At 45.5% G+C, this 288,358-nt stretch overlaps 2 protein-coding genes and 2 pseudogenes across 2 annotated transcripts; 1 reads left to right on the top strand and 3 right to left on the bottom strand.

Annotated features, from left to right (window-relative positions):
- The first annotated feature begins 2,097 nt into the window (after positions 1 to 2,097).
- Positions 2,098 to 38,979, top strand: OTULIN (OTU deubiquitinase with linear linkage specificity). The gene is made up of 7 exons (XM_065905450.1): positions 2,098 to 2,384; positions 11,139 to 11,215; positions 16,851 to 16,945; positions 19,080 to 19,223; positions 25,755 to 25,880; positions 28,752 to 29,021; positions 33,491 to 38,979. Exons 1-7 carry the CDS (start codon positions 2,233 to 2,235, stop codon positions 33,683 to 33,685), a joined length of 1,059 nt encoding a protein of 352 aa, XP_065761522.1. The 5' UTR covers positions 2,098 to 2,232; the 3' UTR covers positions 33,686 to 38,979.
- A 10,652-nt stretch (positions 38,980 to 49,631) lies between these two features.
- On the bottom strand, positions 49,632 to 211,809 carry ANKH (ANKH inorganic pyrophosphate transport regulator). Its single transcript, XM_065905535.1, has 12 exons — positions 211,326 to 211,809; positions 121,257 to 121,473; positions 106,544 to 106,662; positions 102,347 to 102,430; positions 95,468 to 95,638; positions 93,141 to 93,275; positions 89,831 to 89,923; positions 86,490 to 86,585; positions 55,654 to 55,783; positions 53,353 to 53,476; positions 52,589 to 52,688; positions 49,632 to 52,206 (listed from the first exon to the last, which is right to left on the bottom strand). Exons 1-12 carry the CDS (start codon positions 211,419 to 211,421, stop codon positions 52,093 to 52,095), a joined length of 1,479 nt encoding a protein of 492 aa, XP_065761607.1. The 5' UTR covers positions 211,422 to 211,809; the 3' UTR covers positions 49,632 to 52,092.
- Positions 211,810 to 247,116: 35,307 nt separating this feature from the next.
- Positions 247,117 to 247,217, bottom strand: LOC136146781 (U6 spliceosomal RNA; annotated as a pseudogene).
- Positions 247,218 to 277,939: 30,722 nt separating this feature from the next.
- On the bottom strand, positions 277,940 to 278,281 carry LOC136146398 (large ribosomal subunit protein eL33 pseudogene; annotated as a pseudogene).
- Positions 278,282 to 288,358: the final 10,077 nt, after the last annotated feature.

Genomic DNA, 288,358 nt, shown 5'->3' on the forward strand with positions numbered 1-288,358 from the left:
AAAAATGGTCCATATTAAAAACAAAAACAAATGTAAACATGCTAAAAGTAGGGGGTCTTCCAAATAAATACTCCAGTATTCTTAGAGTTGTTAATTTCTACATGAAACTAGAAATACTTGTGGCTACTTTAGAAACTGATGTATAGAATACACTTGAAGTCTATTTTTGATAGATGTGATATTGGGGAATTCCATAGAGTAAAAATATAGAGTGTTTTCACTTTACTGTAAAATATGAGCTTTTGATATCAAAGAGGAAGATATGCATCCAACTGCACTAAGCTCTTTATAGAGAATTTAAAAAATCAATCACTCCAACAAACAAAAACTACAATGGCTTAGTAATATTCTTCATGAACGGTAACTGTAAATAAAGGCTTAAGTATTCAAAGAAAAGGAACTCAGAATCTTTCATGCATTAACTATTCTAGGCAAGGCAATGAAGAAGCAATGTTAGTTTGAGATGGTTCAAAATATATGTTACCAAGTCAAATTATGATGTCATCATTTTAGTTACCTAATTTAGGAATGTTTGATTCTAAGAGAAAGCTGGAAACTAACTGGAATTGTCTCTAGCCGTGTGATTATACAGACTTTTACTTAGCTTATAGATTTTTCTGCTATTATTTATTCATCTTGACATAAGAGTAGGCTAACTGTAATTATATCACAGTTCATGTGCTTACTTCTCACAACTCCAAGAAACTCTGATTTAGTTTTTGAGTTTAGTTTAACACACTTGCTCTCTAATAATGTAGTTCTGTAAAGTTAGTAAAAAAATTTGTGAGACATTATACATGACATATACATTAAAAATACACAAAGAACGTATTTCCAAATGAGGAGGATGACTTTTAGGGGACACTGATCACCCCACTACAATCCCTTAATATCCACACAGAACTTAACTGTGTATTCTTTTGTACTGCTATGCATTTTTTAGCATGTATATTTATTACTTTTCCATATAAAATTAAAGGGGGTTACCTTAAAGTGCAAGTATTTTTTCCATCGTTTCTCCCTCTGATGCTGACTACTACTCAGACTCCCTGTCCTGCCTTTCCCCAATCTTTCTCTAACTGCAGACCACAAGATCTTTCAAAATAATCTCTTCCTTCTGATCTTTCGAAGAGGATCAAACACAAGCTCCCTAGTGAGATGGAGGAGGCTTTTTCAAGATCTGGTCTCTCTGTCCAGTACCCTTATTGGAGGGACTAGTGGAGCTGCCACTACATATTACTGGAGGTTCGGCTTTCAATAAAACCCCGTTATGAACCCGTTCTGCCCTAGAACTACCGTTCTCTTCGTCCATGCTTCGGCCCAGCGTTCTTTGCCCCTTGCATCTTCAGAGGCTGCCCCACTATTCCCTCCCCACCGATGAAACATTATTGTTTTCGTTTAAGTCTGTTAATATTTTCCCCTTGCTCCTCGTAAATCAAATCTCCTATCGAAAGAATGTCGTCCGAGAACAGACGCTGTGCTGCGCTGGCTCACCTGTCGGGTTCAACCACTTCCCACTTGTCGCCCTCACGGAGCAAGAGACGGTAACTGCCGGCCCTGGCGCCACAAGCCCGACCCCCAAGGCCCGCGGGGCTCAGGGCTCCGGGCTCGGTGGGCTGGTGGTGACGAAACTGTCACCGGGGTAGGCCAGCCGCACATCACCCACGCGGCCCCCATCCCTCTCTCTCCAGTCAAAGGAAACCCCGACAGCGAAGGGCGAAGCTCCGAAGCCCAGGGCGACATCGGCGCCCAAACAGGATAGGGCCCTGTCACGCTTTCTCCTCACGGAGGACGCGCCCGGTCGCTGGGCCAGGGTTTTCTAGCCCTCCCGCCCGGAGACGCGACGACGAGGCGCAGAAACTTGAAAAGCGCCGGCGGGGCTACTCCGGGGGGGGCGCCAGCGCGCGGGGGCGGAGCACGCACACTAGCGTCTCGCGTGGGCGTGCCTCTCGTCTGCTGCCGCTCCTCCCCCGCGCGGGCGCATGCGCAGGCTCGGCGTCGCGGGACTCCCGGCCGCGCGGGCCGCGCCCCCGCCCCCCGCCCTCGCCGCGGGTCAGAGGTCAGGGGGCGGGCGGCGGTGACGCGCGCGGAAGCGTCCTGGGCACTGTCGCTAGCCGGCGGGCAAGCGGCGCGTCTGTGGAGGCGGCCGCGGCCCGGGCGCCCCGACGGGAGGGGCTCCGGATCGCTGGGAGGCGGCTGAAGCCCTGCGGCGCCGCCGGCTACGGTGGCCCCATGAGTCGGGGGACGATGCCTCAGCCCGGAGCGTGGCCGGGCGCTAGCTGTGCCGAGAAGCCGGCATGGGAGGCGGGGGCCGCGGCGCCGGAGGGCGGGAAGTCTGCGGCCGGTGGACCGCCGCGCGTGGCGGTGCGGTGCCCGTCCGAGCAGTGAGTGCGGGGCGCGGGGCGCGGGGCCAGGGGCGGGGAGAGGGCACCGGGCTCGGCCCCCTGAGGGGACGCTGCGGGGAGTATTGGGGGGATGGGGTGGGCGGGCGAGTAGCCGGAGGAGGGCCCTTCGCATCTAAGTACCATCGTCGGAAATAGAGGAATTCGTAAGATCCTTGTATCCAGTGTCCCAATTACAAAAGTCTTTCCTGAAGGCGCATCTTAAAAAAAAAGTTCTGGTTATCCAGTGTCCCCCCCCGCCCTTCTTTTTTGATATCTCCATAGCTCTACAGCTAAGAAAACTCCAGAAATCTGGGAAACAAACTCTGGCAACATATACTCTTATATACCTCACTCCCATCAGATCTTTCCTCCGACCTGTGGCCGGAAGGCAAATAAGGTTGTCCCTTGTCCCCCACCACAGGAACACCGCACCACGCGACGTGTTTGTTCTTGGAAGGCAAGTCTCTGCTTGACGAGCGTCCCACCTGTTAGACAGACTTTGGACGGAGGTTGACCCAGTTGTTTTGGCCGCCAGCTGCTTATCTAGTTCTCCCCAGTCTCCACTTTATTTTTAAATACGGAAGGTTAAAGTGTCTGTCGCTCAGTCGTGTCCGACTTCTCTGTCCCGGCTTCTCTGTCCATGGGGATTCTCCAGGCAAGAATACTGGAGTAGGTTGCCAGTCCTTTCTCCAGGAGATCTTCCTAACCCAGGGGTTGAACTCAGATCTCCTGCACTGCAGGCAGATTACCGTCTGAGCCATCAGGGAAGCCTGATCAATTCTTTATTGAACTGTAGGGAAGGTGGTGTAAATCGCGAGTCTTGGGGCAGGGGTGGAAGCAGAATATAAACTTGAAGGCTGAAACTTTTCTGCGCTTGCAAATTCTAGTCACACACAGATACCTTTGGAATTCCACAGTTCCACTCAGAAAACCAGTTTGACAGATTAGTGGGAAAGTGCCCTGCTCTTCCCACTCTCTCCCCACCCCCATTTCCTAAAAAAGGGGTTCTGGGTGGGGAACTGTTATTTATTACAAATAATGTATTATAATCATCTGGCTTGCATAGTCCTTTATTGTGGACTGTGACAGTCTCATTGAGCACCAAACCCCTTGGGAGAGTGTTAGCTGCACTTAATGGCCACTGGGAAAGATTGAGAGCAGGAGGTTTCAAACTCCTGACTCCAGGACCCAGCCAGATCTCCTGAGTGAAGCTGGCCAGGTGTAGACCATGGGTTCCTGGAGAACTGAGTCTGATGGAGGTAGAATCCACTAAGTTCCAACCTGTGTTTGTTAGTCACTCAGTAGTCATCGTTTTGTGATGCCAAGGACTGCAGCCCACCAGGTTCCTCTGTCCATGGGATTCTCCAGGCAAGAATACTGGGGTGGGTTACCATTTCCTTCTCCAGGGAATATTCCCAACCCAGGAATCGAATCTGGGTCTCCTCCATTGCAGTTGGATTCTTTACCACCTGAGCCATCAGGGAAGCCTAGCCAATAATTGCTGAGAGATTCTGACTTTTGTTTGAAATGTTCTTTTTTAAAAAATTTTACTTTATTTTAAAGATTATTTATTTATTGGTTTTATTTTGGCTGGACTGAACAGCATGGCATGTGGGATCTTAGTTCCCGGACCAGGAATGGAACCTTTGTTCTCTGCAGTGGCCTCTTGGAATCTTAACTACTGGACTGCCAGGGAAGTCCCCTATTTTATTTTTTCAAAACTGCATCCACGTGCTTTATTTTTATTTTCTATTTTTATTTATTTACTGATTCACTTTTGGCCATGCCACAACGCTGGCCGGATCTTAGTTCCTTGACTGGGGATCGAATCCTGGGCCCTGGCAGTGAGAGCACCCAGTCATAACTGCTGGACTGCCAGGGAATTCCCTTGATTTTTAAATAGTAGCCTTTTATTTTATTTTTAAATTGAAACCACTGTGCAGGCCCATGTGTGAGCAGCTGTGACCTGTGGTTGCAGTTTTGCTCTGTACATTTGAACCCTACTTCAGACTCGGCACCCGATAAAGCGGGCATGGTCTTTTGCTTTTGCCCCTTCACAGCTCATGCTGGTTCCTACCTGCTGTTGCCAGGCTAACTGCTGCTCCCTCACTTACGCCCAGGTGATCTGAGCTGAGCCGGTAACCTACTGGCCCTGGCCCTCAAACGCTGCTTCTCGGCCTCAACCATTTCATGGCCCCTCCTGGGAGACACAGCAACTTTGAACCAGGGTCCCCAAAATACAGTTATTTGGCAAGTTTTTCTGCTGGATGTGGTTCCCAGAGTCTGAGCACCTGGGGAAGTGTGTCATGGTGCAAAAGGAACATTCTTTCCTGATGCACAGGTTCTGTGGCACAGGTGTCTCTTCTGTCTGCTGTCAGCAGAGCTATAGGCGTGGAGCTGAAAGGCATCTGAAAACCCTAGTCCAGGTTTGTCACCTGATATGTTAGGAAGCTGAGCTGCAGATCTGATCGGTGCAGCTTGGCCAGGGAGGTGCAGGGAGTAGGTAGGTTCCAGAGCTATAGCCCCTGATGCCTGGGTGGGGACCTCCCCGCCTGCCCCCACATCTTTCTGGCTTCCTCAGCAAAACTGGGCAGAGAGGCATGACTTATAATGACTGCAAACTTCACTTTTTTTTCTTTTTTTTCTGGAATAGATGTTCCAGTTTGCCTTTTAAGTAGTAGCTTAGTTTCTTTTTCTTGCTATTTTTGTTGTCTTTGATGACTTCATTCTCTCTTAATTGGTAAGAGAACAAAGGGAAGCACGGGAAAGGAGGTGAAAAGAATTTCAAATGGCAGCTTCTGAACATCCCATCTCACGGATTGGGCTTTCCTATTTGTTATACGGGCAGTGGGGCTGCTTATCCTGTGTTGTGATCCTCTCTTAAGGGCTAGAGAAACTGCGGCATCACATTGTCCATTGTATAGTTTGCAGTGTAACGCATGCCATTCTTCCATATGTGCAGCCTAATAGTAGAGTGCAGATGTAGATACATAGTGGGATGCCTGAACTAAGTCCTAAAATGGTTTTTTAACCTTGTGTTTTTCTGTCACTGGAGCCAAGTCCCTTCTTCCCACCCTGAGAGTTCAGTTTTATCTGCACCGGAATTGAGTAAAGCGCTTGCACCTGCCAATACGAAACACCGTAAGATGCAGATGTTTGGGGACATCCTGCAGAGTCGTTTTAATTCATTCAGGAGATAGAAATTGTGAATACAAATCACAACCCAACGTTTGCAGCCTTTATGCGTTCAGAATATGACATTGAGGGGGTTAGTGATGTGCCGGCAGAGGGATGGCTCATTTCCTAGGCTGTCCATAGGACAGATTCCTTGTGACTGGGCTCACTGTGGTTTCCCCCCGAGAAGTTGTGGGGAAGGCAGACACAGAGATCTTGTGGATAAGCTGTATTCTGAATCGCCTGCCTGCCTTTCTTTCCTTCATTTGAGAACTGTGGTTGGCTGGCATCCCTTGGACAAGCCCCAGGGATGGCTCACACGACGACAGAGGGTCCCTTTTGAGGAAGTGTTAGGTCAGACCCGATTCACTTGACTCCTTTGGAAACTTCCTCACTCCTCCTGTCAGCAGGTCTCCTATCCTCCGGCTCCTGCTCACCTGACCCGTAAAATTGAAACTTAGGGTGGGTCCACTTCTTCCTTCCAGCTAAGCTCATCCTCCGGCCCCTGAGGACCAGGGTGGCCCTGGACATGGTTTGTGGCTAGGTTAGACATGCTTTGGGTTTGAGAAGTGAGCCTACTCCATGGTCCTTCTCTGTCTGCCTGAGGAGAGGACAGGGTTTAAATCAGGTCCACAGGCTCACGGTGTGTAGAGGGCAGCATGATGTGTCTGTGTACCCTTCTGAAATCGAAAGCAAAATTTTATGCATATTTATGCCTTTCTGGACTGAGGTTCAAAGGAAAGCTGTGGATTCTCAGAAGGGCTGTAACTAGCAGCTTGTGAAGCCCTTGCTCTTGGGTGTTGCTGTGTACTGTTTTCCCACCCACCTCGCACCTTAGCAGCTCCGGGGGCGTCGTCTCTGATGAGGTAACCGCTACTCCCTCCTGGTCCTTCCCCCACCTGGGGGTGGAACCCGCTTCAGAGCTGGGGTGGCCCTGAGAAACCTTAGGTTGCAGGGGTCCAGGTTGTCCCCAGACCCCTCTGGGAGTCACCGAGCCAGTCATGGAAAGTCCACTTGCAGAAAGGAGGTGGAATTTTGGCCTGGGCGCCGGTACTTTCCTGCATTTGATGTGTGGCTCACTCATCTTAGACAACCGCTGAGAGGTGGAGAAAAGCTGGGCAGAGTGATCTTTGCTTTTTCCTGTGCCTGTGTGGGACGGTGCCCGATGTCACGGCGGTTGACACTGTCTCACCAACACTGCCCGGGCTGTCAGTCTTCTAGGACAGGCCAAATTAAGCGTGATCTGCAAGTCCAGAGAGCTGACAGAGTCACACTCAGGTTCGTTTTTTTAGATAGCTAAGGGGAACTTGGTGCAAATGTCCACAACAGTGAGTGAGTGAGCTGCTGTCTTGTTAGCTTTGCATATATGTTAAAGAGTTGATGTTTTTTCATTTTGTGTGTTTACTTGTATCAGAAATCAAAAAATTGGTTTCACAGAAATGTCTTCTGCTTTGCTGAGCTCTGTGTTTTTAGTTTATATTATAACTTTTGTTTTGGGGAGTAGTATACTTTTGTCTAAATGTAGTCAGCTTTTCAAAATTAAGTTTCAAACATTTATTGTTATCCAGGTCTTTGAACAGAGCAAGAGGAAGGTTATAATTTAACAGACAGTGTCATGTAACCTGCTCAACGGTGTATATTACCTTAACATTAAGTGTTGGTCCTTTATTGGACCGGAACCTGGTGGTCCGGAGTCAATGATGAGAGAAAGAAGGAAAGAGGCCAATATTCCCTGGGTTACGCAGCCAGCTTTCGCGCTCCAGGGAATCAGCCAGAAATAGAGAGAGAGAGAGAGAGAGAAAGACAGACAGACATGGGGACCCAAGCTCTGATGGAGCAAAGGTGTTATAATCAACATGGTGTGGGCATATATACTGTCTTACAAGGTAGTTATTCTCAGCAAAGATAAAGATTAAAATTCCAGACTTAAAAAACAGGCGATCCTTACCAAAGAGAGAGAGTTGTAAACAATCACTTTTACCATATGGTTCATAAAAAGGAAGAGGGTACTTGTCACTGTATAGAAAAACTAATGAAGGAAATCCTGTGCAAGCATCCCATCTCTTTGATCTCTGTCCTGGGAGTAGCTTGCCTGCTCCTCTTGCTCCTTACAGGGACTGATAAGGAACAGAGGGCTCAAGAGAGATGGGAAACAGCACACAGGAATCTTACTGTTAAATGCTTCCTGACAATTAAGAGTAAAGTATTTCACCTCTAAGAGAAAATGGGAGCTTGAAAATAAACATTTTAAAATAACATGGTGCTAAACTAATAATTTTCTAAGCAGGAATTATTAGCATTTTGGTTTTAAAATTTTAACTGAGTACAGCTCACATGCCATGGTCCTCAAGAAATCAGGTCACATTTAAGACTTTTACTTTTCTTCACTACTTCTCTAGCGATCTGTATGTTTTCTGAAAGGACATTTTTTGCTCTAGTGATCATTTTGAGTCTATGGATTTCAGTGGACTCTTTGTGCCAAATGGTGAACACCTCTCATCCCAGCCCCAGCTTGACACACACCCAAGATTGCCACATTTCTGAAACTGGTCAGCATGGAGGATCTGATCTTATCAGACAGCCCATTTCCTTTCATTGTTTCCCTGTCTTCCTTTCCCCCCAAAAATTTAAACCTCCAGCTATTTCAGATTCCTGATTTTAAATATAATTTCTTTTTGCTGTTAAAAATATCATTTCCTTTTTGATATTTTAAAAAAGTTAAAGGTTTATTGAGTGAAGTATTTTCTTAAATAAAATTATTTTAATTTTTCTTGCTTTCACACATCTCTCTTTGTAGTTGGTGGTCCTTGTGTTGGATGAATATTTCATTTTGGCTGTTAAATGTCTCATTTTCTGACTGCATTGATTGAGCTTTATTGTTTGAACTTACAACTTCTCCCCGAGGAAATACAGTGGCCTTTAAAAGCCGTGTTACAGTTTCCCTGGTGGCCTTGGCAAGTTAGCAGATGTCCTTGGTGGCCGTGGAAGCTCACAATCATCTGTGGACAGAATCGGAATGAAATAGTGTGGCTAAAGTGATTTGAATACACTCTGGGCCTCCCATTCATCAATTTCTGCTATGCTTCTTCTGTATGTCTTGAATCACCGCATTTCTATTTCCAGTAACCTCCCTTTCTGTTCTGTCTTCCCATTGCACTTAGTTCTCCTATTGACTTCTCTTCGTTCCTCTGCTGTTGGTCCTTGAGGGAGTTTGTATTTGCGGCTGTTCAGAGAGATGCTAGTTTAGAGAACCTCCTCTGGGCCCCTTTGGTTATTCTGTAGATAAGAAAGGTAGGAGACAAGAGTAGAAGCAGAGACGCCTGCCCATAGCCACAGAATTCGTGTGAAGTGAGAATAGCTTCATAGTCCGTTAGAACCAAGAACTGGAAGAGGAACTGCATAGATCATTTAGATCTTGTCCGGTCATCTTGTTTTGAAGATGAGAAAACTGAGGCCAAGATTAGGGAAGTGGCTTCCACAAAGACATGCCTCTGGTAATGGTATTATGAAAACGATTCACTTAAATGCCTGTTTTATACGATCAGAACTTCTCTCCTATTTGATAAAGCTAGGAAGGAGGCCGAAAGATAACATTAAACTATTGAAAGAAGATCTAACACATTTAGTCACTTTTTATTTTAAGTGCTTGATGTATAGTCCCTGCGAATCTGGTTTCTGTTTGCTTTGCACCCTGGCACGGGCTCCATGGGTGACATCACACCTTTTACTTGAAATCTCACTGGGGTTAGAGCACATGGAAAGTACCTTTTCCCTAATATGTCCCCCTCAGTCCCACCACAACAAAAAAAGACAGGCGCACACACACCATCACTTTCATGAAGAGAGAAGAAAAGGAAAACAGGGATAAGAAATGATCATTGGGTGAATCGTCCATCCCTCCTCTGCCCAGGTGGATAGATAGGAGAAGTAACGAGGCTAGCTAACTTTTTTGACTGTCGAGTGCCTGTGTGTCTTATTTTCAGAGCAGTCTCTTGTGAGTACTCCCACGGTTATTTTTACAGGTGGATAAATTTAGGTGCTGAGAAATGTGGTCCCTTGAGTTCCACGGGTGATGCACGTGGTTGACGAGGGCTGGAGTGAGAAGTGGTCACACCCTGGCAATCTAACTGCAGCCTGTGGCATGCTCCAGCGAGGCCACCCACACCGCCTGTGCCCTCTTGGGTGGACAGCGAGCCATTCATGTGGGGGCGTCAGCAGAGCCAGTCACAGGTGTGAAAGCACAGGCTGGGCTGTCAAGTGTTTGGACTGAAGTGTGTGTGTGTGTGTGTGTGTGTGTGTGTGTGTGTAGGGCTCGCGTGTTGGGGTGCTTCCAGATTTAGACTTCCCCGCTTATTTGGGAGCCATTGAAGGGTTTCGGGGTGGAGGGTGTGTTGGTCCCCACCTCAGTCTGTTTCTCTCAGCGGCACCCCCTTCCTCTTTCCTCCGGCTTCTGAGCCGTGGACGAGGTGCTGGGGAGCTCCCGGAGTCGGGCACGCGGGAGCCGTCCCCTTAGTTCCTGAGTAACTCCTCTTGCCTGTGTACCCCGGTGCCTGGAGCTTCCAGTCCTGCAAGAGGAGCGGGGTGTGCTCTTGTGGGAGTACTGGGGACGGGGGTCTGTTGTTGGCGGCCCTGGAGGTCACCCATGCCCCCCCAGAGCACTCGGTGTACCTCCAGCTCCTGACCTTTCTGGGCCCTGCAGGGCGTGCTGGTCTGCCCTTCCAGCAGACACCGGTCCAGGGGCCTCGAGACTTCTCCCATCTCCCGTGCCTTACCGCCCCTTCTTCCACTTCTGGACGGTTTGCGCTTTCACCTGTCTTGTGTTCCAGCAAAGACAGAGTGGCATCTCTGTTGCCCACCATTGTGGTACATCTTGAGGGGAACAGGAGTCATCTTAGATCCCGGAAGTCCCATTTGCCCTCCTTGTCTAGCAGCCAATGGGGTTTTCTCCTTTCCAGGACTTAGTAGGTTCTTGTTGGCTCATTGAAGGAGCCCGGAGACTCTTTGGGGGAGCTGCTGTGTAAGTCCCAGCGAAAGTGTCGGGGATGGTGGGCATGTGCCCAGCAGAAGGTCGGGGGGCTGCTTTCCTGTGGGCATCAGGGAACAGGAGCGCCTCGGGGAGCTGGTGTGGTTCTGGGGATCTTGTGAATCTCCTGTTCTTCTTTTTCGAGGAGCTCTTGGAAAATTTGCCTGTGATGTCCCAAAGTTGGCGGTTGGCCTGCGCTCCTAAATGCTTTTATTAGCACCATCTCCATGCTTGAAACCTGAAGAGTCATGAACAGCTTCGCTGATGAGCATAGATGAGCATGCTAAGATGCTTACGTATGTGGTTGAGGCACTAAAGACATCGCAGTTGAAATGGTCCCAGAGCTGCGTAGCCAGTGGTGTAAAATGTCTCACTTCAAAAACTCTGAATTAGTAATGCTAGAAACACAAGAAAAAAGACCCATATTTTATCAGACTGTCATCATGTAATGTAAAAACTTTGCGTGCCCTATGTATTTGTAAAGCAACTGCATGTTGTGATAAGAAGGACATGTGAGTCCACAAATTTTTGAAATGTCTGATTTGGTGTGATTTCAGCGAGGAGGACATGTATCGTGCGGCGGATGAAATAGAAAAGGAGAAAGAATTACTTATACATGAAAGAGGGTCATCAGGTATGTTTGGAATTGTTTTCTTTATAAAAAGTTCTTGCTGCTTATAGTAGAAAATGCAATTAAATCAGTATATCCATTTTCATAAAATATTTGAGGTACACTTTCCTAGGAAGATGGACTTCCTAGGAAGCATTCTTAGGCATTTGGTCTTACCTCCATTGGGTTATTCATTTTTCTGGGTAAAAATATTTTGGGTATATTTGGGGACTACTGTTTCCTGAGGCTTTAAAGTTTCAGTATAAGTACTTTGCTTGCGTTCCTTACATTCATAGCATTTTTGCACCCGTGAGAATTGGTCTAACCTCTTGACACCACTCTCTCTTAAGTTCTTGACTTCCTTATTTTCATAGAGGGAGAGTTGGGGTTTGAACCGCCAAGTTTCAGGTGGAAGGATTTACTGAGAAGCTGACCCTCTGGGTCTTTGTGTGCAGAAGGCCATGTGAATCTGATTTGACTTATAAGAAAGAACGGTGGTGGACTTGATAGCTCTTAATTCTCCCGTCATGTTGTGACTTCTGTCCATACTTGTGTTCAACAGTGTGTGTGCTCTGTTCATCCCTCAGCATCCATTAACCCCTGGCTGCTAGGGCCAGCCCGTGCTTCGACCACAGCCATCGGGGTGTGGGGAAGCACCTCCTTCCTCCCCAACCTGCCCCGGGCAGGAGGCCAGGGAGGGGGGGCTCCATTAGGGGATACCCCACAGACCATTCAGACTGAGGGCAGGAGGAGAAGGGGCCAACAGAGAATGAGATGGTTGAATGGCATCATGGTTGAATTCCATCACAATGGAATCAGTAACATGAGTTTGAGCAAACTCCGGGAGATGGTGAAGGACAGGAGGCCTAGCGTGCTGCAGTCCACGAGGTCACAAAGTGTCGGACATGACTGAGCCACCGAATGATTCACAAGTGGCATTTTCCTGCGCACCACTTGTGTAATGTTCTGGTTTAAGAACTGGCTCTCATTTATGGTGTGGGTGACAAAGTGTTAAGATGTGTCATTAGGAGCAGAAGACTCTGAAGATAGTTCTCGAGTCTTCCTCACAGGGAGTTGGCAGAACTCCTCCCTGTGGTAACCGGGGAAGATGATGTGCTCTGTTGTGGTCCAGCCCTGCGGGTTCCTAGCCCCCGCAGCCTTCAGAGGCGTCTCAGGGCCCCAACGGCAGTTGCACACACTTCACCTCAGCAGCAGGACTCAGCAGGCCTGTCCTGAGGAGAAAGTGCTTCCTCCGCCCTTGTCTGTTCCTGCCCCGTCTGCAGGAGCCTCTGGCCTCCTCGCTTGCTCTGCAGGCTCTCTGTTGGGGTTCCCTTCTGTCCCCAGGGAGCCCCACACAGGTGCCCTTGCTTTTCAGGGGGTCTTGTCGCTTCCAGCTGTGGTCTGAGTCAGCACAGGTCCCTTCACACCCTGCATCTCAGGCCTTCTGGCTTCGTTGCCCTTCTTGACGTAACATCCTGTGGACGGGCCTCTGGTGAGCGGTTCCGTTTGTGCGAAAATGTCTTGATTTCACTTTGTTTCTTGAATAAACCCGGGCGAATAATACATTTTCTCTGATTTTCCTTGAAGATTTCATTCCTCTCTCTCGTCATTTCTTTTGTAGTTGGAAACATTGCAGTCAGTCCGACTCTTGGCAGTCTGTCTTTCCCTGTCTTCTGTCTGTCTTTGGTGTCCTACAGTTTCTCCTCAGGGTTTCTTAAGTATGGATTTTTTTTAAACGTTTTGTTAGGGATTGTTTTTACCTTTTAAATCTGAAGGTGCCTAGTTTTCATCAGTTCAGGAGAATTCTCAGCCATTATCTCTCTAAATACTGACTTTTTCCTATTCTGTTTATTGCTTCCAGAGCTCCAAATCAGGTGTTTGCTAGCTCCCATTCAGTTATCCAGGGCCCTCAGTTACACACCCTTTCAAGTATTTTCTAACTTTTAGCCTCTGTTGCATTTTGGCTAGTTCCGTTAGAAAGGTTTCCTCTTTCTCTCTTGGAAAAGATCTATTTTCTTTTCAGATTTGCTTGGTCTTTTTTTGATAGTGTGTTGCTCTTTGCTCAAGTTTTTATTCCTTCTTTTATTCCTTTAAACAGTTTAAACATGCTCTTCTGGACCTGATAATTCCATTAGCTGAAAATCCTGACAGGTCTACTTATGCCAGCTGCTGTTTTTGCTCGCTTCTTGTTTCTTCAGAGTTTGGTTCTAAGCTTGGCGCTTGTGTGTCTGTGGAGAGATTGTTTAGCCTGTCTTGAGTGTAGGGAAATTTGGCCTTGTTTCTGCCGTGCACCCGGGAGTCACCTGCCTTGGGCCACCTCAGGTGAATTTCTGGTTTTGAGTTCCCAGGGTCCTGCAGCTAGTGTGATGTCACAGTCTGTCCCTGTGTGAGAGCTGGCCTGTGGTTATGAGATCTTAGGTCCTCTCTCCCCAAGTCAGAGCCCAGGTCAAGGCAGAAAGTTTTCTCATGCTCTCTGTTAGTCACCTAGTCTGTGTGTGCAGAGTCACCTGAGTCATGTCCTGTTCTTTCAACCTCGTGGACTGTAGCCCACCAGACTCCTCTGTCCACGGGATTCTCTCGGTAAGGAACGAACGGGTTGCCATTTCCTTCTCCAGGGGATCTTCCCGACCCAGGGATCGAACCTACGTCTCTTAACATCTCCTGCATTGGCAGTCGGGTTCTTTACCACTCACGCCACTTGGGAAGCTGACCCCACCTAGTCCAGGGGTCAGCACACACTAGCTCCCTGGCCAAAGTTGACATGCCACCTGGTTTTATAAATAAAGTTTTATTGGAACTCCATAGTTCACACATCGTGCGTGGTGATTTTCATGCATAGTAAGTTGAGTAGTTGTGCAGAAACCTGATAGCCTTAAAAAGCCCATGTTATTTACACTCTGGCCCATTAGAGAAAAAGTTTTCAATTCTTGCCCTATCCTCTTGATTGAGAGTCCCAGCGTTCTGGAGGGGTTCAGTTTTAACTTCCCATCCTCCAAGGGTCTGAATCCTTGTCTTGGTCACCATATGGTGGTTAAGGAACAAAACCTCTTGGTTATTTCAGCTTCTGGTGACCACTCTTGATTTTCAGCTTCCCCTTTGTGTTTTTTGAATGTGTTTTTGGTGGAGTTTGTTTGGCCATTAGAAATGTGCATTCCTGGGGCAGTAAGCAGCCTGTGTGGGATGCGGATAAACAGCAGGAGCTGACATAGACTGTGAGCTGCTTGAGGTCGGGCTCAGGCCATCCTGCGTCTCTGGCTCCCCGCCTGCGGAGGCCGTCGGAGTCCTCCTCCCAGCGCCCAGCAGGATGGGACCGGGGGTGAACTTCTGATGCTAGCAGCTGTGCACGTACCCGTTTTCCCACCCTCCCTGCCTCACGCAGACCTCTGATTCCTCAGAGGGCTGCGGCCTGTGGCCTGGCCTCTGAGCCCAGTCAGCCTCCTGCCTCCTCCCCTCAGTTCTGAGATGGGGCCCATGCCGCCCTGCGGAGGGCCCGGGTCTCCTGCCCACAGGAAAGAGGACCACGGGTGAGGAGAGCGCCAGGTCTGGACTTGCTGCTTCGGGAGGGGCCCTTCCCGAGCTGGAAGCTGCTCTGCTCGTGGCAGAATGTGTCCCAGTGAGTGTCCTCGACTCTGGTCACGTGTAGCTCCTTGGGCTTTCTGAGGAGGTGAGCTGAAAGGCGATTAAAGGGAACTCTTCCTTCCACTAGATAGACACTCACAAAGTGTTTTTGACTTTAAACAGTGACTGCTCTTTATCTGAGGGCTGGCTGCGCAGCTGTGGTATTTGTGGTCTCTGTGGATTAGGCTCCAGGACTGGGTCACCTTTAAGCCAGTGCTGACTTAAGCACAGATAAAAGTATCTGTTACCTGTGTGTGTGTTATTTTACCTTTTGTATAGAAGGTTTATTTTCCTTATGAAAGGATTTATCAATGAATTTTTAAAAATAGGCAATTCTGACATTTTATGTCTTAAAAAGTTGTTTTACTTATTAAAGTGCAGGAAGGGCTTCGGGGCTCCTCTTGTGCTCCTCCCTCTGTCATCCCACGTCCGTCACATCTTGCATGGTCAGGGCCTGCAGTCCTTTCTTCTTCAGTACTCTCTAAACCCGTTCAGGACCGAATCTGGGCCTTTATCAGCTTCATATCCCCCCGCTCCTAGCTCAGTGCTTGGCACATATTAGACACACAGTGTTTGTTGGATTGAGTTGACTATACCATCTTTATTTTATGTACAACTTCCTCTTGAGTAAATATGCCATGAGGTACTTCTGTGTTTATATCCTGATTTCTTTGCTAACATTTACTTCTTCAATATTTTAAGGAGGAAGTCAAGATATGCCTGGGAATTTAGCTCTCTTTCTTCCTAAAACATACAAAGACCTACACATGTGCGTGCATATGCCTAGGCCACAGAATCCAACCCCAGGCCTCATGTGTTCAACAAGGGAAGTCTGAAGACCGTTTTATTTTTACTGTAACATCTGTCTGATCATCAGTTATAGCTTTCATTTGGGGAGTATGTGTTACTAGAGTCAAACAAGGCCTGTGTTTCAGCTCACATTGAGAGCTGCGTTAGTTTCTGGCTGATTATCAACAGTTTATAGCCCTTTGGGATCAAAGCAGGATGTAATGAAATAAAGATTATTAAATATACATCTGTAATAGAGGTGTTATCTCTTTGTATAATGGACGTGAAAAAACTACAAATTATTAGCTATATGGTCTCATAGCTTAGACTACTGCATGTTTGAATGAACATTATTCAAGGATACCTAGGTCAGTGTGGTTGCGGGTGCTGAGGGCACAGCTGAGAAACGGACCAAGCCCCTGCCCTCAGGGAGCTCATGTTTTGCTGTGTGTGTATGTGTAGGGATGGGAGAGGCAGCGTACAGAAAAAGAAATAGGTTAGGTATTGGTCAGTGCCAAGAAGAAAAGCAGAACCGTGTAAGGGGAACAGAGTGAAAGTGTGTGTGTGTGTGTGTGTGTGTGTGTGTGTGTGTGTGTGTGTGTGTGTGTGTGTGTGTGTGTGTGTGTGTGTGTAGGGATGAGAGAGGCAGGGTACAGAGAAAGAAATATGTCAGGTGTGGATCACTGCGGAGAAGAAAAGCAGAACCATGTAAGGGGTACAGAATGAAAGTGTGGAGTGTGTGTGTGTGAGATGTTCTGACATTGGATGTGAGTGTCACAGGTAGCAGAGACCTTCAGAGGCTGAGGAGCAGGTACCTCGCAGGTCGGGCAGGAGCTGCCGGTGTGCGTGTGGGGGAAGCTGAGACCCGAGAGGCAGTGGGGGGCCAGGGCAGGGGGCCCTCTTGTGGGGAGGAAGGGAGTGGACTCCCAGCTGTGATGGGGGGCCCTGGAGCCCAGCTGTGACAGGTAGCATCTCACTTAGGTTTCTGAATGCACCACTCTGGCTGCCGTGTGGGGGATGGCCGGTAGGATCTGGTGACAGGGAGGCTCAGTGGGAGACCTCTGTGGTCATCTGGGAGCGAGGTGGTGGCGGTCTGCACTGGGTGGTCAGCAGTCTTGGGATTCTGGACGTGGGAGGACTGCAGTGAGCGAGAAAGGAACTCTCAGGCGAAGCTGTACTTTTAATTCTGATCATGCTGTGTCTCTGTATTCCCCCTCCCCCACCCCACCCCTTTTTTTGTATTCTTTCACAGAACCTAGATTAAGTGTAGCTCCTGAAATGGATATCATGGACTACTGCAAAAAAGAATGGAGGGGAAATACGCAAAAAGCAACATGTATGAAAAAGGTATGACGCCTGGATGCGTGCATTTTGAGTTTTTTCAGTAGTCTACCATAGGTAATTATTTAATAAGTCCTTATGTATGTTTAGATGTTATAGTTACGACAACTGCAAATAGACTGTATTACTATTGGGGTCCTACTTTTAGAGATGAGGAAACAGACAGCAAAGATAAGGGCCGTCTCAGTATTAATATAGAATCATTGTCAGTCAGTAGCTTGATTTCTTTGAAAAACGTATAAATGACTATGTGCTGTTCTGAGCTGGGCCAAGGGTTGGCCCTTTAGGGGCATTTGGCTATAATGCCCTTCTGACCTGGTGAGGTCACAGCCTCGGGTGACCTACATCTGCTGTCCCCACCCTAACCCCACCCTGGGTTTATTCTCACATCTTCCAGTCTTTGGGGCCTGGACTCTCCCGCACACCCTTAGCAGTGGGGCCTGGATCTCCTGCCTTTATTTAGGGCACCCAGGAACTGCCCCCTCTCAGTCCCGTTGCATAACCTGGTGACCCAAAGGTAGTCCTTCCAAGGCTCTGGGATGGCAGGGATTCCCATGACGCGGTCCTGCTGGGGCTGTGATTGGGCTGGGTCACTGCTCCCTCTGCATGGTAGTCAGACAGAACCCCTCTCGGTTCCCCCTCAGATGGATCCTGAATCCAACGTTCCTCCATAGGTGGAGATTGCTCCTACAGTTGACCCTTGTACATCACAGGTTTGAACTGCTGGGGCCCGCTTCTCTGGATTTTTTCACTGGATAATGGATTATAGTGTACTGCACGATCTGATGAATGATTTATGCATTTGGAAGGGTGCAGTTGCTGTTGAACTAGTATTTGGGACAGCTCGGGGTTCACCGTAGGAAAGAGGTACATTTAGTAGGCATGAGTCTCCCCGATGAGACTTCTGTTGCAGTGGTTGGGCCACTGAACAGAAATGCAGCTTTCAGAATTTTATTATTGGAAAGAAATACTTTCATATCCACTTCGAACATCATGTTTGTGACTTGAACCTTGAAAACAACTTACGACAGGGTCCAGTGCTTGGACACAGGATGACTGTCTGCAGGGTCCCCACCCCAGGGGGGTGGCACTTCTTCCTTTATGTACGTGTGTGTTGGGGGGGGAAACAGGGTTTTAAGTGACTGTTGAGGAAGAGCAGGGCAAGCGAAAGATCCACCTGGTCAAGGGGGAGTGAGATGGGAAAGGCTGAAAGTTGATGCCAAGGCCTGAGCAGCGTCCAGCGGAGAACTCAGTCGGCCTGGGATTTCATGGTGTCCTTTTAAGGGGAGTGTGCTCAAAACAGTCCGTTTGGATGGCTGTGTTTGAGTGACTGAGCATGTCACCGAGAATTTTCATTTCCTTGTTTCACTTCCAGGCTGAATAATAATGACATTTCAATCCACTTTTTAAAAAACAGAATTTATCCAGGCACCTCCAAGACGATACATATGGTCTTTTATGTATTTCATGGAAATTTGGGGTACAGGGTGTTATTTTTAATATGGAGATATAAGCCAGGTAAAGAATCCACCTGTCAATGCAGGGAGACACAAAAGATGAGGGTTCGAGCCTTGGGCCGGGAAGATCCTCTAGTGTAGGAAATGGCAACCCACTCTAGTATTCTTGCCTGGAAAATCCCATGGACAGAGGAGCCTGGTGGGCTACAGTCCACTGGGTCACAAAGAGTCAGATACGGCTGGGGGATTGGGCACATAAGCTTGGTACATCTCTGTTTTCTTTCCTGTCTCCTCATTGAAGAGTTTAGGGTCAACTTAAACACAGACCAAAGCCTACAGATTGCTGGTTATTATAAGTGAGTGTTATAGCAGCTGCTTAGAAAGGGACGTACGACTTCACCTTTGGGGGTGACTAGCATTTTATTAATACTTAGTGTCCTATTCTATATGTTCTAGTATGTTGCGTCTGCTGCATATCCTGATATTTTGTATGATACTAGCATTTGTTAATTTCTTTTGATGAGTGAAAAAGGAATTAAAGTATCCTGCAGGAAAGATTTGGCCATTCTTCCACTGATCGGGATGGGGGGCGTGGGGGACACATTTCTTCCACATGAATAAAATTCTCCCCGCTCTCCAAAGTCAGTAACGACCATTTGAATTCTTTGATGCTTTTTGCACAGGGCTACGAGGAGGTGTCCCAGAAATTCACCTCCATCAGGCGAGTCCGCGGAGATAACTACTGTGCGCTGCGGGCCACGCTGTTCCAGGCCATGAGCCAGCCGACGGTGCTGCCCTCCTGGCTGCAGGACCCGGAGCTCACGCTGGTACGCTGCTGCCGCAGGTTTGAGTCTGCACTGTTTGCTGTCGTTTCTGCAGTAGAGACTTCCCTGGTCTGCCCCGCGCTGTGTGCCCAGGTGCTTGCCTGCAGTGCGACGTCAGCGTGCGGGTTTCTGCAGCTTTCTGTGGCTGGGGTGACTTTGCATAGTAAAGCACTGAAAATCAATTGTTATTTCCCGGAGGAGAAAGATGATAAAATTTATTTAGCACCTCAGCTGAACTAGAGAACAGGGGTTTAGGGCTTGCACAGAGCACTGAGGGCAGTTTGACTTCCGGGTTGGAGTCTCCACCAAGTGGGCTTTGTATTGTACTCTCTGAGAACCTGCTGGGGTTTCCAAAGGCACGTTTCTGGGCTCCTGGCTCCAGTTCAGGGAATCAGCACCATCTGGAAAGGGGGGGTCATCGGCTTGGTACGTGACAGAGTGGCAACACCCGAAGAGAGATGGTTGCTGTCAGCTGGGGAAGGCTCCCTGGGGAGGTGAGGGCTGGCCCATGCCTGGCCCTTGTTAGTTGTTTTAAATCTGCAGCCTGACAGTAATACCCCCAAGAAGTCACATTCTCCCTGTGTCATGTATCCATGACAGACGCCAGCTGAGGTCAGATAGGTTGGGTGATAGACCATCCCTAGAGAGCTTGGTGGGCAGTCATGATTGAGCGGAGCTCACAACATGGCGTTAATTGGAGGAAAATTGGAAAACTTGGGCTTGTCTTAAACCCCCAAACCAAAACCCAAAGTGTCAGCTCTGGGAGATGTGCCTCCCCAGCAACTTAGGGGAAAAAAGTTGGGATTTTAGTGGATCACAGCCCATAGGTGTGTGATGGCCGCAGTGACGAGGACGCCTGTTTTCTAATGAAAGGGATAGGTAGGGAGTTTGGGATGGACATGTACACACCGCTGTATTTAAAATGGATAACCAGCAAGGACCTTCTGGACAGCACAGGGAACTCTGCTCAGTGTTATTTGGCGGCTTGGATGGGAGGGGATTTGGGGGGAATGGATACAAGTATCCGCATGGCTTAGTCCCTTCACTGTTTACCTGAAACTCACAGGATTGTTAATCAGCTATACTCCAGTACAAAATAAAGTCTCAAAAAACAGGGGATTTTTCTAAACACAGGAACTGGGGTGGTCAGATCCCATCCTAGGGACCGCGGGCAGCTCTGTGTCTGTACCGTCGGGACAGAAGGGCATGTGCCCGAGGCAGTGTGTCTCCTTCTGGGAACAGTTGAAGGAGCTGGGGTATTTGCTTGGGATAAAGACTTGTAGAGGGTACTGGCTGGCAGCTCAGCTAATTACAGATCTGTTAGGTGGTCGGGGTGTCACTTAGCCTCCGAGCACAGCCAGGACCAGTGGGTGGAGGATGCCACTTGTCTGCCTAGTGGTTACCCACTCTATAAAGTGGTATGAAAGCGGCACCCTGGTGTAAGCTGTCTAGATGACATCTGTGAAAGATTGTCCTAATCAGAGATCCATCGTTTTAAGCAGAATTCTCAGTATTATTTCTTTTTCCAATAAAGAAGCAAAAAGAAATTGATACAGTAGGCTGTTTTTAGCTTTGCAGGTTATGCTAAGTATTAGCACTGACATATCTTGGAAACGTTGGTCAGCCTGCCTGTGGACCTAAGCCTCTGCTGAGGAAGCAGACATGGGTGACCTCACTCGGTTTTGTTTTAACTTCTGTTTGCTAACCATAGTTTAAATTACAACTTGTGACATAAAGTGTTCCTCAAGTGTAGGCTGTTTTCCTTTGAACTTTTTACTTTAAGGGAATGGTTAGATTTATGAATTGAATTGATGTAATGAATTAGAATTCTTTACTTTCTAAGAAACTCTGCCAGTAGTGAGTGAGAAACTCTGCAAGCAGTGCTCCACATAGTTAAGCATATGAAATACTCCCCGTAAAAGTAAAGCACGGTGTCCCTTTCGTTTTGCTGACAGGCTCCATCTGGGTAGGGCCATCTGTCACATTAGAAACAGTCCAGGTGGACTCTGCTTGGTTTCTGATCGGAATGAGAACGTGTTGTGTGTGCGAGCAGTGGGGCTTTAAGGTGCTTTTCCTGACTGAATTTGAGTCATGTGGAACTTCTCTAGCGTTCTGATTTCTTCCCTTTTCTGTATGTATCAGCCAATCAGTAGAGTTTTTCTCTTGGGAGCGTAATCTAATTAGTCAGTCACAGTGGTATTATTTTTGTCATCTAACCTTTATTGAAGGCCAGGAGGCCTGCATCAGACAAAAGCTCTTCATACCTGCTGAGGGTGTCGTGTGAAAGTCTGTGAAACTTTTCTTGCCCTCCTTCAGCCAGAAGACTTGTCCCTGTATTGACTTTTTGGCCCCCAGCGTCTTCCCTTGATTTGAGCCTTTTCCCGGGAGGGTCTGTTCTGTGATGTGTCTGCAGCAGGTTGCAGGTGCACCTCATGCTTCTTATTCGAGGTGCCAGGGCAGGAGGGGCGGGTAGACTGCTTGCTGCCCTTGCCCAGCGCAGGAGGGGCGCGTAGACCGCTTGCTGCCCTTACCCAGCGCAGGAGGGGCTCGTAGACTGCTTGCTGCCCTTGCCCAGCGCAGGAGGGGCTCATAGACCGCTTGCTGCCCTTGCCCAGCGCAGGAGGGGCTCGTAGACCGCTTGCTGCCCTTACCCAGCGCAGGAGGGGCTCGTAGACTGCTTGCTGCCCTTGCCCAGCGCAGGAGGGGCTCATAGACCGCTTGCTGCCCTTGCCCAGCGCAGGAGGGGCTCGTAGACCGCTTGCTGCCCTTGCCCAGCGCAGGAGGGGCTCGTAGACCGCTTGCTGCCCTTGCCCAGCGCAGGAGGGGCTCGTAGACTGCTTGCTGCCCTTGCCCAGCGCAGGAGGGGCTCGTAGACCGCTTGCTGCCCTTGCCCAGCGCAGGAGGGGCTCATAGACCGCTTGCTGCCCTTACCCAGCGCAGGAGGGGCTCGTAGACTGCTTGCTGCCCTTGCCCAGCGCAGGAGGGGCTCATAGACCGCTTGCTGCCCTTGCCCAGCGCAGGAGGGGCGCGTAGACCGCTTGCTGCCCTTGCCCAGCGCAGGAGGGGCTCATAGACCGCTTGCTGCCCTTACCCAGCGCAGGAGGGGCTCGTAGACCGCTTGCTGCCCTTGCCCAGCGCAGGAGGGGCTCGTAGACCGCTTGCTGCCTTTGCTCAGACTAGTCTCTCACCACGCCCAGCTGTCGCGTGCCCTCGCCTGTGGCCGCCATCCCTTCCCTGTTATCATCCCGGCCTGTCTGCTTGGTCCTCCCTCAGGAAGTCCACACCGATAAGGGGTCTCGCTGAGTGAGCGAGAGGGTGGTGTGGCGTGACTGGAACAAGTCAATGTGGAACCAAGTATGAAGGCAGATGGGTGGGCAGGCCCACAGAGACTGGCATTGTGCCCGTGGAGGGGGGTACCTGGACCTCCTCCCCTGGAAATGGGGTCTCTCCATCACCAGATACCACCGTGTAACTGTAGTAAGGACACATCTCAATATGTGTTAATACACATGCCTAAGACAAGCAGATCAGCTGATACTTAACTCTGTCTACCAAACAAGAAAATCTTACAGGAGTTTGGCTATGAAACTCTGTTTCCTGTCCGTCTTCCCACTGAATTAGAATAACTCATATCCTATCATATGAATTAAACCATGCTTGCTGTTAGAGCTTAGTATAAATGATTTGAGTTTAAAATGGGGTGGGCTTGCTGTTGGAGGCACAATACCATCTGACAAGTCAGTCTCAGCTTCCCCTGATCCTTGGTCTCTGAATTGCCGAGGACCTCTTCTGACCACCACCACCCCGAACCCCGGCCTCGGCACTGCGAGTCAGACAGGTCCTGGGACACCCTAGCTGGTATGTGAATCTGTAGACCTGGAGCCAGCCTTGGCCCCCAGCCTGCAGGCCACCTGCTGTGCTAAACATCGCTTGACCTCAGCATGCATTTATCTCATCAGGAAATTGGTGTGGTGAACCCAGAGAAGCCCCACGCCCTGTAGCTGGCGGTATCTGCTTCCATTCACATCGGGGAAGATACTCTCCACAGCCCTTGGCGTCGTCCCTTGCTCCTGGAACACGCTTGCTTTCAGGACATGACGGGGCAACAGGAAGCGCAGGACCAAGACCCTCCCTTGGTGTGAGCTCGGTGGAGCGGGGGCCAGGCCATGCTTCCTGCACTGCCCAGCTGCTCTGGCCTTGCTGTCACGGCCCATCTCACAGTCTGGCCACTCCTCACTGCCGGCCGTCGGGTCTGGGCTTCTTGTGTGTGGTGTCTGCCTCCGTCCAGACACCAGTCTCTGTGGCATTGACTGCAGTCGGGTCATCTGACCCTGACCCTGACCTTGGATGTGGCTTGCTCTGGCTCTTCTTAAACTTGGGCAGCCCCTGGGTCCCCCAAGAGGTGGTGTCCTTCGGGACAGGGGTCCTGGGGTTCGGTTAAGTTTCAGAATGTTTCTGAATGGGTAGGATGTGTGACAGTGTTTGTTTAGAGGATGATAGGCTGTATCAAAACTCATATTATGAGAAAGTTTGGGGAAGGACACATTTTCGTTATTTGCTGTCCCTTTAGTCATTGTACCGATTTCAAGGATTATGGACATTTGCTAGAGAAAATAGGCTTTTTAAAAAAAATATTTCAGTCACAAATGAAATTACATCAAAGCCAATTGCCTGCTTTATTAAGTATTTCCCATCATTCTTTCTTGTTTTTAATTTTGTTTCTTCCTTAAATCTCCTTTACTCTAAGAGAAGTCCAGTCTCTGTGTGTGTAGTGTAAAAGAATAGCCTTGTATGTGTGTTATGTGTCTTATGACCCCCAAAAGCATTTAAAGTTACACTCTTTATTTTTTTTTTAAAATCTGAGTAAAGGATTTCAACTCCCGTTATTCTTTCCTCATAGTTTCTTTTCACACTTCAATTTTGGGGCTTTTTCCAGGATCTCCACATCTCCCAGAAGTATACAACCCTGGAGAATGACTCTAGCAACGGACAGTTTGGTCCATGCATGGAAGGAGTGAGGGAACGGACTTCTATTTGGGTCCTCTGTGGAGTACTTGAGTGCTGTGTACAAGTACTGAGTACTTGCTGCTTTTTAGGTCCCTGCCCAGTGTCACGTGATGCTCACGTGCTCTCCCAGCTCACATCTGCGCGGCCAGTACTTTCTGCTCATTGCGCTTCTTTGTGGCCAGTTGTGATTCCAGCGTGTTGCCACTTGAGGGCCTTTTAGGTTCTGGTGACAAACCAGAGGATCTCACAGAAGGTTTGCAGGAGAACCGCCCACATGTTGCTGAAACGCGGGACAGCGTGGGTGCAGCGCTGGGCTCCTCTTGGGTGTGGGGGGGTCGTTTGTCGTCATAATAAGTGAGAACGCAACCCCCCACCCCCCCACGAACGAGTAAGTGTAGCTGGCCTCACTGTGGTAACTAGCTGAAGAGGAGTTGAGTCCCTGTTGTGGTTTTGTCTCTTTGGAGAGGTGAAACAACCTTAGTTTCTCATGATTGCTGTAGATAGAGAAGGTGAAACTGAGTTACCATTCAAGAAGGGTCTTCTGTGTCTTAGATTCAGGAGAACAGAACATACAGCCTCATTTAAAACTGTATTTATGATTGTTGAGCTGTAGTTCCAGGGAAGAATTCATCATTCTCTAATGATCTTTTCACTTGGAAGTGAACTGGTTTTCCTTTCTGCATTTTATAGCACCTAAGTGACATGCCCGTGCCCAATTCAATAACATGGATTTCTCCTGACACACCCTCCACTCCTGGGAGAGTCTGGGTTCCCATGCTGACATCGATTGAGTTTTGTCCCAGCTTGCCTTTCAGACTCCAGATTCTACTGATGATGAGGGGAAAACAAAATAACAGACACTCCAGGAAACAAGGCCAAATAATGGTGTCCGTTCTTTAATGAGCCAGGCCATCCTGGCTCCCTTAACCCTTGCTTCTTATTCTCAGTTGTAATTTTTTATCTTACTTACACTGATTAGGTACTTAAACTGGAGACCATCTTGTTTCTTTTTAATCTTAAAACTTTGAGGATAGTGTAAAAATTGGAAATTAGGTTTTGTTTTCCTAGTCAGGAAAGGAGCAGGTTTTTGCTGTTTTCCGGACCATCTCATTAGACCCAAAGTGCCTTCCTGAGTCAGGCCTCAGGGGGTGCGGCGTGGGGACCAGCTGGCGCCGGGCTGGCTTTTGCCAAGACCTGTGTGGACCCTGCCTTCACACACCCTTACTCAGAGCTGTGGAGTGTTCCTGGCTGTGGCGGGAGCCCAGCAAGGTGGGTTGGGCCTGTGGCTCTCAACCAGAACCGCCATGTCACTCTAGCAGCCCTCCTCAGGGTGGCTATTTCTGACCTCCTGACTTCTAGATTTAGGTCCTCCGACCTGAACCCAGACAGATGTGCAAAAATTAATTCTGGAAACAAAGGTCACAAAGGCCGGTCTTCTAGGTTACATTGTTTCTTACAGCTTGGCTTATGTGATGGACTGTTTGAAATGTTAACCTTTTTTCTCTCTCTCTCTCTTGATAACTCTAGTTACCAGAAAAACTCATAAGCAAATACAGCTGGATCAAGCAGTGGAAGCTGGGACTGAAATTTGAGGGGAAGAGCAAGGACCTGGTGGATAAAATTAAGGAGTCCCTCGCTTTACTGAGGAAGAAGGTTCGGAACATGGCAGTTTTCTTTGATAAGTACAGACCTCTGACTCCCGATTGCCCCAGCACACCACTGCTTAGTCCTCACTTAGTGGGTCACAGGCTGCCCAGGTGGCTCAGTGATAAAGAATCCGCCTGCCAATGCAGGAGACACGAGTTCAGCCCCTGAGTCGGGAAGATTCCCCTGGAGAAGGAAATGGTAACCCACTGCAGTGTTCCCGCCTGGAGAATCGCATGGATGGAGGAGCCTGGCAGGCTACAGTCCATGGGGTTGCCATGAATCAGACATGACTAAGCACCAACAGTGGGTTACCACTTGCTCTTGGCTGGATTTTACACAAAGTAATTCTAAACAAACACAAACTCTTCCTCTGAGGTGTTTGGTAAAATGAAGTGGTATCAACATCATACATTCTAGAGGAGATGACATGTTAAATGTTTAATTTTCTTTAAAGCAAACCTTACAGATGTAGTCTTCTAAGTCATACTGATAAGTTTCAGGGATATCATTAGTCCATATATCTCTTACAGTATTATCACTGATGTGAATTCTCATTTATTAAATTCTTCCCAATTATGTTCATGTTTTAATATTCCGTCCATATTTATTAGGTATGTTTTCTTTTATGACGATTGTCCAGTGCAGTAGATTTAGTAACTTGTCTTTTGAAAACTGTCCTCAGGGTTTCTCTGAAGCAGAATTGTGGGAAGTGACTTGGTCAGTGATTTGGTCATTAAACCCTCCCTCTCCGTGGCTCTCCCCTGTCTTACGTGGGTGGGGTATCCTGCTTGCACGCTGGCCCACATGGACCTCTCTGTTGCTGGCCTCTGAACAGCCTGTAAGCTCTCCTCACCAGGAACCCTGGACTGAGGGCCTGTTAGTTGTTCCAGGCTTCGTAGATGGAGTAGGGAGGGCTGTAAAGAGGTGTCAGGCATCATCTTTCAAGACTCCTAGCACACACTCCAGTCGTCAGCCTCCTAACTGTGGTCTCCTGCCCCCGTGAGACTTGCAGCCTCACGAGAGACTTCATACACTTCATATGTGCCAGGCTGTACCTGAAGTGTTCTGTGTTATGTAATTGTTACCACCATCAGGGCGCTGTCACTGTGGCCATCCCATTTTACAGACGAGGAGAGCGGCCTCTTCATTCCTTGGCAGCCAGCGCTGGGCACTGAGCCTGCCACACAGTGGGCATTTGGGAAAGACTTGGTTGAATGAGTGGAGAACCCTAACTTGCTGGAGCCTAGTTTTTATTTATGAAAACGAGAAATGTGTGCTAGAAGGACTAGTGATCTAGAAGGACTAGAAGGACTAGTGATAAAGACTTGGGAGCAAGAGAAGGACAGAGGGGGTCTGTTCTTGTTGCCTGTTGACGCAGAACACAGGATTAGAGGGGCTGGAGGCCCACTGCCCCAGGCAGGCCGTGGGTTAGCAGCAGGTGGAGCACAGGGGTCTGGCCTGGGGGAGTGAACAGGAAAGCTTCACCATAGCCGCTGGTAACTGTCCATTTTAACTCTTTTTAAATTCTTGAGAAATTGCTTTATACACCTAATAAAGACACACCTAGTCTGTGGTAACTAGATCTTGATTTAGGGTAATATTAAAGTGATTCCAATTTATAATTATTCCATTAAAATTATTCATTAATTGAGCCAGCCCTGCTAACACCTCGTAGGTGCCAGGCTGTACACTAAAGTGTTGTATATTATGTAATTCTGAGACCAGCAGGGCATTGTGGCTGTGGTTGTGCCCACTTTACAGGTGACGAGACTGCGGCCCTGCAGAGGCCAGCAGCTGCTCAGTGGCGAGGCCCTTGTTCCATCCTGACTCTGATTCCAGAGACGTGCTCTCACCTGCCAGCTTGGTCTACTCCTGGAAAATATGAGATGTTGTAGCTTTCAGAGTCCTGTGGCACAGTTATTACCATTAAAATTTACTCTTGAATTAAAAAATTTAATGGTTTTGCAGAGGAGCAGTAGTTACTGATTATATACAAGGATTAGTTTTGGGTTGGCATTTCTTATTCGCAAAGAGGTTCTCATAACCATATATTTATAGGGTTTTCTTCTTCACTTAAAGAGTTAGCCTGTGTTAACTGAATACCTGATTGTTATTGTTCGGTCCCTACGTCGTGTCCTACTCTTTGTGACCCCATGGACTGCAGCACACCAGGCTTCCTTGTCCTTCACTACCTCCCAGAGTTTGCTCAGATTCATGTCAATTGAGTCAGTGATACTATCTAACCGTCTCATCCTCTGCTGCCCCCTTCTCCTTGGATGCCTGATTCTCTCCTTTATTTTTAATCAGAAGTCAATATGAATTTCCTGAGTAGATTTATTCATCTGAAACTGAAGTAAATTTTTAAGAAGTTAGAAGGGTAAGTTTAGTAAACAGGTATTCAGGAGATGCCACAGTTTTCCTTGCCTGTCTTCACGTTATAAGGTTGGCTTGGCATTTCTGGGTGGTATTGGCTGCCATAAGCCCCTTAAAGGGGAGGGGTGATTTCAGCTATGTTCCAGGGCATCATCACACCAGGTCTCTCAAAAGCACGTTCACTCTCCTGCAAATATTTGTGCATTGACTGGTTCCATTTCTTTGCCTGGGAAGATATGAGAGTTGAAATTTCCATTCCATGATCCCAGAGCTTCTCCTTAGTGCAGTATACTTTTGTTTCAGATTACTGGGGAAAGAGCTGAATAAGGAAAGTGTGTGGTCTAAAGAGTACAGTTATTTGAGCTGGAAGCTTGAATGCTGAGCGTTGGTACATGACCTGTGGTTGCCTACCTATTCTGAAAATAATTTTGTGCTCATAGTGTGGGGTTTTACCAGGGACTTTCAGAACAACAATTTAATTACTACGTAACTTGCTTATTATAGTGGGCAAGCCTGGCTGAACTGAGAACTGCAGAAGCAAGGCAGATGGCTTGTGATGAACTGTTCACAAATGAAGAAGAGGAGTACAGCCTCTATGAAGCTGTAAAATTCCTAATGCTGAACAGAGCCATTGAACTCTATGACGATAAAGAGAAGGGAAAGGACGTGCCGTTTTTCTCTGTGCTTCTCTTTGCTCGGGATACATCAAGTGACCCTGGTCAGCTGCTGCGGAACCATCTGAACCAGGTGGGGCACACTGGCGGCCTGGAACAGGTGAGTCGTGCCTTGGGGAGTACATTCGCCCAGAGCAGTAGCGTCAGCCATCAACCACTGCCTCAGTTTTTGTGGTCAGGAGCTCAGGAGCTGTGCAGTTGTGTGGTTCTGGCTCAGGATTGCAGTTGAGTCTTGCTCAGGACTGCAGTCTCCGGAGGGCTCGACTGTGGCTGGAGGGTCCACCTCCAGCATGGTGCACACTCACCTGGCTGTTGGCGGGAGGGCTCAGTCCCTCCCTGGTGGTTAGTTCTTCGCTGTGTGGGGCTTTGCATAGGGCTGCTCAAATGTCCTCCTGACACGGCAGCTGGCTTCTCTCAAAAGGTGGTCCAAGAAGACCCCCAGAATGTTCCAGTGCCTTCTATGATCTAACCTTGGAAGTCACTCACTGGCAGTTACACTAGGTTCTGTCTGTCAGAAGCAGATCAGGTCATTCTTCCCACACTCAAGTCAAGCATGCTGAAGAATTGTGAGCCTGTTTTTTTTTTTTTTTTTAATTTATTTATTTTTAATTGGAGGATAATTGCTTTGGAATATTGTGTTGGTTTCTGCCATGCATCAACATGAATCAGCCGAGGGTATACATATGTCCCTTCCCCTTTGAACCTCCCTCCCACCTCCCAGCCCTCGAGGGTGAAACTGTTTTATAACCACCATGGTTGTCTCAGCCTGTACTTTCTCCTGTCGTGTGATGGGTGGGACCAGAACCCTTGACTCCAGAAAGAAACCAAGCCCTGGGAAGGAGTCCTCTGAAGGGTCTTGTTTAATCTTGGCTGCTGTCATATTAGGTAGCATCCTTTAAAAATAGAAGTGGAGTCACTTTAGCCAGGAGAGCCAGCCTGCTCTTGGATCTTCAGCAGGTAGGCTAAGTTTGGGGTCTCACCCAGACACTCAGTGTGGTGCTTCCCTGTGGGTCCCCCGTTGCTCACCACACTCTGTTTGCTCTCTTTCTTTGATGGGTTCATTACATTGCCCTGAACAGCCTAAGTCCTTTAGTGGAATAGCCAACCATGTGAGAAGCATGGTTCGTGACATTGTACAGGAGACAGGGATCAAAACCATCCCCAAGAAAAAGAAATGCAAAAAGACAAAATGGCTGTCTGAGGAGGCCTTATACATAGCTGTGAAAAGAAGAGAATTGAAAAGCAAAGGAGAAAAGGAAAGATATTCCCATTTGAATGCAGAGTTCCAAAGAATAGCAAGGAGATAAAAAAGCTTTCCTCAGCGATCAGTGCAAAGAAATAGAAGAAAACAATAGAATGGGAAAGACTAGAGATCTCTTCAAGAAAATTAGAGATACCAAGGGAACATTTCATGCAAAGATGGGCTCAATAAGGGACAGAAATGCTTCTGTTAGCAGAAGCAAAAGATATAAGAGGTGGCAAGAATACACAGAAGAACTGTACAAAAAAGATCTTCACGACCCAGATAATCATGATGGGGTGATCACTCACCTAGAGCCAGACATCCTGGAATGTGAAGTCAAGTGGGCCTTAGGAAGCATCGCTACGAGCAAAGCTAGAGGAGGTGATGGAATTCCAATTGAGCTATTTCAAATCCTGAAAGATGATGCTGTGAAAGTGCTGCACTCAACATGTCAGCAAATTTGGAAAACTCAGCAGTGGCCACAGGGCTGGAAAAGGTCAGTTTTCATTCCAATCCCAAAGAAAAGCAATGCTGAAGAATGTTCAGACTGCTGCACAATTGTACTCATCTCACACGCTAGTAAAGTAATGCTCATAATTCTCCAAGCCAGGCTTCAGCAGTATGTTAACTGTGAACTTCCAGATGTTCAAATTGGTTTTAGAAAAGGCAGAGGAACCAGAGATCAAGTTGCCAACATCCACTGGATCATGGAAAAAGCAAGGGAGTTCCAGAAAAACATCTATTTCTGCTTTATTGACTATGCCAAAGCCTTTGACTGTGTGTATCACAAAAACTGTGGAAAATTCTGAAAGAGATGGGAATACCAGACCACCTGACCTGCCTCTTGAGAAACCTGTACGCAGGTCAGGAAGCAACAGTTAGAACTGGACATGGACCAACAGACTGGTTTCATATAGGAAAAGGAGTACGTCAAGGCTGTATATTTTCACCCTGCTTATTTAACTTATATGCAGAGCATATGAGAAACGCTGGGCTGGATGAAGCACAAACTGCAATCAAGATTGTCGGGAGAAATATCAATAACCTCAGATACGCAGATGACACCACCCTTATGGCAGAAAGTGAAGAGGAACTAAAGAGCGTCTTGATGAAAGTGAAAGAGGAGAGTGAAAAAATTGACTTAAAGCTGAACATTCAGAAAACTAAGATCATGGCATCTGGTCTCATCACTTTATGGGAAATAGATGGGGAGACAGTGGAAATAGTGGCTGACTTTAGTTTTTTGGGCTCCAAAATCACTGCAGATGGTGACTGCAGCCATGAAATTAAAAGACGCTTACTCCTTGGAAGGGAAATTATGACCAATCTAGATAGCATATTAAAAAGCAGAGACATTACTTTGTCAACAAAGGTCCATCTAGTCAAGTCTATGGTTTTTCCAGTGGTCATGTATGCATGTGAGAGTTGGACTTTAAAGAAAGCTGAGCACCAAAAAATTGGTACTTTTGAACTGCGGTGTTGGAGAAGACTCTTGAGAGTCCCTTGGACTGCACAGAGATCAGTCCTGGGTGTTCATTGGAAGGACTGATGTTGAAGCTGAAACTCCAATACTCTGGCCACCTGTTGCGAAGCGCTGACTCATTTGAAAAGACCCTGATGCTGCGAAAGATTGAGGGCAGGAGGAGAAGGGGAGGACAGAGGATGAGATGGTTGGATGGCATCACTGACATAATGGACATGAGTTTGGGTAAACTCCAGGAGTTCGTGATGGATAAGGGGCCTGGCATGCTGTGGTCATTGGGTCGCAGAGAGTCGGACACAACTGAGTGACTGAACTGAGCTAATCTGAGAAGCATCAAGGCTTTCCATTCAGAGTGCCACTTTCCTGCCTGCACGGCTGACTTGGAGCTTGCCTTTTACTGGTTACACAGGAAGAGCTTAAGATGGCGGTCACTGCTGAGTCAGCCAGGATCGAAGATAAACTCTTTTAAAAAAAGTTGTTTGTGCTCGAAATCTGAGTTACTTAGGTCTTTTGAACTGCTGCAGAGAGCTTGCACTAACAAGCCTGGTAGAGCATAGTTTGCGTATTAGACTTCTGTTAGTCCTTTCTGAGTCCCCACAAGTCTGCTGTAACATGTTTAAATAGCAGTTTTGTTGAAATATCATGTACATACCAGTTTACCCCTTTGAAGTGTGTAACTCAGTGGATTTTAGTATGTTTGTAGAGTTTTGCAGCCATCGTGGAGTCTAACTTTAGACCATTTTATCACTCCTAAAGGAAACCTCATACCCTCATTCCCCTTTCTCCAGCCCTAGGCAACCACTAACTTACTTTCTGTTTTTACAGACTTATCTATCCTGAGCATTTCATGTAAATGGAATTTTATAATATGTGGTCTTTTATGACTGGCTTCTTTGAGCCTAATGTCTTCCAGATTCATCACTATTGCAGCATGTATCAATACTTCATTCCTTTTTATTGACAAATAATATTCCATTGTATGGATGTATCACATTTTATACATCCACTTTGGTTGTTTCCACTTTTTGGTGATTGTGAATAATCCTGCTGTGAACATCATGTACAAGTTTTTTGCAGGACATATGTTTTTAATTCTCTTGAGTATATGTTAATCTGGGAGTGGAACTTCTGGGCCACATGGCAATTCTTTGTTTAAAACTTTGAGGAACTGCCAAACTTTTTAAAAGCAGCTGCATTCTTTTATATCCCCACCAGCAATGTTTCAGAGTTCCATTTCTTCACATCCTTGCCACATTTTTTTAAAATTGAGGTGAAGTTCATATAACACCAAAGTAACCATTTTAAAGTGTACAATTCACTCACTTTCGTAGATTTGCAGCATTGTGTGACCTTTACCTGTGCCAAGTTCCCTTGAAAGAAAGAAAACCTGGTGCCTGGGAGTCAGTCTCTCCCTGTGATCATCTGTTTATTTGATTGTAGCTATTGCAGTGGGTGGGAAGTGGTGTCTCATTATGGGTTTGAAATGCGTTCCCCTGATGACTTTGCATGTACTTAGTGGTATTTGCATGTCATCTTTGGAGAAGAATCTGTTCTATTCAACTCCTTTGGCCAGTTTTTAGACTGGTTATTGGCTTTTTTATTGTCAAGTTGAGAGGTTCTTAATGTATTCAAACCACAAGTCCCTTATGAGACATATGACCCCTTCTTGATGACGTGCTTGATTATAGTGACCCATACAGAACGGCAGGACCCACACAAGCAGCAGGACTGGGGCTGGGCCACAGCAGGAAGAAGGGCTCAGGCCAAGGCGCTGTGCCCCGTGGGGACCCCGGAGCAGGAGTCGGGGGCCAGCCGCATCCTTCAGCCTTTGTTCTCCCCGCAGGTCGAGATGTTCCTCCTGGCCTACGCCGTGCGCCACACCATCCGGGTGTACCGGCTCTCCAAGTACGGCACCGAGGAGTTCATCACGGTCTACCCCACCGACCCCCCCGGGGACTGGCCGGTGGTGACCCTGATCGCCGAGGACGACCGGCACTACAACGTCCCCGTCCGGGTGTGCGAGGAGACCAGCCTGTGAGCTGCGCTCGGACCGCCTGGCCACGCGGCTGAGGGGCGCAGGCAGCCCTTCGCCAGGGCCTCGGGCCTTCAGGTCCCTGAGCCCGACCTTTGAGGACACCTGGGCCCAGTTAGCCTCGCCGGACTGGAATGTTCTGGGGACTAGCTTTGGCGAATCAGAAGTAGCCGCGATTTTCCCCCCTCATCTGTGATGCAGTATGTTTCCATGGGGGCCTTCAGAGCACACCTGTTACAAGGTGCAAACTACACCTCCTCCATAAAACACACAGTTTTATATCAGAGGAGTCGCGTGCTGGACAGAAAAGCGTCCAAAGCGCTCTCTCATAGTAAACTGGCTTTCAATTTTTTTTAAGGTGGTAATTTTTGTTCTGCTGGTCACAGTGTCTGCAGTGCCCTTTCTCTACAACTATGCAATCAGTTCACACGGTGGAAGTCGGGGGCAGAGCCTGCCAACAGCCCAGCATCCCTGCTAGTCTCACCCAGCAATGGTTTGAATTCACATGTTAATTAAAGCTGTTGTAAGCCAAGTGTCTAATAGAAGAATCAGAACTGGGTCCAAAAGTGAGCTGCTTAAAGGCTAGAGAAGGGGCTGCAGGAGGAAAGCAGCGGCCCCAGGACACTGTTGCTCTGCCAGGACGTGCCAGGCGCCTGTGGTCACGGACACCCCGGCTCGGGAGCCTGGTGCGGGGGTGGGTGGTCGGCGGGACAGCCCCTGGGATAGGGGCTGTCCTTCATCTGCAGTTGCACAGATTCACCATCATCTAGTCAGAGTCAGGCTTAGACCCGTGTGCATTTTTATAGGAAACCAAGGCCAATTGATGAGTTTCTGGAAAGTGCTTCCATTGCCAGGTTCCTGTCTCACATCTGTTGGAGGGGATCAGTAGCAGCAGAGGCTCTCTGGTTTTCATGAGTAAGTTTTCAGTAGAAGCGTGTGCTTGTCACTGATTGCAGAGGCATGGCCAAGCTGCACCCGCCCTTGGTCGGGTTTGGGATGCCCGGGGGAGGCAGCATTCTGGCCACGAGTGGTGGCCTGCCTGGTCAGTCACAGGCTAGGGTGGTGCCTGGTGGGCAAGGGTGGGCTCGGGCAGCCCACCTGAGCCTTGTCTGCATCAGGGCCCGAATCCCCGTGGTGCATGGACACCTCACTCTTTCAGACTATCAGCGGCACCTGGATTGGCTCAGTATTTGTGGAGATGGTGTTACCCTGAAGTACCAAGCTTTATTCTATAATTATAAATTACAATCTTTATGTGGTTTAATATAATTGATAAGCTATCTAATCTGTTCTCCCTCCCCCCGCCCCCCAGGGACAGAACTTTTGTGAAAAATGTAAGTTTTGCTTTCACTTAAAAATCAAAATTTTCTGTTGAGAAAAAACTCAGAGGACACATAAGACTATGCAGACTGTTAGACGTGTATTCCTCCCATTACCTCATCAATAATATTCACATTTTGGTAGATACTTAACTCATTAGGATGTTTGAATTGAATTTTACTCTAAATGTGTGTGAATGTATTGGAGAGGCTTTGTTTTTCACTGTGAAATGCAATGGTGCCTCAAATAATAAGGTACCTAGAAGCCAAATGAAAATAATGACTTCCTGTTGGCTTGGATGCTTCACTTTATGTTACTTGATTTCCATGCAGCTTACAAGAGGAAATGCCTACCAGTTCATTCTTGAACATGTTTAAAAGCACAACTTGAGACACGTCAGTTGTACAAGGCAGTTGGTGTCTGTGTCCATCAAACCGCTGGCAGGTCGCCTCTGATGAGTTTAACAATACTCATGATCTCTGCATTTTTGAGAATGTTCTAGTCTTAGTGAACTTGATCTGGGCTTCTGGGTAGCTCGGTTACATCTCATACTTTTTTCTTGTTCCTGTGTATGATATTGTTAGAGTGTGTGCAGAAATTGTGGTCTTAACTACCCCATTGATTAAAAAAACTCAAAAACGTGCATTTAAGTTGCTTTCTGTCCCAAGGCCATATTAGACTCTACCCTCAGACTGTCATGCAGGTTTAGAGGGATCAAAGCATCAGAGAAGTAAAGCTTTCAAAGAAACAGTACTTCGGGAAATGTACATGCTCAGCGAACTTTAAAAATACATTTTTTTTTGTTGCAGCATGCAACTATAGTTGCCCAGAGTTTTAATTCCATTTTTCATTCTTGCTCTTGGCCTGGTTGGGTGAGATCAGTAGAACTGAAATTGAGTTGAGACCAAAATGGATTCAGGAGGATAATTTACTTAGAGGGGAATCTCTAAAATGGTAAGAGTATTTCCGAAAAAGGAAGGTAATAGGAACTACACTTTGCTTACTTTCTATCCCAAGATTTATTGCAAGAGTTCAGTGGTTTTGGAGCCCTCTGGTCTTAGCAGAAAGAAGATACCTGCTTTGAACAGGCGTGACTTATATCTTTGAGCTCATTTAAGGTGCATTAAACCTAAAAAGACTTTCCCTGTAACAAGTTCCATGGAATTAAAACTGCTCCTTTCTGTCTTCCCCCTCCTCACCTGCGTTTACAGTTTCCATTGATTTCACTCAGTTAGAGAGAATCGTGATGGTGGCAGTTGAGAACAAGATACCAGTCTTGAAATGTCAGTTCCTCTTCCTTGGAGTTCAGCATATCTGAAAACACCTTAAAGGCAGAGAACAGGATTGATCCTGCTCTCTACATAGAGCCATTTACACTTTTATTATACTGTTGTACATTCGATTAATGTCTGAAGTTTTCTTTGATTGATGAAACGGACATCCCGTTGGTATTCTGTCATTATTCTTTTTCCTTCCAGTTCTAGGGCTTGTCGAGTAAAATCTCAGACCCCTTGAATCTCACCCCACTGTCAGAAAAAACCCCTTTGTTGGTGTTTGTGTGCTTGTTTTTCCTTGTTTATTTTTCACAGGCTGTGTTTGCCTTCTCCCCTCTTCCCCTCAGGGTGCTCTTTTACCTAGGAGCCTGTTGTCCCCTTTCTGAGGCGCTTCCAGGTGGTGACGGCTAGGTGCCGTCTCAGCTTTGAGCATCCGGCTTCCTGACGTTGCAGCATAGACGTCAGACAGACCTCCTGACTCTGTCTCCTTTGTGGTGGTAAAATTTGGTCTCGTTCCTGTCTGTCTTTCTAAAGCAAAACTTTGCAGGTACTCCCCCTTTGAAAGCCAGACAGTTATTTTCAGAAATGCAAACCTCCAGGGAATTTTACTTGTATGCATACACAAAAATACATGGATGCCTTTTTTTAAATGATCTGTATCAGTTAAAAACCAATAAGAATGTGTTTGGAGTGAATCTGAAATGTGTGTGAAAAATATGAGTCCCCACATAGTTGAGCAAAGTCAGGGCACAATATCAAAATAATTTTGCCAACTTACTGATCAGAAACGTTTCAGTTTTACTTAGATAACAAATCACTGGCCACAGGCGTTAGTTTTTGTGAAAATCCCCCAGTCAGTAATGTGTTAAAATTGCCCAAGAACAGTAAGGAGTGAGCTGAAGAGGGATGAACAGATTTTAGATGAAAAAATGCCTTTGAAAAACAAAACGGATGCCTAACAGACCTCCTCAGCTTAAGTTAATAAACGGATAAAAATCTGAACCAACGCACACCTCTTCTTTGTGTGGGTTCTGCAGATTCCTTTTTCTAAAATTGAAGCCCCCTGGGTAACAGAAGTAGACTGCGTAATGCTGAGCTCTTAGAAAACCTTGGGGGTCTCTTCTGAGGGGCTGGAGAGACCAGGAAGCCAGTGCCGAATCGTGCTGTGAAGTGGGACAAAGGGCAGCTGATGATCAATACTTGTAACTGATCCAGGGAATAACTTGGAGCCACGAAAAGCACAAAACTCAGCTGGCGTGGCTGCCCCCAGCCCTGGTGGCCATGAGGGGAGGGTGGGCTCGGCCGCGACCAGAACGTGTGTGTATGAAGATGCCTGCTCTCTGGTCTGCAGTCAAATCACGATGTTCTGTGTACGAGGTCCCACAGCCTGAGACCCTGCAAGTTTGGGAGGGTAGAGGTGAGCTGTCCCTTTTGCCTTTTTTCCCCCCATGCTAAATTGCAATTTATTACTGGAAATAGTGGAGGATGTTAGTAGGTATCATTAAATTCTCCAGAGTGGTCATAAAGTCTGGAGATAACATAATTGTATTGAAATGTGTTATCAACAAACCACTTACTATGTTTCTCTCTGCTTCCAGGGGTCTTCCCATGTGGCTCAGTGGTAAAGAGTCTGCCTGCAATGCAGGAGATGCAGGTTCAATCCCTGGGTCAGGAAGATCCCGTGGAGAAGGAAATGGCCACCCACTCCAGAATTCTTGCCTGGAAAATTCTATGGACAGAGGAGCCTAGCGGGCTACAGTCCGTGGGGGTCGCGATAGCATCAGCATACGACTTAGCGACTGAGCAAGGCCGGGCTGTGACCTCATGGCTCTCTGTGCATCTCCATATCTTGCGTGCTCGTTGGTAGCCAGAGCTTCTTAATAGAGCAGTGAGGAGAGCCTTATCTTATTCTGTTGATTTCTTGGGTGTAGGTGTGCGTCAGGGGTGAAACTGCCAAAACGCAGGTGATCCAAGGAAAGGATCTGGGACTCTAGATTAAACCAGTCTTGGCAGCCTTTTCCCCAGTAACCAGGGGTGGTTGAGTTCAGTTCTGAACTTCAAAATAATTTTTTTTTGTACTCAAGACCTTTTCTATAATGAAAAAATGCCTTGACTTGTCGTCTCACCAATGGTGCTAAACTACGGTACTCCTCCTAGGAGCCAGGGCAGTCTGTGGTAATGTTGGTTACTTCTGAGTATTTCAATGTGGGAAGAAAGCCAAAGTGAATGTATGTATTGAGCTCCCTTCTCGCTTCCATTGTCTGTAAACATGTTTTGGTCTCGCCGCTGGCATTTTCGCGGCCTCTGACTCTGTATTGTGAATTAGCAGATGCCCACCCCTTGTCTGTCCGTAGTGGTGGTTTTCCTTCCCCATCGGCTGGGCTGCCTAAGGAGGGCAGACAGGAACACGGTGTGAATCTGACCACCTCGTCTGTCTTGGCTTATTTTAGCAGAGTGTCCAGTCTGCACTCTCAAGATGTCAGCGTTTGTCAAAAACCTCATCTGCTCTGAAAACCATACCCCTGAGGCTCCCATCAGCCTGGGACCACTGTCCCACCTGCCTCCAAGGCGTAGGTTTCGTCATTGACGCGTTGAGTCCTCATCTTTACTGTCAGAGGACAAGCCAACTCGGGTTTTGCTGTCGATCCGCTGTAGCAAGCCTGGGCACAAAGGACTGTAAAAACAATAACTAAAAATAAAAACTCAGAGAATGAAAACTTGGAAGCCTGTCTGTGTTGCTCTGGTTAAATGCCTGACTTTGAGGACCTGGGAGATTGGGGTTCAGTGCTTTAACTTTCCAGCACTACCAGGACAGACCTGTGATGCCTGATGACTTTTTGGTGCTGAACTCTCAGGACATGATCCCTGCCCAAATTAGGTTTGGTCTTGGGCCTGGATTCAGTCGAACAGTCCCATCACCCGCTACTCAGGGAGCTGGGCCGGTTACCCCGCTCCCTCGGCTCAGTCCTCACTCCAGGCCACCTGCTCTGGGGTGGGTGGGGTGGAGCCAGGTACAAGCCCTTCGCGGAGGCTTCAGGTGCATCCCCTAGGCCTGCAGGGCAGGGCTGCAGCCGCCATCCAGACCCAGCCTTGGCTGTTTGCCAGGGAGAGGCCCGCGGTGTGTGTAGCGTTCAAGAACCATCTAGACTGGTGGGTGGAAATGCCCCAGCCTGTGCGACAGCAAGAACCTAACACTGTGAGTCATGCGGCCACTGAAAGAGGTCAGTAACGAGAAAAGGGGGAAGACTGGCGGCATTCAAAGGTCTTCTGGGGGTCAGAGATGAGCCAGGCCCTGCCTTCCTGTGAGTCAAAGAACTGAGTCTTTGCAAAAAGATGCTGTGCTTCTGAAGACCCTGCCACTTAGGGGCTGGGCATCCAGAGAGCAGCAGCGCCAGGCTGGTGAGGGGCAGCGAAGGCACTCCCGGGCTGAATAGTGACAGCGGGCTCTTCTTCCTTCAGTGCCCCGTTCAGTTGGGTAACGAGCCAAAGTGAAAGTCACTCCGGCGTGTCCAAGTCTGCGGCCACAGATCTATACAGTCTGTGAAATTCTCCAGGTCAGAGTACTGGAGTGGGTAGCCTTTCCCTTCAGGGCATCTTTCCAACCCAGGGATCAAACCAGGGTCTCCTGCATGGTAGGCGGATTCTTGACCAACTGCGCGCTCAGGGAAGCCCAATGAGCTAAATGTCAGACGTAAATACACTTTTCCCTCCTCTCGTGTGAGTCACAGGCCTCTTCTCGATTTCGAGGGTAGTGTTTCAGGCCTGGATCCTCCATGCCCGCCCCTATCCCCACCCCCACGGTGGGAAGTGTGGAGAGAAACAGGGCCCCAGACTGTGGATCCTGGGACGCCCTCCGGAATTACAGCCATCAAATGATGAAGGAAGTACCAGCCGTGTTTGGTGTATATAAAATGAGAGCGTTTATATGTATATACAGTATTCTTGCCTGGAGAATCCCATGGACAAAGAGGAGCCTGGGGGGCTACAGTCTACGGGGTCGCAGGGTTGGACACGACGGAGCGCACACAGCACACACAGTTGTGTTCCACTTGCCATCGCTCCCTTGCTTGAAACCTGGGTGTTCCTTCTGCAGATTCTCCAAATCGTCTCCCCTCCCCACTCCTCCTACCCCTGCCTCTGGTCTGGGCTCCGTGGGAGTGGCCTGGTAATGACCTTCTGACTTGCTGAGTCTGGAGGGTTCTCTCCAGACTCCCGGCCCTCAGCACAGCCCCTGAGGCAAAGCCAATTTGACTCTGGGGTGGGACAGCCTGGGGGTGACCCTCTCCTTAGCTCCCTAGGGCTGGAGGAGGAAGTTTCTGCCACCTTCTCACCACCCTGCAGCCCCCAGCCCTGCACTCTTGCAAGATCCTCCCAAGAATGGTGGAGAGGTCTGGTGATGGTGGTTTTTCATTCTGTGCTACAATTTGTATTATTCAGTAAAGCTGAGGATTCTGTCTTCCAAATACCCCTCTATGGCCATCTTCCCCCAAATCCAGATGTAAGTACGCAGAAAACACTGCCGTGCTGGGCCGTTCACTTAGGAGATGGCACTCCTTGGAGCATCAAAAAATAAAAAGCAAACACGCCATGGGCATTGTCTTCCATGTTCGTGGAGTTCACATCCTATTTGTGCTAGATGATGAGGAGCTGTGATACACTCTGAGGTTTAAAAAAAACCCTAGGAGATTAACACCATTGACTATTTCCAGTTTTCTCAATTATGATAGTGCTATAACGAGCCTTCTCGTTCATCGGTCTTTTTATGCATCTCTAAATTGACCCAGTTCAAGGCTCCTCCAGCCTTCCCTCAAAAAAGTTTCAAGAATTTCACCCTCATCACCTGCTCCTGCTTCGTTGTCCCTTGGCTGACACTAAGGGTATTTTAACTTTAAACTTTGACTACCTGGCAAGAAAAAAAAAATGAAAAGAGAAAGACATTTAATACTTTTGATTCTCATAATGGTGAACATTTTTCCTAGATATTTGTGGGTCAGTGGTATTTCTTCTCTGCCTTGCTCTTCTACATGCTTTGCCCATGACATTAACCTCTTTCCTAGCTGAGTGTGAGCTTGAAACATCTCGCCAGACTGTCCTCTGTGAGATGACGCTGACTGATACTTCACTGCAGAGCAGGAATGCCAGTTTCCTCAGGTCCTTGCCAGCACTGAGCTCCGTCAAACTTTGATCTTTGCTGACTCGATAGCTGGTCTTTCAATGTACGTTCCTTCCCTTGAGGAAGCCTGTTTCCCTTTTGTAGAAGCTGTTCATGGGTCATTTTCTGGGAGCCTTCTGCTCATGCCCTTTGCCCAGCGGTTATATTCTCTCACTAGGCAGTTGTATGTGAGATTACTTTGGGCTGTCCCATCTGTATTTCACAGATTCAGGGCTGGGCGCTTCCAGCAGGGAAGGCCAGCACAGGGGCTCCCAGGGATCTGTGTCGAGTGGCAAGTGACTGGCTCAGGTTATCTTCGTTTGTTGAGGGATCAACCTTAGTGACAGAAAGAGAGGATTGGAGGTGAGAAAGGCCGCAGGAAGCAGGGCTGTTAACGCAGGTGAACAGGGATCAGAGCGTGTTCAGGGAAGGAAGGTGTGAATGACTTCATTCATTCACCGAAGAATGCTCTGGGCAGGCACCTGCCAAAACCAGGGCTGTGAGCCGAGCTGGTCCAGGCCTCCTCTCGCCACCCCTCCAGTTCCCTCCTCCCCAACCCCGCCTGCCCCTTGCCCAGATCAGCTGGACCGGGGGTAGAATCACTGATCACTTCCTGCCCTGTCTGGAGCTGGAGCAGGAGGAAGGAGGCTGGTAGGGCAGAGGGTGAGAGATCTCTCTTCATAGTTGCTGTCTTGCACTGGCCTTACTCCCAGGCCTGCCCCGGGCTCAGCTCTTGTCCCTTCCTTCCCACACCAGGTGTTTCCATGGATCTTGGAGACCCCTCTGCCGCCAGCTCAGGGCCTCTCCTCGGCGGTTCCTGCACAGTGGCTGAGGGTCTCTCCCATGGCCCACCACGTCCTCCTTTGCAGCTCCAAGAATCCAGTGTCACCTCCAGCCTCTCTTTCTGAGCCCCGTTCACCCACTCAGGATCTCAGATCCCCTCCCTGCCCCCTGGTCAGCTGGTTGATCTGTGCAGGCCAGGCCTGGTTCACAGGAAAGAACTTAGCACCTTCTGTCATCAGACGCGGCACAGGCCCCTTCTCTGGTGACTGTCTTCTGTCAGATCTGATCATCCTGGTGGACACCCGTCCACGGAGTGCCCGTCATTGTAGGGGCCCATCTCAAGGTCACTGAGTGTCTCTAGAGCCCTGCCCTTAGGCCTAAGGTGTCAAGACACCCCCCACCCCCCACAATCCTCTTCCCCACCACACACATGTGTACACACACCTCTGAGGAGAGAAAGGGATCAGTGAAATTCTGCAAAGAAACCATCTCTACAAATTCTCTCTCTCCCTCTTTTTTTTTTAAAAACGAATTCTCTTTTTAAAATATCTCCTCTTGGGCCTTTGATGCCCTCATGGTGAATGAGGGATGAAAGTGGAAATGGGTGCTAGAAGGAGGCGTGGTGTTAAGAAGCTTGGAGCCGGGGTGCAGACCACCGTCAGGGGGTCCCCGTTTTGTGTTGCTGCTTCTCCACGGGTGTTAGCATCCTCCTTTCTGGCCGGGCCCTTGTTTACTGCTTGTCACCCAGACTCAGTGTGATGCCCACTCAGATGAGTGCAGAGTCCTCCTTATAACACACCAATGCCTAGTGAGAGACAGGGAGGGCCAGCCTGGAGGAGCAGGGTGAGATGGGGCAGGAGGAGGTGGGCAGGCTGCTGGGAACGGTTGTGCCAAACTGGATCCCATTCATGGTCCAGGAGGACATGTGAGCTTGCAGAAGGAAAACTATATTGGAGGCTTTTAGCATCCAGGCCTTAGTTGACCAGGAGCCTCTGAAACTGCAGAGGAAGCAAGAGATGTAAGAGATGGGGGAGAATCACCAGGGTGAGTGACTTGACTGAGGGAGGGGCAAGACGCAGTGTGGGTTGGTTTCTGGGTGGGTGCTCATGTGATTCATCTAGTCTGGAGACAGCGTGGGAGGGGTGGTGGGGGAAGGGTGCCAAGGCCCCTGGGGGACCCCTCTGAGGATGGGTTGAGTGGTGACTGGACTGCAGCTCTGGAACAAGTCAGGGCTAGCAAAAGAGCCCCGGGGATCCCCAGCGTGCCCTTGGAGTTGGAAGCAGGCCCAAGTTAGGTCACCCAGGGCATGCATGTAGGACTAGATTCCAACTGAGAAGGGAGCCGGTCTGGGGCTCAGGCTGTGGACGCCGCTTCGAGTCTTTCTAAGGAATTAGATGGAGTTAGGTAGCTTTGAAGAAACAGGTGGAGAGTGAAGAAGGCAGCTGACGTCTGCTCATTGGCTGCACTGGGGGAGAGGCAGAAGCATAGAGCTGAGCTAGGATGTGGCGTTGCCAGGCATTGGGCAGAAATTGCTTTTTGACTCCATCACCCATAAATCTGGGAGCGTCTGTCCTGACAGGGCCCCGGGACTGGGGGAAACCAGAGCTGACCACAGCCTGCTCTCTTTAGCCATTTACCTTTAAAGCAAGAGAGCCTGGTAGGTGAAGCAAATGAAAAGCATTTTAATATGTAGTATAATACGAAGTTAGATGAGAACTGTTTTATTTGTTCATTCTATTTTTTGTCTTTTGAATTCAATGGTTCTGAACCTGAAATGGGCTTCCCACTTGGCTCTAGTGGTAAAGGACCCGCCTGTCAAACAGGAGGCCTAAGAGACCCAGGTAACTGTTTGGAAGCTCAGCAGACGTGCACCCTCGTCTTCATGTGACACCGCTGACGGCTCTGCAAATCCTGATGTCGCGCGGATGAGAACTAGAGAAGATCTCGTTCTGTCAGTAGGGCAGAAGAGGCCGATCCAGAGTCACCCAGGAACTTGCCTGGCTCACAGCTGATAAGCAGCAGAGACAGAACTAGGACTCATGGCTCCTTATTTCTTTTGTTCCTTTTGTGCAAAGACCAGTGTACTGAGCTGTGAAATGAGCATGGTATTTACTGGTTTGCATTGTCCAGGCAGAAGCCTGGAGCTTGTTGGGGGCTGAATGTAATGAAGACAAGTAGGAATACGAGAAGGGCTTCGCTGCTGGCTCAGTGGTAAAGAACCTGTCTGCCAATGCAGGAGATGCAGGTTCAGTCCCTGGGTCAGGAAGATCCCCTGGAGGAGGAAGTGGCAGCCACTCCAGTACTGTTGCCTGGGAAATCCCGTGGACAGAGGAACCTGGTGGGCTACATACAGCCCATGGGGTTGCAAAGAGTTGGACATGACTGAGCGACCAAACAACAACAGCGTGGACACTGGAGGTCCTCTGCCATGTGAGGCGGGCCGGGGAGGCGAGCGTGGGCAGGCTGCTGGGAATGGTTGTGCGGGTTTGCACTGCAGAACTCTGGGAAGTGTCGTTTACATCATTGCCCAGGGGGACTCTGAGCCTGGAGAAGGGAAACAGTTTCCTTAGGTGACAGGAGTCCCTGAGCTGAGCCAGTGGAACTAAAGAAGATGCAGGGAGAGGCATGACTGTGGGAGAATCTAGGAGGGAAACTGATCGGGGTTAGGGGGATCCCCCTGGCAGGACATGGGGGCACTGTGGAGTAGGCTTCTTGGAGAATGACAGTGTGATTCACCTGGGGCATCAGGAGAAAGAGGGAGAAGGGACAGATTTGTCCCTTGTGGTAGGGCTGCTCCCCATGGGGGGAACCGACAATGCTTAGGCCAGCACGGCTCCACATCCTGACATCACAGCCAGGCAGGAAGCCACGCTGCATCCCAAGTGTGTGGGTGGAAAAAAGCATGACCTCTTAGACTTCGGGTCACATTAGAGGTGGTCGTGGGGAAGCATGCTAGAGGTCACACTGAGATCTGGGATCTAACTCAAAGAAGTGATGAAACAGTAAAAATACGTGATCTCAAGCAAGTTGGTAGCAGGCTAGCATCCTTGCTGATTCCAGGCAGCTAATAAAGCACATTCTCAGGACTTCCCTGGTGGTCCAGTGGCTGAGACTCCATGCTCCGAATGCAGGGAGTCCAGGGTTCAATCCCTGGCCAGGGAACTAGGTCTTCCCTCAGGCCCCCACTGAAGATCCCACATACCACAGCTAAGACCCGGTGCAGCCAAATAAATAAATACATATTTAAAGCAAAAACTCGTATTCTATATAATCTTTCATAGGTTAAAAATATGAGAGCCTTCATTCTTTGAGGTTAAGACGTTAGGGTTGAAAGAAGAGAATCGCTTTACACATAAAGACTGCTAAGAGCAGGATTCCTTAGATGTGGGCAGGAAGGGTTTTCACCTTCTGTTCCCCCAACGTTCCTAAAGCCCGGCCATCTGGTATCCCTGTTCTAGAAAGGGTGGGGAGAAGCCAGGCCTCAGAGAAGAGCTTTCAATATTAATGCCATGATGGGAAGTAAAAATTCATTTTAATACAGATTAAAATTTGAAGAAATAGGTCATATTTAAATAAGACATAGAGTTTGGGGAAATATCCCAGTGGGCAGAGGTTTCAGCTACCAAGGCAAAGGGTGAAATTTGAATATCTCCTATATGTTTGGCAAAAAAGGGAAATTGTAGTCAGGATTAGGAAACCACGTACTCTGGGGTATGTAAACAGACTAATGGTCAGATTAAGAAAAGCAAGAAACTGAAAACAATCTCAATCATATGCCGACCGTTTAAGTTTTACTTGAAGTAAAAATTATTTGAAAACTATTTGACAGTATATGTGCACAAATCTCTCCCAAAAAAGTACCCCTCCCCCAAGAAAAGCACATATAAACTCTCTTAACAATGCAAAAACTGACATCTATTTAATACATACACAGTACTTGTTTAAATGCAACATATATTTTATACTGACCTCTGCAATCAGTTTTAATCAAAGCTGCGCAAGTATTTTAATGTGATTGGTTTTAACAGTTTAAATTAAATCCGCAGTTTTGATAAAAAACTGAAAAGCCTATAAACTGACAGCCATATTTAGAAAAATGATTCCTAGTACATTTGGCTTCGTTAAAAAAATTCTGGATTGCTGCTAATGTTCAGATCTGAAACACAGAAAGAGGTAATTGTATTTTTCCATTGCAGGACCCTTACCATGGTCTCCACCACAGATCCGACACAGACTGTTAGACCAGGAAGGAATCTTAGCAATAACGGCCTGAGCCTCTCATTATCCGGGTGACCAACATGTGGCTGGAGAGGGGTGAGTGATGTGACTTGGAAGGTCTCCTTAAATGAACGAGCACAGGCTTGTCAGTATTGAACAGAATCCCATTTGTGGCTCTGTCAAGGTTGCTGAAGCTGTATGACTGGTTTCTTGGTTGTTCTAGCTTTAGATACTTGCCGTCTGAATACATCACTAAACAAGCCAAATATAGCCCTGACTCAAGTGTATTTGCCCGCAAGCCTTGCGAATGTGGTACCCCTGGGGGCGTGGCCTGCTTCCTGGTGACTGGTCCATGCGGCAGGAGCTGGTAGGCTAGAGTTGATGTGAACTCTGAACCTCCTGGGTTCCAGCAGGATGGCTTGAACTTCTTCAGTATCCAGTTCATCCAAACTGTGGGTCCCCCACATTCATGGCCCCACAACTTCACCTGGGCATAGTGTTTTCCACTCCTAAGGCACCATTTCCTGTCCCTAGTCCATGGTTGACGCACATCTGCCTCTAAATCTTATAGTAACGACCGATCTCCATACATCAGTGAATTTCCACGAAGCCAGACGGTTCACGGTAAAAGCATTTTTAGCAGGTTTCTCCCCATCTCCCCCTTCTTTAACCTAAGGAAACCATGTATCCTGGAGAGAGAAAGGCATTCTGGCTCTTGTGAGTTTCTGTTTTACATACACAGATTGCAGACGCTGATGCCACATCTTGCTAGTAAAGTACACTTTAGGTTAATCTAATTTAAAAAGAGGCACCAAACAGAAACATGAGCTGAAGCTGTGGGTAGCTGACAGCCATTTATAAAAGTGCATGGATCTTATACAGTCTTTCAGAGTCCCTGCTTGATTGCAAACGAAGCAGAAAAAAAATATTCTTCTGGAACCCCTTGGACTGGATGAAGATGATTTAAAAAAAAATAGACTTCGAACACGCATCTTTGGTTCTCTTCTTTGCTCAGAGTACAAGAGATGATGACAACCTTAATAGCCTCCTGTCTGGAGGAGAAAGTGAAATGTCCAAATGAGATCTCACCATCTCCTCTTCCCTTGTGAGATCAGACAGCAAACTGTAATTCGCTACATGTTTTCTGACTTCGGAGTGGGGTGTGGGCTATTCTGATTATGTAATTACATGTTTATCATTGTGCACATTTAGGTAGTTAATTTTAGACATTTACCCTTTAAAAGGGCAGAAGGGTCTTTTCGTGTATTTTTCTTCGATTTTTCTCAACATCCTGTTTCATGTGTGGTTAGATCAGCTGATGAGTCATGTGATGTTTTGCTGCTTCAAAGGACAGAAATAGAGACCCCAGATAACCCCCCTGAGGAGCATCCTGAATGTTCACCAGACACGTTGCTCAAAAACATGCTTTCCTGCTGTTCACGTGCTTTTTATGAAAGAGCCGAGTGGGGGCCGTGCTTGGGGGTGCGCGTCTCAGAAGGGGCAGGCAGGAGCCTACTTTTAGGGATGGGCTACACGTGAACCCAGACATCTCAACACCTACAAATCGCCATGAGCTATAAACCCTTGCTTCTTGCAATTTCAGTTATATTCTTAAAAAAAAAAAAACAGATTTAGAACTTAGAACATGACAGCCCCTTTCCTGGACCGTGCATTGCTTTGATTGATGAAAACTTCATCCTAAATTTAGAGGTCAGCTCACTTGCAAAGGGGCGTCCCTGATGGCTCAGGAAACATAAGAGACATGGGTTCAATCCCTGGGTCAGGAAAATGCCCTGGAGGAGGACATGGCAATCTATTTCAGTATTCTTGCCTGGAGAATCCCATGGACAGAGAAGCCAGGTGGGCTACAGTCCATAGGGTTGCAAAGAGTCGGGCATGACTGAAGTGCCTGAGCATGCATGGACCTGCAAAGAGGCCAGAAACCTGGGTAATTGGTACATACCAGTTCATGCTCTCTTAGGCACTGGTCTGCATAGAGAGTTACAGATGGAGAAAAAAATGTTTAAATATAAGAAAATATTTTTCAAGGTAATGTCATTTGATACAACAATATAAATACTTGCTCAGTCTCTCTCCCACTTCAGTTTGAAGTAAGAAAAAGAATCCAGTCAGAGAACTGTTGAGTGTTTAAACAGATGTGTTTCTGGGAATTAAGGGTACAAAAATGTGCATCTTCCCCTACCCCTTCCTTCCAAAAGACCCCCAAATGAGGAGGGTGAGTCAGGAGGGTAGGAAGCCATTAAGTTTTATACTTCTTGCTCTAAAGTGTCATTGAATAACTTTTCTGATGATGCAGTAATTATCCTAACCCCAAGAGAGACCAGACAAGGCTGCCGGGAGGACCACAGAGCCGGCCCCTGGCTGGGAAGTGCCCTGGGCTACTCTGTAGAGTTGGACCAGAGTGGACCCCCTGGGCCTAGCTCCTCGTCGGCCTCCTGTGGTTATATATTGGGAGAACTCAGGGAGTGATCAAGTCTACTGTAGCCATGTTTACATGGTCCCACTTGACGTATCTTAAACCAACGCTGAAAATTTCTGAGAGTAATTGGCTGTCTCTGGACATTCCCAGAGCCAAATCACCTGCTAGAGCTAAAAAAAAAAAAAAAGCAAAACAAAACATACATGCATAACCGAGAAGATGGACTCTGGAACAAGAGCCGCCGAGGCAGGCATTGAGTGGGTTTTAAACACGGTGACGTAAACCAGCAGCCTTCGTGCTCACATTCGAGTGCCAAGCAGGCGAGGGGCCCCAGCCATCGTGCAAACCGGGTGTGCAGACCTCTCGGGGAGCCCTGAGCTGAGTGGTGGCCGGCAGGTTTTGCCCCGTCCTGACTTTGCTGGAGCAAGCCCGGACGGCTTCCTCCTGGCTCAGATCTTGGTGTTTCATCGACGCCAGGGACGCTGAGGTCCCGCTCGAGTCCACCGAGATGCGTGGAGAATGACCTCAGCAGTGCCCCCCCAGAAAGCAGAGGCCACACGACCTCAGCTTTCTGAGGTCAGCTGCTCTTGACCCGAGCTGGCCCAGAGGAGGCCTTCAAGATGGGGAGAACACTGTGAGTGGTCCGTGCTCACTTCTTAGCATCTAAATAAAAGCAGCTGTGTGTCTATGAGGCATGGGTCCCCCACTGCGAAAGCCACTTCTGGTCTTTTCGTGATCCTTGACCTGAGACTCTCCAGGCAGGGCGCCCCCCGAGTCAGCTGAGTCACGTGCATGAGAAAAGAAACCTGTGTCGGGGGGAATGTTTCTTTGGGGGAGCCAAGTCAAAGGGGTGCCCCACCGTCTCCCTGAAATGTGGGAAGGAGACTCATCCCCAGTCCTCTCCTGCCTGTCTTGGTTAGAACAGCTGCAGAAGAACCTGCTGGCAGTGGGTTTTGCTTTATGAGCTAAGGTGTGTGCTTGGGAGCCCAAGCTGTGACGTGAGTGACTTAAGCAGCCCAAGTGAATGGAGGAAGGGGCGTGCACCTCAGGAGAAAGATTTGCACAACTGTTGCCCTGTCCCTGTGGCCTGGGCCTGGACGTCCTTCCTGTGTTTCTGAAACACTAACAAAACACCACAGTCCGTCCTTCCTTATCACCGAAGACGTCTCGTGTTATAACGCCGTGTTCTAGCTGCATAATGAAGACTCTGGCTGGTCTGCCCCGATCTGGAGGGAACAAATTTGCTTTTCAATGTACCCTTTAGGTTCCAACCCCACAAGCATGAAATACTAGTCACACATGTTAAAAAATACTGCCGTTTAATTTTCTAGTCACGTATTTTAAAAAAGCCGATACAATTAGATTTCCCCCCCATCTTCTCAGATCTGCCCCCTGCAACCACCCCAAAGTGATGCGTCTTAATTCTAAGCGGAAAAACCACTCAGAGGAAGCCCATGAGAATTTGTCCCCCAGTGGTCACTGGGTGTCCAGACATGTGAACGAACCCTGTGAATGTTCATGGCTGACTCTGAGCCCTTACATTCTTTTTTTCTATGAGGAATGATATGATTACATGGCACTGAAAGCAATAAACGCAAAAGGTTTGAATTTTTCCTCTTTGCCCTGCGAGCATATATTTCTATTCCCACTACGGTCTACATCAGCTGACCCATTTACACCCCTGTTACGCATAATGAAAAATAGTTCTCTTGTCACTGACCGACCCTTACATTTGTATACAAATGACAGAGTGTAAAACCACTGCAAACAAGACACGCTGTTCATCGATACAACACGTTTCCACTGCAGGTATGTTGAGCACAGAGGCAATCACCGTATTGTATTAGAGACGTTTTATTGAAAATGCGAAAATAGGAAATGTATTATAGCCTAAAATAAATTACATAACATATACAGTATATATTTATATCTTTAAAATATTTTTGTGTTTAGGTTCTTTCCGTCTAGGAATTTTGAGTAAATCAAGAATTTAGTGAACCGTGTCCATAATTTTTTAAAGAAAAAACCCGCTTTCCAAAACTTAGAAAAATATACTGCACTGAATGGATTTCAAATGTGTCATTTCAGGGAATATCACATAGTGACTTTGCTGTTGTTTATAAAATGTCTTGCTGTCTCATGTGACGTGAGAGGCGAGTACAGAAGAACACTTGGAATTACCTGTACCCCAGGGTTAGGACTAACAATGGCAGAACCAGGTCATAAAGCTACTTCCAAAGCGACGACATAGCAACCTGGCATTAGAATGCTAGATTATGACTTAAAGCTTGAGTTCACTTTATAAAGACTAAAATGTAAAGTTAGAATGCTCCTCCTCCCTTGCTTTAGTGCCATCTTCAGGAAAGGTGAGTGAAAAACAAGCCTTCGGGGAAACTCATGCCCAGGGACGCGGTGATGGGGGACAGGCTTTGGGACAACTTTGACAAGGCAGCTCTCGTATGTACACGGCTGGTGTGACAGCGAGCGCACACGCAGGTCCACGAAGCGGCCAGGTGAATGCTGTCGTTGGCGTGTTGCGGGTGTGCTGCTCCCGGGGCACCTCTAAACTTCCCGCCGGAGATTATTTCCGGCCGTGCATCGGTCCAGCGCGTTTGCACATCCATTCCTCAGCGCGGACGGCCACCCCGGGCTGCAGCCGGACCCCGCCCGCAGCCCGGGTGTGGCAGGCGGTTTCAGGACGCCACGGTGGGAGGCCTCTGGGCCACAGCCCTTGGCACAGCCACGTGACCGGGAAGCCAATCAAAGAAAGCCGAGGGGTCACCTGGTGATTCTTGAGCGATGCGAGGGGACAGGGTGAGCCTGCGGCCTGCCAGGCGGTGGTGGCCGAGGGGCGCTGGACGGCACAGCCGCGGTCCTTTGGTTCCAAGTGGAGATTGTCCGAGGACGGGCGGGGGAGCGGGGGCGACTACAAGGCGGCTATGTCTTTGGGGTTTTCACGAAGCGGGGGCATGAAGTCAGTTGTTTTGTTTCCACAAAGCAGTGGTGAGACCGTTCCACAGGTCCCCTCCTCAGCATGGGCACACCCGGTATGCCAGAGTGTCCGTGAAACCTTTAGATCAAGGCCTCTTTTGTTACCCAAACAGAAACCAAAAAAAAAAACAAAAAAGTGGAAGAAAACACGTCGGGGAGGAGCAGATGGCGGCGCTGGGGCATCACCTGGGCTGTCCCTGCGGCGCCCGCCCGGGGGTCGGGGTGGGGGGCGGCCTCATTCCTGCTCCTCCCGCATCTCCACGATGTCCGTGCCCTCCTCCGCCGGAGGTATGTCCGTCATCGCCGAGTCCTCCCCCTCGGCGGCCGACTCGTTCTCCATCTTCTTTTTCTAGACCAGAGAAGACGCATCAGCTGGGGCTGGGACTTGGGCGGGGGGACACAGCGTGGCAGAGGTCTCAGGGGACCCCTCGCATGGACTTGGATTTTGCTTATGGTTGGGGGCGACCTCGTCAAGCCTGCAGGTTTAGGTCCGCGGGTGCTCCTTTCAGCGGGCTACTCAGGACTTGGCTGTGTGCCTGGGTCAGTGTGAGGCACCGGCGGGGGTGGGGGGCTTCCTGTCTCCCATCTCCCCTCCCATCGTCTATGGAGACCTGGCACTGCCCGAGGACGCCACCTCCCGATGCCCTCCCCTCTCCTCCTCCTCATGGCCACGGGCAGCCTCCTACACCAGGGGCAAGCCAGGCCGGGGTGCGGTTCTGTCGCCCTCTCACCTGTTTCCGATAGACGTAGCACGCTGCTATGGCGACCATGGTGGATTCTCCCACAAACCCCGCCAGGAGGGAGCCCACGCCCAGGGTGGCTCCGTGTACCCTGGGAACGAGAACGCAAAGGGGGTCTGTCTGTTAGAGCTCCGCGGAGGCACAGAGAACCAAAACCCAGCCAAAACCCAGAAAAGGTGTGGGTGACAGATGGGGTCGGACGATTGCCTTCGAGATCCGCCTGTTAGCGGTGCACCTAATAAATATTCCACCTGGGTGGGAGAGCGCCCTGGGACCTCCCTCCGGGCCCTGTGATTCCCACTCCTGCTCCAGGTCTCAGCTCAGCATCTGCTGCGGGAGGGGCACGTCTCCCTGCCCGGCCCATGCGCCTGCAGCATCCCGCCCCTCCTCCCTGTAGAGTGCAGTTTCCCAATAGACGGGGTCCCAGGAGAGTGGGGATCCCTGAGAACAAGGGCAACACCCTCGCTCGCTCCCTTGCCTTTTTCACCTTGCCCCTGCCCTCCACACCACAGTGGATGCTCAGTGCTGACCGTGTGTGTGGGTGGGCCTGACCCTCGAAAGTGCTTTTCTAGAATGGATCTCAACGGCCTCTAACCTGGTCCCCCTGGCAGAGAAACGAGGCATCACTCAGCATTTCTAACTCGAGACACGCTTGGGGATTTCCCGTGAAGAAAAGCTGATTTGATCTTCTGGACAGAGTGCCTCGGTGGCAGCAGGATCCCATAGCTCCCCCCCCCCACCCCCTTCACACGCACCCCAGGTAGGGCAGGACCACGAGGCTGGTGATGAGAACAATGATCCGCAGCACGGAGCTGGGCGCCAGGACGAAGGTCTTTTTCAGGGTCATCAGCCACCCGGTCAGATGGGCCCTCACGGTGACTGGAGGGAGAGCCAAGGACTGGTCAGCAATGTCCCCCACCCCCCGAGCCCAACCGCGGCAGCACATCCCGAGGCCCCGGAGCGGCTGGGTGGGACCCGGCCCTGCGGCTGCCGCCCTGGGCCCACCTTCCTGCCGGGTTCCTGATCCTCTGGGTTTGGAGGAGCCCCGCCCCCCGCCCCCACCCTACCTACCCTGCAGCCCCCGACCCTGCTCCGGGCGCAGCATAGTCCTTAAGTGTCCTTTTCCCACTGTGATCACCACCCCTGGGCCGGGGTTGGGGGATGGAGGGGTGGTGCTCCCACCCCTCATCCCCACCCAGCCTCAAGCTCCCATCACGCCTGTCTCAGAAAACTCAGAAAAGAGAGGCAACTTGACGGAGGTCCAGTCTGATTCCCGAGCCTGGAAGCTGGACTGGACGCCGGGTTTCCCAGCGCATGTGGGCGGGGCGAAGGAGGGGCGGGGCGAAGGAGGGGCGGGGCGAAGGAGGCCCGGCTCACTTCCGGGTTTCTTTCCCAGCCTCCAGACCGCGGGCTGAGGCCGGCTCCATCTGTCCACGCCTCACAAAGACCTCACAGCGGGTTCCCCGTACCCCATCTCCCCAGCCTGATCTGTGAGTTTCGGGAGCGCAGGCGCGGCACCGGCCCTAGCGCCCAGGACGGGCTCCACGGAGGGTGTGTCAGTGACGGCCGGCTGATCTTGGTGGACATTTCAGTTCAGTTGCTCAGTCGTGTCCGACTCTGCGACCCCATGGACTGCAGCACGCCAGGCCACAGTGTCCATCACCAACTACCGGAGTTTACTCAAACTCATGTCCACAGTTTACTCCACTCATGTCCATTGAGTCGGTGATGCCATCCAACCATCTCATCCTCTGTTGTCCCCTTCTCCTGCCTTCTTTCCCAGCATCAGGGTCTTTTCCAATGAGTCGGTTCTTCGCATCAGGGGGCCAAAGTATTGGAATTTCAGCTTCAGCATCAGTCCTTCCAATGAATATTCAGGACTGATCTCCTTTAGGATGGACTGGTTTGATCTCCTTGCAGTTCAAGGGACTCTCAAGAGTCTTCTCCGACACCACAGTTCAAAAGCATCGATTCTTTGGTGCTCAGCTTTCTTTATGAACCAACTCTCACATCCATACAGGACTATTGGAAAAACCATAGCTTTGACTAGACGGACCTTGGCAGACCTTTAGGTTGATCTGAAACTGGGCGGGGTTTGAGGAAAGAGGAGGCCTGGTCCTTTATCCCACGTAGGGACAGCAGGAGGCACAGACCTATGGAAGGGGGGTAAACGCTCGTGTCCAGTTTGGAGGAAGAATTTGCAGTCTGACGCCATGTTCCTCCAGCTTCCGGTGGAAGAGTTGAATTTTGAGGTACAGGCGCCCACTTGGGTTTGGCTGCACAGGCGGGATACTGACCTGACGGGCCCAAAGCCAGCAGGTTGCAAAGATAGGTGGAGCCGGCTGTCTTCAAGCCCTTGGTTTGACAGACGAGGAAGAGGCGTGAAGAGGAGATTCAGAGTCCTACCCCAGTCCTAGCTCCTAGGGACCTCCAGCCCCTCCTCAGTTCCAGACCGGGGAGTCCAGTCAACAGCTCCTGCCTTGATCTCCAGGTGGTGCCAACCCTCGGGTCCCTGAGTGTCCCGCCCCAACCCCAAAGACCAGGCAACACCCCAGGCAGCCGCCAGGAATGCTTGACATCTAGGAGCAGGGGCAGTTCCTGGCCTGACTTGGGACAGCTCAGGATGGCAGGTGAGCCATCAGCCCCGGTGTCGACTGGCCCCACGGCCCATTTCTGACCACAGCTTTGCCCCTGGATTCTTTTCTCCAGCAGTCCTTTTAGAATCTCAATATGTTCATAGATTTGTGTCACCAGTCGCCACAGTGAAGACAGGGAATGGTTCTACTGCCCCTGAAACGACTCATGCTGTCCCTTCACATTCTTTCTACTGAGTCTGCAACCACTGTCCTTTAAGAAACAAATTATGCCTGTTCGACTCGCTTCTCAAACTTTCAACCCGCTGGATAATATCCTTGCATCTTTTTAATCCACCGTGAAACTTAACAGTGTATACATTTATTATGTTTGGCACAGAACTGGTAGTGTTTCTAAAGAAAGAAAACTGAATTGGGTGTGAGAGTGATTAGGAGTTTTTCTTTCATTCTGTTTTCCTTTACCTGGAACCGGGAAGAAGGAGAAGATACGCAAGGGAACAACGCATAGTTCTGCAAAGGCAAAGTCCACGCCGATGATGTCTATCAGAATCTTCTCGGAAACGTTGGGAGTCCAGAACATCACAAAACAGAGCTGCCAGGGGAAAAAGGGCAGGAAGCAAGGTATTATTAGAAAAAGGTGTAAAGGAGTGCAATCTGACAGGTATTACATGGTCCCCGAGGAACTAGGAAAGTGAGCGTGCCCAACTGGGGGGCTGGCACATGGGTCCTCAAGTGCCACTGCCTTGCTCTCTTCTTACCTGACACGGGTAAGACCCTGGCCCATTCATCACACCTGCCCCACAGGGAGCCTGGCAGGGGGACCCAGGTGGGAGGCAGGCATCTGAGCTCGTAGCCACACCAATGTGGAAAGTTTACAGAGGCTGCTGGACAACTCAGTTCAGGGTGAACATGTGTATTAACATAATTTTTACAAATTTAACCAAATAATAAAAAGTGATCTGAAAGTATCTGGATGCACGCAGAACTCCACTGAATCAGATCTGGGAGTAGGAGAAGGGGTGGGGCAGGCTGGGAGAAAAGCTACAACTGGGCCAGTCCCTAGGGGACTAACTTTTTAAGCTTTAGGTAGGTATAATCGATAGAAAAACTGAATTTAAAAATGTAACAATATAACTTTGGAAGAGAGTGTTAGACAAATTCCAATTTGTCTAACACTTGGCCAAGTTAAATGCCAATTTCATAAAATACTTCTCTGCTTCTCTTAAGATGCAAGTGATTCTTCTCTAAGATGAAAGTGAATACATTATAAAGTGAATTGCAGTTGTTCGCCGGTGGCTCAGCAGTGAAGAATCTGCCTGCCAATGCAGGAGATACAAGAGACTCGAGTTAGATCCCTGGGTCAGGAAGATCCCCTGGAGAAGGAAATGGCAACCCACTCCAGTATTCTTGCTGGGAAATCCCCTGGACAGAGGCGCCTTGGTGGGCCATAGTCCAAGGTGTTGTGAAGAGTTGGACACGATACAACAACAGAAATAGAGCTCTGAAGTTTTAGAATATGGGCTCCTCTGTCCATGGAATTTTCCAGGCAAGAATACTGGAGTGGGCTGCCATTTCCTACTCCAGGGCATCTTCCCAACCCAGGGATTGAACCATGTCTCCTGCATTGGCAGGTGTGTTCCTTTCCACTGGCACCATCTGGGAAGCCCATAATAACGTTCAGGCTTTGGGTAAATTAAGTTTCATGGAATTAGACTGGTCCTATTACCATGGAAAAGGAAATGGCAACCCACTCCAGTGTTCTTGCCTGGAGAATTCCATGGATAGAGGAGCCTGGTAGGCTACAGTTCACGGGGTCGCAAAGAGTCAGACACGACTGAGTGACTTCACTTTATTACCATGTCATGTTGAAACTCATCAAAAAGCACCTTGGTGGATCTATTATAAACATGTTTCACTTTTATAAATGCAATGGAACTTTTATTCTATCTTGTATTTTTCAACATCTGGGAAAATATTCCATTTGATTTTCAAGGATGACGGACGTACTATCGTTTAATCCTATTGCTTGATGCCAGTACTTCCACTGCATATTTGACAAGAAGGGAAAAATACCTCCTTAGATCTAACAACTCAGAGCTCAGAGGCTTTATTACTGAGTGGCCTGGACAAGTGGCCCTGCCATCTTTTCCCGCTGCAGAGCTGGTTACCAGTTAGGCATTCATGCCTACAGCCGAGGTGTGGTGGCAATTTCACAGGACACCTTCATAACCACACTGAGCACAGCGCTGGGACTCAGTTCCTGTTCTTGACTGGTAGCTAGATCGTCCCTCCTTCCAAGTACTTCCCACAGCTATAAAGCATTAAGTGCTAAGTGAATATTACCCAACTCTGGACTTGATCAGGACTTACGGAAGATAAGCTATCCAGGCTTTCCTCACTGGGTGGAGTGAGCTCTCTAGGCTGCATTCTGCTAAAAAAAAATTTAAGCTTCCAGGAAAGTCACTTAGTTTGTAACCAATGATTATTTGAGTATGAGATAATGCAGTCTCTCTGTGCCTTGCAAAATCACTGTACAGTGGCTTTTAAATGACAACAAGCTGAGGAAATAGAAGAGGGTAACTGCATGTCAGAAGGAAGGTGTGAGCGAGCACCTGCGACCAAGGTTAGTTCCTCCCACCAGCTTCTCGGCACCGGTAATGTCCACCTGGAGGCTTTCCGCTGCCCTGGAGGAGAGGGCCAGTAGCCCCTGGAGGAGGAAGTCCAACCTCAGGCCTCAAGATAGTGAGTGCATCCATATGACCGAAGACACTGCCATAAGTACCCTGAGCAGGTGACTCTAGTTCTGGTCCCTTGAAAGCAAAGCAGTAAGGCTTGATGGATCTCTGACAGAGCTTCTCAAGAGGGAGGCTTGTTGTTAGATCTAAGGAAGTATTTTTCCCTTCTTGTCAAATATGCAGTGGAAGTACTAGCATCAGGCAATAGGATTGAATGATAGTATGTCCATCATTACTTGAAAATCCTATGGAATACATAGGATTGAAATACATTGAAATACATTGAAATACATTGAAATACATTCCTTGAAAATCAAATGGAATATTTCCCCAGATGTTGAAAAATACAAGATAGAATAAAAGTTCCATTGCATGTATTGATACATCATTTCTAAAATTCACAGTGTGGTTTAACTTGGTACCAGTAAGCCCCTCTCTTCTCCACGCGGTACCCGTCTGTGCCAAGCACACCCTACAAGCCCCTGTCAAGGCCACGTGCCACCCAGGTGCTTCTTCAGAGTTTTCAGCCCCATGCGCCTCCAGCCTAGGTTGGGTCTTTCTGTTTAGTCGCTCAGTCATGTCCGACTCTTTATGACACCATGGACTGTAGCCCACCAGGCTCCCCTGTCTGTAGAATTTTCCAGGCCAGATTACTGGAGTGGGTTGTGGTTCTAGAGCAAAGTAACTGAATACTCTCAGTCGGATCTGGGCCTCAGCAATTACAGGTTTAAGGAGAAGAAATGCCACATGGATCGATGCTTCCTTTCCTTATCTCCCTCAAGTCTCTCAATTTGAATCTTAGCCTTCGCCAATCTGACCCATGCTTCCAGTGTGAAAATGCTCCTTGCCTTCCAGCTTGCTTCTTAAAAAAAAAAAAAAAGACTGGTTCCAGCATTGCCCAGAAAGGAATACATGCAACTCAGAATTAGGTATAGTGTTGGTTACAAGCTGTGACCCCTATTTGCAGGTCAAAATTTTCCATGAAACGTACTGAGCCCTAGCATTGTAATCAGATGAGATTTAACCAGTCTGTTTGAGAGAACAGGAAACTCTAGAAGGTAACCTAACAAAGACTATTTCAGGAAAACTGTCTTTCTGATGCATTCACTAGAGTAGTTTCAACTTAGCTTATGCCCTCTGAGTTGACCAGAACATGCTGTGTTCTTCAAATATTTGCAGAGCCTAATGACATTGACTTTTCCAAACCAGAACACAAACCTAATAAACTGCTGACAGTGAAGACGATTTGTTTCTTGGAGTCGCTGCAGGGTTAGGTTTTCTGCTGCTGAGTTTGCAGTCAACATTATCTCATTAGGAAGCAGCCAGCAAAACAGAACAACCCACTCCATGCCCAGATCTTGGTTTTTCTGTTTATTCTCTAATAAAAAGAACCAGGGCTCCTTAGAAAAACAACTTATTCTAGGACTAGGGTGGGAAATGTACAAGATGATCAGCTTGAAATACAGGAACCCAGAAGAGAGAGATCCCAATAGCAAAGCTGGAGGAGTCGGAGCAACTAAAAATGATGGAGCTGTGACCACAGCACAGGATAAACACTCACATACAGATACGACTTTCCTGGGACCACAGTGGTAAAGAACCCGCCTGCCAGTGCTGGAGATGCAGGTTCAATTCCTGGGTCGGGAAGATCCCCTGGAGAAGGAAATGGCAACCCGCTCCAGTATTCTTGCCTGGAGAATCCCATGGACAGAGGAGCCTGGTGGGCTACAGTCCACGGGGTTGCACAGAGTCGCTGATATAAGTAAAGAAATGGGGAGACTTACCTGGTGGTCCAGTGGTTAAGAATCCAGCAGGGAACATGCGTTTGATCCCTGGTCTGGGAACTAAGATCCCATATGCCTCGGAGCAGCTAAGCACCTGAACCACAATGAAAGATCCCACGTGACCCAATAAAGATCCCAAGCGCCACAACCAACACCCAGCGAAGCCAAATAGTAACAAATTAAGTAAGCAAATAGGGACAGATCTCCAGCACAGAATTCCAAGTAAAGTATGGAGCTACTTCCCTGGTGGCTCAGACGGTAAAGCGTCTGCCTGCAATGTGGGAGACCTGGGTTCAATCCCTGAGTCAGGAAGATCCCATGGAGAAGGGAATGGCAACCCACTCCAGTACTCTTGCCTGGAAAATTCCATGGACAGAGGAGCCTGGTAGGCTACAGTCCATGGAGTCGCAAAGGGTCGGCCACGACTGAGCGATTTCACTTTCACTCTCCTCTCAGGGAGGTGAGGCAAGTCTCCCCACTTCTGAAGTGTGAGCTGATGACTGTAACTCCCCTCTAGAAAGAGGACAGGGAGAAAACCTGGCAAATATGGTCTTGGCCGTCAAAATTACATCATCAGTGACAAGTCACGTTGACAGCATGCTCTCCTGATAAGACAGGATGAGAATGGCCATTTACCTCTGTGGTTTTCCCCTGGAAAGCCTATAAGCCCAGTCTAACCATGAGAAAAACCCCGGACAAACCCAAATTGAGGACCTAACCAGCAGTCCTTGAAACTAACAAGGCCACAAAGACCAGCCAAGTCTGAGGCACTCTCACAGACCAGACAAGGGTAAGGAGACATGGTAACATGGATAGGATCCTAGAGCAGAGAAAGGACGTCAAGAAAAAGCTTGTGAAATCTGAATGAACTGGCATGCATGCATGCTCGTCCAACTCTCTGCCACCCTTTGGACTGTAGCCTACCAGGCTCCTCTGCCCAGGGAAGTTTTCCAGGCAAGAATACTGGAATACCCCATTCCTTCTTCAGGGGCTCTTCCTGACCCAGGGGTTGAACTCCTGTCTCATGCATTGACAGGCAGATTCTTTACCACTTGGCCACCTGGGAAGCCTGAATAAACTGTGTGGTTTAGTTGATTATAATGTACAGGGGTTGGTTCCTTAGCTGTGACAAATGTACCATAGCAGTGTAAGACCAAGTGTGGTGTGAAGGGTCTGTGCTATCTTCACAAGGCTTCTGTAAGTCTAAAATAATTCTAGGCAATTCTCTGCCGGTCTACCTGGTCTTCCCAGGTGGCGCTAGTGGTAAAAGAACCTGTCTGGCAATGCAGGAGACCTAAGAGACCCAGGTTCGATCTCCAAGTCAAGAAGATCCCTGGAGAAGGGATAGGCTACCCACTCCAGTATTCTTGGGCTATCCTGGTGGCTCAGATGGTAAAGAGTCCGCCTGCGATATGGGAGACCTGGGTTCGATCCCTGGGTTGGGAAGATCCCCTGGAAGGGGGCAGGGCAGCTCACTCCAGTATTCTTGCCTGGAGAATCCCATGGACAGAGGAACCTGGCGGGCTACAGTCCATGGGGTCACAAGGAGTTGGACATGACCGAGCGACTAAGGAGAGCAGAGCTAGGTTCCCAAATAGGTGAGAGTGTGCAGAAAGAGTGAAGGAAGCCCCAACAGAAATAACACTTCTGGGCTTAAGATGCTACACTCTGACTCAACATGACTGGAATCACACAACGGGCATCTCTCTCAAGATCTTCCTCATCTGGAGTCAGTCCCTGACCACCCTGGGACTGAGCATCCTTTCCAAGAAGTCGGGATTGGAATTCGAAGAAGCTAATGGTCTCCATCAGCATTTGAACTCAGAGAACAACCAAACCCAGCATGTTGGGACATCCGTTCCCACACGTCCAGAGAGGACTCCTTTCCATGAAAGAGCACTACCAAGGACTCAGGTTTTCACTTAATTTCCAGAAGCTGTTGGCCATGCTTTTGAGGAACTCACAAAGCTGTCTCCATTACCCTGAGTAATCAGGATTAGCACTGTCAGACATTCTGATGCCCTGCAGTTAGAAGAAGTGAACTACACTGCAGCTGTTTTGAATTAAAATAGTCCGCCCTGGGCATCAGTTTTATTTGGAGGTTTTACTGAGAAAGAAAGGTTCAACTTATATTTAATTAGGTTTAAGTCTCCACTGGGTAAACCAGTGGTTAACCCTCAACAATGCCACATGCAAGGTGGTGGTTACAGGCCTGGCTCAGGACTGTGCGCTCGATAAAAAAAAGTAGATTTACACTCTGGCGCCAGCTCCTTAGCACACCTCGGATGACTAGACTACAGCACGTCTGTGGCCCAGGCTGAGGGGCCCTGGATCTGTACAAAATGCTCCCATCAGTGCCATGCACAGCGTAGGTGATCGATCTTAGCTGGCATCATCGTAAAAGGCTTCCTGGGACCACAATATAGCGCTCATTGTGGGGTCATCGGCGGGTGTTGACATTAGCATCGATTTTATTTTCCTCTTTGTGCTTTTTCATTTTCCACAAAAACCGTGTCTTCTTTTTCTGGTTCAGAAAATATTTTAGAATAAAAGAGACCCCTCTTACTGTCTTTACAGATTAAGTCAATCAGGACTTCCCTGGTGGATCAGACAGTGAAGAATCTGCCTGCAGTGCGGGAGACCCAGGTTTGATCCTTGGGTCAGGAAGACCTGCTGGAGAAGATCCACTCCAGCATTCTTGCCTGGAAAACCCCATGGACAGAGGAGCCTGGTGGACTACACAGCCCACGCGGCCGCAAAGAGTCAGACACACCCGGGCAGCTAACACTTCCACTTCACTGTTTATCCGCGCTGCTGACAGGGACGGGAGCAGTCTGACTTCCGAGGGAGGAGCACCTTTCAGAGGTGGCTGACGGCTCAACTGTTACAGCGAGGGGCTTGGAAGTGCATCTAATGTCTGATTTGATTTACTTGGGGATGGGGGTGGAGGGCAAAACAAGGCTGGACACTGTCGGACACCCACACGCCTGTCTGGCCTGTTCTCAGAGAAAGCTGACGGAGGCCAGAGGAACGCCATCGGGCCTTCTGACTCTCAGCTGCACTTCGCGCTGTCTGTCCTCGTGGGGTGGAGGGTGGGGTGGGGGCGTTTCTGAAGGGTTTTGTAGGTCATGGTTGTGACTCTGGGAGCCTCGGGACATTGTGGATTGGAGGAGTGATATGATCGGATTGTTACTTTGACAGGCTCTCCAACCCGGAATACTCATTGGAAGGACAGATGCTGAAGCTGATGCTCCAATCCTTTGGCCACCTGATGCGAAGAGCCGACTCATTGGAAAAGACCCTGATGCTGGGAAAGATTGAGGGCAGGAGGAGAAGGGGATGACAGAGGACGAGATGGTTGGATGGCATCACTGACTCAAGGGACATGAGTCTGAGCAAGCTCCGGGAGAGGGTGATGGACACGGAAGCCTGGCGTGCTGCAGTCTGTGGGGTCGGAGAGAGTCGGACACGACTGAGTGACTGAACAACAACCCAGATCATGTGAGAACAGACTGTGGGGGGTGTGGGGGCCAAGTGCCGAGGCGGGACGAGCCCCGTCGGGGGAGGGGCCACTGTAACCATCCCAGTGAGAGATGGCCTAGGACCAGGAGGTGAGAAACGGTCAGATCTGGTGGTGTTTGAAGTTAAGAGAGCTAACAAGTGCGCTAAGCGCTCCACTGTTGTGTGAGAGGGTGTCACGGGACTGACTGAGCACTGCCTTCCTTTAGTTAGAGGCCTGGCTGCCCACGAGGGCCCCTCCTGGCCTGTCCTCTCCACAGTCACTCTCATTGTGGTGGCCCCCTGAACTAGATGGGGCCATTTCTAAGAGCTTTCCTAATGCAAACAGTGAGGTCCTGAGAAGTCACTACATCCCCAACGCAACAACAGCATCTCACCAGGACTGACTCTTAGAACCAGTTCAGTTCAGTTCAGTCGCTCAGTTGTGTCCGACTCTTTGCGACCCCATGGACCACAGCACGCCAGGCCTCCCTGTCCATCACAACTCCCAAGGTTTACTCAAACTCATGTCCACTGAGTCAGTGATGCCATCCAACCATCTCATCCTCTGTCATCCCCTTCTCCTCCTGCCCTCAATCTTTCCCAGCATCAGAGTCTTTTCCAATGAGTCAGTTCTTCGCATCAGATGGCCAAAGCAGAACCAGGGGGAGCCCCAGTTTTGAAGGAAAAACGAATGCTGTTTCACTAGTGTGGCAATGCTTAAGCAGACCAGGTGTGAAAAAGCTGATGAGCCCGATTCCTGGGGAGCAGCCTTAAAGGCGGTGTCGGGAGCAAGCCTGTAGTCATCGCCAGACAGAACGGGCCGCTATCCTGCAGGCCTGCTCACTGGGGACCACTGACCCAGCCTCTGAAACGGTGAACAGTCACGTGGGCATGGAGACAAAGGGGCGTCATCGGAGCAGGTGATGGAGAAAAATACTTCAATGCACGAGGTAGGACCATGAGTATTACAATAGGGTACAGTGAGGAGCTACATATAAAGGGGGACTTTTAATGTGAGGTCAGGCCAGTAAAAATTTTAGTAAACTGAAACAGATGGAGTAAACCACATCTATTACTGAGAGAAACAGAGCTTGGTTTTTGGTTAAGCCAGAGAGCAGGGCAAGGCTTTTTAGAAAGTGTTTATGTACCCCCTAATATTCTGGCTAGTCGATAGCTATAGTTATTATTATACATCTACCTGGAATACTTTCTCACAGGGGGGCTGATGCAGCCATCAATGGTTACAGCACATTTCTGATAAAATAACATTTTCAGATGTGATTTAAAAAATCTAAGAGTATGAAAACGAAATCATCTGTTATCATTTAGACTTAGTGAAACTGCCATATACACATAAGAGCAGTTGGTGCACCTTTCAGATGTAAGATGATTAAAATTCTTGGTAACACTAACTAACTAACATTTGGAAAGTGTTAGTCGCTCAGTCATGTCTGACACTGTGACCCCAGGTACTGTGTGTAGCCCGCCAGGCTCCTCTGTCCATGGAATTCTCCAGGCAAGAATACTGGAGTGGGTAGCCATTCCCTTCTCCAGGGGGTCTTCCCAGCCCGGGGACTGAACCCAGGTCTCCTGCATGCAGGCAGATTCTCTACCATCTGAGCCACCAGGGAAGAATTGATTGGTAGGAGTTGGTGGAAAGAAACAATATGCTTCCAACAGCAGGGGGCGCCCTGCACCAAGCTCGCAAATGGAGCTCTGGTTGTTCACTAGTGCCCGTCTCATCTCTGCAGAATGTTCTTCCCTTACACGATTTGAAGAATGTCTAGAGAGTTCCAACCTTAGCTTATGCTGAGCCTTTACTTTTTTGACTGTTAATAGTCAAATCGGAGCTTGCTAGAGGCTGGGAGTGGGGATGAGGGGATGGAGAATTATTGTTTAACGGGAAGAGAGGTTTCACTTTCCCAAGATGCAGAGTTCTGGGGACAGACGGCAGTGACAGGTACAGTACTGAACTTAAGCAGGGGCTAAGTTCAGTGCTAAGTTATATGTGAGGTGTTTTTTTACCACAGTTTTTATTGGAACCTCTTTATAACAACCCAATATGCTTGTTCATCTGCTAATTATTTTAAAAATGCACTGTGGACTGTTTGTGGGAATGTAAACTATGACAAAGACTATGGAGAACAGTATGGATGTTCTTCAAAACACTAGAGTTGCATATGATCCTGCGATTCCACTCCTGAGCATATACCTGGACAAAACTATAATTTGAAAAGATACATGCATCCCTATGTTCATGGCAGCACTGTTTACAACAGCCAAGACATGGAAACAACCTGAATGTCCATGAACAGATGAATGCATAAAGAAGCTGTGGTGCGTATATATATTAGAATACTACTCAGCCATAAGAAGAATGCCATTTGCAGCAACATGGATGGGCCTAGAAGTTATCATGCTAAACGAAAAGAAAGAAAGAAAGTGTAGCCGCTCAGTCGTGTCCGACTCTTTGTGACCCCATGGACTGTAGCCCTCCACACTCCTCTGTCCATGGAATTCTCCGGGGAAGAATAGAGAGTGTTGCCATTCCCTTCTCCAGTTACTAAGTGAAGTAAGCCAGAAGGAGAAAGACAAATACCACATGATATCATTTATATGTGGAATCTAAACCATGACACAAATGAACTGATCTAGGAAACAGAAACAGACTCACAGACGTGGAGAACCGACCTGTGGGTGCCAAGGGGGAGGAGGGGTGGAGAAGGGATGGATTGGGAGTTTGGGATTAGCAGATGCAAACTATTATATATAAAATGAGTAAACTACAGGGTCTTACTACTGTATAGCAAAAGGAACTACATTCAGTATCCTGTGATAAACCACAATGGAAAAGAATGTGAAAATGTGTGTGTGTATATACATACATACATACATACATAAATATATATATATATATAATGACTGAATTGCTCTACTCCAATACTTTGACCACCTGATGCGAAGAGCTGACTCATTTGAAAAGACCCTGATGCTGGGAAAGATTGAAGGCAGGAGGAGAAGGGGATGACAGAGGTTGAGATGGTTGGATGGCATCACCGACTCGACGGACATGAGTTTGGATAGACTCCGGGAGTTGGTGACGGACAGGGAGGCCTGGCATGCTGCAGTCCATGGGATCGCAAAGAGTCAGACACGACTGAGCAACTGAACTAACTGTACATCAACTATACATCAATCAAATAAATGTTAAAAAAAGAATGCACTTGTGGATTTGTACTGTCATTCTATTACAAGGTAGAGATTTGGGGACAAGTCTCAACTTTTTATCTCCCTCAAACAGGCCAACTGATTCCTCAAATCTACAACTAATGATGACTTAAAAAGTGAACGCTGGACTACTGAAGTTTTGGAGAGAAGCGTGAAGGCGGGCAGAGGTGGAGTTCAGGGGAAAAGCACTAACTCTTATCAGCAATTTACTGTATGCCAAGAGCTTTCCTTTGATGTTGATCAGTCACTAAGTCATGTCTGACTGTTTGTGACCCCATGAACTGCAGCACGCCAGGCTCTTCTGTCCTCCACTGTCTCCCAGATTTGCTCAAGTTCATATCCGTTGAGTCAGTGATGCTATTCCACCATCTCATCCTCTGCTGCCCCCTTCTCCTTTCACCTTCAATCCTTCCCAACATCAGGCTCTTTTCCAATGATGTCATTCAACCCTTAGCCCAACCCCAGCATCGTGGTATTGTGGAGTGGGGCCAGGAGTTCGACCCTGGCCGTGGGGACTCAGACTCCCCCATGTTTCTGGGGTGTCTGAAGGTGCTAGGCTGGCCAGTGGCACCCAGTACCCAGAGGCTGAGAGGGGCACCAAATGAGAAAGTCTTCACTTCGGCACCTTCGGTCCTTTTCGTCCCTACCCCACCCCGCCCCCATCCACAAGAGGTCCTTCTCTTCTCCTGGATAATCTGAACAATGAGAAGGCAGTCTCGGGGCACGGGGGTGGGGCGGCCAGCAGAAACAAAGCCGCAAACAGGCCATCCTTGTTGGCGACACAGACAGGACCAGCATGGTACCACGGCTGGAATAAGGCTCGTAGTGTTCACCACCCCGGCGGCAGCTCGTGGGTCCAGTGCAGACACAGGAGTGAGCCTGGGTCACCCTCAAGAACTGATCTTTTTTTTTTGTTTTTGAAGATTTTTTGATGTGGATCATTTTTGAAGTCTTTGAATTTGTTACAATATTATAAAATTGTAATATATAATTGTATATATTGTAATATTGAAATTGTAAAATTGTAATATAATAATGTAATATATAAAATTATAATATTATAAAATTGTTATAACATTGCTTCTCTTTAGGTTTTGCTTTTCGGCCCCAGGACATGTGGACTCTTAGCTTCCTGACCAGGGATCCAACTGGTACCCCCTGCACTGGAAGGCGAAGTCTTAGCCACTGAACGACCAGGGAAGTCCCGCAGTGACCTTTTACCTCTGAGCACAGGAGGTGGTCCTATGGGATGGTGGCTTTTGCTCTTCCTTAGCTCAGATTTTGGGCCTTTCCAGCACCTGTGAGAAGGAGTCAGGGCTGAATGCTTGGCTGAGATGCAGCTATGACTAGAGTGATGCCACTAGTAAAAGGGGATTCCTGCTGTGCTCGTTGGATGCTGGTGTGGACGCAGACACATCCTATTCTGTGACGCATCAACAGAGGAGAAGTAACGTGCAGACCAGAGCACGTGAGACTGTCCATTATATTTGCTGTTGTTCAGTCACTTGGTCATGTCTGACTCTGTGCGACCCCGTGGACTTCTGCACGCCAGGCTTCCCTGTCCTTCACCTCTCCTGGAACCTGCTCAAACTCATGTCCATGGAGTCAGTGATGCCCTCCAACCATCTCATCCTCTGCTGTCCCCTTCCCCTCCTGCCTTCAATCTTTTCCAGCATCAGGGTCTTTTCCAATGAGTCGGCTCCTCGCATCAGGTGTTGGAAGTATTGGAGCTTCAGCTTCAACACAATATGGACACAGAAATAGTGGGGCTCATCTTGAACTGCAAGATGCAACACTGATCCTTTTTAAAAAAAGTTTTTTCACTGGAGCAGGGTCGCTTTACAATGCTGTGTTGGTTTCTGCTGCATAGCAAACTGAATCAGCTCTATAATCCCCTCTTTTTTGGATTTTCCTTCCCATATAGGTCACCATGAAGCACCGAGTGGAAAAACTGATCCTTACGTGATGAACAAGTCCCCTTGCTGGGGGAAACTGAGGCTGTGACAGGCAGGGCTGGACGAGCCTCCTGTGACTGGTAGGCCGGGCATTTTCTGGTGTTTTCCACCGGCAGCCGCCCTTAGCTCAGCTGCGCAGGCCTCGCGGGGAGCAGGTGGCCGGAGCTGGCCTGGCGGGATTAGAGGTGCTATAAATACTACCACCGTCAATGAGCTCTCTGCCTTTCAGAGGTGGTGGCCACTTGGGAGGTGGGGCAGAGGGGACGCGGCAGAGCAGAGTCGTCTGCATCTGTGGGATCTGTGCTTCCCAGGGACTCACCTAACGTGAACAGCAGAAGCAGCATTTCAAGATTAGCTGAATCTCCCCCCAAGGGATTATCTCAGTGTGTCCCAGAGGAAGACGCCGATGAAGTGGATTTTTTTTTTGACTGCTTCCTTCTCTGATGGAAAGCCTTTTTGCTTTCTTTCCCTGAGGGAGGGTCCCTCTGAGGCCCTGAAGTTCTGAAGCTTTAGGACACAAATGTTTTAAACGTGAAACCTCAGCCCTTTAAATTCTGCAGCGGCCGCCATCCCCTGGACGGCATGTGATTTCCGTGCTGGCCTTGGCAAGACGAGACAGGCACCTAACGGTGTTGCAATTCCAAGTTTGGTTATTACAGAGTGCACACTCACCTCCTCCCTCTCCAGCAACCTGCCAGCTAACCCCTCCCCGACGAGTCTGAGCTCGGGAGGCTGGGGACCAAGACGAAGAACAGTCTCATTGGATGGGATCACGGCCATCAGGGAGGGGATGGCCACTCACGTGGGAGTGACCACGTCCTGTTAAGCTCACAATAACCAGGGAAATTGAAAAAAATGAAATACAGCGATTTCAAAATTGGTGAGAAAGAGGCAAGGAAGATCAAATAAAACCAGAGTTTCTGAAAGGAGCTGGAATGCTCTCGGAAGAGAAATTCCTGCCCACCTGCCACAACTAGAAAGAACAGGTGGTCCCCAGGCTGCTCTTGGGGGTGGGGAGGGAATGTGCCAGGTGGGGAGGAGGTATCTGCCATCTCCCTGCCTTGGTCTGCCGGCTCGCAGGCTCTCTCTTCCCCAGTTCCTGGGAGGTGAGCCCAGATGAAGTCTAAGAACTACCACCTCCAAGGGCTTGCAATCTCGTGGACGAATAAAGTCAGGAGGGTGAAGCCCAGATGGGTGCAAGTGCTGAGATCCAGAAAAGAGCTTTAAACAAATATGTTCAAGGTAAGAAAAAGAAAGAGAAAGAACCACTAGGGTCCAAGGATACATTCCAAGCCCCCAGCTCAGAGCTTGCCTTTTCCAAGAAGGAGGGTCACCTTAAAACAGGTAAGCAAACATGGTTAAAAGGAATTTGAAGACCAAAAGTAATGAGAGGGAGCAAAGCACTTTGTCTGTGCAAGTACTAGATAGCTAACAGCATCTGTACTGAAAACACTTGTAGACGTGGCAGAAAAAGTGATTGCAGAGATTCTAGGAGCTCGAGGTGGGCAAATCCCCTCAAGACGGATTTGAGAAGGGGCCAGCCCTCGACCACCATAGGAATATGGGCAACTGGGTCTTACCAGCTCTTGTGTTCCACCTTCTAACGGCTATGTGGCTAAATGAAAAGGCCTATGTAGCCTTAGGCTGCATTGATGAGAATTATAAAGTCAAAACCAGACCAATTTATCCCATTAGCTCAGGTCAGACATGATTTGGAGTTGGTGCTCCATGTTCTCAGAGGAGAATCAACAGGAACAATTCAAAGAGCAGAACCGAAACACCATAGGGTCTGGAAGCCAGGCTGTTAAAAGGTATCAAAACGGGCTTTGGCTATTTGAAGGGCTGCCACTGGAAGGTGGACTAGATGGACTCTGTGGCAAACGGTGGGCTTCCCTGGTGGTTCAGCAGGTTAAAGAATCTGCCTGCAAGGCAGGAGCCACAGGAGACATGGGTTCGACCCCTGGGTCGGGAAGAACCCCTGTAGAAGGGCATGACAACCCACTCCAGTGTTCTTGCCTGGAGAATCCCATGGACAGAGGAGCCTGGCGGGCCGCAGTCCACGGGGTCATACAGAGTCGGGCACAACTGAGTGACTGAGCATGCAGACATGTGGCAAGGGACAGAAAGACGAGGATGACGCCCCAGCCCTTCATCCTCAGGACATCATGTCACCACCTTCTCCCTGCTTCCTAGGTAGTCAGATTCTAATTACTTCTACAATTTTGATTCTACAGGGACCTACTGGTTTCCGCAGCAATCAGTTTGTTATTATGACAGTGTGCTTTATACGTGTATTTGGTCAAAAAATAATTACTGGGCACCTGTCCCATGCCAGGCACTGGGTATATACTGGATTGGTTAAAAAGTTTGTTCAGGTGTTTCCATCGAACGTCATGGAAAAACCTGAATGAACTTTTTGGCCAACTCGACACAACAGCACACATGGCGGAGGTGATGCCAGCCTCATGGCGTTCCTGCGACGACAGAGCGCGGGGTCGTGATGGGGGGCTCAGGGACAGCAGCGGCCGCAGGGTGTGGGAAGCCGGCTGACCACGTCCAGTCCCAGTCCCAGGTGCTGGCCGAGGAGGTGGGGAGCGGGTTTCAGGCAAAAGAGACGACGTGGGCAGAAGCTTGGGCGAGAGAACACACAACGTGATCCTGCAGTCCCAAGTGCTCTGTGCAGCTGGAATGGGGAGCAGGACGTTGAGATGGGCCTGGTGTTGTGTGCTTCAGGTCTGGGTTTACGTTGGTACCAGGGAGCCAGTGGAGGGGCCGTATGCCGTCCGCTCCACGAGGGCTGGTTTGGACGCGATGTGCGTGGAGCCCCCCCGGGAGTTGTGGTCCCAGAAGAGGGGGAGCTATATGAGCAGAAACAAGGATGTGCTTAGTCGCTCAGTCGTGTCCGACTCTTTGCGACCCCATGGACTGTAGCCTGCCAGGCTCCTCTGTCTATGGGGATTCTCCAGGCAAGAATACCAGAGTGGGTTGCCATGCCCTCCTCAGGGGATCTTCCCAACCTAGGGATCGAACCCAGGTCTCCATCATTGCAGGCAGATTCTTTACCAGCTGAGCTACCAGGGAAGCCCAAGAATCCTGGAGTGGGTAGCCTATCCCTTCTCCAGGGCATCTTCCCGACCCAGGAATCGGGGTCTCCTGCATCACAGGTGAATTCTTTACCAGCTGAGCTACCAGGGAAGCCCAGAAAGAGGGATACAAGGTGGGAAATGCAGAAGAGGGAGGTCCCAGGGGTGTTTAGGAGGAGGCCAAGACAGGGTTCTGTGCCCAAGTGGACCTCAGCGTGAGGAAGAGGGCCAAGCCGGGGAGGAGCCCAGGCTTCTGGTTCTGGCAACTCCAGGCAGAAGTCCATGCTGGTCTCTGAAACACGGTATGCAGAGGGGAAAGAGTGCCAGCCATAAGCACCCTTTGGGACAGGATGGGCGGGCGCCTGAGGGAAATCAAAGTACGTCTCTGCGAAGGAGGCAGTTAGTGTTTGGGTGAGAAGCTCGGGAGAGAGATGGGAGGCAAAGATGCTGCTTCAGGAAACCAGCCAGACGGGCAACCAGAGTCACATTCTGCAGAAGGAGGGCTGAGGAGGGAGGAGGCTGCTTGGACAGAGGGAGGTGCCTACCTGGAGTGAGGAAGAGGAATGTTCCAGCCAGGAGCCTGTGAAGGGATACTCAGAAAAGAAAGTGAAAGTGAAGTTGCTCAGTTGTGTCTGACTCTTTGCGACCCCATGGATTGTAGCCCATGGAATTTTCCAGGCAAGAGAACTGGAGGGGGTTGCCATTTCCTTCTCCAGGGGATCCTCCTGACCCAGGGATTGAACCCAGGTCTCCTGCATTGCAGGCAGAGGCTTTACCTCTGAGCCACCAGGGAAGATAGAAAGGAAGACAGCAAAGCAGCTGAGCGGAGAGCCGCCGAAGCTGCGGGAGATGAGCCAAGGTTGTGGACGACGGCCGCCCCAGACACGGGGCGTGAGAACCGGATGCTGTCTGTGGGAGCCGCGGCCTGAGCGCGTGGGGGCCAGGGCCAGCTCTCTAGGGGGACACCAGCAAACGGGGGCAAGAATGCAGCCCAGAGGGACGACCAAGGAAGGAACAGGTGTCCCCAGCTCCCGAAGGAGGAGGCAGGTGGGCTGCGGTGGGGACCACAGATGGCCCAGGTGGGGAGCACAGATGGGGGCCTGCAGTGGTGGGAGGGGTGGGCAAGAGGTGCTTCTGCATAATTCTCTTGAGGAGCTTGGATGCCACAGAGAAGAGAAATGTAGGGGCCTGCTGGATAAAGGTTTTCATGGTTTCTTTAAGATTTTTTCAAAAGTTGGGAGCCTTGAGCACATTTAAACACAGATACGAAGGAGCGATTTGGGAGAGGCTGACATCGGAGAGAGGGAGACACTGAAACAGAGTCCCTGGCCAGGAAGAATGGGTGAGATTGTGCAGGTGGGCACACGCAGAGGTGCCTTTCAGATGGGGGGCGTGGGGTGGGGGTGGTGTGTGTTCACGCCTCCACGGCTGCAAACACACAGGGGGCCCTGGGCTTCAGGACATCCTGATTGCTGTAAATGTGACCCCTCAGTCCAAAAGAGCATCTCCCTCCTCCTCTCTGCCTTTACTTCATTTTTTCTCCCAAGCAGCTGAGACTACTGTAGAAGGCTGCGTGCATGCGTGTGCAGTCGATTCAGCTGCGTTTGACTCTGCGACCCTATAGACTGTAGCCCGCCAGGCTCCTCTGTCCATGCAATTTTCCAGGCAAGAATTCTGGAGTGGGTTGCCATTCCCTTCTCCAGGGGATCTTCCTGACCCAGGGGTCAAACCTGGGTCTCCTGTACTGCAGGCAGATTCTTTACCGTCTGAGCCACCGGGGAAGAACTAAGGCCCACCCAAATAATCCAGGATGGTTTTGTCATCACGAGATCCTTAGTCACATCTTCAGAGTCTCTTTTGCCATGGCAGGTAACACATTCTCGGGCTCTGGGGATTAGAAGATGGATGTCTTTGGGGGCCATCACTCTGTGGGCCCGTGACCTCTCAGTTCAGAGTCTGGACCTTCGTCCTGGAGCTCACTCTCTCAGCTCTCGTCGTCAGCGCTTGTGCATTACGTGCTAAGTTGCTTGAGTCGTGTCTGACTCTTTTCGACCCCATGGACTGGAGCCCGCCAGGCTCCTCTGTCCATGGGATTCTCCAGGCAAGAATCCTGGAGGGGGTTGCCATGCCCTTCTCCAGGGGATCTTCCCCACCCAGGGATCCAACCCATGGCTCTTATGTCTCTGGCACTGCCGGCATTTCTTTACCGCTGAGCCACTGGGGAGGCCCAGAAGGCTGTGTAATGGGCCCTCAAAGAGATGCTCCTACCCTCATCACCAGAACAAGGATTCATCACTGTATATGGTAACAGAGATGATGAAATTAAGACCCTGGAGCTAAGAGTGCCTGGGCAGGCCCTAAATACCGTCACAAGTGTCCTGATGCTAGAAAGAGGGGCACATAGAGGGGGAGATGATAAGAAGATCAAGGATGAGACTGACTTGGCCAAGGAATGCCAGCCGCCATCAGGAGCTGCAAGAGGCAAGGCCTGGATTCTTTTCTAAACCCGCCGGAGGGAGTCTGCCCTGCTAGCACCTCGAATTCAGCCCAGTGAACTGAATTTCAACTTCCAGCCTCCAGAACTAGGAGGGAATAAATTTCTGTTGTTCTAAGCCATCAGGTTTGTGGTCATTTGTTACAGGAGCCCAGGGAACTAACACACTATCCAAACCACCGTATGTGTCAATTGCTTGTCTTCTCCATGAGATTACAAACCCCTCTAATAAAAGAGACAGTGTGTGTATGTTTCACTGGGGTATTGGGTTGCCTGGTGTTGGGCAGGGGCTCAAGCATTTGCTTTGAACGACTGCATGAATAAACATGCATGTGCTCTTTCTCTGGGGAGCTGTGTTATAAACAGAAAAACTCTAAGCCAGGGCTCCCCAACCTGATGATCTGAGGTGGAGCTGATGTAATAATAACAGAAATGAAGTGCATGATACATGTAAAGGGTTCGAATCATCCTGAAACCTTCCCAACTCACCCCACACCAGTCTGTGGAAAAACTGCCTCCCATGAAACTGATCTCTAGTGCCAAAGATGCTGGGGACCACGGCTCTAAGTGTCATCCATCCCACTGGAAGTGTTCCATCATCCAGGCTTTAGACAAGTTTGACAATGCATCCGTGAGGGCTCAAAAAATCTTTCCTTACTGGTCTTTCTAATATTTGGCTGGTGTGTACAGATTTATCAGATCTAAACCAAAGGACGAAATACATCAATTTCTCTCTTTCAGAGCTCACCAAAGCTTGTGGGTAACGGCATGAATGTGCGCTTAGTCACTCAGTTTTCCTTGTGACCCTATAGACTGTAGTCCGCCAGGCTCCTCCATCCATGGGATTCTCCAGGCAAGAATACCATTTCCTCCTCCAGGGGATCTTCCCAACCTAAGGACTGAACCTGCATCTCCCGTGTCTCTTGCATTAGCAGGTAGATTTTTCACCACTGAGCCTCCTGGGAAGCCCAGTGGGTAATGGACATTTCTGAATTAGCAGGACAATCAAAGGTTAGAATGAGCAGTGTCAACACCTGGCATTGGAGACTGTAAACAGGAAGGGATGTTGGGACATCAGAAGAGCTTTCCCAAGTTCTCAGGGAGAAAAACATGCAATGTGCGTCTCATGTGTGGGTGAAGTCTGTCTAGAGAAGGAATGTATAAATCTATCAAGAGGTTAAATTTATTTTAAACACTGCAAAGAAAAAAACACATCCCACAGAAATTTGGAAGGGTATTATAGGTATCACTAGAAGAATTCACAAAATTATTCACTGGCATCGAATATGCCAGTAGCTGTTTATTTACACACAGACATCCTTCCGTTTCATGGGAGCCATTTTGTCTGGGGACCACAGAGGAGGGAGCTGGCGTTCTCTGCTTCCAGCGTGCCAGGCGTGGTGCTAAGCTATTACTCCTCTGAAAAGTCTCAGAAGGTGGGTATTCTTATCATGCCTGCATGGCAGCTGGGGAAGTCGAGGCTTGCAGTATTCAGTGACCTCCCAATGGGTGAGTGGTGGGGTCAGGGTTTGAACCCAGGCCCGGGGGCCCCTAGACCCACACTCATGAGCGCTGAGCCTTGTGGCCCCAAATTCAAGCCTAAGCTAACCCCTCCCCCCCGGCTCTCTGCCCCCTCCCCAACCCACCCCTTTTAAATCAAAATCCACAAAGAGGGCAGTCAAGTGTCACAAGAGCCCAGGGCCACTTGGCACAACTCACAGCCCTGCCTTTGAACCCATCTCCGGTTCAGAGGGGCCGGCTCTCCAAACCTTCTTGTTTTCTGTTTGATTTGGTAAGGGCCAATTCATTCCTCAAGCCATATGGCTTAAGAGCCGTGTCTGTGGGAGGATTAAAGGCAGGCCTTTGAGAACTGTCTGGTTTCTGATTAACGATGAGCAGCTTTTCCAGGCACTATTATTTGCCACACGTGTTTTTTCTCAGCATCACACTAAGGTTCTTTGAGGTTCACCCTGGGCTCAGAAGGTACAAAAGGACTCCCAGAATAATCTCCTGAAGCAACCTAATCATGTTTCCTTCACTGCCTGAACAAGCAGGCACTCCCACCCAGAGCTGGGAACAGAGCGAAACCCTTTAAGCTAAAACTTTATTTAAGATAAAATAAAAGAAGATGTTCAGCAAAGGCCATGGATCAGTTAGCTAAAGGCAACTGTACTTTCCTGTTCACTCTCTCAGTCTGAATGCAGAATCTAGACACCTAAGCTCTGGGAGAGGTATCAGTTCAGGTTAGTCGCTCAGTCGTGTCCAGCTCTTTGCGACCCCATGAATCGCAGCACGCCAGGCCTCCCTGTCCATCACCAACTCCCGGAGTTTACTCAAACTCATGTCCATCGAGTCAGTGATGCCACCCAGCCATCTCATCCTCTGCCGTCCCCTTCTCCTCCAGAGGTATAGTAGGTGTTAAATTCTCCACTGACTGTTTTCTTAAGACATCTCTGTTCTTGTGTATTTCCAGCTTCTCCAGGTGAGAACTTGAATCCAAGGTTTGCTTAGAAATATTGTTTGTGCAGGTCAGCAGTGTTCCCAAATTTATGCACTTAATTATGTCTTTGCGGATGGGGCTTGTGGGTGGGGAGGGGTGAGGGTGGGAGGGTGTTGGTATCATAGCATCCAATAGAAGTACCAGTGTGTGATTTATTCCTTTGAGCAAACTCTGGGAGATGGTGAAGGACAGGGAAACCTGGCGTGCTATAGTCCATGGGACTGAAGAGAGTTGGACATGACTCAGTGAACAACAACCATGCTTCTGGGAAATACTTTTGTGTAACCAGGACGATACCTGATTGTTTTCTCTTATTTCTGGGTCCAGCGGTCTCTAGCCTCACTCAACACAAAATGACCAATGAGCACGCCAATCAGCATTTTCTGTCCTCACGCGCTCATTTCAATAAGTCTATTCAGTGTTTCTTGAGACAATTTGCCAAAAAAAGTGTTTGAAATATTTCACATCAGCTCTGCTGTCTCCCCGCATGTCCTTGTCAGCATGGGTCGACAGGACATCAGAGTTCCAGGTCACCTGGAAGGTGCTCATGTTCACGGCCCAAAGCACCAGGGAGTGAAAGCAGATGCTGAAATCAGAAAACCATTCGGCCACCAACAGCATGGCCTCATTTTGTCCACACATCACATGATGATTGTCAGGAGGGTCTGGACCATGCAGCTGACCAAGCCGATGTCTGGGTCCTGTACGCTATAATGGAACCATCAGATAAGAAGAAAAATACTCCCTGCTTCTGTTATCCTTAAACTGTTCGTGTATCCATGCTAAGTCATTTCAGTCGTGTCTGACTCTGTGCGACCCCAAGGACTGTGGCCCACCAGGCTCCTCTGTCCATGGGATTCTCCAGGCAAGAATACTGGAGCGGGTCACTCTGCCCTCCTCCAGGGGATCTTCCTGACCCAGGGATCAAACCCACGTCTCTTATGTCTCCTGCTTTGGCAGGCAGCTTCTTTACTACTAGCGCCACCCGAGAAGCCCAGGCATCTCAGGCTTTGAGATGAATAAAAAACAATTTTTAAAAAAGCCACAGACAGACATAAAATACAATTCCTGGAAGTCTATGAGTTGATTCCCACCGGGTTATTCGGCCACTGGGTGGAATGATTCCTGACTGCTGTCTTTCTCTGATAAATCTGCTTTTGCACGGGGAAAGCCTGGGAGTGAGTGGAGCCTGGGACCCACATCCTCGATGTGAGACTGGGGTCTGGCAGGCAGCACGTGCAGAAGCCAGAGAAGAATGCACTTGTCTTCCCCCTGGTTCCCAAGCCCTTGCAGGTGGTGGCTTTGTACAGTACACCCAGGTGTACTGATAGGTAAAACTGAAACTAAGTAATTTTTACAACTTCGTGCCAAATCAGATACTACTGTTTATGCAGGAAGCAGCAGAAGCGATCAAGATCTTGAGACAATTTGCAGGGCGGGGGTGGGGAGAGTGGGGGAGGGGTGGGGTGGGGGAGGGGGGTGGATAAACACAACAGGATAAAATACTAGCAACTTAATTTCTTCCCTGAAAATTGTAAACATGTTTCAACTTTTCAGGGTTAGTGATGCTGGGTCTGCAGGGTGTGGGTGAGCCAGCACTGGATTGTTTAACTAATAGTAAGCAGAATAAAACCAAAAAGCAGAGACCCAACTTGAACACTGGTACTTCTACTGGATACTATGATGCCAATAACCACACCCTCCCAAAAGCCCCATCAACAAGGATGTAACTAAGCACATAAATCTTGACAAGTGTGTTAGTCACTCAGTCGTGCCCACCTCTTCACGACCCCATGGACTGTAGCCCACCAAGCCACTCAGTCCATGGGATTTCCCAGGCAAGAATACTGGAGTGGGTTGCCATTTCCTTCTCCAGGGGATCTTTCCAACCCAGGGATCAAGCCCGTATCTCTTGCATTGGCAGGTGGAGTCTGTACCTCTGGGCCACCAGGGAAGCCCCCAGTTGACTAGTTAGGTCTGGTCAACCAATCGCCGTGGCCTTAAATGGCACGACGGTGCCTCTCTTTCAGAAACATCAGTGTATGAGTTTGCTAGAGCTGCTGTAACAAAGCATACAAACTGGGCTGCCTAACAGCACGTTATCATCTCTCAGGCCGGGAGGGACGCCAAAGTCAGGGTGTCGGCAGAGCCGTGCTCCCTCTGAAGGCCCAGGGAAGGGCCTGCTCCAGGACTCCCAGCTTCCAGCAGCTTCCAGCATCACTCCGGTCTCCACATGGTACCCTCCTTGTGCCTATGTATCCACATCCCACCCCCCAAGAACACCAGTCAGATGGAACAGGGGTCCTCACCTGAACCCTATTTCCAAAAAAGGTCTCATTCCAAGGTGATGGAGCTAGAACTTCAATATAGGACTTTGGAGTGGACACAATTCAACACATAATCATCAGAATAGAACACTCGGGATTGAGTACAGAGTCATACTTTCCCTTTTTACCACCCACTGACGTCAAAAAGCAAGGCTCAGGGTGGATCCAGAGTAAAAACCTATTTTAAATCTTTTAAAAAAAATAACCAGATCCTTAAGTTGTAACAACCACTGGCCTCAGATACCCCTGTATCCTACTGTGAGGTACTCTGGTTGGATGCTGAAGCTGAAGCTCCAATACTTTGGCCACTCGATGCAAAGAGCTGACTCACTGGAAAAGACCCCGATGCTGGGAAAGATTGAAGGCAGGAGGAGAGGGGGACGACAGAGGATGAGATGGTTGGATGGCATCACCGACTCAATGGACATGAGTTTGAGCAAACTCTGGGAAATGGTGAAAGACAAGGAAGCCTGGTGTGCTGCAGTCCATGGGGTTGCAAAGATTCAGACACGACTGAGCAACTGGACAACGACAGCAACAACAGTTTGGATGGCAAGGCTGCCTCTGTCTCTGCCCTAAGTGACAGCCACACACACGTGCACACACACACACACACACCCCACCCCACCACCGCCGCCATCAAACAGCCTCCATTTGTTGAAGCTGGGGGAGGCCAGTGGGGTGCAGCCTGGAGGCCTTGGCACGGCCCCACGACCTCAGCAGAATCTGAATCTGGGGCCATGAAGCCCACCCTGGAGTGGCCTAGCGAGAGAACCCCTTCACACCCACCCTCCTGAAACAGCTGAGTTCACCCACATCAGCTATGGAACAGTCTATTCGGGCCACAGACAATTGGTCACAGTTACTCATTTCTTAAGAACCTGCCTCTTTTAAACTCTTCTAAAGTTTACAGCGGGCTTCCCAGGCTGTGATAAAGAACCTGCCTACCAATGCAGGAGATGTAAGAGACTCGTGTTCGATCTCTGGGTCAGGAAGATTCCCCTGGAGGAGGGCATGGCAACCCACCCCAGTATTCTTGCCTGGAGAATCCCACGGACAGAGGAGCCTGGCAGGCTACAGTCTATGGGGTCTCAAAGAGTCGGACATGAGTGAAGCGACTTAGCACACACATGGTTTACAGTAATTGCTATTGGACAGACTGGCGAGGCCTGGGGTGGGGGGTGGGGTGGCGCTGGGGGGGGGGGGTTTCTGGGGCCTTCCCATCCTCCCCGCTGTCTGCTGAACCCACCTCCATCACTCTGCTCCGTCTCCTCTGACGCTCCAGCGCCCCTTTCTCTTCTGGACCCTTCGGCCTCTCCCCTTCTCCTGCTGACCTCACTCTCCATCTCTCTGACACTGTCTCTCCCTTTCCTCTGCTCCTAGCTCTTCCCCTCTGGCCTTTCCAAGTCCGACATCCAGGGGTGCTGAGTGTGACCGTGTAGGTCGTTCACTGCATACAAGTGCTTTGGGGGCTCTTCCTGCCAACATCCCTCTGGGTGGATGCTGTTCCCATTTTGTATGAAGGAGGTTGGGGAGGTTCAGCAGCAGCCAAGCCAGTGCTTTGCAAGGAGTCTTCCCCACCTCTCTTGAGACAGAGGGGCCCCCCTCTCTTGGCAACGGCTCTCCCACACTAGAGTGGCTAAGAGTGTAAGAAAACAGCAGATGTTGAAAAAATGGCATTGTGGAGTAAAAATGAAAACTGGTCAACTAAAATCATCTAAAGCTGCTAAAACTTGCCTACTTAATAGATTTGCTATGAATTTAAGAAAAAAAAAAATCCCTGGTGGCTCAGATGGTAAAAGAATACACCTGTGATGTGGGAGAGATCCAGGTTCAAACCCTGGGTTGGGAAGATTCCCCTGGAGAAGGGGATGGCAACCTAACTCCAGTATTCCTTCCTGGAGAATCCCATGGACAGAAGAGCTTGGTGGGCTACAGTCCATGTGGTCGCAAAGAGTTGGACACAATTGAGCAACTAATACTTTAGAAAAAAAAGACCATGTGTTTTGGGTACCAAATTGCCAAGTTTGGTACATTTAGCAAGTTCATCTGTTCACTTCACCACACTGGCCTCACATCTAGGAATACGGGGGTCTGGTACCTTTTGGAGTGCTTCTCTGCAGCACAAAGGCTACTGAAAAGACATATCCTACCCTGGTTAGTGGTTTCTATTCTATCCCCAAGGCTGGGATTCAGGCGGCAATCATGATCCGTTCCAAGGGGCTGTGTTTCTGTAAGTTTAGCATCATCAGTGCCTCTCCCCAAAAGGAAGGAACACCGCTCCTGCCTCCTTCACAAGCTCATGGCCACCACCCTCTGTCTGCGATCACCACAACTGTCTACTAGAGAAACGTAGCCTCTCAGGACACGCTGAGCATCAAGGGGCTTTATAATCGGTCACGTTAGGGATGGAGACCATGGCTCTGCCGGAAGGCTCTGGCCAAACCCGGCTGCTTGCTTCTGACCCCAGCGCCAGCGCCAGCCTTGTGCTCCGTGGTGCTACCTTGCCCTGTACAATGCGGATCGCTGGCCTCCTCTGAGTGGCCACTACACCACACCTGGTCCCACCATGCGGCATGCCTTCTGAAGCTGTTCTTTCAACCTTATTTAAAGAGCACATATTTTTGCACTGAGTGTTCCTTCACCCCAAACAGCAGTGTGTCTGCCTGCAGTCACCTTGCTAGCCCTGGTCTGCATCACGCCTGCTCCTTTGTTGCTATTGAGGGGATTAATTTATATCAGGGGTTCTTACTATTGTGAAGTTCATCTTTCAGATCGGCTAAAGCTCTCCCTTTTCACCCTCCCTCCCATCAAATGGTCTAAAGAAGCCAATCACTGATTTTCTGAGTTTCCTAAATGCAGGGAAGCAAGATGCTCCTTGGGACAAACTTCTGCTTTCCTACCTTATACACTTCCTAAATCCACTTCCTCTTCCAACTGGGCAGAAGGCATTCTGGGCTGCTTGTCTTGAAGCCCAGTGGTTCAGACAAACTCTCAGATAAGAAAATGAGGGAAGAATGAACTTTCAGAGTCAGGGGTTCACTCCAAATTAAACTGAAAATCTATAAGAGGGAATAAGCATATACATGCATTGTGGCATGCTGAAATACTAGTCTCATGTTGTTGCTCAGCTGTGTTCAACTCTGCAACCCCATGGACTGCAGAATGCCAGGCCTCCCTGTCCCTCACTATCTCCCAGTTTGCCCAAGTTCATGTCGATTGAATCGGTGATGCTATCCAACCATCTCATCCTCTGTCGCCCCCTTCTCCTTTTGCCTTCAATGTTTCCCAGCACCAGGGTCTCTTATTAACTGTCAAAAGTATTTTTCACAGGCAAAGACAGACATTGAACTGAACATGTCAGGGCCTGAAGAATGGGCCCATTCTGATTGTAAGATGAGTTTCTGCTCTGGATAATACAGGTTTTCCTTCAAAAAGCAGTTAGTATCATTGGGTCACTGGGTGTCTGCAGCATTTGTGGCGCCAGCTCTTCTCAAAGTCCCAGAGAGAAGAGTCACTAATGCCCAAAGGACCAGCACTTGGCAAAGTGCTCTAATCCTAGGCAATGCATAGAAAGTTCTGGAACCATCAGAAGGCTCGCACTTTGTACAGAATATCGCCCACTGCAATAAGCATGATGTGTCTATCCTAAGTGCTCTGCAATGTTAATTTCCTGATACGATTCAGTTTACAAATTAAAAAAGTGAAAACAGACTCTCAGGTAAAGGCCTCTTAAGAGCTTTAAGATAACCTCAGTATAAATAAGGAGATTGTGGCTCAGGAGGGGTGAATGCCATCGGCACCTTTCTGATCCTTATCTCACAGGTGAGTATTAATTGATTCCTGTGTTTGTGTTCTGTTTATTGTGCCCCTTCTGTGTCAGCAGGATGCTAGGCCCTAGGGATGAGGTGACTAACACACAGACCCTGCCTAGGGAAGTTCAGGGCCTACAAGATATAACAGATGTGAAGAATGAACATGGTAAGTGCTATAAAAGGCTGTATGCACTATAGTGACAGCATAGCAATGAATTTAGGGGGGAAATACTTATATTTTTTCTATATACCTTTTAATGGCAATTCCTGGAGGCTCAGTGGTAAAGAATCCACCTGCCAATGCAGGAGATGCAGGTTCGGTCGCTAGGTTAGGAGGATCTCCTGGAGAAGGAAAGGGCAACCCACTCCAGTATTCTGGCCGGGAAAGTCCTATGGACAGAGGAGCCTGGTGGGCTACAGTCCACGGGATCATCAAGAGTAGGACATGACTGAGTATGCACGTAGGCCAGCTTCTAGCCAAGATGTTAGAGCCAACTGAAGGAGGACCAGTTGATCGAGTCGCTATAAAGTATCTGCTGCTGTGCTGCGCTCACTCGCTCAGTTGTGTCCAACTCTTTGCAACCCCATGGACTGTAGCCCACCAGATTCCTCTGTCCATGGAATTTTCCAGGCCAGAACACTGAAGTGGGCGGCCATTTCTTACTCCAGGCGATCTTCCCGACCCAAGGATCGAACACGCATCTTTTGCATCTCCTTCATTAGCAGCCAGATTCTTTAGCACCACCTGGGAAGCCAATGTATCTGAGACGCGCTGTAATACCACTGTTTGTATTATTGAAGAAACCACTGCTTCAAGCGTGCCGGCAACTGCCTCAGTGCACAGCCTCAGTGCCAGGGATCTGCTCCTATTTGCTGGAACAGCACAGTTCAGAGAAAAAGGCCCTGGAGAAGGAGCTTGGAAGGCGGGCTTCTAGCTGGTGCTATTTCAGGCAGACCTCGGAGATAATGCAGGTTTTGGTCTAGACTTCCCTGAGGGCTTGGATGGTAAGGAATCTGTCTGCAATGCAGGAGACCTGGGTTCGATCCCTGGGTCGGGAAGATCCCCTGGGGAAGGAAACAGCAATCCACTCCAGTATTCTTTCTTGGAGAATTCTACAGACAGAGGAGGCTGGGGGGCTACAGTCCATGGGGTCACAAAGAGTTGGACACAACTGAGTGACTAACAGTTTCACACTTTCACTTTTTACTGCCCCAGTATAATGAATATTGCTATAAAGCAAGAATAAAAATTTACGCTTTATTAAATACATGTATAGACATCCCTTGGAACTATTTCAGGCCACCACTGTAAAGTGAATATTGCAATATAGTGAGTCACATGAATTTTTTGGTTTCCCAGTGCACATAAAAGTTATTTGCTGTAGCTAAGTTGCTAAGTTGTGTGCGACTCTTTGCAACCCCATTGGCAGGTGGATTCTTTACTACGGAGCCTCCTGGGAAGCCCCTTCTAAAAGTCAGGTTTACCCTATACTGTAGTCTGGGCTTCTCAGGTGGCTTAGTGGTAAAGAATCGGCCTGCCAATACAGGAGACTCCGGTTTGATCCTTGGGTCAGGAAGATCCCCTGGAGAAGGAAATGGCAACCCACTCCAGTATTCTTGCCTGGGAAATCCCATGGACAGCGGTGAGCTACAGTTCACAGGGTCAGGGTCGCAAAGAGTCGAACACAGATGAAGCAACTTAGCACACACACACAGATAGTAGGATTAGAATAATTAAATAAATAAAACCTCTTTGTGGGAAATCGAAGCATTTTTCTAGTTTATATTAGAAAAGCTAATAAAATTATTAGTGGTTATCACTTCAAAATACACTTGCTGCTTTTGTTTGAGAAGTACAGAGTATTGCCTGTGGACTGAAGGAAGGAAGGAATATCCGTAAACTCAATCTGGTAACGTTCTCCGTCGGACTTGACCGTAACTGAGGGAGGAGGTCCAAGCGGAGTGAGAGGAGACAGAGGAGCCAGACCCTGACCACAGAGTGAGCAACAGCCCAGAGCTTCCAGCTTCTGGCGCTGGATGGTGTCCAAGTCACAGACCCTGGCATCCGAACCAACTCGCCTCTCAACTTCCAGTCACTTCATGCAGGCTCCAAAAGCTGAGGTCTGCTCCGGGAATAGAAACCTTCTCTGTTTTTCCTAAAATCCTCTTTTAAATGGTTTCAAGGTTGTGCAGTGTTTTGCTAATGTTTTAGGGAACTATGGAAAAATTTGCACGCTGTAGGGAGAAAGAATACAACGAGGAGAACAGGGCTGCCTGGGGTGACCCACCTGACTCAGGCAGGCGTGCTATCAGAGGTCTCCCCACCCTGGGGAGGCGGCCTGGAATACGCTTCTGACATCCCCGTGCAGTTTCCCAGTTTCATGAGGGACAGACCGAGAGGAAGGGCTGGGCTGGGGTGATGGGGTGGCCATGGATGCCGAGTCACGACCCAGTGTCAGAGGTCTTAGGTGATGGGCTATGGACCTCGTGTTGCCCTGGAGGAGTTTATTCAGGTGTTGGGTCAAAGGATCAAATATTAAGCTATGGGTTTTGAAAAAAAAAAATCCAAACAAGGTTTAAAATGTGTGTCAGACTTGATTTTAAGGGACCTCTCTCAGGGCTCATCTGGCTAAGTGGTTCTTGTGATAATGGCCAGTGACAACTCTCACAAAGTTCCTCTCATCACTTGTCCCCAAACCTCTTATTGTCTTATGTCCTCGGTATCAGTCATTTATGATGGGAATTGCACACACTCGGCTATTTCTGTTACGTTTTTTTCCATTAAGCTGTAAAATGGAGAATTTCTACAGGACTTAAACGTGTAGTCACCACAACGAACAAGGAACTGAGTTCAAAAGACCCCTATTTCTTTTTAGCCTCTTCTCATCTCCATTTTTAGAACTCACAGAGCGCAGTCTATGATGCGAAGTTGTTTATAAATGTCATTATTATTTTCTTGCTACTGTTGACAAATGTTATAAGCAATCTTAAGTCACATACTGTGTGCTTTGGATTATAGAGCATGTTGGGATTTTTTCCCATGTGTTTTGAACATATCTCCTACATCCGCACTGCCCAGGTGAGTTGATAAAGGGTGTGAACTGCTTATTCAAGGCTGTGCAGTGTCACCGACAGGCCCTGCCAATGAGGAGGCGCTATCCACTCTTGTTCACACCTCTATCCTTGAAGACGGCACAGGGTTTTGGATCCTGTAGGTGCCTGGTAAGTATATGGTGAATGATGGCTCCATAGGAAGGATACAGCAGTGTAAACAAAAAGAAAGCAACGTTTACCAGTGAAACAAATCATACCAATTAAATTTGGAAAAGAGACAGTTGACTCTGGGTGTTTAAAGATAGCCTGGAAATTATTCAGTAAGACAAAATATCATTAAGAAAGGCAAAGCCTGCCTTTCTTCAGCATGTAAGAACCCCCTTACAGAAATGCAAGTTGACCCTCTATTCTTAGACTCAATGAAAGCAAAAGTTGCTTAGTTGTGTCTGACACTTTCCGACCCCATGGACTGTAGTCTGCCAGGCTCCTCAGCCCAAGGAATTCTCCAGGCAAGAACACTGGAGTGGATGGCATGGCCATTTCCTTTCTCCAGGGGATCTTCCCAAACCAGGGATCGAACCCAGGTCTCCTACCTTGCGGGCAGGTTCTTTACTATCTGAGCCACCGGGTGAAGCGTAGACTCAATGCCATCCTTGATAAACAGTCGTCTGTATTTTGGGATGAAAATATCTAGGAGCGGTTGTCACCTTATCTAACACAGCACTGCACTATGGAGTACAAGACTTCTCCCTTTGAAACGGCAATTTCCTCTTTTCTAAAAACAGACACAGAGGCGGGGGCCAGGAGTGGGTCTGTCCTTACCGTCAGCGACAAGGCCATGCAGACGAACGTGAACTTCTTGATGTGGGCTGCTGTGACCGTGTTGCTCGTGCTCACCAGTTTATTGCTGGGGTTATTCTAGGGGGGCAAGAAAAGGCTCCGGGTTATCCTGGGCTGACCACTCACACTTCTTACCGAGCATCTCGTTTCTGTTTGATTTGACGCATCTGAAGCATAGATGTCAAGGGACAGCTTGGAAGACGGCTGCCACTGGACGTCTCTCTCAAGACAGCTGTCAGGCTTCTGGACTCCGAACCAGAAGGAGTTCCGGACTGAACTGCCCAGCAGTGTCTCCGGAGTCAGTCCCCTCTCCAGGGCGCTGGGTGCCCACCCACCTAATTCAGGGCCCTATCCCTTCCTGCAGTGTCTGACCACCCTGGGCTCTGCAGGCAGGCAGGGATGGCAACTGAGCCTGTATCGGGAGGCACATGTCAAGACTCCTCTGAGGGGCACATTTGCTCCCTGAGATAAAGGACTGGGTGTTTCATCCATCTGTTTAGCTCCTGCAACTCAGCACCATCTTTAGCACCACTAAAGAAGATGCTCAAACAGCCCTTGTTAAATTGAAATGTGAGCACATTTCACTGACACATCCCTGAAGCTGGCTGATGCCATCTCAGCGTCATTACTATGTGTACCCGCCACTCAATCAAAACCCTTGATTGAGGGTCAAGTGTCTGGTCCTTGACTGTGAACAGCAGCTGAGAAAAAACAATGCCCACCTCGTTATGTATCCAGTGAGCCCCAGAGTTGACTCACGGAAACAAACAACAAGCCCCTGGCTCCCACATCAGCCTAATGACAGATGTACAAGTGGAGGTGTTACAGGTCCCACTTGAAGTTTGCTTCCCATCAGAGGCTGAGACAGACTCTGGAAGCCCTTCTCCTTTATGCTGCCCGCGCAAACCTCTGGTGGGGTTTCCATTTTCTTCACTCCAGCACACCTGCTTTTCCTGGAAAACAGACTGCCGTGCTGGCACAGTGCCCATCACAGCACGTGGGACATATCTTCATCTCCTCTCCCCCAGGGATCAGCGAGGGTGGTCCCCTGGTGGGCTGGGTGAGAAGGGGCCCTGCCTTTAAATGCACATGCCCGCCCCCCACCCCCTCATGGTGATAGCCACGGGCCCCAGCTCCCTCAATGTGCTTTGATTTTTTAAGACAGCAAATATGTTTGCCAATATGGTTGGAGTAAACCGGCACGTATCAACTCAGCATCAGTGTCTCGTCTTGCTTGCCCCATGGGCTTTTTCGCAGAGATACACTCTTTTGCAGATGATAACCGAACACTAGAGAAAATGTGAAAGAGTGGAAAACTTTCCCATCTCCCTGTTTAGCTAGAAACATCAGAAGTTATGCAAGAAATGTTAAATCTCTAAGTTTGGAACCCACAAGCAGGCTAAGGATTTTCAACTGTCAATGCAGCAAATTCCGGAAGTCCACATAGAGGTGTCTAAGATCTGGGTGAATAGACGGCATTCATGGGAATGGCCGGAGTGGTGCGGTGGAATGCGTGGTGACAACGGGGAGGTTTCATAAGTATCCTGATTTCCTCCAGCATCAGGCTCAAGAGATGCTCCTTAAAGGGCTTTTTTTTCATAGCATCTAACCTCTGTAATCGTGAATAAAACAATGTTTTTCTTGGCTGCTCTTAGAGAAATTGTATAGGGCTGCATTGTTAAGTTTAATCATTTCAAGGTAGCCAAAACCGATTTCAGATGAGACGCTCACAGCCAGGAGGTTCGAACACAAGTAGAACCCTGCTATTGGACTTTATTATATAGTCTTATTCTCCAAGAGCTAAACATTTAGCAATAAGACTTATATCTATCTTGGTTTTCGAGGACTTACTTCTATATACATGTTCCTTGACATGAAAATACAGATTTCTCTCCATAGATTGACTTAAACCCAGTCCAACATAGCTCTCTGCTACATGTGGCTCAGACCTTCTGATCCACTCTTGGGTTTGGGAAGCAGGAATCAAAGGCATTTTTTGGGACACGCTCTGCATCCTGATGCTCCAAGTGAATGTTGGCAAGTGGTGGAGCGTCCAACTCATTGTTTACTGGGGAAGTTCCAACCTCGTAAAGAGTTCTGAACAAGAGTCTCCCTCTCTCATGAGTGGCTGTGTGGGGGCGATTCCTGACTTGCCTGGAGGGGAGCTGCTACTCACAGGTGACTGATTATGGGTGGGGAGAGAGAGAGGCAGGTAATCTGCTGGGGACGCTGGTGAACAGATTTCCTCTCGTCACCTCTCAGGGCTCTTTCAGGATCAGATTAAAATGATGTCAGCAGTGACTCTGAGCTAGTTCTACAGAAATTCAAACAGTTGCTCTTAAGAGTACAAGGGGCAGGCTGTTTGCTTTTTCCCTATTTTTTCATTTTAAAACATTGCATACAATCTTTTGGGGGAGGGGTCTCTTTTTCTACTTGTTTGTTTTAGGTTGAACGTTTATAGGTTCAAATAATTACGCTTGAATGAAATAGGCATTTCTCAAATGACCTGCAGGTCAGTCTTGACATGGTCTCAGGTTACAGGTCTGAAGACTTATGTGCCTCCCTGCAATGTCAGCAGAAGCTTTCAGCTGGAATAAGATCATCCCAATCCTGAACATTCATTTGAGGACTGATGCTGAAGCTGAAACTCCAGTACTGTTGTGGAGAACTGACTCATTTGAAAAGACCCTGATGCTGGGAAAGATTGAAGGCGGGAGAAGGGGATGACAGAGGATGAGAGGGTTGGATGGTATCACTGACTCATTGGACATGAGTCTGAGTAAACTCCGGGAGTTGATGATGGACAGGGAAGCCTGGTGTGCTGCAGTTCATGGGGTCACAGAGAGTTGGACATGACTGAGCGACTGAACTGAACTGAACTAGCCTGCACCCAGGGTGTGCATGTACCCCCTCGAAAGAAAGCCATAAGCTTATGAACTCAAGCTGTACCTTCACATCAACTATGAGGTCAGTAAAAACAAATAAACAAAAAGCAACAAACCACAGAAACGAAAACCATATATTAATTTTTTTGAGAGTACTGTTTCCCTTTTGCAAATAATTTCTCAACAGGAGTAACCTAGAAGTGAGGACCGGTTTGGAGACACATCCTGGGAGCTGCATCAAGGCAAGCATCAATTCACTTCTGTAATTTCCGGAGGGACGTGTTCCACAATTACCTCCGCCGGCCCCAATGCTACATCAACCTTGCAGAGGGAGGTGAGGCTGAGAGACCCCGAGGTGTCCATCACCGGAGATCGCTGTCTCTCAAACGCTAATTTTAAAGAGAGTGTTTCGGAAACCGCGCCGCATGGGGTTCTCACCTTGTCAAAAGCAGGGTAGACAGCACGGATTTCCGTCAACCAGCCATATGGCATGTGACCCACGGGGTATGTGGCCGTCAGAATTGCCACGGCCTGTAAGAGGAAGAGCCGGCAGTTAGCAAGGCATCCGCAGAGAGCATCTCCAGCCTCTGCCTGCCGCCTGCCACGTGGCAGCGCGAGCCGTCTCAGCTATGGCCCCCTGACAGGTCATTCCATCCCAGGTGACAGCATGGCCAGCCTTGGAATGGCCCTGGAGCAGGAGGAAGGGGCAGAGGTCCCCCGCATCCCGGGGAGCGGGCTGAGCAGGTCCAGGGTGTGCACCTGAGACTAGGAGGATGCGTCTTGTTTAGATATGTTTATCTAGGTCCCAATCGCTGATTGAAAAGCCAAGATTTCAACCCTGGTCCGCCAGGTTCTCACAGAGCCAAACGGAACCCTCTTGTCTAGCCCGATTCTTGAGTCTCCAAATGCCATTCTGAGCTCCACCCCTGCTCTCTGAACACTCGGCACTCAGGGCCCACCTCTCTGCCTCCACGCCGTCCTTCAGGGAAGCCGACGGTGTGCACCTGTTGATGGCTTTATGGTACTCGCCACCCCACTCAACTCCCTTCCAGTCTGTTCAGCCCAGGAGAGCCCAACTTTGATGTTTAACTTGAGAAAACTAATACTTCTCACAGGAAGCCAAGCAGGTTCTTTCAGAAATATGAGAGTTTCATTTCTTTGTTGCTGTCGTTCAGTCTAAGTCGTGTTCCACTCTTTGTGACCCCATGGACTGCAGCATGCCAAGCTTCCCTGTCCTTCACCATCTCCTGGAGCTTGCTCAAATTCATGTCCATCGAGTCGGTGATGCCATCCAACAATCTCATCCTCTGTCATCCCCTTCTCCTCCCCAGCATCTTCAGTCTTTCCCGGCATCAGGGTCCTTTCCAATGAGTCAACTCTTCGCATCAGGTGGCCAAAGGATTGGAGCTTCAGCTTCAGCATCAGTCCTTCCAATGAATATTCAGGGTTGACTTCCTTTAGGAAGGGCTGGTTTGATCTCCTTGCTGTCCAAGGGACTCTCAAGCGTCTTCTCCAGCATCACATTTTGAAAGCATCAATTCTTCAGTGCTCTGAAGACCCATTCTCCTGTCTGTACATGACGACTGGAAAAACCACAGCTTTGACTATACAGACCTTAGCTGGCAAAGAGATGTCTCTAATTTTTACTGCACTTTCTAGGCTTGTCATAGCTTTTCCTCCAGGGAGCAAGCATCTTTTAATTTCATGGCTGCAGTCACCTTTCATTTCGATGCCAGGAATGTGAATGAGGTAGGTCTCCAGCCGGTGAAGACACTGCTCTGAGGAGCAGGTGGCAGAATCAGGTAGATCTGGATTCCAGCGTCACTCCATCACTTCCCAGGTGTGTGTGAAGAGAAGCATGAACCCTCTCAGGCCCCTTCTCTGTCCCTCCAGCAAAATCGTGAGACTAACAACCACCATAGCACAGGGCTGTTGGGAGTCAATGAGATGTATGCAAGTGCCAACACCATCAGAAGCAGACGATTAATTCATGTTATTTCCGTTCCCCTATGCTGAGGTCTGTCTCTATGCACTGAAGCCCATTTATAAATGATTCTAACATACAAATTGTCTTAGTTTTTTTTTTTTAAGGGAAAGATGGACTTCTAGCACACAGGTGATTGGCGGAGGGGGGGGGGTCCCATACTTTTTACAGGGCAGCTAAAACAGAAGTATTATTAGGTAAAAAAGCTGCCATGTTACAGAAGCCACCCCAGAGGACATTCGTTGAGTCAAAAAAACAAAATCCAGGAACCCACGGAGGCAAGAGAAAGCATTCAGCTTGTGATTTATGTACTTCTCTTTCCAGGCCAACATGAACTGCTTCCCAGGACATGGAACCTGGCAAGAGACCCCGGCCTAGAGACGTGCTGAAAGCGCATTCAAGGGCAGTTGTGTAAACAGGAGGCCTTTAGGAGCAGCCACTGGCCTTCCTGAAGGATCAGCAGTCCCAGAGCCAGAATTAATTCCCCAGAAGGCAGCAGATGAGCAAACAAATGAAGTCTTTCTATTTGTTCATACCATACTGGCATGATGGAAAATAAATAAAAAATGCTTTGACTCTCTCCCTGGAGGAGCTTCCAGTTTCCAGATCAATTTCTTGAGTTGTGAGTAAATAGAGGAGACCCTCCTTTGAAGGAGGGCAGGTTGTCGAAGAGTGCGTGAAGCCACGGTAGGCTGGGTGGTACATGCAGGAGGCGGAGCAAGGACAGGTGAGGGGAGGTGGGTCAGAACACAGAGGCATCAGCCCTCGCCTTCTGGGTACTTCTGCGCACGGCCGGTCCCATCGTCCTCTGTGACCACGGTGAAGAGGCTCCATGCTGACTCCATGGGAAAATGGAGAGGCCACTGATGGGAGAAAGAAAACCTGGATTCTAACACAGTCCAGCTTCTTGCTACTTTTGTGTCCTTACCTAGGTTTTTTTTTCATGTGGTAAAAGAGAAGGACGAATAAGATATCTTCTTCCATATTCATTACACTCGTTCAGTCGCTTAGACGCGTCTGACTTTTTGCGACCCCATGGACTGCAGCACTAAGGCTTTCTGGTCCTTCACTATCTCCCAGGCATTTGCTCAAACTCATCTCATCCTGTGTCGTCCCCTTCTCCTCCCACCCTCAATCTTTCCCAGCATCAGGATCTTTTCCCATGAGTCGGCTCTTTGTATCAGGTGGCCAAAGTATTGGAGCTTCAGCATCAATCCTTCCAATGAATATTCAGGACCGATCTCCTTTAGGAGTGACTGGCTGGATCTTCTTGCAGTCCAAGGGACTCTCATGAATCTTCTCCAGCACCACAATTTGAAAGCATCAATTCTTTGGTGATCAGCCTTCTGTATGGTCCAACTCTCACATCCATATACAACTACTGGAAAAACCATAGCTTTGATTATACAGACGTGTGTTGGCAAAGTGATATCTCTGCTTTTTATTACGCTGTCTAGGTTTGTCTAGCTTTTCTTCCAAGGAGCAAGTCTTTTAATTTCACGGCTGCAGTCACCGTCCACAGTGATTTTGGAGTCCAAGAAAATAAAGTGTGTCACTGTTTCCATACTCATAAAAAAACAAAATCACATCATTTTAAGTCACGGATGGAGATCAATGCTTCCTTGTGTGAAGGTATCATAGAACTTAGTATCACAGAATTTCTTAGCTCTCAAGAGGAACTGGAAACAAATCTGTCAGCCACCTCCCTGCCCCCATTTGTTACATGGTGACTTTGGGCACTCATGTTCCCAGAAGGTGCCTTACCTCCGTGGCTGCAGAACTGCCACCGAGGTCCCGGGAAACAAAGAGGTTCACGATGGGCCTGCTGATTCTCTGTGTGGCCAAGATGAGCGCCAGAGGCCACCAGAAACTCAGCATCTTTCTTATTGTTGCATCTCCCTGTATCAACAAAATGGGATAAAAGTTCGCTGAACTCGAGAAGAACAGAAAAAAATAATTCAGAATCAAAGCCTCTTCTTTTGATGTCAACCATGAGTCAATTCACTATACTTAAAAATAATGTAGGAAAAGCCTCTGTAGACAAGCCAAGTTGAATTAAAATAAATTGTACAGTCTTATTAGAATTGAACTTAGACAACTGGCAAGCTCCCATGAAATCAAAACACGCCTTTAAACTTGATGGATTCAAACCACTATTGTCTAAACAGGGCAATACTAACCCAAGCAGAACCCAGCTTCACAGCCTGAGAAACAGGTTGGAAAAGTTCTTGTTTATATCATAAAACTGACTGGCTAGAAGCCATGTTAGTAAGAGGTAACTCACAGAAATAAAACATTATTGTAATTTATTTTGGAATCAGTGTGGTCAAGAATGTGCCTAATTATTTGGGCACTGTATAAGTCTATGACAGAGGTTCCTAATCACAAGGCTCTGACAGAAGTCATGTAAATGTTCAGAAGCATAAGCAAAATAAAAGCATAGTAAAGAGAAGGCTATTTATTAACAATTCCACAGCAAAGATAGGCACTGTCTTTAACACCTGGCTTTTATCAAGAGACTTTGGTTTTGATTCTTCATAAAGGTAAGTGTTGCATCCTGGGGCCATCTCAGTCACTTTATTTCCTTTTGCTAGCAGCTGAATGTTAAGATGGATTGCTACTATCAAGACCAATCTGATGTGGTGTTCCTCATGATGGAAATATTTCAATCTATTATTGACGGCCTGACTTCAGATCAGGGTGAGTGGTCAGTACAAGGACTGTTTTGATATGACAAAAGTAACATGTGGTCAAAGGTGGGATCAGGGTTAGAGTGTGGTAATGTACTCAATTTATATATAAATTAAATTGCTAGTCATTCAGTCATGTCTGAGTCTTTGCAACCCCACAGACTGTAGCTTGCTAGGCTCCTCTGTCCCTGACATTTCCCAGGCAAGAATACTGGAGTGAGTAGCTATTCCCTTCTCCAGAGGATCTTCCTGACCCAGGAATTGAACCTGGGTCTCCTGCACTGCAGGCAGATTCTTTATTGTCTGAACCACCAGAGAAGCTCTCTATGTACATATATATATACACACATACACACACATTCATGTTCATATATACATACCACTTTGCATGCTAAGTGGCTTCAGTCATGTCTGACTCTTGTGACCCCATGGACTATAGCCTGCCAGGCTCTTCTTGTCCATGGAATTCTCCAGGCAAGAATACTGGAGTGGGTTGCCATGCCCTCCTCCAGGCGATCTTCCCGACCCAGGGACAGAGTGGTCTATTTATATTTATATATAAATACAAAGTCATATCTATTTGAATTATAGCTGGATAGATACCAACCCAATTGATACCAGAGGGTAGAGAAGATTAGCATACATATAAATCAGATACCGTTTATACCGGTGATGAAAAGAATGCTTTGGTCACCTGGGTAAGATTATACCTTGCTTGTACCATACTCACTTTTTGAGGCACAGGCCAATCTCTGCCTCCATAAGGAGGGCTTCTGAGACCACATCCCTCTCTTCCTTCTCTCGGCCTCAGAGGGAAGCTCTTGTATTCCCATTGTGGTCTGTGCCATCTTGTCTGAATATTGTTTCTGAGTTGGTGACTAAGCCAAATGGGGCATAAAGCTGACTGAGGCCACAGACCATATTTAAAATTTCCTGTGTCACCTAAACCCTCAGTAGAAGGTGCCTGAATGAGTGTGTTTAGCCAGTACAGAAAGCCCAGACACAGCCTGGATCCCTGCTGTGAAATTAAACAAATGTGAGTTCAATGGTACCAGGGCCCCTGAAATCTTTGTTGATCACAGAGTGACCTCCTTTTGACCACAGAGTAAGAAGAACCATCAACATTGTTTCCTCCTGGGCCTGACATGACTCACTGTGACTCAGTCTTCTGGTACGGAGATAAGAGGGCTGGAGAGTGGCCTCTAAGGTCTCTCTCCCATCTCCAGAGTTCATCAGCTCTCCAGCTGTTTATCCCTGTGGACATTACGGAGCACCTGACCTTGGGATAGGACACCCCAGAGCACGTGCCTGTTGCGCTGATATGTCGAGTCACAGGGGTAGGATCAAACTGTATTCCCCTCGGGTGTACAGACAGGCTGTCCTCGGGGTCTAAGCACCTACCCCCAGCTCCGGTCCGCTCCTGTCCGGGATGACGTCGTGGATGTTCTTGTAGTAGCCCAGACAGAGGGTGGTGCAGCGCACGAGGGCGCCCATGTACAAGGACAGGATGGGGATGAGCAGCGGCTCCCTGCATTCCAGGTGACTGTGAAGTAGAATGGCTACAAAAACGACCTGAGAGGTGGGGAGACAGACAGTCATCAGGGAGACCGCGGAACCAATTAACAGGAGCCCAGCCCAACCTCTTGCACCCAGAACTGAGACGGATCTCTGAGCAAAAGCCTTGACCCTGGAGGTGAGGACAGCAGGACCTGGGGCGACCGCGCAATGCTTCTCTCGGAGAATCCAGGGTCAGGGGTTTGGGAAGCACTGGAAGAACACACGGTCACTCTGTTATGTTCACCACTAAGTAATTTTTCTAAGGCAACTGCACATCTGGTTAAGGTTATTGCTAAAGACTACCCAGAAGCTTTGGTTTCCCAGACCCGAAACGATGCAGAAGAGTTTTTCCCTCTCCAGGTACACATGTAATCCACGCCAGAGGACCTGTGACCTTCCACAAAGGACAGAATAGTGACCAATGACGGGACACAGAAAAACAGCCATTTACATTTACAACGTGGATTCCACTAAACATGCTGTGAAAGCCACCAGTATTTATTATTATAAAACCAGAGAATCAAAAGTTAAGATACTGACTTACAAAAGTGGCATAGGTCAAAAAAATACAAAGTCAGCAGGGATTGAAATAACAGTAAAGTGTCAATCTCTATTGAATGGTACTGGCTCTAAAGCAAATTTATCAAACTATTTAACCTCTCATCCTTTGGAAATGAGGGAATCAGTCCAGCCTCTGGGCAGAGTCCTGGGAGTCCCATCTTGGGAGAATCCCTGAGGAATAGTGGGTGCAGAGGTAGGAAAATAGGGGAGGGGAGAGAGTATCTGAGCTACATCAACCTTCTTAGCCAATCATCCATGGAAGAATAGGCTTGTGAAATATACTACCGCTAAGTGAGCCTGACCAAAGGAGGCGTATTCTGATCACTGCATTCTCAAGAAACGACTGGTGACAGAAAGTTAAAAAAGAAGCTGGAGAATGAGCACGATTCGTCAAATGAGTGCATTCAATTGCTACAGGGAACAGAGCAATCCAGAGGAACTTTGGAACGAAAGAAAAGTATCAGACGTTAGAGGTGGTCAGCTTATCCCACAAACTGACATGTGTGCTGGGGCTGTTGCTCTTAAACCACTAAATGCGACAGAACCAGTCAGAGATGTCCTCAGGGGAATGCAGACGACAGAGCTATGACCCAGCCGCCTGGACAGGACGTGGCTGCCCGGAGCACGGATGACATGAGTGTCCATTCACGCTCCCGATCACACACTGACGTTCACGCTCACTGAGGATACAGTGATGGAAGGAAAGATGCCTGTGACTGTCTCCATGCCTGCTGCTTCCCGGGGGAACAAATGTTCTGTATTAACTGAAGGATGGCAAAGACCAGCTGAGCAAAGACTTATTAAGGTCCCATTGTGTTTGGAACAGAAGATTGAGTTTTGCGATGTGGCCAAGATGCCCATTTATTTCTCTAACTAATCAGAAACTAGTATGTCTGCAGCAGGCTTCACATTCGACATACACAAACCTATGGTGTTAATGAAGATGACAGTGTTTAGAGATTGAGAACATGTTGGAGGGAAAATGAATATGTGAAGACGACCCCCTCCTCTGCCAAGTCCAGGGAGGCTCCTGGTGGCGCCGTCAGGACGGCCAGATGAGCAGAACCAAGGAAGGGGATCTGGACGTGAAGGAAAAGGGAGGGGGAGGTATGCAGAGGACCAGAAGGAGGAGCAGAGCGGGCTAGAGTGGGACAGAGGCAGGCAGGAGACATTTAGCCTGGACCAGTCCAAGGCCAGAGTGATGGTTTTGTCAGCCTCCCTCGTGTTGTTAATAGCTTGATGCCGTGTGGCCCAACATTTACTGTACATCTTACATCTTCACTGTGGGTTGGGTCAGTTATCAATTTAAAACAATACCTGGCCCTTTTGATTTTCAATCCAGAATTAAGATTTTTTATTTTTTATTTTTTTTTATTAGTTGGAGGCTAATTACTTCACAATATTTCAGTGGGTTTTGTCATACATTGACATGAATCAACCATAGAGTTACACGTATTCCCCATCCCGATCCCCAGAATTAAGATTTTTGAATCTGATACAGCCATCAAAACTGTATCAGGTTACTTTGAGAGTGGAACCTACAGACTCAGTAGTGAGGATTTTCCCAGGGAGAGCCTGCTCTGGGCTGGGGGATTCAGTGATGGATAAGGTAGTCCCAGACTCTGTTCTCCTGGAGCAGACAACCTTACGGGGAAGGCAGGAGTCGTGGTCAACGCCTGACAAGGCCCGTGAAGGGAAGAGGGCAGCGGTGCTGGGAGTGGGGAGGAGGCTGTGGAGGGAAGGGGGTCGCCCTGTGGGGGTGCATCTGAGCAGAGACCCAGAGCCCAGGCAGCTGGCTGGCAGTGGGTGGGGAGAGCAGAGGCCAGGGCATTCCCTGGGGGAATTCCCAGGGGGAGGGGCTCGGCCGCATCCGGTCTGGAAGGGAGGACCGGGCCCTGGAGGACAGAGAGCGAGGGGACAGAGGAGAGTGGTTGGGCTGGGGAGGAAGCAGGGCTGGTGGATTTTCAGCCCCTCTCAGCCTGTGATCAGGATACTGGCTTTTTATCTCAGAAATGCCAGGAGGCAATCTGAGAGCAGGTTTGAGGAGGGCGTGAGGTGGCCAAAATGTCACTGAGAATCGATTACTGCGGCCCCAGTGGGGAAGGAGGGAGGAGACCCAGAGCAGAGGGGCAGGCCTGGGCACAGGAGGCATCTCTAAGGATCCAGGTGGGAGGGCTGAACTCTCAGAACAGAGCAGCAGAGATGGGGAGAAGAGGGCTGACAAGGAAGCATCTAGGATTAAATGTTTTAGACAGATGGGAATGAAGAGGGATGCTGCTAGGGTGGCTCCCGGGTTTCTGAGCAGATGGTAGGGGCAGAGATTCATTCAAAAATGCAGTCATCAAGATCATGAGGATTATGAATTGAGGCTTACGATGCCTATGAAGGATCTGAATGGAAATATAGAGGCATTCAGATGCCTTGTCTAGAGCCCAGAGCAGAGGGCTTGGCTGCAGACATTTGTTTGGTGAATATCAGTCATGTTACAGACGGTATAATTGCGGGGCACCCATCAGATTCTTCATGAATAGAATACACAGTGCGGAGACATGGGTCTTGAGCGACTTCAGCATTTACACATCAATAGATGATCTGGGCTGTCAGAAGTAGAAGAAAAACCAGGATATGTTGGTCTGAGAGCCAGTGGGAAGGGGTGTTTCATGCAGGAGGGTGCAGTCAACAGAATGAAGAGTTAATAAGACATCCACCAAGTCAATGGAAACTGTTGCACTGGATTCAGTGGCAGGCAGGTCATTGGTGAGACCTGTGTGGGTGAGCTGATGGGAGTGGAAGTCAGTCTGCAGTAGGTAAAAGAAGAAAAGAGAAGGGAAGAAATGGAGACCCTGAGTGGAAACCACCTTTCTGAAAGGTTTGGCTGTGAGAAAATAGAATTGTAGCTACAGAGGTACATGGGAGCCAGAAAAAGCTTGTTGCTGATGCTGTGGTTGTGGTTGTTTTAAGATGGCAGAAGTCTGAGCATGTTTTCATGTCAAAAGAAATGATCCAGTGGAGACAGAAGGAATCACTGATGACTGATGAATAAGGTTTCCCAGAAAGCAGGACAGGACAGGCTCCCAGGCGCTGGAGGAAGAAGTGGCATGGGACCAAGGAGGGATATGACCTTTCCTGTAATGGGGGGAGCAGGGGTGATGCCAGGGTCTGAAAGCAGGCAGGTGGGTTTGAGGTCCTCAGTGTAGTGGGCAGTGAGGTCATTTGCTGGGAACAGTGAGGTGGGTGGGGACCCTTGGACATGCTCACTAGAGTCAGCTGAGGTGAGTGATGAGATTGTGAATTTATACTGCGATCAGTTTGTCCCACTGGGAAACTTTTTGCAGGAGTTCTTGCTACCTGGGTGCACACCGCTGCGTGGTTCAGGACTGGGTTCTCTGGGATCTTGCCAGAAGGCTGAGATGGAAAGGCAGGAGACAAGGGGACTTAAGTAGTGCAACCACATTACTCGACTGGTATCCTGGGATCCCATCTCTGGGGTCTGAGCTGACTTCAGAAGGCCAGGGCTGATGACAGCAGATACAGGAAAGAACTGGGGGTCCCAGCGAGGCCCAACAACCCCAGCCCCCCCACCAAAATTTTATTTGATAGTAAGAAAGTCCAGGTGATCATGAAATAAATACAAAGCATATGATTATTAAATAATGGTGACACAGAAAACTATATCATGTTAGAACCAAACCAAGAGCTTTTTTTTTTTTTGTATTATGATATGAAATTAATTAGCTTACTAAAAATTACTTTTTAAACAGGAGTTGGCACTGAAGCTCAAGGCATTACAAGCTGTTTTCATGTTATCACTGGTGATCACTCCCTTCCTGTCTATGCCAAGGTGGTATTTCAAGGGACTTTGCCTAGAACTCTATATGATTTCAATACTTTTAGACCATAGAATTTTTGCACCTTGTTTTATGTCCCTGGATATGTTCCAATGTCTCCTAGTTTATAGTCTATGGGAACTTGAATATAATTTGTATCCTACTGCTGTGTGAAAATTGTACAAATCTTAATTATGTTGAATTGGTTCATGGTGCTTTTCAGGTCTACCATATTCTTCTACTTTTCCAAATATTCATTTTATTAATTTTTTGAGAGTATGATATAGAAACTCCAACTAAAGATCTTAGTTCAGTTCAGTCACTCAGTTGTGTCTGACTCTTTGCGACCCCATGAACCACAGCATGCCAGGCCTCCCTGTCCATCACCAGCTCCCAGAGTCCACCCAAACCCATTCCATTGAGTTGGTGATGCCATCCAACCATCTCATCCTCTGTCGTCCCCTTCTCCTCCTGCCCTCAATCTTTCCCAGCATCAGGGTCTTTTCCAATGAGTCAGCTCTTCGCATCAGGTGGCCAAAGTATTGGAGTTTCAGCTTCAGCATCAGTCCTTCCAATGAATGTTCAGGACTGATTTCCTTTAGGATGAACTGGTTGGATCTCCTTAGTGAAACTAAATGTAATTTTGTTCTGTATTTTCCCAAGTCTCTTGTAAATGCATTATCATACTTTCATAATTTTAAAAATAAAAATAAAAAAAATACCTTTAAAAATGTTTTCAAAAAAGGATTTTGTCTGGGATCTATTTATTCATTACCAGATCTGGTAATTAACAAATGTTTTCAAGTAATGAGAGGAATGAAGATGCGGTGGGAGTGAGAGCAAAACACTTACGAATAAAAATTGAATTTATTCCCTCAACCAACTCAAGCTATAAGGTTTAAGCTATAAGGTAGGAACTCAAGCTATAAGGTTTAAAATAACTACATCACCAGGAACAGCCTGAGAACAGATGGCACCTGAATCCAGCTTCCATTGCCCCAACTAACCAGGTATGTTTATTCTGAAATTTTGAGCCCTCCCAGCAGGCAGGGGTCAGTACCAGTTTTAAAAATAAGAAGGAAAAAGGCTGCAAATTTTTAAGGGATACGATTTCTTTCTTTTACTCTTGGATGCTTGCTATATTTATCTAAGGCAAAGATGTGTGTTTTTCTTTTTGCCTTTGAGGATATGGCATTTACAAATGCTCACTCAGATGTCAATGCTCATGTTGAAAAAGAGAGGTGTTCCCTTAATTTCCAAGTAAGTGATTACCATGAACGAGACAGTTCAGTTCATCCCTCAGAGGATGAATCAAAAGTAAGACTAAGCAAAAAACCTCTAATAACTCAACAAGAAAATTAACAAAGATACATCAAAAAATGATGTTAGAGAGTATTCAGGCATGTGCTAGAAAACACACACACACTCATACACACACACACATATAAAGTTAGCAGGAAGCAATTTAAATTACTTTAAATAGTGATCCATGGAGTCAATGCAATTAATTTGGAAATTTAATTCTTGGCCTTTAGGGAGGTACTAACAGTTGAACAGTAGATTATTTCAAAAAGGTGGTTGAAAGACTAGCATGCTCAGCAGGGAATAACCAGGAAGAACCATGTGGATATGTTCATAGCACGGAATTGAGAATTGGAAAGCAAGTTTAGAAATCAGTCTGCCTCCTTCTCCATAAAGAGATTATTCTCCAAGTCCCCAACTGTAGGAACTAAGTCTAACTTACAGACTGTAGGAATTAAATATCTTCTGCTAAAATCTGTCATGGTATCTTTGATGGAAGAAGAAAGGATGGAGCATGGAAACCAGGGCTGGTGCCAGACCCTGGGGAAACTGGACAGAAGTAGCATGTTCTCAGACTCAATTTCCTGATTGTAAGTTTGGGGGAAAGATGCCCAAATTGCCCAGGTGGCGATGACAATTAAAGACTAATGTCTAGGAACATTCTCCTAAACCTAGCCCTGAGTGACTCGGCCACACAGAGGCCCGTGTGTCCACCCCGTCAGGCACACAGTGACCCCGTGACCACCTGCAGCCATGGCTTTAGAGTCATTTTGCATGCAAGAGCCTTGACAATAAAGGTCAAAACCTCTGATAGTGAAATTCAATTCCTGCAATCCCCCCTTTTCGCAAGATTCTACACACTGTAGTCACAGGAGGGTTCGTTTGCTCATTCATTTAACAAGCATTTATCAAAGTCCATGTTTGATCTGAATCAGGTAGGGATGCATTGCAGGGTGGATGGATGTAAGTGAGGCATCGCTGAGTTCTGTCCATCACCTGAAAGGAGCAGCTTTGACACAAACACCACACTCACCTGAGCTATGACGTCAGAGATTGAGGCACATCCGACCAGGAAACTGTATTTGTGTTTTAAGAGAATGCCAGCATGGGTCCATGCCTGCCGGGAAGGAGAGATTTGGGCATGAGACACATTCAGGATTAGGTTACTTCTGGTTCTTATGAGTTCCTGGGTGTTCTTGAAATAGACTTTATACCCACCCACCTCCCAACCTTAGTAGCACAAGTTTAATGAATCTTTGATTGATAGGATGCTTGTAACTTAACCTGGTATCCAGGAACAAGTGAGGTTATTTATTTTTTCCCCCAATTATTTTTATTAGTTGGAGGCTAATTACTTTACATTTTTGTAGTGGTTTTTGCCATACATTGACATGAATCAGCCATGGATTTACACGCTTTCCCCATCTTGAACCCCCCTCCCACCTCCCTCCCCATCCCATCCCTCTGGGTCATCCCAGTGCACCAGCCCCGAGCACCCAAGTGAGGTTTTTAAGCGGAACAAGTGACCACATAGTATTTGTTTGGTGCCAATTATCTGAAGACTAGTGTACTGGTTCATGGGCTTGGCAGGAAATCTGGGTGAATACCAGGAACGGGGACCAGTGTGAATCACAAACCACAGCTTTCTGGTCTGTGAAGCGGGTTCCAATGAGAACTCAAAACGAGTTCTGAGTTGCTGCAGCCATCACAGGCTCCCACTGACTGATCAGGGTTCTACTATTTCTTTCTCTTTAAGTTTGGGCAGGATCTGATCTGACACTTTGTGCCTTTGAGGGGAATTAAGAGGAAGGTGCTAGAAAGCCTGCAGACAATGAGAAACCCAGGGAATGGCAGGTTTGGAGAAGGTTTGAAGTTCAAAGTAGGATCTGTTTCAGTATCATCTTTCTAACTAGTAAAGGTCAATCTGAACTGACACAGAAATAACATTTCACGTGCGCTAAACAGTGTGAGCAGATATGCACTAAACACATGCAGACCTAGGAAATAACCTAGGTCTGTGTCCACCACTTCCTCCTCAGCTCACAGGTCCCAAGGTGCCAAATATGAAAAGAAAGGCAAAGTGTAGACGACATTTGTAAATTGTGGCTTGTGGCCTCGCTTTACTGACTGAAAGTGATCTGGGTGATAAGCTTCAAAAAAAATATTCTCTCTCCAACTAATACATCAGGGCCATGCTGTAGGGTGTGTGTGTGTGTGTGTGTGTGTGTGTGTGTGTGTTTGGAGATGTTGTGTATTATTTTGGTCTTTATCAGTAATCTCTTACTACTGGTCTTCTGGGGGAGTGAGTTGATAGATGAAACATGGAAGAAAAGAGTGCTGATCATAAATGTTTTGAGTTTTGGGAACTTCTGTGGCAAATAAGTTACAGGGCACGAAAGAGTCTGTGGGTCACTTTGGTCCTGAGTTCCCTGATGACTATAGTTCTTCTGTGTGTTTGCAGAGCCCCAGTGCAGATAGCAGGAAGGGCATTCGGGCGGAATCTCAGACTCTGCCTAGGAAGCTGGGTTTTCACTCTCTTAGGCTATCACCCCATTCAGTTCTCTCACTGCTTTGAGGCCACTGTGGTGCCACCTTAGTCCAGTCTGGGCCCCGTGGGGACTCTGCTTCCACACACCCCAAGCCCTTGGCCTCTTTCTTTTGGAGGCAGGCGGCACAGAGGTGGAAGGTATGTGTCAGCTACCAGGTATGTGTCACACTACCAGTGTGGTGATAAGTTAAGAAAAAGAAAATCCAGGTACAAGTGTTCCAATGGCCAAATTCTTAGCCTAAAGTGATGTCAGGACAACTGAAAATCAGAACCTTCGGTGGCAACTGAGGGTTTAGTATCTAAGGCTCCCCCACACTGCTAGGAAGCCGTCAGATTCAGTGAGGCTGTGCCCATTAACCCAGCTGCGGGCACAGTGAGACTTCTGATGACATTTGAGAGGACGGACCACATGCATTTATATTAGTACCTTGCCTCCTCCTCTGAGGATTTGGGGCTGCAGCCTTAACCTTGACACAGAGGTATACTCACCTCACACATCTAAAGTATATAGAACTGGAGGAGAGGGGTGGTTAAACAAAACAAAACAAAACCTATATGCCGTAAAATCAAAGGTCATCTTCTTAAAAGAAGTGCCTTGTTGCATGTTAATGATTTGTGTTTACTTTCATGTATGTCTAAAATTTTTCATAATAAAAAATCCTTAAAAACTAAAAAAAAAACCTATACAGATTATCATATTTTAAAGTTTTCTTCCAAGGGTAATTTAAAATGGATCCCAAAGAAAGGGTTTATTTTCCACCATTAGCCATTATGAGAGATATATGTATATGTGTGTGTGTACACATACATATATATATATTTTTTGCTAAGTCTCTTTTATATCTATAACACAGATGAATAGGAAAAAAGCATTCTTTGAGAACTCTTCAGTATCAGGACAAAGAATTTAATCTATGGAAGTGAGTCATCCTTAGCTACTCTAGCAAAGCTGGTTATTAAAGTAATAAAGCCTTATCAGTATATTCAAGTGAGTCTTATTGTAAAAAGCTTTGGGTGCTTATACCACACAAGTGGTAAGTTTATCTGAAAGTTATCCTGATCTCTTGAGCCTGAATAGATCAGAAAAGAATTTATATTTGAATCAAATTTTCAAGGGAGCTCTCTTGTCTCCTGCCAGAACTTGTGGCAAATACAGACAATTCTCATAAAATAAACTGATAAGATGGACTGGTTAAAAGTCAGTGAGTGGTCAATTGGAACCCTTCCGCACAGCTGGTGGAGAGGTAAAACAGTGCAGCTGCTCCATCAGTATGAAAGAGCCTCAAAAACTTAAAAACAGAATTATTATATGATTTAGCAATTCCTCCTATGGGTATATATTCAAAAGAATTACAGCAAGAACTCAAAGGGATATTTGTACACTCATCTTCCTAGTGGCAGTATTCATAGCAGACAAACGTGGAAATAACCCAGATGCCCACGGATGGATGAGAGGATAAACAAAATATGGCTTATACATACAGGAAATATTATTCAGCCTTAGAAAAGGACATTCTGACACAGGCTGCAACATGGGTGAACCCTGAAGATATTCTGTGAAGTGAAATAAGCCAAAGAGCCACAAAAAGACAAATACTGTATCATTCTATTCATGAGGTACCGAGAGTCGTTGAGTTCACAGACATAGAAGTGAGGGTGGGTGCCAAGGACTGGGGGAGGGTGGGGAGTTAGTGTTCAATGGGGAGGATGGAGAGAGCTGAGCGTGGATGGTGGGGATGGGAGAAGAGCAACGTGAAAGCACCCAAGGCCACTCAGCTGCACTTAACAACGGTTCAGATGGGAAATTTCACGTTATATGAAAATTCCTCCAGTGAGAAAAGTGTGGAGGGCAGTGAAGAGAGCCTCGAGGGTGTTGATCATTGTGTAGGGAGTTCAGTTCAGTTGTTCAGTTGTGTCTGACTCTTTGTGACTCCATGGACCACAGCTCATCAGGCCTCCCTGTTCATCATCAACTAATGGGGTTCACTCAAACTCATGTTCATTGAGTCAGTGATGCTATCCAACCATCTCATCCTCTGTCGTCCCCTTCTCCTCCTGCCTTCAATCTTTCCCAGCATCAGGGTCTTTTCAAATGAGTCAGCTCTTCGCATCAGGTGGCCAAAGTATTGGAGTTTCAGCTTCAACATCAGTCCTTCCAATGAACACTCACGACTGATTTCCTTTAGGATGGACTGGTTGGATCTCTTCACAGTCCAAGGGACTCTCAAGATTCTTTTCCAACACCACAGTTCAAAAACATCAATTGTTCGGCACTCAGCTTTCTTTATAGTCCAACTCTCCCATCCATACATGACCACTGGTAAAACCATAGCCTTGACCAGACGGACCTTTGTTGGCAAAGTAATGTCTCTGTTTTTCAACATGCTCTCTAGGCTGGTCATAACTTTCCTGCCAAGGAGTAAGCAGATCTATTGTAGTGAGTAAGTGGACCCATTTCCATTTCCAGATTGCCAGGGGCTGGGGAAGGGGTGGATGGGGAGTCAGTGTTTAACGGGAATAGAGTCAGTATACCAGGATGAAAAGAGTTCTGAAGATTCACAACAATGTGACTATACTATAAGCCATTGAATCGCACACATAAAAATGGTTAAAATGGTAAGTTTTAGGTTATGTATTTTTTACCGTAATTAAAAAAAAGTGCCAACGATCTTCCCTACTCACCATCGCATCCATAAAAGGGAAGGCAGCAAGATACAGGAAGGCCCTTCTTGTTTTGTTCCCCACTGACTCATCCACATGGTGCAATTTATTGATGATGTAGTAGCCTAAGTCACTATATGCTGCAAACAAAAATACATGACAATATTTAGAAAAAGTTATCTTTATAAGCTTTTTATCTCAAAAGTTTAAAAACAATTTAAAATATAATATCTTTTTTTTTTTGGTAAAAAAATCTAGATAAGCAAAAGGATGAAAATCATCTACAATCTCATCCATCCTTCTGCCCAGAAGGGGTCACAGTCGACACTCTGGGTGTTAATCATCCACGTGTTTTATGGGTGTTAAGTGGTGGAGTATGCATGGGTGTTTCAATATAAAAATGGCATAATGCTACATACATACTCTTTTGTGAACCATAAACATCTTTCCATAACATGCTTCTGTATTTGATTGGTTGTACTGAATTCCTTTTGCAGGTTTATTTAGTATTACTTGCTCAATCTCCTATTATTATATATTTAGGTTGTTTCCATTCTTTTGATATTATAAAAGAATGCTTGATGACTAGTTTGAAAGCTCAATGCCTATGTAGCTGTTGTTTAGTTGCCAAGTCATGTCTGACTCTTTTGCTACCCCATGGACTCTAGCCCACCAAGCTCCTCTGTTCATGGAATTTCCCAGGCAAGAATACGGGAGTGGGTTGCCATTTCCTTCTCCAGGGATCAAACCTGCATCTCCTGCATTGGCAGGGGGGTTCTTTACCACTAAGCCACCAGGGAAGCCCTCAATGTCTGTAGGTATTCTTAATTATTTACTAAGAGAAAATTCCTATGTGTTAATATGCTTTTTCTTTTTTCTTTATTAAGTTTAATAGATCTACAACATTATGCTACTTCTAGGTGTACAACACAGTGATTCCACAAAACATGGCTTTTCAATAAAAATTTAAAGGTAGCTATTCACTGTTTGTAATTCCTTTTGTTTCATTTTTCCCAGGAAGGCAAAAATTGTGGGGGATGGAAACTGTGGGTAGAGTTTGCCCAGTGGAAAAATGTTCTCTGTGCTTTCCAAGTCTCTCCAATGTGAGGATTTGGGACCAGTGTGTAGCGAGAACATAAAGGGCTTTAACCAACAAAGGCTGAATGAATGTGTACGTGCTAAAGGGTGAAAAAGGTAGAAAGAGAAAAATTTCATAATGTATGAACTAAGCACTCTGACATTGCTGTGTGTGTGTGTGTGTGTGTGTGTGTTATTTGTCTATGACTCTTTGCGACCCCATGGACTATGGCTCTCCAGGCTTCTCTGGCCATGGAATTCTCCAGGCAAGAATACTGGACTGGGTAGCCATTCCCTTCTCCAGGGGATCTTCCCAACCCAGGGATCGAAACCTATGTCTCCTGCATCACAGGCAGATTCTCTACCGTCTGAGCCACCAGGGAAGCCCCCTGACATTTTAGTAAAGGTTAAATAAAATATTGACTATTTTCTACCTCATTGATACAAAGTTTAGACTATCTAGGAAAACAATAACTTTGTGTTTTCTAATAGTGCTCTAATAGTAGGGTTCCTGCTGTGTTCACTCATTCATTAATATGAATATTTATGTACTTGACAAGTACAGAAGCTGCTTTGAGAAAGGAGGTCAAATGCAGGGTCTCTCTTACTTTTTTGTGAAACAACCAGAATCCCTTCCTCCATTTCAAAGCGTGGGGAACGATTTGTTACTATTTGTTGTTGTCCTTGTTCAGTTGCTAAGTTATTTCTGACTCTTTGTGGGTTTATTACCATATTAATTGGTAAAAAGAAATAATCCTCCATCTTTTGTTGGGATTAGCCTGGAATTATGAGGATGTTGAATTAAGCATGCTCTCCAGGATGAAATGCACAAATGGGAATCCCAGTGGGAGTGAGGTATGAGTAAGTGATTTCAAGAGGCACGGGGCTAAGATGACTGAGTCATACAGAGAACAGGGCTGGTGAGGGAGGCAAATGCAGGAGAGGAGATCTGAATCCCAGAGGAGGAGCAGAGGTGGAAATCAAAAAGTGAACTGCCAGGTGAGCCCAGGTGTCAGGTGCGGAGTGTGGTGGGGCCAGCAGAACCACTGAGGCAACAGGAAGGGAAAACCAGGAGGAGGCTGGCACTTGGCAGAAAGAGCAAAGAAGGGAGAAGTGGGATTAGTTATGACCAGGGATCAGGGAGGCAGCTGTGATGTCCTGCTTGGATCAGAAGGTACGAAGGTGACCTGACCCTCTGAGGCAGGGAGGGAGCCCTCCAGCCCCACTTTGCAGCGAGGTGAGAAATGCATTCAGATCTGAGATGAGCCGATGAAACCTGAAGCCAGGATGAAGATGTTACTGAACCACACACAGGGCTTACTGTGAGTGCTGAGACTTGGAAATCATGGCCCTGTTGATCTGTACATGCCTTTTCATTCCCGGTCAAGTTCATTGTGTGGAAATCCCCCAAGAGATGTCCTGATCCTGCCCCCTTGCCCCTGCTGGCAGAGGCAGCTGCCAATGGTAAAGGCAGCCACTCTGGGCAAACAGAGCCATGCCAAGTGCAGGAGCGCAGGGCTGGCTATGAATAGCTCAGGAACTAAAATTCCCTGGTAAAGGTTAGAGCTGATATAAATGCCAGCTGAGCGGACCTGACTGGATGGCCAAAGTGGGGACCTCGAGACCAGAGAAAGGCTGAGATTCAGAGGGTGATGGATGGGTTGACCTCTGTCCCCTCACAATTCATTTGTTGACTCCTAGCCCTTAGGACCTCAGAGGTGACCTTATTTGGCCTCAGGATCATTGCAGGCATAATTAGTGAAGGTCGGGTGACCCTGGGGCTTCCCTGGTGGCTCAGATGGTAAAGAATTTGCCTTTAGTGCAGGGGACTCGGGTTTGATCCCTGGTTGGGGAAGATCCCCTGGAGAGGGAAATGGCAACCCACTCCAGTATTCTGGCCTGGAAAATCCCATGGACAGAGGAGCCTGGTGGGCGACAGTCCGTGGGACTGAAGAGTTGGACATGACTGAGCGACCAAGGACACACGTGCAGGGTGGCGCTGAGGACAGTGGGCTCCCAACTCAAGGCACCTGGTGTCCTAAACGGGGAATTTGGGGGCCTACGGAAATGTGTGCAAGGACAAGCTCACAAGACCATCGAGGCAAGAGATCGGGGAGATGCCTCCTCAAGTCAAAGGACACTACATATCACAAACCCCCGGAGGCTGGAGAGGGGCCTGGGACAGGTTCTTGGTCATGGCCTCTGAAGGAACCAACCTCACCGCCACTGCCTCGACCTTCCAGCCTCCAGACTGTGAGACTACACACTTCTGCTGTCTGTGGTGCTTTGCTAGGACAGTGTTTGCTAGCAAACTCATACAGGTGGCTTCTAGAAAGGAGAGCATTCTTTCCCCAGGAGACTCTAGGGTAGCAGCCGGAAAAGAAAGGTCGTGTGAGTTTGAGAAGCTGCGAGCAGGGCGTGCACTTGGCTCATGGGGTCTGAGTGTATAGGGGTCAGTATAAATCAGTTTTTCTACTTCTGTGAATATACCTAAGTATTGCCGCTGTTGCTGTTTAGTTGCTAAGTCGTGTCTGACTCTTGCGACCCCATAGACTGTCGCCCGCCAAGCTCCTCTATCCGTGGGATTTCCCAGGCAAGAATACTGGAGTGGGTTGCCATTTCCTTCTCCCACGTCATCTTCCTGCCCCAGGGCTCGAATCCAGGTCCCTGCATGGTAGGGAGACTCTTTACCGTCCGAGCCACCTGGGAAGCCCATACCTTAGTATACCAACTTATTAGAATATTTGAACTAAAATGTTAAAAACAGTGCCTTTACGCAGAGCAATGAAGAGCAAACATCTAAAGTTGAAGAGGTCTGCAGGACTGCTGGGTGCTGCGCTCAGCCAAACCTCTGCTTCTGCTAGGATGTCCACCCTCCTTGTTTTGTTCAAACTGCAGTTCAGGGGTCCCCAGGTGCCAGGGTACTTTCAGACCAATGGGCCTGAGGATGCTTTTGCTTCTTTTTACTTCCTGTCCTCTTTTAGCTACTAGAGGAAAATTCTGGAGGCCACGGAAAGAAGCTTTTCTTCCCGTTTTTCTTCCTTCCTTTTACTCCTCCCCTATGCGGTAGAAGAAGTCTGATTATAACTACAAAGGTTGTTTCCACCCTGGGAGTCGGGAATGTTCAATTTCAGCAGCTGTTTTTCACCTAATATCCCCTCACCCTCCCCTCTGTGTCCCAGAGCTGTTTCTGGCTGGAGCTGGAGGCTGGGGGTAATTTGTTTAAAGTGCTTTGCATCGAGTCTATAATTACCAGGCTAGCTGCCTTCATGACATTTAGTAACCTTCAACTTTTATAAACGGCCTTACTAAGACTGTTCTGAAATAGCCTATATACCTTATGAAAAGTAGAACATTAGAAAGAGAAATTAAGTGAGGCTTTTGAATAGATGTAAATGGACTTCACGGCCTGGCTGCAGCAAGAGGACATGGATTTGACCTATTTACAGGTATTTGAGTTGCGGAAACAGAAACAGGAGGGGCTGTCATTCAAATCCCTAGCTCTTCCTGCCTCAGCCCACTGGAGTGGTGGACCCTGCCAGAATCAGTGGTTCTCAAACTTATTCATCCAGAGTAACCAGTGCTTGTTGCAAAATACCATGAAATATTGGTTTCTCATTACCTATGATTTTCCGATGGGAACTGAGGAAAAAGCCTTCCTCCCATTTTAGGAAAAGGTTAACATGTGTATTTCTGAGAGTCAAATTTGGGAACCCTTGTTGTTGTTTATTTAGTTGCTCAGTTGTGTCTGACTCTTTGCAATACTATGGACTGCAGCACACAAGCCTCTCCTGTCCTTCACCATCCCCCGGAGTTTGCTCAAACTCATGTCCATTGAGTTGGTGATGCCATCCAACCATCTCACCCTCTGTTGTTCCCTTCTCCTCTTGCCTTCAATCTTTCCCAGCATCAGGGTCATATATATATATATATAGATAGATTATATATATGCTATATATTATAGCACATAATACAAAAGATAACATATATACTATAGTACAGGAAACTATACTCCATATCTTATAATAACCTATACTAGAAAAGAGTCTGAAAAATAATATATATGTACAACAATCACTTTGCTGTACACTTGAAACTAATGAAGTGAGCTGAATGTCACTTAGTCGTGTGCAACTCTTTGTGACCCCATGGACTATACAGTCCATGGAATTCTCCAGGCCCAGAATACTGGAGTGGGTAGCCTTTCCCTTCTCTAGGGGATCTTCCCAACCCAGGGACCAAACCCAGGTCTCCCCCATTGCAGGTGGATTCCTTACCAGCTTAGTACAATACCTCAATTAAAAAAGACTCGATTGAGTGGGTAACAATTTATTATATGATTTCTGCTTCTCCCTAGAGAACATGCCTTACGTCTGAAATCCCAGGATCTAGGCCAATATTTTCCATATAGCAGGTGTTCAGTCTCTATGGAAGGAATAAATGCATGAATCCATAATTCTGCCAAGAAGTGAGCGGAGTAGGCTGATGGCTACAGTGTCCGCCACTCTTCTCTCCTCCTTACGTCCCTACCCTGCATGTGATTTTGTAGTTCCTCCTGTCAAAAGTTGCAGTCAATTTCCCTCCTCCTGCAACCGGGGCTGGCCTGTGACTTGTCCTGGCCAGGAGTGTGCAGTGGCTGTGAAGTTGAGCTGCATCTGATTCTTGGCCCAAGAGACCCTGTGTGTCTCTATCCATCACTGGAGGTACTGGCACAGCTGCTTAAGCAAGCTCGGGCTGGTGGAGGAGGATGAAAGGCGATGTGCAACAGAACCCAGCTGTCCACAGAGCCGTCTGGACCAGCCTGCTGTCACACACAGTACCTGGTGAGCCCACCAAGGCCAGCAGAGTCTCCTCTGGATTCAGCTGACCACAGGGGCATAAACACGGCCAAGTGCAAAACAACCTACCTATGGTCTAGTGAGCAAGAATGAAAGCTTGTTTTCTGAGTCAGTGAGACCCGAGGTGATTGCTACATGGCAATAAATCATGAGACTATACAGACCAGCCTGTCCATTCCTAGCACCCTTGCTGGTTTAAATGACATCAAGTTGCACCAGTTTACTCTTTACAGGATTGGTTTATAACCCATGAATAATGGACAGCTTTGTGGACAAGGGGACAAGGACAAACAGAATCTCTTGAGGAACTGTAGGAGCAGAGGAAACTATACAAGTTTTGTTCCTCTGAGCTCTGCGGATTGCCTGGACTCCTCTGTGGCATGGAAGAGGCCTTGCAGCTCGCTGGAAGGAGTAAGTGTGGAAAGAAATAAACAAATCCACAGCAGTGGTTTCTACCTCTGTGTGAATTAGGAGGCCAGGCCATACTATAATTTCCGTGCATGTGAAGTTGACTTGGACCCAATGAAACCAAACACAAGGTTGGCAAATTTTCCTCTCTTTTATAGATAAAGAGGGAGAAACAGGATAATACCTGACTCCTGGGTTAAATTAAGGTCTCGGGTTGGCAAATCTCATGCCTTGCATTTTTATAAAGTGGGGTCTCATAGATGAGTTCATGACTAGAGTAGCACCTACATTTTAGCTTGAGTAAAAGTATTAGTCACTCAGTCGTGCCCAACTCTTTGGGACCCCCATGGACTGTAGATTGCCAGGCTCCTCTCTCCATGGGATTCTCCAGGCAAGAATACTGGACTGAGTTGCCATTTCCTTCTCCAGGGGATCTTCCTGACCCAGGGACTGAACCTGGGCCTCCTGCATGGCAGGTGGATTCTTTACAGTCTGAGACACCAGGGAAGCCCATAATTTAGCCTAAAAGGGATACTTACTGGCAGTTGCCCAACAAATGAAAAGAACAAAAAGCCAGGAATACTTTCAAGGCTCCTGCAATTCGGGTGTCTTGAGCCAGGCCACAGGTGCACAGAGAACAGACATCAACTTTTTGACCAGTGGATTTTTGGATTTCAAGCCTGTCAGTTCGACAAATTCTGAGTGCCTACTCCTGACTAATTGTATAAGGTTTGGGGCGGGAATTTTTCTGGAACCATCTTTTCCTCAGAATCTCCCCCACAAACTTCTGGGGAAGTGCCTGTCTGGTCAGTGAGAATCACCCCAGTCATATCAGGGGAAACCCCCAACCATGTGCAAAACTCTCAAGGATGGGAGAACACTTGGCTTACCAGCTGGGTCCAAAAAGAATAAGAAATCAGAGAAAATGAATATGAAACACACAAGGGAAAAAAACTTATTTCAAATGTAATAAACAAATATAATATAAAGGACCTAGTGAAAGATCTCTCTTTTATTGGGACAAGCACAAAAACCCTACAAAAGATGACTCTACAAAGGAGATTTGGGTCCTCTCGGACCTAAGTCTATAACATCTTACTGTAATTCGCCAATGGATGTTCAGATATAATACCAGGTTAAGTGAAGGAAAGGAGAGACATTTGAAACTGCATTGTTCAAAGCCGGAGATGCTCACGTTTGAAATCTCTTCCAAGTAAGAAGATCCTGCAGGAACTCGTAGATGACTAATAGATACCAAAAAGTTTGAAATGTCGAAGTTCATCCAAATTGGGGGGAAAAACTCTAAGAGATCATGCTGGGAATCATGACTTCTCCAATGGGAAATACACAATCTTTGGAAAGAAAAAAATCTCAGAGTACTTAGCTAAGGCATTAGTTCATAACCAAGGAGACTATGCAGAATGACAAAATATATTCAACTTTTCTAAGTAATAAAAATTTCTTTAGTGACCATAAGGTTATAAAGCAGTAAGCAGAACATATAGATTTGCCTTGTTGTTAAGGCTGTATTAAACATACTTATCTAAACATCTGTTGGACCATCGAGAAAGCAAGAGAGTTCTAGAAAAACATCTACTTCTGTTTCATTGACTAAGCCAAAGCCTTTGACTGTGTGGATCACAACAAACTGTGGAAAATTCTTAAAGAGACGGGAATACCAAACCACCTGACCTGCCTCCTGAGAAATCTGTATGCAGGTCCAGAAGCAAGAGTTAGAACTGGACATGGAACAACAGACTGGTTTAAAATTGGGAGAGGAGTATGTTAAAGCTTTATATTGTCACCCTGTTTATTTAACTTATATGAGTACCTCATGCCAAATGCTGGGCTGGATGAAGCACAAGCTAAAATCAAGACTGCTGGGAGAATTATCAATAATCTCAGATATGCAGATGACACCACCCTTATGGCAGAAAGCAAAGAGGAACTAAAGAGCCTTTTGATGAAAGTGAAAGAGGAGAGTGAAAAAGTTGGCTTATAACTCAACATTCGGAAAACTAAGATCATGGCATTCAGTCCCATCACTTCATGGCAAATAGATGGGGAAACAATGGAAAGAGTGAGAGACTATTTTTGGGGGCTCTAAAATCACTGCAGATAGTGACTGTAGCCATGAAATTAAAAGATGTTTGCTCCTTGGAAATAAGCTATGACCAACCTAGAAAGCACATTAAGAAGGAGAGACATTACTTTGCCAACAAGGTCTGTCTAGTCAAAGCTTTGGTTTTTCTAGTAGTCATGTATGGATGTAAGAGTTGGACTATAAAGAAAGTTGAGTGCCAAAGAATTGATGCTTTTGAAATGTGGTGTTGTAGAAGACTCCTGAGAGTCCCTTGGACTGCAAGGTGATCCAACCAGTCAGTCCTGAATATTCATTGGAAGGAATGATGCTGAAGCTGAAACTCCAATACTTTGGCCACCTGATGTGAAGAATTAATTCACTGGAAAAGATCCTGAGGCTGGGAAGGATTGCAGGCAGGAGGAGAAGGGGACAACAGAGCATGAGATGGTTGGATGGCATCACCAACTCAATGGACATGAGTTTGAGCAAGCTCTGGGAGATGGTGAAGGAGAGGGAAGCCTGGTGTGCTGCAGTCCAAGGAGTCGCACAGAGTCGGACACGACTGAGCCACTGAGTTGAACTGATATGAACACTAGGATAAATCTGCTTTATTTCATATAGTTGTCACTGAGATGCCACAAAAAAGTGCCCGCTGGTATCAAAGGCTCTCCAAGCGACCCAGGAGCCGCTGTAGGGCTCAGTGCCTAATGCCCCCTCTGCTCGTCCTCCTTCTCCTTGGCCCTTCCCTGCTCTCCTTCCCTTCCTCTCTTCTTCCCGCTTGCCACCTGTGTTGTCTAATGGGCTCTTCCACAGTCTCAGGCTGCACCTCTCCTGTGCTTGGCTACCCGCCCCAGCCCTAGCATCAGACATCCACCTGGACCTGTGACATTCAACACGGAACTCTTTTTCCTGCTTTATTGTCCCCTGATTTATAAATGCGTGGTGGCTGTGTGCCTCCCACACCTCCCCCCCCAGCCAACAGCCCTTCTCTTGCCTTCTCTGCTGTCGCTGTGCTCACTCAAATCTGCTTTTGATTCCTCCAACTTTGACTCTGGTTTCCTTCTACAATCTCGCTTTTCTTTTTAAAAATATTTATTTACTTATTTTACAGTAGGTTCTCATTAGTTATCTATTTTATACATAGCAGTGTGTGTGTATATATATATATATCAATCCCAATTTCCCATATGATCCAGCAATCCCACTCCTGGGCAAATACTTGGAAAAAAACCATAATTTAGAAAGATATATGCATCCCAATGTTCAGTGCAGCACTATTTACAATAGGCAGGACATGGAAGCAATCTAAATGCCCACCAACAAGATGTGGTACATATACAATGGGATATTACTCAGCCATAAAAAGGAACGGAATTGTGCTGTTTGCAGAGAATGTGGATAGATCCAGAGATTGCCATACAGAGTGAAGTTTAAGTCAGAAAGAGAAAAGTAAATGCCACATATTACTGTATCGTAAAAATTCTCACAGGCTGAAAATAGCTTTTGCTTCTAGAAATTCATACTGAACAGGCACACTTTCCCATTAACTACATCTCCTTGAGAAGAAGGGTGTATCTGGCCACCATCTGTTTTGTATTTATCTCACTTCGGTATCCAACTTATCACTAGTAGGACTTAAAACGACATGCACATGCTATTTGTTCAATAAGTAATTTGTTGGACCACCGACAGAACAGACAGGGATTGGATTATATTAAAAGTGAGTTAAATGAAGAGCAATTCTTACTCTCACTCCCCTTTAGTCAAAGACCCCAAAATTCAAAGCAGGAAGGTCAGCTCCACTAATACTAGTGGTGTGTCTCCTTAGAATTAACAAGAACGCTAATCATATCATAAGGAAAATGGTTGAGTTTTATCTATAAATGTGTCTGAATGTGTTTGAATAAAGAAATATATTCATTAAAAGTACAGATGACATCTTGCTGGAAAAAGCACCTACGATGGTAAAGAATAAAATGAAGAAACAGGTAAATTAGGAAACAAAGCGAAAAGAAATCAAGGCGTTGGCCATTAAACTGAAAAAAATGCCCAACAGGGTGGTGGTGTTAAAACCACAGCCTGAGGTTGGACAGAATTAAGGAAATGTAATAGATAAGGAGAGTCACCATTTGTAATCTTATGTGGCGACAGCAAAATAGTCATTTAGAGCACTGCGTTAAACTCGCCAGTCCATCTTGTATCAAAGATGAGGGAAAAATCAGAAAGGGATGTGTGATCCACACATGGCACTAGTGGTAAGGAACCTGTCTGCCAACGCAGGAGACGTAGGAGACGCGGGTTTGTTTCCTGGAGGAGGACACGGCAATAACCCACACTAGTATTCTTGCCTGGAGAATCCCAAGGACAGAGGAACATGGTGGGCTGCAGTCCACAGGGTCGCAAAGAGTCGGACACGACGAAGCAACTGAGCACTGCACGTGCTGAAATACAACTCATGCTTTCAGAGCCAGTTAGAAGATGACCGAGTCCCTCGGACTGCAAGGAGATCAAACCAGTCAAGCCTGAATACTCATTGGAAGGACGGATGCTGACGCTGAACCTCCAATCCTTTGGCCACCTGATATGAAGAGCCGACTCACTGGAAAAGATCTTGATGCAGGGAAAGACTGAAGGCAGGAAGAGAAGGGGGCGACAGAGGATGAGATGGTTGGATGGCATCACCAGTTCAATAGAAATGAGTTTGAGCAAATTCCAGGGGGAAAATGAGGGACAGGGAAGCCTGGCGTGCTGCAGTCCATGAGGTCGCACAGAGTGGGACATGAATGTGTGACTGAATAACAACAGAAGTTGACTCACCTCATGAGCTTTTCAGAACCCACCCCTAAGAGAAAGAATCTCTTCCTCCCCTCTGCTCTCAAATGTCCTTACATAAATGCGATGGAAAAGTCAGAAGGTCTTGATAAAAGAAATAAAACCATTAAGGAGAGAGGGAAATAGCACCTAAAAAGGAACATTTAAGGCAATAAGACTGGTTTCGCCTGAACAAAGGAATATAAAGAAACTAGGTTTCTAGCCTAGATCACTCTGGTTTCTCTCTCTGTGAGTTAAACTGGTCAACTGGTAACACCTTGCTTCTTGTACTGACTCTAAGCCTTACTGAGAGCTGCTCCTGTGAGGAATACCTACTCATTTCACTCTCAGGCCAAGCAAATACAATTAGACGACTGCCTGAGAGCAGATAATGGCTTCTCAAGTCAAACATATCTGGAATATTTGCTTTTCTGTTTTATCTATCACTGTTTCCTTGTCCCAGGCATAGACATCCGAGAGCTGACTGTTCAAGTAGAGGTGTCAGTAGCTGTTTTTAGCACGACTAAGACATGAGAAATAGGTTTTAGTGTCTAGTGTAGGTGACACATTGAAATGCAGAAACTAAATGGGTGGATGTTTACTGATGATGGGAAAATTATGTTGGAAAAGGTGGCAAAGAGATCAACATCCTATTTGGAGCTAGTGGTCAAGGTTCTGGGAAACAATTGGCAATATCTGAGGACAGAAAAGCTTGTATACTCAAGTCACTTCAGTTGTGTCCGACTCTTGGCAACCCCATGGACTGTACCCTGCCAGGCTCCTCTGTCCACAGGATCTACCTGACAAGAATACTGGAGTGGGTTGCCATGTCCTCCTCCAGGGGATCTTTCCCATCCAGGGATTGAACCCTCATCTTCTGTGTCTCCTGCACTGCAGGCGATTTTTTACTCCTGAGCCACCAGGGAAGCCCCAGAAACACTTACAGGATTATTAAAAAAACAAACAAACAAACAAAAAAAACAGGAGACAAGAAGATAAGCAAATATGTCTGATGCGGCAGACAAGGCAAGAGGAGAATTAAATCCTTAGACAGAAAACTGAAATGAGACCAATATACTACGGGTGGAAAAATGATTAAATTTTGAGTTGTAAATGTTTGAAAGAAATTGATACGTGCTTCTGAAGTGACTGTGGAAAGCATTTCTTTGGGGGGGCGGGGAAATGCTATATAGTAACTGTAAAAATATCAACAGTGATAAAAACAATTGTTAAATATCTGGAGGTAGAACCATTTTGATTCAAATTTAAGATTTTAGGATTCCATTTTCAAGTTGAGAAATTGGGATTTAAATTAGAAAATGACTTCAATTTTTATTTCAGTGACCAAATTGTTCCTCCCAACAGTGTCAATAACACAGAAAACTCAAGTTTTCCTTAATTACAGACAGCTAGCAATTAGCTGTGAGTCCCGAAGTCTCATTCCCTCATAAAACAGGAAATGTTGGGTTTATTTGGAAGGAATTTTATAAAAAGGAACTAATTTGTCTTCCTTTTTTAGGCAAAAACTTATTTAGACCCTCTCATTTCATGCATGTCATTTTCTCAGATACACACGGTGGCGGTGGTGGTAGCTAAGTCGTTAAACCGTGTCCAACTCTTGCAACCCGTGGACTGCAGCCCACCAGGCTCCTCTGCACATGAGATTTCCCAGGCAAGAATGCTGCGGTAGGTGGCCATTTCCTTCTCCACGGGATCCTCCTGACCTAGGGATTGAACCTGGTTCTCCTGCATTGCAGGCAGATTCTTTACTGACTAAGCCACTGTACCGTCTATGAACATGGCCCAGATGAGTTCTTGTTGCCGGAGTTTCCTTTAAAACTCAGTAGAGAGCTCAGTATTCAGGGTGTAAATTGAGAGAAAGAAAGGCATCTCCTCTCCACCCCATGCCCTGAAGCTCTCAGTCCAGGTGAAAACGATCAACAGCAACACTGGGTCTGGATATTTGGCCCAAGGGAAGCATCTTCTTGTCCTCATTGTTCTTAGCACAAAATCCTATGCTCTATTCAAAATGAAACCCACAAAGAGCTGGCTCTATTTCCAGATTCACAATTGCATGAGTAAACTAGAGTTGACACCTGAGTACATAGGAAACGGTGTGGATTAATCTCCTGGCTCTTCATTCACCAGGGATATTCATGGTTCTCAGGCAACCAGTGCCAAGATGAAGACACACAACGGGTTTGTAAAGTGTTGGTCACGGGCTTCATGTAACTGGGTTCAGTAGGTGTGTCATTCAACTTTTAGGCCAGGTAAGCTGAGCTGTTTTGAAGTCTATAGGTTCTGAAATCGTGCCCTTAAGGGTTTTTATCACCACCACGAAGGCAGCAGAAGTAGAGTTCCGACTCTAAGGGAAGGGGCTTTCCAACCACGGGTCAGTCACTCTGTGTGACCTAATTTTCTTGTTTGATGCAAAGAATGTTATGCCCAGAGTGTTGAGTCTTGTCTAAAATAGAAGCATGAGGTCCTAAGATGAGATAATTTTAATACAGAAGACAATTTCAATTGTTTTCAATGCTGATAAGCATTAATCTTAAATAATGCTCATTCTGTTTTTATTCTTAAGAGTAAGTGAGTCTGACAAAGTAGATAAGCACCATGGTCCTACTGTATCTTGTAATAAACTATAAAGGAATAGAATCTGAAAAAGTTATATATATAGCTGAATCAGTGTGGTATACACCTGAAATTAACACAATACTGTAAAATCAGTGACTACACTTTAATTTGAAAAAAGAGGTTAAGTAACATCTGTCTATAACAAAAGCTCCTGACATTTTTTTTTTATCCTTGTGTGTGAGTATGCATTGAGCTTAGTTGCTCAGCCATGTCTGACTCTATTTGACCTCAAGGACTGTAGCCTGTCAGGCTCCTCTCTCCATGGGATTCTCCAGGCAAGAATACTGGAGTGGGTAGCCATTCTCTTCTCCAGGGGATCTTTCCTAACCAGGTATTAAACCCTGGTCTTCTGCATTGCAGATGGATTCTTTATAGTCTGAGCCACCAGGGAAGCCTTACTGAAAGTGAGTGAGGTTGCTCAGTCATGTCCGACTCTTTGTCACCCCTTGGACTGTAACTTACCAGACTCTAATCCATGGGATTTTCCAGGCAAGAGTACTGGAGTGGGTTGCCATTTCCTTCTCCAGGAGATTTCCCCGACCCAGAGATTGAACCTGGGTCTCCCGCATTTTAGGCAGACGATTTACCGTCTGAGCTATCAGGGGAAGTCCTAAATCTGATCACATATTAATGAAACTCCTCTCTCTCTGACACAGGGTTTGGGAACCAGAGACATACAGCTTCCCAGAGAAAGGATATCTCTCTCTCTTTTTTTTTTTTTGTCCTAGAAGCACGAATGACTCCATCCCTCTCAGCCCTTAAAATTCTCATGATAATAATTACGGAAGAAATCACTTACTACAATAAATACATGTAAATAGATTAAGAGGAACAAGGAGTTGGCAAAGCTGGCTTCTTAAGGGATGACCGACAGCCTTACCTATGAGGGTGTGGAAGACGGCGGCAATGGCCCCGGCCACCACCATGCACAGAACAGCTTTGGTCCTGTCCCGCTTGCTGTTCACAAACACCAGGCCCACATTCTTGAAGTCACTCATGGGCCCTGTGAAGAACTTCATTAAGGAGTATGCCAGCCCGTAGCTGGCCAGCATCTCCACTGCATCTTCCTTGACAGCAGCGATCCCCCGGTTCAAGGCCTGTGGAGGGAAGAGACCCACAGACAGCATTAGGAATGTTGTCTCCTCTCCCACAATAAAATGCAGCAGGTTGTGTTCCCATAGGAACGCTAAGCAGCTTATAGGGTAAATCTCACTGTAATTTGATAAAGGTTATTTATTTTCATTTTCATCCATATTAGCTTCAGTGTGAAATATCTTCTTGTGGGGGAGACAGCTGTCCACTATCTCCTATGAAATTCCTATGAAAGGAATAGAAAAAACCCAACGAGTGTTCTATGTTAATATCAGAAAATAATTCTAAGATGTTCTGGTTAAAAGGGTAACATGTTAAATTTTATTTGCAGGCTGAATCTACACAATAGCAACAGGCATTTTGGAAATGGGTCAACCAGTTTATATGGAGAGGGTGATGGGTCCTTTTTTCACTGTGTGTGTGTGTGTATGTGTGAAATACTGTACTTATGTATGTATGCTTCATAGCAAAATGTAAGTTCTATGTCATGAAAATGGGTATTGATGGAATTTTTACACCACCTGTGGATTCTTACTGTACTTTAATTTGAAATACATTCCTGATCTTTGTGCAGACAAATAGGAAAAGAACATCTTTAAACTAAATACATTGTTTTTGAATAATTTTTGCTGGAGACATGGTCATAGAATATTCTGTTTTAACCATCCCCTACGAGGGACCACCCTCTGAAGTTCTAACTTTTCCACCTACTGTATGAATAAATCGGGGCCACCAGGGTGCCCCAGTGGTAAAGAATCCACTTGCCAATGTAGGAGACACAGAGCCTCGGGTTCAATCCCTGAGCCCAGAAGATCCTCGGGGGGAGAGAATGGCTACCCACTTCAGTGTTCTTGCCTGGAGAATTCCATGGACAGAGGAGCTAGATGGGCTACAGTCCACAGGGTTGCAAAGAGTGGGATATGACTGCGAGATGGAGCACACAGATGAATAAATTAGATCGGAGCTTGTGGGAATGGATGTCTAAGTAGAAGAACTTTATTTTAAAAATGTCACCGGATGGCTGCTATCCAAAAGTCTACACGCAATAAATGCTGGAGAGGGTGTGGAGAAAAGGGAACCCTCTTACACTGTTGGTGGGAATGCAAACTAGTACAGGCACTATGGAAAACAATGTGGAGGTTTCTTAAAAACTGGAACTAGAACTGCCATATGACCTAGCAACCCCACTCCTGGGCATACACACTGAGGAAACCAGATCTGAAAGAGACACGTGCACCCCAATGTTCATCACAGCACTGTTTATAATAGCCAGGACATGGAAGCAACCTAGATGCCCACTGGCAGACGAATGGATAAGAAAGCTGTGGTACAAAAACACAATGGAATATTATTACTCAGTCACTAAAAACAATGCATTTAAATCAGTTCTAATGAGATGGATGAAACTGGAGCCTATTATACAGAGTGAAGTAAGTCAGAAAGAAAAACACCCACATAGTATACTAACACATATATATCGAATTTAGAAAGATGGTAACGATGACCCTATATGCGAGACAGCAAAAGAGACATAGATGTAAAGAACAGTGTTTCGGACTCTGTGGGAGAAGGCGAGGGTGGGATGATTTGAGAGAAGAGGACTGAAATATGTATATTATCATATGTGAAACAGATCGCCAGCCCAGGTTTGATGCATGGGACAGGGTGCTCAGGGCTGGTGCACTGGGATGACCCTGAGGGATGGGATGGGGAGGGAGGTGGGAGCAGGGGTTCAGGATGGGGAGCACATGTACACCCATGGCTGATTCATACCAAAGTATGGCAAAACCCACTACAATATTGTAAAGCAATTAGCCTCCAATGAAAAGAAAGCAAATAAATAAATAAATAAAATTTTCTGACTACAATAAATACATAAAAATGTCATCAGAATATCCCTCTGTCTTTCGGAACAGGCAGCTACCTGGGCAGGAGATCAACTTTCTGTATACACTTTTCATTCTTTTAATTTAGTTTTTATTGAAGTATAGGTAATTCATAACGCTGTGTTAGATTCTGGTCTGTAATTAAGTGGTTCAGTTAAACATATTCTTTTCCAGATTCTTTTCAATTATTGTTTATTACAAGATACTGAATATAGCTTCCTGTGCTGTACAGTTAATCCTTGTTGGTTATCTATTTTATATATAGTAGTGTGTATCTGTTAATCTCGAACTCCTAATTTATCCCTCTCCCACCCCCTTTCCTCTTTGGGAACCATGTTTGTTTTCTGTCTGTGAGTTTGTTTCTGTTTCATAAATAAGCTCACTTGTGTCATTGTTTTAGATTCCACATAGAAGTGATATCATATGTTTTTGTCTTTTTCTCTCTGACTTTATTTACTCTGATAATCTCTAGATGTACCCATACGGCTGCAAAGGGCATTATTGCATTCTTCTTTATGACTAATATTCCATCGTATATACACTTTTAAAATAGACTTAATTTCTGGGATTAGTTTTAGGCTCACAGTAAAGTGGAGCGGAAGGTACAGAGAACTGCCACATTGCCCCTTCCCCAAGCACACAGCGTCCCCACAGAGAGCTACACCGACTGCAGTCCATGAACCTACACTGACACGTCATTATCAGAGTCCACTGCTGATACTGGGGTTCACGCTTGGTGTTGTACATTCCAGGGATTCTGACAAGTGTCCCTGACGTTTACCTACCATTATATAGCTGAACAATGCAAAGCACTGTTAGCAAAAAATGTATTTATTGTAGAAAATACCAATGTGTAAGGTTATTTTAGAAAAATCTATAATAAAAGTACATGATACTTGTAGAAATTCAGTGTCATTCTTCTGACAGGTGATGTTATATAAGGTGCCATATGCTACGTACTCAGTCATGTCTGACTCTTTGTGACCCCACGGACCACAGCCCACCAGGCTATGGATTTCCCAGGCAAGAATACTGGAGTGGGCTGACATTCCTCCTCCAGAGGCTCTTCCCAACCTAGGGATCAAACCCACATCTCCTGTGTCTCCTGCATTGCAGACAGATTCCTTACCCACTGAGCCAATAACATTTGTGTGATTATATAAGGTAGTTTTTGATAACTGCTTCCAACTATATCTCTCATTCTCTTTTCCTTTTTTCTGGTAATAACTTAAAACATCAGAACTTTCATACCTGATGTGATGTCCTCCTTAGGAACAAATTTCCTTTTACCAAAGCTGATCTAATATCTTATCAGCCTGAAGCAAACTAAAAACCGACAAGCTCTTTGACAATAAATCCTGTGTTCAAAAGGTGTATGGTGTCAGAGGACTCCTGCTACATGTCAAGATCCATCGCTCGATAATCTTCCCAGATTAATTTCCTTTTGGACCTCTACAGTAGATGTGGTTGATTTCCCACCCAGACGCCCCTTACTGGTCAGCACATCCATCCCCAGGTCCTGGGACTTGGCCACTCAAGGCTCACAGCGGCCTCCTTCTCAGGAAACACTGCTCCCAGCCACTGTGGGTTGGTTAGGCCACTTCTGACCCCCCCAGGCAGCACCCAGACAATAAGGGGCTGACACAGGGATATACAAGATCACCTCCCCTGCCTTCCTGTGGGATCAACGCTGGTACAATTCATGCTCCAGAGCCCCCTGTGGGATCAGGTGGGAGGCAGTCTCCAGTGGAGACCACATCCTTTTTTAATTTTCCCCACCACCCAGGGCTTCCCACTCCCCTTCTCCTGAGAGCACACACTCAATAAATCAGTCACATGAAAATTTCCCAAGGCAGGTTCTGTTTCCAGGGACCCCCGCTCAATATAGCTTCTAATTACGTTTCTTGCAGTCATAGAGAACAGTGTATGGTTTGTTCTTTTTCCTTCTCATCCTTCCCCACTCTGTGACTGTAAACTGCTTGCTTTTCATTGCTAAAACTGTGTTCAAATTTAAATATATAGTATATATAATTAGGGGCTTCCCAGGTGGCACTAGTGGTAAGGAACCTATCTGCCAATGCAGGAGATTTAAGAGATGTGGTTTTGACCCCTGGGTTGGGAAGATCCCTTGGAGTAGGAAAAAGCAACCCACTCCAGAATTCTTGCCTGGAGAATCCCATGGACAGAGGAGCCTGGCAGGTTACAGTTCATGGGGTCGCAAAGAATCTGCCACGACTGAAATGACTTAGCATGCACTTAAATATATAATTAATGATATTAATATAATATCATTAATATATAATGATATATTACCTATTAGCACAAGTTTTAAAATAACGTAGGATTAGTCTTTTTAGGTATCTTGCTGGCAAAACTTTATTCTTTGCTAAAAAGGCATCAGTCTGGCTGGGGCATCCACAGTAATGCTATTTCTACCAACTGTTCCTTGACAGGGTCCTCAACCCAGTGCTGAGGCAGGAGAGAAAAATGAATTACATAAGGAATGATAGCTCTGTCAACAAGACTGGGTGTGAACACTCCGCTAAGCTCAACAATTATGGTAATTTGAGGAAAAAGCACAGGGTTTAGAGTCATGCTGACTTGATTGGATCTGCTTCTATCACAGTACTTGTTCTCGCTGAAATAATAGATCTTAGATCGTCTAGAAGTAGCATACAGGGCACCACGTCCAACTGGCCTAGAAAAGACACTTGAAAGCAAGGATTTACGCCTATGTTGTTTACCACCACACTCTTACCACTTTGCTACACTGTGTGTGAGGGTATACCTGGTCTCTTGAGTGTGTCTGACTCTTTGCGACCCTATGGACTCTAGCCCATCAGGCTCCTCCGCCCGTGGGATTTTCCAGGCAAGAATACTGAAGCGGGTTGCCATTTCCTACTCCGGGGGATCTTCCCCACCCAGGATCGAACCTGCGTCTCTTGAGTCTCTTGAGTCTCCTGCATTGGCAGGCGGATTCTTTACCACTGTGCCACCTGGGAAAGCCCCCTCGCTACATGATAAACATTCAAGCATTTGTTTGATGAATGAATGAATTAGGTATTTTCTACTAGGAATTTCAATGTTGATACTAATTTGTGTACACTTGGGAAAAAAATCACATTTTGATTATAAGATGAAGATGTTATTGCCTGTAAGAGCTAATAGTTTAACATTTTTATTGGCCATACTAAATGTATGCTGTGATGAGAAAGCAAATCCTGACTTTAAGAAGCATTAAAACACAAGTATAAAAGAGCTTTAGAATTGAGGAGATTTGCTATGCTAATAGTATGAGCCTTTTTATTATTGCCATTTGTAGTACTTCCCTCAGTTTGTTCACTTCCTAACTTTATGATTTTCTTTCGATACCAGAAATATGAAGTTATTATGCAGTCAATCCTTCATTTCATGGAGTTTCTCTCCATACTTCTGGACTTTGTCATTCTTACTCATCCTTAGTTAAGGCAATTTTGTTTAGCTTATAGTCTCATTTGCACATTTAACTTTCTGCTCCTCCTGGAACTTATACTGTGAGGTATGGCTTGAAATTAATTTTCTTATAATAATTTACCTCTTCAAAATCAGTTTGAATAAAGCACCTTTTGCCTATTTATTTGTGATGCTTTCTCATCAGCTGTTGGTTCTCATGCGCCCTTCTGTCACCTACTGTTTGCTTTATCTGTCATTTCAATTTGCTTACCCTGTTCTTCTTCATGGCATGTTCATTACCTGACATTACATTGTCTATTTACTTGTCATTTGTCTTCCTGTTTACCCTATCCATTGGATGGAAGCTCCAGGGCACAGAGAACTTTGGTTCACACCACACCCCCCGTCCTAAACGTAACAGGGGATCACATGATAGGCGAGCGATGAGGGTTTGAAGGCATGAAGTGAACTATACACAAATAGTATAAACACTTCCTGCGACGGACACTGAAGATTCAAATGAAATTACTGAGCTGGAGATTCCTGGGAGGAGTCTATTCAGATGAACCAGACAAGCAAACCCCTTCAAAGAGGTGACATTTGAGCTGAGAGTTGAAGAACAAGAATGAACCGGTGTAGGAAGAGCTAGAGGAAGACCCAGACCTGCAGGAGGGCATCCAATGAGAGTAGAGGGGATATAAGGTGAATTTGGAAGAGTAGGTCGCGCTCAGGTCATTCCGGGTCACAGTAAAGAACACGGGGCTTTGATCTAAGAGCAGTGGGAAGCCATCAAAGGGTCGGAGCCCAGGTGGGAATGACCATCCTCCTGGCTGCAGACACGGATGTGGCCTGGAGGGGGACAGTCAGAGCAGGAAGTGAGTTCAGTGGTGAACTCTGGATCACATGGTGATCCAGAGGAGAGAAGGCGACGGCTTGGAAGAGGGTGTATGGGGAGAGGGAGAGAAGCTGATGGACTAGAGAGCTTTTTGTGTACTTTTTTTAAAATTTAATTTTTATTAGAGCATAGTTGCCTTACAATGTTTGTTTCTGTTGTACGGCAAAACGAATCAGTTATATGTACACATAGCCCCTCTTTTTTTTTGGATTTCCCTCCCATTAAGGCCACACAGAGCATTGAGTAGAGTTCCCTATACTATGACAGTTGGTTCTCATCAGTTATCAATAGTGAGTATATGTATCGAGAGGGTATATATGTCAATTCCAATCTCTCAATTCATTCCTCCCACTGCCCTGACTTGAGAGCTTTGGGGAGGTAAAATAAATGAGTCTAATGATGGACTACGTGGTGGGTGTGAGGAAAAGGGAGAAGTGTTTAGTTTTTTTGGCTTGAGTCGCTGCTCAAATGGTGTTACTAGTTACTGAATGAGGGCTCTTTGGGAGGGAAGAGTGGGAAGGAAAACACAAGGTTTCCACTGGGGAGTCCCCTGTTGGGTGTGAGACACAGGTAGGATTCCATACACAGAAATCAGGTAAGACATTCGGCTATGTGAGCCTGGAGTCCAGGGGGTGTCTGGGCTGTGGACATTTGGAGGCTGTCAGCATATAGATGGTATTTAAAGGCAGGGAACTAAATGAGATCATCTGGCCAGGGTACAGATGGAAAGGAGTCTGAGATTCAACGTTGTATCTTTCTAGAAATACATGTAAACAAGCCTTCCCTGTTACCTTGGGGTTGTGAGGATGCCGTAGTTCAGCAGCCATCAGTTAGCTAGCAGCGTCCTGGCCAGGCCACTTGTGAACACGGCTGCATCTCTAGCCAAGACTGGGAAGAACGGCGGCTGAGGCTGGGAAAGAGCAAGCACTGTGGTCTTGAAATCCAGCTACAGAGGTGTCTGAGATGTCTTTGGAAAGAATTAGGCCTGGAGTCACAATTCTGTCCCTAGAGAGCGGCAAGTACAGTGGTTCACCTGTTCAAATCAAGTGTCTAAGGACTCACAAGCTTTCCAGAGTAAAGACACTTTAGGGCCACATCTACCAGGACTCCAACCACTATAAATATAAGCTGCCCTTCAACCCAGCCTGGTTCTGGGCCCAGATGGCTGGCACACGGCCCTCATCACACTTCAGATCAGATTCTCTGTGCTGCGGGCCCTCGGCAGCGCGAAACGTCTGACTTCAAAACTTATCTGGCTCCAGAAGGTTTTCCTGGGGTCCTACCTGCCTTCTTATCTCCCAGTATCTGCCAGGTTCATGGTGTTCTAGGGTTTAAATTTTTTCTTCCCAAAAGTCAGCAAAATGACAGGATATTACAAAGTGGGGGGGAGGGGGGGAAGAAAAAGAAAAAAACAAAACAAACCAGAAAAACCTACGAAAACCCACAACCTCCAGGGAAATGGCTCCCAAATCCCATGTGATCTCTCTGGTATGAACTGTCTTAGATCGTTAAACCCTAAAAGAGATCCTGACATTTTAAACTTGGGCTCTAGAGACCAGAAACATCTTGAAACTGCAGACTGAGTGTCTTCAAACTAAGAGTCACTGCCTCGCCCCAATCCTGCCCGTCATTTCACACCAATGTGAACAGCAGGCGTCCCTCGCTAGCTGGGTGCTGGGTAGAGCTCTGTTCCCCCTACCCCCACCCCGGGAATAGGTCCAGGAGGTGACACCCTGTCCCTAAGAGTAGGCCTGGAGGCCACCACGGCTGATCTCCTGTCCGGGAGATCTGGGGCTCTTCCTCAGGGCATCAAGGTGCTTCAGGGCTGCATCCTGTTCACAGACCGTGGGCTCCGTAATCGTTGCCCTCAGGGTCTGGGACAGTGTCGAGCACATGCATAGATGACATCTATAAAATCTATAAATAATAATCTACAATAATATAAACTATATAACTAATTATAAATAAATATTTGTGCACCAAGTGACCTCTCACAACGGCCACTCGTGACTGACCTCGCTTGTCTGTCTGATCTCAGCTCTCTACGCTTGCCTGGCGCTGTGTTTTACGAGTGCATGCTCAGTTGCTTCAGCCATGTCCGACGCTTTGAGACCCCCTGGAGAGTAGTCTGCCAGGCTCCTCTGTCCGTGGGATTCTCCAGACAAGAAGACCGGACTGAGTTGCCATTTCCTCCTCCAGGGGAATCTTCCTGACTCAGGGATCGAAGTTGGTTCTTCTGCGTTGCAGGTGAATTCCTTACTGCTGAGCCACTGGGAAGTACACCTGAGCTATTCGTGATTTTCTGAATATGCCGTGTTCTCTTCCAGGTACAGGTCTTCGCTCAAGTTCTTCTTTGCGCACGGGATCACCGTGACCTCTGCCCGGCCTCACTTGCTAGTAAACTCATAATCAGTTCGGGCACCACATTGTGGAAGGTACCCCGCTGTGCTCCCCGGCACCCTAAGCCAGGCCCCAGTCCCGAGCTCACTGGGCCGCACTGTGGTTGCCTGGTTACTCAGCTGCTTACCAGCTTCCCTATGTCTACCCAGCACACGGCATGCCGCATGGCCAAAACTCAGTATGTGAACCAAAAAAAAAATGTGCTAACTAACATCCAGCTGATGTATCTTGTCCTTCATAAAATCCTCCGATGGCAGGTTTGGGTTTTCCGGGTAAATAAACCTATTTTTGGTAGAACTGATGTATTTGAAGTATGCAAAGAGATGGCAGTGGCACTGTACACCTTCCCGTAGCTGTGATATTTTCTCACGAGATAGCCAGGCATTGCCCCTGCTATTTCTACCGTGTCACAGGGGCACCCAGTAAGTACTGGATAAGGTGACTCCTCAACTGTAGACAGATGGACATAAATAGGATTTAACATTGGACCACATGATTAGACTCAAGTGTAAAGCTTAAGCAAAGATTTTTTCCGGCTCCTTTTCCCCCCACGTCCTTTGGATGTCAAGCTGTCCCCCTGTGAAGTCAAATCCTATAACAGAAGTCAGCTGCCATGAAAAGAAAGTCAGAAGTTTATATATGAAGGAGAACCTTCTTGGAGAAGCCGAGAGAACCCCGCGAAGAGCTAAGTGTGCCCTGACAGGTAAGCAGGGGGGTAATCTCCAAATTCAGAAAGATGGGTGCTTTAAGGGTAAGCAGGCTTTGGAAGAGAGGGCCACCCAGTTCAGCAGCGCCAAGGACAGCTGGATGCCAACCTTGTAATTGACATTTATGGTCACACGCTAAGAAAATGATCATGTTGCTCACATAGAAACGGCTCTTCAAATTTTTCCACAACAAGGTGCTGAGTTGACACAAATGAATTTGTCTACAGAACAGACTTGTGGTTGCAAGGTGCGGGGAGGAGGGGCAGGAGGGGTATATTGTGAGTTTAGGGTTGTGTCCGGCTCTTTGCGACCCCATGGACTATAGCCTACCTGGCTCCTCCGGTCATGGAATTTTCCAGGCAAGAGTACTGGAGTGGGTTGCCATTTCCTTCTCCAGGGGATCTTCCCGACCCAGGGATTGAACCCTGGTCTCCTGCATTGCAGGCAGACACTTTACCATCTGAGCCGCCTGGGAATCCCGAGTTTAGGATTAGCAGATGCAAACTATGACATATAGAATGTATAAACAACAAGGTTCTACTGTATAGTACAGGGAACTATATTTAATCCTGTGATAAATCACAATGGAAAAGAATATAAAAAAGAAGGTGTATATAGGTAAAACTGAATCACTTGGCTGTACGTGGAAATTAACATTGTAAAGCACTATACTTCAAAAAAAATAAGGCTGTCAGAAAAAGGCGTTGAGTTGGAAACTGGTTTTGTTCCCTAAAATAACAGATTATTACGTAAAATGCTGCAAGTCCCCTTACTTTACTTCTAGTAAGATGAATACTTCCTTTACTTGCCTCACCCTGGATTAGGAAGACCAGTGGGACAAGGGGTGGGTAATGTTCTGTCTGGCTAGACTGTCATTTAATCTCTTTGATAAAAGACTACTCCTCTGTCTATAGCTTCAACCATCCCATTACACGTTCTATGACATGGACATGGCGCAAACTCAGTATTACTGTGGCAAAAGAAATATCATTAAAACTTTTTTCTCAAACCTAAGGTCCTCAGAAAATTTGCTTTTGTGGGAAAGTGGAAAATTCAGAAGCACGTGTGTAGCAGAGCTACCTATGGGAACAGCGTCTTCCAGTGACATGGATAACCAGCACCTTGAATTTCAGTCCTCTCTCAGAGTCTGGGTTCCTGTAATTTTCCACTCTTATTGTTCTGTTTGTCTGTATTTTAAACGGTGGTTTGGGTTAAATTAGACCATTTATCTTCCCGGTAGTTTTCCAGCCATGTTTTATTTTCTCAAGGGTCTATACCCCTCTGAAGGAGACAGCCTCGCTCTGTCTATGGAGCTCTGGCCAAGAGCTTGACACCCACACATGAGGCTGCGGTTAAGGGGAGTGGTGGTAAAATGAAGCCTGGTCGCTTTGGTCATCAGAGTCATGGCTCCGGGTAGCACCGCCCGTATTTAGTGCTTCCTGAAGACTGGGAGACAACTCAGGGGCAAATCCAAAATATAACACTGCTTTTCGCTGTCACTTCTCACACCTGGAGAGGAGTTTCTATAAAGAACAAATTACCTAACAGATACCAAATTTGGCAAACTCAGTTTTCTATTGTTGGTTTCTTCAGTACTTCAGGGAAAACAATAAGCATTTTACTTTTGATCTTTTACTCCAAAAATACGTTAGTTCACTCAAGGATAAATTTTAGTGTCACAGGACCCTCCCCAAGTCCTCTTGATCTTTCATTTGAACATGAAGCTTAGGGCTTCGCTGGTGGCTCAGATGGCAAAGAATCTGCCTGCAATGCAGGAGACCTGGGTTCAATTCCTGGGTCAGCGAGATACCATGGAGAAGGGAATGGCAACCCACTCCAGTATTCTTGCCTGGAGAACTCCATGGACAGAGAGCCTGGCAAGCTACAGTTCATGGGGTAGCAAAGAGTCAGACACGACTGACTGACTAACACTATTTATCTAAACTTAACTTTAATTCAAGATGGTGGGAGGCTTGACAAGGAAGAAATATTACTATGAAAATTCTAGTGTACTTTAAAAAACCAACACTTGCCATGCTATTTAAAAGTCCTTACGTATTCCTCACCTTGATTGTACATCTTTACTATTAAAATTCCATATTTCCTACTAGTTTTTAATACTTAGAAAGTCACATGGCCCCCAAATGATGCTAATTCTTGGTTAACATGTCAAGATTATATCCATCCCACTTTAAAACCAAGTTTAAAATGCTTTTGTATTCAAAAGACAGAATAACAACCAACACAACAACAACTCCTATAAACAATAGCCTAGAATAGGCTGACTCGGGGATCTGGGGACTCTTCTTACTAACTTTCTATGCTTTCTTTCTGCCTACATACCAGGTGGTGCAGTGGTATAGAATCTGCCTGCCAGTGCAGAAGACACAGGAACTGTGGGTTTGATCCCTGGGATGGGGGAAGATTCCCAATAGAAGGAAATGGAAACCCACTCCAGTATTCTCACCTGGAAAATTCCACAGATGGAAGAGCCTGGCAGGCTACAGTCCATGGCATCACAAAGAGTCAGACACAACTGAGCATATACTTATGTATTCTGCCTATTTAATACTCTCTTCATGATTAGGAATAGATTTTTTTTCTTGATTCTTCTAGCATCTTAAATTTGGCTGTAGACCTCTGAGCAAGCAGCTCTGAAGCTCCATTCCTTTTCCTGACTCAACTGCAACATTCTGAAATGTCATCAGTGCGCTTCTATTGACATTTTAAAATGTATTTATTCTAAGAGAAGAAAAAGCAAATGCCGATTTGCACGTGGAGCTTATGAAATCCAATGACCACCATAGTAACGATGATGGAAATGTCTTGGAAGCTAACATTTCCTGGGTCTTGCGCCGTGACAGACACCGTTCTAAGAGCTTCACTTCTCCTGTCCACTCCATCAGGGATGTGCTATTATTTCCCAGCTTACTGGCGAGAACACTGGTACGTGGAGAGACTAAACCACTTTGTCCAAGAGGCACAGAGCTGGGAGAAGAAGCCAGAACATCTTGACCTCTGGGCTTAAGATCTTAACCATCATTCTATTATCCTGAACCGAGCCCTCCGTTCACTTTGAAACAGACTTCGCAGTCAGGGCCAAATGCTTACTTTAAACAGAGAGGATTAGCTGAGCAGAACACAAAGAACTTTGGGATGAAGACTGATTTTTATGGAAAATTCCAAAGACGTGGAAGCAAGATTATTTTCTAAACTGTAATCTGTTGCAGGCACTACAAGGGTAAAAGTGGAAGATGAAAGGAGGGATGCTGAAGTCATCATATATCTGAGCCATGCTAAGAAAATGAGGCTAAGAGAAATCAGGTCACTAATGCTCTGGCATGAGCACCACACAACGAATGGTACGGGCGAAACCCGGGAACAGAGACCACGTGGGCTGTCTCCCCGGGCTTATGTACCAGTTCCATCACTAGGGTGGTAGAAACGCTAAGAGGCTCTCCAGCTTTCGAGAGACACCACTCGAGAAAGTCTCTGATCTTCCTTTACACTTGGGATAATGTATCATCCTAGAATCTTTAGCTTGTGCAGAATTCCTACTGGATTCTCAACTGTGGGATTCATTTACTGCTGCTCAAGGTTCAGCTATGACTCACTGCTGGTATTTACGTAACTAGCACACACCAAGTTTTATGAAAGATCTCTAAGGGTCTGGGGCTTTTGAACTGACTGATTTTTGGAGGGGACTGTGAGATTCAAAACTAGTCATTAAACAGGTTAGTCCTTCCAGCCCATGGATGCACACACTGGTGCACAGCCACACAGATTCACACACACACTGAGAAAGGAATCCCAACACAATTCAAGTGGGTGATATATAATGGGACAGAGCCACGCCACTGTTTTCTTTACTATGTGTGAATAAGCTTGTCATGACCTCCCCCTGCCTCCACTGCTATTATTGGTCTAAATTATTGACCCAATTTTGAGATTCTGGGTGAAGTATAAATCATCTCACTGAGTAAAATGTTAAGAACACAAAACAAGGACAGACCAAGAGTGTCACTGTAGCACAAGCAAACCAAGCAAGAGACAAACGGTGTCAGCAGTTGTAGCGAGGGCTCAAGAATTATATGTTCTGAATTTATGTTGTCTTTGGGTTCGTATCCCGGACGAGCCCAATGTTTGGGGGTTTCCCTGGTGGCTCAGGTAGTAAAGTGTCTGCCTGCAATGCGGGAGACACGGGTTTGTTTGATCTTCAGGGTTAAAGCCCCTGGAGAAGGAAATGGCAACCCACTCCTGTCTTCTTGCCTGGAAAAATCCCATGGATGGAGGAGCCTGGTAGGCTACAGTCCATGGGGTCGCAAAGAGTCGGACATGGCTGAGCGATTCACTTGCTCTCTTGCTTGCCTTTACAACTATAACCATGTTCTGTGATGAATATTTTTCACCAGAAAAGTGATATGATAAAGGAATAAGCTATAGAATAGTGTGAGTAAAATTGAACTGCTTTGAGAATTTCTAAAGGGAGAATGAATTCATTTTTGTACTTGCTATTTCATGTACAGAATAATGAGCCAGTAAATGCACATGCTGAGCTTCCTTCTGTGAATCCAGATTCACTATAATTCAGGTTTGGGATCTTGGGAATTCAGAATAGACTGAAGTGCTTGCTGTCTTGCTCCAGCCCTTTTGCCTACATGAATGAGGGGACGAAGGGACCCAATGAAAGGAGACACATGGGCCCTGTCCACTTGGCCCTCAGAACCCCGAGGATGCTGCACCCACAGAAATATATTGGCTGAGTGTACAATAATTTATTCCAGGAACGTGACTTATGGATCACATGAAGAATACCAACCTCTTACATAGGCAGTGTGACAGAATCTTGAATGTACCTTCACACGTTATCTTACTGGCTGTATATAACAATGCTACAACAACAGGGTAAGCATGGAAAATTCCCATTTTATAGAGAAGGGGCTCAAAGAGATTCTGTGACTTGCCCAAGGCTCTTGGTTAATACATGGTGTGGCCCAAACCAGAAGCCAGGGAGATCAAGAGTATGGCACTCCTTCCTCCTTCAGCACTAGACGGAGGATGGCAGGTGGAGGGGTGGGGGTAGGTGGGATAAACATCCCCCCGCAATGCCCACCCAGATGGTTAAATACTAGAAGCAAATATTCCTAAAGGAAATCGTTACTTTTTTCTGATGGCAGTGTAGTTTGGGGAATCTAACAGCCTTAGGTAGGTTAGGCTGAGTGAAGACTCCCTTGAGGTCTTTCCCTTTGAAAGGAGTCTAGGGTGGGCTCCTGGCTTCAAGTGATGCTGCTGCAGATGGGAGAGCGTGGCCTGGTCAGCCTTGACCCTGCAGTCTGGCAGAGAAGTTCCGCAGGATGAGTGACTCAGAAAGCTCCCTGCATAGAAGCTTCCTGTAAGCACCTGAGAAGGGCGTTGATTAAAGTATTGGGTTGGCCAAAATCTTTGTTTTTGTAACATCTTATGGGCTTCCCAGCTAGTGGTAAAGAACCTGCTGCCCAGTGCAGGAGACGTAGAGATGTGGGTTCGATCCCCTGGAGGAGGGCATGGCAACCCACTCCAGTATTCTTGCCTGGAGAATCCCATGGACAAGAGTCACCTGGTGGGTTACAGTCCATGGGGCTGCAAAGAGTTGGACACGACTGAGCGACTTAGCACGCACACACACATGGAAAAACCCAAATGAACTTTCTGACCAACCCAACAGCACAACCCCATTCAAGATCCCAGTGATTCCGAATGTGAAGACCCTGATGTCCCTGCTGACAATGGGACAGGAGCTTGGGCCCCTCTGGCTCCAGACAGACCTACTGGGCACACCATGCGCCCCTTCCAGGCCTCCAGTACTAGTGAAGATGCAGCACAAAAGGAGATTTCACACAGTACTGGCTGGAGTGTCAACTCTAATCCTTGGCAAAGGAAGATGTCAAAAGGTATTACCATTTAGAGCATACCGTCTCTTTAATCCAGTCATGTCCTGTTAGAGTCTATCCAAACAAAATAAAGCGCGAGTACAGGATGCCTCTCAAACAAAGGCATTCATTAAAGCATTCTTTGCAATGGCAGACAGGTGCCAACAATCTGTCTGTCTGCCAATATGGGAAAGGCTAAGTAATTATGGTTATTATTTGCGGCGTATACGGTCGGCATGCTGACCAGCAATCACAGAGCTTGAGGTGCAACTAAAGGTATCCAACTGGAAATAAGCTCATGATCACAGTGTGAAGCAGAACGTTGTGCTGTAAGCAATATAGTATTCTATATGCAGTATGTATTCTCACTCCACTAAAAAAAATTTCTTTTAAAAGATCCTCAAAAATGGATAAATACATGGGTATGAAGAGAGAGAAAGTTGGAGAGTGACATATACCAAACTCTTAATACTGTTTATTTTAGGAGAGATGGGATGAAGGGAGGCAGGAAGAGGAAAATGATCAGCTTGACACTCATATCTATAAAGCTTTCCTTGTGACAAAGAACATATGTTACTTCGATGGTTTACAATGAAAAATGAATACACAGAAGATAGATGAAATATCTAATTCTTAGCAGGCAAAACCAGGGAATCACTCCACAGAGCAAAGTTTTTTTTGGGGGGGGGGGTCACACTGTGGCATGCAGGATCTTAGTTCCTTGATCAGGGATTGAACCTGTGACTCCTGCAATGGAAGGGTATAGTTCTAACCTCTGTACAACCAGGGAAGTTCCTTTTGATAAATTATCAGCATGCTTTTGTGATGACCTGGGATGATACCTCTTAGAAGGGTTCCTCTTGTTCATCTCGCTTGAAAGACACCCTGATTTCTGACAGCTTAAACACGAGGCTGAATTCTAGAAGCTGTGTGCCATCCAAAGACAGTGCCAGTCTCCAAAATCTAGACCTCTGAGCAAGAGAAAAGACAGATCTGCTCTTGTTTAACTCGTCCTCCTGCTGCTGCTTGTTCAAGCCCTTTGTTACCTACTTCTGCCTCCCACCAGGCCTTCCCTGGGGGCTCAGACAGTAAAGAATCTCCCTGCAATGCAGGAGACCCGGGTTCGATCCCTGGGTTGGGAAGATCCCCCTGGAGAAAGGAGTGGCAACCCACTCCAGTGTTTTTGCCTGGAGAATTCCATGGACACAGGAGCCTGGTGAGTTACAGTCTACGGGGCTGCAAAGAGTCAGACATGGCTAGGCGACTGAACAACAATAGCAGCCTTTTTGACTTTAGTGCTTAAGTCACGACATACTTACAAACAGGTGACACCACAAATATAACACAGTCTGACGACAGCAGAAAGGCACTGAACCTAGCCTGCAGGGGCAGGGAAGGTTTCTTGGAGTTCTATGAACTTCACTATTACTGCTCCCCTTGGGAAGACCCTGACCTCTGAATTTCCCTGCTGTGCTAGCCCTCAATCCCAGCTGAAATGCCAGTGTCTGCCATCCTCTGAGATCAAGGTCAAATCTTTCTTCCCACCAGGAACCCCTCTCTAATCAGTTTCAGCCGTATGATTGCTCCTGTCATGAGAAATTATTGTCATCATTTATTTATTCATGGAATGATTTCATTCACTCACATATACTAAGTCAGTATGGATGATCTGCCTGGCACTGTGCTCTTTATTGACCAATAAACATCATACGATAGTCAGACAGACAGTTATTCTTTTTTGGCCACCATGTCATGTCATAAGGGCTTCCCTGACAGCTCAGTTTGTAAAGAATCCGCCTAAAATGCAGAGACCCCGGTTTGAATCCTGGGTCTAGAAGATCCGCTGGAGAAGGGACAGGCTACCCACTCCAGTATTCTTGGGCTTTCCTGGTGGCTCAGCTGGTAAAGAATCCGCCTGCAATGCGGCAGACCTGGGTTCTATTCCTGGGTTGGGAAGATCCCCTGGAGAAGGGCAAGGCTACCACTCCAGTATTCTGGCCTGGAGAATCCCATGGATTGTATAGTCCATGGGGTCACAAAGAGTCCCACATGACTGAGTGACTTCCACTTTCACCTTTGTACACATTTATAAAATATATAATAAAGTACAATATTTATAATTATATTATTTATTAATTATAAAAAGGGAAAGGCTACCCACTCCAGTATTCTGGCCTGGAGAATTCCATGGACTATACAGGACATGACTGAGCGACTTTCACTTTCTTTCATTTTCATGTCATGTACGCTGATCAACAGAGAGCATGGGGCCAGGCAAATAAGCTGTACGCACTAAGTGTATTTGAATATTTCTTTATATTCCCCACAAACCTTTGAATGAGGGGCTCGAGCCTGGCAGGCTGCAGTCCATGGGGTTTGCAAGAGTCGGACATGAATTTTTTGCAAACAAACAAAAATGAATCGCTCTTCAGTGAAAGTTCTGAGGATTAGGGCCGTTTTTTATGACAAGGAGGGGTCAAGACTCAAGGAGCTGAAGATGGAAAAAGCAGTGGGGGAGAGGGAGAGCGAACACAAAGGTGGAGAGAGAAACACAGAAGGATGATTGATGCAACCAGTGCTAAGATACAAACACAGCAGCACACCTCCACAAGCCAGACAGACAGGATGATAATTCTAACTGGTCAGAATGAGCGGAAAAGAACTTTAGAATAAAGGTATATGGAATGAGACCTAAATAGTTGTGCAAAAAGAAATGTACAAAAACTATACTCTTTGGATAAAACTACATCTAAACTCATTTGGCATTGCATATAACAACATTTATAGAAGAGTTTAAGAATCATTCCAACCTCAACGTTAGAACTGTTTTACCAAGCCTGAACCTTGAGCTTCCTTATGGCTTAAACACTTGTTTTTGAAACCAACTTTAATATCCCCACCATACATTTAGGTCCACTTCAAGTACTTTAAACTCACGTGTCCCAGAGTGCTGGTGGCGAAGATGCTAAGTTCCTTTGCTAGAAATTCTTTGAAGTGCTGAAGATTTTGACTTGATAACCTCTCCTTAACACTTGGGAATAAACCAAAGCAAACATTTCTTCCTATTTCATGGAGAGTAAAAGGGAATTTCTAAAGGCTGTCTGTTAAGTTTCTAAATGGCAAAGTGCAGATGTTTCTTTTTTTTAAAATTGCACGTTAAGATAAAACAAATGAGAGCTCTGGACTTTGAGTAGTAAGTAGATTTTCTCATTGTGTAACTCTGACAGTACATTTTAATCTGTTTTAAAGCTTTAAGATTCCTTTCAACTACTCAATGATGCTTCTTGACAAGTAAAATGATTAAAATTTCCCCTTTGATCATGCTAAAAAGACCATTTCTACAGAATAAAAGCTTTTTCTCTATAGTCACTTACTGCTATGTGAAGAGGAAAGTCCATTGAATGGATAAAAAAATGACCAAGTTTTTTTGGTCACCTAATTTCTAACCCTCTCAAATACAGTTCCATATGACTGCACCACATGTGTTCCTGACTGATGCAAAAAAGTGAAGAATTCAAAGAGAAAAACACAGATCAGGGAAAAACAGGAAGTCCCAACTTTGAAAAACACTGAATCCACCTTTTCGGCAAACCACAAAGAGATTAGACAAACCAAGTATTTGTTGACATTGGCTGTAAATTTTGGAAGGGACTAGAACCTTAAAATATATCTGGAATGAGACCCAAATCCCCTTTTCACCGGTTCTTTTCTTTTGGAAAATATATTTTAAAGGAACTGCTAAGGAGAAATACAAATTTACATATTCATCCCTGTAGAGATTAGCATTATGATATGAAGTTCTGTTTTCAAGAGCTGTCCTAAGTGTGTATAGGTGCGTGTGCAAGCCATCTTCTCAAGACTTCTCACAGTTTGTTTAATTCTTTTGAAAACCCAGCGAGGTAGGGAGTCTTAGCTTTTGTGCGAGATGGAGAGACTGAAACTCACAGGGAAAAAATAATTCTCCCAAGTCAGACAGCTATCTGTGGCAGAGCTGGGACTTGAGTCTGGAAATCCAGTGGACTGAGCCGGGGAGCATGGGGCCATCACTGAGATCTGAGTTTCCCCTCGTCCTAGCTGTGTTCTTTTGGGCACATGACTTTGCCTCTCTGAGATGCACAGTGCTTAGCAAAATGGGAATGCTTGCCCCAGTGAGTCTCCTGTAGGACAGATTTTAGGATTAACTGAGATTATGTCCATTAAAAGTGCTTAGTACCAAAAGAGGCAAATCACCAACCCTTTCTCCCTCCCCCAGATAAAAACTCTGGAGATATGACGCTGTGGACATCTGCCCTAACCTAAGCCAGGGCACATGAGGGACCTCCAAGGCCCCCCGGGACCTCAGGATGCCACTGTGTTTCATTCTCGGTCAGAGCTCAGATGCTCAGTCATGTCTGACTCTTTGCAATACAGGGACTGTAGCCCGCCAGGCTCCTCTGCCCATGGGGTTCTTCATGCAAGAATACTGGAGTGGGGTGCCATTTCTTCCTCTAGGGGATCTTCCTGAACCAGCGATCAAAACTGTGTCTCTTGGGTCTCCTGCATTGGCAGGTGGATTCTTTACCACTAGTGCCAACTGCGAAGCCCTTATTCTATTCTATTTATCTCATTATTCTTAATTTTTTTATTTTAAAAATGTTTTATTTTTAAAGCCATTTTTATTTTCATTTATTTATTTTTGGCCACACTGTGCAGCATGTCGGATCTTAGTTCCCCAACCAGGGATCAAACCAGTGCCACCTTCATTGGAAGCACGGAGTCTCCACCACTGGACCACAGGGAAGTCCCAGGATGCAATTTTAGTTCAAGGCAGACTGAAAATTATTCCTGAAGACCTGGGGAAGGTCTGGAATTAACTTGCTTTTCAGAGTGGCCGTAGCCTGTGGAGAGATTCAGGCTCCGAATTCTATCCGAATGCACTGGGTTGCACCCACACGGCCTGCAGTGTGATCTCAGGGGGTTGGTGAAGGACTCTATTTCTGGGTGATGACGAGCTCAGTCCTCCAGAAATGACTGTGATGACTCAAACTGTATGAAACTTCAGGCTTTCCATCAGTGAGCAGGTGAGGGGCAGCGGGAAGGCAGCTTTGGTAGGTGCTTTGTGATTTCCATAAAAATGCAAAGATACAGATTCAATGTAGTAATTCCCAAAGTGCCTTCTTCACCAAGTGCTGCCTAACCAGGCTCTTTCAGCCTTAATAACCCCTTCCTGCCTCTCATTATTTATACACATTTCCCTTGCTTAAAAGATAAGTGGACATGGGTTCTGAATAAATTCAGCCATGCAGTCACAAGCAGCGGTAGCAAAGCAAAACCAAGAAAACTCCCCAATTACTCAATATACATCCTCATTAATCTGTCAGCTTTAGAAGGAAACACGCAGTGTGTGTCACGCAGCATGGGTTTCACACGTTCGAAAGCAGCTTTCAGCGATAGCTCATTAAGTCAGACATCCACCCAGGCCCTCCCAGCTCTGACCTTCCACCTGGTAAATCTTGGCCAGGCAGGGGCTGTGTGGACCTGGTCTGTCAGCAATCACGTGGTTAGGAAGATGGTTCAGTAGTTTTCACATGCCCAGGGCCACAGAGCATACAAACGAGACTGGAGATGAGGTCTCTGCCTCCAAGGTGGTTAGAGAACACAGAACCAGTAAAGAGTGACTGGGACTTCCCAGGTGGCACTAGTGATAAAGAACCTGCCTGCCAGTGCAGGAGACGTAAGAGATGTGGGTTTGATCCCTGGCTCAGGAAGATCCCCTGGAGGAGGGCATGGCAACCCACTCTAGTATCCTTGCCTGGGAAATCCCAGGGACAGAGGAGCCTAGCTGGCAACAGTCCAAGGGGGTGCAAAGAGTCAGACACGACTGAAGTGACTTAGCACGCGTGCAAAGAGTGATTAAAATGCTAAACGGTGGTAAGATAAGGACTGGCAGTGAGACAGTTGGTCAGCAACAGCCCCCACGTGTGCTGGAGAAGACGGGAAGGGTTCTGCGGTGGCAAGGAGAAGTGGGGAGGGCTCTGGGTGGGGGTTTGGAGTGATGGAGCAGAGCCTGCTCAGGGCTCATGGAGAAGAGGCTGGGCCTGGGGGTGGAGGGATGAGAGGTCGGGTGAGGTCAGGGGCGTTTAGAGTGGATGTGATTGGCAGCTGGAAAGACTGAGAGCTTGTGAGCATCCAGTTTTGAAGGTTGATCTGGTAGGAATGTGTGTAATGGACTAGCGTGAGAAGGAAAGAGCCAGAAAACCACCCCTTAGCACAATAGGCCAGGGAACAGGTATTCAGTCCAGGACCCAAGAGCCAACATTCATTTTGATGCAACAAGTGAGATCTGCTTCTCACGTGCCTTGAGCACCCCTCTCTCGGGTCAGTCTCCCAGAGGGCGGGACCTTATCCAGCTTGTCAGTCAACACTGATGAAAGAAAAGAACAGGTCAGGATTTCTAGCTGAGGTGCAGCAGAGGAGGGGTGGGGTGGGAACTGCCTGAAACTGGGCACCCGGAGCACACAAGCTGGAAACAGCGCCTGGGACTAACCATTCTCCAAGTTATGTAAGCCAAAAACAAAACAACAGTTACAGCAGAGCCTAAAAAAAAAGAGAGAGAGAAAGAAAGATCGACATTCTTAGCAAGTTATATTCTTGCCTGGAGAATCCCATGGACAGAGCACTGGTGGGCTACAGTCCCTGGGGTCACAAAGAGTCGGACATGACTTAGCGATTAAACAACAACAATCTTTAGGTAAGGATGCTTGACCAGGGCCAGGCAGCCTTGACCTTGACATCTAAGTATCCTGGACTTGAAAAAATGCCCACAGTGGGGTGGGGTGGGAGGGACGCTCACGAGGGCAGGGATGGATGTATACATATGGCTGATTCACGTCATTGTACAGCAGAAACTAACAGAACATTGTAAAGCAATTATCCTCCAATTAAAAATAAATGCGATTTTTTCTACTTAGTTCTAGGGGCTCTCCCCACTGAAATTTTTCATTGAGCTTCATCTATATATAAACATAAAAAATTTTGAAGTTAAAAAAAAAAAAAAGGAAAAGAAAAATGCCCATAGGGATACCATGAGTTGCTGCAGCCTCAATAGATTCTGCACCGTGTGCAGTGACCGCTCACGAGACCTCATTTATCTCTGGAGCATGCATGGCCACGGACCTCATCCTCAGCACCCCCACCTCTGGCGGCTTTGTTCAACAGCTCCTGGGAATTTCCTGCAGCCCCGAGGGGTTGTGCCCGCGCAGAGGGCTGGCAGCCTGGTGAATCCCAGAGGGATGGAGGCCAGTGAGACACCTGACATCCAGCAGTTTACTGCTGAGGTTAGTTTGCACACTCAGGCTAAGTGGGAAGAGATGCACAGGTTACTGAGAGGCGGCATACATCATCCAAGGGCCAGGTGGGCCGGAGCAGGAGATTTACGAGATCGGGGACACAGAGTAAGATGGCAGGAAAGGTGACAGGCTAGAAGGGACTCTGATGCTGCTCAGCTTTACTGCCTCTGCTCCGCACGTGAGAAACCTCATTCCAAGGGAGTCTGCCCTGGACATCTGCAGGGGACACCAAGCGGCCCCAGCTGGCTCACCCGCTAGGACCACTAGCCGGCTGGGACCATTTGGTATCCTCTGGCAGGGCAGCCGGCAAGGTCCTGGCAGGAGCCTTGGCTTGCCCTGTTTGCTCTCTCACGGGGCAGTAAGTCCGCTTCCTTCTGCCATCACTGCTTTTCTTTGTTGACTGATGAATGGGGTGACCGCCCACAGAGGGAAAGATGTGTCTCTCTAAGTGTTAGAAGGGGTGCTCATGGAGGATGCATTTGAATCTGCAAAGTTACCGTGTTTGCAAAGCGCGCGCTTATCTGATGGCAAACTTCTACTGGGATAAACAGCAATATCGCCAGGGATCTGTTGACCCTGGGGAGAACCAGGTCCCCTGAGATGCAACTGGAATCCGTGCGGCTGCCCTATTCTCTCCAGTGAAGGGCACCACGGTGTCTGTGGCCCGGGAGGACCTCATGGTTTCGAGCAGGGAAGTGTTGTCGGGAAATGCTGGGAGCACCAGCTGTTCTGGGGCAGCAAAACCCATGTGCAAAGGCAGCTTATTTTAGCTACAGTGGAGGCCTGGAGAAAGGTGAATTACTCAAGCTGGAAGTGTAACGTGCAGCTTCCTGAGTGCCCAGTCCCGCCTCGGCATCGACGGCGAAGCCAAGAAAGGCGGACGTGGGGTTGCCAAAAAAACCCTTGACCTGAAGGAGCTGATGCGGCCCTGGAGCCCTGAGGATGTTCTAACAAAATCCTCCTTTGCTCTCTCTCTCCTTTCTTCGCTGTCACCCTAATTACTGAACAGTTCTCCTTCCACAGAAAATCCTTTTGCTTGCTGTTAGATCGGTTTAAAGATAAATCAGCCCAGGTTTACTAATGGCTGCAATTTGTAAAAGCGCTGTGGTTAAAAGCTGACCCCCACAGACAGATCACTTCCTAAGGTGCTGCTGAATTATTTTTCCCATGGAGGTGATAAACCTAACACGCAAATGACAGAGCTGGCGACAAGTCATACGGCAAGTGTGCTTTTTAACAGATACAGCCTTAAGATCTGGAACAGACCAGTCTTCTTTTCTTGGAATTGGATTGAGGTTGCACTTAGCACTACCTTGTCCTAAAACTTCAAAGAAACCCATACTGCGTTCTCGTGAGCACCTGGTGAGGCAGTGGAAATAGAACTGCTTTTGTGCTTTGGGAGGCATGCTCTTGTGTTTCCCTTTGCTGGGCTGTATGTTTCCGGAGGCAGTGGAACTAGAAGGCGCGGAAATCGTGTGTACTCTGCTACTTGGCTGAGTGACCCCAAACGCCTGGATCCAGGTGTGGTCCAAAGCTTATCCACCGCACCTCACCCCCACATGCTGCTGCAAACAGGAGCTCTTTTCCAAAGCTGGAGTTTTCATGTTCAAGCACAGAAACATTTACTATTTTCTCTGCAGCATTTTAATGACAACACACAATTCGGTCACTGGTTTGGAGCCCCTGAAACTCCAATCCTTTGACCACCTGATGCGAAGAACTGACTCCTTGGAAAAGGTGCTGATGCTGGGAAAGATTGAAGGCAGGAGGAGAAGGGGACGACCATTGATGAGATGGTTGGATGGCATCACCGACTTGATGGACATGAGTTTGAGCAAGCTCTGGGAGTTGGTGATGGACTGGGAAGTCTGGCGTGCTGCGGTCCATGGAATTGCAAAGAGTCGGACACGACTAAGCAACTGAACTGAACTTGGAGCCCCTATCACCAAACATCAATATCAAGCAAGAAGAGGGTGGAAACAATTGACCTTAAAGGAGAGTAAAATTCAGCTGTGATCTACTAAGCATTGTTGTTTGCTATTTGAACAGGCATTTTTTTTTTTTTTGCATTTGAAAACAAAGATACAGCTTTTTCTTCTAAACTAGAGAATTCTCTTAACAATATTTTGTGGTTCCTAAACTCACTTTAAGTGAAAATAAGTCCCAAACCATGTGAAATTGACTAATGAGCATAGGAAAAAATGAAGAAGGAAAATGCTGGATTCTTGAAGCAAGCCCTCACCCTTTTCAAATGAGAACTCACAAGACATATTGTAAAAGCAGATTGTAGCACAAAATATACAAAGGCAAATATCCTGAGATGAGCCCAGAGACTATGAGGCTGGTTAATTACTCCTCTTGCAACGTAATAACACCTTATTAGTATTTTGTTCCTTGGAGCCTAGTAGAGTTAAAATTATATTGGACATACTTTCCTTTCAGATTGTCAAGTGAATCGCTGCCAAAAAAAGATTCTTTTTCATGTGATATTTCTTACAAAGAAATTTGTATCTGTGCTCTTCGGGTCTCATTTTGATGTATATATCTTAGAAGGTTTAACAGAATCACTGGACAAAAAGGTTTCTTTTTTCCAGGCTGTTTCATTTCAGTTCAGTTCAGTAGCTCAGTCCTGTCTGACTTTTTGTGACCCCATGGACTGCAGCACACCAGCCTTCCCTATCCTTCACTATCTCCCGGCGTTTGCTCAACTCTCTGGAAACAAACTCCATTGCTTCCACTCTGTCCCTAACGTTTGACCTGGTGATTACCAACGTCACTCTAGGTTTGGAAACTGACAGGCACACGCAAGGTTTCTGAAAGTATGTTCCAGGAACACTGTTTCCTGGATGTTAATGTGCTAAATATAAAAAAGCACAGGGCAGGCAAATAACTTTAGGATACAAAGTTGAACATTTTTTTTTTTTTTTAGATCTTCTCGAAGCTTTTATATGCCAATCTGTGTTATAAATCTCTAAGGGGACAATGGTATTAGAGAGTTTCCCAGGTGATTCTGCCTAGAGTCCTGTTTTTGAAGCACATGTCACACTGCTGACTTTCCTAAATAGGATATGCTCTTGCGAGGTGTGTACGCCCAGCTGGGGATGTGAATACTGAGGGTAGGGTATTTTTTTGAACAGGAGAACAAAGACGTGTCACCAGTGCTCACTGATGATCAAACAGGGCGACACTGTTAGGAGCTGCAGGCTCCCTTGGATCTGGTTCCTGCTCTGGCAGGAGTGGCTTTGGGGTCTGGAGAACCAGTGGCTTGCCTGGCATGATTCAGATGGCCTCTGAGGTTTTCTGACTTCCCTGGTGGCTCAGATGGTAAAGTGCCTGCCTACAATGGGGGAGACTCGGGTTCGATCCCTGGGTCAGGAAGATAACCTGGAGAAGGAGATGGCAACCCACTCCAGTACTCTTGCCTGGAAAATCCCATGGACGGAGGAGCCTGGTGGGCTACAGTCCACAGGGTCACAAAGAGTCAGACATGACTGAGCGACTTCACTTCACTTCTTGGGGTTTTCAAATTGTGTGATTCTTGATATTTGCATGACAGCTGGAGGTTATTAAGGACTCCCAAAATCTGGCTTAGCCTCTCTTGCTTTAGCCTCTCTTGCAGTATCTAGTTTCCCTTTTCATGCTGTTCATGGGGTTCTTGAGGCAAGAATAGTCAAATCTATGGTTTTTCTAGTACTTCTGTATGGATGTGAAAGGTGGACCATAAAGAAGGCTGCATATAGAATAGATGCTTTCGAATTATGGTGCTGGAGAAGACTCTTGAGAGTCTCTTGGACTTTAAGGAGATCAAACCAGTCAGTCCTAAAGGAAATCAGTCCTGAATATTCATTGGAAGGACTGATGCTGAAGCTGAAGCTCCAATACTTTGGCAACCTGATGCAAAGAACCTACTCATTGGCAAAGACCCTGATGCTGGGAAAGATTGAGAGCAGGAGGAGAAGAGGGAGACAGAGGATGAGATGGTTGGAGGGCATCACTGACTCAATGGACACGAATTTGAGCAAACTCCAGGAAATAGTGGAAGACAGAGGAGCCTGGCATGCTGTAGTCCATGCGGTCACAAAGAGTCAGACACGACCTAGCAACTAAACAACAACAACAACAACATCTAGTTTGTATGGAATCTGCCTCCCTGGTTCTTAATTACCTTGTTAGTATCTACCAGCCTAATCTATACACTTCTTTTCTGCACTAGATAGTGATTCACATTGACTAGTTGCCATATGTTATTAAGGCTAGATGTATATAGAACTTTCTATATACATAGATAGTTTCATCTGACTGCAAAAATATTCACTTTGCCTTCCCAGACAAAGTTAAGCCCACACTGTCACTGCATAGCACATGCCACTAGCTGTTCTCCCAGGTAAATTGAGCTTCCAATCAAACCAGATGTCAGTCAACAGATAGTTTTGAAAATCTTCCGTTTCAGTGGTCTGTGCTCCTAAGTCTTTTGATTAGCAGAGACATTTTGAGAAGATACATATAAAATTAATAGGTAATTTCTGACTTGTTCACAATCTAGGTGGGGAGAAAAGATAAACTTATTAAACTTATACAAGTAGACATACAGTTACATGCAACTGGGGTGCAATTTTGTAACCATAATTTTCAATTGTTCTACACTTCTGCCATCTCAATGCATCTGGGTCAAAAACACTAAAGGTACAAGCTGCCTAATTCAGTAGTTGTTGAATAAAATGAAACTATTAATCAGTTAAAGAGAATTATTCTCCATGTGTCACCTCTCCTCACTCGCTACCTGCCCCCTGGGGTACCTCCCCTGCCCCCAAAAAAACCCAATGAAACTCTAAACATCCTGTCATAAAATTTATTTGCAAAAGCAGAAACAGTCTACGTCAGCTGACTGCTTGAACAGGGTGTAAAACAAGGGACTTTAATGTTTTATTTTATTTTGTTGATTAATATTTATTTATTTTTCCATTTATTTTTATTAGTTGGAGGCTAATTACTTTACAATATTGCAGTGGTTTTTGCCACACATTGACATGAATCAGCCATGGATTTACATGTATTCCCCATCCCGATCCCCCCTCCCACCTCCCTCCCCATCCCATCCCTCTGGGTCTTCCCAGTGCACCAGCCCTGAGCACTTGTCTCATGCATCCAACCTGGGCTGGTGATCTGTTTCACCCTTGATAGTATACTTGTTTCAATGCTGTTCTCTCTGAACATAATGTTTTAAATGTACTGTTCATCTCAACTTTTAATAATTACCGTTAATGATGATCTGAGTGCACCAGAGCACTCCCCCTTTGGTAGTGTCTGGGGAGCGTTTGCTGTTTGACCACCATGCACCAGGAACCCTTTTCTCAGGAAGTGAGGGGAGGGATGCTCACTGTGGCTACAGCAAGAGGTCACCCTCCCGCCAGGAGGGCAGGGATGACTCTGCGATCATCAGGAGCCCAGCAGCGCCGGTTCCTGTGTGTGTTGATCTTGGAGGCCCTTCTAATGGGAATGAGCCGAAGCGGCTCTTCCATCAGATGGGATCCATCCTCCAGACAGTGGCAACTGTCCCCTTGTGACCTCGTGTGCGAAGTACAGGAAAGAAATGTGGGAAAGACAGTGAATCCCCGAACTTACACCTGAGGCAGTGACAAAGCAGAAAGAGAGTAAACACGCAGTATTTTGGCACTGCAGCATTATTTTACATACGAAATCACAACATTGGTCGTTGTGAATTCAGAGGATATAGTTCTACCTTAAAAAAAAAAACTCGTCTTTTTAAAAAAAAAAAAACTTCCACGTGATGAAAATTAAAATTTTCTTGCACTTCTTTCTCACTAGCTGAGTCTTAAACCCACCACCACAGTCACAGCTACACAGATGGAATTCCTTCCTACATCGTCGATGTCAACACACTGAGTTCATGAGCGCTAAGGAATGGAGTACTTCTCCATTGTTTAGGTACCAATCTCCATAACCTGTATCAGTTGTGAGAAAGCAAGCCTATTCAAATATTTTGCATTTTTATATGTACATCTTTACGTGGACCTTCACTGGTTATAAATCTTTAAGCTATAAATCTTTAAAAATCAGATCCCTGATTGGCACGTCCCCTGAGTGCATGCCAGGTCACTTCAGTCATGTCTGACTCTTTGCAACCCTTTAGACTGTCGCCCGCCAGGCTCCTCTGTCCATGGGATTCTCCAGGCAAGAATCTTGGAGTAGGCTGCCTGCCATGCCATGCCCTCCTCTAGGGGATCTTCCCGACCCAGGGATTGAACCCAGGTCTCCCGCATTGCAGGCAGATTCTTTACCGCCTGAGCCACCAGGGAAGCCCAGGAATACTGGAGTGGGTAGCCTATCTCTTCTCCAGGGAATCTTCCCGGCCCAGGAATTGAACCCACGTCTCCTGCGTCTCTGGCACTGCAGGCAGATTCTTTACCCACTGAGCCACCTGGGAAGCCCACTGTGTCCCCTACAGTAAGTCTATATGGCAGCAAAGCGGCACAGGCAAGGGGAGTGTTTAAGTGCTTCAGTGAGATGTGTCTCCATCACAACACAAAGCTCTGATTCCCCTGCCCACTCCCACCTTGTTTTCTATTTCTCCTTGAAATCAACTGTTCCTGGGACAAAATGGTGCATTTCTATAGAGATGCAAGGGAGAAGCCTGTCCTGCAGATGTTCAAGTCTTAACCTTCTGAGTTTCCCAGATTTTTCAGGCTAACGCCGGGGACCACTTAGATGAGAAGCCTCCAAAGAAAACTCTGGACCCACACAGGAAGTGGAGTGGATGACTCAACAGGACGGCTCCTTCCTGAGTCAGCCCAGTTGGTCTCAGTGTGACCCTGGAGTGGGCACCGGGCTCCTGAAGCCAAAATAGTATTAAGATCTGAAACCTAGCTTTTGCTCACAAAGGAGCCTAAACAGGAAGTCAGGTTCTGATGCCAGCTGAACTGCAGCCACAGACACTGACTCTGCTCTCAGCCTCTGCTGGCGCTGTTGCCCATTATTCTGACTTTTCAGAGGCTACGTACCACCAACAGTTTCTGAATTCCACCCAAGAAAGGGAAGATGTGAGACACAAATCTGAGTTGCATGGAAGAGGAGAATAACACTCGTGAAAGACACAAATTATTAACTTTTAAGATGCAAAGTAGAATAATGCTGAGCATGTTTGTACCTGGTTACTCTGATAAGTTTGTCTAGGATTAACGTTCATTGATTTTGTGTTTAAAGCACCCAAGTGACGAGACCAGTTACATTAACCATGAATTCGGTGCTTGGCCATTTATTCCCATATTTTCAGGTTTCAGGAATCTCTTGCAACCCTGAGAGGCAGAAGGGACAAGCGTATGTTTAACATCCACTTTCCATGCCCTCAGGAAGCATTATTTGTCCTTGGCTCCCTGACTTTCATGGTGGACTTTTTGTTTCTAAATTAAAAAGTCAGCAAAAGAACAAAAGATTTAGTATGAGATTAAACCTTGTGAATCACTGTCAAGGTCATTTTTTTTTTTTTTTAACCTCTTCTACATTGCGACCACTGGATGGTACAGTGCATTCATAAAATTCCAGATTCAATGCTCTCATTTCCATGGTGACAAAATGTCACTTGACAGAGAATTATGATTTCAGCGGGGCACCGTGGGGTGAAGAAGGTAGGAGGGAAATAAATGGACTATTAAAAGCAAAAGATAAATTGTGTTCCTGCACGTCCAGCTCATGATTCCTCCAGCACAAGCCCACAAAGCCTCCTGAATGAGGGGACCTCTGCCCCGCACCCCGGCAGCATCTTGCATTCCCACCGCTCTGCGTTGGCTGTAACGAAACAGTTACTTGGCTGGCAAAAATCTCAACACTGCCAGTGAAACAAGCTCAGCCACTTTATGACCTGACTCACACAGAAGAGAAAGAAAGGGCTGACCAAGCTCCACAGCCCAGAGACAAGGGAGGTGGAAGGGGAGAAAACAGGAGTCTGGGCGCCTGGACTCTTTCTTCCCTGACAACTCCACCTAGACTAGACACATTATTCTTTTCCAGATGAAAAAGTCCTCATGCACAACTGTGAAAAGTCAGTGGGAGGCAGGGTTGCTGGTTTCAGCTCATAAAACCCCCAGTATACTGTAGAGACCTTTGAGTGGCCTGTGGGTGTGCGCTGTTGGAACTAAGAGCAAAATAGCAGTCTGATGACCTTACCCACTGTCCCCCAAAGCAAGCCAGCAATTAACCTTGTGTGATACCACAAGAAGAAAAAGAATATTGAAACTTCTACCTTCAATCACTGAGTTTTTAGCTTACTAACATTTGAACACATTTCTGTTTCAGAGGAAACTCCTTTCTTTGGAGTCCTAGGGTCTAACGCAAAGAGAAACTCTGAGCACTTTCTGTTAAGCTTTTGTTTTCTGCTGAATAAAATTTTGACCGCTATGAACTCTTCTCCAAGTTAATCTGCATGGCAACAAGGTCCTAGAGCTGGAATATCTCACACATTTTTATAAGACTCATGCTTGATATTATCCATCTTTATTCAATTTCTCCTTAATTCTTCAAGGTCCGAAGAACAACAGGAAAATACATGGCACATTATATGTATTATATATGTTGCTCATTAGAAGTCCTTCTTCAAGAATGAACATAGAAAATAATGTACTTTTCTATTTCAGTTCATGGTTCCACCTGAACCTTTTTATTCCTTTTCTCCTCTATAAAATTCTTGATAGGATACTTAATTTTTTTTTTCTCAAAGAAGACATATTTAACAAAGACATCTCAAAAGACACACACCTAATTATAAAAAGTAAGACAGACATTCTTATGTTTAGTATCCTGATGGTGGTGGTGTGGTTTAGTTGCTAAGTCGTGTTTAACTCTTCTGTGACCCCATGGACGGTAGCCCGCCAGGCTCCTCTGTCCATGGGACTTCCCAGGCAAGAATACTGGAGTGGGTTGCCATTTCCTCCTTCAGGGGATCTTCCCGATCCAGGGATCGAACCCACATCTCCTGTACTGGTAGACTGATTCTTTACCTGCTGAGCCACCAGGGAAGCCCTTAGTATCTTGATAGGCTACTTTAAATCATTTGATGCTGAAGATAGTTTTTTTTACTGTTAGCAATGTTTATTTTTAAAAACATACCAATAGGGCATCAAGAATTATGAAAACTACCAAGGGAAAACTGATTTCTCTTTAAAAGTTAATGCTTCCTCAAATTAAAATCAAAACCAAAAAGTCATTTTCTACCAAAATGTAAGTAAACTGGGTAAATGTTTCTGATTTGAACCATGTTCTCAATAGGCCCCTTCCCTCTGCCCTCGTTAATATATTGGCCAATTCCTCCCCCTAGAGCTCCCTTGACTGTTACACAAATCTCTAATGATGCCTCTCAGTCCAGAAACAAACTGTATGGGGCATTACAGGACACACACACACACATTCTTTCCCTCTCTCTCAAACACTAAACAAGCAATACTCAGCCTTGTAGCTGACAAGACTCTCTCATCAGACAGACTCCTTTGAGCCCTCTTTCCACTATGTCTCATTGACCTTGGCTTGCTGAGTCATTTGCAGTGACAATCCTGCCATGTCAGTTTATCAAGAACTCTCCTACCCTTGATATCTGATTACCCTCAATATCTGATGAAATACCTTATCCACCTCACTTGGCCTGCCTTGAGCAAGGCCTGTGAGGTCAGGTTAGCAAAGATCCTCCATCCTTTTGTTCATTTTATTTGTTTTGTTTTTTGTTTGTTTCACAGGCTGCACCGTGTAGCATGTGGGATCTAGTTGCCCAGTCAGGGATCAAACCATGTCTCCAGCCTTGAGAGTGTGGAGTCTTAACCACAGGATAACCATGCAAGTCCCAAGGATTCCCCCCCATCCTTGATGTCTCCTCTTTGTAATTTTCCATCCCTGAGCCCCCTCCTCAGCTCATCAGCTGTAAATTTCCACTTGTCCTGCTGGACTCATAGCTGAGCTTGATCTCTTGCCTCTATTACAACAGTGCTAACCCCCTCGTGCAATACTGTTGTTGTTCAGTTGCTAAGTTGGGTCCGACTCTTTGCGACCCCATGAACTGCAGCACATAAGGCTTCCTTGTCCTTTATGATCTCCCTGAGTTTGCTCAAACTCATGTCCACTGAGTCAGTGATGCCATCCAACCATCTCACCCTCTATTGTCCCCTTCTCTAGTGCAATAGTCCCGAATAAAATCTTTCTTATCATTTTAACAAATACCAGACTAATTTTTCCCTTAACCTGAGGGGTAATCAAAGGATGAATAAAGTATATATGCCCTCAAGCAACTGACTGGATGGGGAAAGAGACTTGGGGTACAAGCAACATGAATACAAGGCAGGAATGCATTGAGTGCTATGGACGGTTAACACTATAGGCAAAGTGCTGCATTTTAATTTTATTTTGTGTGATCATCCTTGTCATTGTTATATATGGTTGAACAGGTTCTTATGAGCGTTACCCATTTTTCAGTGCATGTAAAGGTTTTAGGATGTTACAAGGAGGTGTTGAAATTGGCTCACAGATACTCTTGAGGGTATGAATTTCAGCAAGAAGACTGTGCAGATATACAGTGCCAAGTGAAGCCTGAATTCCCCTGGGGAATATTAAGTTGGGAAAATAACTCAGATGGCAGAGTTATTTTGGCCAAAATATAAATACAGAAGAGTCACAAGAAGAAAGGTGAATTAAATGGAATCAAAACGTGTAGCAGTTGCCTCAGCTGTGTAGTGCTAAGGCGGTCACAAAGTTCCATGTCATGCTGGAAACTGCCGATGTGAAAAGGATCAATACTTATGTCAATGCCTGGAGCCTCCCCGTAGGCCCCTGGGTGGGGCAACCCTCAGAGGCTAAGCTTTACAGGCACCTGGTCACCAACCAGTGAATCTGCAACAGCTCAGCAGCTTCAATCCACATTTCTTGGCTCCCTACTTGCTTCCCTATACTGCTCCAGAGACAGCTTCTAAAACATGGACAAAATCATGCCACTGCCATCTTCAAAACCCAGTAAGGACCCCACCGCCTACAACTGTAAGTCTACACTCCTACCTGTGTCTGATTTGTGTTAGGTCCTTTTCCAGCTGATTCTTCTGCCCGCCTTTCTCTGCATCCTGTCCAGGTCCTGAGCCTCACTTCCTCCCTGCTTTGCTTGGATTGATTCCTCAGGCCACGCACACTTCTCTCCTAATTCCCCCTTATTCTTCAACATGCAGCTCAGGTGCTATGGTCTCTGAGATGGCATTTCTGCCTCTCACATCAGAGTCAATCATTCCTTTCTTCAATATCGTTTTCACAGACAATTGTCAATCTTTACATGCATTTATTTCATTTATATATAGCTTTATAAAGTTAGTTACTTATATGTTTGCCTGCTCCACTAGATCATAAATCACATGAGTGCAGAAGACTCTGTGTGTGTGTGTGTGTGTGTGTGTGTGTGTGTGTGAGAAGGAGAGAGACAGAGAGAGAGGGAATGAGAGAGAGATCAAAGTACTAGCTTCTGGCAAATATCAAGTATCTAAAAATGTAAATATAATAAATGGACCCCAAAGTGGAAGGATTAAGGCAGATCTTTTTTTTAAGCTCAACATGTAGTCTGTTTCTGACACAAAGGCATATTTTATAGCATTCTTTGACTCCAACTCAAAGATACACCCTGGGTCTATTTATTTAAGAATTTATCTGAACAGTTCATACTTTCAACCTACAGCATGTCCTGGGTTATTAAGTTTACTAAAAGTTTCCCAAACAAATTCTTTATCTCCCTCCCTCTCCTTTCTAAATAAAAATATACTTCCTTCAAATTTCATGGGGGGTGGTGAGGGAAACTGAGTCCTAAATCCAGAACACCAATATTTATTAAACAAGGCCACTCCATACTTGAAAACAGAACTGGAATATTTAATAGAGTTTTCACCTTTCTAGTCTAAAGAGTCCTGACCTCTGAAGTATGTTCTAATCCATCAGCATCTTATCTCTGTCCTTTTCAACATTTCATTTCGTCCTTTTTGGCGATTCTGTAATTATACACAGACAAACCATACTTAGAACATTAGGCCTGTGGCTCCTTAGAAAAATACGGGGAACATTTTCTACTTCATTTTCAATACCTTCTAGCTAATGAAATATACACATCTCTGGCAGGACCTCTGGGCTGACGTGTTCAAGAGAGATAAACAAGTCTCCTGGGTTGTACCACAGGTGAAGATTTTAACAAGTGATGCTCACTCTGCTGTAATCAAAGGGATTCCCTCCCCATAAATTCACTAGTTAACAATGTGCACACACGTGAATGGGTATGTGTGTGCAAGTGCATGTGTTATAACAGGACAAAGCCACAGACTTCACAATTCTGATCAACAGACATGCTCATTATCTGTAATCTTAACTATTTCACCATGTACTTCCTCCCAAGGGTTATTATCAACACATGAGAGATCTTGATTTTCCATATGATTCTGAATTCATATGATTTCCAGAGAACCCCATGGGTTCTACATTTCCCTGGAGATATGCTAATTCTTTGGCCAAAGTCAGTTCTCATGAATGGTAGAGTCTTTATTAGCTCCTGCCAAGGAGTACTCTTTACTTGTAAGATAATATAACCACAGCTTAGCCACTTCCAGACAAATAGAGCAAGGAACACTGGGGGTCCCTACAGAGACAGGGGCCACAGGGCAGACAGAAACAATGACCAGAGGGTCAGCGAGCACAGAGGCATCAAACCCAGAGACCAACTACTGCTGAGAACAAGCTGGAAAGGATTCCGAATGGAATCCTGTTGAGTTTAGTTATTCTAAAAATCAGCTTGCTCAGACTTTTAATGTAAAGATCAAGGGTTCCAGTTAAAAAGCTAGTAATGTCCCAAGGTGGGTGGGTTATTCTTACATTGGGTTGGCCAAAAAGTTTGTTAGGGTTTTCTGTAAGATCTTATGGAAACACCCAAACAAACTTTTGGCTAATCCATACATGGCCAAGTCTGAATTCCGGTCCCTACATTTTTCTATTTGCAGGCCCTATCCACTGGACTGTTCAGTTCTGCTAAAGGTATTGTTGGTGTATCAGCCGACAACACACTGGAGATAAGATGGTGAGAAAGTATTCCTGACCTACAAATGCACTCCCCCTGTTGTTATTCTAATGTGGAGACCTATTATGCTGAATTTTCCTTTTCCCAACCTAAAAGCACTTTTGCTTTGCTGACCTAAAGCAGTTGAAGGAAGGAGGTGGTTGTCTTAGGACAGGATATTCCACTTCTGGATCTGCCATATCTGAGTGTGTTACTTTCAACAAGGAACCTCTTGGGGACTCAGTTTCCTTACATACAAAATAAAAGAGGGCTGTTTTAGAAACTCCAAGAAAAGAGAGAGGAACTACTTTAAATGAACCTAAGTTAGCTTCTTCTAAACCTCAGATAATGGATGGGTGGTTTTTTTTTTTTTTTCTCACTGTGCTTTCGCTGCCAAAGGATCTAATTTAGCATAGGAAAGGAATAGGACCTAGCGTGAGAGAGAAGAGAAAGGCTCAGATTAGAGACTGTCAAGTTTAGAAGAGGGAAGAAATCATGACTGCCTCACAAAGGAGGTAGAAGGCTTGTTGATGACTTGTTCTCTGGATCTCTTCTCTCACAAAAGGTTTTTATTCGGGTGTCAGTGTTTTCACGAGGCCGTGACTTTCGGCCGCCTTCCTTGGAACAGGAATGTCGAGTGTATCTGACTGTTTCTCAGTGGAGGCTCTGTAATAGGCTGGTCTGGAACCAAGAAAAGCTTCTCAAAAATTCACCCGACCAAGAGGCAGGGCAGTCAACATGACAAGCCACGGGCTTTGGCCACTATGCAATGTGATGGCAAAACAAACTCTCCCACAAGGAAAAGAAAAACACTCACTTGGGATGTGAGGAAAGACAGGGTCAGGGACCAGGCACATGAGCTTTTACCTAATTTTATGGATCTTGGCTCTCCTACATGTATTGCCGTGAGTTAATTTTTTAAATTAAAAAATAATATACAATCTGCTTTGATGATTCCATGGCATGTTATTTTCTAAATTCGAACATTTCACTGGACAAATTGCATCAATGCCTTTAGACATGGGCTCTCCTCTTTCTGTTGTTTTTGCCAAATAGACAGATGGAAAGGATGTATCGTGTAGAAGCCTCGGATTGGACACCGTGGGGTAGAAATGATGAATCAAAGCTTACGGATTCTGTTTGGCTTTCCGTGGCGCACTTTGGCAGCCTTGGGGTACATGTGTCAGAGTTTGTCTGACTCTGCATGCTGAGTGACGGTGGTAGGATTCTGTGTGTGTCGCTAAAACACAGGGGAGAAAACACGAGTGTAAGTGAGTGAGATGCTAGGATGGAACTAGGAAGGGCCAAAAGGGAACGGAAGAGAAAAAATGAACTGATGAGGATGCCAGAAAGAACAGAGATTATTTCTTAACTATCATGAGATAAAACACAATTGTTCTGTTGAATTCATCCTCCACCCACTACATACTCTGCATCCACCAGAGACTGTCCAACTGGCCTCCTTCTTACTCCTCTGCCCTCCTTCTGTATTTATCTTATACAGAAAGAGTCAAGAGGTCAGTCTCTTGACCCTCACCACCACTTTGTAGAGATTCACAATGTGAAGAATCAAAAGATTGCTTATTTCTTCAGGGCATTTTGTCTAGAGAATCATTCCCAGAAGGTGGCCGTGCTGCAGGCCCAGCTACACTGGCTGTACCACCAGCATCCAGGACCCAGCTGCATCACCTGCACCACCAGCATCTCAGACCGGCTACATCACCTGTACCACCAGCATCCAGGACCAGGCTACACGACCTGTACCACCAGCATCTCAGACCGGCTACATCACCTGTACCACCAGCATCCAGGACCAGGCTACACCACCTGTACCACCAGCATCCAGTAGAAAGAGATGCCACCTGGAGAGAGGGGTCATCCACATGTTCATTGTGAAAGATAAAGAGCTCATTATAATAATAATAGCATTCAAATCTAAAATTTAAGAGCAGATGCAGAAAGGGCACGATTTTAAGACCAACATCTATCAAATTAGCCAGCCCATCACAGTTATGATTCACGACGTGTCCTGATGAAGGCTTTAGCTTTGTCCTCTCGCCTACTTTACTTCATGTGGCCTTGCCCAAACTCCATCTCCAAGTCTTTTCTGCTCTTCAGCAGGACCAGCAAGGGGAGAAAGCTGGCACCCACCCACCATCATCTACCTCTCCTTGAACTATCCAGTTTTATAAAAAGAATATTTTTTTAATGAGGCAGAAGAAATAAAAGGATCATAAGCAGGTAAGTAAGCTCAACTGGCCTCCACACTACCCCCTGTCACATGGCTGTGACTTTTCTGATGTGAATATGTGATTCTGCCCTGGCTTCTTTCAGAAAGAAATAAAAAGTGTCACTTAATCACTATCATTCTGGTCTATAGCCTGTTGAGATGTGTATACAGTACATACTCAATATATGATCCTTTAGCAAAAGCCCTAATACAGAACTTTTATTTCATTGCTTTGGCAGAGTCATTTTTGAAAAAAAATTGCTTTTTTAAAAATCATGAAATATCTTATTCTATTTTCTGTAAGATAGTAAAGAAAGACCCGAACGAAGTTTTTGGTCAATCTAATAAAAACAAACAGAAATTTGTTGAGGTCTTAACACGGAGATTGAAAGTAGTTTCACTATAAGACTCAACTCTGAACAGGGAATGAATGATCAGGCTGCTGGCATGAACTGGCCCTAGTTGGTTACAGAAGGGCACCGCTGGTGTCCAGAAAGAGCTGGTCCAGTTGTGGAAGGTGCCTCTTTGGGAAGTTATCTTCAGAAAAACGAAATGCTGAAACTACATGTTATTCTGCTGTCTTTTTCTCTTTTGCATAACTTTTAAGATAACTAAACCTTGAAGAAATTCATTCTGGCAGGAAACAGACTGATACAGAAAACTGAGAACCCATATCTTAATCTAGGACAATACTGGTGATAGGCGGTCAGGAACGTGGGCAACGTGGGTCAGGGCTGTCTAAAGAAATAAGCCGTCCCGATGAGTCTGGCACTTATACAGGTTCTCTTTGCAGTTAGAAAGCTGTTCAAAGGTTAAATGGAATGCTTTCTCATCTTCATTTCAGTATCCACTGAGAGAGCCACTTTCCAAGCCACCTCCTATGGACTTCCTGCAAGTAGGTTAAAACAAATTAAGCCTGATGTTGAATTAAGTTTGCAGCTCAGTAGAGAAGGAAAAGGCAACCCACTCCAGTGTTCTTGCCTGGAGAATCCCAGGGACGGAGGAGCCTGGTGGGCTGCCGTCTATGGGGTTGCAGAGTCGGACACGACTGAAGAGGTTTAGCAGCAGCGGCAGCAGAGAACATCACGGGAGATATACCTGCCCACATATTTGGAGGCAAACACTGTGCTGTAAACTGAAAACACCTCACTCCTGCAGAAACAGTTAAGACTAGGGAAATCGTGTAGTGTATAAATAAGATTTTTATAGTTTTAGGCCAGCTTTTACACATTGGTGGTGCACGCATGTGTGCTAAAGTCGCTTCAGTAGTGCCCAACTCTTTACGACCCTATGGACTGTAGCCCACCAGGCTCCTCTGTCCACGGGATTCTCCAGGCAAGAACACTGGAGTGGGTTGCTATGCCATCCTCCAAGGGATCTTCCTGACCCAGGAATTGAACTCGTGTCTCCTGCGGCTCCTGCATTGCAGGCAGATTCTTACCGCTGAGCCAACCGGGAAGCCCACACATTGGAGGTAAGTATAATAAAGTGTCTACATAAAATAAGGGTAATAGATGAGTGTACTTGCTAAATAAGTATGAACTTCAGTTCTAACCATAGGTGTGACTTTAGCTAAAGTACTGCTTATATGGAATGAAATAAGAACTTACTGTGTACCATTATACAAAAAAATTAACCCAAAGTTTTAATACATGGGATTCCAATGCAACTCATTATCTTGTTGGGAGAAAGTTATTCTTATTTACTTTTTTACTGAAGTATAGATAATAGGAAAAGTTATTCTGACACTTGTTAAGACAGTAAAGGAGATTTTATTCAGAACTATAGCACTAGGGGGTCATAATGGGCAACAGATCAAGCTCATCACGGGTCAGGAAGATCCCCTAGAGGAGGAAATGACAACCCACTCCAATGTTCTTGCCTGGTGAATCCCATGGACAGAGAAGCCTGGTGGGCTACAGTCCATGGGGTCACAAAGAGTCGCACACATCTGAGCGGCTAAACAACAATTACACTAGGGGGTCAACACTGTTGTAATGGATGGGAGATCAAGTTCGGCTCTAGACACAGCAAGACAAGTAGGGATTTACAGCCAATGAGCAGAGAGAGGGGTCAGTGGATGGAAAATCACTACAAGGAGACAGAAAGGATGGGGGATTCTTGCTAAGAGCAGGTCAAGAGCTTATCCATCAAAGTTGGGGGATGTGGAACTTGACTGGATATTGAGGTGATTAGATAGCAAAGGCGGGTGATTTCTCTGTAAACTGACATACCAGGACTCTTGCTAAAGGCAAGCCAGGCAAGGATAGACACTGAAGGTCAAGGTTCAGGCCTTGTTCAGAAGAAAGCTGGCTAAATACTTGGTTAAGGAGAGAATCTTCATCAATTTCTCTCCAGTATTCTTGCCTGGAGAACTCTATGGACAGAGGAGCCTGGCAGGCTACAGTCCACAGGGTCTCCAAGAGTCAGACATGACAGAAGCGATTTAGAACGCACATACCATAAGTGTAAGTAGCGTGCATGCTCAGTCGCTCAGTCATGCCAAACTCTTTGCAACCCCATAGACTGTAGCCCGCCAGGCTCCTCTGTCCATTGGATTCTCCAGGCAAGAATACTGGAGCAGGTTGCCATATCCTCCACCAGGAGATCTTCCCGACACAGGGATGGAACCTGCATCTCCTGCCTTGGCAGGTGGATTCTTTACCACCAAGCCACCTGGGAAGCCTCCTAAGTTTAAGTTATTAATCTTCAAAAAGATGCAAAGACTTTATGAGATCCTGACATCTCAAGGATGATACATTTGTGGGTTTGTAGAGACATCTGGGCTGCCGTCTATGGGATCACACAGAGTCAGACACGACTGAAGTGACTTAGCAGCAGAGACATTCCATGATAATTCCAAGCACATTTCACTATCAGTTATCCTGTGAGGGTAATAGCCTAGCAAGACCTCCATCTCCAATCAATAGTACTAAGCTCAAAGGTCTTAGCTTCTTCACAGTGAGGGCCATCTGGTTGGCAACAACTCTTAATTGGTCACAAAGACAGAGTCTGTTATCACCTTACTTAGAATTACAGTAAAAACCCTTGGACTCCCAAAACAGAATGACATAAAATAGCCCATACTTCAGAGGAAGCACTGAGGGAGGAAAATCATCACAAATAAAGATTCCATGATGGGTTTTGGCTAGTTTTTGTTAATTATGGCTCATATTTGCTGTAAGCAAGGGCTTCAAAGCATTCGAAATGGCATTAATGCCCCAATGACCATACTAAATAAGAACATATGCCTTCATTAGTCAAAACTTCACATTTTCAGTGGGAAAAGGCCCAATACAATAAAAACAACTGTTTGCCGAAAAGGGATATGATAACTAAGGAAGTTTTGGAACCATAACTGAAGCCTTTAATTTCTACTGGATCGCTTCCCTGTAGCTATGGCAACAGCAGACCCAGAAAAAGGAGTGAAAAAAAGGAATCCTTTACATTAAGATTCTCACATGTTGCTTTTTAATTTCCCTTAAGTAATGACAAACATTAAATCAGTGTTTGTTTGCTTTTCCATAAAAATAAAGTCAATCCTTCTACAGAGCAGCGTTTGACCTGTATAAATTAACAATTAAAAAAATGAAAGTTCTATTTTCCAGAAAGTCCTGTCAACATTTTGATTGGACAGGATGGTAGCTGAACTGACATTTCTTTTTCTGTAAATGAGCAGACATTTCATATGATTCTTTCTTCTCCCTATCTGAAGCTGCCATCAAGCCATTAGTGGACTTCCTTTGTGAAAACATTAGACCTGTGCTATTCAGTGCAGCAACCACTGGCCATGTGTGGCTCATAGGGCATCTGAACTGTGATCAGTCTGATCCGAGATGTGCTCCAAGTGTAAAACGCACACTGGCTATCAGAGTCTTGGTACAAAAAAATAAATGTCTCCTTAATAGTTTTAGTTTGATTACATGTTGAAAGGATAGTACTTGATATATTAAGTTAAAGGAACTACAGCACTTTTCTTTCACCTTGTAAATGGGGCTACTAGAAAATTTTGAATTATATCTGCAGTTCACGTGACATTAGTGTTGGACAGTGCTGCATCGGTCTAGATCTTTGGGGGGAGGCTGCTTTCCTAGCCATCTGAACAGAATGAATAGTTCACACTTCAGAAATAGCACACCAGCAGAATCACATAATGACCCTACAATGGGCCCATCTGTTCAGTTACTGATTTAACTCTGTTATATAATCTTTTCACTGTATATTTAAAGATAGTGGCCTTTTTCATGATATACAGAATGCATTCAGAAGTAATGAAAACAGCAATAGTATTAATAAAAGCCTTGCTGATAAACGACAAAAATTTCATGACCACAAAACTGTAAATCCGAGTAATACATGAAAACCACTCTGCCCTTTCTTGCACCCTAAGTACCTATCATTAAATACCACTAATACATACTGTACTCATTTGTGGTTATCTGGGCTTGGAGAAATTAAGAACACCCATTATGAAATTTTACAACACTAAATGAAATCAAACTTTCAACTATACCTCTGACACTGACCCTGTTTGTTGCAAAGGGCAAAGTATGAACTTCAGAGGTTACCGCTAACAGTTGCTTAGGCCATTGGAAAACTGAATCCATATGATTTTATGCCTATAATAGAAAAAAAATAATAACTTTAGTTCATGTAATTGATTGGTCCTAAGTGCTTTGAACTGTGATTCATTTAAATGTCAGTATGCCTATTTCCCGGAATATCAGGACTAACTGTAGCAGTAATTTAAAAAATAAAAATAATTTTTAAATAAGGAGAGAGACCTAGGATATGAAATCTACAGCTGACTATGGAAATGAACAGTTTACAACATTTGATGGCAAGAAAGCCATCATAGGGTGGAGTACGAGTAGGGGATCCTCTTACAAATAATTCAATAATTGAAAGACTGAGGGAGGAAAAGCGGATTATTTTCGAGCAGACTGGGGAGCAAAATGACTTTTAAGTTCACAGCCTCTGACGCATAAGAAGTCATTTCCACATTTAAACTTTCCTTTCTTCCTGTGGTGCCGTTGCCTAGAAAAACAGGCAGCAGACAGAAACCCGCTGAACAAGTAGGTGGTAGCAAGAATATCTTATACTGACGAAGAGTCTGCAGAACCTTCAGACTGAAGACAAGCACCATCTCTGTAATATTTTTTTCTCCACAAATATGAAGGCTGAAATGATTGAGCTCCAGGAGGACCATCCTTCCTTGAAAGAGGGAAGAAAGAACGGGTTCTGATGAAATGTGAATAGGAAAAATTAAAAAGTGATGGAAAACAGATATCTACCCCATCTTCCCCCCAGATCTCTAAGGGGCTTGGCAGGGGGATTATAGCTGTGTAGACCTAGCCTAGAAATTATGTGTCTGTTGCAGGCACCCTACTGTTGATTAGAAATCCAAACCCAAACAGGACTAGGAGCCTAAAGGGGAATAATGACAGCGATTTGTCCTAGAGCACAGAGAAAAGAGGTTTCTTTCCTAGTGTTAAAATTGAGCTGCGTTTGAATGAGACAAGGGGTGAAATCCAAGTCCATTGTCATGAAATCGAAAACACAGCAGCCCGATGTGCCATAAGAACCAAAAACACCCTCAGTTTAACTCGTGGAATGAGAACAACCATATTGGGTTATGCATCACAAAATAAGCAGTCATTTCTCACTTTAACATAAAATTACGTTTGCTGATATTTCCCAGAGAAGAGACACAGATACTGCATGGTCATAATTTTGAAACCCTGATTATACGGTGCATATCTTCTTGCATGATGGATTCTCAAGAGCTGTTATTTGCTACTAAGTTAAAATCAAAAGATATAGAGGGATTTATGAAGTTTTTGTTTTTAATTTCAAAAAAGTTTTCTTGTTTCTTAAGAAAAATCTTACCTAAAGCATTCCTGCTTATAGGAAACATATAGCAAAATATATTGTTATATTTTAAAAATTAGTCATTTCTAAACAATGCCAAATAATCTACACAGAGAAAAGTCCTGCAGTTTGTGCAATTAACCGGCTGATATAAGTAATCACTTGTTCCTGGTTCCTGATATGTTAAGAGGATCCCCAGCTGTCAAGAATGAGGTCCCAAGTCCCAAGTCGCTATTGGCCAAGAAGTTTATAAGATGGCATGGAAAAACCCTAGTGAACTTTTTGGCCAACACAATATATTACCAACATCAATAGTCCAAGAAGCTGGCCCTGGATACTTGCATTTCCTGATCCTTGCCTTCAGTGTGGCCTTGGAGCTCACCTCAGTACCCCAGGGCTCTGGTTCCACATCCTCTAAGGCGACCAATGTCACCTTCTCATTTAATGAAGATCACTCGGAAGAAAAAACATGATCAGGAAAATTATAACTTCATGCAGCAGAAGATACTCTGAGGTCTAGCGGTAAAATCAGTAATAGATAGCTCTGGTGGTTAGTCTAAATTCTCCTCTCTTTTTTTTTGTTTTTAAAAATTCATTTATTTAATTTTGGCTATGCTGGGTCTTCGCTGCTTCGCGGGCTTTTCTCTGGGTGTGGTGAGTGGGGGCTACTCTCCAGTTGGGGTGTGCTGGCTTCTCACCGCAAAGGCTCCTCTTGTCTCGAAGCTCAGCTTCAACAGTTGTGGCACCCAGGCTTAGCGGCTCCATATGTGGGATCTTCCCGGACCAGGTATTGAACCCCTGTCTCCTGCATTGGCAGGCAGATTCCTTCCCACTGAGCCATCCGGGAAGCCCCTCCTGTTTTTATAAAATGAGCCTGTGGCCCTAAAGCTGAATGTTCTGAGATAGACATTCTCCTTATTTAGCCACCACACTGAGACTTTTCGAAAGGCAGATGAGGCCAGGCACAACTGGCACACGTCCAACTGTCTTCAGGCTTGGCCAACAGTGTAGGTTCCCCGGCACACAGAAATTCTAATTACTCAGCTATTCCGTGGCCTATCAAAAGCCTTTGTCCTATCACACATCTGCTGCTTCCATCTGACATCTGTTTAAATCGCAGCTTTTTCACTGCTTTTACAAGCTTCTCTTACTTCCATGGAGGGATTCACAGTCTATGGAACTGATAAAGATGGCAAGGAGCTGACTCATTTTGACTGATCATGCAGAATCTCCTAATAAGCTGGTGACTCAAAGATCAGTCCTCATGCGGTCCACCTAGAGGGGCTCACAGAATTGTGCTTTTACCTTTTCTTTAGGGTGCTATACTCAAAAGATAAAAGCACACATGCCAGCAGCATTAGATTATTTAACCTCTGTGATTAAAATGGTAAGATCCCATGCAAGTAAGGAAACTGATTTTTCAAGTAATATCTAAACAGATATCAGGTTAAGACAGAAAAGCTACTTTTTCAGAGTAATGCAGAGCACGCATGGTTAACCTGGTAATAAACACAGCATGTTCAGCTAAGCAAATAAACTAAAATAAACCAAAGGATAAAGTACACACCAATGTGTGTTTTTCCATGCACATATGTGTCAGGTTTCCCCGAGAAACAACCCAGCTTATGACAAATTAATGATTGCTGTATCAGGTAAACTGAACACCCTATCCTGGATTTAGTTGCTTCTGTTGTATAGCTAGACTTGGTTTCCTAAGAAGAAAAGAGTTGAGGACTTTAAATTTGCTCTCTAGAAAATTTTCTGAATTTCTGCTAATCCTGTAATTCTTCATCAATTCATATATATATATATATATATATAGAGAGAGAGAGAGAGAGAGAGAGAGACATATTACAAGTGAAATTTTTTTTTTTTTTTCATTTGGATTAACAACTTCTCCATAATTCACTTTCTTCATCAAATTTAGACAACTCTGGCTCTACACCGTAAGGGCTGTGGTGGAGACTGAATAAATTAATTTCATCTTATTAAATAAGGTAAAATAAGCATGTACATTGCTTAGTATGATGGTATACAGTAAATGCTCCATAAATGTTCGCTTTCATTATTACTTTACTCAGAAATGGTAATGGAATTGAAGTTCTGCCTGAACATTAGAATTTGAGCATTGTGCACCAAACAAAGGAGTAAATTTTCCCATTCATTTTCAAAATTAAGCTGAAAAATGCTTATGCTTCATAGTGAAACCATAAACCAAAGTCAAAATCATCTATTTGCTACTGGTTTATCCAAGTTCTGACCAATATTCACATTCTTCTCTGCTTCCCGGGCACATGGCTAAACGGCATTTCCCAGACTGCTCGGCAGGTATGTGGGGCCATGTGACCCGCTTTGGCCAAGGAGTTGTGGGAGAAGTACCAAATGTGAAATCAAGTCAACAGGATGTGGGAGAAGTAATGAAGCCCGTGAAATACGGGAGTGTGGGAGAAGTTCTGGTCTCTAAGAATTCCTGAGCAAACACACCTCTTTCCTTATCTGCCAGTTGGATGCTGAAGATCACTGAACTCAAAATATGCCCAGAAGATGCCCTAGAATATGAACCATGACATACAAGGGACCTAGATTCCTGGATGTCTGCATAGAGCGCAGCCACCTCATTGACAAGGGCAGTGGCACCAACGAGAAAGAAACTTTTAACAGGCTAAGTGACAGATGTCTGTAGTTTTTTTTTGCTCAGGGTATTATCAGACCCTAATCCATTGTCTTTCCCTCCTGAAGGCATGATTATAATCTCATAACAGTAACAGTTAACACTTTCACCATGTGTCAAACACTGTTCTAAGTGCTTTCACACAAGAACTCTTGTAATTCTCCTGACAATCCTATGAGGAGGGTAGACACGAAAAATGTTTCCTATGAGACAAGGAAAATGAACACAAAGAGTTCAATAATTACCTAAGGTATCTGGCCAATGTAAGTTGACGAACTAGGGTGCAAACTACAGTCTAGATCTAGAGTTGGTATTCTCAACTACTAGAATATATTGTCTCTTAAATATAAATGTGCACACATTACACACACACCTTTAGGATTATCCACCTGGATGTTACATAGGGTCTAGGCACAGCTGAGAAGAAGGCTGGTTATCAATAAAGGATTCCCAAGGCAACCTTTCATAATCCACCCCAGTTCCTGCGTTAAGTGGGTACCTTGTCATTCCTCTTGCTTCCTGGGACTCCTAATTTAAAGATCTTGTTAGAAAAAGGAACCACAGTAATCCCACCACACAATGAAGCTGTTCATGGAGGTCACCTTGCTACCACCCAACGATAACTTCTATCATAAAAACAGGTTTGTCTTTACTGGAATGCAATTCTCTGAGCCCCCACCACAGGAGAAAAACCATTGGTAATGTGCTCTCTGGTGAGGATCTCATTATATGGAAAATTTACCTGTGAAAATGTTTCATGGCCTAGACTCTAGCCATGCTGCAGGAAAAGATCAACTTACCAAAATATGGCATTGATTCCCGATCAGAGGTAGAAGAACAAGCTGGCAAATGACTTCACCCAAGTCATATGTCCCTATTTTTAAGGTTTGAATTACTCAAGGGATTTGCTTATGGGGCAATGACTCAGAAGAAGCAATTTCAGAGCATGAACCTCTACCACAGTTTTAGTTAACGGACGACTTTTGTTGTATATTATAATGAAGAGGGATAATAGAATCCAGAAGAACTAGTCAAACATTCACTACCACCCCATGAAATATATTTTCTATTATCTTTTCACCAGTTCTTTACAGAGGAGGAAGCAGGTTGAGACAAGTTAAATGACTTAATCAAGGTCACACCATGAGTGAGTGGCAAAGCCTGCACTTGAATTCAGGTGAATTTATCGGTATTTTCAATCACTACCATGCTGTGTCTAACCAGAAAGACTTATTTTGATATGCACATGATGTCTGTTCTCCTTCCTCATCTTGGGGGTCAGATTTCTAGAAATAATCCAATCAAACCATTAAAAGTGGAACAGACAGTACAGTCAGGAGCCCGTTTCTACTGGAGAATATCAGAGTTCTACAAATAACACAGCCTCTCTCTGAGATATAGAAAGAAAAGTGTCAAATTCCCACTTTATAAATAAACGACCAAATGCTCAGGAAAAATGCATTTGGACACGTTGCCTGTCTTTGTGCAGCGAATCAACAGGAATGTTTGACACAGGATCTAGAATTCACTTCAGCCAGCATTCCCAACCATTACACATCAGTCTTTGAAACTGCCTTCCCTCAAAAAAAAAAAAAAAAATCAAAGTACAGTTCAAAGTTTATTAGACATGTCTTGTGTTTTAGAAAAGGGACCTGAGACAAATATAAGCTGTTTTCCCCATCCTCAAGATCTATAAAATACATAATACATGAGTAAGTTATGTGTCTTCATCAAAGTTTGTTAACTCTTTTCTAACCGACTAATAATTTCAGCCAAGAAAATAGCAACCTAGCCTCTAAAATGATCCATGATCTATCAGATGGGGAATTATTAGTACAGGATTTCTGATCCTGGTTTTGCAATTTTTAGATGTGGGGAGGAAGCCACCCATCTATTCTTTATCTGTGAGATGGATGGAGGGATGAATTAATGTCAGGAAAGAATAGTGTTTTAAGTTGAAAAGCACTTCATTAAATGATATACTAAAGTCACGATGACAGACTGAAGAGATACTTAAGGATAACCATTAAGCAGGTTTTTTTTTTTTTTTTTTTAATGGGCATAGTAAGCAAGATTGTTAGGCAGAAGTCTTTTTGGGGCTTTGAGGCTGCCCCTCAAAACAATCCTCTTTTGTGCCTGGGCTCATGGGACAAGTGTTTTCCTAACGCAGGGCCCTATCATGTGGAGAACACACTGCTTGTGGCCAGATCCCGAAGCTGGCACTCCCTGGCCGCTTGCACACACCCACACCACTTACACACATCCACACCGCTTACACACACCCACACTGCAACACGGGACGGTGGGGATGGCAGGAGTAGGAGTTGTCCTTGTGCTCAGTGAAGAGGCCAAATCAAACACCCTCCCAGGGTCTGGGGGCGGGGAGAGCAGGAAATCAGTGGGAGGGAAGACATTCCCCAGGGCTTGGGAGATTTCCACGGTGTGGGCTGGGGAGGGTGACAGTGTGTGTGTGAGTGTGCGTGTGCGTGTGTGTGTGTGTGTGTGAGTGCGTGTGTGTGGAGAGAGGTGGGGATGTGAGATTGTAGCTTTGGGGGTAAAAAGCCACATCTCTAACTTAGGAAAATCAGTTGGGCATAAGTGAAGGCCTCCAGCAACAGCAAACACAAACACGTTGGCAAAGGGCTGTTTACGGATCTAAGTCAGGAGTCTGTTTTCCCAGAGTGCCTTCCCGTGGCCAGCTTCCCACGCCCTGCCCAGAAAGGCTGGCCCGCCAATGGAGCACCCACCTTGATGCCTACTTTCTGCTACATCTAGCCTGGTGCCTGGCATTCAGTGGGTTCGTCTGGGTGTTGCTGAACTTTAGAACTGAGAGCCTTGGATGCCTGGAAACCCCTCAATCTGGGGAGACTGGGCCAGTTGCTCACCGTAAAGGTATCCCATGCTCTCGGTAAGCCTTCACGGAGAAGTGGTTCAACTATCCTTCCCGCCCCCCACCCTTTTTAAGGACATAGTTTTAGATGAAGGGACTTTTTTTGGATCAACAGAATTCAAGGGAAACTGTAATTCTGAATATTCCCAAAGCTGGACCTCATATAAGGTGACACATCCAAACGCATTTAAAGCTGTTTTAAAAGTTTTATAAGGCAATCTCTCATGTATTCTTATTTATTTTTTACATTAAGACATACTATTTGTAGTACCACTGTTGGTGCATTTAAAAGCAATATTCTATGGGATTTCCCTGGCGGTCCAGTGGTTAAGAATCCATCTTGCAGTGCAGGGGAGGTGGGTTCGAGCCTTGGTCCAGGAAGATCCCACACGCCACAGAACAGCTAAGCCCATGTGCCACAACTACTGAGTCAGACAGCCACAATGAGCCTGCGCAATGCAATGAGGGGCCCCCGTGCACCAGTAAGCCCTAACACAGCCAAATCAATAAATAAATGTTAAAAAAAAAAAAGCAATATTCTACAACTTTTACACCCCCCAGAAGCCCCAATGCCTGGCTGCAGCTTCCCCTGGGGAACTCCACCCCTGTGGGGGGGAGGGGCAGGAACAAATGGGACCCGGGGTTCCTTTCTGATCCCCTGGCTCCCCTTCCCGATACCTGACCTCACCCTTCTCCACTGTCCTTCCTGAAATGCCAGCCTCCCCCACTAGCTTGCTGCACTCACACTCTGAAGGCAGAGTGGGCAGGAAAAGGCTGAGGACGCGAGGAAGGATGCTGGCAAGGAAGGGCTGGAGGGCTTCTTCATTCTGCCACGACCATGATTTGACCCTGGGCTGCAGCAACCCCCCTGGGAACTGCTTCATCAGGCACTGGATTGCTCCTACAGCGTCCTGGAGGGCATGGCAACCCACTCCAGTATTCTGGCTTGGAGAGTCCCATGGACAGAGGAGCCTGGAGGGCCACAGTCCATAGGGTTGCAGAGAGTCAGACACGACAGAAGTGACTTAGCAGGCACTTACAGGGTCCTGTGTGACCCCACACTGCCTGCCTGATGGCATCCTTTCAGTTGATTTACTGCTTTGGCATTCTGGACACAAAGCGGGAGGCTGCTGGCTTTTGTTGTTGATGATTTGCTGATTTTGAAAAAGTCATAGAACCCTATTTCTTTCAACAGATGTTTAAATATATGCTAATCATTTGCAAAGGTCAGGTTTCAAGAAAAAAATCTTTGAAAACGATTTTACTCTAGTCAACCCAACGGTGCCCAAACTTAGCTGATCACTGGGTCCGTTGTGCATCAAAGGTAAATTGTCCAGCAGCGTATTCTGGGCAATTTGCTCAACTAAGGGATTCACAGAACTGAAAACAAGTGGTATTTTTTCTACAGCTAGTATGTTAATCTTGCTAGTTGAGGAAAAGCAGGTACCAAATCACAAATTATTTCCCATAATCTTTTTCATCACCAAGTTGAATTTAGAAAACAAAGAAGACAAACTTTAAAGAACAAAGATTAATCATTTATGAAAAATGTTCTGCTTTTAAAACTTAACCTAAATTTTGAGGGGGGAGGGTAAGTACTTGCCAGTGAAATACCCAATGCTCCCCTTGTATTTCTCAAGGGCACTGATACCAAAAGTGCTCAGCTCTCCTCAAAATCACAGTGAAATTTCCTGGCAGCCTCCTACAAAAAAAGCAATTTTTAGATCAATAACCTCCAAATACAGGGTTTTAAAAATATTTTCTGGTCTGAAAATCATATGAAGAAAGTAGTCTTTAAGCAGTTACCGTCCCAAAATAGAATGCAATTCAAAAACTAAAACACAACAAAAAGCATTTAAAGTTGTTAAAGATTGCTGTCATAGACATAAATTTTATTGTCATGGTGGAAATTCTGACAGTTTTCCACATGTAAATAAATATCATTCCCACTACTGTGCTTTGTTATAAGATCCCTAAATAGTTGCAATGACAGAAAAAATATTTCCCGACAACAAGCAAGCAGTATCCTTGCCAAAAAATTAAATAACCAAAGTCAATGATCCAATTGCTAGTTAATAGTGCTAGGGGTAACACACAGAGAAAAAAGTCAAAATAAACAGGTTACACTTAGTAAATAAGCAGATTTATAGACCGGTTCAAGTCATCTAAAAGCAAAGCATGAGAATAAAACAACAAACTCGCATGGATTGATTTAAAATTGCTTCCAGAGGAAACAGAGGAGGTGAGTTTCCAAAGGTTGAGGTAAGTGCCAGTTACTCTTCATACTTTAGTTTTCTAGTTCTAAAATGGGAATAAGGATATCTGTCCTGAGGATTTCCCTGCTGGTCAAGTGGCCAAGACTTCCAGCTCTCCATGCAGGGGACCCTGGTTTGATCCCTGGTCGGCAAACTAGATTCCACACCTTGCATCTAAGACCTGGCAGAGCCAAATAAATAAAATCTTTCAAAAAGGGATTTGTTCCACTGTGAAAGCAATGAAAAAGTAGGGAAGAAGATGACTATTGAGATCTTGGGAAAGTCATCAACACCTAACCTTGCTGAAAAGGAGAAATCGGACTCGTTTACAGAAATTACTTCCAGCGACCTTCCACTGGACAATTAAAATATATCTAGTCACAAACAAATGAGCGTGTGGCCAGAGACAATTTCTGATGCTTAACATGTTTTCAGTTCCTTGATATAATCACACAGTTGCTTCCACGGGCCCCAAGCTCGGCCAACTTGGTTCTTATTCCCATGTCTCAGACAGAGCTAGCAGTTGGGCAGCAAATAGAATCACCATGAGGTCAGTGGGCTCCTCCCACGCATCTTAAGGCTCTTGATAGATCATAAGTCTCAAAGCGGGTGAAGACCCATTCCATTCTTAAATCATAGTGTAGCCATACATTTTGGAAGTTCCACCAGAAAAGAGTGGAAACAAGAATTGACTTCACATACTCATGAAAAATGAGGTATGTATCTTGATATTCTGTCACCCCCTTTTCTGTAGAGCTCAGGTCTTGGGGTGGAAACGGGGCAGGGGTTCATTTGCTGACAAGGGAGTAAGCTATTCATAGTAATTGGTGAGACACTGGCCGAAGCTCCCACCAACTAAAAACAAAGAAAACCCGCATGACGTAAAAGCTATGAATTGAGTTTATTCGGTGTCGAACTGAGGACTCTCTGTGGGTGCTAAGTTGCTTCAGTCATGTCCTACTCTCTGCAACCCCATGGACTCCTCTGCTCCGGGCTCCTCTGCCTATGGATTTCTTTAAGCAAGAATACTGGAGTGGGCTGCCATGCCCTCCTCCAGGGGATCTTCCCAATCCAGGAAAGAACCTGCGTCTCCTGCGGTTTCTGCATCACGGGCCGATTCTCTACTGCTGAGCCACCCAGGAAACCCACCGAGGACTACAGCCTGGGAGACAGTCTTTCAGACATCTCTGAGGAACTGTCCTGAAGAGAGGGGTGGGGAGGTCAGTAGACATATGATCTTGACAAAGGGGTATGTGCAGTCAAGCCTACATCTCCGTAGAAGATTTCTGCCAGTCACGAGGAGCAAGATGTCTCCATTCATGACTTTAGTGCTTTTCGAGATATGAGACGATGAAAGAAATTCGGTTCATCAAATTCTTCCGAAACCATCTAACTCCCTGAAGGCCTGTTCTGCCAGTTTTTCCCAGAGCACAGTGCCTTGTTCTTGATCTCCACCCTGAATTCCTTTCGGGGTGTGTTGGAAGTCAGCGGCTACAGTGATTGATGACCTAATTCTTGTAGAGCTGGATGGTGAGTGACATCACTTAGTTGGCACCTGTATAGCATATTGGACTGTTTCCAATACCGGTATCCCCCTGCTATCTGAAAGCACAGCATGCCAGTGAAATCTTTCTGAGGCCAAAATGATGCAAAGTGAAGATGCAATTACCTTTAAGACACATCTTGCTAATGGGTGCACAGAATAAATCAAGATGAAGCACGGATACTCACAGACACGTTCAAAGCTATGGTGGCTGGATGCTGAGTTGCTGAATATGGGTCTCAGCGAAGGAGCTCGGAGGTGTTGCGCTCCCTGTCCTACGTGTGAGCTGCTCTACAACGGCTTGTGGAGAAACTAATGCTGAATGAACTTTTGCTTTTTCACTTATTTCCTAAATTTGAAAATCCTCTTTGGATTTCTTTCAGTTAGCAGAAAGGTCCTAATGAAGGTCTTTCATAAAAGTGAAGTGGCTCAAAACGAACTTTCAAAAAGTGGGGTACCCACTTTGATGGTTCTCTGAACCCATCCTTGTAATACCTGGAGCTTTCTCTTCCCAGGGCCGGGGTACAGGGTTCTAGAGTTGATTTCCAAGGCTATGGGAGTTAAAAAATAAAAAAAAAGAGGGGTCAGGGTCACATTAAACATTCAGGACTGAAAAAGTCGCTGCACAAGCTTAAAAGTAAGTGATGATATCTGCCAGAGACCTTTGAAAATAGCCAAGAAGCTACCCCTCGTGGACTGGCCGATGCTGTGCCCAAGGGAGATGAGCCAGGCTGACCTAAGGCCCTGCCCAGCGCATCAGATTCTCTAAGGAGAGAACCGCCTGGTGCACAGTCACAGCCCCCTCGTGGGTCATTCCTGAGTTCACAGAACAGAAATATGTAAGTTCAAAGGCACTGTCTGGGGCTCTGCCATCCTTCATTACACACTCCCTTCTCTCCCCTGGGCTAAAACACTTCTCAGTAACCAACGAGCTCAGTCTTGGCAGCAGGCAGGAATTAGGAAAGCAAAGAGCACCCTCGAGGGGCTCAAGCACGACTCGCGAGGACACACAGGCGGTCCACGCTGCCCTGGCTTCAACTCAGAGGGTGCTCTCCTTCCTCAAAATTCACCAGCATCTTTAAAGCATGCAGAGGACCACGGTGATCTTACATACCATCCTGAAGTACAAGGAAAGAAGGACTGAGGATGGGGCCGAGAACAAGAGCTCTGGGCTGCCGTGAGGGCGCAGAGAACACTGCTGTCTGACCCTGGACGAGTTATCTGCCAACTTTGACTCCAGTGTCCCTGTCTGTAAGACACAGATAATCCCAGGAGCCACAACAGTGGGAAACATCCATTTAAAATACTCAGTCGTTGACTGGTTTAGAGTAACAAGTGCTCCATCGTGGAGATGTTCATTGGAGTTGGCGAGAGTGGTAAAGAACCCAACTGCCAATGCAGGAGACGTAGGAGACGTAAGAGATGTGAGTGTGATCCCAGACCCCCTGGAGGAGGGAATGGCAACCCACTCCAGTATTCTTGTCTGGTTGCTAATTACAGTCAAGGCAAGCATGTTCAAAGACAGGGAGAAAAGGGCAGTGTTAGGGGGAAAACCTGCATATACTGATGATGAAATTCCTTGAGACTCTTAAAAAAAAATTTAAAATCTACTGTGTGGCCTCAGGCAAGTCACCTACGGTCTCTTTGCCTTACTTCCTCCTTTGGAGAAAGAGGATCCCAACAATCACGGTGTGGTCAGGTTATTTAGCAGATGAATGGATTAATACACATAAAGCACTTAGAGCCATTACCTGGAACAGAGTCAGGGCGATTTAACTTTTTGTAATGATTACCATCCTTAAGACCAAGCAAAGCACCATCCTCAAATAAGTCAGCCAAGGGAGAGAAGAAAGGGTTGTTTATTTCACTAACGTTTACAAATTAAGCAGGTTTAATCATGACTCCTAACACTCCATGCAGTTCAGTTCAGTTCAGTCGCTCAGTCGCATCCAATTCTGTGACTCCATGGACTGCAGCACACCAGGCTTCCCTGTCCATCACCATTTCCCGGAGCTTACTCAAACTCATGTCCATTGAGTTGGTGATGCTAACCAACCATCTCTTCCTCTTCTCCTCCTGCCTTCAGTCTTTCCCAGCATTAGGGTCTTTTCCAGTGAGTCAGTTCTTCACATCAGGTGGCCAAAGTATTGGAGTTTCAGCTTTCAGCATCAGTCCTTCCGATGAACATTCAGGACTGATCTCCTCTAGGATGGACTGGTTGATCTCCTTGCAGATCAAGGGTCTCTCAAGAGTCTTCTCCAACACTACGGTTCAAAAGCATCAATTCTTCGGCGCTCAGTTTTCTTTATAGTCCAACTCTGACATCTATACATGACTACTGGAAAAACCATAGCTTTGACTTTGTCGGTAATGTCTCTGCTTTTTAATGTTCTGTCTAGGTTGGTCATAGCTTTTCTTCCAAGGAGTAAGCATCTTTTAATACTAGTACAACTAATTTTTATGGTGATATCCTTTCAAGACTTTTTTTTTAGTTATCATTCTGGATTTGGACAGAGATGGTTAAACTGTAAAGTACTGCCATAAATATTTTTAATTCTGTTGAGACCGAGACATGTTGCTAAAAGAGATGAATGTGTGCCTCTAGGTAAACATTCAGTTTGTGTCTTGGAAGAGCCTGTCCCATTGCAAAAGGAAAACCGGAAAGTCTGTGCCCATGGCTCGCTCTGTGCAGTTGAAATGCTTCTCTGACATTGAAGAACAGAACTACCATCAGGCCACCAGTCCTTCTTACGGGAGGGATGCTGGTGGTACAAAGCACCGAGTCCTACACATACCCTTGGAGGCGTCCACCTCATCCTGCTCCCCCATCATTTAATTTCAAGCCATGGGAAGGTCCAGAAACACCCGTGCTGTGTCACTACGGGCTGGGGGCTTGTGAGATTCTAGCAGATGCTCCTGCTGACTGCAAATTCCGTTTCCTATTTGCCTTTCTATTTGCCTTTCTGCTCAACCAGGCACCGTCTGTCTCCCGACAGGATCATATTCGGGGGGTAATCCCCTCTCCCTTTAGAAAATCACAAATACATTTTACTCCAGAGCTCTTCCTCCCTGCAAGCCTGGAGGGGCCACTCCCCTGCCTGGCTGTCAGAAGGAGAGGAGACAGGAGGGGAGAAGCTCCAACACAAACAACTGGTCCCCGAAGGACTGTTTGCTTAATTCCACTGGGACTGTGTTATTTGGCAGATGCTTCTTTGCACACTTTCCGATAAAGGGAAGCTTAGAAACAGTTTATTTTTTCAATAAATTACTTAACAAGCACAACAAAAATACTCCATAACATGAAATTTTTCTGCCAAGGTATGCAAACTGCAGGTGTGCCCAAGATAAAAACCCAACCCAAGCCCTCCCAGCCGCTAAGGTGTGCCTGTGTTGGCCATGCAACAGGTCATTATCCACATGAAGACAAAGAACTTGAAGGGCCTGAGCACTGAGGACTCCAGTGTCTGTAAATATCATGAGAATCTCTTTGAACAATAAGGCAACCAGAAAGCTGTTTGTGAACATCTCAGCAAAGTCCCTTAAAGTGATTTTGATCTGATCATCCCAAAGGGTCTTTACTTCAGTTTAGCAAACCGAGCCTAGTCTTATGCTACTTTAAGGGGAAAGGTCTAGAAAATACAGCAAGAGATGTATGAGTGAGTTACCATAGTGACCACGTGCATGCTAAGTTGCTTAGTCGTGTCCAACTCTCTGCAACCTTTTGGACTGTAACCCACTAGCCCCTCTGTCCATGGGATTCTCCAGGCAAGAATACTGAAGTGGGTTGCCAAGCCCTCCTCCAGGGGATCTTCCCAACCCAGGGATCAAACCCACATCTTTTATGTCTCCTGCATTGGCAGACAGGCTTTTTATCACTGACGCCACCTGGGAATCTCCATAGTGACCAAGGCATCTGACATTTTTACTTCCTGACCTGTACCCTTAAGTTTAAACCCCAAGTGTGGAGAGTAGTGAAGACAGAAAGCTTCACTACTCTCTTCATTACTGTAAAAAGGATGCTAACACAGGGTGTAAAACTTCATAATTTGAAAGGGCGGGCATTCACGTGCATATACCAGCCCCCGCTGCCCCCCCAACACACACCTGGTTTTGTCTTACTGTCTGACTTGGTCTTTTTAAAGAATATTGTACCAGCATATTCTGTCAAGTTTAAGCATGTAGCCTCAATTCTTAGAGTTTTATCAGTTAAGAACAAAAACCAGAGAGAGTCCTTTTTTTTTTTTTTAATCTTTAGTTTTAAAAATGGGCTTTTGTTTGGTTCTGCTTTCAAGACTGGTTAGATTTTGATCAGTCTCCAAAGTCCTATTACCGTCAGGCTGAAATCAAGACTGGAAAAACCCAAGCCCTAGATTTTCCTTTTCCTAGAAGAAATTGCCAAACACTGGATAACAGAATCAAAGTCCTAAGGGCAGCCAGCTTTTAGCCGATCATTCTCAATATTTTAACTTTGCAGCATAAATAAGACACTTTACACAAGCCATGGATGTCCGTGAAGTGAAAGTAAAAGTCTCTCTGTCATGTCCAACTCTTTGCGATCCCATGGACTATACAGTTCATGGAATTTCCAGGCCAGAATACCAGAGTGGGTAGCCCTTCCTTCTCCAGAGGATCTTCCCAGCCCAGGGATCAAACCCAGGTCTCCCACATTGCAGGCAGATTCTCTACCATCTGAGCCACAAGGGAAGCCCTGGATGTCTGTGGAACCCAGCATTTACCTTGACCTGTGAAGGAATGTAAGACAGAATATTCCTCATCAGAGGTAGGAATTTCACCTTGGCCATGTCAAGGTCATGTCAAATACTATGTCATGTACCTCTGTCAAGTACCATGTAACCAATCACACATCAAACCAGTGAAAATGACCAATGTCTGACTTTTTTGTAATCTAACATAATAAATGTCTATGCTGGCCTCATCCAAGACACACAGCCATGCCCTTCTGTGATTGTCCCAGAAAATTTCTGAGAATAAGCAAGAGAATATACGTGACATTCTTAATGTCTTAAAAGGGGAGGGGGTTCTTGCCACACAAGCAATGGATGATACCATTTGGTTTTCATCCTGACCACACCTCACATCTCCTATAAACCATCTGTTCATGAAGAGATCCCAATACTCTTTTCAATTCTCAACAGGTGGAGCATCTGGCCAAAACCAGGAATTCCCTCAATACTTGGCTTTCCTCTTTCTGTTTCATCCAAGTTATGGTTCAGAGATTTTAAAGAAGGAACATTACTCCAGCGAAGTATATGTGTCCACCATTTTCTATTTTATGCTAGGACAAACATATTAAGAACCACATTAAGAAAGTTGTTTCTGCTATAATGTTCTAGGAAGGAGGGGGCTGTGAAACATGAAAAAATCACGAACATGGATCCTTCTTTTCTGGATTCAGAGCACAACCAAATTTTGATTTTTTAAAACCTGAATTCACATAAATTTGAAATTGAATAATCTATTTATGAGCTTAATTGATCTGTGCCTTTTATTGATTTGTGACAGTTACTCTTTTTTCATTAGATATATTCTTTTAAAATTTTTTAAAGACATCTTTTTATTGTGGTATATTTAATAGGTGTGTTAATGTGTTCACTTTGATATTCTGACATACACATATGCCAGTCAAGCCATCACCACTACCAAAATAATGCAAATGCTTGCTCCCACTTTTTAAAAAAATTGAGATATAATTGACATACAACATCATATTCATTTTAGGTATAAACTATGTTGTTTTTTGTTATTTAGTTGCTAAGTTATATTTGACCCTTTTGCAACTGTAGTCCATTAAGCTCTTTTATCCATGGAATTTTCCAGGCAAGAATACTGTAGCAGGTTGCCATTTCCTTCTCCAGGAGATCTTCCCAACCCAGGGGATAGAACCCATGTCTCCTGCATTGCAGACAGATTCTTTTACCACTGTGCCACCAGGAAGCCCAAGTGTAAACTATAATGATTTATACTTACATATTGCTAAATGATCACTGCAATAAGTTTAGTTGATATCCATCACCACACATCGTTACAACCTTTTATCTTGTGATAAGAACTTTTAAGATCTACTCTCTTGGTGACAGGGCTTCCCAGGTGGCTAAGTAGTAGAGAATCCACCTGCCAAGGCAGGAGATGCAGGAGACACAGGTTTAATCCCTGGGTCGGGAAGATCCCCTGGAGGAGGAAATGGCAGTCCATGCCAGTATTCTTGTCTGGAGAATCCCATGGACAGAGGAGCCTGGCGGACTACAGTTCATGGGGTGATAAAGAGTCAGACTCGACTGTGCACGCATACATGCTCTTAGCAACTCTCCAACATACAGAACAGTATTATTAACCACAGTGTGACAGTTACTCTAATGATTTAGTTTCTAGCTTTAAGCAAAGGCAAATGCTTTTGAATTTGCTACATAAGATGGCTTCTTGCAATGACAAATGAGCTGATTTAGTAAGTACCCAATTTTCAGATACGCTTTCAAATACCACTGACTTGTCAGAGCTCTCTCTGACTCACTAATGATTCCTCAGGCAGCCTCAGAGTCTGTCCCAAAGGAGAAGATTTGGACACTGAGACAGCCAAGGTGCATCCCAGAAGGTGATGCCAAGGGCATCTATGAAACAGAAGATAAATGGAAAACAGGGAAGGTCCCACTGAGTGAAGCCTCAGTAAGAAAACCCACAGCTCCTCCAAATCAGTGTGCCCTTTGACAGGCTAATACTTAATTGTGATTTTTTCCTTCACCCTACAGCACAAGAAATGCAGGTTCAATCCCTGGGTCGGGAAGATCCCCTGGAGAAGGGCATGGCAACCCATTCCAGTATTCTTGCCTGAAGAATGGCAAGGACAGAGGAGACTGGCATGGACAGTCTAAGGGGTTGCAATGAGTTGGATACGACTGAGTGATTAACACTCTTTCACTTTTGACAGGCTAATACTTAATTATGATTTTTTTCCTTCACCCTACAGCACACGTCTGGAATTGTCCTAAAAGTTTTGAGGGGGAATGCATATGACTGACATGCATAAGGGGACTAATTGTCAAACCACCGCCTTTACATTCTTCAGGGAGAAGTGTTGTGTTGTGAGCTAAGTTGCTCAGTTGTGTCTGACTCTTTGCGACCCCATGGACTGTAGCCCACCAGGTTCCTCTGTCCATGGGATTCTCTAGGCCAGAATACTGGAGTAGGTTGATATGTCCTCCTTCAGGGGATCTTCCCTGGAAGGATCTAACCTGCATCTCTTAGGTCTCCTGCATTGGAAGGCAGGTTCTTTATGACTAGCGCCACCTGCGAAGCCCCATTAGAGAGAAATGAGCAAACAAAATGTTTAGAGGGACGAAGAGCTAACACAAGGTTTTTAAAGAAGAAACACGGCCTCTTCAATCTGGACAAATATTTCAAGTGCTTTCAAATGCCTAAAAGAGGTCCAAAGGAAAATAATTAAAGCATAGAATTTTTTTTCTTTTTTAAAATTTATTTTAATTGCGGTAAAAATAAACATAAACTTTACCATTTTAACCACTTTAAAGTAGGAAGTTCAGTGACATGAAGTGCATTCACATTATTGTACAAGCATTACCGCCATCCATTTTCAGAACGTTCTTCGCCTTGCAGAACTGAAACTGTACTCATCAAACACTAACTTCCCTCCCCTGGCCCCACCCTGCTCCGACAAGCACCATCCTCCTTCTGTCTCTGATTTTGTCCCTCTAGGTACCTCGTGAGTGGAATCATACAGTATTTGACTTTTTGAGATTGGCTTATTTCAGGTTAGTGACGTCGTCAAGGTTCAACAATATGTGGGCATTGTGTTTTCCCCAAATCCTAGAGTTCTAGAATTGGGTATCAATTCTGAAGTTCTAAGGAGTTAGGTTTTGTTTGTTTATTTTTTGTTTTTTTGGTTTTAGAAAAATTAAATGGACTAGTGCTTTACAAAAGAATAATAAGCATTGAGCAATTTCTACCCCCAGGAGGTAGTAAAAGGCTAACTAGATCAATCGTTTTATCTGGATAACTAGATAAAATCAGAAGAATTCCTAGGTAATAGATGCATAGAAGGCTACGTATTGAGAAGAAATTTACAGTGTCTCCTCTTTTTAAGGTAGATTTGGTTAAAAAAGAGTTGGGGGAGGTTCTTTGTAATCCTGATCTCACCTGAGACCCCCTTGAGGCTGGGAGTGGGGTTTCCTAGCCAGCTGACGGCCTTGCCAATCAATTCCCACCTGTCCGTCTGGAGACGGCCGGCGTGTTTTAGGCGGCAGTGAAGCACATGGAAAGCTCAGCGCTCCAGATCTGAAGGCCAAGGACAGAGACCAGCTCTGACCAAGCACCACCCTCAAGGAGCCTGGCCTGCAGGGTCCACACCAGTCCAGGGGCCTCTTTCTGAGCCCTGGGACCGGCTAGTTGTTCAGGCTTGGCCAGCATGGTTGGGCCGAGAGGACACAGAGAGGTGAGCCTTGCCTAGTTCTTCCCGGGGAACAAGCTCTGTCTCACTCTGCACGTGTTAGTCGCTCAGTCACATCCAACTCTTTGTGACCCCATGGACTGCAGTCCTCCAGGTTCCTCTGTCCATGGGATTCTTCAGGCAAGAATACTGGCATGGGTAGCCATTCCCTTCTCCAGGGGTTCTTCCCGACCTGGGGATCCAACCCAGGTCTCCTGTATTGCAGGCAGATTCTTTCCCATCTATACCACCAGGGAAGCCCGTCTCACTCTGCATAGGTGCAGAGAAAGAAAAGTGAGTTGACCATCCAGGTGGCCTACTGAGCCTTTAGTTTGCAGCATCCTGAGAAAACACTAGCTAAGTTTCTTGGGCAGAACTCGAATTCACTGGCAGGCGCAGGGAATGGGAATTTTCTTCAGTCTCCCAAGTCCCCTCTGTTCACTATGTGCTCATGAGCCATGACTGAGCAGTCATGTCACCAGTGGATGATGGTTTTCCATCCCTTTTCTTTCAGTAACAGCGCCTTGAGCAGAATGTTCTGGACATGCAACGCAGAACACATGAAGATGCCTAGAGAGAAAAATCTGTCCTCCCCGCCGTCCGCTCTGTTCTCACGTGGCTCCGCTGCAGGACAGCAGAGTCCTGGGGAGCTTCGTGGTAAGGGGGCCACTGAGCAGCAGCCAGAGCGCTGGGTGATGAGAACACCCCGAGGATGGCGTGGTGCCTGCCCTGAGGTGGTGGAGGCCCGTCTCCTGGGCCATCCAGCTCCCCAACCGTGTCCCTTGATTCTCATTTCTCTCTACCATGTTGTTCAGTCCTTAAGTCATGTCTGATTCTTTGCGACCCCGTGGACTGCAGCACACAGGCCTCCCTGTCCATCACCAACTCCTGGAGTTTACTCAAAACTCATGTCCATCGAGTCCATGATGCCATCCAACCATCTCATCCTCCGTCGTCCCCTCCTCCTCCTGCCCTCAATCTTTCCCAGCATCAGGGTCTTTTCCAGTGAGTTGGCTCTTCGTATCAGGTGGTCAAAGTATTGGAGTTTCAGCTTCAGCACCTGTCCTTCCAATGAATACTCAGAGTTGATTTAGACCCCAACAGATAGGAGCCTCTGCTGACGAGTTTACTATAGGGGTTGGCCAAAAGGAAAATAAAAGAGCCCACCTCCGAGGAGCAGAAGAGGTGAACCATGCAGCCCTGAAGCAAGAGTGGGTTGCCAGGACCAGGTCTGCCTGAGCCTGAAGAGGCAGCAGATGGGAGTGAGGAAACTCAGGTGGAAGGCGGGTTCTTCTCTCTCCTGGATGTGTCCTGGTTTGTGCCATAATGTAAGCTCTGGGTGGCAGGAGATATGGGTCTTCGCCAAAAGAAGACAATGCAAGAGAAGCGTTAAGAAAAACCTTCCAGGGTTAATGAAATCCCGACTTTCCAAACTGACCACCAGGCAGCACCGCTCACACACAGGGAGCATGCATTGTGTACACACAGTAAGTAAATATACCTGGGATCTATTTTAGACACCTGAATGTCTACTGGTTTTTCCAGTGGTCATGTATGAATGTAAGAGTTGGACTATAAAGAAAGCTGAGCACCAAAGAATTGATGCTTTTGAACTGTGGCGTTGGAGAAGACTCTTGAGAGTCCCTTGGACTGCAAGGAGATCTAACCAGTCCATCCTAAAGGAAATCAGTCCTGAATGTTCATTGGAAGGACTGATGTTGAAGCTGAAACTCCAATACTTTGGCCACCTGATGCGAAGAACTGACTCATTTGAAAAGACCCTGATGCTGGGAAAGATTGAAGGCGAGACGAGAAGGAGACGACAGAGGATGAGATGGTTGGATGGCATCATGGACTCAAGGGACATGAGTTTGAGTAAGCTCCGGGAGTTGGTGATGGACAGGGAGGCCTGATGTGCTGCGGTCCATGGAGTTGCAAAGAGTTGGACACAACTGAGTAACTGAACTGACTGAATGTGACCTTTTTGTAATGGACACAATGCTTTTCTCTCCCTCTGTGAATCCATAGAGTGGGGGTGGGGGGTGAAGGGGAAAAAACAGGGTGTTCTTGCATCATCCCCACCATTCTGAGCTGCAGTCAACTTCACACTCACCACAGAGCAAACAAACCCCTTGGCCGCAGAGCAGAACAACTTCCATAGCCAGGCCGTTGGGTCTGTCTTCCTCTGCCTCACACCTTTCTTCCCCTGAATTCAGGTATAACCTAAAGCCTTTTGAAATTTTTTAATATCCCCAAGGTTGGCAGTCTTGGGACAACTCTAATGTCTTATGTTTCTCTCTGTAGTCCATTCTTTCTCCTCACAACAGGCTCGCTTACTTCCTAAGTGCCTAATTGTGTTTCACTTGCCAAGTTTTCCTGATCTTACTTTGGGCCCAACGTTATTTCCAGCTACATGTACTATTTCAGCTTTTTTTGCCAACCTTCCTGACTATCAGCTCAAAAGCAGCTGTCAAACTTTAATTTAGAAGAGGTCCTCAACCTAAAGGAAGACATGAATGCTGGGACTTCCCCTGGTGGTCCAGTGGCTAAGACTTCACTTTCCAGTGTAGGGGGGTGTGTGTTCGATCCTTGCTTGGGACGCTAGGATCCCACATGCCTCGGGGCCAAAAAAAAAAAACCAGAACATAAAGCAGAAGCAATGTTGTAACAAAATCAATAAAGACTTTAAAAATGGTCCATATGGAAAAAAAAGTCTTAAGAAAAAAAAAAGACACGAAAGCTATTTTGATCTTGACTGTAGCTTACAAGGGCTTCCGTTGTAGCTTCTAACTCTCCAGGCTTGTCCTCACTCTGGTAAGTTTTCACTGTGGCTGTTTATATTCTACTAAAGGGTAGCTTCCTTGGTGGCTCAGTGGTAAAGAACCCACCTGCAATGCAGGAGCCCTAGGAGACATGGGTTCAATCCCTGGGTCAGGAAGATCCCCTGGAGGAGGGCATGGCAAGCCACTCCAGTATTCTTGCCTGGAGAATTCCATGGACAGAGGAGCCTGGCGGGCTACGGTTCATAGGGTCACAGAGTTGGATATAACTAAAGCAGCTTAGCATGCAGGTATCACACCTAAAGGGTTATAGCTGTAACTCAGAGATCTGGGGACACAGAGGAAGTCAGAGATGACTTTATATTGGCCAGGCCATCTGGACTCAGTCCACTGTGTAACGTTCTGTTTCGCCATGGCCCAACTTGAAGAGCAAGCAGATTAGGACTTGTTCATCGGCACAGTCTCCAAACTTTAAGGATTTTTCGTGTTTGCTTTGAATGTGAGAGTTATTTCTGTCTTTCTTGGCGCCCTGCCCCCAGCCTTTCCTTTGTGTATAACAAGCTCTTTGTCTGGGTCCGAGAATTCTGGTGCTTCTAGGACTGTCTTCCAGGGAGGATTGGAGCCGCTTGGGTTGGTATCAATTTTCTACTTAAAAATGTTTCCCTCGGGGGAGAAATGACTTACCAACCTATCATATTATCAACCTCTTCCTGCTCTTCTATTCCTGTTTAGCTCAGCGGGAGAGGGGAACACAAAACTTTCTTTACAACTGAACTTTCAGGGAGGACTTTAATAAGATATCTGATCGTTTACCATTCAGATGAATGGTGCTGACAGAAACGTGCCTTCCAATAAATCTTCCATTTGGTTTATTTTGGCAAAGAACAAAAATGAGTATTGTTTGACCTGTTTATGTAATTAGTGAATCTGGTGAGAGTCTAGTTTGGGTGGATAAACGAGTCCAGAGCTGTCTGTCTACCCTCTATCCTGTACCTGAAGCCACTACCCTGAGGTTTAAAGCAGTGGTCCTCAACCTTTTTGGCACCTGGGACCAGTTTCATGGAAGGCAATTTGCCATGGATGGTGGGGGGGGGGGGGCAGGAGGAGAAGATATGGGGATAATTCAAGCACATGACATGTACTGTGCACTTTATTTCTATTATTATTCCAGCAACTCCACCTCAGATCATCAGTCATTAGATCCCAGAGGTTGGGGACTCCTGGTTTAAAGGTTTTGCTGCTGGTAGAAAAAAACAGGATGACTTTGGTTCGTTTTACATTTCCTGGTTTCATTAAGAAAGGACAAGGACAAGAAGGCAATATAAAGTGATCAAACAAAATGAGTGTATGTGTGTTTAGGTGCCAGAGTCCAGGAGTTCCTCATAAGACTTGAGTACCTGCTGCTTTTATCACATAGGGCCACACACTTAGGGACTTCCCTGGTGGCTCAGTGGTTAAAAAACAAACAAACAAACAAAAAAAAAAAAACCTGCCTGCAAAGCAGGAGCTGCAAAAGATTCAGGTTCGATCCCTTCCCAGGGAAGGAGAGATCCCCTGAATAAGGGCATGGCAACCCACTCCAGTATTCTTGCCTGGAGAATCTCACGGACAGAGGAACCTGGTGGGCTACAGTCCACGGGGCTGCAAAGAGTTGAACACAGCTAAAGCAACTCGGCACCCCCAAGAATACATGCACGCACGCCACAAACTTACAGGGTCTTCTGAACCCCCCTACACAAAGAGCTGGGTTGACAATGACTTGAGAGGAATTTTTTCTTTGTTCTGGCCCTAGGAGAAGCAACACAGGGTTGCCCAAGTTCCTCTGGGATTCCAGTCCACCAAGGGAATCAGACAGAGCCTAACTGGACTCTCCCCACACTGGGCTCTCTGGGGGTCCCTTTAATGTCCGATGACACTGGTCAATGGACAGAGGTGGAAGGGGACCTAAGGTGAGTCTGATCAGAGATGTACCAAAGGTAACAGATTAATCCTGGTGCTGCAACCTGGACACAGAAAAATCTCCTTGTGGGCTTTTCACCATCTAAGAGAGCCCAGGAAAACTCTTATTTTGACACAGCCAAATTCTAACCTTGTGAGTTGCTGCTTAGTCACTAAGTCATGTCTGACTCTTTCATGACTCCATGGACTGTAGCCCGCCAGGCTCCTCTGCCCATGGGATTCTCCAGGCAAGAATACTGGAGTGGGTTGCCATGCCCTCCTCCAGGGGATCTTCCCGACCCAGGGATAGAACCTGCATCTCCTGCATTGTCAGGCTGGTTCTTAACTGCCTGAGCCAAGGGAAGCCCAACCTTTGAGTATCTTTTGGTAATCATGCTCTTAGCACCATGTCAAAGTGCCAGGAAGTGGCTATGATTCCTAAAGTTTACAGACTGTTACCAAGGTGTCCAAGAACACTATTTCCATGAGTCAAGGGTTTAAGAAGGCATTCCTATCGTTTACACGGATTCAGTGTAACCGTCAGTGGAGTTTGGACTCTGATATAAAGCGGGCAAGATTTATTTAATAACCACTTCTAAGTGCTTTTTCAGTCATTCAGCCTTCCAGGGGATTTCTTTGGCAGTTATTTTCTATGTGGGCAATGGGATGGGAATTCAAGAGGAAATGAAAAGTCATGGCTAAGCAACTGATTATTGTTTCTTGGGCTGTTTCTATGAGAGACCAAGTCTACTTCATCCAGCACAACTCGTTTGAGAGAAAACACGCATACCTGACACACTATGAAATGCACTAAGAATAAACCTCAAGTTCGGGGCTTTTCAAACCTGCAGACTGTCCTGTAAGACGAAGGGCTTATCTTCAGAATCAGCATGTTGTTCTCAGGGAGAGGAAGCGGCCGATAAACCACGAAAGGCACAGTGTTAGTTGACAAGAGCTAAACCTTTATTATTTCCATTGATACTTGCAGGGGCGGGGGGGGGGGCGGGGTGGGGGGAAAGAGAGGTCAAAGTAGGCACCCCAAAATGAGTGATGACATAGCCAGTAAAGAAGACAGAGATGACTGAGGGGAAAATGAGTTGTCCCTGGTCTTGAAAGGCAGTCTTTGCTGCAGAAGCTGCGCCGCGGTGCTCCGGATAACAGCTGTGTATGAGCAGGCCCTGACAGCAGAAGAAAGGAAGGTACCCTGTCTTCCTGCAGGACCTGCGGCTTCAGCCAAGAGAAGCAGCCAGCTCCCAGCGCTGCTAAGTGAACAAAAGGGTCGTCATCAAGAAGGATGGTGTCTATCCAGGGCTTCATCTGTGCTCCCCGGGAGCAGCCCTACCGGGGGCTGATGCTGTCACTTCAGCTGTCCTCTGGGTCCACAACAACCGCCAGGGCGACATCAACTTACAGTCTTACTGCTCAGGCTGACCGAGCACAGAGGCTGGCAGAGGGACAGATGCCTTCGTCCTGTGCCTGCAGACAGGGGCCCAGCCTCTCTGACAAGCTGAGGATGGAGAGCAAGGAGGACTGTGTGTTTCTAAATGACCACAGCTCGTTAGGAGATCCCACAAAAAACTACAATGGAAAAATTCAGGAAGGATGCTCAGTTTGCTTTTTTTTTTTTAATGGGACACTGTTCTTTGATGATGAGAAACTTCAAATGTCATGACTGCACCTTTTGCAAGAGTGACTGCTAGGAAGCAGATGACATCTCATTATGAGGAAAGGTAAGGGATAAATTATTTTTCATGATCTATTGAAAGGAAAAGAGTGTTTCATCTCTCTCTACCCTCCCCGGCATCTCACCCCCCTCCCCACTAAAAACAAACAGAAAAACTACAAAATGCAAACACATCTCAGAGGAGATAAAAGCAGCAAAAATGCTTCCAAGCTGAGGAGCTGTCCACCCTGAAAATGGACAACAGCACACGCATAAAACAGTTATCTCTATATTTTGGAAAACCACACTGACATGCAGACGAGAGGAGCGGGCAGTCACTAAGGGATTAATTGTACTGTTCTCATCCAGTCTGGGTTGTACGCTTTGTTTTCGAAGTCCTACCATCAGCTTTATGGCAAATCCATGCTTTGCTTTCTAAGGTTTCTGTTCTGTGTTGTTTCTTTCCTTTTTTAAAATTAGCTCCATCCCATTAAAAAGAAAATCTAGCTTATTTCAAACAACCTGTAAATATTTTACATCAGGCTAAGGGAAACCCCAAATGACAGAAAATGAATAGAATGTTGCCAAGGTTATGTACTCGATGATTTAAAAACCTCAGAAGGGAAATAAATGCAAACAAGTACAGGTCATATCACGGGGAAAAGAGAACAGAGTTTAGTTTACCAAACAGTGCTGTGTTTTAAAAACATACCACTCTTATTTCCATGGTTTTCCCTTTGGACTTGCACCTCAACCTCAGTTGCTAAGGAACTGCATATACTGGAGATCAGATTTCTTCTTTATAAACTTGATGCAGTGGTTAAGTCCCAAATGCATTTTGTCTCTTGCCATCTCATTTAGATTTTGGGGAGGAAAGCATTCAAGTTCTATTCCTGATAACATTTTCTCCCTCTGTGTTAATAGTAAATGATGTAACAAAATCATGATGTAACAAAATCAGAATCCCTTCTGAGTAGGAAATGGCAACCCCCTCCAGTATTCTTGCCTGGAGAATTCCATGGACAGAGGAGCCTGGTGGGCTAGAGTCCACGGGATCGCAAAGAGTTGGACATGACTGAGCACACAAAGCAAGGGACTTTCCCCTCCTACAACATTAAATAGAGATAGCGCTTATAAACTGTGATTACTAAACTTTATTTGTACAGAAATTTTGGCAGGTTATTAGGCTAAATGTTGGGAAAGATTGAAGGCGGGAGGAGAAGGGGATGACAGAGGATGAGATGGTTGGATGGCATCACCGACTCAATGGACATGAGTGTGGGTAAACTCTGGGAGTTGGTGATGGACAGGGAGGCCTGGCGTGCTGCAGTCCACGGGGTCACAAAGAGTCAGACACGACTGAGCAACTGAGCTGAACTGAAGGCTAAATGTTGGACAGATAGAGGTAGGGAAAGCGAGCTTAATAGCAACAGTGTTGGGTAGTTATCTGTCACTGTCACTCCAGTGTTATTCCGTTCCAATCCCATGCTATAACATGTAATATTGCCACTGCTATGACATACAATATGGCATATTCAGAGCGTTTTGGTTTGGCCACAGCCCTCTCTGATGACCCAAAAAGTGAAGAATGCTCTTTCTTAGGAGACAATAGCTAATATTATAATGCTGTTCTTCACATTAGATCTGGATCTTCTCAGTCTAATTCTTGCCATGGTTGTGCAGGGTGATTCCTCTGCCCTGGATGAAGATAGCTGTCAATCAAACAAGATCCTCGTGCACTGAGATACTGGTCTAATGTGCATCGCTAACGAGGAGCTGGTCTTTGCGAACTCTCAGGGTTGAGGGCTGGATTGGTCAGGGGTCTCCTGGGCACCCTCCCCCACCTCCCTGGGACGATGCACCTTGTACGGTTAAGACCATCTCCGCATCAGGCTGGCGCTCCAGTGGTCACAAATCACCCCCTTTCCCCTCGGGCTGAAATCACCTTCCCGATAAGGCATCATTCTGTATGTTTTATTTCACCAGAGAAGGATTTCTCACCCAAACACAAGAGTAACTGTTTTTCAAGGTATTCAATCTTCCAGGTGTCTACTTAAGACCAGTTGACAAGCCCAAATATCAAGTCTGTGCTGCTAGTAATCCCCTCCAGATTCATCACTGTTTCAGCTGCTTCCTGGCTGGGAGAGGAGGGAGGCCACCCTGGTTGAACACTGAGACGCCAGCCCCATCAACCCTGAGCAAATCGCAGGTGTCACATGGCGTATGTTGTCAGGAAGGGGGTTCACTGCACCCAGTTACCTCACTCGTGCCTTCTGAGGCTCCTGAAAGCTGTAGGAAGGGGAGCCCGGAGCTCCCCTTCCTCACAGTAGGTAGGTGGCATCAGTTGCCCTCAGGGGTTCGTGGGGGGATGGGGAGACAGACATGTAACCATGGAGATGCCGTGGACGGTGGAGACGGACCAGGTGCAGAGGGCAACAGAGCCTGGAGGCCCCGGGAAGGGTAGAACGAAGGCTGCTCGCTTCTGGAGCCAGCTGCCGGGAAAAGGCAAGAAACTCAGCTGGGCAGAAACCTGGGGAGACTAATCTGAAATTAATGAATGCTTGGAAGGAAAAAAAAAAAGCTTAAAAAAAGAGAGAGAGACATGATTTATGAAAAGGTGCCGAAAGCAAGGAAACTGCAGTCTTCGAGAAGGTACAGCCAATGGGAGCCCAGGAAGCCCACATGGAGCGGGTTTTTTTTTCTTTTCACTTGATTAGATTTGAAGACAGCGGTACTCTGCCGCATAGATAAGGGGAAGGACCAGGAGGCACTCACGTTCAGAGGAGAGAGGGAGGGGCAGGAGGAGACTGTCTGCGGTTTGGGGAAGGCAGAGCTGCAGGCAGGGATGCTGAAGGACAGAGCAGTGAATAAACAAGAGGACAGGCTTCCAGGAGGACAGGGTGGAGCCAGCAAGTGGCTCTGAACGGCTAAGTCTGGGCTGTGACCCCACTTCAGGGCTGGAGGGGAAGCACGCATCCTCGTTCTGAGGATAGAGCAGACCCTCGAACAGGAGGAAGAAGAGGAGGCTTAGTCCAGCGAGACGCACAGGGAAGGAAGGCGGTCCTCCAGCTGTGATCTGCTGACCCGAGCATAGATCCCCGGCTCCCAAGAGCTCCCTACAGCTCATGCCGATTTCTGTAACGCCAAGACTGGACTCCGTACTCCTCCATGCTCAAGGGGACCCCTGTGAAGAAGCACCATCCAGGGCACAGAAGGAAGATGAGGCTCGCCTCAGAGAGGGGAGGGGGTGGTGAGGGTGGGGACCACTGGGTTCTCACGTCCAGGTTCATCTTTCACAGCCATCCCCTGCTGATGGCTTCAGATTCTCCCCAGAAGGGTCACCCAACATGCCTGGGGGCTGTGCCACAACTACTGCATTCAGTGAGAATATATTTTATAAACTGTGAAGTGCTCTCCAAATGTGAAGTGTGCCCCAGGGAAGGGAAAGGGCAATGTTCATTTTGTTGCATGAAAATTGAGACACCCCCCCCCCAAGGTTTGGGGGAGAATGGATACAGGTATATGTATGGCTGAGTCCCTTCACTGTTCGCCTGGAACTACCTTAACATTGTTAACTGGCTACACCCCCATACAAAACGTTTTGGTGTTAAAAAAAAGAGAGAGCTGATCATGTGATTTTTATCCTTCCTTTTGTTGCTGTCGTGCACCACACTGGTTGATATGCAAGTGTTAAATCACCCTCATAATCCTGGAATAAATCCAACTGGATCATGAAAGAAAAAAACAACAACAAAGAGAAAAACCGAGTCCCCCTCAATCTGAGTTCCCTTGCCGAGTTGATGATTAATCTCTCTATCCAAAACTTTATTCCCCTCCTTGTCCCCTCCAACCTTAATCCTGGGTAACTGAACACTCATTGACCATAATCAGAAGACTAAAATTGCTGCTGTTAATGCCGTTACTGTACTATAATCGCTATTGTAGATATAATCATTAACACAGGGACTCAGGTGGCTTCTCCCGAGCAAGATAAGCTAACAGACCCCCAAGCCATGGAACACCTGGCCAGAGAAGGCAAGGGGGCGGGGAACACCCTGAACCCATACGGCTAGAATCAAGTGATGGCAGGAGATGTCGCGAGATGATGATTAACCCCAGCTTCTCGATTCTTCCTCTTTAAAAACAGCCCCAGCCGAAAGACCAAGTGGCTGCGGAGCTGAGGCTGTCTCCCGCTCCCTTGCCTGACGCCCTGCAACAAACCCTAACTTTGCTGCAAACGCCTGCTCTCAGAGTTTGGCTTTCTGTGCTGCAGGCACACCAGTCCCTGCTCATTTACAGCATCCTGAGAAAAGACTGACCATTTCTGCTGAACTTAAAAAAAAAAACAAACCTGGGTTAAACATTCGTTTTACACCTCCCTTTTAATTTAAGGTATTTATAACAACCCTGGCTGACTCTTAGAAAAAGAAACAAACAAATGTATTTGGACATATATATATATATATATCCATATATGGATATATATATATATATACACACACACACATACAGGGCTTCCCTCATGGCTTAGACAGTAAAGAATCTGTCTGCAATGCGCAGGAGACCTGGGTTCGATTCCTGGGTGGGGAAGATCCGCTGGAAAAGGGAATGGCAACCCACTCCAGTATTCTTGCCTGGAGAATTCCACAGACAGAGGAGCCTGGTGGGCTACAGTCCAGGGGCGCGCAGAGTCAGGCACAACTGAGCAACTAACACATACATATACACATATACACACACGGGCTTCCCTTGTAGCTCAGTTGCTAAAGAATCCACCTGCAATGCAGGAGACCCAGGTTTGATTCCTGGGTCAGGAAGATCCCCTGGAGAAGGAAATGGATATCCACTCCAGTATTCTTGCCTGGAGAATCCCATGGACAGAGGACCCTGGTAGGCTCCCAGTCCATGGAGTTGCAAGAGTTGGACACAACTAAACCACCACACACACACACACACACACACATTAGAGATATTCCTTTTACAATATGGATATGGTCCAATTACAGAAAATATTTTCACTTCCCCCAAGTCTCATCTCAGTTCTCAGCTTCCCAGTAGCTTATTGGTGTCTTACTATTAAATGCTTCATTTTGACTATGTTTCAAGAAGATATCAATTGCAATGAAGGCACAGGTAAGCCTACATCAATAAATATCAGTAGTTGTTTTAAAATGTTATTCTCACTAGAAAACAGTGATAACACACTTAAAATTAGAATTTGAATGCCACTTACAGACTAACTGCAGAAAAGGAACATGATATAGAAGTGGCAAGGCCCTTGAAAATCAGCTAGGCACCTAAGACATGTTCAGTCTCTTGGTTGTTTCCCACTCTTTTACGACTGCATGGACTAGAGCCCAACGGGCTCCTTTGTCCATTGGATTATCCTGGTAAGAATACTGGAGTGGTTAGGTCACAATAAATTAGAGAGCAGGGAGGATGAATTCTGAAGTCCAGGGAGCTACTGATTGTGACCAGCAGAGCAATTATTTCTCTAGCCATAAAGAAATCAGAGTTATTTTCCACATGAAAACATTTAAAATTGCCTTCCCCGTCCCACTAGCAGGGGAGGCTCAGCTCTGCAGACTTTAGATGCCTCCAGGTTACAGGTAGTGGTTTTCCATGGAAGTGCATGAAGGCACGTGACCTTCCTCTTATCTCCATCCCCACCCCAGCTGCCCTGAGTCCCCAATGCCAGCAGGAAGCAGGGGTCCCACAGCAGTCTACAGGGGCGTCCAGCCTCATACTCTCCGTTTCTCCCACAGTTCATCCAGGGGAATCTGCCCAGTCCCTCCTGTTAATTCCACTCCAGGAAATCTGTTTCACATCTCTCTTCCAAGTCTTGTCAAGTCATCCTCCAAGGACTGTCGGACACTCCCGTTTATGAGTTCTCAAATGACCACGATTACAGCTAATGAGGTACGCGGATGGAAAAGACATTCTGATTTTAAATTCATCCAGTCTCGAAGGCCTGGGGACCCATCTCTTCCCCTCCCAACTGCCAGCACCTTCCCTACGTTTTACGAAGCCAACTGTTTGTAAAGTTAATTAAGATAAATAATATTTTTCAGCATCACTGCTTTCCCCAAAGACTACTATTCTAACAGCATGATTTTCTACTACTTTTTGGTGCAAATAGATAATATTTTAATAACATTAGGGGTTATGTAACTTTGGTCGACTGGCCTGGAAATCTTCCCACAATTTATCATATTATTTTTAGAGTAAAATGTATTCTCAATAAGGTTTATGAATTACAACCAGGCTGTAAGCTGCAGACAATACCAAATACAAACACACAAACAAATATAAAACCATAAAAAGAACCCCTCTAAGGTTGGTCCCCTCTCTGCCGTTTACCCAGTAAACATTTAATATACAGAGAGATGGAGCGAAATTATGGAGCCTCATCAAATTTAATTCCAGATGGCACCTCTCTGCTGTCACCAGGCGCCGAGTCTAACTGTAATAGTATCCTGAGCACAGCACGATGATGAAGCAGATAAACATGCTCCCCCCAAAGTCCTAGATGTAGTCCAACGCCAAATATTCAGAAGTGGTTTTGAATTTTCCAATCATTGTTTCCTTTAAGGCAAATGGCTGAGAAATGACTGTATTACAATAAAGTTTTTTTACATTGTGAAGGAAAAAAATGAATACTCAGAGTATGTGCATTTAGGTAAAAATGCAAAAAGCTCCCATTTAAGGATAACATAATGGAGTTGCCCCTTTGAGAGGAAGGGCAGGAGAGAGAGAGACAAATAGCAGCAATGTGATCCGGATACTATTAATCACTGTTCTCACCGTTATGCATAACTTGTCTTCTCTCTCAGGCAAGCAAGTTTGAAACGTCACTAAATCCAGTCATCAATGAACTAACACGACTGAGATGGAACTCACTCTCTTCATTCCAAACCAGCTCTTTTAAAGTTGGGTAACATCACCATCGGCTTCACCTTCTCCTAGCCCACCCGATCGGTGGCCAAGGCCGTTTGACTCTAGACATCATGTCTCTTGTAGCCCTCCCTCCCTGCCCCGGCCCTACTGAGGTCATCCGCCTCTGTCTGTCTGTCTGGTGGTGGCCACTAGAGCATCTCGATTGGTTTCCCCGTCTCTGTGCTCACCTCCATCTCATTCATTAGCCACACTGGAACCAAAGCCACCTTTCAAACAGGCAAATCCAAGCAAACCACACCCCCACTGAGAACCCTTCAAAATTCCCCACTGCCCTAACCATCAAGGCAGAACTTCTTACCCTGACTGAGTGGGTCCTCCCCCGTTTGGGTTCTGCTCACCTGGCCACCCGCCCTCCTGCCTGCTCCTGGCTTGTCCCGTGTCCCAGTCATATCAAGCATCTGCCATTTTTCACCTGGAATTCTCTTGCTTTCCAGAAGCAAGATCTCTAGGTCTCTGGTCTCAGCTTGACCTGACACTTACGATCCTGGGGTAAACACCCTATTCTTCTTCTATCTCAGACTTGATCACATTCTTTGATAGGTGCCTGCTTGTCTGTTTGCCTTTCTGGATTAATTACTGCACCTGCAAGGGCTGAGTCAGTCTTTTTCCTATTTCATCTTTAGTGACTAGCACCGGACCTGCCACATCGCAGGTGTTCAAGAAACACCTGTTGAAGGAACACATTCATGAAGACACCCTTGCCCACTGTGTCCCATATTATCCATTAATAGTGAAATGATGCTCCATTTAATAGTGAACACACTCCAAAATTATGTACTAAGCACCTAAGGAAGAGGGTGACAACCTTCATCTCATTAAGCAGCCCCCATATTTGGCTTCAAACATCTTGGTGTGTTACTGCCAGAAAGTGAAAGTTGCTCAGTCGTGTTTGACTCTTTGATTCTCCAGGCCAGAATACTGGAGTGGGTAGTCGTTTCCTTCTCCAGGGGAGCTTCCTGACTCAGGAATCAAACCAGGGTCTCCTGCATTGCAGCTGGATTCTTTACCATCTGAGCCACCAGGGAAGCCTTTTGAAAAAGGCTTGGTCCTGTTTGTATGTCTAGATTAGAGAAGCAGTCAGTGATCCCTGTAACCACCCTCCCCCAAATCTGTGCCAAACAGTCACCTATGATTAAGAGCAAATGGAAATTTAACCTATCATTTCAAAAAGCACATTACCTAAGTCTTAGTAACTCAACTAAAACAAACAAAAAAAAAAGTATTACTGAGTAGATGCAGCCGTAAACATCTTTTCCCCAAAGTGGGGGAACCCAGCAGAAATATTGCTGACACACATGTTGTAAAAGCCAAGTATTTCCAGCATCTGTCCTCTAGCATACTTCTGCGTGCCCCTAACTGGCCCTAGTTTAACAAGTCCCCTTAAGGCAAGGCACAGATTCAATACAAGGGGAGAAAGGTCAGCTCTAGTCAAGGATGGGTGAAAATAAACAGGCGTAGCGGCAGCCTGCCTGGCATAAAGCCCTAGCATATTGCTTTACATATTTTTCAAAGCTCTTCATATTTTTCAAAGCTCTTCTGTGTCCAGTGTCTGGGTGGTCTACACTTTCAAAAGAAGGGATGGAAACCCTCTACACCCATTTAACAACTGGGAAAACTGAAGGCCCCAGAAGTCAAGGCCTTTGCTCAAGGTCACAGAGCTGCGGGCGGGGTGCACAGACGAAGGAGGTCATGTGCAGGAGGCCTGGCAGAAGTGGAAGTTCTTTCTCTCAGCCATGCTGAGGTGAGCTTGCAGCGCTGCTGGAAACTACAGAGGAGAAACCACAGGAATCCAGTGCATCTCTCAATCAGCCTGAACCATCTCCCTCGGTCCACGCGGCCCCTTTTCTCCAAAGTGGGCTCTAAATAGCAAGGTGATTGGGTTAAAGGAAGAAGTCACAGCCAAGGAGAGTAGAAAAGAGAGGAGGACCTTTTATCTTCCCTTTCCCCTAAATATCACTAGCTTCACCCTTCCTTAGAACACAGGCAACTCCAAACATTCTCCTCTGAGACTCCAGGCTTGAGCCACCGGTCAGAGGAGCCTGGCGGCTCTGCAGAGGCTCAATGACCCGGCACAGCTATTCAATCTGTTCATCCTTAAAGTGGGGGTGGGGACACCCCCACAGTACACACCAGGTGTCTCAGGCAGGACCTGACACCTTGGAAGATGGGTTACTTTTCCTTCCCCCTCCCATGAATTCACACAATAAGTTTGGGAGGCACACTTCTTGAGCATCACTGGATTCATTAAAAAAAAAAAAAAAAAAGCCCTTTTCTCTGCCTTGAAACCTGCAGGGACAGGTATCTTCCCAGATATACAAGAGTCAAACCAACTCCCTCCCTCTTCCTTCCCGGGCTCATGTCCAGCCCCAAGCGGGCGCGTGGTTGGACTTTCCCGGTGGCTCAGACAGTAAAGAATCTGCCTGACATGTGGGATACCCAGGTTCGATCCCAGGGTCGGGAAGATTCTGTAGAGAAAGAAACGGCAACCCGCTCCAGTCTTCCTGCCTGGAGAATTCCATGGAGAGACGAGCCTGGTGGGCCACAGTCCCTGGGGTGGCAAAGAGTTGGACACGACTAAGCAACTAGCTCTTCCACTTTGGGCAGTGAACGTATTGATACGTGCTTCCGGGAAAGAATGTATGGCCTGCAAGAATTTAAAAGTATTACATGATGAAACACTGCATTGATCTCTTGGCATTTAAAACATGCTTTTCATACAAGAAGTCACTTGGAGGAGTTCAGTACCACGTGGCTTTGAGAGAACTAGAACACCGATTCTAGTATTGAGGGTGGGAATGCCCGCTCAGGCTGGGTCCGCATCCAGTGGACGACTGCAGGAGAAACTGGGTCAACTGGGACAGCCGTGTGGGGTCACACACAGGGGAAGCCTTGAAAAGGGGCGCCAGCCCACAGGCATTTCTAGTGTTAATCCAAAGAGATAATCAGAAACACAGATTCCTGAGCAAACACGTTTCAGGGCACTGTTCGTAACAGAATGGAACAGAAATCCAGCTGCAGAGGGTCAGTTAATTTGGGAATGGTGTATCCTTGTGAAAGAATGCCATTTGAGATGAATACTGAAAAATCAAGGGAAACTTGCCTCTGAGGTAAAATGGAAAAAGGCTGCAATTTTGTTTTAGAATATACAGATAGAAAAGAAATGAGAAGGGCAAGCAGTAAAATAATAAACAGCACGAGCTCTAGGTGCTGGGGGGAGATGCGTCCAGAGACTATGTTATATATTTTTATTTTCTTCTCTATGAAGAAAAGTGAAAGTGTTAGTTGCCTAGTCATGTCTGAGTCTTTGCGACCCCATGGACTGTAGACTGCCGGGCTCCTCTGTCCATGGGATTCTCCAGGCAAGAACACTGGAGTGGGTTGCCATTCCCTTCTCCAGGGGATCTTCCCCACCCAGGGATTGAACCCGGGTTTCCTGCACTGTAGGCAGATTCTTTACCTTCTGAGCTATCAGAGAAGCCCTTTCTTTTCTATACTTTTATTTTCCTTCTTTATACAATGACTATAACTAGAATAAAATTAATAAACTTTTTTTTTTTAAAGAAAGGCCCTCTTCAAAAGCCATTGGCTTTCCAAGCAGCTTATGCAGTTCATGAAAATTTTAAAATTTTGATAAAATATACATAACATAAAATTTATTATGTTCACCATTTGAAGTAGCATTCCCCAACTTCTCTGGCACCAGGGCCTGGTTTTGTGGAAGACAAGTTTTTCCACAGACGGGCTGGGGGGGGGATGGTTTGGGAATGATTCAAGTGCATTATATTTATTGTCACTTTATTTCTATTATTCTTACATCAGCTCCACCTCAGATCATCAGGCACTAAGATCTCAAAGGCTGAGGATCCCTGATTTAGAAGTGTACAGTTCAGTGGAATTACGTACATTCACAGTATTGTGTAACCATCACCACCATCCATCTTCAGCTTTGTCTCCAAACTGAAACTCTGTACGCATTACACAATAGCTCGAATTCCTCCCTCCCTTAAACCCTAGTAACTGCTATTCCACCCTCTGCCTCTATGATATAAGACTATTTAAGGTACTGCATACATGTGGAGGCATCCACATACACAGAACCATGTCCTTTTGTGTCTGGCTTATTTCACATAGCATCAAAGTTTATCCATGCTGTTGCATACCTCGTGATTTCATTTCTGTTTTAGGACTGGAAAGAGTCCATTGTATGTACGTACCACCCTTCATTTTATGATGCCAGCTTTCTAAGCAGACTTTAATTTTGAAGCATATCTGAAAATCAAAATGATCATATAACTGACGGGTGTACACTCATTGAAGAATTAAAAGCACCAAACCGTACCAAATAAGGAGAAAAGTTATTTCACACGGAAAGTCAAATTGTCCACCTGCCTTACACCCACTAGAATCCACAAGATTGAGCCCTTTTGTGCAGCAGGAAAGAGAAACAGGGCTACAGTCTGTAATAACAATGAGCAGTATCAAACTCAGTTATCTGGGACCGAAGGCACGCGTGTCGCTTTGTCCGAGCAATTAAAAAGGCTCCCACAGCACTTGGAACAGCAGCTGCCCCTGGGAGAGGGGGCACCAGAAACCTTCCGGGCTGACGGAAACGCTCCGTATCTTGACTGGTGTGTGTGCATTTAGTTGCCTAGTTGTGCACAACTCTGTGCGACCCTTTAGACTGAAGCCCAACAGGCTCCCCTGTCCGTGGGATTTTTCAGGCAAGAATACTGGAGCGGGTTGCCATATTCTTTTCCGGGGCATCTTCCTGAGCCAGGGATCGAACTCACCTCTCCTGGGTCTCCTGCATTGCAGGCGGACTCTTCACCCACTGAGCCATCAGGGTGTGGGTTGTATACGGGTATACATTTGTCATCGCTCAAGACTCATGGACTGTTCACGTAAGATCTGTACATTTCACTGCATATAAATGGAAAAAGGAAAGAAACACAGCCTCCTCCCCTGCAAGAGGACATATGAAGCCTGAAAGCAATTAATCATGAATTTTAGGAAAACAAAAATGGTTCTGCATCTCAGCCACCAATCGCTCGGGGCCCTACAGTGGATCTTTGGAACTAAGTCCAGGCTCCTAAAACACTGGCTCATCCAGGGAAGCCTGGTAAACACTTGGGCCAAACTGCCAACAGCACCAGGGAACCTCCCTGGGTTTGGTAAGCAGCCGGAGAGGTGTGAGGTGCAGGTGGTGTTGACACGCAAAGATGTGAGGCTCAGTGTGGGAGGCCGGGAGGTCCACCCTGACCTCACGTGGGACTCCAGGTGATGCAACCCTACAAAGGAAACGGGAGGGGGTGGAACCATAACCATCCCAAGAAAAAACAAGCTCCCTGGGAGAGCTGCAGGGAAACAGAGCTGAATGTGAGTCTAAAGCAGAGCAGAGACCTCTGACTCCCTGTTTTGGATCAAGCAGGTGGCAAGGGGTCTTTTCAGTTGCTTCTGCATTGGACTTGGCTAGGATCCTGAAGAGGTAGCAGCTACCACTCTCTTATGAAGCATGGTTATTTGTTACCTTCCTCTGGACTGTCTGTCATTATAAAATGTCAAGTTTAGGCCACACGTCGTGGGAGGCAGCTGTGTCCCAGCCACGGTGAATTTCCTGCCAAACCATTTAAAGCACTCAGATGACTTTCTTTCTCCTTTTTTGTAATCTGCTATTTTAGATTCTCCACATCACCATTCCCCTGTATTAAAATGCATGGCCCGGTGGCAAGCAGATCTTGGGGTTGTTCATGGAGCAGCGGTCAACAGTATACATACTTCTTATCACCCTAAAGACACCTCTGAGAACACTAAACAGCCACACCTATGCCAATTGGCAAATGAAAAAAAATGACTCAGAAACTTCCCTAGATTTAATGGTATATTTCTTAAAAAATAATAATAATAAAAAAAAAGACAAAAAGCTGAGCAGGGATGCTGACAAGCTTATTGATGTGGGTTCATTATTATTTGGCTTCCCCTGGGAAGCTCAGTGGTAAAGAATCTACCTGCAATACAGAAGCTGCAAAAGGCATGGGTTCAATCCCTGGGTCAGGAAGATTCCCTGGAGGAGGGAATGGCTACCCACTCCAGTATTCTTGCCTGGAGAATCCCATGGACAGAGGAGCCTGGTGGGCTACATTCCTTAGGGTTGCAAAGAGTTGGACACGATCGAAGCGACTTAGCACACACGCATTATTCTTTAGTTAAGAAAATCAGGAGTGACCGGCTCTCATCATGTAAATGCTTATGCTGGACCACAATCCTGAAAGTTCCCCCACCCAAACCAACCCTTCCTGGGTGCCTCGCAAGGTAAGTTACCTTTACTTCTCACATCCCGGGAAGATCACGGCCACAGAGACAACGCCTGTCCCTCTCATCTTGGCTCAGTTAGTTCCTTTAATCTGCTGGTACACATTCTGCGTTCCAGCCATTTAGTTCCAGTTGGACGCCCTGAGGAGTCTCAGCCTCACCTTTCTAAGTCATCCTTGAAAGTTCTCAGCCAGAGTCCTACTTTTGCTGTTCACTTCCTCCCAGCCTGGAGTCAGAGGTCCCCAGGGCCAGCCGCAGTCCCCATCCATGAGGGATGAAAACGGCTGCCGTCCACCCAGCCCCTCATCCACCCCCAGCTTGGGGATAGAGATGTGGACTCACTTCGGTAAGAGGGCTGCACGTTCATACTGACAAACCCACCTACAGGAAGACAGCCTTGCAACAGCGCCGGGCGTCATTCTCACGGAAAGCCTTGCCAATCTTGTGATATGAAAACCCCATGAAAAATGTAAAAGCCGGCTAGACCCTGTGAGCTGTAACTGAGACCAAGAGATACTCCCCCAGTAGAAACGAAGCTGGCCCATCTGCCCTGGGGACCACATGGCATTTCCTGGACCAGATGTACACGCTCATTATCTAGTGGAATAAATACCACCTTTGCCCTGACAAATAAGTAAGTTATTTCCCTTCCCAAGATGGACTTGGAAAACATTTTTGGCATGGAGAAGCAACTATATAGAACCAGAAAGTTGTGAGGCAGAAATCGTCAGCTGACTTGAGATAACTGCAGTCTTGGTCATTATAAGCGCATTTGCTCTCAGCATTGTGAATGGTACTTGGTTGTTGGCATTGCAGCTGAATGACCCCCAAACCATAGAAACAGCAAAAATAAAACAGAGGGACTTGCCAGAGGGTCCAGGGGTTAAACTCCAATCTTCCAGTGAAAGGGGCATAGGTTTGATCCCTGGTTAGGGAACTAAGGGGGTTTTTCAGGTGGTGCGAGTTGTAAAGAACCCACGTGCCAATGCAGAAGACACATGAGATGTGGGTTTGATTGATCCCCGGGTCAGGAAGATCCCTTGGAGCATGCAACCCACTCCACTATTTTTGTCTGGAAAATTCCATGGACAGAGGAGCTTGGCGGGCTATAGACCATGGGGTTGCAAAGAGTTGGACATGACTGACTGACACATGCATGCAGGAACTAACATCCCAAACGCCACAAGGCATGACCAAAAATATCTATTAAAAAACAAAACAAAACCAGGAACAAAACCTGGGGTTTATACGGCTTGATGTGAAGTCCACCAATTTCCCTGTCCTGTGACTTCTGTTCTTCTCTCTATGGTGGTTTAGTCGCTAAGTCGTGTCCAACTCTTGTGACCCATGGACTGTATGTAGCCTGCCAGGCTCCTCTGTCCACGGGATTCTCACCTCTATAGACAGGTGGTACCCACCTTGGGGACAGGAGGGTTTGGAGAGAAGGAGGCAGGGGAGACAAGCCGTGAGAACTACCTCTTTACGGCTTACTATTTCATCGCCAAGACCACACACTCACTGTGGGCTGCTTTGAGTGCTGAATACCTTGCTTCACCTTATCACAAACTGCAGTGTGCAATGAGGCTTCATGCTCTGTGATGCTCTGACTGCAGAAGTGTTTCCGGTATGTTTTCTCAACTAGGACCTGATTTGGGAGCAGGGGCTGTGCCAAATGCTTCTCTTATTCAAATGTCACCTACCTGACACTGACTCTAGAATCTCTCTAGAAGAGAAACAAAATTAGGCCAGGAGAGGAGGGCTAGTGTCACAAAGTATATATGCTTTTTTTCCCCCAAGGGAGGCCTCCAAAATTATATATTCTTCATTTTTTTCATGGACTTCTAATGGATTTGAGTTTCTAGGGTCCAGAGCAGATCCAAAGCAGAAAATGAAAAAGCAAGTATTCAACATGTATTTGCTATTTTCATTCATTATTATCTTATTAGTTTTATTTTATCTGGCCAAACAGATAAATTATTATTTATATTTTATTTATAAATAAAATAATATTATTTTATTTAAACTGGCCAAACTCTTTGTGAAGTATTTTGAATATCACCTGTCAGTGGATATCTTGTCAGCTGATTGCCTTGCACGACATTCACAAGTCACCAGCAAGACGTTCTTTGTGATTTGCATTTAGTATTTATTTAATATGGTAGGAAAATGTGCAATATAGCTTTCCAGCAGTAACAATCTCATGCTACAGAAAGAAAACCAGTGATCTGCATTTTAAGGGATAAGCTTTGATTATCATGAAAATGCACTCACAGAGAGGTAGCTCATATCCAGAAAATGCAGCATTATGGCAACACTGCATCAACTAACAAAGTTACAGGTGCTAAAAAAATGACCGAGTTGATTTTTTAAAATGTAGACATGACCCAAGTCACTCTGGTATAAGTTTAACAAGTGTATTTATTCTGACTTACACAGGACATTTAAGGAATGACTTTCCACATATGACCTCTCGCCTCTCATCCCAACATAACCTACCCCATTGCCCCAGATCAGACAAGGGAGAGCGAAAAGACACGGAAACCAATTACTGGCCACAAATATAAAACTGGGCTTGTCACATCAAAAAAGTGAAATGGTACCATAAATGGTATTATTTGGTATACTTTTAAAACTGCTTTTAAAGAATTTGATGTATTACTAGAAAAAGATTTAGATACTGTCTTGACGCATGAAGTATTAGATTACCTTCTGCAGGAAGAAGTGTTCTGACAAAGGAGTAGTTAGGTTGCTCATCAAACCACCCCAATAAATAAATGAGTAAAGAAACGAACCACAAGATTATATCTTTGAGGTCCTAGAAATAATCCACTTACCTAACTGCAATGAAAGAGAGGTACTTTAAATGCAAATACATCAGTACCTCCAAAGAAAACTGGGAAAACACAGTGGAGAAGTAACTGTCAATTGAACTAAGGAGGGCCACAGTGTCCTTGACTAAATACAGACTGCCAGTGACCTCATTTTCTATGTATGGATGAGAAACTGAAACAGGCATCAAATTATGCCAGGCATAAGGCCCAAGGCAATCAGAGAAAACACATTATCTACCTATTACACAAAGATGTCCACTAAGTTTACACTGGAAAAAACAAACAAAAAAACCTCAGCATTTAAATAGGAGAATATACAGCAAGGGAAATTATGCATGTTCATACAATCACAAATTATGCTGCTATTTAAAACCACAGTTAAATACTTTAAGTGGTATGGGGAAAATACCTGTGTGTTCTGTGAAACATATATACATATATATGTATATATATATCTCCTTAATAATGTAAAAAAAAAAAAGAGGCAGGAGATATCTAAAATATTAAAGGGGTTTTTCTTCACAGTAGCTTTAGAGGTAATTTACATTTCCCCCAATTTTTTTTAACATGTAACCAAACTTTGGGGGCTTCCCAGGTGGCACAGTGGTGAAGAATCCACCTACCAATGCAGGAAATGCAAGAGATTGGGTCAATCCTTGGGTCAGGAAGATCACCTGGAGAAAGAAATGGCAACCCACTCCGGTATTCTTCCCTGGAAAATCCCATGGACAGAGGAGCCTGGTGGGCTAGAGTCCATGGGTTCGCAAAGAGTGGAACACGGCTGAGCCCACAAGCAAACCGAACATTAAATGGCATATGTTACTTTAATAATTCGAAAACAGAAATGTTGTTTTGAGATTAGTCCATGAGGACAGCACAGATGAAGGTGGAAAAAAGTCTCTCACCTACGGTTACTTAGAAACTCATTCTGGGATCACCTTTTCTGTCTGTCGGTACTTTGGAAAGTGAAACATGCAATGGCCACTTCTGTTATTACTGAGGGCAAAGCTCTCCCCGGGGATGTCTCTTCCATCACTTGTGGGTAGCACCATGTACAACATTCACTTAAAAAACATCCCCATACCTCCTGGAGACCTTTTTAAAATTGGGGTGGGCTGGAGTTCATTTCTCTACTAGTAGACAACGGGAATATTTATTAAGCTACTTTTCTGGGGCTTCTCTCTCTCTCTCTTTTTTTCCATTTTGTGATGTTAGTAATTTGAAACCCTCTTATACCATGGAAACCTAACTAAAGGTTTCACAAGTAAGAAAGGGGGCTGGGTGAAACATTCCTGTCACACATCTTACTCTAGTAATTAACAATTCATATGCAAAACTCTTCGCTCACAGATAACTTGGGTCTTTCATGTATCATATTGGTCCCAACCAAATTGATTGATTCACTCAGGGTTATCTGAAATAACTTGCAATAACAAGCAATCACTTGGGTGTCAAACTGCCTGGCACTGAGCAGAACACATTTCTTCCTCAGTGAGACCATCTTCATCTTTTTTCTCTTTCAAGTCTCCACAGCAAAGCCGTCCTTAACATTTTCAGTGTCATGGCATATGTGTGTGCTAAGTCACTTCAGTCGTGTCTTTGCGACCTCATGAACGGTAGCCCTCCAGGCTCTTCTGTCCATGGGATTCTCCAGGCAAGAATACAGGAGGGGGGTACTCTCCTCCAGCGGATCTTCCCCACCCAGGAATCAAACCCGTGTCTCTTAGGGTTCCAGCATTAGCAGGAGGGTTCTTTACCAATAGCGCCACCTTTAAGTGTCAATAGATACCTTAAAAAATAAGTGACTGATTTAGCCTACTTAATCTGGTGAACTTGGCTTTTAAGGAATTCAAGGACTTTGTATCAAGTTTGATTTTAAACAGAAATCACAGCCCTCTGAATACAGTGACATCAAATGGACATTTGCAGACACTTCTGAAGAAATACATGGTTCAAAACTTATCTCTGCATCTTCCTTCTTTCCTGAGCAATCTGTATCGCTTGAATGATAAAGACTAAGTGATTTCTGCACAATTTGGGGCAATATCAGTTGTGTCTTACCTTTTCCCCTCACTTTTAACCAAAGGCTATGCTGATCTTGTAATAGTAAGATACAGAGTTGATTTAATTAATGATCTAGATAATTGAGCCTTTCTTATATGACCCTGTTGGTCACAATCTCCTTTTCCTGAAAGACTTTGTTATGACCATCCTACATCTGTTGAGTCTTTTAAAATTCAAAATACGACAGCTAAGATTACATCTAAACCAAGTCTGGGACTTAGAAAAGCCAGAACTTGCTTCTAAATCTCTAAGAAAACTCCTGGGGTGGCTCTCAGTGCATAAGCAGAGGCCAGAATGGCTCAGGGCCAGGGAGATATGGTTTGAACCCTGACTCTGCCCCGCACTGCCTGTGTGAACTTATGCCTTAACATGCCTAGGCCTCTGATTCTTTTCTCATATATAACGTGTGCTGAGATGTTACAAATACAAATGAAGTGCTCGATGAATGGAAGCAATGAATCCTTTTGAGTCTCAATCTGTAAAAATAGAGGCAAAATGATAATTTCACATATAGTACAATTTTCAGTGTTCAACACACCTAAAGGGTTCTACAAACATTACTTTAGTTTCTGCAATAAAGGGTGTGTTATCTTTCTTTCTTTCTTCTTCTTCCTTTTGGCTCACTGCATGGCATGTGGGATCTTAGTTCCCTGACCAGGGGTCAAACCTTTGTCCCCTGCATTGGAATCTCAGAGTCTTAACCACTGGACCATCAGGGAAGTCCATTTTTTTCTATGATGCCTATGCTTAATATTAAGAAGCAGGTCATTCTATTCCATATAGCCTTTTTTTTTTCAGTGTAAAATTCAACACGTGCCCCATCCTCCAAATTACTGCCACCATCAAAACCAAAAAGTGTGATGCAAGATTTTGTTAGAATAAATATTCCATAATATTTGGGTTTCTTCCTTGGTTGACCTTAACAGTACAGGAAAAGATATACAAAACAGATAATGTCCACGGAAAACCATCAGGAGGCCCTGGATGGACTGTCACAGGCTTTTTCACAGCGCTTCCCCCCCAACACTAACAGCTCTGAGATGACTCTAATAACTTCACACGGTCACATGGGCAGCTTATTCAAATTTCAGTGGAATCTTGCATATATCTGGATTTTCATTTTAAAAGTTCTGTCCACATTTTCTAAAGAAACCACAAATGGAGATGTTTATGAATAGAAAAACCTTCACCTAAGAAACATTTAAAATCATTTCAGTATCCTTTTGCTCTTAAGACTTAAAAGCTAATGAGATGCTTTATTTCTGAATTTTGGGTTTCTTCATCCTCTCAAAAGCTTGTGTACCAGGGGCTGTTTCGATCTCTGGACACCCATGTCACCTGCCTACTTGAGGAATAGTAAATTACTGAAATGTGAATCACTGTTCACCCAGGGCAAGGTGTAACACACCTGCCTGCTTGGAAAGAAGGTAGAAACCTACATGTGTCCATCCGTCTAGAGAACTAGATAAACCTCCATGTCAAGAGCTGCATGCTTTCAGAAGTCTAAAGTAGACCCATATTTGCATATAAAGAGATCATTTTTCCTCCTCTTTATTGTGCCTCAAAGCAGTTGGGCTAAAATGTTCTTTTGTTCAGGACCCACCTAAGACACAGTCACTCTTTAGCTCACACTGATAATCTTCCCCTTCAGTTTTACAATAAGAAAAAGTCAGTTTTGTTCTTTGCACACTGCCCTATTTTGTCAAATTATCATCTGATGCCAGAAGGCAAAGCAAGGTTTTGGAAACATATCAATTTCTTCCCTCCATCTCTCTACTCTCAACTCTGATAAACTATCTCCACCACCAGGCAGCCTGTAACCTCATAAATACACTGGCACTTAAGGGATAAGGGCTTCAAAAAAAAAAAAAAAAAAAAAAACTTGTTGATAAAACTTGCTTCTGTAAAACAAGATGACTCTTTTAGCACTTTGCTTATGTCACCTACAACAGGAGTTTAGCGTCTCAAGGATGAGTTTCAATTCTTTCATGTCTAGCCTCCCTTTTATGACCTCAGGGAGGCGCCTTTCTTTACACTAAAGTAAAATTCTTAATTATATCACCTTGCATTAAATCAAGGCAAATGTGAGGCAACACTGTGGTATGTTTCAGGCCGTTTAATTATGGCAAAGAATACTCATTTCTCCCAGTTATCCCTATAACACACACACACACACACACACACACACACACACACACACACACACACACACACACACACACTACAGTTCAGGAGGAAGGGATCAGTTGAGCAACCTCAGAGCCTTTAGGGCAGCTCCAAGAAGATAAGAAAATAGTAAAAGGTTAAGGTGAACACATAGAACTTAAGTCGTGTAAAATGTGCAATGTGATAAACTCAGGCCTAAAAAACCTTTCCAAAGATTAGAGGAAATGCCCAAAGTCACCAGTTAATTATGCAAGAAGGGGAGGGGGGAAGGTGGAGCCTTTGGGGGACCCTGGGGAGGTGCTGGCAGAGCAAAGTGGCAACAGAAAAGACATAATATTTCATCAAAAGAACTAAGCTGGTTTCCTAGCTAGACAGAGGTCTCCAGAGGCTTTGCTACGTTGTGAACACTTGTCCGCAATAAAATTCCAAGTAAAAAAGTAGCTTTTAAGGTGGGCTAAGCATAAGGTAGCTAAACAGTTTCATCAGTCAAAAGTTCTGAGCACAGAGAGACAAAGGAAGCAGATACTCACCAAAAGGAGGAGTCAAATGTATCCCCTTTTGAAAAACTATTTTAGTTTTTTTTTTTTTTAACTAAAGGTGCATCTACATAGATGGTTTTTCTATACAAACATCCTTTCGAGTCTGTTGCTTTAAAGGAAAAGAAATACGGCAGGACAATGGCAGGGGCTGCTCCATCACTCCCTGGGGCCTTTCGGACACCTGCCCATCAAGGTGACAGATGCTGGCCCTCCCCTCAACACTCTTTCCCAGCCTTAAAGATGCAACCGCATCCCGCAAGAGGCCTGCGAAAACGGTCCCCACCGGCCGAGTGGGAAGGGCCAAGCACCAAAGCCCCGCTGCTGGAGTCTGCAGCGCTCGATTTGCAATGACGCCACATGGAGAGAAATGGGGGGAAACAGGAAAAAGAAACAAGGATGAGAAGGCAACAAACAAAAATGTGCGCCCCTTCTTTGGTGATCCAAGACGGAAAAAAAAAAAAAAAAAAGAAAGAAAGAAACCCCAAACTAGAGATGGCCAATGGTTAGCTGATCAGAACACATTTGGGACAGCTCTAATCCATACACAAGCTTTAAAAAAAAAAAAAAAAGTATTAGTACCTGGGAAATCAACTTGAACACAGTCTAATGCAAAATTCCCCCCATCATCACCATCACCACAAACTCGGGTAAATAAAATCGCCGGCACTCAAGCTATTAGAAACATTTTACTCACAAACCAGAGGTTTACATAATCACAAATTACATAATACTCCTTCCGTGCACGAAAAACCTTTCTATAGGTGAAGTTCCAAGCCCTCCGGGCTTTTCATGTTTTCCAACGAGAGCTGGAAAAGTCTGCTGAATAATCGGGGGGAGGAGGGAGGGGGAATGGAATGCCGGAAAGTCATCTTTGACAAGCTGTCAACCCCACCAAATGTTCTAGGATTTTAAAAAGAGCCTCGCGGAGCAGGTGACTCGCCTCTGTCCCCATCCACCAAATGCCCGGGCATCTGAGGCCAAGGCAGAGAGGGCGCAAGGAGCTGGGCGCGGGGTGCAGAGTGCGGGGCGCCGCTGCCCAGTGCGGGGTGAGGGGGTGGCCGGGGCTTACCTGCTCCCCGAAGTCGATGGCTATGTTGGTGATACCCAGGGGCACCAGGAACCGGATCAGGGGCCAGTAGTGCGTGAGCGCCGGGAATTTCACCATAGTCCCCGCCGTGGGCTGACCCCACACACATCTGCCGCCGCGAGGGGACTGTGCCGGGAGGCGCGGGCCGGGCGGGGGCGCGGGAGGACGCGGAGGCCGGGTCCGGAGGGGCCTCGGGGCGGCGGCGGTGGCGGCGGCTCCTCCTCGCGGCTGCGGCGCCCTCTCTCCAAGCGCGGCTGCTCTAGCAGGAGATCCTCAAGCTCAAGTCCATCCCTGCTGCCCTCCCACACAACAAAGATCTGCCGGGAAAAAAAAGAGGAGGGACAGCGGCGGCGGCGGCGGCGGCGGCGGCGGCGGCGGCGGCGGCGGGAGGCTCTGCTGACAGCGGCTCCATTATAAGCGCTCTGCGCCCGGAAATAAATAACCGCGCGCACGAGGCGCTGCCGCCGCCGCCGCCGCCGCCGCCGCGCGGAGGAAATCAGGGGCGGGTGCGGAGGCGCGGACACGGCCGGCGGCCCCGGGGGCGGGGGCCGGGCGGCGAACTGGGGAAGGGGCCGGGCCGGGCCGGGCCGGGCCGGGGCGGGCGGGCGGCGCCCTCCTTCCCGGCGCCGCCGTCTGCGCGCCGCTCGGCCGCGGGGGGCGCTGCGCACGCACGGGCCGCGCGGTGCCCTGGACGCGCCGTGGGGGCGGCGGCGCGGGGCTGCGGGGAAAGCGGGCTGGAGGGGGCCCGGCGCCAGAGCGCGGCCTGCACACGAGGGCGCCGCCGGGGGGCCGCCTGAGGAGGAGAGCGCACCCAGCGATCGGGAGGCCCCGGGGCCGCCCCGGCTCCCTGGCCGAGCCCTGACTCCCGAGACCCGCGGGGCCAGAGAGGGGGCTGGGGTCCCCGCGCTGTCCCGGGAAGAGCTGGGACGTGTGGGAGACGGGCGGCTGGAGCGCGGGTGCTTGGGAAGGGATGGGGCGCGCAGGGGCCGGGAAGGAGCGGGTTTGGGAGGACCCCCCCGCAACCTCCCATAGCGGGCGCCGCTCCAGCCCCATCCCCGGGTGGCCGCCTAGAGCGGGGCGGGGACCTGCTTGGGGCCCACCTGGACAGCTGGGGGCCCGGGAGAGATGGAGGCTTCGCTCTGGGCGGGCGGGAGACACCCAGAAAACAAGCATCTCTCTCTCAGGGTGTCCAGGGGCGACGGGGACCTGCATCCAGGGGCGGGGACGGGAAGGGGGTGGAATGCGCGCAGGGATGCGGGCCTCGTGCCCAAAGGCGCCCAGACTGGGCGCGCCGGCGTTTGGGGGGCCCAGACCGGCCCCCAGGCGACTTTGCCAACTGTGAGCTGAGGTTCCTCTGCAGACGTCACGATTGTAAACAACAAAGCAAAACTCGAAAAGTCTGTCTCTTTTTAGTATAGAAGGAGAAAGAAAGAAAAATCTGTTTTATGACACTTGTCCCAGTGGTTTCAGGGTAAATAAGAGCTGTGCTGAATGTTTTACCTAAAAATTCAGAACTGTGAGCCAGGCAGCAGAAGCCAGCATCCAGCATGGCTATGTGCACTGGTGCGCTGCGACCCGAGGGCCCAGGCCCGCAACGTGAGGCATCTCATGAAGGGAGAGGGTGCGTGGAAATCACTGTACCTTAAAGGATACAGAAGGCCTCGTGTGCACGTCTACGTTCATAGGCGTGTAACCTGTGTGCTCGCAAACGCCCTGCACTTGGAGCTGTGCCCTGTAAATGCTCTGCCTCCGGAAATTCATAATTTTTGAATGAGGGGTTGGTATGTCTGCATGTATTTTAGCCTGTCTTTCTCGTATTATTTTGCACTCCTTCCCCCATCTCTTAAAGTTTACTTAGCATAGTAAATAAATTAATTATTAGAAGTAATAAAGTAATTGTACACCCAGGCACAAGCCTGTTACCTCCCATTTAGGGTTGTTAAGCTTGCGTTGGTAGTAAGCTTGCGACCTCCACCTCCTGGGTTCAGGTATTTCACAATTATTTGAAAGTATTAGATGTTTTCCTTACTTCCATGAAATATTTCCATTTTCTATTTTTTTTTTTTAAATTTTAAAAGACCTTTTAAAATTCCAGACAGAACAAGGCCTTGAGAAATAGGAAGCTCATTTACCTTGCAGCTCTGATGTAACATCATATTACATGCCCTATAATTAAAATTAAAATTCTGGTAATTATTTGTTGTGTTATATATGTCAAATAGTATTATTTAAGAGATTTCCCAGCAAAACAGGAAGTTCTTGTGTATAGGACTCTTCAATAGGAAGTTCCTCAAAGGTATGTTTTACTATCGTTGGCTCTTGTTTTAAGTGGACCAAGAGAGCCTATTATTTAAAGGATATTCAGGGAAGGAGTTTTTCCTAAAGCAAATATTACCTCATGGTTTATCCATTCTGTCGACTAGCAATTTTACTTAAAGCAGTCTAATTACACCGACCTTTGTCTAGCATGCGGGGTTGATAAGGTTCTCGATCGATCCTCAGCAAGTTTAGTTTGCCTTGGTTGGTCCCTGGACAAGGACCAACCACACGGCTGTTGCTGCTGCAAACACATAGCTTTTGTCTTAGGAAGGAACAGTGAAAAAGTTCCAGTGAATCAGTGAGAGGTCATCATCCTTGTTGAGTATTCTAAGTGTGCTTTTTGTTTTTTAAGTAAATGATTTAATTGTGTCATCTGGCTTTGCATTTCAATCACACTATGACAACATGAAACTGAATGGAACAGTTAATTACTTTTTTTTTTCCTGTCAAAGATTCAAAATCAGATTTCATAGGGAGTTTTTGGCCTTTCTCTCACTGTCTTCCCCTTTTTAACCTAGCAGTTGTTTGAAAGCATAACTCCAGAATACTGGTGATAGTAATGAATAGGAAGTTTTTCTAAACTACCCAGAAGCCAAGAAGAGATCACAAAATCATTTAAGTTAGATTCAGAGTATTACCTTTCAGAAGGTACAGCTTTACTGTCAATGTACAAAGTTTTTAGTTTAGAGTTGATTGCTTTTGACTAATGATCATTACCAGATGCTAACAGGTGACTTATTGGAAAAGACCCTGATGCTGGAAAAGATTGAAGGCAGAAGAAGAGGGAGACAGAGGTTGAGATGGTTGGATAGCATCACCGATTCAATGGACATGAACTTTCACAAACTCCAGGAGACGGTGAGGGACAGGGAAGCCTGGCATGCTGCCGTCCATGGGGTCGAGAAGAGTCAGATGCGACTTGATGACTAAAGAACAACACAAACATCATTACAGGATCTACAGACCTATATTCAACAGTGTAAGAAAAAATTGTGTACCTACCAGAAACAGTGCTAGAAAAAAATATGTTCAACTATTAACAGTGGTTAGTTATAGCTACATAGTGTTATTTCCTTTTATACTTTTCAGTATTAAACACAATGGGCATATATAAGTTCATAAAAAGAAAATGAGTTCTAAAAAATATTTATGAAACTTCCTTAGAAGTACAAGTTAGCATTGATTTCAAAGCATGGAAAAATTTACTCTTCCCAAAACAATTTCATAAAAGGCCAGCAATATACTATGATTTTAATGCCTTAAGTTATTAATACCCAGTTTTGAAGACTCTAATGCAAAAAGAGAAACTAAAAGTTACATACATGTCTGGTTTACTTTTTTTCTGCTTTTGAACATAAATGAATATGCTCAAATTACCCTCACAGATGGGCTTCCCAGGTAGTGCTAGGGGTAAAGAACCTGTCTGCAATGCGGAAGACTCAAGAGACACTAAGTTCAATCCCTAGGTCAGGAAGATCCCCTGGAGGAGGGAATGCCTACCTACTCCAGTATTCTCGCCTGGAAAATCCCATGGACAGAGGATCCTTGGTGGGCTACAGTCCATAGGGTCACAATGAGTCAGACATGACTGAAGCGACTGAGCTCGCACACACCCTCAAGGAATATCTGCTACAAAGGACAGAATAAAAGATCATGTTTAAGAATAAGATCATACAGTTCTAGGACTCTACTGTTTGGTTCCTTGATTTGAGGAGCCCAATGGCTTCCAGTTGGAAAGACAGCAATGGACTTCATCTGGCAGCAGTTGTCATAAATATTTGTGTAAGATTAACTTCAAAGATTTATTTATTAGTACAGTGTGTGTGTGCTCATTTACTTAGTCATGTCCGACTCTTTACAATCCCACGGACTGTAGCCCACCAGGATCCTCTGTCCATGGAATTTTCCAGGCAAGAATACTGGAGTGGGTTGCCATGTCCTACTCCAGGGGATCTTCCCAACCCAGGGATTGAACCCAGGTCTCCTGCATCTCCTGCACTTGCAGGTAGATTCTTTACCACTGAGCCACTTGGGAATATCAATGCATGGGTCACACAGAATTATCCAATATCATGTATTTAGTATAACCAATTTTTTAATAAAGTATTGAGGAAGAATTTTAATTAATATTATTTTTATTTTTTGGTTTCACTGGGTCTTCTTTGCTGCTTGGAGGCTTCCCCTAGTTGGGGTGAGTGGGGCTATTCTCTAGTTGCGGTGCAAGAGCTTCTCACTGCAGTGGCTTCTTTTGTGGCAGGCACAGGCTCTAGGCGAACAAGCTCGGTAGCTGTGGTTTGAGGACTTGCGTTTTCCGGGGCAGGTGGAATCTTCCCAGACAAGGGATTGAACCAGTGTCTTCTGCATTAGCAGGTGGACTCTTATCCACTGTTCCACCAGGAAAGCCCTAATAGACACTTTTGATGGAATATTTAGACCCAGATGTCGGTGTCCAGTTTTGAAATGATCATAAAAGCCCTTCCAAATTGAGCAGACTAGATATAAATTCCAGCTTTATTGTCCTATATCTGGGCCTAGTGCAGTGTTACTACATGGCTCACTGTGAATGGACTGAGGGGGAGCTTCTGCTTCTAGACTATGTAATTGTGTTCATGTAAATATTGACCTCTTTCATGATGGCATGACTTCTGCCCATATCCAAGCTTCCAGAGAGCAAAAAGTTCAGCCCAAAACTTCAAGTTTTACTTTCACCACCTCTGTGTCCTTCCAGCCCAAAGCCTACTTATAATTTGCTTGGTTTAATTTTCAAAGCCAATTTTCGCTCTCAGCATATCCCCACAGTTGGAGGTAGGAAGTGGGTGGCATAGGTAAATTATCTTGAAATTGAGCTTTTGCTGTGAATAAACTAGAATTTGCTAGTTAAAATTTGTCATGAGTTACAGTTCTCCAGACTTGTGATTGCCTCTGGGGGTGGGGAGGGGGATGGATCAGGAGATTGGGGTTAGCAGATGCAAACTCTTATATACAGAATGGATGAACAACAAAGGCCTACTGTATAGCACAAGGAGCTGTAATCAATACCTGTGATAAACCATAATGGAAAGGAATGTGAAAAAGAATATATATGTATAACTGAGTCACTTTGCTGTGCAGCTGAAATTAAGCACAACATTATAAACAATTATATTTCAGTAAAAATTTTTAAAAAGTTATAGTTCTCACTTTTAATAACTTCTTTAACATTATTTTTTAAAGGGACCACACAGATGCTTCTAAATGTGCTGTAAAGATGAGTGGAGATTTCTACGTACTAATATAAAGTTGTAAAATAATACGACAGAGGATGAGGTGGTTGGATGGCATCACCGACTCAATGGACATGAGTTTGAGTGAGCTCCAGGAATTCCCTGATGGACAGGGAAGCCTGGCGTGCTGCAGGCCATGGGGTCGCAAAGAGTCGGACATGACTGAGTGGAACTGAATATAGAATGATCTTCAGACTTTTTTTTAAATTAATTAATTTTATTTTTTATGTTTGCTCGCTCTGGGTCTTCATTGTTGCGAGTGGGCTTTCTCTAGTTGTGGCGAGCAGAGGTGGTGTGTGGGTTTCTCATTGCAGTGGCTTCTCCTGTTGCAGAGCACAAGCTCTTGGCAAGTGAGCTTCATTAGTTGCAGCACGTGGGGTCAGTAGTTGTGGTGTGTGGTCCTAGTGTAAGTGGTCTTCAGTAGTTGCAGCACATGGCTTAGTCCCCTGAAACCATGTGGTATCTTGCGGAGCAGAGATCGAATCCATGTCTCCCGCATTGGCAGATACGCTCTGCGCCACCAGGGACATCCCTGCAGACTATTTTGATAAGTGAAAAAAAAGCAAGGTGCCAATCTCAAATGGTTTGCTACTGGGGGCTAAAAAAGGAGAGCTATATGAATATGGCTGTGTGTACCTGTGTGTACTTGTTTATATTTGTGAAAAGATACATTGGAAGTATAAACAAAAATTTTTCAAATGTTTATTTATGAGGAAAAAAGCAAGAGACCAATGTGGAACAGGGAAGGAAGAATTTCTCTGAATGTAACTTATTATCAAATTTTGGCTTTGGAAACTTTTATGTCTTATGTGTTGAAACAAAATTAAATCAAAAGAAGACAACGTGGACACCAGAGATGAAAATCTCATGCCTGTTTTTTTCTTGTTTATTTCTCTTTTATTCTGAGAACAGGATTTGAGACAGATTTAATCAGAGTGCAGATGTATGCCTTATGCATTTTATTTTTATTTTTCTATAATTGTTGTTTAGCTGCTAAGTTGTGTCCAGCTCTTCACAACTCTATGGGCTGTAGCATGCCAGGCTCCTCTGCCTTGCAGAGGAATTTGCTCAAATTCATGTCCATTGAGTCAGTAATGTTATCTAACCATCTCATCCTCTGCCGCCCTCTTCTCCTCTCGCCTTCAGTCTTTCCCAGCATCAGGGTCTTTTCCAATGAGTCTGGTCTTCAGATCAGGTGGCCAAACTATTGGAGCTTCAGCTTCAGCATTAGTCCTTCCAATGAATATTCAGAATGGATTTCCTTTAGGATTGACTGGTTTGATCTCCTTGCTGTCCAAAGTACTCAAAGTTTACTCCAGCACCACAATTTGAAAGCATCAATTCTTGGGTGTTCAGCTTTCTTTATGGTCCAACTCCCACATCCATACATGACTAGTGGAAAAATTATAGCTTTATTGGCAAAGTGATGTCTCTGCTTTTTAATACGCTGTCCAGGTTTGTCATAGCTTTTCTTCCAAGGAGCAAATGTCTTTTAATTTCATGGCTGCAGTTACCATCCACAGTGATTTTGAAGCCCAAGAAAATAAAATCAGTCATTGCTTCCACTTTTCCCTCTTCCATTTGCCATGGAATGACAGAACCAGATGCCATAATGTTAGTTTTTTGAATGTTGGGTTTTAAGCCAACTTTTTCACTCTCCTCTTTTACCCACACCAAGAGGCTCTTTAGTTCCTCTTTGCTTTCTGCCATTAGAGTAGTATCATCTGTATATTTGAAGTTATTGATATTTCTCCCAGCAATCTTGATTCTAGCCTATGATTCATCCAGCCCGACATTTCTCATGATGTACTCTGCATAGAAGTTAAATAATGAATCAGGGTGACAATATATAGCCTTGTCATATTCCTTTCCCAGTTATGAACCAGTCAGTTGTTTCATGTAAGGTTCTAACTGTTGCTTCTTGTCTTGCATACAGGTTTCTCAGGAGACAGGTAAGGTGGTCTGATACTCCCATCTCTTTAAGAATTTTACAGTTTGTTGTGATCCACACAGTCAAAGGCTTTAGCGTAGTAAGTGACGTAGATGTTTTTCTGGAACTCCCTTGCTTCCTCATGCTCCAAAGGCTTGCTTTCTCCATGCTCCAAAGAATGTTGGCAATTTGATCTCTGATAACTATCAATACAATAGTTCTAAATAAAAACATGAGAGAAAATCTCTGTGACCCAAGGTTAGGCCAAGATATACATCAAAAGCGCAAACCATATGCAAAAGTGTCCTGAACTGGACTTCAGAATTTAAAACTTCTCTTTTAAAGTATGCTTAAGGAAATTAATACCAGCCATAGACTGTGAAAAATATTTATAAAATATATATCTGATAAAGGGCTTGTATCCAGAGTCATACACACACACACACACACACACACACTCTTTCAAAACACAATAATAGAAATCCATATAACCCAATTAAGCAATGGGTAAAAATTTGAAAATCTGCCTCATTAAAGAAGATGGAAAGAAGCCAAACTAGCACATGGAAAGACTGCCAGCCTCACTAGTTAGTCACTAGAGAAATACACAGTCAAACCATTAAATACCTATAAGAATGGGTAAAATTAAAAACAAGGAAACAAGCAGAAAACACCGAATGTCACCAAGTGCTGGTGAGGAGTCAGAGCAGATTGGACTCTCATACACCACAGGTGGGAATACAAAATGGTATAACCAACTGCTTGGGAAAGCAGTTTGAGAGTTTCTAATAAACATACACGTATCAAACAACCCCTTTCTAGGTATTTACCCAAGAGAAATGAAAGTATATGTCCAGAAAAAGACCTGCTGATGAATCTTTGTAGCAGCCTTTACTCATAATTACCAACAACTGTAAAAAACACAAATGGCCATTAGCTGGTGAATGGATAAATAAATTGTGATATATCCATATGTGGAATCCTACTGAGCAATAAAACCATAAACCATTGATGCATGCAACAAAATGGATGAATCTCAATTGCATTATTAGGACCAAAAGAAGTTAGAGGCTATATGATAATATTTTTATGACATTATGGCCTTCCCTGGTGGCTCAGATGGGAAAAAAGCCGTCTGCAATGCAGGAGACCCTGGTTAGATTCCTGGTGCCTCAGAGTCGGACACAACTTGAATGACTAAGAGCTCACACAAATAACATTATGGAAAATACAAAATTATAGGACAGAAATTGGACAAATAGTTGCCAATGGCTGGAGATCTGAAAGGATTGTCTATAAGATGGTATAAATGAACTTTTAGGATGATGGAAATATTCTGTATTTTGACTGTGGTTATGGTTCCCCAATGCAGAGAACTATCCACCTAAAAAGGGTGATTATTTTATTTATATAAATTATTATCTTGATAAACCACGTTTATCAAATAAACAAATGAACAAAACAAATAAATATAATTCCTTCTTTCTTGGAACAGCTATTAAACAAATAAATATAAGTGTGTAAATAAATATACAATCCAGTTCTGTTCAGTTCAGTCTCTCAGTTGTGTCCAACTCTTTGCGACCCCATGGACCACAGCACGCCAGGCCTTCCTGTCCATCACCAACTCCTGGAGTTTACCCAAACCCATGTCCATTGAGTCAGTGATGCCATCCAACCATCTCATCCTCTGTCGTTCCCTTCTCCTCCTGCCCTCAATCTTTCCCAGCATCAGGGTCTTTTCAAATGAGTCAGCTCTTCGCATCAGGTGACTAAAGTATTGGAGTTTCAGCTTCAACATCAGTCCTTCCAATGAACACTCAGTACTGATCTCCTTTGGATGGGCTGGTTGGATCTCCTTGCAGTCCAAGGGACTTTCAGGAGTATGTAAATATACAGCTACATACTGCACTCAACAGTACAGCTGGCCGCCTCAGCAAGGGCTGGATTAGGAAGTTTGCAGTTTATGTTTGAATATTGTGCTGTGCTTAGTCGCTCAGTTGTGTCCAACTCTTTGCAACCCCGCACCATAGCCAGCCAGGCTCCTCTGTCCATGGGGATTCTCCAGGCAAGAATACAGGAGTGGGTTGCCTTGCCCTCCTCCTGGGGATCTTCCCAGCCCAGGGATGGAACCCAGGTCTGCCACATTGCAGGCAGATCCTTTACCGTCTGAGCCACCAGGAAAGCCCAAGAATACTAGAGTGGGTAGCCTATCCCTTCTCCAGGGAAACTTCCCGACCCAGGAATCAAACCAGGATCTCCTGCATTGCAGGTAGATTCTTTACCACCTGAGCTACCAGGGAAGCCCAGAAATAGGGATACGAGGTGGCAAATGGAGAAAAGGGAGGTTTGATTGATATTAAATCAATCCAATTAATTTGCTTTAGAATTTGGTAGAGTCTTCTATTTGCTATATTACAAGTAATGGCTAAATTACAACCTTTCTGTATGCTGGACACTACACTAGATTCTTTACATTCATCATCTTATTTAATCCTCAGAGTAATCCTATACATTTGCTACTATTATCCTCTCCGTTTTAGGCTGTGGAAGCATGAATACGTAAGTTCAGCAAATTGTCTAAAGTCTTACAACAAATAAGGAGCAAGGTTGGTACTGAACCCAGACCTGCGTGACTTAAAAGACATTGATGCCCATGCCAGGGTGTTTTAAATGTTGTTTGCTTACCATGCAGAATCCCAGTCCTCGCTCAGAGTCTGGCATTCAGGCTGAAGAACATGGGGAGCCTGGGGGGCTGCATTTTCACAAGCACCTCACGAGATCCTAGCCAGTTCTCCCCATTCAGACCGTCTCCCCTAATCTGTAGTCTGTGTGGTCAGTAGAGTTGTGTGGATCATTAAAGAGACTCAGAACCCCATGATAGCAAAACTGCAAGAAATTTTGAAGACTGTTTAGACCAGTGGCATTTCTCCTGCCTTAGGTTGAAAAGAGAAAAGGCAACGGACTCCTGGGCGTAGAGCAGCCGTGCTGGTGGTTTCTCAGAAATGGGGGCCTGAGGATGTCTTGGGAGCAAGGCCTGTGTCCCCAGGCTTGAGGGAAGAGACAGAAGGAAGTCAGGGTTTCCCCAAGCTGGGGGCAAGGTCACTCATTAGAGCAGCGACAAGCAGGGGCTTGTTATCAAGCCGGAGCTGCCTTGGATGCTGTGCCCTTTGCAAAGTACTTTTCATGTGAATTACATTCCTTGCTCAAGGCAGAAGGGAGGAAGCCCGAAGGGAGAAAGGGCTTCCCCTGGTGTCTCAGACAGTAGAGAATCTGCCTCTTCTTCGGGAGACCTGGGTTCAGTCTCTGGGTTGGGAGGATTCCCTGGAGGAGGGCATGGCAACCCACTCCAGTATTCTTGCCTGGAGAATCCCCATGGACAGAGGAGCCTGGCAGGCTGCAGTCCGTGGGGTCACAAAGAGTTGGATATGACTGAGCGATTAAGCACACATTCCTTGCTCACAGTTGTTCTCTGAAAAGGTATATGGGTTGAACTTCTTGATTGAATGTAAGAGAAATCAGTTTAAACTAGCCGAAGTTGAAAAGAGGGATTTCTGATGAAGGTATAGGTACAGTTCACAGGACCCAGGCCTCAGGAAGGGCCTGGAACGGGGGACTAAGCATCAGCGGGACTCTCTCTGCGTCTCTAGTCCTGATTTCTCGCTCTCTTTTTCCCCTGCCGTCTTTTCTTCCTTTCCTCCTCTCTCTCCTCTCTTATCCTTTGCCTTTCTGGTCCTCATGGTGGTTAGAAAATGCCCAGCCACAGCTCCTGAGCTTAGATTGTCAGGTTCTTTTTGGTCCCAGGTCTGTATTTCATCAAGAGGGCCCCTGAGTGAGCCAGCTTTGGTCAGGTGCTCACCCTGGTTCAATCAGAGGAGTCGGGGATGGGTCCTAATGTCCCCAGTGACTACTGGGAGCCCCAGAGAGGAGCTAGCAGACAGCCCAACAGGTGTTTAGTGCATGGCCCCCTGCACGCTGGCTATGTAACACCTATATACATCATCCCACATACAGTTTTTCAAAGTGGGCCTGCTTAACAAGGCCCACTATTCTAGTTACATCTGCAAATGTATACTCTCCTTCCCCTAAAGGCAGACAACTCAAGCTCATGGCTGGCTGCTCTGTGCAGAAGTGAGGCCTATGTTTCGTAGACAATCTCATCTTTGCCATAGAAAACAGTAGCCACCCTTTTGCCATTTAGGTGTTGGTCTCAGATTCCAGGGAGTAGGTATCCTTGGAGGCCATTATTTAGCCCACTGCAAGTAGCTTTGTTTAAAAGTTAGAACAAAACAGATGAAGGTAAAAACTTTCAAAGACATTTATTATTTGTTTATTTATGGCCACACCGTGTGGCCCCTGTGATCCTAGTTTCTCATCCAGGGGTCAAATCCACACCCCCTGCGGTGGAAGCCCAGAGTCTTAACCACTGGACCACAAGGGAACTCCCCAGGTGAAATTAATTTTAATCATATATTTTATTTAACTGAATGTAACCAAAACAGTGCTTCCCTAGTGAAAGTGAAAGTCGCTCAGTCGTGTCCGACTCTTTGAGACCCCATGGACTATAGAGTCCATGGAATTGTCCAGGCCAGAATACTGGAGTGGGTAGCCTTTCCCTTCTCCAGGGGACCTTCCCAACCCAGGGATAGAACCCAGGTCCTCCCACATTGCAGGTGGATTCTTTACCATCTGAGCCACCAGGTAAAGAACCCGCCTGCCAATACAGGTTCCTGCCAATACAGTTCCCTGGTCTCTCTGCATCTTATGTCAAGGATTTCTTGAGCTGGGACACAGCTGCACGGGGTCACGCTCCAGTGAAGGGACCCTATCCAGGTTTCTCTTTTTATAGAGTGGGATTTGCCCAGGGGGATAAACTTCCCCCTAGGCAAGATGCCAGCTGACTAGGGGAGTGCTGGGAAAGGCCAGCTGTGTGGTCCTAGAGATCCTGAGTGTTCCTTGGGCATGGCAAGTGGGATTCAGGTGTGGCCTCTTGCTATCAGAGAACTGGCCTGGAAGGACTGCATCCTTGGACCCATCACCTTGTTGCCAGGAAATAGAAATGCAGGAAAGCACCCATAGCTGTCGATGGGTGGTCCTGCTTTGTCTTCAGAGCTGAAAATGGTGGCTATAGGCTTCCCAGGTTGTGCAATGGTAAGATAACCTGCCTGCCAATGTGAAGGACCCAAGAACTGCTGGTTCGATCCCTGGGTTGGGAAGATCCCCTGGAGAAGGAAGTGGCAACCACTCCAGTGTTCTTGCCTGGAGAATCCCATGGACAGAGGAGCCTGGTGGGCTACAGTCCATAGTGTCGAAAAGAAGTGGATACAACTGAGCAAGGACACAGAGAGGACTTTAGGTCTCCAGTTTTCTCCCAGCTTCTGTTCTCTTCTGCTGCTTCTAGTTTGGCCACATCCATGCGGGGTTTGACCCAGGGTCGCCGTCTGAGGTGGACTGAGCTAGGGATTGCGTATGCAGCAGGACCCTGTTGGCCTGAGATCGGGCGGTGTGCGAGCTGGGCCAAGTCTGTGGCCGGTTGGGGACCCCAACACACCAGGATGTGGTTCCTGTGGCCGAGGGAAGGAAAATCCTGTAGTTTCAGGAGCAGTCGGAGTGGCCTGGCCCGAGGTAGAGGCCGTGGTGGGGCGGTTCACGGAGAGGCTTGTTTGGGGTGGAGAAGAATTGCTAAGTTGTTTATTTTTGGGGTGAGCTGCTCCACCCAAGAACATCTCAGTCATCTCTTCAAGGCTGTAGCTTCTCCAGAGAGGCTCTGCTTTGCCCGAGTCAGTGATTTTTGTCTCCTTCTGTCTAAGAAACCTGCCAGTTTGTCTGCCCTCTGGTAGGATGGGAATTCTGGTGACTCGGGGCCTAGACAGAGTCCTCGTGGCCTTTGGGTTAGTAATTTTCCAATTCCCTGCAGAGCTGGGGACGCAGGTGGGTGTCTGACCTGAACTTGACACCCTAAGTAGCTCCGTCAGCTGGGCGCCGGGGTGTCTGCACAGACCAGGCCTCCCTGACAGGTCTTATCTGGGGTGGCTTGGCTGCCTCCCAGGCCAGAGGAGCCATGTACCGGAGGCCTCATCCCGGGAGTCAAGAAAAACATCTTGTCTTCGCCCCGAGGTTTCCTGAGGACCCTGCTAAGGCTTTTGAAGGTGTGTTAACAGTGATGCGTCACTCGTGTGCTCACCTCTCCTTGACATGCCCACACAGAATATGTGGTCTGAAGCTCAAAACAATGGGCAGGTCAATAACCAGTTGCATTTGATGTGGATCTATTATTGTAACAGTTTTCAGTGCAAACTCTGGGACCAGCTTATTTGGTTTGCCTTTCTCAAGGTTTGCCTAACTATTCCTGATGAAATTCCCCGTATTTCAGTCGTGTCTGACTCTGCGACCTGTGGGCTGTAGCCTGCCAGGCTCCTCTGTCCATGGGATTTTCCAGGCAAGAACACTGGAGTGGGAAGTCGTTCCATCCTCCAGGGGATCTTCCCAACCCAGGGACTGAATCCAGGACTCCCATATTGAAGGCAGATTCTTTACCATCTGAGCCACCAGAGAAGCCCATTTAAATATGCACAATCTCCAAAACAACACAATAGACATTAGTGAGTAACGCAGTGGTAAAGGGATCCGCCTGTCATTGCAGGTTTGATCCCTGGTCAGGGAAGATCCCCTGGAGTAGGAAATGGCAACCCATTCCAGTATTCTTTCTTGGAAAATCCCATGGGCAAAGGAGCCCGATGGGCTACAGCCATGGGGTGACAAAGAGTCGAACAGAACTAAGCCCTGACACCTAACTTTTCCCTATGAACCCCCCCCCCATTTAAATGTGTGCAATCTCCAAAACAACACAATGGTCATTAAAGGTAAGATCGGTTGTGTTTTCTGAACCCCGAATACCATTTTGGGCTGCTTTTCTATCTGGGAGGTATAATTTTGAGGCAGAAATATTTACGTTTTAGCTGGTGAGTGAAAAGAACAGAACACGTTATTGGAATTGAGGTTGTCCGATAACATTGTTCAGGACATGTGATGGCCATAGCTGAAGACAATTCATCCAACCATCCTCCTTATCTGTGTATCTGGCCGAACCAAACTCCGTGACAAGTAGAAGAGGGTTGGCTGTTGACATTCTTTCTTGCCACGATGGTAATCTTTATCATTGTCTTCTGACTGTTCTTAGGTTTCAGGGGAGAGGCTTGGGCATGGCAGGGAGAGGTCTAAAACGTTGAAGGGCCAGGAGGAAAGGCAGGGTGTGGAAAACACCTAGACAAATAATAATTAAAAATAAAAAGAACAAGTACAGCAGAAGGTAATATTTATTAGTTACGTACCTTGTCTCAGGTAGCTTGGCCGTCAATGCTATGCTCAGGGCTTTAGATGTAGAACCTCATTCATTGATTCACTTGTGGATTCACTTATTCATTCCTTTATTCCATTGTTCAACAGTTATCAACATGCCAGGCAGTGTTCTAGGTACCAAGAATGCTGCAACGAATGCAACAAAGTCCTTGTTTCCTAGAGCTAACTTTCTAGTAGGGCCAAAGCCAACCAGCATACATATAATGCAAAGTAGATGAGTTCTAGGAAGAAAATTATCCTGAACACGGGATAAAGGTGGACAGAGGGTGTGTCAGGAAGTTGCTGTGTTAAGTGGGTATCTGTCTACTTCCCAGGCAGAGGGAACAGCAGTTCCCTGATTCTTAGAAGGGCCAGGCATGTTGACGGAGGGTGGAACGGGGACAGGGGTTGGGGACGAAGGTAGCTAGGGATTTGAGTGGAATGGGGAAGCTCTTGGAGATTATAGCAGGCACACATTTTGATGTAGGTTTGAAAGGAATTGCACTGCTTCTTTAGTGGAGAAAAGGTTAGGTTGAGGGTAAGGATGGGAGCAGGAAGCCCAGTTAGGAAGTTCCTGCAGTCATCTAGGAGGAGGATGGTGATGGTTTGCAGCCATGACCTGAAGTTGGAGGAGGTGAGAAGTGGTAGATTGTGGAAATACTCTGAAGTTACGATGAACATATTTGCTGATGGATTTGGATGTGAGCTGTGAGCAAGAGAAGAAGCATGTTGTGACTTGAGTCCAAACTAGCCTCTCCTTTTACTGTCCTGGGCAGCTTCCGGGAAGGAGCAGCTTTGGAGACACAGATCAAGAGTTTGGTGTGGACATGCCACCTTTTTGATGCTTCTTACACATCGGGTGGTGTCCAAAAGAGAACCGAGCAGCCCAGTGAATCAAGAACTCCCAGGGGAGGCTGGTTGTTTAGATTCAGGTGTCATCAGCAAAAAATAAAAAAGGGCTTTCTGAAGTCACGGATCTAGAAGACGCCATCAAGGGAGTGAGAAGAGGCCCAAGGTGCCCCAGCATTCCTGCTTAGAGAAGGGACGCCTGCTGAGGAGAGTTCAGAGAGGTGGGAGGGAAACCAGGTGCTTATGGTGACGGTAAATCAAGAACCTGACCAATGATGTCCAGTGCCCGAATCAGTTGAGGGAGATGGAAACAGAATTGATCTCATGGTCAAGCCACTTTATATCCTTCATCTTGAAACCTTGTGCGGTGGGCACTGTTTTTCTTTACACTTTACCAGTGAGAAAGGCAAGGCTCAGAGAGGCTGAGTCATTTGCCAGTTGGAGATGGAGCTGGGGCACAGCAAACCCGAAGAATCCAGAGACTCCCTAGGGCTACCCGGGGAAGGACACATTCCCTTCTCAACTTCCAGTACAGTCCTGGGCTTTATAACCTCACCTGCCAGGTAAACAGTGCTCCAGGGAGGGAAACTTTCTCAGTTGTACTCAGAAGATGACAGATTACTGCAGAATCTTCAGAAAGAATGATTCAAACTGAGGACAGAGAGAGGGTAATATAGTGCATTTAAGAGACGCCTGTCTCCCTACTTATATTCAGTTTGGGCTCATGATTGCTTTAAAAATGTCTTATTAGCGTGAAAGAGAAGAGGAAAAAGCTCAAAATAGAAAGTGTTTATACCAAAAAAAAAGAAAACCTAGTGGGGGATTTGCAGGCTTTTCTGACAGATTGCAGGCTACAAAACAGATTTGTGGGTGAAGTCTAGGCTCTTTGTGTTCATTCGTTCTTTGTTTTCTCTCCTCTATGCTTAATGCCCATTTAAGAAAAGTCAATTAGGATACTATAGAAATAGCATAAGTAACCCTCAGCTTGAGATAATGTTATCTATTGACTACAAGCTATTTTATGTGAAAAGACATCTTTATCTTTCAGGAAAATAATGTGGCTGATGCACTGCCCCAGTTTATATATAATTTTCTAATTGTATATTCTTAAAATCAGTAATACTCGGAATCTAGATTTTCAAATCTGGGTGAATCTAGAGTAAGGTAAGTTTTATAGGCTGCTTGCGGACTTCCCTGGTGGCTCAGCATAAAGAATCTCCCTGCAAGTGTGGACACATGCGTTAGATTGATCCCTGGGTTGGGAAGATCCCCTGGAGAAGGAAATGGCAACCCACTCCAGTATTCTTGCTTGGAGAATCCTATGGACAGAGGAGCCTGGTGGGCTACAGTCCATGAGGTCGCAAAAGAGTTGGATACAGCTTAGCAACTAAACAACAACATCAACAGGCTGTAGGCAGCAGCACAGTTTGTGCATGGTGGTTACAAAATGAAAGGTCTTTCGTTTCAGTGTGAATTCGTTTCCTGTGGCTGCCATGACAAAGCACCATAGACTGGGGTTCTGAAGATAACAGGCATTTATTCTCTAGCCATCCCGGAGGCCTGAAGTTGGAATCAGTGAGGCCAGGCCCTGCCTTTCCCTCTGCTGGAGGCTGAGACGTTCCCTGGCTCATGGCTGCCCAGTTCTGATCTCTGCAGTGTCTTCATGTGGCTTCTCCCTTGAGTCTCCTGAGTCTCAAGTCTCTTCCGACTTTTCCTGATAAGGACCTTATCCTTGGATTGGCATGCGTGCTTGCTAAGTCGCTTCAGTCATGTCTGAGTCTTTGCGACTGCATGGGCCGATGACCCTTCAGGCTCCTCTGTCCATGGGATTCTCCATGCAAGGATATTGGAGTGGGTTGCCGTGCCCTCTTTCAGGGGATCTTCTGGACCCAGGGATCGAACCGTTGTCTCCGGCATATACCTGCTTTGGCGGGCGAGTTCTTCACCACTAGTGTCACTTGGGAAGTCCCTTGGATTTAGGGCCCAGCAAAGATCCATTTTTCCAAATAAGGTCACAGTCACAGCTTCTGAGGCTTAAGGTGTGGACATAGATTTTTGGAGGCTCTGCAGAAATCTTGACACAGTGTAAGACCCAAAGTGGTAGGAAGGACTCAGAGACCCAGGATATAGTCTGCTCTCTGATGTTTAGTTTTGTAAGTTAACGCACAACACCACAATCAAGAGACTGTAACGCACGTGTGTCAGAAGTTTCCGGAACCATGAGAGAGAGGCGAGGATACTCACTCTGCACTCCTCCCTTACAGGCATCCACGTCCTGCAGAACCGCAGAAAGAGAATGTGCTCTGGATCAGACCCACCTGGGTTGAAACTCCTGCCACTCACCGGCTATATGACCTTGGCCGTTGATTTAACTTGACCTCCATCTCTTCAACTGTGAAATGTGAGTTGCAACACTGACTTTGGAATATCCCTGAGAAGATCCAAAGAGTTGTCCAGTGTCCAGTCCCCAGCACAAGCCTAGTTGGTTCTGAGGGGCCACACCCCCACTTCTCTCCATGCCAAGCCAGGCGGCCCGTACACCCTTCCTGATGCCTTCAGGATTCAGCTTGTTCTATTGGGCGAGTTGAGAGCTCAGGTCTGGTTCCTCAAATCCTGCCTCTGCCAGTTGCTCTGTTTAGGGTCTCTGTTCCCACAAGATGTTTCTGATTCACTCACTCAATCCTGCCCCGAGGTTATGAGAACTTTTCTCATCTGTTCCTCAGAAATCCCTGGTGTTTAGATTTACCTACCCAGTTCAATTATTAATTCAACTATTAATATTAGTTCAATTATTAAGAAGAGGTGGCAAGAATACACAGAAGAACTATACAAAAAAGATCTTCATGACCCAGATAACCACAGTGGTGTGATCACTCACCTAGAGCCAGACATCCTGGAATGCGAAGTCAAGTGGGCCTTAGGAAGCATCACTACGAACAAAGCTAGTGGAGGTGATGGAATTCCGGTTGACTTATTTCAAATCCTAAAAGATGATGCTGTGAAAGTGCTGCACTCAATATGTCAGCAAATCTGGAATACTCAGCAGTGGCCACAGGACTGGAAAAGGTCAATGTTCATTCCAATCCCAAAGAAAGGCAATGCCAAAGAATGCTCAAACTACTGCACAATTGCACTCATCTCACAAGCTAGCAAAGTAATGCTCAAAATTCTCCAAGCCAGGCTTCAACAGTATGTGAATCGTGAACTTCCAGATGGTCAAGTTGGGTTTAGAAAAGGCAGAGGAACCAGAGATCAAGTTGCCAACATCTGCTGGATCATTGAAAAAGCAAGAGAGTTCCAGAAAAACATCTACTTCTGCTTTATTGACTATGCCAAAGCCTTTGGTTGTGTGGATCACAACAAACTGTGGAAAATTCTGAAAGAGATGGGAATACCAGACCACCTGACCTACCTCCTGAGAAACTTGTATGCAGGTCAAGAAGCAACAGTTAGAACTGGACATGGAACAATAGACTGGTTCCAAATTGGGAAAAGAGTATGTTGAGGCTGTATATTGTCACTCTGCTTATTTAACTTATATGTAGAGTACATCGTGAGAAATGCCTGGCTGGATGAAGCACAAGCTGGAATCTAGATTTCTGGGAGAGATATCAATAACGTCAGATATGCAGATGACACCACCCTTATGGCAGAAAGTGAAGAAGAATTAAATGAAACACTTGATGAAAAAGAAGGAGGAGAGTGAAAAAGTTGTCTTAAAACTCAACATTCAGAAAACTAAGATCATGGCATCCGGTCCCATCACTTCATGGCAAATAGATGGAGAAACAATGGAAACAGTGGCTGACTTTATTTTGGGGGGCTCCAAAATCACTGCAGATGGTGACTGCAAGCCATGAAATTAAAAGACGCTTGCTCCTTGGAAGAAAAACTATGACCAACCTAGACAGCATATTAAAAAACAGAGACATTACTTTGCCAACAAAGGTCTGTCTAGTCAAGGCTATGGTTTTCCCAGTAGTCATGTATGGATGTGAGAGTTGGACTACAAAGGAAGCTAAGCACTGAAGAGTTGATGCTTTTGTACTGTGGTGTTGGAGAAGAATCTTGAGAGTCCCTTGGACTGCAAGGAGATCCAACCAGTCAATCTTAAAGGAAATCAGTCCTGAATATCCATTGGAAAGACCAATGCTGAAGCTGAAACGCCACTACATTGGCCACCTGATGTGAAGAACCAACTCATTGGTAAAGACCCTGATGCCGGGAAAGGTTGAAGGCAGGAGGAGAAGGGGATGACAGAGGATGAGATGGTTGGATGGCATCACTGACACGGTGGACATGAGTTTGAGTAGGCTCCAGGAGTTGGTGATGGACAGGGAAGCCTGGCATGCCACAGTCCGTGGGGTCACAAAGAACTGGACACAGCTGAGTGACTGAACTGACCCAGTTCAATCTGGGCTTCCATGGTAGCTCAGCTGGTAAAGAATCCGCCTGCAATGTGGGAGACCTGGGTTTGATCCCTTGGTTGGGAAGATCCCCTGGAGATGGGAATGTCTACCTGCTCCAGCATTCTGGCCTGGAGAATTCCATGGGTAGAGGAGCCTGGCAGGCTATAGTCCATGGGGTTTCAAAGAGTCGGACATGACTGAGTGACTTTAAAAAGCAAACAAACAAAAAACCCGAGATCAATCTAGTACTCCACTAAGAAGAGCCCAGTAATTCTTTTGCTTTGTTTTAATTGCATATCCATATCCATTAAGATTTGCTCTCACTCAACCTGCCCTTCGCTTTTCTTTGTGCTCTCAATGCTCTGCAAGCCCCTTGGCTTCCAATCTTTATCCCTCTTTCAACATTGGTTTCATGAATCTGGCCATCTGCTTGTGGGTCTTCTCCTTTAAACCATGAGCCCCTTGAAGGAAAAAATGGTGACTTTTGACTCTGTGTCGTTAAGGCATCAGGTGGGCTTGAGAAGAATACAAACAAGAGTGTAATAGTCCTGGGTGACTACTTCAGATGTTTCTGAGCTAACCATTGGTAATTAGGGGACCCAGAGCTAGGCTTCCAGTGGCTGTCCATGTACTGAAGGCAGCAAGCAGTAGGCTTGATTGGCAGCTCAGAACTGCGGCCTGAATGGGGCTGCTAGTTACGGGACTAGAAATAAAGGCCATTGTGACTAATTCTTGTGGCCTGTCTTTTCAGTTGTGACAGATGATGCATTGCTCAGCTTCAGGGAGGGACCCCGGACTTGGAACCTGATGATGTATGTGTGGACCCAGCAAGCCATCTAACATCTCTGAACTCTAGCCTTCCACTGTGTTAAAAAAACAAACAAAACACAGTTATAATTTGTTTGGGGCTATAAATAAGATCATGGATATACATGCAAGTAAATGTTATTCAATTTCAATGTGTAATGTAAGATAGTCGGGCAGTCATAAGTCACATACCTCTGGGGTAGCCCTGCTCTCTGTTCCATATCTACTATTCTTTAATGCATAGTGGTGACAAATGAATGCCAAGAAGTGAAAGTAAAGTCAATCCAAGTCAGTAGGAGGGTTTTGATGATGATCACTTCCGGTTCAGTGGTCCTCTTTTGTTCACTGAGAGTTAGGCTAGGGTAGTGTCTCAGACCTTTGCTTGTTCACCAAGAGTGAGGTTAGGGTAGCATGTCTCAGACCTTTGTTTTTTCACTAAGAGTGAGGCTAGGGGTATGTATCTCAGACCATCGTGTAGTTGCCCAGCCCCTGTGGAAATGCAATCTTTCATTTAGTTGCTCTTGGCTGGGATCTGAAATTCTACATTTCCAGCAATTTCCCGGATGATGCAGATCCTGCTGGGTGGAGGACCACACTTTGAGTAGCAAGGAGCAGGGCAGTAGCCTGGGATTCACTCACTCAAATACTCTGGTTTTCTCTCAAGATCTACATGCAGGGTTTTCCCAAGGCTAGCAGCTCTAACTTTTCTTTCCTTTATTTTGCTAAGAATTCATTTTCTTCAGGTCAGAATTCACAGTGAAGGATCTTCTCAGGGCAACCCAAACAGGATGGAGACAGTAAGATAGAGGGAAACTACTGCTCTGATGAACCGTTTCTTCAACCAATAAACATGCTGACCCAGGGGCTTTTGTCCCCCAGACTTTAACCTGCACATTTCCAGTCTAGCACTACAGATCAATCTAGGACTCATCTAGTTAGTTGCTCAGTCGTGTCTGACTCCTTGCGACTGTAAAGAGAAGCCCACCAGGCTTTTCTGTCCATGGGATGCTCCAGGCAAGAACACTGGAGTGGGTTGCCATGCCCTCCTCCAGGGGATCCTCCCGACCCAGGGATTGAACCTGTGTCTCTTGCGTCTCCTGCACTTTGCTCTGATTCTACCTACCCTACTTCTCTTTTCTTAGTGCTCTCAATCCTTTACAAGCCCCATGGCTTCCAATCTTTACCTCTATTTTAGCACTGGTTTCATTGAATCCAGCCATCCTCTTGTGGGTCTTCTCCTTTACACCGTGAGCTCCTTGAAGACAAAATGGTGACTTTGAACTCTGTGTCTTTGAGGTCTTTAACAATGTCTGACATGAGAGACAACTCCAGATCTAGCAAATGACTGGTTTGTTGGAACAAATGATCAGTTTGTTTAAACAAACACCCTTTTGTTAATCCTCATTTATTCCTCTTAAGAACTCCATGAATTTTTGCTGTCTCTCCCCTTCATAGACATGGTAATGGGAGCTTAGAAATGTTAAGTGACATACCTAAGCCTCACCCAGTTAGCAAGTGATGGAATTGAGTCTGGGTGAAGAAGGTATGTCTGGCTCGCTGGTCCAATTTCTTTCTAACCACTTTGGAATGACTGAATGAATAAATGCATCCATAGTGAACTTTGTTTACCATGACCTGCAGAGTGTAGGTGGTTAATCACAGCTTTGGCCAGACATGTCAACATCCAGAGTGATGGCTTCCAAGTGCTGGTCCTTGGGCCAGTGCCAGGTCAGGACCAAAGATTCACCAGTCTTTGATAGAAGGAAAATATGAGCATAAAATTAAATTTATATAACTAAAGAACTGCCTTCATGATGAGACCACGTCAATTCTTTTCTGATATTCAAGTGACCTTCTTTTCACAAGATAATGGCAAGAATAATCATTAGTTATTACTATATTTTAACATTCTTACTAGGAAAATCAGACCAACCCCACTGAGTTGAAAATCCTACTTCTTAAAAGTGTACCAACACTTAAAAGTAGGACTTCTGTGAATGACTGCTCTAGAGAAAGTTAATAAACGACAGGCAACAGAGACTCCATTTGAGGGTAAAAAGGCAGGTGCCTTCAATGGATGACTTTGAGATTGGAATAAAATTTCCTGTTCATAAATATCCTTTTTTTCCACTTTGCCTTGCTGACTCTGAGCAGCTGTTGATAGTAAGACCACAAATCCATGAAAGGAACACCTCTTTAATTTGGGCAAAATGGTGGCAGGCTTTGTCTTGTGAAGAGTTCTGCTTGAAGGGCCACTCTTTCAGGTGATTGCAGAGCATACGTTTCTAAGGACTGAGAGTCAGGCTGCCAGAATTTCTAACTGGGAACATGGTGAGTGAGGGGTGAGGAGATGGGGGAAATAGGGCCCTGACCAGGAAGACCAGGGACATTTGGTTGAAGGATCAGGGCTAGAGAGAAGAAGTCTCAAATAATGGGCACACCCAGAAAAATATTGAACAAATATCCAGAAGACAGAAGTATGGGAAGGTCAGATTTTACTTTTTATTCTGTTTCAAAGCAAAATCCCCAATCAAAATAAACACAGCCACCAAAACTCCCATGATATCATCAGGAACAGGCCACTTTCTGCATGGAAGTGTCAGATGAGCTGAGGGAATTCTTCCAGTTTCTCTAGTTCAGAGAGAAGAATCCGGCAGGATCTCTTTCTCGTTGTGTTCATATCATCGTCTGGTGATTGAAATGACTGACAGAATAAGTACAGGTAATTATTACATCTTTTCCTTACATTTCACAACATTCAGCCCTACCTAACAGAATTGATCTGGTACCCGCAAGTATGAAAAGAACATCCATGTGTAGAGCAGTGGATCACAAAATAAAAAAAGAGCTGGGCAGGCCCCACAACTCCAGGAAAAGCTTGGTGTGTGGGGGACCTCATTTTTATTGACTCCTTGGTGAGTCATGAATCACAGCACCCAATAAACTCTTGGTACACTTTTCAGATGAGCAGAATTCACCATCCTGATAGTAACATTATCCTTCATTGCTAAGTAGCTCAAAAGTTAAAAAGCCATCTTTGTAAGGTAGCAGACATCAGAGCAACATCAGACTGTATATGATTAGAGCAATAAGCTATCTTGCTGTAGAATGGGTGTATTATATCTATTGTATAACTGCATTTTTTTTTTCTGATCCAGCTACTGTAGACATTAGTAATGACAGAGAATCAAATCTGGTGTTATTTCACATCTGTAAATTTGTCAGTAATTATGAGGAGTCAAGGATTTCTGGCTAGTGAAGGAGAGAATGGTCCGGGAATATTCCTTCACTATGAGAGAGCTACTTCACTGTGGCTCAGTGGTAAAGAATCTGCCTGCTACAGCAAGAGACATGGGTTAGATCCCTGGGTCAGGGAGATCCCCTGGAGAAGGAAATGGCAACCCACTCCAGTATTCTTGTCTGGGAAATTCCATGGACAGAGGAGCCTGGCAGTCTACAGTCCCTGGGGTTGCAAAAGAATCAGACACGACTTAGTGATTAAATAACAACGAGAGACCTGACCCCACTATGAGCCTAGCTGTGTATGTCTTGGTTGATTTGTGGGTAAGTGTGGGGTTGAAGTGTTCACAGATTTTTCTTGTGAGTGGATCTTTCCATTGAATACAGCACGCCAATGACGTAAAGTGTCTTTTTCCCAGGAAAGTGTCTGAGATATGGCGATGTGATGGCAAGGAAGATAGAACCTCTACTCTTATGCAAACTAGATGGGAATGTAAGATGCTTTTGTACCTGAAGATGGAAAACAATGTGTGGAGGGAGATACGGAGGAAGTGAGAAGGGCAAGTTTCTCCGAGTAAGGTCTTGGAGGCAGCTTCACGACATGTGTGGTATTTCCACTGAGCCTTTGGGGATGGGGTCTAGGAAGCCGATTGGTTAGCACCGACTATCTTGGTAAAGATTAGGGCACATCAAGATGTGTGGAGTACATTCCTGAACTGTGAAGTAGCGTGAAAGTCCAGGCTTTTTCCATGGGGTCACGTGGGCAGGTGGGACATAGGGATCCTGGTGATAACGCCGGAGAGACAGGTTGAAGACAAGGTGGTGGTGGGAGCTTTACATCCACATCAAAGAGTTTGACTTTTGTTCTGTACGTGACTATTGCAGACAGATACTCTTATTTGCTTACCCAGTAGCTATGACTTGCTTGCTTTTTTTTTCCTTTTGCTAACAGAGTCACAATGATCATAAACTTCCCCTTTATAGACAATCAGTGTCTGTAAAATGGTTTTGTGGGTGTTTGATCAGAGGAATAGTACTTGAGTTGATTTGTCCTTCATACAGACAACCCTGGTCGGGGTGGGGGAGGGGGGCGGTGATGGGTGGAGAGAGAAAACCTTGACCAGCCAAAAAGATAAAAATGAAGGCCATGGACCATAGCAGCAGACACACCCAGGAACCTTCTAGAATCTAAAAGCACACAAAAATCACCTCCAAAAGAGTAGAAAGGGAACAACTTCCTGACCACCCTGGAATGATAAGAACACATTTATTTTAATTCGGTTCTTTCTAAGGGACAGCATAAACCACCACGGAACTCTCAGATCTGTACTAACCAAGGGGGGACGCCCCCAGAAGACTCTCGCCATGTGCTTTGCCCTATGCTCTTGGCAGAAGCTGTAACTGTGTTAAACAGAAAGGCATTGTGCTGTGCTGAACTGTGTATCTACCAAAAGATACGCTCAATGCCCCTGGTACCTGCGAATGTAACTTTATTTGGAAATAGAGTCTTCGTAGATGTAATCAAATGAAGATGAGGTTTAAGAAAGTAAATGCTAAGACTTCTCATTACACGGAAAAAAACTGTGTTTTTCTTCTTTTGTATCTATCCGAGATGAAAGATGTTAACTAAATTAATCGTAGTAATTATTTCACGATATATGTAAGTCATCATGCTGGACATGTTCAACTTACAGTGCTGTGTGTCAGTGATGTCTCAATAAAACCAGAAAAAAGGTTAAGATGAAGTCACACTGGATTGAAAGACATTTAAAATGTGTCTCATAAGCAGCATATAGATTGCTTGTCATTCAGCATGACAATCTGCATCTTATCATCACAGCGATTGGTCTAGGTGCTAGCTTCATGAGATTGTCATAACAAATCAACGCAAACTAAATGACTTCACTGAAACTTATTCTCTTAAAGGCATGGATGCTAGAAGTTCAAAATCAAGTGTCAGCAGGACCAGGCTTCCTTAAAAGGCTCTAAGAAAGAATACGTCTTCGAATGTTGTATGTTCTAAAGGTTGCAATAATTCTTGGTTTTCCTTGGCTTGTGGCAGAATAATGCCAATCTTTGCTCCATTGACCTTTTTGTACAAAAAAAACCAAAACAAAATCCTAAACCCATCCCCTGTATCTGGGTCCAAATCTCCCCTTCTTCTAAGGACACCAGTCTTTGGATTTAAGGCCCATCCTAATCCAGTGTGGGCTTCCCTGGTTGCCCAGATGGTAGAGAGTCTGCCTGCAAGGCAGGAGACTGGGGTTCAATCTCTGAGTCACAAAGATCCCCTGGGTAAGGGAATGGTAACCCACTCTAGTATTCTTGTCTGGAGAATCCCATGGACAGAGGAGCCTGGTGGGCTACAGGCCATGGGATCAAAAAGAGTGGAACATGACTGATGTGACTTAGCACACACACACCAGTTACACAGACATTTTATAAAGACAGAGGGGGAAAAACTTGCAGCTTTACTACTTAATTTCATAACCCTCAATGCTTTGGCAGAAATTAGTGCCAGAAAAAAGGAAGAAAGGGATCATGACACTTAGGATTTGAGGGGCTCAAGAAATATATAAACCAAGACAAGATCAGAATTATAAATGTGAAGATTGATTTGGGGGGACGGTGGTTAAGAAACCATAGCAGTGTGAACCGTGGAGCCAGTGTGGATGATGACCACAAATTGGAGTCAGAGTCCAGACCCCAGGAAGCCTCACATCTCTCCCTCATAGCAGGTGAGAGGTGAGATTGTAAAAAGAAAAATGAGATAAGGAGTTGGCTAATGGAAAATTCCGAGAGGCCTTGGGCACAGAGGTTAAGAGTGTGGACTTCGGAGTCACACTGGATAAATTTGAATCCACTTGCCTGTGTAACCGCAGGCACAGAACCTAACTTCTCTGTGCCTCCTCCTCCAAGTCCTGAGGCATAAACAAATTCATAAGATTCCTGGTGCTTGCTATTTCTAGGAAGAAGCATGTCAGGTATCTAGTGGTTGGTGTTCAGGCAATAGCAGGTATCAGCAAAGGTCAGGGCAAGACAGAGGGTGCCTGGTTATGGACATCTGGGCCTCCAGGTCCTCTTCAGAGCATGAGAGAGCTCCAAGGCAGGTGGCCTCTGGAGGGCCCGGGGCAAAGAGTGAGAAACTGGAGTGTGAAGCAGCAGCTCTCCTTTCTCAGACTCAGTGTAACCTCCATCACCAGCTTTGTCCATCTTTTAAGCTTAATGACCTTTTCCTGATGATGAAGGTTCTACATTGCAGTGTTATTTGTAGTAGATACAGACTGGAAACAGCCTAAAAGTCTGTCAGTAAGGGAACAGATTAATGGTGGTATATTTGATGAAAACTCTATAGCAGGCTTCCCAGGTGGCTTGGTGGTAATGAGCTAATGCAGGGGACGCAAGAGACGCAGGTTGGATCCCTGGGTCAGGAAGAGCCCCCTGGAGGAGGAAATGGCAACCCACTCCAGTATTCTTGTCTGGAAAATTTCCACGGACAGAATAGCCTGGCAGGCTACAGCCCACGGGGTTGCAAAGAGTTGGATGTGACTGAGCACGAACACATGGGTGCACCGCAGCAGTTAAAGTAAATGAATTAGTTCAGTTCATAGCAACCTGAATGGCTCTTGAAAATCTAATGATAGTGAAAAAAGTGACAGTGTGATGGAGTTTATGTAAACAAATTACATGATGTTTATGAAAGCGCAATGTATAGAAAAGTATGCAATCAGAAATGAGATGGAGGCATTCTCAAGAAGAGAGGGGTCTGGACTAGGATCAAAGTACGCTCCAACTTCATCTAGAACATCTCTTGCTGGTGTTCAGTTGCTAAGTTGAGTCTGAATCTTCGTGACCCAATGGACTATAGCATGCTAGGCTCCTCTGTCTTCTTCTATCTCCCAGAGTTTGCTCAAATTCATGTCCATTGAGTCAGTGATGCCATCCAACCAGCTTGTCCTCTGTCATCCCCGTCTCCTCCTGCCTTCAGTCTTTCCCAGCATCAGGGTCTTTTCTAATGAGTCGGCTCTTTGCATCAGGTGGCCAAAATATGCTGAGCTTCAGCTTCAGCATCAGTCCTTCCAGTGAATATTCAGGATTGATTTCCTTTAGGATTGACTGGTTTTATCTCCTTGCTCTCAAGAGTCTTCTCCAGAACCACAGTTCGAAAACATCAATTCTTTGGTACTCACCCTACTTTATGGTCCAGCTCTCACATCTGCACGTGACTACTGGAAAAACCATAGCTTTGACTAGATGAACCTTTGTCAGCAAAGTGATGCCTCTACTTTTAATATGCTGTCTCATTGTTTTGTCCAGTTGCCCACTCGTGTCTGACTCTTCACGCTGTATAGGTTTGTCATAGCTTTCCTTCCAAGGAACAGCCTATTACATCATTAAATTTTTGAAGCAAAAACAAAAGTTAATTTTGGGTGGAGGGTCCATTACTTTCCTGTACTTTCTTCTATTTTTAAAAACGTTTCCTGCCCATTGTAGAAAATAAAGTATAGGAAAAGCAAGTAACTAGCATGTAGATATTATCACTGTTATCATTTTGTCCTATGACTATGTGTATGTAGATGTGTATTTAAAATTAAACTGTCTGTATATACAGTTTTGTAAGATGGTTTTTAAACTTCATGGATTATATTTTCCTATGTCATCAAATGTTCTTTAAAGATACGATTTTCAATGACTGCAAAATAGTTCATCTTTTGTATATGCTATAATTATTCCATCATTTTCCCATGACTGGATCTATAAACTATTATAAACTATTGTGTTAGCCAAAATTTTCATTCGTGTTTTTCTGTAACATCTTGCAGAAAAACTCAAGTGAAATTTTTAGGTTTTTGGCCAACTCAGTACGTCTGACTTTTTAGCTCTGTAAATAATGAGACTTTATTATGTAAAAATTATTGTATAACTAATTATATAATTATATATAACCTACATAATTAATTGATAATATAATTAATATGTAATTAGTGTAATTATTATATAATTGTATATTTCTGATTATTCCATTACAGGTCTAGGAATAGAATTACAGGTTCAAGATGCATGGGCATTTTTAAGGTTATTGATAAGTAACTCCATGGACTATAGCTCACCAGGCTCCTCCGTCCATGGAATTCTCCAGGCAAGAATACTGGAGTGCGTTGTCATTCTCTTCTCCAGGGGATCTTCCCGACTGAGGGACTGAAGCTGGGTCTTCTGCATTACAGGCAGATTCTTTACCATCTGAGCCACTAGGGAGGCCCATTAATGCAGATTGACAAATTAGTTTCCAAAAGACAGGAACAGTTGACACTCCCTCCAGTTCTATATGAGGTAGCTGCTGATCTTGAAGAAAGTGAAAGAAAGAAAGTGAAGTTGCTCAGTTGTGTCTGACTCTTTGGGACCCCATGGACTGTAGCCCACCAGGCTCCTCTATTCATGGGATTCTCCAGGCAAGAGTACTGGAGTGGGTTGCCGTTTCCTTCTCCAGGGGATCTTCCCGACTCAGGGATCGAACCCGGGTCTCCTACATCGTAGGCAGATGCTTTTACCGTCTGAGCCACCAGGGAATGCAGATCTTAAAGTTCCATAAATTGGATAAAACTCCTAACCCACTCCACCTCCAGTGCAAATTTGATTTTCCTGGTCCTCCAGTCATATTTTCTTTTGGATTTCCTCTAGCAGTGGTTTTGAGCTCAGGAAGAGAGTGGCCTCTGGCTGGAAGACAGGTGTGGTGGGCGATTCCCCTAATATTTGCTCCCGTGGGAGGCTCTCTGAGCCAACCTCCTCGCTCCAAGGAGCTCAGTCACTTCCAGGCACTGGGGTGAGGGCCAGTCTTATTACTGCTCAGCGCCTCCTACTCTGCGGCTGACACCTACGCTGTGGCCTGCCTTCAGAGGAAAGATAACCTGTTATTTTGTACTTGCTGCTGTCTTATAGCAATAGGAAGCCAGTGATGCTGTCCTCAGCAAAAACGCATATTCATCCTAAGAGGTTGTCCTTTTTGAAATGGGATAATCCTGCCCCGGTGTTCCCTGACTGGCAAGAATCTCTTCCATATAGGAACATCTGTCTGTATCTGAAATGAATTCTAGTCATGGGGCTACTGATGAGTATCAAAAGGTTCAGTAGAAGAATTAATGGTTTAATCCTGGCCTATCAATTGATGGGTAACATATATTTATTGGGCTTTCCCTGGTGGCTCAGCAATAAAGAATCTGCCTGCTGATGGAGGAGACATGGGTCCCATCCCTGGATTGGGAAGGTCCCCTGGAGAAGAAAATTGGCAACCCACTCCAGTATTGTTTCCATGGGAAATCCTGTGGAAACAGGAGTCTGGTGGTCTGCAGTTCATGGGGTCACAGGATCAGACCAAACAACAAAACAACAAACATATGTTTGTTATAGATCATGTATTTACTTCTAGGATATCTGTAGAGATAAGCCACAACTATTATGAAAGAGCCTCTCACCTTGTGACATTGTGTTTCTCTTAAACCTACATTGACATAAAAGAAATTATTTGCACATTTCACTGTCATCATATGATTTCAAATATTTTAAAGTAAAAAAAAAAAATAGCTGACTCCTACTGCTCTTTGGATAAATAGACATAGCCTCACCATGACCCTCAAGCCTGTCTGGTTTCACTGTGGGCAAACTCCTCTCTTCAAAACCTCTTTCACCTTCTTCCTAGATCTCAAACTCAACATTCTGCCTCTGACCTCAGGGTCTTTGCACATGCAGTTTCCACAGTATGGGATAGTCTGCTTCCTCCTGCATTGTTCCAGACCCAGCAGATCTCTCCCCAGGGCACTCCTTTGCCAGTCTTAGTAGAATATTTTAGATGAGCTCAAAAAAAAAAAAAAAAAATCTTCAGGAAAGGCTGTCCCTCAGACCCCAGACTATGTCTGGACCCTCTGATTAATGTTATAACATGGTGTGTTTTTGCTTGTGATGATTTGTAGTTTGCCATTCAATGTTTGCCTTTGTCTTTGCTGTTTGAAGGCTGTCTCTCTCATTGCTCTTCTGTGTTCCACGGGCAAAGAGGCTGCTTTTCTTACCATCAGAAGCATACTGGCCCACAAAATGTGGGGCAGACAGTTGCTGAGTCACCGCTTGTCAAATAAATAAATGGGTACCGACTAGGATGGCTGACGGCTTGGTTGGGTTAGTGCTCTGGCTGAGCATCCTTGCGTGCATTCTCCTCATAATGCAATGAACTATTTCTCAAGCCATAGAGGAGTGTCATTCAGAGTGGAGCCTTTAAGACAGCTGGGCAGGTTTTCTTACCTGCTTTCTTGTCTACTCGTGATGGGAAATTGTTACTTCGTCTGCCTCTCATTTAAAAACAAAGACAGCGTCTTTGCTTTTCCCTCCATCCTGAGACATCAACATCATCATCATTATTTTTTTTAGAAAGCAAGCTTTTTTAAATTTACTTTTTAGTTGGAGGGAAATTACTATACAATGTTGTGTTGGTTTCTGCCATACAGCAATGCAAATAAGCCATAATTTTACAGATATCCCCTCCCTCCTCAGCCTTCCTCCCCTTCCCCCATCTCCCATCCTTCTAGTTCATCACAGAGTGCCATTTTGGGCTCCCTGTGTTATATAGCAACTTCTAACCAGCTATCGGTTTTATGCATGGCAATGTATATATGCTAAGACATCATTATTAAATGACATAATTTAGTAGTAACTTTTCAGGGGGAAAAACCAAATATATCCCCCAGAATATTGCTCCCACATTAAATATATATATATATTGATTGTAAAACACCCAATCCTGGATGTGTTAACATGTTATAAAAAGGTGAACATCTTCGAATTTAGACAAAATTGGCAGTCTTACCTCAAAGGCTGATTATGAATATTAAAACAGATGAAGGCATGTGAAGTGTATTGCTAAGTGTCTGGGGCACAGTGTTCAATAAAATGATACTTATTAGTAAGCTTATTACTGTCATTCCTATCATTTTACTTTGAGAAGGTTAAGTTGAGTTTGTCCTGTGGGTTGTAGATTCCCAGTGACATTAAAGGGCCCGTGTTCTTGTTGGGAGGAAAAAATTTTCCTCCACCCTTCTAGCTTCTTCTGACTGCTTTAAGAACTAAATTAACAGGAGACAGATTAACAGGAGAAAATCAAACAAATGTTTAATAACAGGTATTCATGGGAGAAACCTAGGAAAAGTGAGGGGAGCGGTCTGAACCAAAAGGCTGGCTCTGGGAGCTGCCTTGATCCTCAAGGGTCTGTTCGTGAACATAGCTCTCTGTCCCACCACCCCTCTCTAGAATTTATTATCTAAGTTAATCTTAAAGAACATTTGTAAGCCTTGAATGCACACATGACGCAGATGGATAAGCCTTTCACGACCACCCTTAAGATAAACGGGATGCCTTTGGTGTTATCAGAGAGTTCTGGTGATTGTTATCTCAAAGTGATGTTTATGGAAAAATATTTTCTCTTCTTAAGATTCTCTTCTTGGTTTAGTATAAATGTAACCCAGAGAAATAAAGAATCATCGCTGCGATCATCAGCGATCCTCTCGACCCCATCTGTTCTGTGTCTTTATTTCTTAGCCTAAAGGAATGCGTCGTGTTGCTCGCTGAAATCTTCTGGCTGGTCCGGCAGAAAAGTGAGTAAGTCACCTAAATGGCTAAATCCCTCACCTTAAATGCCATTCTCAGCTAAAGACAAAAGAGGATGTTGAGGGTGCGTAAGCCTGTTACAAGAGGTGACTAGGAGAAGTGCGGTAAGCAAGGGTAAGGCTGCTGTGCAGATTGACTTCTGTATAGACGTGTTCATCCTTCTTCTCCTGGTCCAGGGAGGGAGACACCTTGACAAGTGGAGAATTCCCTTATAAATGTAAATAGTTCTTACAAAAGCGTGACTTCTACTTGATTTTCAGAGTTTTTCCCCTTGTTTGCTGTTTCTTAGAAAATGTGGTTTTGTTTTGCATTTCTCTGATAATGAGTGATGTTGAGCATCTTTTCATGGCTGATTCATGTCAATGTATGACAAAAACCACTACAATATAAAAATAAATAAATTAAAAAAAAAAAGAAAATGTGCTCAGTCGATCAGCCCTGTCCCATCTTTTCGACCCCATGGACGGTAGCCTGCCCTCCAGCCTCCTCTCTCCATGGGATATTTCCAGGCACAAATACTGGAGTGGGTTGCCATATCCTCCTCCAAGAGATCTTCCCCACCCAGGGATCAAACCCACATCCTGCATTGGCCTTGAATTCTTTACCAGTAGCACCACATTAACCAGCTTAAGATAATTAATATGCCAAAGAGACATATTTAAGGGTGTCAAAATTCTGCTCCCCTCCACCTTGCATGTCTGGGTGAATGCAATCTCCCCTCAGTACTCAGGCCTCAGTAAGCTCAGTGACACGCAGGAGCTAGGCATCACGGTGGAGGTCCCAGAGCAAGCTGAACCGTGATTCCAAGCTGTTTGGACCCGCCTCCGGTGTGATCGGTGTGATCGGTGTGATCCTGAATGAAGGGAAAGAAGCCCGGAGGGTGTCTCTAGCCCTCCTCAGACAGTCAGCACTCCGTCTCCAGCTCCTTTTCTAAAGGAAAGCCCCCGTTTGGTGGGCCAGGATGTTCATGTTGTCTTTTCCGTGTTTTCACAAAGTAACACGGGAGTGTATTTATTCCGAGAGATCTCCGTTGGGCATTTCGGTCCCACTGCCGCCCCCTGGCCCAGACTTTCGGGGCTCGCCCGCAGGCAGTCACTTCCCACCCCCCTCCACACTTTCCTGCCTGCAACCCGCCCCGTGTAATTCAATTCAGTACAAAGAAGCGCTGCTGTCCTTGGAGTCGTCTAACCTAAGGCGGGCCCCCTTCTCACTCCCCTTCCGTCTGGCTGAAAAAGCTCACCGTCACGGGAAGCATAATTCTCATTCACTTGGAGGGAATAGTCACTGCCCTTGGTTAGTCCGGTGTGTGAAGCTTTCCCAGGTCGGAGCCCACTCGAACGTCCCAGACTTCTGCTTTCCCCTGCTCTGTTCCTGGCTCCCTGCCCTTCCCATCTCTCACTCTCTTCTGCTCTCTGGAATAATCTCCTTCACTCTAACCTCCCTTAGCACCGTCGGGGCTTGTCCTGCGGCGCTTGATTCTATGTTTCTAGCTTGGGGTGTAATCAGACATGCACACGGCTGGTGACTCTTCTAGATGATAAACTCCTGGAAAGCAGAAAATCCATCTCACTTCTCCTTATATGGTAGTTTTAAACTACAGTACATGGAGAAATGAGTACAGGACCTTTTGGTTTCTGAAACATCAAAAGGAACAGTAATTAAGTATCCTTTACGTGTGGCAGAAATTAACTATGCAAGAAAGAAAAAAAGGTGCCCAGTGGAGGGATCTTTGTTGAGCAAGTCATTTCTTCTGTGTGTTTTCCCTTTGAACTCCTTTAATGGTGCAAAGGGGCTTTTCTTTTTGCTGATGGGCAGAGCAGAGAGGTAAATGCTGACAGATGATGCTGTTTTGGGCTTTCTCAGTGGCACTAGTTGTAAAGAATTCGACTTCCAGTGCAGGAGGCGCAAGAGACTTGGGTTTGATCCCTGGGTGGGTAGATCCCCTGGAGAAGGAAATGACAACCCACTCCACTATTTTTGCCTGGAGAATTCCATGAACAGAGGAGCCTGGTGGGCTGTAGTCCATGAGGCCACAAAGAGTCAGACGTGGCTGAGCGACTGATACAACTACACTGATGCTATTTTAGCTCTGTGTCCATTCATGCATGGATCCCATGCTCAGAAGGCAGCCAGTATACTTTAAATTAACACCAGTGCTTTACTGTATGAAGGGTGGGTTGAATTCGAATGTGCTACTGAGCCAAACCTGGATCTGCTTACCCTCCTGTAGCAGTCAAACCAATCTGCTGACACCGGCTTGTGATGAAGGAGAGGGCGGTATTTGTTATAAGGCTCCAGACAAGGAGTCCAGGCAGCATGAATGCTCAAAAACTTGAACTCTCTGATGGGTTTCAGGAAAACATTTTTAAAGGCCAGGTGAGGGACGAGGTCACTGGGTGTGTGATCAGCTCGTGCACAATTCTTTGATTGGTTGATAATGAGGTAACAGGACCATGTCACAGGAGTTATCATTATCAGTCCTACTCCAGTAGGTCTGGGGGCTATGTGCTCATGGTCATTAAGTAGCTAACTTTTTCCATTTGGTGGGAGTTGTGGCATCTGTAAAAGGACTCAGGCAATTTGCATCAGATACTGTTATCTAGGTAATTCAGAGGGGAGTTAAGGCAGAGGACATGGGGGGATGGGTCTGTCCTGGGGAGTTTCCCTCAGGGGACGGGATCAGCTGGGCAGGGTCCTGGATTTAGGGCACAGCCAGGCAGGGTTCTGCCTCCCATGTGTCCAGTCGCTTTAGTTGTGTCTGACTCTTTGTGACCACAAGGACCTTTAGCCCGACTGGCTCCTCTGGCCATGGGATTTCCCAGGCAAGAATACTAGAGTGGGTTGCCATGGCCTCCTCCAGGGGTCTTCCTGACCCAGGGATCCAACCAGCATCTCTTATATCTCCTGCACTGGCAGCTGTGTTCTTTATCACTAGTGCCATCTGAAAAGCAACTCCCACCCTGCCCCCAACAGAGCTGGAAGGCTTCACAAACTTTCATGTCATCCAGGGGCCATGCTAATCTTCTCTGCATCATTCCAGTGTTAGTGTCTGTGCAGCCGAAGGAAAAACTCTGTCTCCTCACAGCTGCCTTCTTCTCAGCCGCAGTTCCTAAGGGGAAAGAGTAGTCACTGAACATTCTCATCTTTCAGAGCTAAGCTGACTCTACCTACTTTTAAGGAAACGGGTGTCACAGACAATTTTTCATAGCCAATGACACTGTGATACCTGCAAGTGGAAGTTCTTGGCATTTTAGGGCCCCTGAACAAAAGAGTTATGTAAGCAACATAGCCTGTTGGGTTTTCCATGTTATGTGGAAACTCCAGCTCCGTGGAGTTTTAGGTGTTCCCTTGAATGTAATGACTTATTGCATATGTCTACTGAAACCAAATGCACAACCGAAGGGCAGTTTCAGTTTTGTTTGGGGGCCTGACTAAGGACAATGGTCCAGAGATAGCCTCTCAGATAGCTCTGAGAAACTGCTCCAGAGAAGTGGGAAGAGCCAGTATATACATACATACATATGTATTTTGGGGGGGGGGGGGGGCGCGCGCTGGGAAATTCATTTAGTGAAGCATAAAAATAATACTGCTAGTCACAAGGGTTTCCCTGGTGGCTCAGTGGTAAAGAATCTGCCTGCAATGCAGGAGACGCAGGAGACCTGGGTTTGAACCCTGGGTCAGGAAGATTCCCCCTAGAGGAGAAAATGGCAACCCACTCCAGTATTCTTGCCTGGAGAATCCCACGGAGAGAGGAGCTGGGTGAGCTACAGTCCATACGGTCACAAAGAGTTGGAGACGACTAAAGGGACTGAGCATGCAAGCTAGTCACAAAAAACAGACATCTCAGTTACTGATTTTCATGCTTTTCTCTGTGTGGGAGAATGCAAGAACCTGGACCTGAGGTCTCCTTAGATGTGCATCTTCACTAGCTAGGGGCCCATTTATCCAAAGCACAAAACGCTCCCTCCTTTTTTTCCCCCCATTTTGAATTCCCCTCAGGGTGCGGTGTCCTAGGTGATACAATGAGTTGGGACTTAACCATTTGTATAAGGGGATGATGATCGATGCTCTTTGTTCTTCCTGTTTACACATGTTTTAAAATTGTGCATGGGATATAGTTTCTAAACCCAATCTCTTTCCTCTTTCAGTGACCAAGTAACATGGTGTTTATCTTGCAGCAGATGTGTTTCTAAGTATCAACAGGCTCTGAAGAATGAAGTCAACAGTATGGTTGATTTTCAGATATCTTTCTTTTTCTTTTTTTCATTTATTTTTATTAGTTGGAGGCTAATTACTTTACAATATTGTAGTCGTTTTTGCCATACATTGACATGAATCAGCCATGGATTTACATGTGTTCCCCATCCTGATCCTCCCTCCCTCAGATTTCTTTCGATGCCTGCAAAGTCAAAATAGAATTCTGAATTCACCACAAAAAGCTGAGAAGTCCCAGGAAATGTTAGGACAGGCTCGGGGGTTTGGGGGATCTGAATTTCAACCTCAACCTGGAGTTGACCGAACGTGGTGATCTAGAGCATATTATTTTTTCTCCCACTTTTGGCCTCTCCAGGCTATAAAGCAGAGGCAATGGTGACAGCCCCCCTTCCTCCCAAGGATGTGATATGGAATATATCCTCAGACTAAAAGGTTACACAGATGTTTGAATGAAATAGCGGGCCTACAGTATTTCTAGGTGCTGTTATTTTTAGGTAGACCCCTTGTAAAAAATTTCCATCTCAGTGATAGGTGAAAAGTTGCTCATCCACTAGTCCATAAGAATCATTTATCTTTCCCTCCTTCCCTGCATTATCACCTTCATTTTCAGACACTGCAGAAATGGCCTTGTTTTCAATGGCAGACATAATCGGAGTGGCCATTTGGTCTGTGTGTTCTGCGTTACCCCATCCCCTTCGAGCTACGAGCTGGTTCTTAGTGGTGAGGATGAGGTTGCTGCCACAGTGCCGGCCTCTCAGATAATGATACACCATAGAATTCTTTCAGGGCATGAGGTTTTAGGGCAAGGTACTCCTGAATCTAATTTTTCCTGCATTATTTTAACCAGATGCTAATAAGAATCGACAGGAGACTGACCTCAAACTGTGGAAAATTTCTCAGGTTGAAGCTATTCAACGAGAAATGTCATTCTCTAGCCATTTCAGAGTCCTGTGATTTTTATCAGAATAGAGTTATTTGCCTTAAGGATTTTTCTAAACCTATTACTTTCCTATAAAAGACTTTTCAATTGAAATAATACATTTTTCATTATGTAGTTACTTTCATTGCTGGAGAGTCTAAATACTTGAAAAATGTCTTTAACTCCTATTCAAGGACCATTTTCGCCACTGCAGAATTCACAGAGGGTGATATACAGTGACTGTTTTAATACCTTGATGCCATATTAATAAAATCCAGATGTAATAAGAAAAGAAAGGATCCTATATCTTAATAATATCACAGTGCTCTTTCAGAAATGCTGAATAATCCCTGTGGCTGGAGTTAGAGAGGGAAGGGCGTACCATTATTTGAAGAACATCATATGGTGCCTAACGACTTAGAGAAAGCATGGTAACGCTTTCTGTCTTATCTGAAATGTACCCCTCCTTCAGATCAGCTCTGTGGGGATAATACTTCTCAAGACCACAGTTTCTCATCTGCCTTTTGTTTTTTCATGTCCATGAAAGACACTAGCTTTAGGGTGGATCTCACATAGTCACTGATGATCATTGCATCTCAACCCTTTCCCCCTACATTGCAAAGTCCATCTTTGAGGGGTTGCAAACTTATCTATTCATGGGTCTGCTTAATCCACTGGAACTGCCAACCTTGTCAGTGATCTGAAAGCTTATATAGTCTTGTGCTTTGCAGGTGACTTCCCAGGTGACTCAGTGGAAAAGAATCCTCCTGGAAATGCTGAAGATGTGGGTTTGATCCCTGGGTCAGGAAGATCCCCTGGAGGGGGAAATGGCAGCCCACTCCAGTATTCTTGTCTGGAAAATCTCAAGGACAGAGGAGTCTAGCAGGCTGCAGTCAATGGGGTTGTAAAGAGTCAGACATGACTAAGCATGCACACACACACCCAGGCACTAGTCTGGCTGAAATACTACCATCATTCAAAATAACACATTGTAGAATTTCAGCACCTTTTATTTAAAACATTAAAAAATGTTTTGTAGGAGGTGATTCTTCAATCTTACTTGTAAAGTGAGAAAACACTCAAAGAATATCAACTGTAAGGTTAGAAAAGGAATCTCTAGAAACATGTGTTCTAGCAAAATGGGACTTCTTAGAACTGATATATTTTTATTTTAGAATAGTTGATAAGTCAATAGTTAAGTTTTCCTTCCCTCCTTCAAGAAAGGATTCCCTGAGTATTAGCAATATTTTTGGCATGCACAGTTATGTCATTCCTAAGCTATCAGTGCCTGGAATCATTCATTTTAATACATAAGGAGAATTTCCTCTGGCTATAGTGGAAAAAAAAAGGTTAAATTGTTTTCTTAAGATTGTACTAAAGTTCATGGTAATTGTGTCACAGCAAATGCTTGAGTTCTTTGTGTTTTTATCACATATTTTAGCAAAGGATTCAGTTTGTGCTAGTATTTTTGCTCAACGGGCACATGCCTTGCCCTACCGATCAGATACTTGGTTGCTAGTGGGTTCAGAGAACATCTTAGAGTTCCTTTGTCAGTGGTCTTTCGGCATGTTGGGGATCGGAGGGCAGAAGGCATGTATTTTAGGAAGCACGCCAGTCCACTGGAACTGTCTGTCAGCATCAACTGTGTCATAGATTGTGCCATTGCCACATCTGAAATTTAATACTCAAAGGAAAACCGTGATGCAACATAGGATGGAAAATAGGTGTGTCAAGTGGGAAAACATCTTCTAAAGATTCCTGAGATCATATTTTTACTTGTGTTGTCACTTATCTATTTGAGGTATGTGAGTGAACAGATATTGAGTGATAGAGAAATTATCCTGTGAATGATGTCATGGATTTGAGAGCTCGCTAACCCCTGGCGATGATGACTTTAGGTTTCTTCACCTTTTTTCATCTCTTTCTTACCAGTATTCTGTATATATGAGACAGCAGATCTTCTTGGAGGCCAAGGACTATGGTGGCATTTCCCCTAACCGACTATTCTTCTTGGAACTCTAGTTAGTCTTGCAAAATTTAATAGTTGTTTCATGGGAAAAGAATTTTCCTGGCTGTATTAGTCAAGTTTCTGCAGAAAAACGGAACTGTTTTCTTGTTCAGTCGCTATGTCAGGTCCAGCTCTTTGAGACCCCAGGATTGCAGCCTGCCAGGCTTCTCTATCCTTCCCTACCCCTCAGAGTTTGCACTAACTCATGTCCATTGAGTCGATGATGCCATCCAACATCTCATTCTCTGTCATCCCGTTCTCCTGCCTTCAATCTTTCCAGCATCAAGGTCTTTTCCAATAAATCAGCTCTTGGTATCAAGTGACCAAAGTATTAGAGTTTTAGCTTCAGCATCAGTCCTTCCAATGAATATTCAGGGCTTTCCAGGTGGCTCAGATGGCAAAGAATCTGCCTGCAGTGAAGGAGACATGGGTTCGATCCCTGAGTCAGGAAGACCCCCTGGAGAAGGAAATGGCAATCCACTCCAGTACTCTTGCCTGGAGAATTCCATGGACAAAGGACCCTGGTAGGCTACAGTCCATGGGGTCACAAAGAGTCAGACATGACCGAGGGTCTAATGGAAGTGATGAATGTGCATTAAAATAGAAGCGGATTTATTGTAAGAAACTGGCTCGCATGATCATGGAGGTTGACAAGTCCAAAATCTGCAGTGCTCCAGACCCAGGAGAGCTGACAGTGCAAAAGGAAGCCTGAAGTCATTTTGTTGAAAAATTTCCTCCTGCTTGAGAAAGACTGGTCTTTTGCTCTATTCAGGCCTTCAACTGATTGGTTGAGGCCTATGCACATTGTGGAGGTGAATTTGCTTTGTTCAAGGTTTACCGCTTTAAATATTAGTGTCAAAGTGTTAGTTGCTCAGTCGTGTCCTACTCTTTGCGACCCCATGGACTGTAGCCCACCAGGTTCTTCGGTCTGTGGGATTCTCCAGGCAAGAATACAGTAGTGGGTTGCCATTTCCCCAGGGAATCTTCCCAATGCAGAGATCTCACCCAGGTCTCCTGCATTACAGGTGGATTCTTTACAACCTGAACCACCAAAGAAGCCACTTTAAATATTAACCTCTTTCAAAAACACCCTCCAAGGTGACAGATACTACTAACCATCACAAGTCCACTTCCTGTCAACATGGCACTTACATGCATCTCTTTATACCATAGAAAAAGAACTGAGAGGGGAGAAGGCAGACATTTGCTTAATACACACCTGTGCACACACACATATTCATAACAAAATAATATGATGCACTCATGACACTCACAGTCCTCATTTCTGCAGCTGGTCCTGGCAGTTGCTGGTATTCATAACTACCTTTTTCCACTCCCCATTCTGTGTTCTCTTTGCCTTCAGCAAGCACCTCAGCTGGTTGTGATTCTCTGCCTGGTGGGGTAACCCAGAATTCCATTACTGAAGGATCTAGGTTATTAGTAGTTATACCTTGATTGGGTTGTTATAGGTTTTCAGTGACCTTAATCACAGGGTGTGGAAATACTTAGAGATACTCTCAGAAATCTCCTGCAGCTTCCCAGGTGGTTCAATGGTAAAAAACCTGCCTGCCAATGCAGGAGACCTGGGTTTGATCCCTGGGTCAGGGAGATCCCCTGGAGGAGGAAATGGCAACCCACTCCAGTACTCTGGTCTGGAAAATTCCATGGACAGAGGAGCCTGGTGGGCTATAGTCCCTTGGGGTAATACTTGGAGATAACCTAAGAAATCTCCTTTATTCCAGGCATACTCTTCCTTTGCAGCCCAAGTTCACCTGCTAGTCAAGATCAGTCACTCCAGCCAGCCGAGTGACTTCCTAGTCTGTCTGTTGTTTCAGAGGCATGAAAAGCCCAAGGTGGTGGTCTTAACTTCTAGCGCAATGGAGTCATTGCTGGATTTCCTGGTACGGTTTTCACCTCTTTGTAACCATGACCTCCAGACCTCCTAGCAGATATTATAAGGTCACGAGGAAAGGAAGGAAAAAGTTTGCACATGTGTTACTACAATTCAGTCCAGTTCAGTTCAGTTGCTCAGTCGTGTCCGACTGTTTGTGACCCCATGAATCACAGCATGCCAGGCCTCCCTGTCCATCCCCAACTCCCGGAGTTTACTCAAATTCATGTCCATCGAGTCGGTGATGCCATCCAGCCATCTCATCCTCTGTCGTCCCCTTCTCCTCCCACCCCCAATCCCTCCCAGCAACAAGATCTTTTCCAATGAGTCAACTCTTCGAATGAGGTGGCCAAAGTACTGGAGTTTCAGCTTCAGCATCAGTCCTTCCAAAGAATACCCAGGACTGATCTCCTTTAGGATGGACTGGTTGGATCTCCTTGCAGTCCAAGGGACTCTCAAGAGTCTTCTCCAACACCATAGTTCAAAAGCCTCAATTCTTTGGCGCTCAGCTTTCTTCACAGTCCAACTCTCACATCCATACGTGACCACTGGAAAAACCTTAGCCTTGACTTGATGGACCTTTGTTGGCAAAGTAATGTCTCTGCTTTTTAATATGTGTTACTATGGATGATAGTAAATGATGCTGCTCTCATTGCTACCCTCGATTCCTGGACCCATGGATTCTTTCAGAGAAATAACACCATTCATTGGACACTGACTCAGAGCATATACAGTCTCCTGGAGAACCTTGCCCCAACCCTGCCAGGTATTGCTAACTACTTGGCACTGTAACTGAGTCTTTTTTATATATATATATATAATTGAGGTATAGTTGATTTACAGTATTAATTTCAGGTATTCAGTATGGTAGCTCAAAATTTTTAATGACTATACTTCATTGAAAGTTATAAAATATTAACTGTAGTCCCTAAACTTTGCAATATATTCTCGTGACTTATTTATTTTAAACATAGCAGTTTGTACTTTTTTTTCCATTGTTTAATTTTTCCCATTTTTATTTAAAAATTTTTTAATGGGAGGGAAATTGGTTTACAAAGTTGTGTTGGTTTCTGCCATATAACAACTCTAGTCAGCCATAACTATACATATATCTCCTTCCTTTTGAGGCTCCCAGGCACCCCCTGCCATTCTAGGTCGTCACAGAGTGCTGGGCTGAGCTCCGTGTCGTTTGTACTTCTTAATCCCCTACTCCTATTTTGCCCCTCCCCTCCTCCCTCTCCCCACTAGTAATTACTGCTTTGTCTGTTCTCTTGTGGCTAAGTCCTTGGCCATTCCACCATTCTATCAATCTAGCCTCTTCAAGATGATACGGGACATGGTAAGATGAGTGACTTCCATGAGCACGGGCCCATGGCCATGCTTCATTTGCTGTGAAGTGAGCTCCTGGATCAGAAGCAATACTGTGTGAATATCACGATGGTGTCTAAGGCCTCCTATAAGTTCACGGATGGTAGTTTTGGCAGAAGGATTATATGCAGGGGAAGCAAATTCATATCCAAAGAAAGTGTTATTTCAGTAAAAACAAAATGCTGCCCCCTTCCATGACAGAATGGGCGCAGTGAAACCATCCTGCCACCAGTGGTTGGCTTATCACCCCATTTCCGGTACCAAAATTTATATTAGCCAGGGAATACAACTGAGAAGAGATATCTCTCTATATCCGTCTATCTATCTGCCTATCTATCTATCTATCTATCAATCTGTTGTAAGGAATTAGCTCATGCAATGATGGAGGCTGACAAGTCAATATGCGTTGTTCTAGTAGGCTTGAGATTCAGGAGAACAGACGATGTAGCTCCTATCTGAAGCTTGAAGACGAAGGAGAGCCAATGGTGTAGATGAGGCATGAAGGCCTGCTCCTGGAGTATTATTCCCTCTTGCACTGGGAGGCTGATTTTTTGTTCTACTAGGTCTTCAGCTGATTGGATGAGGCCAATCACATTATGGAGGGAAATCTATTTTACTCAAAGTTCACCAATTTAAAAGTTAATCTCATTCAAAAATTTACTCCAAGTTAACCATCACTCTGGGGAAAAAAAGTGTTATAAAATGTTACTGTTCTCTTATGGAGGGAGAATCACTGTGCACATTAATGGCCCTGGGAAATCCTGCAGTGAAAATGCTTTTCCACATTTGTATAAGCCCATGTTTGGTGGCTCAGATGGTAGAGAATCTGCCCGCAATGCAGGAGACTCAGCTTTGATCCCTGGTTTGGGAAGATCCCCTGGAGAGGGAATGGCAACCCCATCCAATATTCTTGCCTGGAGAATTCCATGGACAGGGCCTAATGGGCTACAGTCCATGGGGTCACAAAGAGTCAGACATGACTGAGCAACACACACACACACACACACACACACACACACACACACACACCTTTCTTAAACATATTTTCTGATGGGAAACTGTCCCTCTGTTTTTTTCCTTGAAAACTTATTGACCTCTTGCTGGATACCAATGTTCATAGAAACACAATCATGGAAAAAGCTAATCTATGGAATGGTGCTGATTTAGGTAACTGGTTCATTTGGGGATTAAATTGATGATATCAACTTCATTAACTGAATCTAGAAACCCAAATGGATATTTATGCATTCGATTTGTTGGAAGCTTACTATTAACTCTGGTACCAATGGATGGAAAGTGAGATACAGAAATGGGGGTGGGAGTGTGTACTTTCAAGATCATGGACGAACATGATTATGTCTAAGCAGATTGGGGAGGAAGGCCCCACTACTGGTTTTGCCTCATTTCTTGATGAAAAGCCCAGCTGAAGCAAAGAACAATGGCAGAGAGGGCATGATGGCTGCCATTTACAAGCTCTGTGTGTTGATTTGGTCCCCAGCATGGGATTCCACACACAGCTGGCGAGATGTGAAACATCAGGCACGCTTATGATTATTGTCAGCACTAACAATCTCCATCTGAGAAAGACACAAAAAGAAAGGGAATAGTAAGTAAAAGAAAACATAGCCATTGTTTTGTTTTTTTCCCCACTTGCATACTCATAGGCTTATGATTTCTTTCTCAACTCAAGGAAAGAATGAAACATCTTAAATCTTATCCTCCTGGAAAATTGATGAGTAAGTGTCTGAGGGATGAAAGGCATGGAAATGTGATATTATTTGATAAAAATTTCCTGAAGTCTGGATTCAGGAATGTGATAGTCCCACATGGATCCCAGGCAGCTGTCATGCTGTATAACTTTATATAAAACCAAATAGGAAGCTTGTCCAGCTAACTCATCAGTGATTATCATGTTGAGATAGTAATGTCTTCACCAAGGGTGTTATCTCCTTTGTCTATTGACCCAACCTCAGCCACCATTCCTGGTCCTCAATGGCAGAAGGGGACATTGAAGAGAGGCAGGTGGAGTGGAGGGGTGGGGAGTAGAAAATTGAGGGTTCAGAAAAAATGTTCTTGAAAAGGACAATCACTGAGAAGGTGACTTGCAGGCTAAATTATGGAGCATAGGTTTTACCCACCACGAAGATGTGGAAAGGGCTTCCCAGGTGGCTCAGTGGTAAAGAATCCACCTGCCAATGCAGGAGATGAGGGTGTGATCCCTGGGTCAGGAAGATCCCCTGGAGAAGGAAATGGCAACCCACTGCAGGTATTGTTGCCTGGGAAATCCCATGGACAGAGGAGCCTGGCAGGGTACAGTCCATGGGATTGCAAAAGAGTTAGACACAACTTAACTAAACAGCAACAACAAGATGTGGATAGGCACTGAAGAATTTTATTCAGGAGCGATGAATAGATACACATTAAAATCACTCCAATATCCACTGAAGCACAGATTAGAGGGTGGGGGTGGTTATGCGGGTTCTGGTGAGAGTAGGTCTAGGTATGCCTTGTGGGTACCGATCATGGACAATCATTCACTGTTTAAATAAGAACACAGCTTCTGGAGAGGGTCTTCCCTGGTGGCTCAGTGGTAATAGAATCTGCCTGCAATGTATGAACCACTGGTTCGATCCTTGAGTTGGAAAGATCCTCTGGGAGAGGGCAGGACAATCCATTCCAGTATTTTTGCCTGGAGACTCCCCATGGACAGAGGAGCCTGGGGGGCTACAGTCCATGGGCTTGCAAAGAGTTGGACCTGACTGAGTGACTTAGCATGGCACAGCACAGTTTCTGGAAAATGTACAAGTCCTTGTTTAAAGTCCGGTCTGTTTTGCTCTATTGTGGGCTTCTGGGACCTGAACATACTCGCAGGCCATTTGCTAATTAAAGAATAAGGTCAGTACTGAGCCCAGTTTTGGCACCTTCTGGAATGGCTGACGCCCCCAGCTCCCGCATTCCCCTCTGCCCAACCAGCAAGGACTCTCGCTTGCTTGGGCTGCTCCCTGGTTTCCAACTAGCTGTCTGTCTCCCAGGAATGTGATGGGCAGGTTTGGGGGCAGCTGCCCGACCTGCCCAACAGGATCCCCCTGGCATCTGGGCTGGGGGTGGTGGTGGTGGAGGTGTGACACACCCAGAAAGGAGCAGAGTTCATGCAGCTTGAGGTCAGCTTTACAGAAGAAGGAGACAGAGAGAAACTGGCAGAGAAATTGCCTCCCACCCGCCACCCCCGCCATCTTTCCTGTGACGCTATGGTTCCCAGTGACCCAGAGTCAAGGTGATGCTGTGGCCGTCTTGGTAACAGCCTTCGATTTGTTCCCTCCTTCTTCGTTTCATTCTGCTTTTCCCTTCATTCATGCAAGCCTCCACAGGATGAGCTTTGCCTCAGGGCTCTGTTTCCCAGGGAAGTCAGCCAGAATAACTGCAGCAAATGGACCCGGATGTCATTTTGGTTCAGAGGTGGGTTCACAAGGGAAGCCAGCCTAGCTAAGGGGATGGAATTATAGCCTCCAACAGGAGAGCTTTTAGCTCAGTTTGCTGCCCAAGCAGCAAGAGCCCTTTGACTGCATTTTGAGAGGATTGAGATGAACAACCGTGACTGGGGCTCCCTCCTTCAAGAGGTACTGACAAGCTGCCTGTGGCTCTGGGCTGGGTCAGGTTGCCACACCTCTTGGGCTCATCTTCAGGTGACCCCTTCAGCTCAGCACTCCCTTCCCATCTGCATTGTATGCATCTCCAGCTCAGCTCTAATTAGCAACCTGCTAACGTTTTCTCCATGTTGTTTTTGTTGCATTTTAAACAGGCTGAACTACTTGTTTGCTCTGTTCCAGTTTTGTTGTTGTTTTTCAGTCGCTAAATCATGCCCGAGTCTTTGTGACCCCATGGATTGCAGCACACCAGGCTCCTTTGTCCTCCACTGTCTCCGGGAGTTGGCTCAAATTCATGTCCATTCAGTTGGTGATGTTATCTAATCATCTCATCCTCTGCTGCCCTCTTCTCCTTTTGCCCTCAGTGTTACTGTTTTTTTTGGTAAGGACTTAGGTTACAAAGTTGCATAGGTTTGGTGTGGTCTGCCCAACCCTATTTTTCTCATAAACTGTCATTTTAGTGCCTGATTTTTGAGAAGGTGAGGGTGTGTTCAGGTATGCTTATGTTGCAATCCAGCAGAAGTGTCCTTGTCTCTTTGCAAGTAAACAGGAAGCAAAGACTTGTTGAGTAAAATGCATTTAAAATATTTCTTGGGTTATGGAAAGTGACTTATTCAACTTTTTTAAACCTTTCTGTTTATGTCAGTGAAGATTTAAAGCTCTCACCTTGTAGCTGATTAAAAAAATGGTTTTTCCACATTTGAGTTGGTTTTAATGAGGTAGATGAATCTAGAGCCTATTATACAGGGTGAAGTCAGAAAGAGACAAAGAAATGTCATCTATATGCATGTATACATGGAATCTAGGAAAATGGTACTAATGAAACTGTTTGCAAGGCAGCAATGGAGATACAGACTTAGAGAACAGACTTGTGGACACAGTGGGGGAGAAAGGGATGATTTGAGAGAGTAGCATGGAAACATATACATGACCATATGTAAAGGAGATAGCCAGTGTGAATTTGCTGTCTGATGCATGGAGCAACCCGGGGCTCTGTGACAACCTAGAGGGGTGGGATGGGGTGGGTGGTGGGAGGGAGGTTCAAGAGGGAGGGGACGTATGTATACCTGTGACTGATTCCTGTTGATATCAGTATGGCAGAAACCAACGCAATCTTGTAAAGCAATTATCCTCCAATTAAAAATACATTAGAAATTTTAAAATGCCCTCCAAATTAGAATTTCCCCACGGCAACGGTGTATCTCTAGATAACAGGGGCTGAATATCTTTGCCCCTTGTTATACCCTGGGATGATGGACTCAGTGGGTTACATACATTGTCACTTTCCTGCCATCTGGCTCCCTGTTGGGTCCAGCCAGTGGGACGCAAACGAGGGGAAAGGTAGATGGGCGAAGGGTGAGGTGGGGCTCCCACAATTTTGTTAAACTTCTAGGTTTGTGGGTGCCACCTAGTTCTTGCTGTGATCCTGCTGGCTAGGCAATTTTCTTTGAAGGTTTGTGTATTTGCCAACCTTCAGTAGGTGAATGAGTAAAGCAACTCATTAACTCTCTGCTCTGTTCATCCTTGACTAATAAGAAATTCATAAGATATAGGGGAGGGAGATATTTCACTATGTCTTTAACTAAGAGTGAAGAGCATCTCCTCTTTGGCAAATGAATATCTGGAAAAAATGACACTAAAAAATACATTTGGAAAAGTGCCATTTTGCACATGATTCCATCTGCCTTTTGATGATTCAGAGGTCTTTCAGTAGACAGCAGTGTCTCAAGAGCCATAGTCACGTAACAATTATAGTAGTACTAAAGATGTATGGAAATTCTGGTTAATAGAAAACCAGAGAGTAGGGTCTTCTATACTTTGGGTAAAATAATCCTGTGTCTACTATAAAAATTCCCTGTGAACACTGCTAAGTTACAAATAAAATGTAAGTACAGGAAAAGGACTCCACGATAGGTTTTCCTCTTTTTAAATAACATCAGAAAGATTTGTTGATTCTCTCCCATGTTACAGACACCATTAAGGTGTGTTTATCAAATTTCCTTTCATCTCGAGGGCGGCCCAACAAATCGGGTTCTATTATCTCTGTTTTACAGATGAGGAAACAGGCTCCGAAGAATTCAGTTACAAGTCCAAGATCACACACCTGGGAAGGGGCAAAGCCTGAATTAGAAGCCAGGTCTGTTTGATTCCAAAGTCCAAACTCTTGCTCTAGAACAACTGTCATTTCAAGGAATGGGAATTTGAGAATTCACTTCTTGGCTTCTCTGAGCTTTCACGGAGGAGGAAATTCAACCCAGCTGGTGATGGCAGCCGCTGCTTTCCTTTGTTTTTTCCTCCTCGGCAGAACTGATTCTTCTGAATCAGGCCTTGTGGTCTGTCATTACCCACTGCAACAGCATAATGCACCAACATTAGTCAGCAAGACTAATCCTTCATGGTAGTGGCAGCAGCCGCTGGACTGGGAGACCCCACGGTTGAACTTTTCACCCGAGGAAATGGTAGGAAGCCATTTTTTTTCAGGCGATCACTTACAATGCTGTGTATTAAATTATAGCACTTCAGAACTGGAAGGGAATGCTTATAATGAAATCAATAATTTTTACTTACCCCTGAAAACCCGTCTGAAAATGTAGACTACACTTGGCAGGCAAGGAAAAAAAGCAATCTTTATTTTTCATGTCCCATAAACAAGGCAACAAACTCTGCGTGAGAAGGTAAAATAAAGGCTTATTTCACGTCCCTGAGACTTATATCTGAGTAGGTGTTAGATTCTGAAGGGTGACTCAGACCTGCAAAGGTAATTCGGGCTAGCTGAGTGGCAGGCCGTGGGGGAGAGCCTGGCCGAAGGAGTTGTGTTGGCGGGCATCCATCCACACGTCCCTTGCTGGGAGCCTGCTGTGGGTTGACAAGCCAGTGGAGCAGCAGAGGTTTTGAGAGCAAGGGCGCTGAAGAGAGACTGCCTGGATTCCCATCCTGACCCCCTCGGTGCCTCAATTTCTATTTTTGTCAGTAACAAGCATGTGCACCTGAGGGATTGCTTGGAGCCTTGAGTCACGTAGGTGAAGAATCCAAGTCAGTACTTTGAACTGGGTTAAACCATATATGTGTCAGTGACCATGATTTCAAGTCTCAGTTTTCAGAGGCTCAGAGAAGTGAATCAATTTGTCTAAGGCCACACAGCTAGGAAAACTCCACGGACAGAAGAGCCTGGTGGGCTTCAGTCCATGGAGGGGTCGCAAAGAATTGGACATGAGTGAGCGCACGCACACACACAGAGCTAGCAAGGGAATGAATTGTGACCTGACCCAGGTGCCCCAAAATCCAAAGCTCATCCCTTTGTCCTGGGCAGAGAAGAGTGGGGAGCGCTGCTGCAAAAACTGAGGATGCTCAGCTGACATCCTTGGGCTGATACTTCATGTCTTAAGGAGGGGATGCTCTCAAGAGGCAATCCCAGGGGCTGCCGGGACAGGTGGATGTATGGAGCCCCTCATCATGGAACTGCCCAGGGCATCAGGGAATGAGTTTGTGGTGCCAAAGGCAAAAGTCAGAGCTGAAGTCCAGACCCATCTGAGATCCCACTCAAAAGAATTCGGCAGACACACAGTTTGATGATCAGGAGACAAATGAGTGGGTTCTGGCAATTTTCCTGGCAGAGGGCTATGAAGGATAAAAGACCTGCAGAATCTATTTGATGTGCCATTTGCTCAGTGTTCTGTCTTCTATTCCTCAAACGGTGCCTGGAGCATTCTTGGTGCTCACTGAATATTTATTAAACAAATGGATGAAGGGATGGAGGCAGGGAAGAAAGTGAAAGTGTCAGTCACTGCTGTGTCTGACACTTCGCGACCCCACGGACTGTAGCCCACCAGGCTCCTCTGTCCATGAAATTCTCCAGGCAAGAATACTGGAGTGGGAGTGGAGAAGAATACATTCTCTTCTCCAGGGGATCTTCCCGATCCAGGGATCAAACTCGAGTTTCCTGCATTGCAGGCAGATTCTTTACCATCTGAGCCTCCAGGGAAGCCCCTGGGAAGAAAGGAGAGACAACTAGTGAATAACCTTTTTGCCTGCTGAAGGAGGGCAGAGCAGAGCTTTAAGGAACCTCACCCGGTATCTCCAGGCTGGGGCCAAATGTGAGCCCCGGGGCAGCTGGCGGCAAAGCTGGGTGTGTGAAAGGGCAGGCTCTCTCCACGCCTCTCACACTTCCCCTTTGCCTTCTCCCCCAGCGTGGGTGGAAGAACTTAGATCCACCCATTGGGGACCATGGGGGCTTTCAGGACACCCAAGGAGGGTGAACCCCTGGCGTGTCCATTTTCACTTCCTAGGTTTGAAAGATTCCTGGAGCCTTAATAAAAAGCACATTGTGCATCCAGCTGGAGATGGTGGTGGAGCAGCATTTGGGAGGCTGTTTCAGTAAGGCAGGTGAGAACCACGAGGGCTGGAATTCAAACATAGGTGGTGAGGATGGCCTGGAGGTGATGTGTTCTGGAAATATTTGAAGGGAGGATCGTCAGCACTTACTGGACTCATCACATCCTGCCCCAAGGCCTTAGATGTCCCTGAATAAAGTGAGTTTATAGTTTCCAGCTGAGAATGCTGGCGAGACACCAGCTATTGCTAGGAACTGGCTTTTTTAGAATGGCCGCTATACTTGTTGACTTTGAATTTCTGGGTACCCATTCGTTTGGTTCTGCAGTGTGTCTCTTTCCATACTTTATAAAGACCTGTTGAAATGGCATTTAATTCAGAGCTTTCGCACCTATGAAGTCACTGTAGCTTTTTCCTACTACCCTAGCCCTGAAGCCCCTCACCGTCTCTCTCTCTCTTCCCCTCCCTCTCCTTCCACCATCTTTCTGCTTCAGCCATAACTGGCTCCACATGTGAAAGTGTTAGTCACCCAGTCATGTCTGACTCTTTGAGACCCCGTGGACTGTAGCCCGCTAGGCTCCTCTGTCCGTGGAATTCTCCAGGCAAGAACACTGGAGTGGGTGGCCATTCCCTTCTCCAGGGCTTCACATATTGCAGGACATCCTGACCTATAACTTTGATTCTAATCCCAGGAAGGGACGACTTGTATAGCTCAGCGGTACCCTGAAAATGCTTTCATGGTTCCTTAGCCCCCATCCCTGGGGCGGCAGGAGATAGAGGCACCCGCATCTAAAGGTAAAGGGTAAAATCCATGTCTGGTGTCAGCGCCCCTGTCGTTCTAAAGGCAGGTTCTCACTCGTTCCTGTGCTCCTCCCATGAATTCTCCAGCGCTTTCCTCCACCTGGGAAGCCTCCTCAGAGAAGCGCTGCAATCTCTAACAGTTTCAGGGCCCGCCCTTGCTCTGGGGAGGGACATCTGCTTGCCCGGAATTGTCCGCCCATCCCAGGACGGTCGCTCTGAACAAGGTGGAGGGCAGACCACGCTCAGTCCACCTTGAGATCTATTTTGTATCATCTTCTACAGACTTGCCCCATTTCCATTACCAGTTTTCTGTAAAAAAAAAAAAAGTGAAAATGTTAGTTGTTGTGTCCAGCTCTTCACGAACCCATGGACTGTAGCCCGCCAGGCTCTTCTGTCCACAAGATTTCCTAGGCAAGAATACTAGCGTGAGTTACCATTTCCTTCTCCAGGGGATCTTCCCAACCCAGGGATCGAACCCGTGTCTCCTGCATTGCAGGCTATTCTTTACCGTCTGAGCTACCAGTTTTCCATGCTTGGTTCCAATCTAGAGGCTCTTGTGATCTGCACCTTCCTGCTCACCTGGACTCCTGAGTGCAGGCTTCCTGGACACGACTCTACCCAAGTTCTGACCTAGGCTCACTGCCCAGCTTCGACCTCTCTATGCCTGCCCCGACTTGGAACCTTCTCTGTGCCGTCTGCTTTGGTCTGGGGACCCCAGTGTTCGTCCAGCCATTGCCCTTTCCCTATTGGTCCTGTCGTGCAGTTCTTCATGTCCCCAGATGGCATGAAGCTGTTTGCCCCTACTCGAGTCCGTTTGGCTAAAAGGAGGTGTGCCCTAGTTCCTGCATTTCTGTGTAGGACACCCCTTCTGGGCACCTTTCAGTCATTCCAGGATTTGGGCCTGAGATTTCTAAACTCTGCCTCTTCCATCACTCACCAGAATATGCAGCTCTAACTTACATGGAAATTTCATTCAGTGAACTCAGCTTCATGGATCACACCTTAAGAGAGATATAAGCTGTGTTCATTGGTCTGTGTACAAGGAGTGCATCTGCTTACTTGAGTACCTCCTCTTTTCTCTCTTGGAGGGTGTGCATGCATGCTAAGTTGCCTCCGTTGTGTCCAACTCTTTGAGACCTTGTGGACCGTAGCCCACCAGGCTCCTCTGTTGATGGGGATTCTCCAGGCAAGAATACTGGAGTGGATTGTCAAGTCCTCCTCCAGGGGATCTTCCTGACCCAGGGCTGGAACCCCCGTCTCTATATCCCCTGCATTGACACGCGGGTTCTTTACCACTGACACCACCTGGGACAGGAGTTACTTTTTTGCTTCAATTACCTGGTAACATCACCAAAGTCACCACTTACGTTATAATGCAGCCAAGAATCAGCTTAGAGAGAATGAATGCTATTAGTGGTTACTGAAAGATGACTCTTTTTGTGCAGTGGAAGCAGTATTATGGAAAATATTCATGTGTTTCATCTTCTGTACTTTTGCATGTTGCTTTGTCCCTGATCAGCCCAAGGAAGGCACCTGCCTCATGGGTGTGCTGCTGGGGTGACTGATAGGGATTTGTTGACATTACAACAGAGATGTCAAGGGAAATTAAAAAGAATTAAAATGCATCCCGTGACACTCTAAAGTTTTTCCTGCCAAACTGTAAGCTTGAGGATTTTGCTGCAAGAGGATTCCCAAGTTGACGTATCAGTTTCTGAAACCCAGCCCTTCTGTTTCTGAAGAAATAGACATGGAGTCTTCCCCCTATCCTGCACTTCATTGAGGAATAATTGACAATTTAAAATTACATGTATCTAAGGTGGAATTATATGTATTTAAGGTATACAATTGATGATTTTATATATGTATACATTGAGGAATGATCACCGTAATCAAGTTAATTAACATATACATTACCTCACGCAATTACTTCTTTGTGTGTTTGCTGAGAACATTTAAGTTATACCCTTCTAAACAATTTTCAAGTTGCAATTTTTCTATTTCTGAGCTTCCCTGGTGGCTCAGATGGTAAAGAATCTGCTTGCAGTGCAGGAGACCTGGGATTGATCCCTGGGTTGGAAAGATCCCCTGGAGAAGGGAATGACTGCCTACTCCAGTATTCTTGTCTGGAGAATTCCATGGACAGAGGAGTCCTGTGAGCTTACAGCTGAGAATATTTAAGATATACCCTCCTGGACATACATATACCTATGGCTGATTCATGTTAGTGTTTGGCAGAAACTGACAAAATTCTGTAAAGTAATTATCCTTCAACTAAAAAATAAATAAATTTAAAAAATAGTTATACCCTCCTAAGCAAGTTTAAAGTTACAATTCAGTATTGTTAGTTATAGTCACCCACTGTGCATTAGATCCCCAGAACTTATTCATCTTGCATAACTAAAACTTCATATCACTAACCAACATCTTCCTCTTTCTCCCTCCCCCAGCTCCTGCCAACTACCATTCTACTCCTCATTTTAGATTCCATGCATAAATCCATTCATGCAGTATTTGTCTTTGTGCATCTAAACTTATTTCACTTAGCATTATGTTTTCTAGGTTTACTTATGATCTCACAAATGGCAGGATTTCTCTTTCTTTTTGAAGGCTGAATAATATTCCACCGTGCATGCATGAGCTTCTCAGCTGTCTCAGCAGTAAAGAACCTGCCCGCCACTGCAGATGTGGGTTCAATCCCTGGGTTGGGAAGATGCCTTGGAGGAGGAAAAGGCAACCCACTCCAGTATTCTTGCCTGAGAAATCCCATGGACAGAGGAGCCTGGTGGGCTACAGTCCACGGGGTTGCAAAAGAGACATGACTGAGCGACTAAGCACACACACAAAGCACGTTGTTTTAGAATGCATTTGTTTGTGAGTGAACACTTAGGTTGCTTATGGATTGTGTCTATATTGAACAATGCTGGCAATGAATATGAGGGTGCCGATATCGCTTCAGTATCTTGATTTCAGTTGTTTTGGATTTGTGCCCAGAAGTGGGATTGCTGAATCATCTGATGATTCTATTTTTAATCTTTTGTGGAACCTCCATACAGTTTCCATAGTGGCTGCACTGATTTACATGACATCACGTCTACATTGCAGTATATTCCTACCAACGTTGTGCAAGACTTCCCTTTTCTCTGTATCATCTCCATCAGCTCTTTCTGGGAGAGAACCCAGAGAAAGGATGGGAGTTATATATTGACAAATTGAAGAGATGCTGAAAGTGTGGGCCTTTTACTCCAACTTTATTTTTGGAGCTGTGGGAGCAGACCGTCTTGTAGCTGCTCCATGATGACCATGGGGACCTCCCCATCAAAGTAAACTAAGAAACACAGATTGGACTGGGATTTCATTAGCCTGAGTTTCTCTGGATTCTGGAGGAGCATGTATGGGCCACAGAATTTCCTTCTGGCTTCTGCTGGTGGGAGCAGGAGGGGAAACGCAGAAGGGAGCTGAGTTTGGGGCCATCAGGTCAGCCCAGGTCTCCCTGTGGTGAGGGGGTAGATGGTCCTTTAGCAGAGGCCAGGATGGACCACTCAGGCTACAAATGAAAGGGCAATTTGCTGACAACTCCAATGCTCCGCTGACTGAGGGACTGAGAGGCAGGTCAGCAAGAAGGGAACGCCTGACCAGGTATTACTAATGGTTCATTTGACCTGAAGAAGGAAGCTGAGAGTATAGTACACACGATCACATCGTCCTTAATCACATAATCTGGAAAGTTGTGCTTCATGACTTGATGGTGGTCGCATGGTTGCTAGAATTATCATCTTGACTTGTTCTCTGCCACTTCTCAATATTTTAAGATGTATTTTGTTATGATAAAGTTAGTTTTATACAAAGGAAAAAATAAAGCTATTTTAAAAAATAAATAACAGTGACTTCCTTGGTGATCCAGTGGTTAAGACGTCACTTTCCAATGCAGGGGGTGTGGGTTCAATCCCTGGGTGGGGAGGATCCCCAGGAGGAGGGCACAGCAACCCATTCCAGTATTCTTGCCTGGAGAATCCCATGGACAGAGGAGCCTGGTGGGCTACAGTCCATGGGGTTGCAAAGAGTTGAACACAACTGAAGTGACTTAGCGCACAAGCACACATCTCCAGGGACTCTTCCCAACCCAGGGGTCGAAACTGTGTCTCAGGCATCTCCGGCAATAGCAGGTGGGTTCTTACCACTAGTGGTACCCAGGAAGCCCGAACATCATAGACATGCATATGAATGTTTAGAGGCCTACGCATGTAAATACACTTACAGGAATTTCACCTCTGCACTTTGTCTTTTGTGCTCACTCCATCTCCTGGAAAGCCTTGTCTGTTAACTGACATAACTCCAATTCATTTTTTACATGGCTCTATAATATTCTATGGTGTTGTCATATGATAATTTATTCATCCATCTGTGAGACTTCTGAACATTTCTTTTTGCTTAATTCTTAGAGGTGGTGGCTATTTGGCTACTGTCATTTGAAAGCTTACTACATGTTCTATATTTCAAGTAAGTTTAGCAATTAAGTTTTATTAATCTGATGATGTTAACACACCCAGATTTTTATCCACTTACTTCTAATGACATTCAAATGTGTTACTATTCTATTTTAGGGACAAGAGAAAGGTCCTTGATTAATGTGAATGCTATGGAGGAAAATTATAAGAGAATTAATGATTATATATTTGAAAATATTATGTAAAACAAATTTCAGTTTCATTCGTGGTTCCTAAAAAATTCTTTAATAAGACGTGTGTAAGGAATTTCCCTGGAGATATTAAATCTAGGCCACAATCAAGAAGGTGGTGACTTTGATTTGAATTAATCCATTTCAAAAAATGAACTTGATCTTCAGAAGACAATGAAGTTTTTATAGTCTAATTGGAAATTTCATTGCAGTTATTGCATATAGTATTTTGCATTCAGATTTAGGTCATATCTGATTTTTAGAGATTAGTAAGGTATTATTACTTACTAGTGAAAGAGGAGAGTGAAAAAGTTGGCTTAAAGCTTGGCATTCAGAAAACTAAGATCATGGCATCTGGTCCCATCACTTCATGGCAGATAGATGGGGAAACAGTGGAAACAGTGACAGACTTTATTTTTCTGGGCTCCAAAATCACTGCAGATGGTGATTGCAGCCATGAAATTAAAAGACGCTTACTCCTTGGAAGGAAAGTTATGACCAACCTAGACTGTATATTAAAAAGCAGAGACATTACTTTGCCAACAAAGGTCCGTCTAGTCAAGGCTATGGTTTTTCCAGTGGTCATGTATGAATGTGAGAGTTGGACTGTGAAGAAAGCTGCGTGCCGAAAAATTGATGCTTTTGAAGTGTGATATTGGAGAAGACTCTTGAGAGTCCCTTGGACTGCAAGGAGATCCAAACTGTCCATCCTAAAGGAGATCAGTCCTGGGTGTTCATTGGAAGGTCTGATGTTGAACCTGAATCTCCAATACTTTGGCCACTTGATGTGTAGAGCTGGCTCATTTGAGAAGACCCTGATGCTGGGAAAGATTGAGGGCAGGAGGAGAAGGGGACAACAGTGGGTGAGATGGTTGGATGGCATCATCGACTCGATGGACATGGGTTTGGATGGACTCTGGGAGTTGGTGATGGACAGGGAGGCCTGGCATGCTGCGGTTCATGGGGTTGCAAAGGGTTGGACACGACTGAGTGACTGAACTGAACTGAAGGTACTATTAGCTTCTCATTGTCAAACTCTTCTTGATTTTTCTAGCAATTAGCTTATGCTTAAAAGATTTGAGTTACATCACCAATACTCAAACAAGGTAACTCTTCTCTATTTATCTAAATCTTTTGGACAGGTTCAGTTCTGTTGTTCAGTCATGTCTGATTCTTTGCGACCTCATGGACTGCACGCAGCACACCAGGCCTCCCTGTCCATCACCAACTCCCAGAGCTTGCTCAAACTCATGTCCATCGAGTTGGTGATGCCAGCCAACCATCCCATCCTCTGTGGTCCCTCCTCCTCCTGCCTTCAATCTTTCCCAGCATCAGGGTCTTTTCCAATGAGTCAGTTTTTTGTATCAGGTGGCTGAAGTATTGGAGCTTCAACTTCAGCATCAGTCCTTCCAATGAATACTCAGGACTGATTTCCTTCAGGATTGACTGGTTTGATCTCCTTGCAGTTCAAGGGACTCTCAAGAGTCTTCTCCAACAACACAGTTCAAAAGCATCAATTCTTTGGCACTCAGCTGTCTCTATGGTCCAACTCTCACATCCACACATGACTACTGGAAAAACCATAGCTTTGACTAAGATTCGGTTCAGTTCAGTTCAGTCACTCAGTCATGTCCGACTGTTTGAGACCCCATGAGTCACAGCACGCCAGGCCTCCCTATCCATCACCAACTCTTGGAGTTTACTCAAACTCATGCTCCTTGAGTCGGTGATGCCATCCAGCCATCTCATCCTCTGTCGTCCCCTTCTCCTGCCCCCAATCCCTCCCAGCATCAGGGTCTTTTCCAATGAGTCAACTCTTCGCATGAGGTGGTCAAAGTACTGGAGTTTCAGCTTCAGCATCAGTCCTTCCAATGAACACCCAGGACTGATCTCCTTTAGGATGGACTGGTTGGATCTCCTTGCAGTCCAAGGGACTCTCAAGAGTCTTCTCCAACACCACAGTTCAAAAGCATCAATTTTTTGGTGCTCAGCTTTCTTCACAGTCCAACTCTCACATCCATACATGACCACTGGAAAAACTATAGCCTTGACCAGACGAACCTTTGTTGGCAAAGTAATGTCTAAGGTTATATACATCTAAAAACTAAGAAGTGAAAATGTTATTCACTAAGTTGTGTCCAACTCTTTGGGACCCCATGGGTTGTAGCCCACCAGGCTCCTCTGTCCATGGAATTCTCCAGGCAAGAATACTGGAGTGGGTTGCCGTGCCCTCTTCCAGGGGAACTTTCTGACCCAGGGATCGAACTTGCATCTCTAAAGCCTCCTGCTTTGGCAGGCAAGCTCTTTACCATTGGCACCACTTGGGAAGCCCACGAGAGTGGGTAGCCATTCTCTTCTCCACAAGATCTTCCCAAAGCAGGGATTGAACCTGTGTGTCCTGAACTGTAGGTGAATTCTTTAAGATATGAACCACCAGGGAAGCCCATATACATCTAAACTCTTTTAATTTTTAATTTTTTTGGGCCATTTTTGGGTTGTGAATCTCTGTTTGATGGTGGGTGAAGATGATCCTGTTTATTTAACTTGATAAGAATTTTAAATCATGTCAACTAAACAAGATTGAAACCAATATTGCTTAGTTAACCCTCTGATGACAGTTTTTGAATCATTCCTATTATTTTAGCTGCAGGAAAGTGGGATTGTTAGCCTGTTATACTTGCTTTAAATGTATAATTATGGCTTCTATTACAAACAGAAATTGTGAAACATACCCATCCACTGCCATAAACTTTTGACTATTAAAAACAAACACACAAGAAAACTTTTCACTCTGAAGCTTAAGTTTAAAACCAGGTGTGAGGGCAAAGAAGTTTGCTAATGCTGAACAGGGGCTTTCAGTCACATGGAAAATTTGCAGTACTTTAGGGATAAAGTTGACTTTAAAAAAAATCACTTTCTTTTTTGTAGGAAATAGAACCAGAGTTACCTGAAAATCTGCCTCAGGTAACTGCAACAGTCATTTGACTCTAGACAGAAGCCAGAGCATCCTTAATACACAATCTAGAGACTTAAGTCAAAGGGAAATTGAAGGTTAGGTAAAGCTAACAGCCTGTAGACAGTGGCAGGGTCCCCTTTGTAATAACAGTGCTTAATCACTACCTTTGCCTTCTGGATGTTTTTCTACTATTGCGTCTCATCTCCAAGGCAGGCCAGGGAAGGTGGGATGCAGGCAGCTGTGGTGGGAGATTTGATGTAAGAGAGCTTTCTCCACACCCACACATCCCTCCCCAGCGTGGGCTGAGTTCCGGCCAGCCAGCCTTTCCTGACCTCCAGGCTGACTCAGCCAGTGCTGGTCACCTAGTCATATTCCCCCTTCTCTGCATTCTGTCCCACAGGCTGGGCTGGTTCCCAGCTCACTAGCACTGGGCCAGTCACCACCATCCTCTCGGGGTCTTCAGGTGCTACACAGACGTGACCTTGGTACCATCTCCTCATCCTCCTTGCTTTGCTGCTGATGGGACTGAGGTCCAAGGAAGCTAAGAGTTTTGTGATCAGACCCTAAGTGGGTCCACATTTCCCATCCTCCATATCTGTGGGGCTCTCTCTACTACTTGCCTGCTGTTCTCCCTGCTGGAGCCCCATCTCTTTGGAATGACCAGAGTCCTCATCAAGCCAGTGACCCTCAGAAGAATTGCAGTCTTGACCAAGCTGAGTGCAAAATGGTCAGACACCTGTCAGGCTTCCTGGGTGGTGCAGTGGTAAAGAATCTGCCTGCCAAGCTGGAGACAAGGGTTTGATCCCTGGGTTGGGAAGATCCCCTAGAGAAGGAAATGGCAACCCACTCCAGTATTCTTGCCTGGAGAATCCCATGGACAGAGGCTATAGTCCATGAAGTCACAAAGAGTTGGGCATGGGTAAATGACTAACACTTTGAACAAAGACAAGAAAAGATGCTTAGTAGCACTAATCATTGTGCTCACTCACTGTCTTGTCTGACTCTTTGTGACTCCATGGACTCTAGCCCGCCAGGCTCCTCTGTCCATGGGATTCTCCAGGCAAGAATACTGGAGTGGGTTGCCATTCCCTTCTCCAGGGGATCTTCTCGACCCAGGGACTGAACCCAGGTCTCCCACATTGCAGGCAGATTCTTTACCATCTGAGCCATCAGGGAAGTCAGTGTGCTTGTTGGCTATTTGTAGATCTTTGTGTATAACTTGTTAGGCAAGACGACTGTGTGGCAGGGTACTGAGGGTGCGGGGCTGCTTTGAATGAGATGACAAGCTGTCCTCTGGGGCCTGAGGCTCTGATGCTCCCGAGAGGATGGTGCTGAGAGCACGGGGGTGAGCTGAAAGCAGTCCTTTTGCTTACATCACTGCTTCTCCTGTGGCATCCTGCCCTCCACATCTGCTCTAACATCACCAGCTTTCTCCACCCGCAATGCCTGTCTGTGCATCTCAAGAATATTTATCGAGTGCTGCTGCCTCTGACTTCATTCAGCGTTGAGTTTCTTGACTGAGAGCTGTTCCATAGAGACAAAATATTATTACTGATACTTCTGAATCGTTAAGACTTCCAGCTGCATTAGCTTCTCTTTTCCTGCAATATTTTCATTACCTGAATGAAGGAAAACTGACTTCTAATTCTGGATAAGGGCTTCCCTGGTGGCTCAGACAGTAAAGCATCTGCCTGCCATGCGGGGGACCTGGGTTTGATCCCTGGGTTGGGAAGATCCCCTGGAGGAGGGCGAGGCAACCCACTCCAGTATTCTGGCCTGGATATTGTCAAATTATAACAACTCCAGCAGGATGTAGGTAGATTTAAATTGCTTTTACATAGCTTAAATTCTGGTTGGATATAAATTAATTCCAAAGTTTATTCTTTAATTAAAAAAAAAAAACAAACCCAGAGAGTGAACTACATATTTACCTTCTTCTCCTGGAACTTCCCGAAGAAAACGAGAGGGGGAGTGCCAGGTACCAGTAGTGAATGAAATCAAGGCTCTCTTGGAAATACAGGGTTATTATTATAAGAATTAATCACTATGTTTTAAATGAAAGATGTAAGCAAACCTTTGCTGGAAGCAGCATCTGAAGTCCCTTTTCATTAATGCTATTCATCTCATCAAAGAGAATCTTCATTCAAATTATTTTCAAAGTTTCCCTGTTGGTTTCCATGAGATGCCACAGGTTATTCTGTAAAAGGAAAATACTAGCCATAGATTTTTTTTTTACCCTTAAATTGTATTTAAAAATTAGATGTAAGAAGACTGTTTAAGGCATCTGAGATTCCATCCATCACTGACAAGGAGACAACCTTTTATTGACTTACTGTCAAATTGGCATGCGTGTGCTTTGAAGATCACTCGTCTGTGCTGTGTATCCTGTCTCTCAATTTCAATATGTATCAGTCTTGTTATTCCATGTATTAAGGGTGCCAACCAATTTCATTACTCAAATTCACTTCCCAAGATCTACTACTGACAGAGACGTTTAAATGGAAAAATGAGATATTATTGTGCTACTCAGACTGCTTCTACTGTAAATGAGCTGAAACAGGAACACTTTAAAGAAAATATTAATAATCACAGTCTTTGGTTTCTCTAAAAGATGCTGAAGATAAGCTACACATTTCAGAAGAGCCTAATTCATGACTAACCAAACATTACACCACCTTTGGTATAATCACATCTCTGCCTTTGCTATGGTGTACCCATAATAAATAGAAATTTACATATTATAAATGGCAATGAGAATAAAATAGGCACAACTGGAGTACTGCATAGTTGCTGAGGTCCTGGGATTTAGTATAAGAAAATGAGTTCAAATCCAGACTTCTGCTATTTACTCTTACTTCAAGTGTTATTTAATCTCACTAAACTTTTGTCCTCTCATTTATAGACTGAAAAACTTGGTAGCAGATACATGAAAAGGTTGTTTTGAGGGCAACTGTAATGTGTTTCAGACAGAGTCTGGTATGTAATAATTCTGAGCAGATAGGCTATTGTTATTAGTTATTCACATTGCTTCTTATATCAAGACTGGATATAGCAACATCATTCTTCCTTCTAGAAGTGTATTAAAAATTAAAAATTTTATTTTCCAATTTATTTTTTTGGTCTATTCCGAAGTTTACAAATCTCAGATAAATTTGGGATCATTTTTGTAGCAACTCAAGTTAGTATTTTATCTTAACTCCTGTTAGGATTTGAGAGTGTTTCTTGGTCAAATGATTGTGGGAAGGTGTGGGTGGCATCAGCTATCATTTATTTATATTAAGATTAAAAAAATTGCTAAATGCAGTAAGAAGATTGGAAAATGACTTTGCTTAGTCATTTATATATCATTTTTGATTTAAGCAGGCTCATAGAATTGGACATTCAAGTTGTTTCTCACATTTTGCTATAGTAGTGAAGGACATGCATAATTTGTAGAAAACAAAATTTAAAAAATAAAAAAATTAAACAAAACTGAGAACCCTTTCTAAATGGCTACAAAATAGACCCCAAAACTTGGAGATATAAAAAAGTGTGACTCATACGTGAGTTGTGGGAATGTAAAATGGTTCAACCACCATGGAAAGCAGTGTGGCAGTTCCTCAAAAATTAAACATAGACTTAGCACATGACCCAGCAATTCCACTCCAAGATCTATACTCCCCCAGACTGGAAACAGATGTTCAGACATAAACTCATACATGAATGTTCAAGGGAGCTCTATTCACAATATCCAAGTGGTGTGAACAACCCAAATATCCAGAAAGAGATCAGTGAATAAACAAAATTGTGGTATATCCATGCAATAGAATATTATTTAGCCACAAAAATGAATGAAACATTGATGCATGCTACAATGAAGTGCCTTGAAACCATGATGCTATGTTGCAGAAGCCAGACACAAAACTCCACATATTGTTTGACTTCATTTATAAAAAGTATCCAAAATAGGTAAATCCACAGAGACAGCAAGCTGATTAGCAGTGACTCAGGGTTGAGGGGAAACAGAAAGAGGGTGACTGCTCATGAGGAGGGTGTTTCCCTTTGAAGGGATGAAAATATTCAGCAATTTGATAGTGCCGATGGTTGTACAACATTGTTACGGTCCTAAAATGACAATGAATCATACACTTTAAAGTGGCTTAACTGATACATTTTCATGTTATGTGTATGCAACACAATTAAAAACAGAATTGCTCCATGATACCACCCCCCCCTCAAATACCAATACAGGAAGAACCTGTAATTGGAGATATGCTTCGAAATAATTTGTCTGCTTAATCTTGGAGTCATCTCACCCAAATTGCTTTTGGTCAAATGATTTCCTGCTGAACTCTGAGGAGTCCATTTTCAGCAAATTGTGTTAGGTATTTTTGCCCCATCCTCCTGGACTAGACTTGATTGAAAAAGCATTTTGATGGAGATAAGAAATTTGTAGTTTAGCTGAGGAGCTGTCAAGGAAATCCATTTCCTAATAGTTGTCTATTGTTCATATTCTTCTCAGTCCCTCTTTGACTTTTTCCGATTCCTCTGCATCTTTCCTTTAACTGTTGCTTGTATTTCAGGCTTTCCAAGAATACAGAACATTCTTTTGGTGATGCTTAGAGGTGGAAATGGGTGGTCTTGGTTTTTGTTAGACTGAGACAAGTCCTTAAAAACCTTCACTAGACATATTGGGCTCTGCTAAAGACCTTTTCACGCTTGGATTTATGTCTGTGGGCTTCTCTGGTGGCTCAGCTGGTGAAGAATCTGCCTGCAATGTGGGAGACCTGGGTTCGATCCTTGGGTCGGAAAGATCCCCTGGAAAAAGAAATGGCAACCCACTCCAGTATTCTTGCCTGGAGAATCCCATGGACAGAGGAGCCTGGTGGGTTACAGTCCATGGGGGTTGCAGAGAGTTAGACACGACTGAAGCGACTAAGCACGCACCAACAAAGTAAGATTTTTTTTTTCAATTGAACTGAAATCCACACAATTAACCATTTTAAAGCACACAATTTAGTAGCATTCAGTACATTCACAATGTCATGCAATTACCACTTTTCTCTGGTTTCAAAACATTTTCATTACTCCAGAATAACAGCCTGTACATTGACTATTCACTCACCATTCTACCCACCCAGCCAATCCCCTGGGAACCACTTATCTACCTTTATGGATTTTCCTTTTTTAGGTGTTTCATTTAAAAGATTCTTGTAACATGCAAACTTTTGTGCATGACTTCTTTTACGGAGCATAATGTTTACAAGGAGGTTCAGTGTCGTAGCAAAGGTACATTATTTTTTTGTGAACCAGTGAAGTTGCTCAGTCGTGTCTGACTCTGCGATCCCATGGACTGTAGCCTACTAGGCTCCTTCATCCATGGAATTTTCCAGTCAAGGGTACTGGAGTGGGTTGCCATTTCCTTCTCCAGGGGATCTTCCTAACCCAGGGATCAAACCCAGGTCTCCTGCATTGCAGGCAGACACTTTATCATCTGAGCTACCAGGGAAGCATGGCTCAGTAATATTTTATTATCCCCCGGAGGAGGGCATGGCAACGTACTCCAGTATTCTTGCCTGGAGAATCCCTGTGGACAGAAGAGCCTGGAGGGTTGCAGTCCTTGAAGGTGCAAAGAGTCAGACACGACTGAGCGACTAAGCAAATATGGATGTACCACAATTTGTTTATCCATTGATCTCTTTATGGACATTTGAGTTGTTTCCTTTTTTTGACTATTGCAGATACTGCTGCTGTGAACATTGGCGAACACATTTTTGTTTGAACGCCTGTTTTTCAGTTCTTTTGGGTAAATACCTAGGAGTAGGATTTCTGGATCATATGGTAATTTTGTGTTTACCTTTTTGAGGAATCACCAAATTGTTTTTCACAGTGTCTGCACCCACTGTGATTTTAGATTTCCACAAAATGTGTAAGTGCTCTTATTTCTCTATGTCCTTGCCAACACTGATTTTTTGCTGTTGCTGTTGGTATAGTCATCATAGTAGATGTCAAGAAGTAGCTCACTGTAGCTTAATTTTTATTTCCTTATTGACCAATGTGATTTTCCAAGTGGCTCAGCAGTAAAAATCAGCCTGCAGTGCAGGAGACGCAGGTTCGATCCCTGGGTCAGGAAGATCCCCTGAAGGAGGGCATGGCAACCCACTCCAGTATTCTTGCCTGAAAAATCCCATGGACAGAGGAGTCTGGTGGGCTACAGTCCATAGGATCGCACAAAGTCGGAGGACTGAAATGATTGAGCACGTACACACGAGATGACCAAAGATGTTGAAAATCTTTCCATGTGCTTGTTGGCCATTTATATATCTTGTTTGGAGCAATGTTATTCATATCCTTTGTCCAGGTTTTAATTGGGTTGTTTGTCTTTTTGTTGTTCAGTTGTAATAGTTTTTTATAATCTAGATGCTGTCTTTGCCAGATATATAATTTGCAAATATTTTGTCTTATTTTGTAGGTTGTCTTTTTGCTCTCTTGATAACATTCTCTGATGCACAAAATATACTAAAAAACTCATTTTTTTTAAAAAAATATTTGTGTTCCCCATCCTGAAACCCCCTTCAACCTCCCTCCCCATCCCATCCTTCTGGGTCATCCCAGTGCACCAGCCCTGAGCACCCTGTCTCATGCATCGAACCTGGACTGGCGACCTGTTTCACGTATGGTAATATATATGTTTCAATTCTAATTTTTTCTATAGTTGCTCTTCCTTTTGGCCCCATATCTTAGGTCCTATCACCAAATCCAAAGCCGTAAAGATTTACCTCTGTGTTTTCTTCCAATAGCTTTTATTTTTAGACCTTGTGCTTATTTATGTCATTGATCAATTTTGAGTTGACTTTGTAGTATGGAGCAATAAGGGTCTGATTTTATCCTTTTGCATTCGTTTATATCCTTTCCCCATAACCTTTTGTTGAGGAGACTATTCTTTTCCCACTTATTTTTTTTTTTTTTTTTTTACAAATTCACACTTTATTTACTTTTCAGTAAGTTTAAATCCTCGAAGGGTACAGCCTCACACCGATTCTGTGTCCAGTGGTCTTAACAGGAAAGTTGCTTCAGAATTTGGCTCGAACCATGCCACTGTTTCCATGAACATGAGTTATCTTTTCTCAGATTACTCTGGTTTTATTAAGTTTTCCACCAGGAGTTTCTGTGTTGTTCTTTGCTTCTTGCACATAAGCACATCCCTTGCCTGGATAGAACTCAGTTTCATCTCGAGCACATACACCTTTGATTTTCAGGAGAGCTGTGTGCTCCCTCTAGTTCTGTAGACCCCGCTTATAGCCAGCAAAAATGGCCTTGGATAACAGTCTTCTAGACACATTTGTCATTTTAGAAGTCCTGTTCTCAGCAGGCCTCCACAGGGTCCAAGGTGGCTAAAGAGCTCCCATTTATTGATCTTGTCACCCTTGTTGAAAGCACCTGAGTATAGAGTTTTGGATTTATTTCTGGGCTATCATTTATAGCCCATTGGTCTATAAGTCTATTGTTATGCTAATACTACACTGTTTTGATTACTGCAGCTTTGAAGTCAGTTTTGAAATTGCAAAATGTGAATCTTCCAATTCTTTCTTCCTTTTTCAATATTGTTTGGGCTATTCAGAGCCACTAGCAATTCTATATAGATTTGAGAATAAATCTATTTCTGTTTCTTTTCTGTTTCTTAAATAAAATGAAATTTTTAAGAAGGGTTGTGTTTAATCAGGGCTTCCCTAATAGCTCAGTTGGTAAAGAATTCGTCTGCAATGCAGGAGACCCCAGTTCGATTCCTGGGTCGGGAAGATCTGTTGGAGAAGGGATAGGCTACCCGCTCCAGTATTCTTGGGCTTCCCTTGTGGCTCAGCTGGTAAAGAATCCGCCTGCAATGTGGGAGACCTGGGTTTGATCCCTGGGTTGGGAAGATCCCTGGAGAAGGGAAAGGCTACCCATTCCAATATTCCGGTCTGGAGAAATCCATGGACCTTACAGTCCATGGGGTCACAAAGAGCTTAAAATCAGTAGAATGCTTTGGGTATACTGCCACTTTAGCAATATTAGGGCTTTCTGTACATGAATGCTGAGTGACTTTTTGTTTATTTAGGTCTTCTTTAATTTCTTCAATAATGTTTTATATAGTTTTCAGATGTACAAGTCTTTTAGCTATGTGGTTAACTTCATTGCTCGGTTTTCATTCTTTTGGATACTGTTGTAAATAGAATTGTTTTCTTAATTTCCTTTTTGGACTGTTCACTGATGATGTACAGAGACGCAGCTGATCTTGTGTGTTGGCTTTCTACCCTGAACTTTGCTGAATTTGTTCATTAGCTCTTGCAGTTCTTTTTGTTGGATTCATTGGGATTTTCTGAATATGGAAACATGCCATCTGCAAATATAGTTTTAATTCTTACTTTCCAATTTGGATGTCTTTTGTTATTAATTTTTCCTGCCAAATTACTCCAGCTAGGACTTCCAGTACAGTATTAAATGGGAAAAAGACCAAGATGCCCATTTTCACCACTGCTATTCAACAGTCTACTGAGAGTAATGGATTTTGCAGAACATTTTTTGTTTATTCTAATTCTCAAACTAAAGCCAGTGGTTTAATAAAGGCCCACATTTTCTGAGGTTAGGTGTTTTGGCAAATTTGCTATCTAGAACATATCTAATAAAAGAAATATTGGAAAAGTCCTCTTAGGAGGAAGACAGGGACTATACAAAGCTATGTATCTTACTTGACTAGATCTCCTTTGTGATGAAAGACTATTGATTAAGGATCATTTCTAAAATTAGGGCTATTGATTTAGTAAGGTTAGTGTTTTCTTTGGTACCTTGTGATTCTTTCTAGTTTATAATACATCATGAATTAAAAGTGGTGGAGAGAGTAGGGAACTTCCAATAGCTGACACTTGGAGAAATGACAATTGACAACAAGGGAGAATGGAAGAAAAGCAGAAACAGAAAGAATTTAGTGAAAGGACAAGCTAAATTCTAATTACTTCAGTGACCATCACCCTGCACTATGCAATCCGTAACTTACAACCTTGAGTTAGCAGTGAGAGACCATATTATCTTCAATATAACACACTCACTATGTTTAACAAAAAGCCTTATAAATGTGAAATTAAAGTTTCTTTGGAAGGGAAATGTTCAATTTTGTGTATTTTATACTTACATTGCATATTTCATCCCTTCTCAATATCAGGGAAATAAGTCATTATTTGAATGATAAACAGTCTTACACATATTTTTTAATGGAAGTATGGTTGATTTATGGCTTCCCAGGTGGCTCAGTGGTAAAGAATCTGCCTGCCAATGCAGGAGACCCAGGTTTGATCCCTGGGTCAGGAAGATCCCCTGGAAAAGAAAGTGGCAACCTACTCTAGTATTCTTGCCTGGGGCATTCCATGGACAGAGGAGACTGGTGGGCTACAGTCCATGGGGTTGCAGAGTTGGACGTGACTGAGCGCACACACATACACACATAGTTGATTTAAAATATATTAGTTGCAGGTGTACAATATGATTCAGTATATTTATAAATTATGCTCCATTGAAAGTTATTTAAAAATATTTGTTGTATTCCTTGTGCAGTATAGTATATCTTTGTAGCTTATTTATCTTATATATATAGTAGTATATAAAATATACCTTTGTACCTCTTTGTACCTCTTAATCCTGTATCCCTATCTTACCTCTCTCACCTTCCCTCTCCCACTGGTAAACACTAGTTTGTTTTCGAATGTTTTATTTTTTAGATTCCACATGCAAATGATATCATATAGTATTTGTTTTTCTCTGTCTGATTTATTTCACAAAGCATATCCCTGAGATCTATCCATGCTGTTGCAAATGACAAAAGTCCAATCTTAAAGCAATCTTTTAAAACAGAGTTCTCAGACAAATTTCTGAAGAAGTGGATAGGGAAAAACTGTGAAACATCCCAGTAACTCCTCCTTGTGAAAATGGAGTGACAATTAAGAGCCTTCATGGAGGTAAGCTGAGTATAGCTCTACAATAAGTATTTAGACCAATGAACAGATGGTCCTAAGCTGCTAAATCTTTGGGGGCCACATAATTATTATTCAAACCAGGACCCACTTGAGAAAAGGATGCACTATTAATTATACCAGGTTAAAAGGTATAAATCAGTAGTGTCTTGGGAAGGCGGAGACAGCTGGTCGTTCTAATGAAAATGACTTTTTATTCTCGATGTTATTATTGATTTACCATGGGAAAAATTAGTAATGAAAAAAGTTTATTCTTCAAAGCTCTAAGCAGATTTTCAAAGGAGAGGAAAATGAGGTAAGAGTCTGTTATGTGGTTGCCCTTTTGGCTTTCCTACATGCTTCTCTGGAGTGGTCTATCCTGGTGATGTGCACCTAGATGGAAGTCAACCAAATCAGTCTGATAGTGAGTGTGGCCAAGACAGAGCTGCCTGAGTTTGGTCCAGGCAAAGACCAGGGTGAAGGGGAGCTTGCTTCAGCCAAAATCTTTTGGGCCATTCTTTTGTCCTTCTTAGACTTCATACCAAAAAAAGGCAGCCTGGGATCACATTGGTCTCACCAGGGCCCATACAATGAGAAGTCCCAAAATTTGGTTTAACTGTACTTGGTGATACCGGGAAAGATTGAGGGCAGGAGGAGAAGGGGACGACAGAGGATGAGATGGTTGGATGGCGTCACCGACTCCATGGACACGAGTTTGAGTAAACTCCAGAAGTTGGTGATGGACAAGGAGGCCTGGCATGCTGCAGTCCATGGGGTCGCAAAGGGTCAAACATGACTGGGTGACTGAACTGAACTGCACTTGGTTCCAGGGATTAGCAGGAAACAAGCAACAACAATCTTCTCATTGGGAATAGATTTATTCCCTGCCATTCCCTTGATAAGTAAATTTCACAGCAAAGTAATCACTATGTAATAAAAGCTATTACATGAACATACTTAATCATGTGGATGTCATTTATGATTCCAAGGGCTAAAGGTAGAGATGGTTAAAAACCAGAAATAATTTCGTTTAGGTAAACATGGTGAAAATTACTTGCCTGGCTTCAGGAAGACCTTACATTTAATTGTCACTCTCCATTATATGATTGTGAGTTCGTGTATCCCTCTGACAAAGACTCAGAGGAAAAGGCTGTTGAAACAATGACAAACGAAATGGGGATCATTCTCTGAGTACCTGTTATGTACAAGGTCCAAGTAGTTTGCCCAGAGAAACATGGATCATTAGGCCTCCTTGGTGGCTCAGTGGTAAAGAATCTGTCTGCAAAGCAGGAGATGTGGGTTGGATCCCTGAGTCGGGAAGATCCCCTGGAAAAGGGAATGGCTACCCACTCCAGCATTCTAACCTGGGAAATACCATGGACAGAGCAGCTTGGCGGGCTACAGTCTATGGGGTCGCAAAGAGTCAGACTCGACTTTGTGACTAAACCACAACTTTCAGGCAAACTCTTCAGAGTAGACTCTTGGAAATGAAAGTGAAAGTCGCTCAGTCGTGTGTGACTCTTTGCGACCCCATGGGCTATACAGTCCCTGGAATTCTCCAGGCCAGAATACTGGAGTGGGTAACCTTTCCCTTCTCCAGGGGATCTTTCCAACCCAGGGATTGAACCCAGGTCTCCCTCATCGCAGGCAGATTCTTTACCAGCTGAGCCATAAGGGAAGCCCAAGAATACTGGAGTGGGTAGCCTATCCCTTCTCCAGGGCATCTTCCTGCATTGCAGGCAGTTTCTTCACCAACTGAGCTATCAGGGAAGCCCTGTAGACTCTTTATAAGCCTGCTTTGTTGATGGAGGTGGCAAAGCTTCTGCCTTTTGCACACCCTGTCATTCACACAAATCATGACCAGTGTGAAGAAACTGATAGTATTGTCCCTGTTCTGTTGTGACACTAATTGATTCATTCTGAAATATCTGTGTAGCTTTTCTGGGGAGGTATGTGCAAGATGGAGTGTACCTCTCTTTTTTCCAATTGGAGTACCCACCCCAATGCAAATACTTTCATTACAACACTTTCGCACATACATTTCAAGGTAGGCCTTTTGAGAAATTATATCTTAGCTTCCAGAACTGCATGTGAGACTGTAATATATTTCCAAATATTTAGTATCAACAAGATTTTGTGAATGCTGGTATCCCAGAAACTCAAAGAACATTGATGATAAAGGAGGCCTCTGAAATGGCCTTTTGTAGGTTTTCCTTTCTCATTTGTTCAAAACTGTTAAAAGTGGGATGCAAAGCTTGGTATTCCATCACTTACCAGATGTGTGACCTTGAGCAAGTTAATTAGCTTCTCCATGCCTCAGTTTCCTCTTGGAAAAATAAGTGTAATAATAATGCCTACCTTTGTAGATGCATTTTTTAAATTTATTTTTTAAGATTTCTTTTTCTGATGTGGACCATTTAAAAAATCTTTATTGAATTTGTTACAGTATTGCTTCTGTTGTTTATGTTCTAGTTTTTTGGCCACGAGTCATGTGGGATCCTAACCTGACCAGGGATTGAACCCACACCTCTTGCATTGGAAGGCAAAGTCTTAACCACTGGATCACCAGGGAAGTCCCTGTAGTGATATATTTTAAACCATGCACCCATTTTCTATTTTTTAATTAGATTGAGTCTACAATTCTAACTGAAGATATGGAAATGAAAGAAAATTTCTACTCTTTTTGGAATGGTAGGGGAAAGCCACAGCTGAAGTATTCCAAGAGAAGATTGGTTATATCTCATGATGACTTTTGCATTAAAAAAAAAAATGAGCCTCAGGGTCTTGAGAGGAGAGAAATGGTATCTCTATATCCTGACATCTCTCTCCTGGGCAACTTGATGTCTCCATTCCAGTTGCAACGTTTGGATTAGACTGTAGTCAATCTGGGACTTCCCTTGTGGCACAGTACACAAGAATCTGTCTGCAATGCAGGAGAAGCAGGAGACATGGGTTTGATCCCTGGGTTGGGAAGACCCCCCTGGAAGAGGGCATGGCAACCCATTCCAGTATTCCTGCCTGGAGAATCCTGTGGACAGAGGAGCCGGGTGGGCTTCAGTCCATTGGGTCACAGAGTTGGAAACGACTGAAGCTGCTGAGCATGCACATGTGTAGTCAATGTGGCTGGAATACTATGACCCAGAGCTAAGAGAACAGCTAACTGATTGGAGACATTCCTATCTGTTTGTTGATGAAGGTAACAGTTCTCATCTGATGATAAAGAAATAACTAGCAAGAATTTGTGCTATGAAGTTGATGGAATGAAAAATGTTATTCTTGATGGAAGCTTGTTGGATTAAGACATTGAATCCCTATTTATTTTGTGTCTTCATCTACCAGTCCACAATGGTGGCTGTTTATGGTGTTTATAACTAAAGCCATGCCAGTGTGAAGAACCATTCCTTTTATTCAATCCTCTGGAGCAAATATTTGAGAACCCCGAGCTTCTAAACTGAGATAATCTGCTGGCAAATTCCTGGCCTGGACATTTTACCTAAACTGTAATTTGTTTCCCTGGGTGATTGACATCTGCTTAAAATATTATGTGCAACTTAGCCTCAGTATTTTTCCTTTTCTGTCTTCTGTCCCTTTTTTTTTTTTTTTTTTTTACATTTGAATGAACACTTGATGTTATGGCAGAAACAAACCATTATACTTATTATTATGAAGCACAAAAGCATCTAGAAAAATACCTACTGACCATTTACCCATGAACCATGACTAATAGTTATCTAAATGGAATGAAGGGTAATGACTTCAAGAAGTTCATAGGAAAAAAGGGCTCAGTGTCTCATAACAGTAACAATTGAAGGGTTATTTCCTCTCTTTTATAGAAGTTTTAATCTCAAAGTGCTTAGCAAAAGCTCTTTTATATATCCTGGCATAATTCCTTTTTAAAAAATTTTCTTTCTTTCTTATTTAATTGAAAAATAGTTGATTTACAATGTGTTATTTTCAAGTATGCAGCAGAGTGATTCAGTTATATACTACTATGTATGCATATATGTATATATATTTATATTATTTTTCAGATTCTTTCCCCTTATAGATTATTGCAAGGTATTAATTGTAGTTCCCTGTACTACCCAATACTAATTTCCCTTGTTGCTTATCTATTTTACATTTAGTTGGAATAATTCTTTTTGACAAGCCTTGTAATACTGTCCTCAGAAACAGATTATGGAGAAGTGAGAAGAATAAGATTGAAGTTGACCAAATTCCTCAAAAGAGATAATTTTTAAATTCATAACTCAGGTCTGTGATGTAGTGATGTCATAAACTCTTCCCCATGCTGTTGCCAATGGCTCCTGTACCATAGGCTTTTGTGAAAATATTTTCCAAACATTCAACCTCAGGACATGTTTCTTGTCTTTGATTTTTAGTTTTTAATATAGTTAGAGAAGACAGAGATCTCTGATAGAGGGTGTCCTTCCATTATACTTTGGAATTAAAAAAGATAAAAATGGTAGATATTTCTTTCATTGACTGCAGTCATCCCTTGAGCTTAATATTTGGTGTCAGGGGAAGATGAATTCCTCAGAGAATGCATTTTAACTTGAGGGTTCAATGAAGTGAAGTACCTAAGTCTAATAAGCTGACACAGGGACCAGAATGCTTGGCTTTTCCCACCACCCCATGGATGGATGAAAGGACTTTGTCTTGCTGAAAATCTTACTTCCTATGCTTACAGACCTGGGGGGCTTAGAGGCACAGAGTGCATTTCCTTCATTTTCTGTGGATAACTAAGCTATCAAACCAAATCAAATGAAATGTACTTTTTATCTTAGACATTATTTCTGGGTTATCTTTTCATTTCTCAGTATATAGGATGACTCAGCATGTTTGAAACTGTGACATTACCTTGGTTCAAAAATAACTTTCTGAATTCATTATCCTGCTCTTATGTCACAGGCAGAATTTGAGGAAAAAAGGTCATTTGATATATTTTTATTCTATGTTTTAATTCTAATAAGCACCAAAAATAAATAGTAGTTAAGACAAAAAATCCTCAAGTCTATTTGACAGTACACATCAATCCTTGAATTCATATAACACCTCCCTCCCAATTTGATGGTCTCAGGAGAATTGCATGATCTCCAGATATTCAGAGAGACAGGAGCTAAAGGATCATCTGACTTCAAATCCCAAATCTGACAGCTACTTGCATCTGTCGTGTTAAGTATAGTTCAGCATCTTCACCTTACTCAACGCTGTGACATTTATCAAGTCCTCACACAAAGGTGTGGGTGGTGCAGAATGACAAGATCATATTATTTAATAGACTCATAAAGTCAACTAAAAATAATGAAGCTTCAGTTTTGATATCATTCTTTTTTTGGTTTTGTTTAGGGTTTAGATGAATGTTGGTCAACATGCATATGTACCACTTGGCGGCGGGGGGGGGGGGGTGCTTACATTTCAGGAAAGGGGCTAATTATCTGAAGTGATTTGTTACTCTGAAATATTGGTATGAGAGAGATTTGTGTAGATGGTCAACTTTTTGTAGAGACAACAAGATATCCTGTTTAATCAACTATAAATGATATACTTGAAGAGAAACATTATAGCTTTACAACACATGCATTAGACTCTACAGTTATATAGTAGAATGCATTTGCCCAAAATTCTTGTTTCCACCAGTCCTGCCTTGTTTTACTCTAGCATACATCATGAATTAAAAGATATATCAGGATCATGGAGCCAGGAATGGACCCCTTAGGATAATTTCTCAGGTGTCTTTGTTTTATTGACGTTGCCACCACTGTTAGCTTTCACCTGATGTCATACAAAGCATATCTGTTATCTCCACAGAGTTGTTTAACTTTTGATTTCTCCTTAGGTAGTTGTTTCTTTCAGAAGTCAAAATTTCCCTTCTACTTAAACGCTCACTGACTTTAAGGTACACAGCCTTGAACATGAGCCCTGAACGTCTCTAAAGCAAGCTTTCTGTCCAATTCAAAGGCCAATATTGTACCTTTGTAAAAGCACAGTTGTCATTAGAATTGTTTTTCCTGTTGTTTTGACTCTGTTGTTGTTTATGATTAGAGAAATATATGACTTAGGTCATTGAATTGGTTTTAAATAATCGTTAACGATAAATGCATCTATCCTCAAAGTGGGCATTGTATTTGCTCAAATAATAGACCATTTTTGGAATTCCCTGGAGAGGGTTTATTGCCCACACGAGAGAGTGAGGCATTGCTTCCCTTCAAAGCTTCGGTCTCTGGTTGTCGCACCCTCCCGTGTTATTCACCTGACCTTCACCCAGCCTTATCCTGCTTTTCCAACCACTTTAGTTGACTGTTCATGAGTCTGTGAGTAAATGGGCTCTCTCTCTGGACACCTTTAGCATCTACAAACAAAACTGCCTGGGAACTAAAGCCTGCCGGGGTCCAGCCTCGGGAGGATCCAGGTGGTACCCTCAGGATGAACGGTGTCGGCGAGAGAGAGAGAAGATACATGAGACTAGCCTTGATAGGGCCAAGTCTGCGAGGGAGAGAGAGAGAGAGAGAGAGAGAGAGAGAGAATGACCAGACGGGGGTGCAGAGAGTCTGGAAGAGTCTGGCAATGCTTTATTTTTTACCATAGCTTTTATACCCTAAGTTAGTACATTTCTAAGGGGAAGATAGTTTAACATTACATCAGCTTATCCTTCATGAAACCAGGGTGTTTTCTGCATACTTCTTTGTTTGTGAGGGTCTTGAACATTATCTTCTGGCCTTGGGGCCTATTAACATTTTAAGCAAGTCAGGTGAATATAAACCTATTTTCTGCTTCTATGGTGACCTTAACTGAAAGGTCTCATAGGGCCACAGTACAGAGTAGAAGTATAACCTTGTTAATACAAAAATTAATCCTTCTGCAGAAGTTGTCAGTTGCGTTTATCTAAGTTTACCCCACACTGACTCTGCGACTTTGGTGAGGCAGCTTCTGCCTAGCACTCCTGGCTGACAGTTAACAACCATCTCATTGTTACCACACTAGGCTAAGTTCTTATTTCTCTAGATCTTTAACTATATTAACAGTGGTTTCTATAACACAACCTTAGCACATTAAAAGCAAAAACACAGCAAGAAAAACACAGCAAGCAAGACACAGCAAGCAAATCTCAACCCAATAACCACCTATAGAATAATTTTTCTTATGTTTTCTAATAGGACTCCTTTACCCCTTAAAAAGGCTCTATGTCTATTAGGGCTTTTATATAATCAGGTTCTTTATGCTATTAAATGATTAGGATATTATAAGCAATCATGCATATTAGTACCAAGGGCATAAATGCATTTGGGTAACAATCTACCAGCAAAGGCATTTAAATTAAAACACTCCTTTCACCCTAAATAATCTCATAAAATACCACCACCCAAAAAACTTATAGATTAAAGTTCTAAATTGATTCTTATGTGGAAAGAAATCTGGGAAGGCCTTCTGCCTATGTTACAG

Source organism: Muntiacus reevesi, chromosome 14 (assembly GCF_963930625.1).
Source record: "Muntiacus reevesi chromosome 14, mMunRee1.1, whole genome shotgun sequence".
NCBI classification, from domain to species: Eukaryota; Metazoa; Chordata; class Mammalia; order Artiodactyla; family Cervidae; genus Muntiacus; species Muntiacus reevesi.

What these genes read in the sequence shown, in the direction of transcription:
- OTULIN (XM_065905450.1), top strand. Translation starts at nt 2,233, where the DNA reads ATGAGTCGGGGGACGATGCCTCAGCCCGGAGCGTGGCCGGGCGCTAGC. An exon ending in ACATGAAAGAGGGTCATCAG is followed by an intron (nt 11,216 to 16,850) that starts GTATGTTTGGAA and finishes ATTCTTTCACAG; the next exon opens with AACCTAGATTAAGTGTAGCT. An exon ending in AAGCAACATGTATGAAAAAG is followed by an intron (nt 16,946 to 19,079) that starts GTATGACGCCTG and finishes CTTTTTGCACAG; the next exon opens with GGCTACGAGGAGGTGTCCCA.
- ANKH (XM_065905535.1), bottom strand. Translation starts at nt 211,421, where the DNA reads ATGGTGAAATTCCCGGCGCTCACGCACTACTGGCCCCTGATCCGGTTC. An exon ending in CCATCGACTTCGGGGAGCAG is followed by an intron (nt 121,474 to 211,325) that starts GTAAGCCCCGGC and finishes TTCCCTCCACAG; the next exon opens with GCCTTGAACCGGGGGATCGC. An exon ending in TCTACCCTGCTTTTGACAAG is followed by an intron (nt 86,586 to 89,830) that starts GTGAGAACCCCA and finishes TTGCCCCCCTAG; the next exon opens with AATAACCCCAGCAATAAACT.